The 213,694-nt window shown below is 47.3% G+C and overlaps 8 protein-coding genes and 1 long non-coding RNA gene across 33 annotated transcripts; 2 read left to right on the top strand and 7 right to left on the bottom strand.

Annotated features, from left to right (window-relative positions):
• Nucleotides 1-6,209: 6,209 nt before the first annotated feature.
• On the bottom strand, nt 6,210-36,138 carry SAP30BP (SAP30 binding protein). Of its 2 annotated transcripts, XM_032128595.1 has the most exons (11): nt 35,992-36,138; nt 35,723-35,832; nt 32,764-32,811; nt 19,432-19,474; nt 13,314-13,402; nt 10,809-10,900; nt 10,310-10,370; nt 9,759-9,810; nt 9,285-9,343; nt 8,035-8,119; nt 6,210-7,362 (listed from the first exon to the last, which is right to left on the bottom strand). In XM_032128595.1, exons 1-11 carry the CDS (start codon nt 36,104-36,106, stop codon nt 7,181-7,183), a joined length of 936 nt encoding a protein of 311 aa, XP_031984486.1. In that variant the 5' UTR covers nt 36,107-36,138; the 3' UTR covers nt 6,210-7,180. The 2 variants fall into 2 exon arrangements, with proteins under 2 accessions (XP_031984486.1, XP_031984487.1); XM_032128596.1 differs by lacking the exon at nt 32,764-32,811.
• A 9-nt stretch (nt 36,139-36,147) lies between these two features.
• RECQL5 (RecQ like helicase 5) lies at nt 36,148-74,730 on the top strand. Of its 8 annotated transcripts, none has more exons than XM_032128590.1 (20): nt 36,148-36,207; nt 36,828-36,958; nt 38,116-38,237; nt 39,966-40,484; nt 41,045-41,150; nt 41,672-41,783; nt 43,987-44,149; nt 44,504-44,586; nt 65,910-66,137; nt 67,598-67,697; nt 68,201-68,237; nt 69,038-69,096; nt 69,218-69,294; nt 69,776-69,869; nt 70,324-70,464; nt 70,886-71,541; nt 71,738-71,816; nt 72,686-72,937; nt 73,398-73,470; nt 73,567-74,730. In XM_032128590.1, the coding sequence occupies exons 2-20, from the start codon at nt 36,838-36,840 to the stop codon at nt 73,665-73,667; spliced, it is 3,123 nt and encodes a 1,040-aa protein (XP_031984481.1). In that variant the 5' UTR covers nt 36,148-36,207; nt 36,828-36,837; the 3' UTR covers nt 73,668-74,730. The 8 variants fall into 8 exon arrangements, 5 of the variants coding, with proteins under 5 accessions (XP_031984481.1, XP_031984484.1, XP_031984479.1 ...); XM_032128588.1 differs by lacking the exon at nt 36,148-36,207 and adding an exon at nt 36,218-36,318; XM_032128589.1 differs by lacking the exon at nt 36,148-36,207 and adding an exon at nt 36,382-36,428.
• On the bottom strand, nt 46,068-62,252 carry SMIM5 (small integral membrane protein 5). 6 transcript variants are annotated; one of them, XR_004243750.1, is made up of 6 exons: nt 62,105-62,252; nt 55,560-55,700; nt 53,331-53,484; nt 51,637-51,938; nt 48,703-48,835; nt 46,068-46,768 (listed from the first exon to the last, which is right to left on the bottom strand). XR_004243750.1 is itself a non-coding variant. In XM_032128598.1 (5 exons), exons 4-5 carry the CDS (start codon nt 53,455-53,457, stop codon nt 51,817-51,819), a joined length of 249 nt encoding a protein of 82 aa, XP_031984489.1. In that variant the 5' UTR covers nt 53,458-53,484; nt 55,560-55,700; nt 56,125-56,203; nt 62,105-62,252; the 3' UTR covers nt 50,157-51,816. The 6 variants fall into 6 exon arrangements, 3 of the variants coding, with proteins under 3 accessions (XP_031984489.1, XP_031984488.1, XP_031984492.1); XR_004243749.1 differs by lacking the exon at nt 48,703-48,835; XR_004243751.1 differs by lacking the exon at nt 48,703-48,835 and having other exon boundaries at nt 46,068-46,765.
• Nucleotides 74,731-75,017: 287 nt separating the features above from the next.
• On the bottom strand, nt 75,018-114,477 carry MYO15B (myosin XVB; the record flags this gene model as incomplete). Its single annotated transcript, XM_032128587.1, has 63 exons — nt 75,018-75,954; nt 76,215-76,355; nt 76,781-76,914; nt 77,399-77,532; nt 78,248-78,375; nt 78,734-78,882; nt 79,205-79,313; nt 79,457-79,534; nt 79,817-79,911; nt 80,176-80,306; nt 80,877-80,953; nt 81,327-81,403; nt 81,755-81,827; nt 82,090-82,153; nt 82,260-82,372; nt 82,634-82,794; nt 83,080-83,191; nt 83,328-83,469; nt 83,914-84,032; nt 84,237-84,355; nt 84,837-84,912; nt 85,151-85,210; nt 85,752-85,867; nt 87,286-87,493; nt 88,020-88,110; nt 88,228-88,417; nt 88,709-88,906; nt 89,253-89,349; nt 89,826-90,047; nt 90,596-90,690; nt 90,866-90,973; nt 92,328-92,415; nt 92,599-92,696; nt 92,888-92,967; nt 93,068-93,274; nt 93,700-93,772; nt 94,468-94,646; nt 94,728-94,963; nt 96,544-96,639; nt 96,743-96,873; nt 98,417-98,474; nt 101,718-101,811; nt 101,977-102,152; nt 102,635-102,752; nt 102,857-102,981; nt 103,353-103,398; nt 103,490-103,638; nt 103,973-104,050; nt 104,535-104,660; nt 104,834-104,965; nt 105,541-105,636; nt 106,017-106,140; nt 106,228-106,286; nt 106,691-106,804; nt 107,191-107,352; nt 108,978-109,091; nt 109,567-109,630; nt 110,771-110,874; nt 111,382-111,478; nt 111,868-111,942; nt 112,390-112,499; nt 113,235-113,298; nt 114,407-114,477. Coding segments are annotated over 63 exons (7,221 nt in total), but the record flags the coding sequence as incomplete, so codon positions are not given.
• LOC116453311 lies at nt 114,423-120,955 on the bottom strand. Its single transcript, XM_032128594.1, has 2 exons — nt 120,772-120,955; nt 114,423-117,532 (listed from the first exon to the last, which is right to left on the bottom strand). Exon 2 carries the CDS (start codon nt 117,487-117,489, stop codon nt 114,508-114,510), a length of 2,982 nt encoding a protein of 993 aa, XP_031984485.1. The 5' UTR covers nt 117,490-117,532; nt 120,772-120,955; the 3' UTR covers nt 114,423-114,507.
• Nucleotides 117,529-119,292, top strand: LOC116453314. The gene is made up of 2 exons (XR_004243752.1): nt 117,529-118,427; nt 118,696-119,292. It is a non-coding gene; the product is annotated as an uncharacterized LOC116453314 (long non-coding RNA).
• A 9,369-nt stretch (nt 120,956-130,324) lies between the features above and the next one.
• On the bottom strand, nt 130,325-163,460 carry LLGL2 (LLGL scribble cell polarity complex component 2). Of its 6 annotated transcripts, none has more exons than XM_032129112.1 (27): nt 163,426-163,460; nt 156,191-156,298; nt 149,915-150,012; nt 148,833-148,914; nt 147,459-147,574; nt 146,736-146,894; nt 145,837-145,999; nt 145,533-145,665; nt 144,690-144,744; nt 144,358-144,512; nt 140,867-141,084; nt 140,310-140,377; nt 139,167-139,320; nt 138,965-139,069; nt 137,875-138,167; nt 137,452-137,605; nt 137,005-137,155; nt 136,205-136,321; nt 135,534-135,700; nt 134,618-134,882; nt 133,770-133,923; nt 133,196-133,233; nt 132,691-132,738; nt 132,128-132,170; nt 131,838-131,895; nt 131,348-131,409; nt 130,325-131,002 (listed from the first exon to the last, which is right to left on the bottom strand). In XM_032129112.1, exons 2-26 carry the CDS (start codon nt 156,263-156,265, stop codon nt 131,356-131,358), a joined length of 3,123 nt encoding a protein of 1,040 aa, XP_031985003.1. In that variant the 5' UTR covers nt 156,266-156,298; nt 163,426-163,460; the 3' UTR covers nt 130,325-131,002; nt 131,348-131,355. The 6 variants fall into 6 exon arrangements, with proteins under 6 accessions (XP_031985003.1, XP_031985004.1, XP_031985005.1 ...); XM_032129113.1 differs by having other exon boundaries at nt 130,325-130,999; XM_032129114.1 differs by having other exon boundaries at nt 131,838-131,892.
• Nucleotides 163,461-165,074: 1,614 nt separating this feature from the next.
• On the bottom strand, nt 165,075-174,550 carry TSEN54 (tRNA splicing endonuclease subunit 54). Of its 6 annotated transcripts, none has more exons than XM_032129176.1 (12): nt 174,481-174,550; nt 173,957-174,109; nt 172,856-172,919; nt 172,632-172,715; nt 171,272-171,370; nt 170,923-170,975; nt 170,487-170,585; nt 168,759-169,387; nt 168,239-168,299; nt 167,421-167,537; nt 166,793-166,837; nt 165,075-166,352 (listed from the first exon to the last, which is right to left on the bottom strand). In XM_032129176.1, the coding sequence occupies exons 1-12, from the start codon at nt 174,507-174,509 to the stop codon at nt 166,202-166,204; spliced, it is 1,584 nt and encodes a 527-aa protein (XP_031985067.1). In that variant the 5' UTR covers nt 174,510-174,550; the 3' UTR covers nt 165,075-166,201. The 6 variants fall into 6 exon arrangements, with proteins under 6 accessions (XP_031985067.1, XP_031985062.1, XP_031985061.1 ...); XM_032129171.1 differs by lacking the exon at nt 174,481-174,550 and having other exon boundaries at nt 165,075-165,444; nt 166,179-166,352; nt 173,957-174,393; XM_032129170.1 differs by lacking the exon at nt 174,481-174,550 and having other exon boundaries at nt 173,957-174,393.
• A 26,370-nt stretch (nt 174,551-200,920) lies between these two features.
• On the bottom strand, nt 200,921-207,610 carry LOC116453690 (melanin-concentrating hormone receptor 1-like). Of its 2 annotated transcripts, none has more exons than XM_032129392.1 (2): nt 207,252-207,610; nt 200,921-204,007 (listed from the first exon to the last, which is right to left on the bottom strand). In XM_032129392.1, exons 1-2 carry the CDS (start codon nt 207,307-207,309, stop codon nt 202,959-202,961), a joined length of 1,107 nt encoding a protein of 368 aa, XP_031985283.1. In that variant the 5' UTR covers nt 207,310-207,610; the 3' UTR covers nt 200,921-202,958. The 2 variants fall into 2 exon arrangements, with proteins under 2 accessions (XP_031985283.1, XP_031985284.1); XM_032129393.1 differs by having other exon boundaries at nt 200,921-204,004.
• Nucleotides 207,611-213,694: the final 6,084 nt, after the last annotated feature.

Here is a 213,694-nt window from a genome sequence, read left to right as displayed (position 1 = left end):
GCCCAGGTAACTCCTTGCTGAAATACCAGATAAATTCCTGCCCCGACAACCCGCAGATGGCGAGCTCAGCCTCGGAGCTTTGCTTGCAGAGAGGATGGATCTGCATCCTGCTTTATCCAGGGCATGGGCACGGCAGACCACTCCCTACCTGCAGGAAATCTGCCTCAAGAGTCAGTGCAACCCCTTGCAGCACCTGCATCCCACCGTGGTCCAAAGCTGCAACGAGCAGCAACCCCACAACTGATTCCAGTCCTTCTCCTGAGCTGGATCTAAAACCCCTTCCCCAGTCCAAGGAACAGCAGAAGAGGGTTCAGGTGAGGTTGTTTTTCTGTCCACAACACCCTTTTGCTTTAGAATCTGGGGTTTGTTGTGGCTCAGAACCACTCACACTTTCTACAGAGCGGAGCACACACGTCCTGGAGCAGATGCAATGGCAAAGGCTGCATTTCAGCTCCTTGATAGATCCTCACAAGGAAAACTGAATCCCCTGAGCTTCAACACAAACAATAGCAACAGCCAGATGAAAAAATGGCACATTTCCTGCCTGACTTGGAGATTAAAATTATGAGCAGGGCAATTTTGCCCTCCTCGTTATCATTGTGGGGTTACAGAGGCTGCTGCTCACCAGAATTGATCGAAATGTGAGGAGCAGGATTCCTTTCACTGCAAGAAATTAGGAAGCTCAGATGAATATATGCAAATTGCCTTAGCCCCGGGATAAAGGAGGATGTGCGTGTGCCATTAAAAACTACAGCAAGTGGGAAACAGGCAGGGGTGCAGGGGAAGATGGCCCGGGCAGTTAAAATCTGGCATTTCCGAGTTTCCCAGCACATGACTTGGCAGCCCCAACCCTTTTGGAGATGTGATTTCCTAGATTTAAACAAAAGTTCTGAAAATGAAGGAGGTTTGCTGTTGTTTTTTTAAAAGCACATCAAGACAGCGACTGCAACATGAGAGCTGGGACATGAGACAAAATAAAGGCAGAGCAGGACCAGGCTGTGGTTGCCAGGTGCTGGAGCTGCTGGTGAAGAGCAGATTGTTCCCATGGAGGGGCTGAAGGCAGAGGGTCCTGCTCTGCCTCAGGGGTCACAGCTGCAGCAGGTGTTGAACACTGCAGATGAATTAAAACTGGGCTTCAGCTCCCAAGATGGGAGGGGAGCTTGTGCTGGTGCTCACAGATGTATCTGGTCACCTCACCCGGCCCTGTCCACCAGCAGGGCCCAGCTCCCACTAGCCCCACCCCACCTCCCACTGCAGCAATTTTCCTCTTTGATGTAAGCAAGGCTGCCACTGCAACTGAAAAAGCCAATTTAGGCTGCAGCAAGAAGCATAATGGTAAAAAACCCAGTTATTTTAGTGATGGATCCCTAACAGGAATCCCAAAGCCAACCAGAAAAGCTCGTGAGCACCCACCTTCCACCACAGTACTCGGTGTCCTGACTTTCTGGATGTCCTCCTTTCTCCACCTGAGATGGAGAATGTTTATGTTGGCTTCTGTAAAGGATCTCTGGTCTCACCTGCAGACCCTGACAGCCCCAGGGCTTCCTGGCACCACCTGCCTCCCCTTCACCCCTGCAGCCTGGAGCAGCAAGGAGGGACCAGCTCCTTTCAGCGTTTGCAGCTGGGAGGAGAAGGCCAGTTGCACCCTCTTGGTGCTGCCAGAAGAGCTCAAGATGCCAATTTTGCACCTTTCTTTGAAACACGTCCCCCCAGCACCTAAGAGACCTCCAAGCCCATGGAACATGAGTTTCCCCAGAGCTGTAACTGGGCTGCTTTTATGTTTGCAGGGCTGATAAAGGCACTTTTCCAATATAAAGGCAACTCCACTACCAAATTTTTAGGGCAGAAAAGCAGAGAGGAATTAGAAAATCTATGTAAATACTCAGAAGAATGTAAAAAGGTTTTAACTTCATCTTGGTTTTTTTTAAAAAAAAGGGTGTTTTAAGAGTTGTCTTTCAGGCAACTTCTCCAAATTACTTCCAGCAGGGAAGAACACCTGGTGAACTCAAGTTCTTGCCTTGGTTCCATACCTTGCTGTCCCTGCCTGCTGGATCAGGCTTTTGCCCCACAAATTTGCTGTTTTTAAGAACAGGGAACAGGGACTTCAGAGGCAGGGTCAGCAGATTCAGTGCAGATGGCTCCACCACAGCTCACAGCCACATTTGTAGTGAACCTCTCACTTATAAATCAGCGATTTTCTGCTGTGGCAACATGGCCTAGAAATTTTTGCCCTAGGAGGGAAGACAAGTAATTTTATAGCTCACATGAAATTATTGCTCTCTGCTGAGACTATCAGTCCAAGTGCCAATTACTGATAATTACAGGTGATTTCAGGGTTAATTATTTTCTTCTTTTTTTAATGCCACGCCAGCTTGCAACACAGCCTTTCTTCTTTCTGTCCTGCCACCACAGCGTGCCTGGAGACAGCTCTGGGGCTTTTTCTAGGTCTTTATTGAGCAGTTACAGCCAAAATCCTGCTGCTGGAGCACATTCACCCCCTTTTAAAATTCTGTAACAACACACATTGCTAAAAGAAAAATAAACACTTAATCCCATCACTGCACTGCACACTGTAGTGACAATATCCTGCTATGTGGCTTAAATAAAAGGAATGTGTAATAAGGTATTATTAATGTACATTAATGTGCACATAATTTATTGCACTAAATGGTGCTTAATATAATTCCCAGTGCAATTAAAAGTGCCAGATGAAATCCTGCCATACTCTCTCCCTCAGCCTTTCCCCCAAGGCAGCATTAACTACACGTGCCCCTGTTCTCCAGTGGATGTTCCTTGTCATGAACATGTTCCTAAAGGAAAATCTCCTTGCTGAACATCCCTGATGAACGTTTGCCTCTGGGACAGAGCGGCAGCTAAAGGGAAGTGGGACACAGAAACAACGCCAGAGGAGAACATTAGTGAAGGATCCAGGATAAAAACTCAGCCTGAGACAATCCTAACACCCATCCAGGGACAGCAAGGCCTTCCAGGGATACATCAGCACCTCACCCAGCTGCCAGAGGTGGAGCACACACCGATGTCTTTTATGTGAAAAGGCAAAACCTTTCCTTGTGAAATCCCAGAGCTCTGCTGTTTACCGGCAGCAGAGAGCACGAGCCTGGCCCCAGCCAAAGACAAGCTTCAAATAAACAAAGACCAACTATTGGAAGTCATTGGTGTCCATGGTTCTCGCTTAGAACAAAAGGAAGGAAGTGGAATATAAACAGTCCGAGGAACAGCAGCCCAAGGAAGGCTCAGGGGTGGAAAACTGCTCTGTAAAAGCCCTGCAGGAATGTGCTGGGGTAAAGCTTCCCCCCAAAAGGGAAGAGGAGACTTTGGTGGAACCTCGCTGCCCCTTCAGGGGGTCTTGAGCCTCCACAGCAATTTATTTATTTAAACATTTAACATTAGACAGTATTGGGGAGCCCTGCTGAGAAGATCTCCATTTCTCTCTCCCTCTCTGGAGATATTCCAGAGCTGTCTGGACACAACCGTGTGCCAAGTGCTCCAGGAAGATCCTGCCTGAGCAGGGAGGTTGGGCCACTGTGGTCCCTTCCAGCCTCACCCATCCTGTGATTCCCTGCAGGTACCAACTCTGGGCTGTCCCAGGCTCACACCATTTCCCAGGAACAAGCTGCTCATATCCTTTGATGACTCTCTGGGCACATTACAAAGCCCACCTGTTTGAGGGGCTTCACAAGAGCTACAACTTCTCCCCTGCAAAGGAGAAGAGCTGGAAAGGAGCTTGTGCAGGTGTTGGCTGCAGCCATCGCCTCCCTCACTGCTGGAGCTGTCATCAGTAAAGCCTTGGCATGGCCCAAAGCCTTGGCAAGGTAGACTCTTTCTTTCATTTTTTGTTCGTCTCAGTGCATAACTGCCCTAAACCAGACAGTGCAGCAGCAATCCAACTAAAACATAGCTTCAGGTGCTCCCATTCCACGGTTTGAGGTGGGGCTGGCAAGGGCTGCCCTCCCCACCTGCCCCCTCAGCCCGGCAGCGCCCAGTGAGACAGAAAATAAAAGCGAGCCCTGAACACCCAAAATCCCTTCCCACACCAGCATCAAAGGAGGGCAGATCTCTAAAGCACAACAAGCAAATAGGAGAGAAAATAACACCTCAGGGCATGGGAGGTGGGAGACGACTTCAGAAGGGAGAGGGAGAGCAGAACCAACTCTGCCAAGGATGACTTCATTCCTGCAGCTCTCCTGCCTCTGCTGAGGCAAAGACACAGACTTGAACGTGGAGTTTCAGCTGAGACAAAGCTCCTCGAGCTATGAGACATCCCTGCTTAGGAAGGAGATAAGCAGAGAGAAGCCCCGTGGTGTTCAAGGAGCAGAGATTGTAATTCTTGGACTAAGGAAGGATGAAACTGGGACTGGTTTTACTCTCCTGGGTAAGGGTTAGCATCCCTTTGGAAGGAGAGGTGAGAATGAGTATCTACAGCTTTTAGAGTCACAAATGCAGCCTGAGCATCGCTGTTGCAGCAGCACAAGCAGCTTTTTCTGTTTCAGCTCTGAATTTGCCTCAGTGCAGCTGGGGCACAGCTGCAGTTCCTGAGGGCTGTTCAGCACACAGGCACTGGCACACTCAGCAGGTCCCTCAGCAGGGCTCTCACACAGCCAGAGCTCCAAAGCAAACGAGTCCAACCTCCTGTCTGAGGGCTTCAGGCCATGGTTCCCAGGCCAGGAGGGATCCTTTTCCCTCAGGACATCACCCTTGTGTGCCTGACGTTCCCTTCACCTTCTCTGGGGCACTGATGCACCACAGCCCAGTGCAAGTCACCAACCAGTCCAATCCTGTTCTGAGCTGGGAAAAAGGCTTTTCCCTCAGAACTGCAGTTTCCAACCTGTGTAATCCATCTATTACATCCAATCCAACATGCAAGACAAACAAGAGCAGTGAGTTATTGGCTGCGAGTTTGTTATACAGGGGTTGGCATCCTCACGCCAGCTTTTTGGAGAGAGAAAAAAAACCCAAACCCAAATCATGCCTGTTGCAAGCTGCTTTCTCCACTGCAGACAGCGAACATCAACTCCTGGGAGCTCAGGAGGGAACTGCCAGAGCACAGCCCACTCCTCCAGGTCTCTTGCAGAAGCTGTTACTGCAGGAGTCTGGAAAATGCTGCTCCAGGAGCCTCATGGCAAGTCCATTCAGCAAAGCTCAGGGAGATTTCTCCTCATCCCTCATGCAGCAGCATCAAGCCCCTGTGATCAGCATTTTCCCATCACTCCAGATGCTGGACAGTGCCACTCAGTGTCACTCCCTGCCTGCCAGAGCAAAGCAGGAGCTGAACCACCACTTCTCAGATCTGATCCTAAAGCCCACAAAGAAATCCAGAGGTTTGGAATGACTGTGGATGCTGCAGAGCAAGGAGGAAGAGGCCCACGGAAGGGGGAAGGGGTGAGGTGCCAGGATGTGTGATATGAATAAGATACATTTAAACAATGTTCAGTACCTTCTGTAGTGGGATTCAACCCCAGGAACTCCCAGCAGTTGCCCTGTCAGGGGATTAACTGGTAAGGGGATTAACTGGTATTTTTCCGTGGTGCTTGGCGCCTAACCAGCGTCAAACTGCCACAATTGGTTAATTAATGTGGTCTCGTCAGGCTCTCCCAGTTTGTGCCTACCACCAGTGACAGTGTCAGATGGGGCAGAGCTGTTACTCCATAGGATGGGGACAGAGTTAAGGCACCTTTACCAGCTTGCAGGAGCCATGTCAGCAGCCCAATGCAAAGTAAATTAACAGAGATGTTTCCACCTAACTATTTTCACGCCTTTCAATATTTTATGCCTTTAAAAAGAGCAGTTCCACCATCTCCCCAAGTTCCAATGCTACAGTCACATCTGGTTTATCTCCCATGAGCATTCCTGGATACACAGACACTTTTTTTTAAAAAGCTTAAATGACTGCCAGGACAGTGTGTTTAACATGTTTTAAAATTGTCTAAAGCCAGGATATCAACAAGCAGGATATCGACCTGTTATTTCTACCTTAAGTCTCCATAAATGCAAAATCTTGATCACGAGTAACCCAAGTTACATAAAAAACTGGGGGGAGGGAAAAAAAAAAAAAAAAAAAGCAATTCCAAACCACTGAATTCTCAGAAACTTACACTTTTGGTGATTTGGTAACCATCTGTCCTATCACTGCTTATACACGAGGACAAAGAGGCTCTGGGTAGAAATTTAAAGAAATGCAGACACATCAGTGACATCAGGGGGTTTTTTTTTAAAGACTTTTCGATTTTTATACAACAAAATTTTCAACTGAAAATACTTTTTCACAACAGTGGAGCAAGCAGTAACTGCCATGTGTGCATTCACAGAATATCACGAGCTAAAACAACGACGGACAACATCACAAATAGGATCAGACACTCTCCTCTGCTTATCTGCTGTCCAACCTCATTCCGTGGCAATAGAAGTGTTTTCTGCACAGGTCTTTGCAAGTGAGTTCACAAATCAAACCTCTACAGCTTGAGGGTTCTGCATAGAAATCTCCATCCCTGTGAGATGGCAACAGGATGTTCCAGCACAGTTTCCTCAAGAGTTCAACAGTTTCACACGTGGTCACTAAGATCTACACAGAGAGCACAGGGTACAGGTGTCAGTGCTAGAACAAAGAGTGAGCCTACACTCACTGATGTAGTTTGCTTCAAGTCTCTGCTACACATCTGGACGTGGACACTGAGTGGTTGTCTCTGCTTCAACTCCCTCAGAACTGAGCTGGCTCTGGAGGGAGGCATCTACACAGGCTGCAGGCAGCCCTGAAGCACCACCTGGAACACACAGGGGTAACACTGACAGTCCTTCACTGTTTGCCCTTTGAATTTATTTTCTTTTTTCCTCCTAAACCAAACTTGCAAGTAGGTAAGACCCCAATGCAGTAATTGATAAGCAAACTTTTACAAGCTGACTCCAGATACCACCTTCCTCCAAGCACAACACAGGCAGCCTGCTTCTTCCCCCAGCAAGCAAAGGCAGAGGCATGGTGGGCAGAGGTCCATTCCTGTGGGCACAAAGCTGGCATCCTGCTCCTGCCCCCAGCCTTCCAAAGGGGAACCGTGGGCCGCTTCAAAGAATCTTGTCATGGTTTACCAAAGGAGAAAGCCACCCTTCCCTTCCAAGGACAATGGCTTCAGTGACAAACAAGTCCAAAACACCAGGCCCAGCACAGCAGTCACTGCTTGGCCTTTTTCACAATGGTGCCCACAGCTGAGATCACCGTGGTTTTGGAGCCACTGGCACTGGTTGTCACTGTGACAACACCTGGCAGTGTTGCAGTGGTGGTGAGGATGGTGGGCTGAGCTATCGTCGTTACGGGGATGGCAGAGTCCCACTTGCTCTTCCTCTTCTGGGCATCTGTGAATTTGATTAAACCAAGCAAACAAGGATTAGCATTACATTAGAGGTCACCAATCCCTTCTTAACACCCTGGCTTGTCAACCCTTAATATCCCACTGCTTGACTAGACAGCTTCCCCTCACATTTATTTCAGGATACACTGGCAGTAAATGGGGAGGAGGAAAGGCCACTTTTCTCTTGGGGTACCAGGAGTCAAAGTAGAACTCTAGACCTGAAACTCCAGCCAAAGGGGAGACAGGATCACTCCCTGCCCCAAAGCAGATTTAATTTCAACAGAGCACACACATCCCACTTGCTCAGCTACAGGCACAGGACACACTCATCAGCCTCCAGTGGTTTTTCTCCCTTTCCCTCAGTTTGCAAGGCAGGAGAATGATTTCCAGTGTCTCCAAATCTCGAGATGTATCAGTCCCAGGAATACTCTACAACCACAGAGAGCAGCAGCTTTCTTGACCCACTAAGTCGTCTCTTCACCATCCCACCTGGCCCCAGTCTTTCATTCCAGAAGGAGAGCCATGGAATACAGGGACTAGAGGAAAGCCAGTTCAACACCCCTTAGAAGAAACACTCTCTTGCATGACATGATCATTAAGGATCCTTCAAGGCTTCAGGAAGCACTAATCCCAGCACTGCTGCAGCTTAAGGGGTACATGCACAACCATTCCTTACCTCCCACAGTGGTGCTGGATGTTGTGGTGGTTGTGGAAGCAGCACTTGTTGTTGTCCCCTTTTTAGTGCCAGTCACAAATTCAATCTGGGAAGGGAGAGACACATGGGAGAAAGGGGAGAAGATAAAAAAAATGAAGTGTCAAATAGCCTTTTTTTAACCCACACCACCTCTCTGTTTTTTAAAAACAGCTTTAATGTGATGTAAGGCATTGGATTGACCTCTGAGCTGCCCATCATGCAGGAAGGAAGACAAAGACTTCAGGCCATGAGAATTAAGGATTCCTGCAACCCAGCTCCTAAGTCTGATACTATAAAAATGTGTTTGTCAACTGGTAGAGGCACAGGATTTGATACAGCTCAGACAGGACAGATCCTGGTTATTAAACACTATATTTATACAGTTAGAAATTCTTTTTCCTTTAAGGAACATGCAAGGCAAGTCCTTGCTTGCACGATTTATTGCGACTGCATCACAGCAGGAAACCTGGCAACAAGAGCTCCAACAGCACTGCAGCCTCAGAACTGCAGATCTGGGCAAGGGCATGATCAGATACCTGGGCTACTGTGCAAAAAACCAAAACAAGCAGCAAGACACAGCATGCACTGCACGAAAACCCCTCCACACACTGGAGATGGAAGGAGCCTTCTGCAGCTTAGACGGCAAATCTCTAACATTAGACATGTTCTAATGCCAGCCACTGGCTTAAAGGAAACACAGGAGAGGAATAAAATCTCTTCCAAAGCCTGTGTTCTTTTTGGGGCATATAGAAGAATAACTGGGCTTGTCACAAAATGCAAGTTAAAACAGGCCCAGCTTTTCTGGAAATTTGATGCAACAAGGCAATATCACAGAGAACAGAAAACGGGTACCGTCTCACACTGAGATACAGGGAGGAAATTAAGCTTTAACTAGGCTAGGCACCAAGCAAAAAGTCGTAAATTAAGGAAAAAGCTGTTCTTTATTCCTTATCTTGCCTGTATCTGACTTACTGAATGCCATTTTTAGAGCTCTGGTTTAAAAATACTGACAAAACAGCAGGAAATCCACTGGAATAAACAACCTATAAATGGACCTATAAAGAAGGGCAAATAACTTGATCTGTGCAGTTTGGAGAAAGACATGCAAGAAGAAATGGGAGAACTGGGATAAACCAAGCAGTTTTAGCACAGAAACAGCAAAGCAGTAGAATGAAATTCAGCAGGGAAAGAAACAAAAGCCCTGCACCTGCATCTCTTTAGGTTTGGAGTACCTTGGTGCGTTCCTTCTTGGCCTTCTCCAGTTTGTCCATCTCGATCTTCTGGGCTTTAGCTGAGAAAGAGCAGAAGATGTGAAGCACTAAGAACAGTAGAATTCCATAGTTCTCACTCATTCACACACTTCCCATCATAAAAAATAAAAAAATAGATGCAAATTCTATATAGAAAAATTAAACTGCCATGAAAGCGACTGCTGCTTTTTAATCAAAGCATTGCAGCACTAATTTAATGATTTGAGAGATGAAAACATTGCAGAACCAATTTAAATGAAAAGCCTTTCCAAACTGATGAAGCATCAATAACATTCAGGCACATCCAACCAGAATGGAGTCATTAAAGAGCAGCATGTGATGACTTCTCATTTATACAGAAAGTGAAGACTCCAGTGCAGTTAATTAAGTACAAAACACAAAGACCTAAGCTAGCACAAAAAAAAAAAAAAAAAGAGAGAGACTTCCTGGAATTACCTAGTGCCTCGTAATATGAATCCTCTGACCAGCCATGAGGATCAAACATGTCCTGAAAAAAAGAAATAAATCAGATTAGGGCTATTCCCACAGAAACACAAAACCCAGTGCAAAAATGTTTTAAGTATTTCTGTTGTCTGATGATAATCAGAGGTGACAATGATAATCATCACTGACTTCTTCCTCTATCCCAGTGACACAAAGATCCCATCAGACCTTCTTTTATGGGACCATGTTCTGTTGTGAATGAAGAAACAGCTTTGAAGCTGGGCTAAGTCATGCGTTTTTCTGCTACTCAGCTTCTCTCCCCCTCAAGGAGTTCCATTCATACCTCCACCCTTCAGCAGTTTCTGTGCAGAATCCTTGTAGCAAAGGTTGAGGCACTGAGGCTCAGTGCCACACAAAAACGTTCACTTCAATGCAGAGGCTCAGGCTGAAGTTGCCTTACAGGACCTCTAAGCAAGCAGGCTTAAGAAAGCCTGAGGTGAGACTTTACACCTCCATGTTACCTTTTAGTCACTCCTTTTCCAGTCAAAAGCACTGCCACTCACCTTTGGATAATTTGTACCAAGTTCATCAATGGAACAAAACTGGATCAGCTTTTCATAGATGCTGCAAAGGAAAAGCAAGAGGTCAGAACAGAACCAGGGAGGTAGAAGGGAACAGAAGTGTTTCAGATGTGTCAACAGAGAGAGGTTCTCACCTCTTCACACAAAGTGAAATGATAACCTGGGAAGCTACACCTGTTATGACGGATGTGGCACCCCATTATCCAGAATATTTCCTATTCCCCAAAACAGTCACATCTTCTGAAGTACTTCATCCCAAGCCTTCACATTTAAAATCTAACCAACACACCAACTCCAGCTGCTGCTTTACCAAACACAAAGAAAAGTTTCACTGTTTCAGTCACAAAAATGAGAAAGACAATTTGCAAGCAGTAGTCCTTCCTGTTTAGGATCCTCCTTCTGCTGCAACTCCAACAAAGAGGAAAATTCCTCAAATTTGCTCCGTGGTACTTTAGTCACATATGAAAAGATGGTGGCTCACCTGGGGTTGCGAAATTCCTTTTTCCTCTGGATGATGTAGTTCATATCCATGCCCTCTTTCACTTTCCTCTCATACAGCTTTTGAATTTTATCCTAAAGGAGAAAGATTACAGGGTGAGCCAGGATGAAAAGGAGCAGCACACCAGCTGACGACTGTACATGTGGAAAGAAGCCAGCTGAACCACTGACCTCCTTGAATGGAGCTAGGATTTCACCTTTACACCAGGGCCAGGCTGGTTAGGAGACACTTTCTGCTTGAAGGTCTGAAGTACCTTCATGAACTGTCTGATTGGTAAAGGAATTATCTTTGCACTTACTGAAGGCCTTGGTGATTAAAGATCTGCATGTAAGGCACAGACTCCTCCTTCCCAGTCTGTTGTTTCCCTTTATAGCCACGACACAGAGAAGCCAATTCTGAAATCCAGAGGTTCTCCCACAACTCACAGTGACCACCAACACCCACCTGCAGCCTCAGGTGTGCACCTGAGAAAGAGCTGCTGGGCTACACTGCCCACAGGGCAAAGCTCCTGCTCATCTGTTACCCAGGCAGAGCCAGAGCCAAGTTCTGCTGGAGAACTAAACCCAGTGTGATCATCAGGTATTGCTGGGGATGCCCACTGGCAGCCAAATGCTCTCAGGAACAATGTGCTCATAAATCCCTGCTTTGGTGCCAGTCAGATGGAATCAGCTTCTCTTTGCACATCACCCACAAGGCACAAGCCCCTGCAAAAGGCAACTTAACTGACTCAGGTTGCAGATGTCAAGCAATCTACTCTCCAAAAAGGTTAAAAGATTTCAAATCAAACATGATTTTTTTTTTCCTCAGCAAGGTGATGAAAGTACTTAAAAGTATTCCTACTCTGGTGATGGTGAAGCAGAGGCAGAAGCTTTCAGACAGAACAGAGAGTTAAGTGGTACTGCTAAAATACCCTCAGTAACTTCTGTCATCTTTTCTTTTTGACAGGAATTTCTCATCTACAAGAGGCACATAAGAACAGAGGCTGGGCCTTCAGTCTTTCAGGATAGGAGAAGCTGAGTCAATTTTCCTTTGTTGCTTCTGGATAAGTCATTTCATGTCTCCCTCCCTGGACAGTCAAACACAGAGCTGACTATTGTCTAAGGGCTTGCTGCAGCCTGAATAAAGGAGGATTGTTAAGAGCTGATATGAAACTCAACAACCTTTATAAGATAAATTTTCATCAGGATCTCACAAAATCAGCAAGAGGAAATTACACAATCTCCACGTCCAGCATACACATTGTGAGGTTTGAAGGAACAACTGCAAAAAAGGTGAATTTGGGGAGTAGAAATGATTGAATAGCTGTTCCCTTTTATCCCCTCCCCACGGAGTAGCAATAAAGTTCCTGAAGTCCACAGATGAGCAACTACTCAGTCAAGTTTATAAGAAGAAATCCTCTGTTTGGCAGAGTTCAAAACACAGTTTATCAGAGGAAAAATCTGACAAAAGAGCAAACCACCAGTGAAAAGCCCAGAACATTTTGCATCTCTGAAGAACAATCCCATCTCCTTGCTCAAAGTGCTCTAAGATGTGGTTTGACCTGCCAGCAGAGGACAAGCTCCCCTTTGATTTAACACACTAAACTGCTGTCAAAGGGGAAAAATTCTCCTTTATTCTGTCTGCCCTGTCAAGCTCTGTGCATTCCTCTGCAGTGTGTTAGACCTGTTCATCTATGTCAGTAAAATGCTCCTACAGCACAGGTTTGGGTGTGCCCAGGTACAGTGTGTGGAGAAGAAGAAAGCATCATCTGGTTGGTGAGTCACTCTGAATCACCACTGCACATTAGGGGCTACTTTATAGAGAAGTCCAGGAGTAATTCTTTACTTGTATTTCTGTTGGGCAGAAAACCAGAGTTAAAACTCAAACGTGTGTTAGGAGACAGCAGTCCCTGCTTTTTCATTTGCACTCAATGAGGAGAACACAGAAGGTTATTGCAAACTTGGTCACTGCCATTATTTGGGTGTGCACCAGAGAAAACATGCATTTGTGTTCTTTTGTTGCCTCTAAGCTACCAGCCTTCCCTCTAAATGTTTACCATCCAGAGACATGTAGGTGGAAAAGGAATCCAGGCATTGCTGCCTCAACTATTCCAGTTTAGGGGATTTCAGGCCTGTATAGAAAAACAATTTGTTCTCTGCTAGGGAGCTGAATTTGCTGAGGTAAGAGGAAAGCAGCCCTGACAGTAAACATTGCTTCTGTGTCACTGCTGGGATCAAGAGCTGTTTTAAAGCACAACTAACCCACAGAGGCTGGAAAACAGCTTAAAGCTACTTTGAGATTCCTAAACTAGAACTGCTGTAAAGCCTAAAGCATTAACACAGTGCATTCATAAATGCAGTGTGGTGAAACCCAGCTTTAATGCTGGAGCTTTGCCTTGTGCAAAATTACTGAGCAGGGTTCCCAAATATCCCCTGAACTGCAAGTCTTAAAAAAAAAAAAAAAAAAAAAAAAAAAAAAAAAAAAAAAAAAAAGTGGACTTATACCAACCTGCAACTGGTTAGAACATCTGCCAGGAGGCTCAGGAGGGATTTTGATCTCATCTGGAGACATGTTCCGCACTCTCTCTGAAAAAGAAGCTGGAGAGAGCAAACTGGGATGAGTTCTGGCACTAGTGACGGGAATTTCAGCCATAAAAGTAATTAAATTTGTTTTATGTCTTTGTCAGCACTACTCCCTCATTGGGAACCAAGGGACAAAGGTGATGAGAATGCTGACAACTGGTACTTGTCTACTTGTCGTGTTTTTAAGGTGCTGAGCAAGAAGCAACTAAAGAACCTAAAGGTTGGGTCATTAAAAGAGGGATATGATGCTTGTTTTATTGATACCTACACCCTTGGAGAGAGAATTGGACCATGCATGTGGAGGATGACAGGATCAATTTTATGCAGTCTGGCTCTTTTCCATTTTGGGGGAGATAATCACTTTGTGACTATTTAGCTCAGGACATACCTGGATGAACCAAAATGGTTCCAGAAGGGAACAATGCTCCCCAAGGCTGTCAGGAGTTAACCACAAGAAATTACACTTCATCGTTAAGTTAACACTTCTTTTACAGGCACTTTGGTCTTTGCTTACAGAGACAGACTATTGCTAGAAAGAACAACTCGTTCTGCAGGACCGGGAACAGCCCAGTCCAGATTGCCAGATTTCCACAGCTGTTTGTACTGGGATATACTACTGAAGTACCTGATTGCCTTGTAAAGATTAGTTTACAGAGTTATCAGCAAAAGAAACAGCCACGTTTCCCCCCATTGCTTGCTACTTTCCCACTATTATGGGAAACCCAGGCAGTTTTCTGGCCAAGCCTTGGAGCAGAGATTTGTGCCCCATTTAAGCAGCTGGGATTGTTTTCAAGCATAATTTGTCCAGGGAACACATCCCAGAGCTGGTCTGTAGTGGATAAGAGGCCTGAGAGCAGCACAGAAGTCACAACGACCAAGTTTCTCACATGTGCAGCTCCTCAGTTACACATTTCTCAGTAAAGCTGCCTGGGCTGCAGCTCCAGCACCCAGAGTTCAGCTCCTCTGAATAAAGGCCAGGAGGGCCCAAAGGCCAGACACGGGTGTTGGGACTCTGGGGAGCTGAGGCTGCAGATAAACAACACCACACATGATCAGTGCTGCTACAGTTTCCATGTCTTTTGTAAAAATGCAAAGCACTAAGGACAACATCCTTTGGAGAGGCAAAGCTGGCAGGCAACCACTCATTCCATTTCATCAAGATGTTGCTGAGGGTTAAATTCTTCAGAGCTTGCCAGCAACAAACAAAAAGTGTCCTTTGGCATTTACCAAGTGGGAGCCTTGATGGAAGGAGGAAAGCTTGCCAGAGCCCCGACAGAAAGGCAGGCAAAGGGAGCTCCGTGACAACAAGGCACACATTTGTTACAGGTTACAGCTGCTGGTGGGATGGGGAAGCCTCTGGGTTAATTAGAGCTTCAGAAAAGCCAGAAAGACAGTGGCAAAGACACAGAGGTGTGGATAATACACAACACACAAGGCTTGCTGGGAAAGGTAAAAGCTGATTAATGGCTTAAGAGGTTCACAGCATCAGCAGAAACATTAAAAATAAAAAAGCCAAAAAGACTATTAAATCCAGACTTCATAAGGCAAAGAAAACACCTGAAAAAAATTAAAAAAAAAAATAAAAAATCAAGCCTAGCTCCACGTTAGGCATCCCATAGGCTCCCTGTCCTTGCAGATGAGCCACAGAGAAACGAAATGTTTATGGGTAGGGGAACTGTGTGCTCATATAAACTCAGGAACTCTGGGTGGGACCTCCGTTTTACCAGCAAAAAAAGCCAAAGCCATAAGAATATGTTCAGCAATCCATTCAAAGCCCCCTTGGAAAAGAAATCATTTTGGAGGCAGAACAACAGCTCCCAATGAGACAATGTATTTTGATGCGTGACTTTCCAGGTTCGGTGCTCATTTCCTCTTTAGTTTAAGCCTTGTGAAAACAATCCTTTATCAACATTATGGGGGAAAGCATCTTTTAATGGTTTACAAAGAACTGGAACTAAGGAATCTTTCCCTCCTGCAATCCCACCAGAGCTGGAGGCAGCTGAACGCTGCCAGCAGCAAGGCAGGACATGCACCTCACAAACTGAGCACAAACTTGCAGCATTACTCAGTTATTTGATCACTTTGCAACCAGACTGAGGTGACACATCATTAGGAAGAAAAGGGTGAGTTTAAGGGTGAGTTTAACCCCTTTGGGCTTATTTACTGTAAGGAAGTACAAATTATCCATGCCCTCCAGCAGTTCTCAAACTTGCTCCCCAAACAGACAGAATGGCTGATTCCACAGCATCTTCCCACCAGCTCTTTCCCTAGAGGAAAGGACAGCTGGGAATATCACTCAGAATAATCCTGGGACTTGCATGTATGGCCACAGGCTCCTGTATAAAACATTTTGTGTTTTCCAAGTCCCAAGGGCAGCTTTCCACCACCTCTACAGCAATAACTGCAGATGAACAGCTCACAACAAGGTGTGTCCTCACAGGATACATCCAAGTGCTCTGTGCATCCTGTTATTCCTGCCAAGATCAAAGTTTTACTTTGATATGAGTCACAGGTAGTGACACTGGCTTCAGCCCCTAATTTGCCCTGTGATTTGCAGGCTCAGCCTAGAGGATCTCCAAGTGGGGACCTCAGGAAATGGCTGTTGGCACAATTAATCACTCCAGGCACACCCAGATTCTGGCTCACAGTAAGTAAATATCTTCCCCAATCAGATTCTAAGTCCTGACAAAGAACTAAGGCTGTGAAGCAGATCCCGTGAGTCAGATGGGAGTTCAAAAAAGCAGGGGCCACTACCCCTGAAAGGACACTGCTGCTGGTGTTAGTCCGTGCATTCTCCTTCCACAAGCTGACCTAAAAATGAAAACTTTCATCAGCACAAGCAATAGGTGTTTGTAGCTTTGTGTGCAGTCAGCACATGCACTGTGGTAAAGCAGAGACACTCTGCTCCCAGGCCATGCACAGCAGGCCAAAGCACAGGCAAATATTAGGGGTTACCTTGCAAAGACTCAGCACCTCAGCAGTCAGTGAAGGATATTTGCTCACCAGATCTTGGTGAGGCAGAAAACTAAATGGAAATGCTACATGTAGTGTGCTTCCATTTGAGATAGATGGGTTATGAGACCTATATCCAACAGCAGCAGAGAATCTGCAAAGCAGGAGAGAAAGTGGCACAGTGCAAACTCTGAGCTCTATTTCCAGAAGGAAATGACTGCTCTCAGTCCAAAGGCCGTGCTGGAGACACTGTCAGAGAGCACACAGGAATTTTGTTTCCTACAGAGGGGTAGGAATGTTTTCCTAGTGCAGAGAAGACCAAAAGAACAGAAAGCACAGGAGCTGGCTGTACAGGACAGATATGGTAGGGGTCATGGCTCTTGGGTTAACACTGCTCCCAGGTAGGATGAAGAATTCCTGTCCCTTTCAAGGGCCACTTACATGCTGTGCTTTAGGCAGCCACAGGGGATTAGAGGCAGTTCAGGTGGCAGTTTGTTTCTAAAGGTCACACTATGCAAAAAAACCACGAAAAGGGTGATCAGAGGGACAAGGGTTTCCCCTGGAGACGTGCAAACCGGTGGTGCCAGGTCTCTAAAACTGCATTCCCTGGCACTCCTGTCAAGTCTGCTTGGCATAAACCGGGGGGGGGGGGGGGGGGTTCTGATTTCCTGGCACCAGAACAGCCAAATCAGAGGGAAGAACTGGAAGCAACAACATGCCAGTGAGTCACCCATCCATGGAAGGACACCAGTTCCCTTTCTGCTCCGTGGGCTGAGAAATGCAGAGGGAGACCTGCCATACTTTCTGCTCTTATGAACACTGACTTTGTGCTCAGATATCCCAAGGGCTGGAGAGAACATTTCTTACAATCCAAAAGGGAAACAACCATGCTGCAAAGAACTTCAGGGCAAAAAACCCCCACATCCTAGAAGTATTATTTTGCAAGGCTGCAGGACACAGCAAATGCAATGTCCTGGCAGCACCATGAACTCTTCAGAGTGGTACAAAAAGCCCAAAAGGACAATGCTGATGTAGAAATCTGTGAAAATAAGTTTCACACGTATTTCCTTCTCAACCACGGGGATGAAACCTTCCCTCTCATTCTGTCAGCCATTGATTATGTGATCACTACTTTGGCATAAGTCAGGACAACCATGCCCTTTCCAGCTGCTCATCCCTACTGTTTCCTAGCATGCACTATGCACATTTTAGCATGCACTAAACACATCAGGGAATGGATCCAGCTGGAAGCCTCACAGGGAAAGAAAAAAAAAAGAAACAAAAAAAGAGCAGTGAAGATGGATCCCAGCTGGCTCCCACTCCCAGAGCTGCTCCAACATTATTGTGTATCCAGGGGAGGTCAAACACAAACAGTGCTTTTGGCAGGAGCCTACATTTATTTAATACTTAAGCAACTGCACACAGAAATCACAGACTTTAATAAAGGTGATGCTGAAAAATGCAGGGTTATCTTCTGAGAAGGGCAGGCCTGCAAGCTTCTAATGCAAAAAGCAGTTGTGGACTGTTTAAGGAGGACCTTGACTTCCACATACTGATAAGACAAAACTTGAGGTGTCCAGATTGGAGCAGTGTCAGAAAATCTTGCACCTTTTTCCATGGAAGAATTTTAACTGTGAAAGTCCAAATTTCCAGAAAGGGAGTGGTTCTTACATTACTCCAACCGTCAGTCTCTTGCAACAGTTCCTTTTCAACTAGATAAGATATGGCCTAATGGAACAGACCTACAGAATCCAGCATGGCAAGTATGCTGACTTCTAATAACCTGGTTCAGCACAAAGCCAGCCTGCAGGCTGCTGTTGGGAAAGGATATTAAAGATAAGATTGCAGAGACCTCAATCCAGGTCTCAGACTCTCCGACACTGTTCACCCATGAGTTGTGACACTACTAAGTGCTCCCTGTGCTGCTTTTAAACCCATGTGCAAGTCTGAGACAAAGAAATCAAGTCCGGGCAGTCACTGGGGGAAAAGGAAACTAACAAAATTGTAACCTGAGCCTTAAACCTTCACTGAGAAAGGACTTCCCACTACACTGCTTTACAACTGCACAGGTTCTGCCATATGTGAAGTACAGATGAAAAGGGCAGTTGGCTTCCAGAGATTTTGCTGCACTTTTTATCCCAAATGCTGTTGTCTTATCCATTTTTCTAGGGTGCATTTTGAGGCAGATGAGTAGATTGGAGAAAGATTTCTGTTGCATTTGATGATGAGATTGGTTGAAGCAGTTTTGCCCTCTAAAGGCAGAAAATCCAATAGAGCAGTTGCAAAGTCTAGGCAGGCCAACTAAAAAAGGACTTATAAATCCCAAACTTCAGTGATGGCTGCTGTAGGAGTTACAGCTGAACACCTGAGTACTTACCATCTTAATTTACCATTATCACATTTTATGGCTGAAATATCAAACTGATTTGAGTGATGACGCAACTTCCAAACTCATTTGTTTTTAATGATATTATTACATGATACCACACAGCTGCAGGAGTAACCTCAGGAGCAGAGGGTCAGTTCAAGACAGTCAGAAATGCAATATAAAATACAGTTTCTGTGCAGCTCCAAAGAGACCAAGCAGAGGATTGTATTTCAAGCTGACAACCGTGGACTTCCCAAATCTAATAATGGTGCGACCAATAAATGAGGTGTCACAAAAATCAAGTAAGTTTTAGTAACCATTAGAAAACACACAGTACTATGTCAGCACAGCAGCTGGAAATCTCTAAGTGGCTCACATTTAAATGGGGATAGTTTTGGTGAGTTTTGGAAGCCACAGGACAAAGTCATCACTCCTGGTTCCACTGGCTCTATCTATACAAAGCTACACTATTGGTTTTAACCTTGTCTAGAAAAACACCAACACTGCCCTTTACATACATGTTTTAAACACATAATACATGAAATTATTTTCATATTTTTAGGCATGAAACCTTTCTCCCAGAAGAAAAGTTCACTGAAAATATCCAGGCAATCATTGAAACTACAGCATTGCCAGGACAGAGGGAAGATGCTTTTTACAAAGTGGGACTTACAAGGTCTAGCTTGAAAAAAACCTGTGAATAAGTACTTCTGAGTGAACTTACCAACTAGCTCCTGAGGATCTCTTTTCTCCACTTCTGAGAATTCCTGCAAGAAAGGAGGAAGAAACAGACTTTAGTCAAGTTATGCTTCCAACCTAAAAAGCTACGCTGTTTATTTGTTTAGAAATGTACAACTTTATTCTGAGACAAGAGAATAAAATTTAAGCATGAAACTCAGTTTATTAGATAAAAGGACAATGTCTGGACCATGAAAAGTCAAAGTCTAACAGGATGCTCCACTTCTTTGCAAAGCTAAATTTAATGAAAGAATTTAAGCTTTGTTTCACCAGGTCTTGGATACTGAACTCCTTTGGAATTCCACAGAAACTGCTGTACTCGAAGCCCTTCCTCAAAACAGATCAAACCATGGATTCCTCATTTTTGGTGACTGGCCCTGGGCACCAACCAGGAGTCAGTGTTTTAGAGCACAGTTAGGTAAACACAGGCTGGATCCAGCCCACAGGAAACTCCTTTAGTCCTGGGAATGCCGACCGCAGGCCTGTGCAACTCCCAGTGCTCTGAGCAGGGTCAGCCTGGTGCATTCCCCAGAGGAATGTGGCAACAGCCCAGATGCTCCCAGAGCCAGAGCTCAGTGACTTCAGGGCAGCACCTGATCAGCCTCTCCAGCCTCCCAGGGCTCTGCAGGGTCCCAGGCTGCAGAGGTTTGCCAGATGTGTGTGTGTGGTGCTAAATTCATCTCTGCCACTGTGCCATGCAGGGCTTTGGCTGACAAAGCCTCTCCAAACCAAACTGCAGGGGAGCGTGGTGGTGATGCAGATCCTGTGTTCCTACTTCAGAAGGATGATCTCACTGTCAGTTCTCTTGCTGCTGCTTTCCAGGAGTGACACAGCCAACCTGCTCTACCAGAGACTCAAGGGCAACCTCCACTGGCTTGCAGTGCTGTTTGGAGATCTCCACACAGCTAATCCATCGCTGGTTACAGAAATTAGGGACACTTCACTTACAGATGTTTGCAGCAGAGTGTGCTGAGCATGAGGCATTATGTAGGACAAGGCACTCTTAAATATGGTTCCACCATACTGAGACCAACACCCAAATATTTTGGTGCTTCTGGGGGATCCCAGCAGAGTCACAAGCACTATCAAGCTCGGCACAAATAGAGTTTCTGAAACAGTCCCAGCTGTATCCCAACATTGCCCTCTCCCCCTGCCTCCCTCCCAAAGACCTTTTGTGACTCACTGGACTGTTTGTCCAAAATTCCTCAGTGCCTCCAAACACTGAAGCCATTCATTGAACCTGACATTGACAGAATGCTGCTTGGTAACCGCTCCCTGACCCCCTCCTTTTCTCCATTTCCAGTCAGGTGAGATGTGCATCAGGTGAGGAGAGAGCAATGAGGTCGCCAAGCCAGATGTGGCAACAGCCTGTGCCAAACTCACTCTGAAAATCCACCCATTTTCAGAGAAGCCAAAGCCCTCTGGAAGCAGAAAAACAAATTCTTTGTGTGGCACTAACTGCTACAGGGCACGTTTTATAGCCATTCACGGAAGACAAAAAAAAAAAAAGAAAAGAAAAGCACTATTTCTGCATTAGTACACTTGGGTTCACAGAAACACAAGGCTAAAGCTATTTTAGAGAATGAAAGAAGTACACAGAGGAACACACATCTTCTCCCTGGCCAGCTGGCCCCAGTCCCCTCTGAGATGGGCTGAAGTGTAACAGCTCCAACCCCTCTGAGACAACGCCCTTGGTGTGTGCATCAACAGCTCTTCTCCCAGGGCCTCCAGCAGCACAGGCAGAGAAAAATTTGAACAGGAACATGACATTTCAAAGCAAAAAATTTATGCCAAAGCAGTACCTCTCTTTGGCGAGAGCACTGGACAGGAATCCAGGGAATCCAGACTGTTTGCCATAAACCTACATGGATGGGGAGTTCACACAGTGAGCTTCAGGTCACCACTGGAGAACTGGGGGCAATTCTGTGGTAACTGATGGGCTGTGAGGACAAATCCAGAGGAACATGGAGGCTGGAGAAGCTCACATAGCTGCAGGTGCAAGGTAACATCTGTCCAGGCACATACAGTGACTCACCAGCAGTAAATACATGTGGTCAGGACACTGCTCATTCCCTTTCCGGGGAGAACTTGCTAGGATGGGTAATTAAAAGTGTTTTTCACTTTGGTTTGAGACAACAAGCAAATATTTGTTGAGGTGAAAGGAGGGACCTGCTTTCGCTCCAACCTTGACTAAATTGCATCCTGCACTCTTATCTCTTGAAAGTTTTAAGTGGAACTGAGAGTGAAGTGGAAGAGGCTATGTCCCTGAGCACCTCTTAATCCTTCCTCATACCCAGCACTTCATTTATGATTCCATTATGCTTCCCATCTCCTTCTGCCCACTTGTCCTCAAAGGCAAGAAAAATAATCCCCCAAAACAGCAATATTAACAAGCAGGCACTTAAGGAACGCAGCGGCACAGCCAAATTCAGGTGCATTAGACATGGGCTACGTGGCCCCAAGAAGGCTGCCCTCTTATTTGGGCCACTAACAGGCTTGCAAGGGGTTGTGCTGCATTTCTGACCTTTCCAGAAGCCCATTTTCAAGTCTCCTGTATGCCTGGAGTTAGTACCAAGCATAAGCACACAACTCTCAGGAAACATGAACTAATATGCTGAGAGAGAATCTGATGGCCAAACCCTCTCCTGTCATGCACCTTATATTAGACAAAGATCTCTGAAATGCCAGCTGTGTTAAATAGTATGAACTTCCAGAATCATCAGTAAGTTTGTTTTTACCAGAATTTTCTTCTTTAATTTGCATCCTTTGAGTCTGTCCCATTTATAACAGGTTAAATCAAGCCAGCCCTATCAGGCTCCACTGTTTTCCTCTGGCCCACACTTTCCCACCACAGCTGCTCCAGCAAGTCCAGTCCCCACATCCCCAGGCCTCAGCCAAGACATCAGAGAGCCCAGAGCTACACCAAGCAAAAGCAAACACGTTCAGCACCGGATTGCAGCCCCACCTCACTGCCCAGGGGATAGGAATTTTGCTTAGTGATGAGTTCCTTCGTACCTCCACCCACTGCTCCATCCCTAACGAGCTGGAGACATCAACACAGCTTTTCATTAACTCGCTGCTTTCAAACCTCTTAAATGCCTTCAGAAAACAAAGGGATGACCGACTTCTCCTACAGTGCTTGTTCATATTTGCTCCCTTTGCTGTTGAAAACTATGAGGCAAGCATCAACAACTTGATCAAAGTTTGGCAGATGCAAGGTTTAAGGAGTCTTGTTCAAACCGCTGAGTATCTACTGAAGATCCAGAACAGTCTAAAAACCTCCAATGGAGCAATCACACAACAAGAACTGTTCTAAAACCCCTTAGGCTAATTTAAGTTTGAGACACACCATGAGTACAATGAACTGATTAGGAAAGACAGCATAAAAACCACAAATCTGCAGATCTAATCTAATACATTAAGTGGAATGAAATGGAGAATCACCAAGTGGAAAAATAAGGTACAATAAATACTGAAAAGTTGCTACCTTTTGGTTATGAAAGAGAAGAAATATTTATGTGTGGATGAGAGATTTCTAAAGGAATTCCAAAGCATTTAAACAATGGAAAATTTGAAAGGTAACTGAATTTTAAATAGGGAAGTTACCTAAATCCACTTAGGCAAAGGTGATCTCTCTGTAGATTACATCACCAATATCCACTGTGATGTATCAGTATCAGTTCCACTGTTATGTATCAGTATCTCACATGAAGAGCACAAAATCAAGCAGCTGAGTGGTTCCAGCAGGAGAGATTTTATGTCAAATCTCCCTATCAGGGTAAATATATGAAATTATTAGAGACTTCAAGTATCCCAGAGCTAAAGGCATCACTTAAAGGGTTCATTTCCATCTGAATTCTGAGGTCATTCAAAAAAATAACAAAGTTAAGACTTTGCTAGTGGCACCTGTACCACAGAGTTTTCACAAACCAAACCCCTGGAAATCTGTACAGAAGCAGCTCTGAATTCACTTAAAGCTTGACTGAGTTAGGAAAAAAAAAAAAAAAAAAGCAGTACTGTACTTTATCATGCACTCAGCAAGTTGATTTTCTGGCTGCCATCTACTCTGCAGCCTTGATCTCACAAGATCAACGGTTTAAGGGCCCAAAGCCAGACGGCCTCACTCCAACAGAGCCACTGAAAGGAGTCAAGGGATGCCATGGTGCTCCAGAGCCAAGTTGGAAGAAGTCTGGAAACACAAAGACAAGCAGGAGGGAGACTCCTTTCCCCTGATCTGGAGACTAATAAAGAGCAGGCTCTGAAGAGCACAAGCTGCTGTGGACAAAGTATTAAAAAAACCCCAAATGGCATCTTTTTAACATAAGTCACGATTTCTGTGCTTCCAAGAACAATTGTGCACATCAGTTCACTGATAGCAGACAACACTTATGCTGTTACTAATCCTGTGTGAGTACAGGAAAAGGTTTTTCATCTTTTCCACTTTCCCAAGACATGTTTTTTTCAAGCCCTGGACAAGACGACTCTGCCTGCAAGAGCCTGGCTGGTGAGCACCCAGAGTGCTGGTTCAGTTTCCATGCATCACCAGCAGTTAAAGAGGAGCAAGATGAAGGGAGGGCATGTACACACACATAAGTAAAGTGCTGCATTTTGCCTGAAGCTTTCACCTCACTGAGGTGAAATATAGACCATCTTTTCAGTCCTACAGCGTCTCCATGCAGTTACATAAAAACCAGTGTCTTCTCAGGCTCCACAGAAAATAAAAACAACCAAACACAATCCTCACAGCATGGAACAGAGATTAAAGGAAGGAAGCAAAACAATATGAATCTGAGACTGATGAATTCCAGTTTGGACAGGCTTGCCCAGAACAGCTTTATTTAATGGAAAGAATGGACTGACTTCAAACAATGCTCACTAAATCCTTCCTGAAACAAGATCCACAAACCCAGCACAATGCTCACATCCAACATAACTGCTGGCATTAACTGTCACCACAAGGTACAAATTCAAGCAATTCTTGCAGAAGCAGGTGCACATGTCAGTGCAGGTGCACTTCAAACTACCAGGAGAAATGGTTCAAGAGAGAGGCAGAAAAGATACAAAACCAGACCCTGATTGCTTTAACTAAGATGCAAATTTTAAAAAGTGGTGAAGTTCATGCCAGATTTGCCAGTGCTCAGTTGCATTCCCAGACTTGCAGCCAGCTGAATCCTGCAGCTTCATTTTTTCACTGACTTCCTGGTAATATTAAAAACAACTAGCTCAGACAGTACCTCCCCCTCAACATTCTTTATTTTTTTTCAGAGAATGCTCTTGTGTTGCAGAATTTCTTCTCTCTCCCAACTACTTCACCTGATTGTTTGCATGTAAATTTAATGCCAATTTAACCTGCCAGCCACAAAATGTACAGACCAGTCACATCATTGTCAAGCAGGGTATTAGTTTGAAGATATTGCAGAGAATTTTTCAGTACAGTTCTTCCACCAGTAGCCAGCAGATCTGCTACTGCAACAGCTGCTACAAGGGATTTCTTCAATCTGAGCAAGTGCCAGCAGTAAGTTTTTGTAATTTTCCCTCCTCTCTACAATTCAGAATATCTCCTGTAGTCCCAACATATCAACAGCCTCACTTGGCTGGGTATGATGGAAAGAAACTATAACTTAGCAGAAAGTCTAAGCCAATAGTGATGATGGCCTTGCCAGAGCAAGCAGGTGAAATGTCTACATCATGCAGGCAGCAGGAGAAAGACAACTCCAAACCCTGCATCATGCTTTTTTCCCCCCCCTTTCTTTTCTTTTTTTAAAGGAACATGGTAGCAATTATGTTTTTGCTTTTCCTCTACAAAGATCAGAAGTGCTCATGGGAACAGAACACCAGAAACATCTCATTTAATATTAAAAGTGCATGACAACAATGATTTCATTTCTTGCTCCCCAGATTTGCCTGATGTTGGTGTGCACCCAGGCTGAAGGCAGCCAACAGAGCGCGTGTCAAGTGCATTTAGAGTCTGGGGAAGAGAAAGCCAAGGAACAGGAGTACAATGCTTTTATTCCTCCTCCCCTCCCACCCCTTCTTTTTTTTCTTGTATTGTGAGAGGGGAGAATCCCAAGAGAAAGCTTAAAACAAGCACATTTCCTACAGCCATATCCTGTTTGCCAGCTCTGATACATAGCTCCAGGCAAAGTGCCCGGTACAGCATAAGAAATTTAACTAAGAAAAACCTGTAGGGACCATGATCTAGATACCAAGAGAAGTGCAGCAGCTCAGAAATAAGCCACTATAGGAAAAAACCCTGATACATCCACCCTTCAGTGACACTGATGTACAGGCTTTACAAAGCTATCTGTTTTGAGATACAGTCACAGACAAAAAGGGAAGGAAGAACAAATCAGAGTCAACTCCTGAGACATTCCCTATCAAAACAAAGAATGTGTCTAGCTGACACTGCCTTTTACTTTCCAAGCTAAATTACATCTGAAAATCCACATTCATTAACGACAAGAAAAAAAAAAAAAACCATTGAAAAAATCCCAACCAAAACCTGGCAAAACATTTTAGTGAGAAAGTGCTTCAGAAAGGAAGCATTCATAGCATAAAACCTTTAAATAGCTTCTTTGAAACTTGACTCCATTCACCTGACATATGCTATCTCAATATTTGACAAAGATTATTTGTTAGGAGTAATTTCCAGTCAAGGAACTGTGTGCCAGAACTTTTGCTTTCCATGTGGAGGTACAGTTAGTAACACCTGCCTTCCAGTGGAGCTTGATCCCAAAGCTACCTGCTTCCCTTCACAGCCCCAGGAGCACAGCAGCTCCCAGCAGCCTGCCCCTGATCTGCACAGCCCAAAAATTCTGCTTTCAAGTCACTTTTACTTGCTACAGTGAAAGAGAAATTCACTGGTGAAGTACCAGCAAGACATGACAAGGCTGGAGGTGTCAAGCTACTTTGATGATTTTATTTTTTACAGCTTGTTGCAGTGCAGAATCAAGAAGGTGAAGGTGGGCTGTGAAAAATCTGAAGCTGGGCTGTGAAAGTTCTGAAGCCTCACAGCAGCAAAGGCTCAGGAGAACTGACAAAATTAACTTCTTGCACAAGCTTTCTTCCCTAGTACACAGTACTAAAAATTCTTCATGGTTTGGAGTAGAGGCAAGGCGTAAGAGCAAGCATCCTCAGTGAGAAATTCACTCCTCCATGAATGGATCCCACGGAGTTTATACAGATTTTGCTCCTTCTGTACCCAGAACAGGGTGGCTGGAAAGAGCTATTTTCAGCTATTTGCTGGTATTTGAGGCAATGCTCCATCTGTGCTGACTGCTCAGCCTCTCACTCTGACATGAACAGACCTGCACACTCAGAACAGCCTGTTTGAGAACAGCAGCCAGAAATAATTGCAGCTACAGAGCTGGACTTGAAGAACTCAGACCTTTATCAGGTGAAACATGCAAGGGGAAGCAGCTCCAGAAAGGACTTTTCTTCAAGTTTAAAGACAAACAGAACAAGCCTGGCTCTTCTTTGGAGGAAGGCAAGCCACACCTGTGTCAATAATCCCTGGTATTTAATACTGCAGGGAGTGAAGAGTCTGCTGCAACATGTATGCCCGGCAGGGAGGAAGGAACAAGCATGTCCACGGACATGTCTCATCTTCCAAACAGCTCCAGAGCTGGATGGAAGCCAGGAGCTCTCCAGGAGGTATTCCAGCTTCAGAGCCCGACAAGGTTGTGATCTGTCTCCCTCTCAGACAGAGCTGGAGACAGGAGTACGTGTGGCAAGGGGCAAAATAATCCCAGATGCCAAGTGTTGTTTTGCTTCCTGCACGCAGAACAACTTTTAACTGCCTGTGATACTCTCTGGCAATAACTAAAGTTCACCCAGATAAAATGGGAACCAGGTATCAGCTGGTTTCATGTCTGGGCACTCACTGTAGCAGTGCAGAGAACAGCATTTGCAGCTGAGTTACCTCTGCTCCCCTCTAAACTCTCTGCCAAACTCTCTGGTACTCTCTACACAGCTCTGAAAAACTGTGTGTCAAACCTAAAACAAGGGAAAACCACACAGAGTTGGAAACACAGACAGCATTCTACACAATTATATTAAAAGGAAGTTAAAAGACAGAAAAAGACAAATCTGAGACTGCAGTGGTTATCACTGGCACCTTCATATCACTGGCACCTTCAGGCTGTGCTCCCAGGCAATGGAATGAGTGAGGAAACAAACCACTGGAGTTCTAACCTTGACCCCGACCCAGGGAACTGCTCAGTTCATGCTTTGAAAGTGTTTACAGAGGTATGCTCACAGCCATGCATAATGCAAGGCCATATTAAGGATAAAACTTTTCCCAAACATACTTTTCCCCTCCTTTGGAGCAAAATAATTATACTTAAGATGAAAGTTAATGAGTAGGTTCAAGCATTTTTTGAGAACCTGGCTGGATGAAATGTATGCTGAATTCAGAAAAATTAATATGCCTTATCAAAACAAGAGTTAATTTCAGGGGTTACGTTACTGTGCACACACCCATTTACTGGATCTCAGCACTTACCACTTTTACTTTAAATCAAGATAATTTTGGTATTTAAACAAACAGGTTAATGGGCAGGCAAGATAAAACCACTGCAGTCAAAAGCCTCTAAGTATTAGTACACACCTACACATCATAACACAGTAAAATTACTTTACAGTATGCTGGATCAATAAAAGCTAAACATAATAAAGAGCTGACGATTATCAAGAGGTGGTACTTAGACATGCTTAGAAGCACAGTATTCCTCTGAAAATTTGACAGCTTTCTCCTAGATCCCAGTTTGGCTGCCTCTCCATACAACACCTCAAGGATGCAGAAGGGACCCTTAAACAAAACCAGGAAAGGAAAACATCAAAGTAGCCACCTGCTCTGAAAAACTGCTACCATCTGTCAGGCATTCACCTGCCAAGGGAGTGGCAAATTTCTTAGCTTTCCTGCACTGGCTGGTCCTGATACAACAATCAAGGCTCAAGAGTTAATGATTTCCCTCTGGGAAAGCTCCAGGAGCCAAGCTGCAAGGCTGGGCTTTATCCCTGAACAACACTTGCAACCTGTTATTCATCCAGCCCTCCAATACGAAGCACAGAACTCCTCAGGTGAGGCTTGGAGCACAAGGTCAGTATTTTAAGGTTCATTTTTCATTTTCCTGCAGGGTTGGTCCATTTAGTGAGCTCTGAAAGCTTGTATCTTGTTACTGCATCAAGGCTGTAACCAGAGCCAGCCGCTGGCCAGAGCCCCAGCACCCTGCAGCTGTTAACCCTGTCCTGCCACAGATCACACCCAATCCCAAACCTCCTTCAGTTTGTACCCACGGCTCCATCAAGTGAAGAAAGAACTCATCCAGGCTGTGGATTTCACTGTTTTAACATCACTGTTAAACACCAGGTTTTGTTGCCTATTTCCTTTCACTTCAAAGCAGAAGGTTTTGTTTCTAAAGTGCTTTCAAGGCAGATGCTTGTTTACAGTTGGTGACTGCTCAGGTAAAACGGATCTTGGCCATTCACAAATCTGTCCTGTTCCGGAGCCTGAGCACATCCCTCCAGATTTGATTTTTGGAAATGCAATTAGTTCTACCCAGATTTGAATCTCCAGTTTCCCATGAGTGCCTGAAGCACTTCAAAATGCAGTTACAGGATGCAACTGAATATATCTGAGTATCTCTGAATCTGCTGCTTAAAGAGAAGGACTCTGCTTTTTGCTGCAAGCACAGTGTGTTTGGGAATAACTCACAGATGCTCAGGAACACAAATTCCATGTGCCAGAAGTCTGCTCTGAAAGAATGCTTCCAGGTGACTGATGAGGCTTAAATATTTTCCTCCTCCTGGCACACCTCCTCCTCCAAACAGGTGTATAAAAACTTCTCTATCTCACCAAGAGTAGAGAGAAAACAGCAGTTTGACATCACAGTGTTAGAACTTGGAAAGCTTATTGTGACTTAGACCTTGGCAAAAAAATAACCCACAGGAGAGCTGCAGTCCCAACCAGCACTTTGTATTGGCTTCCCCTCCAGTGAAGAACTAGGGCTGAACAGCCAGACAGGTGCACCTTCATCAAAACCAACAAGGGCAGATTCCCTGGAATCAAGAGAAAAACCTGAGACAAATATAAAATAAATATCTTCCCAGTGGGGCTATTTGAGGCAGGCTCCAAATTCCACTCTCCCCATCATCACTTTACCAAAGAGTTTTTACATCATTCCCCACTTTCTACCTCCTCTGTTAATACCCACAACTGACCCTTCTGGAGGTTCTGTTGATGCCATGAAGATTTTTCCCTTTTCTTTTATACCCGTTATACCTTTTTACAACTTCTGTATTCCTGGTGCTTTTTGCCTCCATTCTTGGACTTGTCAAGCTGAGAGACTCAACATCTTAGAAGCTTTGTAGTTAGGGATCAGTGTGCCCCAGACACCAAGGTCCTCTCCAGAACACATTCTGTAAACTGAGATAGAACCATCCAGGGGAAGGTTCCTTGGGGAGGGGGGCTCACTTGAGCCTCTCATTGGGGAACTTTTGACAGATCTGCTAATTAGTAACACCAATAATGTTAGACCCGGTCTTTTGGGGGTGTGCATTTGACCTGGATGTGTGCACCTAAGGATCCTTAAAATAAATACCAAGGTAAAATCCCTTTTCCCCTTCTAACCGTGTTTGATTCTTGATTTTAAGACCAGGAAAAGGCATCACTGTGCTGGCACCATCCAAGTGCACAACAAGGCCAAATCACAGGATGCACCAGCAACAAGGGAACTGCTCCACACAACCTGGCTCCAGGGGCCTGGTCAATTATTCAAGGTATAAACTCCAGGCAGTTCATTCATAATATGAACAAAGACACCAGCAAAAATAAAAAAAAGAATATATGTCTTCAGGGCTTGAATATAATTGACTGATGAATTGCAGGGGTTTTTTTTCTCATTCATGCATTTTAAAGGATTTGCTTTCTGCCTGTGGTCAGATTCAGACCTTGGAAAAGCCCTAGCCATATATAAAGAGCATGGGGTATCTATTTAAACACGTTCCCAGGTCTCTGATGTCTCCAAGAAACTGAGCAGACACAACTACAGCACTCTGCAGGTTCCAAACAAAATTAAGGTACACAGAAGCATTAGCAAGTTATAATCAAGGGCCTGCCTTTTTGCTGCACTTTGGATCTACAGTAACTGCAACACTTGTTAGCTGTCACAGACACTGCAAGCTCCAAGCAGTGAGGAGGATGGAGGAGAACACTGCCACTTGGTGGAAAAAGGGGATAGGAAACATTTGCAACTGCTCCAATTACAAATACTTCCACAGGGATGTTCCGTCTCCCCCCATCCCAAGTGAATTTCTTAACAGCATGGCTGGTGCAGCTCCACCAGTGCCCCCACAGCCACACCCCAGCACGGCACTGGGCTGCCTCCACAGCCCCACCTTTCCCAGTGCCAGCTGGCTCTACAGCTACAATTTAGCATTCAAAAAAAGCCCAAAAGGCCAAAGGAGACAATTTCCCTTTTCACCTGTGTTTAAAGGCATCTATTAAAGATGACATGGAAGTCTGAAACCAGCACTTTCAGACTAAGTTCAGCTTTGCCTCCCTGCTACTCTTCTCAAATCCTTACCTTTCATGCTACACTGGGATAGCAGGAATTACATTTTACCTTTATTTATTTCCTTTAATTTACATTTTCAGTTCTTGCAGAGCTACTAGTGCACAGTCTACCAAGATACCAAAAGCTTTTTATTTTTAATCCATTCATTGTTTCTTTGCTTCCTCACTGAAGCTGAAATGCTGCTCTGTGGCCATGTGTGGCTCTTCTCCAGAAGCACAAAACGCACCTGGACAGCAGCACATGAAAGCCACTGAAAGCACGAGGCTTTCTAAATAAGCCAACAAGAAATGTCAGTGACATATTAAAGCAGCAGCCACACAACTCAGTGGTACAATTTCTGTCGTATATCATTACTCAGACAAGAGCAACTACACTCTAATTCTGTTCTTTCTCTCTGCCAGACCTATTCTCCACTGCCCTGAAGTCCTACAGCTCTTTTAGAGAAGACAGAAATGCACTCACTTGCAACAAGGCCCTACTGCACAACTTCAAAAACTTGATTCACACCAAATTTATCTTTTAAGGAAAACCCATATTTTTCTTTCACAGTACACATTTGAATCCAGCAGTTTTTATAGAAACATCTTGCTAGCACGTTTACCAGGGCAAAAATACAGAAGTAGAAAAAGGATAAAAGTGAGAGATTCCCTTTCCCTCTGTTTCAAAAAAAAATATTATTTATTACAACAAGGAAAGGAGACAATACATTCCATTTCCAAGTGCCTGGGAGCCATTTCACACACTGAGACTTTACCAGCTGCAGTGCAGCTGCCAAGATTTTCAGCTGTGCATCACTGTAAATCCATAAGAACATTGTGGGACCTGGAAGAAGGTGCTGCTATAAAACTAATTCAAATAGAATAGCTAAACACATCCATTTGCCTTCACCTTAGCCTATCAAAGCCCTGTGGTAAATCAAATTCTCTACAGAATTTCGCTTTGCAGCACAGTCCTCTGGCTTTTGTAGCAGAGTTTAGGGACTGTCTGGATCCTTGAAGAAGCTGCTGGATAAAATAAATGCCCTTGCACTTGTTCATCACTCAGCATCCCTGATGAACAGGACTGCTTGTACAGAACTAACATAAGAAATTTAAACACAGCTGTCTTTAGTTTCAAATGGATTTGGTCTTTTGTGCTCCAGCTTTTACCCTGATCCATGTTCCCGTGTGCTGTTAAACGCCTGCTGTTCAGCAGAAACAAGGTGTAATCCCAAGATAAAGATGATTTCAACTCTTTTTGATAATAGCTATTATGTGGGGATCTTAATTCACTTTTTAAATTTATTCTGTGACCTTTAAAAAACTGCTTCCTTCAGAAGGAGAGAGCTGGAGACAACTGAATTGATTTTGACACCTTCCATGGCCTCTAAGAGCACAGGATCATTTATTCATTAAGTTGTTCTAAATGAAGAAATTACTCCAACTAACGCTGGTCATACAGAATTCTGTACTGGATGCTGCACCTCCCACATCACTGCAAAATAGGTGAGATGCTGTCAGGAAACTTCAGATCTAATACACAACATGACTGAATTCATGACTAAATTCACCTTCCTTGTGATTCAGCCTGTGATCTCTTAACTGCCTCTGGCAGAAGCCAGAACTAAAGTCAAAAACACAGGTTAAAGCTACAAAAGGGGTGGAACTCACTAGAGATCACAAATGAACACCCAGCCATGCTGTTAAGACTTATTCCTCTTGTACTGAGCTTCCCCCCCACCACCAGACCACACTTTCAAATACCTTTAGATCACCAGCCTCAGGTTTTTCAGTCTCTGAATCGTCATCTTCCTACAAGACAAGAATTTACAGGATTAAGCTTAAAGAGCAGGCCTGGCAAGTAACTGCACTTACAGCAAAGGGCATTCAGCAGCCCAGCAGCAGTCCAAGACCCTTTCCACGGAGGGTAGTTCTGCCCCACCCCCTCATAACCAGAAAATAAGTCCTACAGTCAGGGGAAGAAGTGTTTGCTTGGTTTTGGGGGTTTTTGTAGGCAAAAGCATCACTCAGTAGCAGCTGTCCCTGCAAAACTCATGCAGCTCTGGAATGCTTGGAACTAAACAACAAAAAGCAGCAGAGCTGGGGAAAAAAGCATTTGTCCTTTGATAATTCTGGTCCCCTCCAGCTGGCAGGTGGTGACTGAAGAGCCTCTGTTCAGCAGTACCCACAGAAAAAAGCAGCATTTGCAAGACCTGTGATAGTCCCAAGCATGAGCAACACACACAGGACACACAGCTGGCCTGCCACCAAACCAAACATGCAGGCTTGGAGAGGGTCTGGCCTAGCACCAAGTTCCAGGGATCCAGTGATCCAGCAGACACAACTTTCTTGCTGATGCAGAGCTCTCGTGCCTTGCTTGCAGATGCTGTGAACCTCCACAGAAAGGGAACACTGACAAATGCCAGGTAACAGTCTCCATTTTTAAAAATTTCTTTTATGAACCAGAAATAAACCAAAGAACTGGGGGAACTTCTGCCCTGTGAGAGCTTAAAATACTGAACACAGTATTGTGTGAAAACCCACACCATGTGAGCAGGAAGCTCCAGTTTGGTCCCCACTGGCAGTAAAGCTGCTGTCCCCTCACTGGGCACCCCCCAGGTACCCCTGTTTCTAGACCTAACACATACTCTGGGTTCAAAACAAGTTTGAGCAGCAGAAAGTGTTTTTCATGCTCACACAACTCAGCAAAATGGTTTTTCTTCCAAACTTTCCCACAAACTTCAACGTTGGCCCCAAAACAAGAACGTGGTGTTTCAGCTTCAAAAAGGGAAACAGAAGAAAAAGTGAAATGATAGGTGCAACTGAAAGGAAGAGTTTACAAGGAACTGCCCACCTCAGAGTATTGGCACCTGAGCCAGTTCTGACAGGACAAGCTAGAGACTGACCACACAATAATGTCAGTAAGTTTTAATTGACTGAATTAAGATGCCTCTCCCACAGATGTGAGACATCAAACTCCTTCACTTTGGCTACTCTCCAGCTTCCCTTTCTGAAAGATGCACATATGACAGTAATTCAGCCCTGACTGTCAAGGGTTAATTACAGTGAGTTTGTAACTAGAAAAGAACCAAGTAGCTTGGGGTTTATCACAAACGAGATTGCTCTCCCCTCTACAGTCTCTATTATACAGATAAAAGTGATTTTCATCAAAGCAATAATGGGTTGAATTATCCATGCTGCAGACAGTAGCTGAAAAAGCTCTCAAAAACTCCTTACCTAGCAGGGAATAACAACATTAACAAACAAAGCAGCATTACTGAGAGCTGCCTTTGAAAATAAACAGAGGCTTTTCAGTCACTGTTAAAGTAGTTAAAAGACCCACTGAGTTGTACAGAGCAAAGCCCAGGACAGCCTGAATCCACCTCGTCCTGTTTTCTAAAAACAACTCATAACCAACATGAGCTACTAGCACAAGCAATGCCAAGGAAGTTTTCAAGTCTGCTCAGAGAATATTTAATGGAAAAAAAAAGGAAAGCATCTTGTGCAACCTGTACTGTAACCACACACCTATGCAAGGTCCACCAGAGTGCTTGACTGATTGATTGCCCTTATCTGAACAGCAGCTGATGACAGACAGCTGCAACCTGCACCAAAACTGTGTATGCAATAAAGCCACTCCATTTACAACCCCTTCACAGTGCTAACTGAACACAGCTGAGCTTGGCAAGCACCTGGATCACACACAGGGCTTTCTCTGAACTAAAGAGACCTCACTGAAACAGAGTCCAGAAGTGCTGGATATAAAAAGAAGAGTCACTGAAGCAGTAAAGAAGCTTCACTGCTTTGCTAAGGGAGACACAGGGGCAACAGAACAGCACTTAAAGCAAGAAGAAGAGACTGAAATTTCTGGGCTGCTACTTGGGCAGACAGATGGCAGAAAAGAGTGTCTCCTAAGAGACTGATCTAACATACACACAGTAGATTTCAGTGAGGAAAAGCTACAGGAGTAGCCCTGGGTTTTTGGCTATGTGGTAGAGGAAAGAACTAGAATAGAGAGAAAATAACACAGTGGTAGCAAAAGGCTGACGATAAAGAAAGCGGATGAGAGCTTCCCTTTTCCCCCCTCCAAACTTATTGTTTCACTCTCCCAGACACAGGGCAGAACTACACATCCTCATGTTTGATGCAGCTGCATCCACAGACTGTGAGCTCCGTGCCCTGTCCCACCACACTGTGGTCACCTCAGTCCTCAGGTGACATCAGACACTTGCCATGCACCTGTGACAGACAAAAGCCACCCACATGTAGACAGGACACTGTTACATCAAGGTGACCTGATGTAGGGAGTGGATTGAGCTGCACACAAAAGAATAATTTAAGACAGCACAGAAGTTTATGCTTTTTAATCCACCAGCTGACAGTGTGGTCCTCTTACAAGGTTCTTGTATATCAACTACATTTAAAGAAAAGCTTTCATTTAGAGTGGCTGTAACAGCCTTTTTCCCCTAAAAGAGTCCAACGACACCAACACAGTAACGAGCAACACGAGCTGTGCCAAGCTGCTGATGGGTTTCAAGGCAAATGCTTTCTATGTGAAAACAAAGTGAAAAGGAATAGTTGGGAAGTGCTGAAACCCACACCAGGAGTCAGATATTCTGGGTTCCATCACGGGTCGCTATTCGGGTTTCTTTTTTGAAAGAGAAAAGCCTCTACAACCCGTGTAAGGGGTCAAGACAAGCTCCCGGAGCAGAGAGGTACTTACTGACTGCCTGCTGTTCTCATCATCCTCCTCTTCGTACCCTTCCTCCTCCCCATCCAGGCGGGTAAAGTCGTCTTCTCCGTACCCAACTGACACCAGGCCTCCTTTCTCTCCTGAGGAAGAAGAGAAAAGGAAAACGGTGAGGAAAGGGAAGGTGGCAGCGTGCGGGGCCTTCCCCTCACAGACGGGAAAGCGCCAGGCCGGCGCGGGCCGCGCGGGGGGAACCCTGGCTACCCACCCACCACCTGCCCCGGCCCCCTGCCCGCCCTCACCCGTGGGCGCTCCCCCATCGCTCCCCGCTGTGCCGGCCTCGCTGTCCGACTCCGGGTCCGAGTCCTCGGCGTAAACCGCCAGCGAGGAGAGAACGCTGCGCTTCGCCGCCGCCATCTTCCGCCTCAGCCGCGGCGCACTTCCGGCGCGCGGGGATGACGCTGGCGGCGCGGTCACCATGGCAACGCTGCCCTTCTTCCGCCCTCAGCGGGCCCACGGTACATCGGTGGAATCCCGCCCTCACAGCTAGAGGAGAAACCCCTCAGGGGGCTTACGGCCGGAGGAGAAAACTCCCAGCGAGGCGGAGCAGAGCGTCTGGGGATGGAGGGGTGAAGGGGAGAGGGGATAAAAAGGAGCAGGCTGGCCCTTTAATTGAAGCTGGTGACGTCACTTTGTGGCGCCACGACAGCACCTGCCGGGTGTGGAGCGAGTGTGGAGGGTGGGGGCCGGGCCGGGCCGGGGCGGAGGTGGGACGGGGGATGTGATGGGCGGTGGGAGGACACAGGCCCCCTGGGAAGGAATGGGCGGTGGGTGAGAAGGAGCCGCCTGCCCCCATCCCCCTCCCCCATCCATGTCGGGTGCGAGAGGGTCTGGTGGGCAGCGAGCCCCCACCCCGCTATGAGCCCCCATGGAGAGGGGGCTGACCCAGAGTAAACATCCTGTGGCCCTCTGCAGTGAGGGGGTCTGGATAAGCATCCCTGAGAGACACGGCAAAAGGGGGAGGGTGGCAGGGCAGTTGTGGGGGAGCTCGTGCAGGTGGCGGTGGGTCGGGGCAGTCCTCGGGCAGAGGAGGCTGGCAGCGCCCGGGTCCAGCTCAGGTTCCTGTCACCGTTCGCAGCATCCTTAGGATGAGCGGGAAGGCTCCCCCGGGCCTGGAGGACAGGGTCCGGAAAACGCTGCAGAAAGTCTTCGGGTTCGAGTCTTTCAAGACTTCCCTGCAGGAAAGTGCGACCATGGCTGTGGCGAGAGGTGAGGCTCGGCATGGGAGACGTGTGGAGGAGCACGGCCGGGTGTCCATCTCTCCGTGTGGGGATGACACTGCAGGAGTTGGTATCGAGCCTGCTGTGAGCACACGTCACCTGGACTAAGCAGGATCACCCGGCCCTCCTCTGCTCTGAGGTGGTTTCGGTGGCCCAGGAGCACGTGCTGCACACGAGCTCTGCATCTTCTTTCATTTGTTTTGTAACACCATGGTTGCATCAGCCATGGAAATGGGAAATGGTGAAGTGCAGCATTGTTGGTGTCTTCTCTGGTTGTCTCTTCACACCTGCCCAGTGTGTTTGTGATCAGATGGCCTCAAACCTGTTAACATTCAGACATTTTCAGAGTAAAACTGTCCTTGTGTTAGAGACAGTACCAGTGGAGGACTTGATTTCTTGGCATAGCTGAGATCCTCAGAATCATGGGGCCATTATCAGAAACATTTTTGTGCTGGTGTTGACACACCCCCCAACACCCAGCTGGGGGTGGACAGGCAGCTCACACAAACAAGCTGCCAGCTCCCTCAGCAGCTCTCTCAGTGTGAATCAGAACAGTGCCCAGTTCAGTTTCCATCTATCACCACTCAACAGACCTGCCAGAAGTGGGGTTCTATGTGCAAGGTGTCTCTGCCTATTAACCTGGTGTCATTGGCACCTCCCTGGCTTGAATTGAATCCTGGTTAGTGTGGGAACAGTCACTCCCTGCAGGGTATTACCCATGGGGTTGAGATTTCCACCTCCTGTTTCCTATGAGGGACCTTTCTGGGATAAGCTTTGAGAGGACGTGGTGAAGTTCTGTCATGGGGCTGGTAATGTGGTAAGTGGAGGTCTGTAAAATGAGGGAGAGCAGCTTTTCTGGAGGAGATTTAGCATGAATACCTTCACTTCATCTTGGTTTCTGTGTATTTTCTGGTACTTTTGTACTGCTGCCTCTAAAGGTTTACAAAGCAATCTGAGGTTCTTTGAAGGAAACCACTGCTGGCATGCAAAGTATTGCTGTGCTTTTCGAACCTAAAATGAAGTTGTTTTGTTGCTATACCACCTGGTACATGCACACATGTGCTGTTTCTGCCCACCCCTCCAGCCTGAGCCCCAGGAACTCACCACCACTCAGAAGCCTTGAGCTTTCTTCTGTTGTTTTTGCAGGAGAGAAGGATGTCTTTGTGTGCATGCCCACAGGGGCAGGGAAATCCTTGTGCTACCAGCTTCCTGCAGTTCTGGCAGTGGGCATCACCATTGTCATTTCACCTCTGATTGCACTGATTCAGGTAACTGTCTCCTGTTAGCTGGGGAACAGCAGTCAGGGAAGGGGTTGGGAGACTCTGGAGGCACAGCTGCCTCTTGCCTTTCTGCCCACAAGTCTCTGCTGCTGATGTCTCTGGATTCTCCTGATACCTCAATGTACTTTCCTTACCCTGGGATGGGTGAGGACAGCAGAGTATCTCTTGTATGGTACTTTGCATTTCTCTAGAAGGATGTTTTTTCCTTCAATAATAACCCGGTGGTTTTTATAACTGGGCCTTCCTCCATTTTCTCCAGACATAAGCAGCAAAGCAGAGTTAACTCAAATGCACCAAAAGATGGCTCTTTCCCCAGAAAAAAACCTGCCCTTTTACCTATAAAGTAGTAACTCCAGGAGTGATGAAGTTGCCTTTGAGGGCACAATTCATTCTGCATCAAAATGTCTTTTCGTTGCAGTCAGTCTGTGATGGGAAGAAGGTGGTTTGGCAGAGCTGCTCCATGAGCACTTTCATCTGTGAGACTTTTTTTCCTCTATTTTGCCTTTTTTACTGTTTCATCACCTGTTGGGAGAAACAATTCCCTGTAAGAGCAGCTGTAGCATTGCTTAGACTTGTGTAGACCATTAGCACTGCCTGACATCTGGTGCTGCAGGCTGCTGGTTTAGGGTTTGTTGTTTGTGGAATGATTTTAACTCCTTCACAGTCTCACTGTAATACACATTAAGAATTATAGCAGGCTTGGTGATACTTCTCAGAAAGATACTATAAAGAGTGAATTTTTTCCAAGTGTGAGGATTACTGATTAAACTCCAGCATGGCCAATATTACAAGTGGAAGTTAAGATATACCATTGATAAGAACAGGTTAAGATGAGCTCGATGAGTCTTAGGGAAAAGAGCTGGAGTGAACCTCCAGGGTCTTCTCATCAAGCCCTGAGAAGGGGTGGCTGTGCCTGAAGTGATCATGATGTGTTTCAGTGTAGCCAAACTTCAGGAGTTCAGCCTGTGCAGCTTGTTACAGGGAAGGCTGGGGGGTGACTGTGTGAACAGAAAACAGAAGCAGATATTAAATCAATGACTGAAACCAGATATTGAGTAAAATAATGAGATACCTGTTTTTCAGGACTATTCATATCCTGAAATGTTGGGTGCTAGTCAAGTGCAAGTGAGCAGGGGACAGGGAAGTGAATTTGTTTGCTCAGTGTTCATCTGGACGCGATGCCGCGCTTTCTTCTTGGTTTTCATGACATGATTCTCATCCATGCTTCTGGTTCTGCTGCAGTGGTGATTTGCGTGATCCTTATACTTTATCCTGTCTCAATTGTGTTAGAACATCCTTCAGTTATTTTGGAGTGAAATGCTCCCTGTTCTTGCAGGGTGGGAGTGTTCATTTTCCATCTGTGACAACTCCATGGTGTAAATACTGAGACGTGTTGGTGCCTTGTTCAGCTCACGGTGCCTGTGATGAGTTGTTTTGCACAGATCCCTGCTGATGTTCCCTAGCAGCAAAAAGACTGTCTTAAAGTGAATGGATGCACAAAAATGCAGTTGAATGTAAGAGCTGGATGGAACTCACAGGTGAAGAAAAAGGCATCTGGAATTGATGTAAATAACAGGACTGTAGGTGTGTGTTGTCCCGGGATTTGATCCTGGAGGTGGAACTGGGGCCTCACCTAGCTCTCCCTACTGATCTCTTGGTGCTGGTGACTTTCTTTATTCCCATTTGATTTTCATTTCAATTTTGTATTCGCTCTAGGATCAAGTAGATCACCTGCTGGCTCTGAAGATCAAAGCCTGCTCTCTGAACTCCAAGCTGTCTGCCCAGGAGAAGAAAACCATCCTGGCTGACTTGGCAAGTGAGAAGCCCCAAGTGAAGCTCCTGTACCTCACCCCAGAGATGGCAGCTGCCTCTTCCTTCCAGCCAACACTGACCTCCCTGGTGTCCAGGAACCTCCTGTCCTACCTGGTCATTGATGAAGCTCACTGTGTGTCCCAGTGGGGACACGACTTCCGCCCTGACTACTTGCGCCTGGGCGCTCTGCGCGCCCGCATCCCCCACACCCCCTGCGTTGCCCTGACTGCCACTGCCACCAGGGAGGTCCAGGAGGACGTGGTGGCAGCACTCAAGCTCAAGCAGCCGCTTTCCACCTTTAAGACTCCTTGTTTCAGATCTAACTTGTTCTATGATGTGCAGTTCAAAGAGCTCCTGACTGATCCGTACGCCAACTTGAAGGATTTCTGTCTGAAGGCGCTTGAAGTGAAGGGCACCACCGGGGTACGTTTTACCTTTAGGGAAGAAAACTAAACTGGACAAAATCTACCTTAATGGTCCTTGACCTTCTAGGGGTTGGTGGGGCCCTGCCAGATCTGTGACAGGAAGGGAGGAGGTCCCAGCAAGGAAAGTGCTCACGTGTGTTTTCTAAATCGTCTAAAAGTGCACATGTATGTTTTTCAGTTCCTCTAAAACAGATAGAATGTGAAGGCTGGGTTCCTTTCAGAGGTGTCCTCAGAAGGGGGTTAGTCTAAAAGAGAATTGATTAGGAATATGGGACAAGCATTTCCACCTTGGTTTGTCACATCCTGGGTGATCATTGTGTGTTTGTCTTCTGCTCTCATAGTGTGGCGAGGGTGAGCAGAAGCATTTGAAGGGTTGAATTTCCTGCTCTAACACCAATTCCCAAAACAACTCTCAGCAGCTCAGCTATAACCTCTGCACCTGAGTGTTTCTGAGATGCTTCTTGCCTTGTGTCTGCTGGGAGAGGATGAGGGGGCTGTATTTGCAGCTTTGTTGTTTGACTTCAGGCAGTGTCCTGGCCTTTGTCTCCTGGCTCCCAGGTGTACTCCGGCTGTGGCATCGTGTACTGCAGGATGAGGGATGTGTGTGACCAGCTGGCCATTGAGCTGAGCTACCGAGGGCTGAAAGCCAAGGCCTACCATGCAGGTACTGGAGTCTGCATCTCTCACTAGCTGGGAGAACTGAACTGTGCCACCTGGGTTGGGGCTACATAGAAAAGAGCTTTCTAGGCATGCTCTGCACTCTGTGTGAAGCTCACACATCAGGTCTGTGAGGTAAGTGCAGGGCCTTCACCACAATGACATTCCCTTGTCTCCAGAACTGTTGGTTTTGTTGGATCTCACATGGCCTGAATATAACAACTGCTTTTATCCTGGGTGGGGAGCTAGATTTTTGTCTTTCAAATAAAAACAGCTGCTGCTGGCTTCTGCTTCATCCCAGGCCAGTTTAAACACTGAGAGGAGTGTGTACATCAGTCAGTTTAGTGAGGGAGTTGGCCTGCAGTGGGGGAATGGAGGAGAAAGAAAATCCTCGTTTCTTTCCTTCTTGCTTTTTTTTGGTTTTGTTTTGTTTTGTTTGTGGGATTTTTGTGGGAGGGGGGAGGTTGGTTGTTTCTGTTTTATTTTTTTTTTGTGGTGTTGTTTACTTTCTTCTCTTTTCCTTCCCAGGACTCAAGGCAGCTGACAGGACTTCAGTCCAGAATGAATGGATGGAGGAGAAGATCCCTGTGATTGTTGCAACCATCAGCTTTGGAATGGGAGTAGACAAAGCAAATGTCAGGTGTGTGAGGCTGAGTGTTGTGCACCATCAGAGACTGAAACCTGAGCAGGGGGAAGGAAAAGTCTCGGTCTCTCTGTTACCTAATATATCTGACTCAACTGCCTGATGAACACTTGCTTAAACCAACAAAACCAGTGCTGGAAGTTTCTTATCTTAGGAGTAACAAAACCAAACCTGTGAGGGCTTTGTAAAAATATTAAACACAAGGCAGCAGAGCTTCTCTTTGCCAGTCATCCTCAAAATCAAGAAAATTGGAGGAATGCTTTTCTGCCACACCCTCCAGGGTTTCAGAAAGAGCCATCTCAGTGCAGTCACAGCTGTCTCTTTCACTTCTCTTAGTGCAATAGCTGCTGTTAAAAAGCAGTGGAAAGAAAATCTGCACCTAAAATAATTCAACCACCCTCTACTAAAATAGTCAGAGCCAGCTTTTTTTGGAGATCTCTTGCAATGCTATGGGGAAAAAATAGCCCTTCACAAATGGCAGTAGCCATATAAAAATACATACATATAAAAAAAAAATTATATTTAAAAATATAAAAATTGCTGTCCAAGGACAGAAACTTTGCACATGGTTTCCACTGCTGTTCCTCTGAGATTGCTGTCCCCATAAGGGCTCTGTGTTAGAATTCCTGCCCTGCAATATGGCTGTGCTGAGTTATTATTGTAATCACTTACTAGAGGGATAATTCAGGTGCAGCTCCGACAACACCCACAACAGACCTGATCTCTAAAATCCACATGCAGAAGTTGCTCTGAACACTGTGAGAGAAGGGCAGGATATCACTGAGCCAATCCCATCAGTTCACAACTGGGCCATCCCTCTGCCTGTGTCACTGTGCTGCCAGGAAACAGGACCCCATAACAGTGACAATTTTACTCCTTGATGCATCTTTCCAAAGAGAGAAATGAGGAGTCTCCTAGGACACAAATTAATGACCTGCTGAAGCCACTCTGCCCTGTCCAGTGGTCATTAAAAAAGTCAAAGAGTAACTGAAATGCATAGGGCTGACTGAAAGTGAAATATAGCTGATACACGCTTGTAACCTGGTTAGTTTACAAGGAATGGAGTTTAAATTATTCTTTACAGGGTTTTTAAAAAATAACTTAAAGGACATTATACCCAAGCCTAGTTAACAAGGCACTGCTGCTTAGCCTTTGCTCTGTGTTGGCAGATTTCTGAGTATTCATGCATGTTATCACATAAGATCAGGTCTGACAACTTCTAGAGGTGACTCTTCTGGACAAAAGGGAAAACAGAGGTGGTGTCTCTTTTTTTTCCTGATGGAATCTGCTCCTTTCTCTTCACTGTAAATTCAGTTCTGCTTAAAATTATTTATCAATTTCTTCAGCAAACTTCCTGATGGTGTTTAAATGTGTAGGGCTCTGATGCTTCCTGCTTGGCCTGTTCCTGGGCTGTTTGTGTTTGAAGAAACACGTCTGCTTGCTTTTGTCATTTAATCTTTAGCTACACCCATATGCATCATACGTGCCCTTGGGTCATGCTGGGTTTGAGGCAGGCTTGAAAACATTGGCAGCATTACTGTGCTGTCAAATCCTCTCAAAACAGGTATAAGCTGAATTGCTGAATAGTCAGGTACAAGCAGGTTTAAAGTAGTCTTGCAGTGCTGTGTTGAAAACCTTCCTGCAGAGATTACATAAAATTTAGTAATGATTCTGTAGTCGTATTTGCTGTTTAGAAAGGTTGCCTTCATTTGAGAAGCACAGTGAGGTGGAGTTTCCCATGGAGATTTTGGCTAAGTGTCTTTTTAAAATCATGTATCTAAAAATGTATTTTATAACGGTGCAGTTGTGTCCCACAAAATAAATACAAATTTTTTATTAATGCTGTGTTTTATGGTAAAATCTCCCAAACTCCTTCATGTAGTGTCCTTACTCTCAGTCTTCAGAGCTGCACAGTTTTATGCATGTTTGAGATATTCATGTGCTCATTCCTTTCCATCCAGTTGTAGTGACATCCTGCTCATGTGCTGTCCAGGTGCATTTGTTTTCTTACAGCTCTGCTGCTTTCCATGTCTTGTGTGTTAAGAGGACTTCAGTGTGCAAAATCTCTTGCTGTGCTCCATCCTCTTTTATGTTTTGCTGCCATGTTTTTTGCTGTTGTTGATGCCCACAGACACCACATGGGTGTGTGCAGTGCTCTGAGAAACCTGCAGCCTCATGTTCCCTGGTTTACCACATGCAGATTTGTTGCTCACTGGAATATTGCCAAGTCAATGGCTGGATATTACCAGGAGTCTGGCAGAGCTGGGAGAGATGGAAAACCATCCTGCTGCCGCCTCTATTACTCAAGGAATGATCGGGATCAAGTCAGCTTCCTGATCAAGAAGGAGCTCTCTAACATCCAGGTGAGAGCTGCAGAACACTGCCCACCTGCCTGGATACACTGCCTTGGCTCTGGTCTGATTTGTCTGCAGTAACCTCTGAATATGAAAAGATGAAATGAAATTCTCTTGGGTCTAGAGCTGTCTGGAGCCCGGTTGCAAGGGATAGCAGAAGGAAGGGAAGCAGGGAAGGAAAAGGCTGCCAGAGCCAGCTCTATTAGAGAGGAATGGGTGAGCAGAAGTTGGAGCAGAGACAGGGAGGTGTCTGTACCTGTTTGCCATATTGCTCAGAGGGGTGGGATTTGGTCATTGCTAGAGTTACTCTATCTGTGTATATTTAAATTGAAGACTATAGTTCCTTGTCTCATCTACTTTCAGGAAAAAAAAGGCACCTTAAAAGAGTCTGACAAAGCTATGATGACAGCTTTTGATGCCATTGTGAACTTCTGTGAGGAGCTGGGGTGAGTGCACTTCTTTCAAGCACTGCTGTTAATGTTGGGGAAAACATGCCCTGTTCTTCCAAGAAACTGTTATGGCTGGGATCCTGCATGTGTCCCTGAGAAATCTCTCATGACTCCCACCTCTGAGTTAACTGAGATGTTGGTCTTGGAGTCTGACCAAGTCAGGGGGATGTTTAACTTCTCTGGTGATGTATTTTACAATATTCTGTCTTTGATGATGGGCTGACTTAGTTGCATTTGCTTTTGTTTTGACTCTCTCCTTCAGTACATCACCCTTCTCTTAAGGGGACAAACAGAAAGCCATGGGATGGAAGGATTTAGATTTACAGAAACATTAAATCTCAGTGTCTCCACTCTACAAAGTGTCTGTGATTCTCATTGACCTTAGAAGGACTTGATGGTGTTTAGAATGTTTCAGAAGCAGGCTCAAATTATGGATGTGCCCAATCTAAATGCAGACTAGCAACCACAACATGCCTTGTTCAGGTTTAGTTCATGCCCTGTACACTGTAATTGTACTAATTGCTGTTCTATGCTGGATAAGACATCAAAGCTATGATTTTGCCAGGAAGAGAGAAGTGTGTGTTCACTAACTGAAAATGGTCTTTGTTTGGCTTGCTTACAAGTTCTTCATTTTGTTTCATTTTTCACACGTGGCTCTAGGACAGTTTTTTCAGCCTGAATGTACCACGTGCTGCTTTTCTGGTGCCGTGGTGAGCGTGTTCTCTCCTCGATGGCACGTTTGGCAAACAGATCCTGGGTTTGTGGGATAGTCTTGCTAGTACTGAACTGTGGCACAACACTGAGCCCTGGGGCACTTGAACGGGCACTTCTTTACCCAAAGTCAAGGTGATGCTGTGAAGTAGCTGCTGGGAGGCTTCTTGCTCTAAGAATTTGATCCACTTGTCTAAGCAGCTCTGCTCTTTCTGGGGTGTGTTCCCAGCTCACAGATGGCTGTTGTGGCTGGGGTTTGTACAATCATAGAATGGTTTGGGTTGGAAGGGACCTTAAAGACAACCTAGTTCAACCCCCTGCCATGGACAGGGACACTTTCCCCCAGGCCAGATTGCTCCAAGCCCCGTCCAACCTGGCCTTCCAAGGATAGGACATCCATAACTTCTCTGGGCAACCTGTGCCAGTATCTCACCACCCTCAAAGTAATAATCTGAGTAAGGGACTATCACTGACCTAATCAGCAATCACACCTCCCAGACTTTTTCTTCCCTTCCTCAGCTTGATACGTTCTTCCTCCTGTGTATCATGGGATGTGCATCCCAGAGTCACATCTTGCAGCACCACTGCCTGACTTCCCTGCTCATAACTCTACAGGAGACTGAGGTGCTATGGAAAGAAAAGCCACGTTGCATTTCTTTTTTACATATTGAATTAATACAGGTCTGCTCACTATCCAAACAGTGAAAGCAAACCTGAAATTCTGACCTTGCAAGGTTATAAATAAGAACAAATAAAGACAGACTGTGTACTGGCAAGCAAGTTTTTACATAGTGTATTTAGGCCTGAGTATGACAGGAGAACAATGGTATAAGCTGCTTTTAAAGAGTGGGTTCAGACCAAGCTTTCAGTGGTCAGAGTTTCCTATTGTTCTTTTGCAAGGTGAAAAAAAACCCGCCAACCCATGTAGGTGCAGCAGCAGAAGACATCTTTATCAGTTTTAGGTGGTGGCTGACCATTTGCCACCTCTGGTTGGTGGTTTTGCTTGAAAGATAAAAATCAGAGATGAGTTTGCTTTGGTGTTTGATGAATGTCACAGTTCCTGAATCAGCCTCATGTATTGAGTTTGCTGTGACCTGCAGAGCAGCTTGCTGGCATTGGGATGTTGCTCTTGATTCATGGAAGTTGCATGGGGAGAAATAACCACCCAGGCAGTGAGATGAGAGTTCTCTGTGAACAACACAATGGGGTTGTACCCAGGCTGGTTCTTGCTCAGCTGTACCAAGTTTTGTGTCCCCACTTTGCTGTCTATGAGCCACCCCATCTGTGCCTTGGAGATGTGCAGCACCCAAAGACAGCAGCAAATAAAATGAGAGCAATAAAAACAAGACAGAAGATGCCAATCACCACCAGCCCTCCAAGAGCCCAGTCACTTCTTGTAATCAGCCTCTTTAGGTCTTCCAGAACTGAGGATGCCTCTTGCTCTGGTGACATGCTGGCTTCCACCCTGCTGGGGGCAGACAACAACAGGGTCAGGTGTTGGTGTATCCTCTCCATGCCCCAAAACCAGTGCAGGTACGCATGGTGCCTGTGCCTGCAGGTATCCCCCTCCAAAAGGAGAGTCACCCTTCATAGAAATGGGAGCATAACCCAGAGGAAATACAGCTGAGGCCAGTTTAACAATCAGATCTATAGAGATGTAAAGAGGAAAACATTGGCAGCATTACTGTGCTGTCAAATCCTTCTGTCTCTACAGGATTTTGGCAGTTGAGATTTATTTTAATCGTAGCTTATCAATATTTTACATAATACAATGTCTCTCCAGCATGTTCAATATGAACTCTTTGTCAGCTGTACAGCCTATACATGAAAGACAAGTATTCAGTGGGAGAAATTCCTTGGTACCATTGGAAAGATCTCTAAAAGGGAGAGTTGGGGAACCAACTCTGAGAACTCTGAGAACACAACAGAGATTAAATGAACACTTATTTAAAAAACCAACAAGCAGAAAACCCCACCAGCAGTAAGCAAAGATCATGTACAACTTGTTTCTTCCATAGGGCTTAGAATAGTCCAATTATGTTAAAAAGGGTATCCTGCTAATGGAGTTTGCTTTAGTAATGGTTTCTGTTACTCTGCAATAGAAGCATAAATTTTGCTCCCACAAGGAGGTCCAGTAATAATTTAAACTGGGATCTCACTTGCTCTTTCACTGATACTTTGAATAATGACTTGGCTGCCAGCTTTCTAAAGAACATGCAGCATCTCTTTGTGAGCATCTTGTGGTTTTACTAAAGCTTCCTTGCTTCTCAAGGGAAAGGATGGAATATTTCTCACACTTTCTTGCAAATAGACTATGCAGATGTAATACAGGAAGAGATACTGGTTATTTTTGAAAGTTTGTTTGACTTGCTGCCTCTTATGTATGTATTCTGAGTACTCTAAGGAAAAGGATTAGTCCTTTAAAGTGTTTCATCCTCAGCAGGTTGGATTTGACTCAAAGCACAAGCTCACACTTGCTGAAGTTTTTGTTTCTTTCTCAGCAGCCAGATATATTGAGGTCATGGTTTGTTTTCCGGGTAGATGGCAGATCACTGTGCTCAGTCTTTAACCAACAGGCACACGGGACATCAAAGCTGTTCTGGATTCCTTTGCCTTCAAAAAGGAGGCAGCCTAGATACGAGTTCCACAGACCCAAAGGCAGAAATCCTGTGGGACTGCACACCCCAGGAAGTTCCTGTCTCTTTTGCTGACTGCAGTTCACCTCCCAGAATAGGACAGCTGTATGATATTTTATAAATACCTGTAGCTGTTGTGATTTGTAGTAGATGTTTCCTCTGTTGCCTCCTCTTCACCCCCTCCAAGAGATTTTGGCCTGTGGTAAGGGACCCCTTGCTGTACCTGGAGACTTGTAGAGGTAGCCTGGAAGTTGCCTCTTTGGGCTGCAGTAAATGATTAACAGCTGATTTTCCTGCAAAGGTGTGGCTAATCTAATCAAATTAAAGGCCTTGAACCCAACTAAAAAGTCCTAATTCAGCTGTTCCTCAGACATTTCTTCCTCTCCATGGCTTTATCCACTCCTACAGCTGTTGCAGTGCTTGTAAAGGCATACTGTGGCCTCTGTCTGGGGCAGGCTGCAGGATGTGGTGGAGGGAAGAGGGCTACGTTTCCTGGATCCTGACTGATCTGTGTTGCAAGCTCCAGTAGGAGAGTGCCATACTTACAGTGAGACTGTGAACAGGACTGCCCTGCAGTCCAAAATTCATCATGACAGTTCAGGTGAATAAACCCATTCCAGAGCATTGCACTGCTGTGAGCTGCAATAAAACTCTCTATCACTTTCCTGACTGGAGAAGACCAGAGGGATGGTGCTGGAGAGAGGAGGAAAGGGAGAAGGAGGAGTGTGGTGTGTGAGACCGCATGTGTGTGTAAAAGGAAACTTACTTTTCACAAGCCAAGCAAATCACTTTGAAACCAGAGGGATAATGTTACAGAACAGAAGCTATTCCATTAAGTCATCAGTAGAACTTCAACCACTTCTGCTGGAGGGGCTGGCCTTGCTGGCTCTTTGAGGTTCCTCAGGGAAAGAAACTGTTTCAACACTTTCATCATCACAACTGAAGTATTCCCATGCAGTTCCTCCTAGGCTTTCCCCAATATGTATGGCAGTTGCTGTGTTAGTTGCAGCCTTGCTTTATTCTGTGCTTTTCTGAATCTCCCTCTGCAGGTTGAAACAAGAGGATCCTCCTCACTAGTGCTCCCTATAGGTGTCTATATTTGAGTGCTGATAGAAGCCAAAACACAAAAGCTTGTGTGAGTGCTGAGCAGGGACCCAGGGACCAGCAGGTTTACAGTCAGCAGAAGGCGAAGAGCTGCAGGAAGCTGGACACTTGCTGGCCTCTGTCAGGGTACCCTGAATGCATGCAAGGAAGCAGCAGATCAGGCAAACTGGCATGTCTGAATCCCAGCTGGAGGAATAGTCCAGCTAAGTGCAATGGTACAAAATAGTCCAAAGCAGAACATTAGGCCTGTGAGGTCCAGACAAGTGTGTAGAAATTGGTCCCCTCTACATGGTGGCTGCTCCTCTGCTACAGAAAGCCACCTGAATCCTTTAGAGGATTGCCTATTTTTCTCTCCTTCCCTTTCTTTAACAGTGCTGTGTTTATTCTGTTTCTAATTCAGGAACTCACAGTGGCCGAGATAAGACAGGAGCCACTTCTCTTGTCCCTCTGCCTGGTATCTGTCAGTGGTTTAACTTGTACCACCACTGGGAAACATGCATTTGTGGCTTTTCCTGTTGAGATAAGGCCTGACAGCTTGCTCCCAGTGACAGCAACCTGTCAGCCCTTGGTGTGTGTCCAGCCTGCAAAGCTTCCCCCTGTCTTAGCACAGGCTGGCTCCGTGCTGCTGGAACAGCTCTCAATGGGATGCTTTTAATGGCTGGAGCTGGCACTGTCTAGCACAAGCCTGGAAACTGAGCTCTGTTCTTCCCCAGGTCTCGTGACTTAATCTGGATACAAAAACATGTGTTGAGTCTGTCTCCTGCAAAAGAGGTTCTGAGGCTTCTGAAGTCACTTTGATTGCCACTTGTTTGTGAATGAAATGAGCAAAGACTTATCTGACAGGAGGTTGGTGTGATGCACCTCTGAATGTTTAAATTGATGCTGTGCTTGAGATTGTTTCCCCCTAACATGCTGGTTGGCAGTGACAGCTTTGGGACAGCCTAATAAAAACCAGCACTTTGTTAGTCTCAGTGTAACTGTGCATGCATGTAGCTCGTGCTAGTGCAGTCTGCTCTTGGCAGTTGTCAAGTTGGGTCTCAAACATTTATTTTGTAAGGAACATCCTCATTTTCTACTGGAAAGTTTTTCTTTTTATTAATTTAAAAGCAACACTGGTAGTTTCAGGAATTTTATTTTTCTTACAATTCTTAGACTATTCACTGTGTCTCTGGCTGCAGATATATTCCAATGTGCAGCAGTACAAAAATGCCAAATACCTAGATCCAGTTTGTCGGCAAAAAATAAAGTGCATTAAATATATAAGAAGCTGATGTAATGTGCCTTTTACTAATATGGGTGCAGGCAACAGAGAAAATACATTTCTTTGCAGAGTTTTCTTTATTTTCTGTACCTTCTGAAGTGTAAAGAGTATTTTAAAGCCCACTGTTAAAGACTTGATGATTCTGCTCTCCCTAGCTAGATGTTGGCTTTGGTACACACACTTAGTTGGGGTACAGAGGCAGAAGATGACTTCTCTGTATGCATGTAATTTTTTACACCTTCTCACAAAGGGGGTTGGTCTCCCATTTGGGGCTGAAACACCCCAAGTGTAGAGTGGTTCAGAGATTAGTGCAGAATCGTGGCTTTCTTGTGCTGTCCCAGTTGTGGAAGTCGCAGCCTGTGCCACAGCCTTGTACATCCATAAATCCCTTTCGGAAGTTCACCAGAGTGTAAACCAAACATACACAGTGGCTGCAGCATGGAAAAGGGATTTATTTGCACTTGTTAACTCCAGCCTAACAGCCCATTCTTGGCTCTGCTCTGTCACTGTGCCCGCTGTCAGCTGCTGCCTGCACACGTACCCTGAAGTGATGGTTCCCATCATGTGGCACTCCTCTGAAATGCCTCTGTGCATGCTCATAAACACACCCCTGGCATCATGTTCATGTCCACTAAAATAAACTGCACACAGTGCAGGGAGTCAGGCACTCAAGTAAGGATAGGGATTTGTTAATCTCCTGGAGCTCCCATGCTCTGCAAGAACCGTGCATCTGCAATAAGCAGAAGAATAGAACCACAGGGGGTGGAGAGGGAGCATGGGGAGCAGAGAATGGTCAAAATGAGCCATAGGATTGGTGAGCCTTTTGCCTTCATCTTTCTGTTAACAAAGGGTATTCCACATGATCAGTTTCTTTCTTTGGCAATTTCCCATCATTGTATCACCAATGAAATGACCCCGGGGCAGTTGTTACCAGCTGTACTCAGAGCCTCAGCTGGCACACCTGGATCAGAAGGTCCACCATTTGTTGTTTTCAGCAGATAACTCAGCTAAACGTGTGTCCTGCAGCAGGTTTGGCCTTGATCCACAATGACCTGAGCAATTGGACGTCCCAGTGGTGTCAGTGGGTTTTGCTAATGCCCAGCACCATCCTTCTGGATTAGCCACTGGTGAGGAGAGCAGGCAGTGCCTCGTGTGTGGCTGTGTGTGTGTCCTCTGCTTTGCTCCATGGCTCTGTGTCCCAGAGGAGATCCTCAGCTGGCCCAGCTGCAGTGCTGTCTTTGGGAAAGCTGTCTCTTTTCTCAGCAATCTGTGTCCATGCCCTCCCACCCCACACCTGCCCAGAAGAGGGAGACAGCGATGGCAAAGGAGCTTTACCTTTCTGGTCACAGTAGTGGCTGTCACAGAGAGAAGGAATTCCACGCTGTGATTTCTGGTCCTCTGAATCATGTTAATTAATATTGTTATTGCCATTTTCAGTGGGCTAGCGTGGAAAGTCGTTCCCACAGCACTGAATCATGATGTCCATGCATGTCCTTGACAGCAGGCTGTGTCACTTCATGAACGGGCAGCTGGGCGGACTCGGCTCTTCTTGTGTCTGGGGTCAGGGCGTCCATCACAGCCACAGCAGCTGTAGCAGCAGCAACTGCAGGCAATGACCGTGAGCACCAGCACAGTAACTGGGAAGAGAAACAAAGGACATTGCTTCACAGCATAGAAGCAACCCCTGCAGAAAAACCCTATGTCTCCAAGTTGTTTGGTGGGCAGGAAAATGAGCAAAACCTGGTTTCTTGAGAATATTTTTGGCCTATATCCCCACCTTCCTCCTCCTAAATTCCTGCTCCTTTGTATTGGTTTTCCATTTAATCTGGACAATCATTGCCAGGCATTTCAAGACCTTAAAAGCTACATACCAAACTGTGCAAGGGTTTCTTTACCCACTTAATGGGCTCTTGTTTGGGAGCTGACATGCAGTACCTAAGCACAGCTATGTGCCTGAAATGGATGAAAATCCAGCTCTCCCCAAAGCAACTTGAGGGATTTTGATTACTCAAACTGGCAGCTGTATTTCTGAAGAGTGAGTGCAGCAGACTCTTTAAGCATAGAGACTCGTGACCGGGTTGGCTTTACTCTTCTGTATTTAGCTTGAAAAAATAAGGTACTTCAAATGCAGGGGTTTGTTTCACAGAGCAGTGGGCTAACTTACTGTTCTCTACCCTAGCCAGGATGGTTGGTGTTGGCAGGGATGTGTTAGTTTATCTGGAGTTGAAAAGGATGACATGTTTAATCCTGCAAAACATGTAAGAGTGTGAGCATGGCTCTCTGTGTGCATGTGTTCCTTTAAAGCCTGGACCTGGGCTGCCAGGTAACCAGACCTGTGGGGAACCAGCTGTAAGGATGAACCAATTAAAGCAGCAGGTGTGACTTTGTGAATTCCAGCCCGGGGAGGAGTGTCCAGCTGGATACACACCCTTCCTTTTGGCCAGGAGCAAACACTGTCTTTGAGGAGCAGTGCCTGTCTTCCTTCCTGCTTATTTTGCCATTGTATAAACAAACTTCATCCCCCTTGATCCAGCAGTTCTCTGTTATTCCTTCCATGCCATCCCCACACAGAGCAGCAGGAGGGATCTTGCCATTCATTACCAGAGGAGAATAAATAGGCTCATCTGAAGCATATTGGCTTCCACTGAGCCAATACAGGAATGACATTCAGAGTCTCTCTTAAGTTTCTTCTGTGGCAGGGAGATGCTCTAATACCATTTGTCATAAACTATCTCCTATGCATCAAAACATTACAGCAGCTCTGGGTTGGTTAAAATATTGCTGATTTAACTAATGTTTAAAATGGGAGCTTTGGGGAAAGCTGTACTGTTGCCTGTCATGCCCGGCATCCATGTAGAGGTACATGTTGAGTGTTAAAAAATTACCTAGGAATTAACCTGGCCCTCAGAGCACAGCCTAGAAAACAACAGCCAACACCACCAACCCACCTACAAAGACTGTGGAGCAAGGTGCCCCCGTAGGAGAGGAGAGAAATTCTGACACCCCTTGGCCTCCACCCACGAACTCACCAATAAACAGAAGAACCACAGAAAAGCTGGCAATCTCCACTGGATCAGCCTTGGGCAGTTTCTGGAGCTTAAGGAGAAACTTCTCACCAATGGCTTGAATTTCCTTCAGAAAGCTTTCAGAAGACATTCTGTCACAACCTCTCCAGGCTTTATGCTGCAGGAGAACCAAATAGAGAATAAACCTTTTCACTGACTAATGCTAGGGAGCTGCCAGCCTTCTTATACAGCTGGTGATCACAAGGAAAACAAGTTTATCTGGTCTCAGTCCTCGTTCCCAGTAGCTAAGGTGGAGGACTATTAATTGTCTACGTGTTCTGGCACTGTTTTAATTTTAAAATCCAGCTTCGAGGGTGTTTTTGTCAACTGCACTGTTAAGCAAAGTCCAAACGGTGTTTCTCCTACAAGGACACTTTCTTCAGCAGGCACAGAGTTGGGCTGGACAGTGCCTGCCCTTGGCTTTCACCCAATCAAAGTACTTTTTTTTCCAGTTGTGCTAACTTGTCCTTCCAGAAACAAATGCGGTTCTAACCCAACCTGAATTCCAAATGCTGAACTCCACTGTACACAGTTTTCAGTTGTTTCTTACTGAGTAACACAAGGTAGACTCCCTTGAAGGGTTCTTGCACTTTGAGCTACAGAACACCCCTTCAAGAGCAAAGGCATTTACTTCAACACATCAGTACAATACCATTAATAATGTTTCATTAAACAGTTTTACTGTATTGATGCCTTTTCCTGGTCTTAAAATCGAGAGTCAAACACGGTTAGAAGGGGAAAAGGGATTTTACCTTGGTATTTATTTTAAGGGTCCTTAGGTGCACCACATCCAGGTCGAATGCACCTCAATGCACGCTGCAATGCCCACTCTCCTAAAAGATCTGGTATCACATTATAGGTGTTACTAATTAGCATATCTATCAAAGATTCCCCAATGCGTGAGCCCCCCCTCCCTGGGGAGCCTTCCCCTGGATGTTCTATCTCAGTTTACAGAATGTGTTCTGGAGAGGACCTTGGTGTCTGGGGCACACTAACCCCTACCTATGAAGCTTCTAAAATGTTTAGTCTCCTAGCTGAACAAACAAGTCCAAGAATGGAGGCAAAAAGCACTAAGAATACAGAAGTTGTAAAAAGGTATAATGGGTATAAAAGAAAAGACAAAAATCATCATGGCATCAGTATGTGATTCTAAAAGTTAAAGTCTGCATTCATTAGGGACAGCTGGATGCTTTTCAAGTCCTTACAGATGAATGCAAATTTATAAAGAAAGCTAAATGTAGAGTATTTTTCTTTTAAGCCACAGAGCAATATATGAATTGAACAGTGGATTCCAGCCATCACTGCTGATGATGAGCAAAGCAAAAGCCCCTGGATCTGCCAGGGAGATATCTCCCTTGTGGAGTTAATCCCTCCTGCCCTGCTCAGTAATCTTAGGCCGCCTTTATTCTCAGAATGATCATCTATTGTTACTGAAAATATTATTAGTCTTGCTAAAGTTAAGTGCCTCAGTTTTGTCACCAATATTTGCTGTTCTTTTACCCCATGAGCAAGATTTTGGGAGGTATTGCAACAAACTGGCTGGCATGAGACCTATGGATGTTCAAATTTGGCTTCAATCAGGAACTGGAATTCGATATTTTTGAGAAATAGCCATAGTTCCACCTAAAACAAGTGTTTGGACAGGTCAACACTTGAATGGGTTATAACTCTTAGTTCATTATTGTATCAAAACGTACTGGTTTGTGTGTGTTGTAACAGTCAGCACTGGATTTTGGGACTTGAACATTGCAATTTAATATCCTGATCTTGGTGATAACACAAAGCCAAGTGACCAGGACAGCACTTCCAGAACAAACCAGCTTGTTCCTTATTGCACATCTGGCTTGGTTACTCAAACAAATGCATGCTTGGAGTTCAGTTTTTCTAAACACACTGAGGACAGAGAAACCTTGGCTGTTTCTTTGCATGCTGGGCTTAAATACTACAGTGCCAAGTTAAATTAGTTTTGTATGTTTATGCAATTCAAAAAGGGTTTTCTTTGTTCTTTTAAATCCAAGCTAAGGAATAAAAATCGGAACCAGCTGGTTTCTTAGAAATGGGGGTGGATGGAAAATCTACATCTACAGAAAGATCGCTGTGCAACTCAGGAAGGAGGCAGAGCTGTGGTCTTTTGACCTGAAAAGGTCACTTTTGAAACTAGGGTTAAATACTTCTTTCCAGATGATTGCATACCCTGAGTGAGCTGCTCGAGAAACGGCTGCTTTATCCTTAGTGCTGCGGGATTCTGTGTCAGCAGGTTTTCAGTTTTGTTTCCATTCCAAGAGACAGTGCAGAAGGCAGAGGTGAAGTGATTTGTGTTTTCTGTTCTTGGCTCTAGAAGAAAAAATTTTAAAAAATAAAATTTCTGGCTCTAACATTGTGAAAATGTTTGTTCCCTTTGGAGGTGTTTCTGCCTGTCCAGAAGCTCTCCTCATAAGGAATTTGCTGTAAACTTCCATGCCATGCTCTAGGCTGCACCAGAAGCAACAGGTATAAGAGCCAGGCTTGTGAAGTTTTGGTTATACAGTGTAAAATTACTGATCAAGATTGTAGAACTCCGTGTGGATTAGCAAAGTGCTTAGTCTAAAATGATAAAGCCTGTCTCTGTATTGGACATTCCTCTCTGCCCATGGTACCTGATCTGGAGCTAAGTGAAAGAGTTTTTATTCTAAAACTTGCAAGGAATGTTGCTTGTTTACCTTGGTCTGAACTACATCAGGGACAAAGTTTGATGGTGGTGGTGCAGTCTCCAACCTACCCGTGAGGAAGCAAATGTTTTTCTGCTTGACTGCAGTTTCTGCTGCTTCCAAGAGCTCTCTGCTTTGGGATTTCTGCTTCTGCAGTGAGGCAAAAGGGTGAAGAATAAAATAATTCTTAAAGAAAAAAAGTAAATTTCCCCCAAGAAAGCCAGTTACATTCATGGACTTCTGTATGTTCCATTCTACTTGTGATGTAAAATCTTTGTTCAGGACTAGTTTTGATGTGACCTTTTCCCAACTGATTTCAGGAACCAAGATTTTACACTTGAGATTAGCACAAGGGTAAGGATAGTGCTGTGTGATTTAAACCAGTTGTCTTATGCATCTGCCTCATGTATAACACAAAGGTGATGACATTAATTACATAACAGAGTGGAGCTGTGAGAATTAATTCCTTTTGGTTTATTATGTTGTGTTCAAATAAGCTTCCAGTCACCAACAGTAGTAAAGGCCAGGTGGTGCAGGATATTCAGCTGAAACAGTAACTGTGATGATTATTATTAACACAGGCAAGTCTTAAGAGTTTTGAAACTTAAGGTTGTGGGCCTTAACTGACAATTTACTTTCTAGGGCTGGAGTGCTGTTTTAGAGCCACTCAAGTTAGTACTTCAGAGATTCTCAATGGTTTGGAGCAAACGTAATTGTCTGTCAGCATTTTCCTCAATTGGGAATTTCTCCTTGCTCATCATTGTCCTTCCTCAAAACTTCACCCACTGAGGATGGGAGCCCTCCAGAGCAGAGGAGACTTGGCTGTAGGGCAGCAAAGCTGATGGAACTCATCCGTTATGGAGAAAATCCTGAATGACCACAGTGCAATGTGGTCTTCGTAACACATTGTCACACTGATGTCAGGAAATTCTGCTCCACAGCTGTAGTTAGAGCTCACATGGAGTGAAAATCAGATGAAGAGAGGCAAGATAAGAATCTCACATAGAAAAGAAAGTAACACAATATCTTGTGACAGGCAATTTGTGACATCCTGCTGGGATGGGGTGGCAGCCTGAAATTCATGGTTTTGATTTAAGAAATAACTCATCTAATCAGTGATGCCAGTGGAACTAGATCATCAAACCTTTCTGCCCTCCTTTATGTTGCAAGGCCCGGCAGGGAAGGTAATAAAACAAGTAATTTAATTTGGGTTTATCTGGTTTTGGTGAAAAAAGGCCCATTCTGCCATGTGCCATGAGTTGTTAGCCTTGGTTGAAAGGACAGAGCACAGAAATGATGCAGGGGAATGGCAAACTGCTGCTGGTGTGCTGCTCAGCTGCAAGGATTACATGACCCTGTAAAACCAAAGTGCATGTCCTGTGTTTAGGACTTACGTAGATTTAGATTCCCAGAAAGCACTAATGCAGATTCATCTTGCTGTGCCCACTGAAGAAAGCTGTGAAAATTGCCATAATAGCACTGAAATTATCTTCCTGAGTTGTTTTGATGGACTCGTGCCATACTGAAGCACTCAAAGAAGTTGGCTGCTCAGCCCTTTGGAGAATAAAGCCATTAAAAAGCCTCAATCTAGACATTCAAGAGAAAAGCCTCCATCAAGGTTCCTTTTTGCTGTGAACTGGCTGCATGTGGAGGCTTCTTTTTCCAAGAAAAAGAGCTGTGTACAGTGGGGTCTGATATCCCTCTGTCTGCCTTAAGCTGGTGAGGCTGCTGTGAGTCTTTTGGAATTGCTCTACGTTGCTCAGGGTTTTTTGGTCTGTCCTGATCTGTGTGTGGACACAGCTGCATCCAGAGGTGAACTGTAGGGAGTGGGTGAGCTGAAATTTACTGCTGAGAATGAGACACTTGTTTACTCATAACCGTAGGGGTATTTGAACAGCCTTTTTTAGTGCAAAAGGATGAATTTAAGTTTGTGGTTTAGCCCCAGGACTGGAAGTTAGTAAATACAGGCAGTCCCTCTGGCCTGCTGGTGATGCTCCCTGGTTGTGTGACTTCGGATAAGTCATCACATCCCACTGTTGGGTGACTTCATCTCTGCAAGACAGCGGAACACGGACCCACATCAGAGCTTTGTTTGTTAATTGTTGTGTGTCCAAGTTTCCAGCATGCTTGGCAATCTTTAGATAGAAAGGCAACAACTCCCTGGTTTTGCTGCAGTTACAAACTGAACTGGCCATTGCTTTGCTCAGTGCTTCTTGCACTTTGTTCACTGAGCCCCTTTAGGATGGATGTAGATGGGAGTGTGGTTTCCGCTCTTGTTTGCTCCTGACCCAACCATGCTCCTCATGTTGTTCTTGTCATGATCCTGATCCATTGGTTTTACTGTGCTTGCATGGGTTTGTTGCTCTAGTAACCTAAAAGTGGAGATAAAGCTTTGGAGGGGGGAGTTTTGGGGAGAACAAGAAGCTGCCAATGCCTCTAGTCCTAATGCAGCAAGTCTCAGTGATGATGAGTTGGCTCTCCTCCACTGCCCACTGCCCATAGCAAGAGTGCTCCAGAGACCTTATAAAGTAGAACCTTCCTGATGTTCCCATCAGGTAGAATGCCAGGGCAACTTTCTCATTGCAACCTTGGCTTTTTCCTAAGACTGTGGCTCTGCAAAGCAAATGTTGTGCTGTTCTTACTCAGGCAAGTCCAGAAAGTCGGTTGAAATCAGACCTGTACAGGGATGGGAAGCCTGTATGGATTGTGGGGGCTTATCTGGTAGGAAATCTTAGAAGGCAAGCCCAGCCTCATGAAAGGAGGGTGCTGAGCAGCCAAAGGGGAGGGGACGCTTTTTATTCTGGTCTAAAACTCTAAAATAAGCTCTGACTGTACTTGGCCACTTTCTAAAGAACATGAAGGCTTGGCCACTTTCAAAACGTACCAGCTTTGTTCTTGAGCCCTGAAATGTCCTTCTGATTTTATATGGATAAGGTTTGCAGTGCTTCCTGTTCTCAAACAATGCTGAGTTGCTAGGTGTGCCTACAGTTTGGATGCATTTTGGCATAACGTGTCATAATTCCTGCATGATTGTTTATTGTTCCAAGCTTTTAGTGTACTGCTGAGATGAAAAGGGCCATAGAAATGCAGTTGTAGTATCAGTGCATGGTTTTTTCCCTCATCATTGTTAATGCAGTGTTTGCTGCCATGACTGTAGTTGACCAGCCATGTGAATCTTAACTATAGTTCAGACAAGCTCATTTTTCCTAAAACAGGAGTGCACAGAGCCAGACAGACCTATAATTCATTCCCAAGCAGATGAAAATAGTTTCCAGTATCAAGAGAATTCAGCCCTTTAACAGCACACACCCACACTGGGGTAAATTGTAGCTCAATGCCATGGGAGAAAAGCTTGGACTTTTGTCAGTTGGTTTGGAACAGAAGGCCACACATTCCTAAGATTATAAAGCTGCCTGCCTGGGTCACCCTTTGGCTGGAATACCCTGTCATCTCCACCACACACTATTTGGAGATGGGTTTTGAGGCAGCACTGTCAATGTGCCTTCTCTTCCCTACAACCTAATATTAGATTAATATAAAAAGGCACTGAATTCCCAGTTTCAGTAGCAGAGGTACCCACTGGGGCACTGAGCTGGGAGTCTTTACACCTCTACTGATCACCCTGGTTGTCTCCAGTCCATCCCACAAACACGTCCACAAAACCCCACAAGATAATTCCTCACTACTAGGAATTTTTCAAGTGGGGAAACCAAAACACTGAGCCATCCAATGAAAGGAAAAGGTCAATTTTAAAAATAAACCTATAGCTTTTCTACAAGAGACCTTTTTTTAGGGTTGGTGATGCTTGAATCTAGTCTGAAAGTCTATTCTAATATTAGCAAAATATCCATTTCCCAGGAAGCTGACTGAGAGGCAGCTGTGTGCCTGTGAAAGCCTTGTAGTGACTTCACAAACATAGTGGGATCTATCAGTAGTTGGTGTTTGAGGTCCAGTATCTGGAGGCCCTGAGAGTGCTGGAAACTCCTCCACCTTTTAACAGCCACCTCTGTGCCCTGATCTCACATCTACAGGTCTCATAAATTACATGCATTTTTGAGTTTCTTGAAATATCTTGGACTAATCCTAGTAAAGGTGCCACTGGAGTGTAGGAACTCAAAACCAAAAGCTGCAGCAGCTGCTGCCTCAGGAGGAATTGTTTGGAACCTCATCAGCTGTGGCTGCGTGGGGTAGTGGGGAGAGCCTGCATGGAGGTGTGGGGTGGCTGCTGCTCCCCCCACCCAGCTCTCTCCCAGCCCCTCCCAGTCCCTGCTGTCCAGTGGGTGACTCTGGCCCACTGCAGGCTCTGTGATCAGGGGTTGTCTTACAGAGAGGAGCCGCTCTATCAAACTTGGATTATTTTGTACCTCCACTCCCACAACCACTGTTGGTTGCAGTCAGGCTGAGGCCCGTGCACTGTGACAGCTGTAACACAAGCCATGTCCTGCTGCTTTTATCCAGACATGTGTTTCACATTTCTGTGCCTCTTCCCCACACATGAACAGCACGGCTGTGGCTGGACAAGCCCCCAGCCAAACCCATTAAGATTTTCTTTTGGCCAGGAAAACTTGGCATGTTTCTCTACCTCCTTCCCTCCCCTGCTCTTCTCCCCTCACTCCTCCCTCCTTACTTTTTTTTTGTTATTTCCCTAAACTTTGTTTTTTCACATGCTTTATTTAAGAAACTATCTTAACTGCAACAGCCAACCTACAGAGACTTTCCATTAGCAGGGTGGAAGCATCCCTCCATCCCCTTGAGCCTTAGGGTCAGGCTGGAGGCATGTGGGTCTAAACTACATCTCCTCACTCAGGCAGTTCCAATTCCATGTTTGTACAACACGTAGGTCAGAAAGACCTGCCCTCCATTCCTCGTTAATGGAAATGGAGAGAAGTGGAAATACCTGATCCTTAACATTCCTCCCTACAGGCATGTGTAGGATTGGGAAGACCTCTTTCTCTGAGAATTGGCTCTCTGGTCCTGTTTGTAAATGGCTTTGCCCATGTGCCTCCTGGAAGAGGCTGAGGGGTCCCAGCTCAGTGCTGGGAGCTGCAACAGCTTCCAAACAGAGAAATCAGCTTCACATGGCAGAAAATGGGGATTTATATGGCCAGTCTCCATTACCAGCACCTCTTCCCATACATCTTCCCAAACAGAGATGAGAGCACGGGCTGTGGGACACCTCTGTAAAACCAAAGCTTGGACTCAATGACCTGAAATGTCTTTTTCAACCTAAACGATTCTATGTTGTATAATTTCATGTATTTAGGGGATCCTTTTCTTCCCTTCTCACTGCATTCAAACTTGATGTTGTGGTTACTGTAAACCATAAGCTGTGTTTGTGCATGAACGTGCCTCTCAGAGCAGTGGGTTCTCACGCTGCTTGGAACACTAAACCAGCATCTGTGCCTGATACACTGGCTGAATTCTTTTTAAAATGTTCTCATTAGAAACTGTGTAAAATCATTGCGTTTCTTTCTATTGGACACAGATGCTTAACTTGCACAGTGTGCTAGTTCCCCGACCAGGGTTTGTTTTCTAAGTTCTTTGCTTCAGGATTTGGGGGATAAAACTTGGCTGCAGCTGGGAGGAGCTCCGGGGAAAAGCAGTGGCTGGCACCCGTCGGGTTTCACACGCGCCTGCCTGCGCTGCCAGTTCCTCTCTAGAGGCACGCATAACCTCGGACCCAGCTGCCTTGTCCGCACCGACTATTTCTGTATCAGGTCACCAGCTTATCAGGACATACATTCTGTAAGAGCACAGAAACCCGAGCAGCCGGCCTTTGTCGCCGGCAGAGGAGTTGCTGAGTCCCGCTCGGGCTCGGCGCACCGCAGGCTGCTCCTTTTGTTACAGGGCGGCTGCAGCGCAGCTCTCCGCAATCCCATTAAAAGCTTTTCTCCTGCCACCTTCGCTCCTCGGTGTCCCTGGCAAGCAAATTCCGCCTCCCAAGCTCTGCTCCATGGCTGACCGAGCAGTGGAGCTCCCCAGGCTCCAGCCCCTCGCTAAGCAGCGGAGGGTGCCGCGCTTGACCGAACAGCAGCGACCGCTCAGCCTTACCCCGACCGCGAGCTCTTCTTCTCCTCTTGTTTTTCTTTCCGTCTTCTTAAACTTTCACGTCATCTCTCCCCTCATCCTGGCTTGCGGCTCGCTGCTCGCTCGGCTCCTCTCTGCTCCGCTGCTGACAGCCAGCTGTTGTCTCTGCTTTTTTTTTTTTTTTTTTTTTTTTTTTTTTTTTTTTTTTTTTTTTTTTTTTTTTTTTTTTTTTTTGTTGTTGCTGGTTGTCCTGGAGATGCGAAGTTTCGTGTTACATGTGTGCCAAAGAGGGAGGGAGAGGAGCCGCCGCAAGCTGAGCCAGAGCCGGTGCCAGCTCCCCGGGGCGCCCAAGGGCCGGCACTTGTTGCTGGCTTCCTCTGTGCATCTCCTCCGAGAGACGAGTTTCTTCTTTACCTTTTAATGACGGCTTTTTCTGGAGTGAGACTTGAATCGATTCCCTCCCTGCGATAGTTTGAGGCAATGTTAAAGCAAGGAACTTTCCTTTATGGTGTACAATTTCCTTCCGACTCCCGGGGGAAGGAGCTTTTCTCTTGTGTTCATTGAAGGGGCAGAGCAAGAAACTCCCAAGGACAGTGCAGCACTGTAAGAGAGATCTGCCACGGACAGGGCAGCAGGGACAATGCTGGGATGGTGAATTTGATGCTGGGGTGGTGAATTTGCTCTATGCCCTTGGCCAAGTCATTTACTCTCTTGATGCTGAGCTTTTCGATTCTTGTGTTCTGGGGACAGCTGACTGTCACCGTCTTGTCTCAGAGGGTGAAGCTCAGGTGATGCTGAAAGGAACAGTCCTTCAGAGAGGTGCAAAATTAGAAGTTCTCATCAACCTCATGACTTGCTCTTCAATTTGATAAAGCTCATTAAGTGGCTTTTGCTCGATGACTGCGTAACTGATTTGCCCGCATATGATTTTTATCTTTTTTAACCCTTTCACTTCACATTATTCCAAGGCTTGCTGAGTTGTTTATTTCAGGGAGCATTTCTGATGAGACTATATATCCTTTGACTTCTACAAGGGAATGCTTTTTTCTTGTGTTTTTTGGGAGAGGCAGACCTTCTTTTGGGATATGTGACTTTGCTTCTTCTCTGGCTGTCCATCTGCTTCTCCTAATTGCAGGAATAGGGCTCCTGGTTTACATGGTGAATAAAAACAAGGACTACCGGAACGACACAGGTGCAGGCATCTGTGTGGTCAGTTTAGCACTTTCCTGAAATGTATTGCCATGGACAAAAATGTGTTAATAACCCTGGTTGTTATTTGCTCTTCATCCCATTCCATAATGTCAAATCAGGGGAGGATGCCTGAAATGGCATAATGATTTTGTTTAGACATTTTAAAGACCAATGGTCACCTCATACATACTCTTTTTGCAGGGTGAGGGGAGACAAATAATACAGTTGCATATTTAAAAGATGAAATAATTTTAGGACATGTATAATAATACAAACTACCATTAATTTATGTAAATCATCTCCATCTCGTGGTCATTAGTCAAGTGTTGGTGTGACTGTGGAAGATCTCCCCTCACATGGTAATGCATAGCCAACTACATTTCAGGAACTCTTGTGTTAAGCATTAATCCAGTGATTAACCCCAGCATCCCTGTTGGTAACTTTTTGTTTTTTGCCGTTTGACCTTAATTATAGGATTGCAATTTTAGTTTTGCAACTGAATTTCCGTTATGGCTCAACTCCTGAACACCGTTGGCTAAAGCAGGGCTGTGGCCCCTATCTGGGTAATTCTTCAGGATGAAAAAGGCAGTTACAGGGGGCTGGGTGGAAAGGGCTTGGCTTTACGAGCCTGATGGGTTAGAAACTGGAGCTCTAAATTCCAGTGAGCTCACAGCTGATCTCTGCTTCCACCAAAGCCCTCCCCTGTGGCATCTAAAGGACAGAGGTGTGTGTGGATGTCCCTCCCCAGCATAAGCCTGGTGAGCTGTGGGAGTGGGGAGACGGCTTGTCCCTCACTGAATGCCTCAGTTAACTCTAATACAGATCAGTGCGTGCGAGGGGAAGAGACATGGACTAATGAGAATGCCTGTCTCTTTTCTTTTGGGGAAACAAAAAGCTGACTTGCAGCTCGCTGACATTTCTATAGTCACGTTGCATTGGCAGGCCAGGCAGCACCAGTAGTTCTTTTGGAAAGGCAGGACAAGGGGATCGAATGTGTTGCCCCCATCCCGGTCCCCCCCACCCTTCCCCTCCATGTGAAAGGAGCTCTTTGAGTGCAGGAGCAGAGTGAGTCTGTGTGGCTTTAAGGGGGATATAAAGGCAGCTTTGTCGGAGCCCTCTCCAAGCTTTGGTGCCCTGCACGGTGCAGACACCCTGCTGCAGGCCCTTACCTGAGCACTGCCAGCTCCCTGGCACTTCAGCACACTCAGGTCACTGCTGGGGGACAGGAACCTGTGACCTGCTGCTGTGCTGCCTTCCAGATCAACCTCCCAGGCCGTGGGAAGGAGTGAGCCAGCAGCCACTGCAGCCCCTTGCAGCGTTTGTTTGTGATGCTTTGGTAATGTGCAGTTGTGTTTCCCCCCGACACACACAGACAAAAGCGAAGAAGAAAAATGTGTTTGTTAGATCTCTGGTAAGTTCTGACATGCCCTAAAGGGTTTAGAATAAGAGTAAATCAGGTGCGCACTCTCTTACTTTTCCCCTCTGTGATCCACATTTTGCAGATAAAGTTGGTAACCCCACTAGGGCACACCTTGGTAGAGAAGAAAAATTTCCACCTTGTTCTTCCTTGTAGTAAAGTAATTTTATTCTAAAATAACTTTTGTTCCCACTTGGCTGCAGGATTTGATCTCTAAATGAAGTAAATGTTTCCATATATTTATTATCAGCATTTTGACTAACACACAACCAGCCATCTCTGCTGTGAAACTTTAGTTTTAAAAAGCTCCTCTAAATCCTGCTTTCTTAAAAAAAAGGGGGGAAAGTAACTGCCTGATTATTCTTTGGCAAAATCAGTGTATTCCCTGGTTTAAGCTAGGGAGTGTTCTAGAAGAGAAATTACTTCCTGCCTGTATTGCTGATGAGCATATTTTCACCAAATTCTTTTTCATGTACCCCAAAACACTGATGTCTGCCAAAAATATTTTGAAAATTTCTGGAAGAATCTAATCATCTTCACATGGCTGGTTTGCTAAGCCTGGTAAACTGGTTGTGCAATCCTGTGTGAGCAAATGGACTGGTTTTCATGCATGTGGGACTCTACCCAAACTTTGGCTGCTGATCTGGAGCATGTGTGAGCCCATCAAGATCCAGGCTGTGTTAGCTGAATGGTGCTCCCTTGTGACCTCAGTCTGGACTCTATTTCTGGGACTTAATTTACAATCCTGTGTCTTCAAATATATATTTCTTCACTTTCAAATCACAAATAATAAACCTAGAAACTCTTCATTGAGAGATATATAGATACACTCTGTGGTATAGTGATCAACAGGGCCTCTTTACCTCCAGCCATCCTGATAGGACATGGAATATATTTAGCCAATGATACAGAATTAATAACTGTTTATTTCATCAACTGCTCCTTTTGCAGATCTCAAAGATCTGAAAGGGTTTAGCAGAAGAGATTAACACTGATTTTTGTTACATATGGGGAAGTGGAGGCAGAGAAACTTTATGCAAGGTGCCAGGAACAGAGCCTGAATTCTGCTCCAGGGATTAAACCCTGTGATTCCTGCTGGAATAGACATTGTCTGTGAAAAAAACAAGACTCAAATCTTTAGATAAAGTCACGCTGCATTTGGAGGGTGGAGTTTTTGTGGCTAGAAGTGATGACCAGATGATTTTGCCTTGTGTTCCCAAGCTGTCGCCACGCTGCCATAGCGAAGTACTTTGGCGATGTCACCCCACCTTGTAACAAATGCTGTGACTTCTGCAAGAACCCAGGGGCAGTGAAAAGGCAACTGGAGGCACTGGAACTCTGCAGCAGCAGCTGGAGCAAAACCTGCATCGGGCCCACGGGATCCTCCCGGGATAGCTACGACCCAGAGCTGTACGAGGGCGGGAGGAGAGGCTGCAGAGGCTTCAGCAGGTCTGTACCAAAGAGATTACACTCAGCTCCTAGGAGCCACGAGAGAAAAGAGCATCTCCCAGCTGCAGGCCCAGCCACTCCTATTTTCAGCACATGTTTCTGTGTGGATGGTATTTTCCTGTAACTTTCTGGCAGCAGCAGCTGGAATTTCGTTTTCCACACACTTTGGCAGCCTCATTCACGTTCGTGTCCCAGAGAGCCAGAAGCTGTTTTGACAGAGCTAAGAATTGCCCTGCACAATGTAATTGGCTCAAGAAACTAGCCTGAAATTTTTGAAAGCAGCAAGTGGGCTCAGCCTGTTCATAGTCACAAGGATCAAAAATGTTTAAAATTGAGACCAAGATGACATGGTCCAGAGTTCATTCCTGATTTAGCACAACTGTCTGTGGGCCAGTAGACCAGGGGCCACTGACAGGACTTAGTCACCACAGAGGATGTAATGAAGTGCCAGTGTCAGATTCTTCTGTAGACTGCTACATTTTCCTGTCAGGCTGACAGCAAAAGGAAGATGTGCAGTGGGAAACATGATGAATTCTGTAAGATGCTTGGCAGCGTGGAGGTGATAACTTCTCTTTCCCCTTGTTCCCTGGCAGAGCTGCAGTGATTGTGCAGCTGTGTCAGGATGAAGTTCCTCTGCTGGCACTGCCCATGAAGCTGTGCCAGGATACACAGTGCTGTAGGCTGGCCTGGCCCTCTGCTTTACCTTAAAAAGCTTGAGATCGGTCGCTTTGTTCTTTGGCCAAGTCCAGCTGAGTCAAAGGAAACCAGGACTTGTGACCTAAGCCTGTGTTTGGTCTCAGAACCTGAGAAGCTGCAGCCAATGCTGTTGTACAGAACAGTGTTTGCCACTTGGTTCATTGAACCTTTCCATGGTCTGATTGTAGTTTTGCCTTGGAAGTTGTGATGGTCAGCAGCCCTAAAGTTCAGATTTGTGATACCTGTAAGTTTTGGCTGTGGCATCTGTGGGAGGCAGTGAATTCCTGGGTACGTCTGGTGAGGATCAGCTGCTGTATTTCAGTGGTTTGGAGATGGGGATTTCATTTATTTCAGCAGCCTGTGAACAAGTGAGACTGAGGAATGGATGCTGGGCCCTTTCTGCCATCTCTGCTCCCAGGGCGGGAGGGACTGACAGAAGGGGTACATGACATGATGCAGTGACTCCTGAACCCCCTGGGAGGATCTGGTAGAGCTTCTGAAATGGGGCCCTCCATTTTCAGGGCACTAGTTATATGCTATTAATTCATGCCACTGCCTACTAGTTTATGGGGTTAACAAATACTGTGAATTTTTGGAGGACACTCACTTGCTGTCCAGGTTGGGGAATGGCAGGGAAACTCAAAGGGAAGACTTGTTCAAAAAGGATGTGGGATGCATCACTGGGATGGTTTCCCAAACTTGTCCCCCAGTTAATGCTGCAGCTACAGAAATGCTTGTTCCTCTTGCTTTCCTGCCTTATCCAGGTATGATGAGGAAGGCAGTGGGAACTGGGATGAAGATAATGAGGAACGTCGGAAACGGGAGTGGGACAACTTCTACAAGAAGCAGATGAGTCTGCGCAAAGTGCGTTGGGGTCGGTTTTTAAGGGGTGCACAGAGGGTTTGCTGTGAGCTTGTCTGACAGCCAGAAAGGCTTCCTGGCACTGGTGACAGTAAATTATTTCATCTTGCTGCTGCTTGTTGTCTTTTATTTCTTGTACCTCTGCTTTTGCTGTGTTCTCCGTATTCTGGGCCAGTCCCATAATAGGAAGAAGTGCAGCTTATTCGTGTGCTGGTTTCTCTGCAGTGCTGAGCAAGAGGAGCCTGTTGGTTTTAATACCCCTGGTAGTAGTGAAAACAGATTTCCCCATTCAGCTTCTCTTAAATATTCCTATAACAGAGGTGAACTTTTGGCTTTGGTTCTCATTCTTTGTCTTCTTGGCCCTGTTTTGGTGCTTATTCAATGCCTTTATAACTTCAGCTTTAATTTTCCCTGGAGCAGGGATATAAAAGATGTCTTTTGTGCTTCTAGATCTGCATGTGTGTAGTAGGAATGGAAGTGTTTGACTGATCTTTGTCTTCTTCCAGGGCAAAGAACCAGAAAAGGAAGATTTTGTTCCTCCAAGTAAATATCTTCTTTGATTTATAATGGGTTTTCTTTGGGAGAAGAAAGTCTTGTATTTTGCAGCTGCATGCAATTTGTACAGCATCACCACTGGAGGTATCAGTCCTTAGGCACAGAGGTCAAGCTTTTGGCTGTGAAAACTTGGCTGGAGGAGATGGATCACAGCTTAGCTTTGGTTGGGGTGAAGATATGGAATGCATCTTTCTGAACAACATTTCCAAATAAGCAAGAGAGAAGGAAAACTGTCTAACCTGACTTTGTAGTGTAGGCTATTTCTGCAGTGGTTATGCAGCAGTACTAATACTAATAATACTAATACTAATACTAATGCTACTAATAATACTTGGGTTATAAGGAGACTGCTGAAAACCTTTGCTGTTTGTAACTGTGCTGCTTGGGGTCCTGTCTGGAACTGTTGTGAAAGAACACTTGATAGGTCACGTTACTCTATCCAGCCTGGCTTTTTGGTTGATATTGTGGGGGAGCAGAAAAAATTTGAGTTTCCTAAGAGCCTTGAAGAAAGGTTTTCTGATGTGGGGAGATTTTGGAAAGCTGCCAGTCCTAAACTCTGAAGTAGATGTTCTCAATCACAGAAAACATTCTCACTTTGGTTTCTGCCTAGTCTTTCGGAGTGTGTAGCTACTCCAGGTAAAAAGGGTGACTACAGTGTTCCTTGGGTGACAATGCAGGGAGGGGAAAGCCAGGCAGTACTGGACTGGCACCTCCCCATGACAGCTGAGACATTCTCCATCAGCTCAGCCCTGCCATGGCTCCTTTCCCAAATTCCTCTCCTGTGGCAGGTGCAGACTGTCCCCTGAAGGATGCTGCCAGCAGGAGGATCTCCAAGCTCACAGTGAAGGTAAGGGATGTTGTAAAGAATGACAAAGCTTCTGCCTGCCCTGTCCTTACTCCTTCAGGGCTGGAAGCCAAGGGGTGCTGAGACTTCTGTAGAGCATGTCTGAGTATCCCATGTTTCCTAGGGCCGGGAACACTGCTTGAGGATGCTGGAAGAAGCTTTGAGCAACAACCAAAAGACTCCAGCAGCAGAAGGAAAAGGGTACGAGATGAGGAAAAAGGGGTGCATACTGAGTCCCTTAACACAGGGCCTGCTCTTCCCTGAGCAGAATTACCATTCTCAGGGAATGCTTTTTTAAGTTATTTTGTCCAAGGATGTAGTTTCACTTAACAGCATCTTTCTGGCAGTGATGTTGGGGATCAGATCTGAGGGTTCCTGTGGCTGATCGTTGTTATCAGCTTGGTCCCAGGAGCGGCAGTTCTTCCCTGTCCCACAAGATGGGGATAGTGTACTTCTCAAACGGAGCAGTGGGCAAAAATCTTGATTTGAAACCGTTTTCATCACCCTTTCCGTTCTCCATCAACTCACCACTACATCCCTTAGGACTGAACTTGAAGTTATCACTTATTCTTGAACCGGAGGGAGTGGATTTAGTACTTTCTGGGAGATACTTAAGCATTAGTGTTCCCTTTGCAGATGCAGAAGTGTGTCTTGCCAGGAATCACCCCAGCCTGTGTTTCAGGTCAGACCCTGCTGCTTGTGCAGTGGAAATGGAATATGAAGCTTTCCGGACCAGCAAAATGGCAAACTCCTACAAGGCAGCTGTGCTAAAGAAGGTAGGGACAAACATCTCCACCTGCTGCTCCCTGGAAGCTCCAGGGCAAATGGGGCAGAGTTTGTGTGGGAAAGGTGAAGGACAAGCTCTGTTTTGCCTCGGGTGTCTTACAAATTTTTCTTCTTGATTTTTTTTCCAGGAGGGCCCAGAATCACCTTGGGTTCACATCTTTGTTGGCTTTACAGGCTCTGAAAACCTACCTAGCAGTGCAAGCTTATCCAGATATGTTCTAGCAATACAGGGATTTGGGAATTCCTCAGGCTGCTGCTGACACTGGAGAAGCCTTGGCTTAGGTTATCTGGTTGCCATCAGTCTCTCCGAAGATGTTTCTGTTCTTGAGGCAGGTGCCTCTCCAGGGCAGATACTTGTTTTGTTACTATGGCTTTTAGTATGTACAAAGGCAGGAATACATAAAGATTTCTGGCCTTTAGAGGATATTTCTGTTCTCTTTTCAGGTGGCAGAAATCAATAAAGCCTCCAAACAAGGGGAGTTGTTCTCAGTCTTTGGGTCTGGAACTGATGGTAGCAGCAATTTGGAAACAAAATCTGTGTCTCCAGCAGAAGAGGACTTCTTCCCTGCATCCCAGGTTCCCTCGGTGAGTACTGGTGGGATAGACAGGAGGGAATGGTGTGTTTTGTCTGTCTGCCTTTTTATAAACTTGTTTTGTGTCCTTTCTGTGGCCACAACTGCATATTTCTGCTGTAATTGCTTTTTCCTGTCCATCACGTTGTTGTTAGTGAATCTAATCCGTGTGCAGGCCACAGCTTAAATAAGTTCTTTCTCACCTTGCTCTATCCAAGGATGCTGCCTTGTTTTCTTATTGCTGGCCTAGGATTTCCACCTAATCCATTTCCCTCATGTCTCAGTTGATGGGTGTGATGATAACTCAGTTTTAGAGTCTCCCCCAGCTTACAGCTGCCCACACTGGTGTATAGTATGCAGAAACTCAGCTCCTTTCAGGGTGCTGCACACAGGGATCTCACATCCAAAATTTCTTCTTCTTCCTGTCTCCCCAGTTCAAACCCAAGCGTGTGGGAGCAGGATTTCCAAAGAGATCCAGCTTGTTCCAGACAGCTTCAGAACTGCTGAAGATCCAGGAGGAGAGTGATGCAAAGCCTGTTGAAACAGACTGTCCAAATGGGCAGGACAGCAGCAGCTGCAGGCTGGACCTGGACACCAGAAAGCCTGTTCTCCAGAGGAAAGAAACAGCAACCAAAGCAGTGGGTGAGAGTGCAGGGGTAGAACTACATCCAGAAAAGAAGGGGCAGCAACCCAGTCCAGACACAAAAACTGCCCTTGGGGAGAGCCCTGCTAAGAAGTCCAAACGTAGCAAGAAGCAGCAAATGCTCGCAGAAGCAGCTAAAAAGGAATCACAGGATATTTCCAAATTCTTCTCTCTCCCCAAAAGTGGCTCTAAAGCCCAAAGTTGCAGCTCATCAAAGGGAGGTGGCTGTTCTGCAAGCACACTACCTCAGGTTTCTTCTCAAAGCATGTGTCAAGAGAAACCAACCCCTCAGGAAAACAAAGCTGACTCTGGAGATCTGACTGGGCAGTTCCAGGCAGAGAATAAAGAACTGAGAGAAACAGAAGTAACACTGACTGAGAGAGGGGAGAATTTTCAACAGGCTGCTGAATCTGAATTGCTTGAGGAAGAAATGGATGTGAAGTCCAGGTAAAATCTCTACTTCTCTGCTCCCTGTGTTGCCCAGAGCCCCACCAGCCTTGTCCTAGAAACCTGTATGAGGTCTCTGGGTGGGTGAGGGAGACTCTTGCTTTACTATGCAGTCTCATGGCCACTGACAGTGAATGCAGAAATATTTTCACTGTGGAATGATTACAGTTGGCCTTCTCTCCACTCTTCCCACTAGTGCTGCTGAAAATGTTGCAGAAACTGAGCTACCTGTTGTTGGGGAAGGTGACAGTGGGAAGCGGCCAGGATCAGATGAGGTAAGACTTCAATGAATGCTGATTTCTTCTATTTCTTGTGTTCATCTTGTTCCAAATTTCTCTCTGGGAGTGACACTCCTGCTCTGAGAGTCTTATTTATCTGGGGAGGGCCCAGCTGCAGTTGTAGCAGAGAGAAGAATCCCAGTTGTGCTGCATTCCTGGTGTTTCCCTGCTGCTCTCTGGGCCCTGCCAGCACCTTGGGCTGCGGTGGAGAGCTCCTTGTCCACTGCTTTGTTTCCTCCTCTGTGCAACTCATGTGACTGTGCCCTTGCTGGTGACTTGCCTGGAATGAGTGTCTCCACCCCCTGAGATCTGTCACTGACTATAATTAGGGAGTTGCTTTCTCAAGGCAAGAGCACAACCACAGGCCAGAGACCATTGGGAAATGACCCCTGCTTGCAGCCTGCCTTGCTATTCAGCCTCTGCTTCTGCATTTGGCAGCTGAGGCAGCCTGGCAGCTGTCTCTGCAACACTGCAGTCTCCTTTCTCTTCCAAACTGAGCAGGAATGTGGCTCTCCTGATGTGGCTGATTCTTCCTGAGGGGTGTATTCTCAGCAGACATCCTGAGAAGTCTTTCCCAGTCAGTTTTTCCTGTGTAGGACAGGGGCTAGCAGTTAGCTGCCCCAATAGGAGCACAGGGTAGTTCTAAATGTGGTATTCTTTAAAGGGCTTTTCTCGAAGTCCCTTTGTGTGGGAAATAGTGTCTGCACAGCAAAAAGGGTTACAGAGATTCTTATTTGGTATTCACTGGAGGGAGAGGATGCAGGATGCTGCAAAATTCATGTTCTTGGAAGGTGGTGGTGGCTGCTTGGAAGTGTGATGCTGCCACAGGAATTGGTGGGTTTGTCTTTCTTCTGTCCCCTCTCCAGGATATGGAAAGTCCCGCAAAAAAGCGGCTACGGACAGCAGCAAAATCTTCAATTCTGACCCAGCCAGAGGGCAAAAGTGTTGGTCCAACAAAGAAGAAGGTGACTTTTGACTCAAATTTAGCACAGTGTGATAAAGAAGGAAGCAGCAAGACCATACAGCCAGTGACCAAAGGCATGTCCCTCAAAGAGACTGCAGACATCGTTGTCAAGTATTTGACCCCGTTCTACAAGGGGGGCAAATTTGCTTCCAAGGTAGGCATAGCTCATGGCCCTCTTTAACTGAAGGAGAGTTAATCTCTGTAGGGATCTGGAGCTCTAAGAAAGGGGAGATAATCTGGATCCCACCTTTCATTTCCAAGTTATGTTTTGGTATGTGCTGTTTTAGTGACTCCAGGTGCAGCAACTCCCCTCTCCCACAGAAGGGTTGGTTCCACACTTGTGATTGTTCATACTTTCACGTTAAACCCTGGCACGTTTTTAACTCCCACCTGTGGGGTAGCAGCAGCTCAGGTTCAGTGCTGGTGTAGTTTCCCTGCTGTGCCCTGCAAGGCAGGATGTGTGCTGCAGGGCCAGCTGTGGCTGCAGCTGTGTGTTCAGTCTAGGAGTGCTTTGTGCTCCAGCCAGTCTGTGCTGAGGGCAAGACAAACATGGAAACAGACTGGTAAGGTAACCAGTGTCTGCTTTCTGCTCTTTGTCTTCCCCATTTGTGCAGGACCTGTTCAAGGGCTTTGCCAGGCACCTGTCTCACTTACTGACCCAGGAGCAGAGCCCTGCCCGCAAGACAGGTGAGTCTGGGGTTATTTCAGTGCCAGATGGATTCCTGGCTTTAGAGGGGGCAGATGTGTTAAGTATCAACTCAAAACTGCATCTCCTTCTTGCAGTGAAGGAGGAAGCACAGAGACTCATCAAGGAGTTTTTCAAAACAAGGCTCAGGTGTGAGAGTGAGGCAGACTGGGAGGAGCTGCAGAGCTTGGAGAGCTGATCCCTGCTCCTTGTTGGCTCTTCCTTCCTCCAGCAGCACCACCAGGGGACCTGGAAGAACTCAGCCATGGAGGGGTTTATGAGACTGCAGAAATGAGATTTATTTTTCTTTTCCCCACTGCATTTTTGCTCGCTTCTGTCCTTAGTGACACACACTCCCAGGGAACCAGTTTCTGTGAACTCATGGCGAGTTTTCCCAATAACTGGGGTGCTGAAACCCTCAAGGACCAAAAGGTGTGAAGTTGTACCTGCTGTGTTTGTTAGGGGCTGCTGCCTTGGATGTTTTGCACTGTCTCCAACCTCTATTCCCTGCAGCAGTCTGGGCAGGGCTCAGACTTTCCAGTTGGGACACTGCTTTGGGATGGCACCTTCCTTCCTAAATGGCTTCTCCCCTCGCTCCCCATCTCTTATTTCAGTGTCACCAATAGAAGCCTTATGCTGCAAGTTCTCATGCTTTGCTCAGGGCTGCCTGACAACCTCAGTGTTTGAGTTCCTGGATGGAATATTTTCCTTTGAAGGGCAGGAGAGGAGCATTTTGTTATTACCATGGAGGCAGTGCTTGCTTTCTAAAGGAGGAGAAACTTGGATTTTTTTTCTTTTAATGTGAACTTCTTTAACTTTGTCTAGTTCTGTCTGCCCTTTAATTTAAGTGATGATACTCTCAGTATGAACCTCTGCAACAATTTCAGCATTTGCTCATAATCCCTAAAGCCATATTTGCTCCCTGTGCCTCACCAAAAGTCTGCAATACAGGAGGCAATGCTGCTGTTATAGCTGGGGAAGGTTCTGTTGTGGCCCTCAAACTGACACTGTGGTACTCTGCTGCTATGTTTATATGGAACCTGAACCCGAGTCCCTGGCACAAGTCCTTCCTGTTGGAGTTTTGTTGGGTTCTGCCTCTCTTCCCTACCTACAGGGGCTGGTGGGCTCAGGCTTTAGTGCTGCCAGAGGGAATCTTCAGCCTCAGAGGCTGCCCAGGGGTTTGGATCACTCCACAGATGTATTTTTTTAGATGTTCTGAAGGGTATATGCAGAACTGACAATAAAGCAATGTTATAACTGCTGTGGATCATTCCTGGAAGCTTTTTCTTACCACTCACTCACACAGACTGGTCTGAGGTACATTAAGCAGCACTCAAAGGGAAGCACCTGGCAGGGAAGATGCTGTAGTTCCCACTGGCATCAGCTCACCAGGAAGAGTCTAACTGCATCAGGGCTTGCATTGAGCACCCTCAGAGCAATGCACTGAGCACCCCTTCCCTGCCAACAGTGACAACATTTTCCTCAAGCTTTGCCCATTACCTGCAGTTGAGTTTTCCCAGGTTAGATGTGAGATCTACCATATCATACCTTCAAAACATCTCTGTGCTTATTTTATTGCAATTTCCTAAAGGACAGTTACTTCTCAGGTCAGTAGCAGAGCTGTGGCAATAAAAATAAATTAAACATTTTTGTACAACCTGAAACACTTCAGTATAATACAAGTTCTGTTTGAAGATGCTTCCTCCATGGGCATGGAGCCATCATTGAAGTCTGACAGCTGCATGGCCATGACTGACTTCTTTATAGTAGAGGGAAGCATGTGCATATAATTATGTCAGTGAGGAATTAATTAACGATAAACTTCCTTACCATTGCAACTCAATTTGTGCCCCAGCATATGTGTTAATTGTATTATTAACACTCATCTGCTTTTCAATTAAGATGCTTTCTATAAACTCCTGCTTCACAACTCCTGCTACAGGACCTCTGCATATCAATTCAGAGACTAATCTGGCTCCTGGAAAACACCAGCAGCCAGTGCAGGCATTACACGGCCTCAGCTGGGCACTGGGATACACAAATCTCTGGCAAGCATCAGGCTTTGCTCATGATAATTAATTGAAAACAGAAAGGAGGAGTTGCACAGTGCAAAGCTTGAAGGCAAGTGCTTGCTTTGGGCCAGCTGCTCTTTGTTGGAACGGGCTGTGGTTTGGAGAGGCCCTTGGGGTTTGTTTAGCCACGGCCTGGATTGTTTCAAGGAAGTGCTTGGGGACTGAATGGCAGGTCACGAGGGTTATGGTCACTCCATCAACAAACACTGCGGTGGCATTCTTAGAAAGCAGCTGGCCAAGGTCATGGGTGTCTTCTGGAAGAGTTCTTTCCCAAAGACAGGTCAAGGAGCACTGATCAAGTTCAGAGAAAGGGAAACAGTACTGTTTCCTTGGCCATTCTCCTCCTTTCAGGCTCTAGGAGTGCAGCTCTGTTTTATCCAGGATGACAACAATCGTGTGGTACAGTTCTTTGGCCTGTCAAAACACAAACCAGCATCAATCACTCTTTGCCCCAGAAAGAGCTGCTTCCCCTAATTAAATATTCCCATAAATCACTTCCCATCATTAAATATCAGCCATGTGCTGGGACTGAGCTGCACTTTGGAGCCTGGGAAATGCAGTGTCCCCCTCCTCCTTTGGGGCAGGAGAGAGGAGCAGCAGCAGAGGCTCAGCTGGGCAGGGGAGGGTGATTGGTGAGGTGCCAGGAGGAAGCTGCAGGTGCAGGCTGATCTCACCTGTGACAGTTCCACCCACATGGCCCTGGGGCTGCCAGGGGAGCCATAGCTGAGCTCCAGGCCAGGAAGGCCCCCGCTGGAGAGGGGCCTCAGGGTGCGCATCTTCTGCAGCTCCTTCAGGGGAATGACCTGGGATACCACCTGCGAAGGGGAAAAGCCACCAGCCACTCTCAGGAGCAGTCCCTACCAGTGACACCATCTGATTCTCACCACAAGTCACCTCAAGAGCCTGTTGAAAGCTGAGGGAAGATCTGGGGCACAGGGTAGTGTGTGCAGGATACAGGGCAGGCTCCAGCTGCCCAGCACAGCCCTGGAACTCCCACAGGATTGGGACAAGCAGGAATGTGTTCTACATTTAGTTTTACTGTGGATTGTGCTTGTGAGCATGAACACTGGACTTACAAAAGAGCCCATGGCTGTAATGACTGTTCTACACTCTCTTGCTTTGGGCCAGTGCTGTTGTCAGAGTGGCTGTGATGCAGGGAATTCCAGCCTCTTCCCACACAAGTTCTTCTAAAAGTCGAAGTTGGTATCTGACAGACATCAGGGGAAAATGTCTGGCATACCTGGGTGGAGCCATCCACCACAATGATCTCCTCCTTGTTCACACCAAAGAAACAGGGCACGGGGACCGTGTCATCGCTGATTCTCTCCACAACGAAGGTGGTGTAGCCGAAGAAAGGCAATTTCATCACATGCTCTAGAACAGAGCAAAAAGCAGCCTTGAGGGCAGCAGCTTCCAGCCAGCAATTAACTGCACCAGATTGAGGGGGTCAAAGCTGCCAGTGTTCCCAAGATTTTCTACGTTAAAAAGTAAGATTGGCAACTTCTCCCTCCCTCCCTGGCTTCTGAGACTCAGTTCTCAGTAGGCTCAGTGGATGTCCTGTCCTTTTCTGACCAGAAAACAGATGTGCAGCTAGAATATAAATTAAAACACAGCTTGTACAGAGCTCTGAAAATCCACTGCAGACTCCTACAAGAGATGGAACTTCTACTGTGACCACCATGCTTGGGAACAAGTTCTAATCCACAGTGAGGAGCTGTCAGGGAATTCTATTGCCATGGCCCATTCCAGGCTCCAAGAATCATCAACAACCTCATGAATTGTCCCAAAAGGGCATTTGGAGCAGCTTCCAGAAACTGAACCAGCACAGAAACTGAAGCAGATTTGGATGTCTCCTCACCTATGAACTGGATTTTTGCATCCAGTGGCTGGAGGGGCTTCCTTGTTCTCAGCAGTGTGGCCATGTGGTTCTGCAGAGCCTTGGAGCTGATGGAGGGCTGCAGGGTCTTTGGAGTGTATTCCTTCAGCTCTTCCCTGTGCCAAAAACCAGATTCTAATTCACCCCCTGCCCAGCTAAAATCCAACATCAGCCAGGGGATTAAGAGGAAGGAGGGGATGGGACAACAATTTTCCATTGTGTATCTGGGGACAAGGGTGGAGAGGAAGAGCACAACAGTGCCTGCACTGGGTCAGGTGGAAAGAAACATCAGAGACAGTGAGACCACCCTTCAGCTGGCACCACTGACCCGTGCATGGAGAGAAATCCCTCTTTTCTGGACACAGCAAGAGCTTTTCAGTGACCAGCAGGGTTATGCCATTTCCCTGCTGCTGGTGCTTTAAGGGGATCTGATGGAGGCATTACCTCAGCTCTGAGTCAAGTGCATGAGGGAAGGAAGGGGTGGGAAAATACAGCTTGGAGCTGCAGCACTGAAGGTTTCCAGTATCCAGGGACAATTTCATTCCCATTGGGCATCTCACTACAGGTTTCAGGTGTCCAGGATTGAAACCTCTGACACTTGTGAGAGAGAACAAAGGAGGATTCACCCAAGCCATGAGCTCATCCCTTTCCTTCTTGGTGTTACAAACCCATAGCAATCAAATGAAATGACCATGGCACCCTCATGACACTCTCTGTTCTCCAGCACTGGACATCTCTTAATTAACCAGAGAGGATTTCCAGGTACCTGCTCCTAACCCCTGTGGTGCCTATGGCCAGCACAGAGAGAGATCCCCTCTGCCACAGACGTACCTGGAGGGAGTAGAGTTCTGCTGCTCCACTTTGGCCCAGTACTGGAACACTGCCAAAAGGCCCACCTGCATCTCTGTTTCTTTACTCTGGCCCAGCAGGATCCTCCCATTCAGGTAATCCCACAGCACCTGAGGGGCAGCACAGCAAAGAGGCCTTTGTTAAACCTGCCAGATGGTACAGGCAGGTCTGGGCAGTGCCAGGCTGCACAGACCCACACCCTGCCTTGCTGATAATGCAAAACAAAGGCTCTCTGGGCTCAGGAAGAACCTGAGGAGCTGCACAATGTGTGGAGCAGCACTGCTTCAGGCTAGGGCCACAGGCACAGAGCCTTCCTGGCATCCATAGCTTCAGTGTTCAGTCACTCCCAGAAGCAGCACACAAAGCCTATCAGCCGAAGCCCTCCTGCTTTTTCAGCCCCCTTGGCACTTTCCTGTTGGCCTGGACACTACATCTGTCCCTGCTAGGGAGGGTCCTGCTCTTGCTTACCTGTCCATAATGGACGTCTGTGTAAATTTGGTTGTCAAAGTGCAGAGGTGTCCTCCAGGTGAGCCTGCGTAAGGTCACAGTGACCAGCTTGTCCTCCAGCAGGTAATCATGGAGATACTCCTCCAGTTTAATTGGCCTCACCATTTTACCTACATGACACAGAGACACGGTCATCCATCCCTCTTGGTGGAAGGGCTGGGACAGGAGCCTTCCTGCCCACCTCAGCTCCACCCTGCCCTTAGACTCCAACCATCAGCCGTTCCAAAGGGACACGGAGCCACACACCTCTTTCAGGAACAAACAACACAGCCCGAGCAGCATCAATCCTTAACCCTAATACACAGGGAAACTGCTTAGGAGGACCCTCCCAGGAGCCAGCAAGGGTGGAGGAACTATTCCAAGCAGGAGCTGTGATGCTCCCTGTTACAGAGGCTGCTGGAAGAGAGAAGCTCCATGCTGGTCTTTACTTGCCAAGATTTTTGTCGTCACTCCTGACAGCAAAGAGAACAAAGTCCTGTATCTCTTGCTGTTCTCCTATTCCCATCTGCTCACAGATCTCCTGCAAGAGCTCCTTGGCCACCTGAAGCAAGGAAAGAAGGAAATGAATACAGTGACCAGGCAAGCCCAAGGGCAGGTAGACACATTATTCCTTGTCAGATAAGGGATTTCCCTGGTGTGGCTCAGAGTCCAGACCAGTGAAGGAATTCACAGCTGGAAACTCACAGTGAATGTCCTGATCTTGGTGAGGTATTCCATGCCTCCAGGCATCAGCACCACCAGCCGGCGGGCACCGTGTCCCTTCTGCAAAGGACAGCGTTCAGGCAGCAAGACACGCAGGGTCCCATCAGCCCCACATGTGTTTCTCCCTCTTCCTCCTCATCCCTGCCTTCCACTGCTTGTCCATAGCACCTGCCTCTTCCCTGGCCACTCTGTGGCATTGCACTTCCCAAGCTCCTTCCATCCACATGCTCCATTTCCTCTCCTGGAACACCATCTGCCTCTGTCACGCTGCACGTGGCACCTCCAAGCAACCCTCTGCCCTCTCCCTCTTCCCACCATCCCCACTTCCCTGTCCCTCCATACCAGCAGTGCCTCCATCTCCACAGGGAAAGGGAGGTGCCGACGGCCCCCGTACAGGAAGTTTTTCCGCAGGTTGCTCTGGCAGATGTTGGCTATATCTGCAGGAAAAGGAAAAAGCTCCATGTGCTGAGCCAAACAGAGAACTAAACATCATGTCCTATGGTGTTGGGTCATCCTGGGTGGGTCAAATTTAACCCCTGGTCACTTCTAGGGGAGCAGAGAGACTTGACCTCACCTCCCACCCTCCCAGGACACATCCAAACCATGAGGAGCCAGCCACAGACAGTTTCCAGGACAGGGGAATGACAGGATGGGGGGATTAGATCTAGAATATTTGCTTTACAAGACACAAACAGTCTCACCGTGGTGGCTGCTGGATGGATCACTGCTGGCCAGCTGCAGGAACTTGGTGGCATAGGGCATGAGGATTTTGGAAGGCAGGAAGTACCCAGTGAGCAGGTTTAAGAGCAACCAGCCCCGCAGCTCGCTCTCCCTGGGGAACAGAAAGGACTGTGGGCACCTTGGGACAAGACAATTCCTGCTCTGAGCAGCTCAAAGTGAGCCCAGAACACCTCTGGCAGTTGGCAGAAAAGGAGGTGTCAGCCCTTGGGCAGAGGTTTCTTGTGCTGAGCAAGAGGTTGATACAGTTATTCCAATAGCAAGCAAAGAAAAGGAACAGTCAAGGCCACTCGGATGCCACTGCTGCCACCTCACAGGGCAGTGTGGGGCCAAGCCAGTCCTTGACTGATTTTTATCAATTCCCCAAGGCTGGGAGGAGAAATCAGAGCTCTGAACAGCACCACGACCAGGAGCCACCAGGAACGTTTACTGGTGCCCAGATAGATCAGCAGCCAGAAATACAAGGAGAAATATCCACTGAAGTGAAAATGCCACACGCAGTGATGGGCAAAATTTCCTGAGTGCTCAGCAGATGCTTCAGCACTGGAGCAGCTGGGGACAACACATCATGAGGAGACACCCTCTCCCCTGGCTCTGGTGTCCCTGCAGCAGATGGTTCCTCTCCAGCTGTGCACACACAGGAGCTGGCAGTGCTGGTACTCACTGGTGAGGGTTGTGGGTGACCTGTTTGATGACCTGGCAGTAGATCTCATCGTGCAAATTCTCCTTCTCCTTGCACAGCTGCATCCAGAGAGGAGAAAACAGCATCAGAGAGAGGATAAGAGCATCAGAGACATTCCCAGGTCATCTCTGTGCCCTTCCTCTCCCAGCTTCAGAGCTCTGCCAGTTTGGCTTAAAGTTTGGCCTTTGCAGCCTCTGGTCTCCAGTGCTATTTTGGCTCAAAGAAGGAGAGAGGAGAGGCAGGTTGTGCTCTCATGCACACAGTGATAACCAGGGAAACCATTTACATGCAACCCCTCCCCACAGTCTGTTTCAGCTCCCTTCCTCATGTAGGAGGTGATTATGGCTCTCCCTGCTCTTTTCCTTCCCAGCAAGGTCTTGGCCCTCCATTCCCATTGGTGCTGCTGCACTTTTCCCAGGGAAGCTCACAAACCTGAAGGATTTCATAGATGCACTGGACCTCAGCCTGGTGCTTGTGTTTTGGCTGATCTCCCATGAACCGCATCAGCGCTGCAAGGCAAAGCCTGCCCTTTAGTCTGAGCAGGGGTGGTTCTGCCATGGGGCTGACAGTGGGCAAGGAAGCATCCTGAAAACTCCTCTGCTATTACAAGGCTTGCACTGGACACCTGGAGTCAGCCCAAAGCCCAGGCAGAGTGTTCTGGGACAGTTTGCACTCAAGGCAACGTCCCTTTTGCTGGAAGCTTTCAGCATGGACACAGGTGGTTATGAACTGCAGAAATGCCTTAGGAGGGGCCCTCCTCGCCCTGTTTCCACTCCCACTGGGCCCCACAGTGTCTGTGTGAGCCCACCCCGAGCACCCCACTCCCCCCTCTGCAGTGCTGTGCCCAGGGAGGTCCTTACTCTGGAAGTTCTTGGTAGCCAGCTCGTTCAGCTCACTGTCAGAGTACCGGAGCAAAGACGCCTGGATTGGGACCTACAGGGGTGACACAGGGATAAACCAGGGATGTGGATCACACAGAGCTGTGCTTCACCACAGACCGAGCTTCCCACAGACCACAGGCTTCACCACAGACCGAGCTCCCAGGATCTCACAGGCAGCACCGAAGAGTAGGGGACACCTACACTTGTCCAGAGACTGCAGCCAAGGATCTGTTCTTTGGCCATGTGGGGGCAAAGCCAGAGGCAGTGCTGGAGCTGGGGTTCTGGCTGTGGCCAGGGGGAGGGATGGGGCTCACCTTGGTGTGCCTCACCAGGTCAGCTACACTCTTCTTCTCAGCAGACATCCCCTTCAGGCCCTGCCTAGACAGAGGAGAGGGAACATGCAGTCCAAGAAATACCCCCAGAAACGGCCTGGTGTGGGTCAGGCTACCTTGGTCCTGTTTGGGAAGGAGCACAGCCTACTCACATGGACTGAGCCTCTCGGAAGTAGGTGGTGGCGAAGTCAGTCATGGTGTAATGGTCACCAGCAGGGACTAACATGGTGCTGTTGGCTTCTGGTGTCAGGCTGAGGACAGAACTCTGCAGGAACACCACCAAAGCTGCCCTAAAACATCAGCTGAGGAACTGCAGTGTGTATTCTCAGCTGCCAGACCTCATCTGCATGTGGTGCCTCCCCTCCAACACTATGATGGATTTGAGTGTCTCATCTGCAAAGACTAAGCACTCACCATCTTCCCTCTGCCCTCAGAGGTCAGACACTACCAGAGCCATGCACCCACCCTGGCAGCTCCCACAGAGCCCGGCCATGGCCCCTGGATGTTCCTCCCCAGCACTGCTCACCTCCCTGCTGGTGTTCCTGCTCTCCGGGGAAGCTTTCATGCTCTTCCACTGCTCCGCCCGTCTGTCCATGCTGGTGCTGAGGTAGTCAGGGGCTGGAGCCAGCTGCACCAGGCTGGTGGGGAAGAGACCACAGCGGCCACCGGTGGAGCCGAACTGCCACCCTGGAAAAGCAACAGAGAAAGAGTCAGGAACCAGGGCAGCTGCCAAGAGAAACAAGCACTGAAGCTCTCTGCTGGCAAAGGAGAGCATCAGACTCACCAGGTTTTCCTGCATCCTGAGGTAACATATATATAACTTATCTATTCCTATAGCTAAGGCAACTGGGACAAGGTGGCTTGTCCAGCAGAGCTGGAGGCTGATGATACCAGCCCACCCTGTATTCCTCTGGTTCTGGGTACCATGGATGCAGCAGGCCCTTGATCCTGGTCCTGCCAATCCCAACAAACCTGGCTCCACGCCCTGCATGGGCAGCAGCTCGATGAGGTCGCCCTTCTTGAAGCTGAGCAGGCTCTTGTCATCCACGACGTAGCTGCGCAGAGCCACGACATAGTTGGTGTCCTGGGGAAAGGGCCATGGCCAGGTCAGTTCTCATCCCAGGGATGCAAAGGGCTCGGGTGATGTCATCCCACTGACAGTCTCAGGTTCATCTGGGAAACCACCTTCATTCCCTACTGCATTCCAGCTGCTACCTCACCTGCCTCAGCTCCTGGATGAAGAGTTCCACCATGGCCTTGATGCACGGAGCCTTCGGAGAGTGCAGGATGAGCTGCTCTGTCTTCAGGGAGAACTCCAGGGAATTGCTGCCCTTCAGCTCCACTGACAGCACATCTGCAAAGCTGGGAACACAAGGCAGCGTGCTCAGGCTCCTGCTGCCAGAGCTTGGGGTGCAGAACGTGGGGATGGGAGCCCATTCCAAGGACTGGGAATGGAGACATGCCTCTACACGCTCCATGTTGGCCATTCACCAGCTGCTCATGGCTTTCACCCTGAGGAGCCCCCTGTGATGACACACACGGAGCTGACTCACCCCCAGCGCTCACTTGTTGTAAGCAAAGCTCAAGTAGGAAGGAAAAGGAAAAGCCAGAATCGTTAGCAGGAGGGTCAGTGACTCACAGCTGGCCTGTGAGTCATTCAGAGGTGAGCACAGCACTTGCACTGAGCCAAGAGAGCACAGCTCGACTTGGAATTTTCAGCTCCCCCATTCAGTTTGCCTCCAGCACCCTGTGTGACACTCTGTGTGACAAACTGTCCCCCTGCAGCAACCTGGGCCTTTTGCTCACCAGTAGCTGCATAGGATCTTGAGGTGCTCAGGACGGTATCCAGCTGCTTTCTCCACCTTCAGTAGCCTCATGCCCCGGTGAGAAACACCCAGGATCTGCACATCACTTCCCTTTTCGCCCTGTAAGGGAAGTGCAGCACAGAGGATCGAAGGCTCCATCCCACCTGCACGGGTGGGAAAGGAGATGCCACACACGAGGTGTGAAACCCTGCAAAGTATGGAAGGTACGGAATCACTGCAGTGTGGCCAGGCAGGGGGACACAAAGAGTGAACTGAGCCACAGCTAAAGCAAGCCCAGGGTCTGGTGAGAGAATTAAGACACACCTGAACTGGGAAAAGGCGGGAGAAATAGTTGGCCCAGTTGTCCCGAGCAGCCACTACAATCCTCTTCTTTATGCCGTCCTCCTGAATGGACTGGGCATTGTTGCCAACTCGGAACTCCGCTAGCAGGGTTACAAAACAGTTACTTTCTCAGAAAGACAAAGGTGGCCAAGTCTCCCTCTTCCCAGGGCTTCATTCCCAGCAGTCCCTCAGTGTTCACAGCACAGCAAACCACACTAAAGGGGAAAGGACACTTGCACACACCAGTCTGCTACTGGTTTCCATCCCTTTCTCCATGCAGATCATGTCAAAGGTGACAGCTGGAATTTGAAATGAACCAAAATCCTATCCTTGGGCTTTAGTTTCCTCTCCCCACAATAAACATTTCAGAAATAAGTTTTTCTGGCTCACAGGAATTTCAGGGCCATTTGGAATAAACAAACATTCCTACACTGCACTCTACAAATGTGCTTTCCTGCTGCAGTGACAAACATTTCTCCTCTGCCCTAAGTCCTGTCTGAAAGGCTTGGAGGCCAGTTCCTCATTTCAGACCAGAAGCTGGGATGGCCATAGAGGAGAAGGGGTGATGGGGCTGTTAATTACCCAACAGATCTTTCATCTTGCGCTTCTCCTCCCTGGAGATCCGAAAGCTGGAATCAGAGAAGGTGTCACGGATGATCTGCAGAGGAAGGGAACAGAGAGGCTTCCAGTGCAAAGGCCACACCTGGCTGTGTTGGGGCTCCTGAGGCTGTAAAACTGAGTCTCAGAGAGGAGTGAACAGGGGCTGGACTGGGTGGATCTGGAGAGGAGACTTGCACTGCTTGGGATGGAGAAGGGAAGGTAACTTATGCAATGTAATTATGGAGTGCTTTGTCCCCAGAGAGACAACTGGCCTTGAGCCACACTCCTGTGCTTACCTGTTCACACAGCAAGTTCAGACAATAAGGGTGGCTGAAATTTTCCTTGGGGTAAAACACCTGCAAGAGGAGGGTAATAGTGGTGTTACAGATACTGCAGAAGCAGCTCCCCAGGGATGTTCTGCAATCCATATGCCCTGCTGCCAGGGAGGAGCGAGTTCATCTCCAGGGACAGGCAGGGAGGAGACGCTGTGAATGTAAACAGAAGGGCCAGGAGTGAAGGACCAAAACCTGAGTGGTAAGAGCAAAGGATGAACCCTGGTGAGTTTAGCACACTCTCCAATACTTGATTTTAAACACATTTGTACTATTTTATCAGGAAAGCATCAGGCAACAACAAATTTGGGTTTCAGATTTCTCAGTAGTCTAGAGAGGAAGGAAAGGACAGGCAGAGAAACTGAGACACAAGTGTCAGTAAGGGAGAGCAGGACCCAGATTCCCCATGACATGATCCCCTGCCTCCAGCTCCTGTGTCTGTGATCCCAGAAATATCTTTGTGCCCTTGTCTTACACTGAGTGCCTATGACCAAAAACCCCATTTTAACCAAAGATGGAATGAGTCTCCCCCCACCGTAGCCAATCCTCAGCCAAGGAACCAAACCTCTTTGCGCAGAAAAATTTTCCAGGCAGGGTCGATATAGGAAAAGCTGACACTGCTGGTGAGCTTGTACAGCTGAGTCTTGATGCCATCATCACCTGCCACTGTCACTGCAGAGTCTGTGTGGGGACAAAGAGCAGTGAAGATGGGCTGTGAGGGCTACAAGGTCCTTTCCACCCATCGAAGACCTACCAGGAGAAAGGGAACAGTTCCTGATTGAATATTCCTGTTGGGGACTCTCCTGAAGGCCAGTGACCAGCTCATGGGAGCATAAACCACTCATTCCCAACATTTCTGGTAGCGTTTACACTTCCTGTATTAGCCACAAAGTTCAGTACTAAGAACAGAAACACTCCAGGCACGGGGAGCACTCAGCCTCCCATGAAAATACTCCTCTGGTGCCTGAGGCTGAAGACACAGGTTTCACTTTTTGTCATTATAAACCGGCTGCTAAAGATTTCAAAGGGACATAAAAGTTCTCCCCTGAGCTTGGAGGCTCTGAGGTTGTGGTACAGGGCACCCAAAACTAGCACTGGATTGTCATTCTGCAGGTGTGTTAAAGACAGGCTCAATCTTTGAACAACTGTTCAAAGTTGTTACTTTATGAGGTAGGAATGTCTTCATTTAAGCACTTCAAACTTTCAAAACTTCAGAGTTCATAAACAAGTAAAGTAGTAATTCCCATACTTCAGCTGTTTCTATATCCCTGTTCCAAAGCATGAAGGAATTTTTCAGGCTAATCCAGTTACTTTGACTTTCACAGGACTTCCTAAAGAACCATTTTTTAAGAGAGGAGGAACTAACAGGGAATTTCTTTTATACCAGGGAAGCTTCAGTAATGTGTTTGGCTGACAGTTCCTTGCAGGTTGTGAAATGTGATGCTGATGAGAATTTTGAAGAGCTTGAAATACATTGGTACAGGTATCCAATGTATAAAATTAATTCAGGCTCCCACTGAAATTCAGAGGCAAAACTAAGACTGAATAACACTTCCAAGCCACTGCTGATAAGCATTAGCTCTACTTCTTTAAAGTGGGCAGCATCCAAACACTCTTTGTGTGTCCAAGGTCTCCCAGGCCCAGCCTCCCTCTGAGAAACATTCCCTCATCCCTCTGCCTGTCTCTAAGATCCCTCCAGAGGTTTGTAAGGTGAAAGACCTGGCTTCCCATTCCTCCCTGGTCTAAAGTCCACCCACTGATTGCCACTTTGATAATTATGCCCCAGGTAAACAATAACAGTACTGTGGGCTGGACCTTGACAAAGCTGTAGCCCAAAGGACCTTTCTATTTTTAGCATTTATCAGAAGGGACAAGTTAGAGCTGGGAAGTGCCAGGCTGGTTGCTGGGCCAGACTGGAACTGTGACATCTCTCTGCCTACCCACAGATCTGATTGCACAATCCCCCTGGTCTCACACAGCTCACTCAGCCTCTGGCCCACTGATGACAGGACCTGTGCCATGACTCTCCTGGGCTGATTCGAGCCCCGTCCCCTCCCTGCCCTGCTACCAAATCCCACATGGGTGAGATCAATACTCACCCTTCCCTGTGGATTCCTGCCTCCCTTGGTCCTCAGGCATTGGGGGGGGAAGAGGGGGAGCATGAGGGGCCGGGGAAGCTGGTGGGGTACCCTCTGGTCTAAAGATAGACAGGAGAGGCAACTGCTTTTCCTTGATAGAGCTGGAAGCTGAGCCTGGCTTGGGCTTGACAGGTGGAGGTGTTTTCTTCTCTTGTGGCAGAGGAGATGGCTGGAAGACAGCAAAACCATTTGAGCCAGATTTTCTCTGCATTCCTGGGCTCTGTCCTAAGTCATCCTAGGGCAGCAGCCCACCCATGGAGCAAGATCTGTGGCAATAGCCTGCCACTGCCTTTAGATCAACACAAAATCTACAAAGACATGATCAACCAAACCCAGAGGACCAAGTATTTGAGATCAAAGCTTCCAGTTCAGAAGGGAAAAAAGGATGTTAACAAGCCAAAGCCTTGGTGCCAAACGTGGAGAACATGAGTTGCTTGCTTCCAGATCAGCCTTAAGCATCTCACAAAAGGACTTGCTGCTCCAGAGCCTTTTCTTCAGGACCTCAGATGACTTTACAGATTGGAACCCAGTCTAGGGTGGGCAGCACCATGGTGTGAGCTCCCAGCTACCTCATAACCCAACCAGAAATCACCTGGCTGCTACTGCAGCACCAGGGAGATCCCAGCCTGCTGGAAATGGGATGGACAGGCTCTCTCTGCTGAGCTCTTAAAGTGACCAGAGAGCAAAGAACTCACCGAAGGGAGAGGGGAGATGTTCATCATTCCCAGCTTGGCCAGAGCCTCATTTTTGGGGTCGTTCTTCTTTACAAATGGCTTGGGTACTCTCCTGCAAGGGAACAGGGAACAGCATTCTGGGGTTTGGGCACGATGGAGCCACGTGGCAGAGCTGAGATGGAGAACCCCCATCTCCCTCCTGCCCACAGGGTGGACTCCACACTCTCACCTGATGGGCTCGATGGGCTGGGGCTCGGGGGCTGGTCTGCTCTGGTACATTTTGATGATGTTCCCAATCTCGTGGCTGGGTGCAGGACGTGCCTTGGGGTCTGAAGGCTTCACTACAGGCGGCTCTCTCTTCACTTTTGGCGTCTCCTTTTTTGGCTTTGGCTCAGGAGGTGGCAAAAGGGAAGCAGGAGCTGTCAGGGTGACAACTGTAATCAACAGACCAGCAAAGGCACAGGAGAAATCCCTTTATCTCATTTGACATTCCCTTTCTTTCCCTCTGATGCTGGCTGGCCAACGCCTTCCACAAAAACGCAATTTGGGATCCCATTTCCCAAAGCTCAGACATTCTTCTTTTTCCTCTCCTGTCAAGATGCAGACTCCCAGAAGAGTCAGATCCTTTCCTCCTCTGCCTGAACCCTGGCCTGATGTTCCTGGAAAGTTCTTCCTTGTCAACCAGCCTGGGTCTGCACTGCACATCTTACCTGGCTCTGGTTTAGGGACAGGCTTCACTTCTTTCCTCTTCTCCTGCTCCTCTTTTTTCCTCTTCTCCTGCTCCTCTCTTTTCCTCTCCTCCTCCTCCTCTCTTTTCCTCTCCTCCTCCTCCTCCTTTGGCTGGGGTTTTGCTGGAGGAGTCCAGGTTTTGCTAGGTCTGACTTTCTTCACTCGGATGTGCTGCTCTCCTGCATAGAAAGGGGGATTTGAACTGGTCAAACCCACACAGAAAATCTGGCACTGATGGCACAGTTCCCACTCTTGCCTCAGTCAGCAAAAACCTGTTTCCTAGAGTGAGGGAGAATGTGGCAGTCATAAGCCCAGAGATTTCTAGAAAATTGGCCCCTCAGCAGCTCACAGTCTGAATTGTAGCTAGCTGAACAAGAACCCAAAACTCCTGCACACATATCGCCAGCAGCTCCTGCAGGGATTAGCTGAGTTCCAGACGGGGAGACAAGAACACCTGGGCATGCCAGGAAGGCTGCAGAGCAAGGTGTTACGATGAGTGAAACTCCCCAAGTGGCAGACGCTCACCCATCTTCTGGAAGTACTCTCTCTTCTGCTGGAAGGTTTCCCGAGGATAGTCATCATCTCCACTGCTGGAGAACTCCTCTTCCATGTAGTCATAATCCTGCAGACAGTGCACAACTTGTTTAATTGGCACCAGCCAGCAGTACCCCTGCAGTGCCCTTCAGCTCAGGGGTGATTTTGTCTCAAAAAGTTTTGATCTAGAGCCTCTCCCCATCCAGGAGTGTCCCAACAGATCCGTTTCTAACACAAGGAATCCTCAGCCAAGCACAAAGAAGGATTATATTAGAGGCCTGCTGGAAGATAAAGAACTCAGAGTAATTCATTTCCCTGTGGAAAAATTCAGTTTAACTGGAAATGAATTGGCCAACCCTGCAGCCAAACCCCCACAGAGCAAATGCCACCAAGGTTTGATCCTTAAAGACTCAGCAAGCAGAGTTTGAAAAGTCTCAGTATCATCAGTAAGCACAAATCTCTGCTCTCCTCTCTGCCAAACCACCACCACACAGGGATGGATGCAGGGCTAACACCAAACATGAAATTCAGGCCAAATCCAGCACGGCTGTTTGTTGCTCATACCGGCTCTTTTGCCTTAGCTGGTGGCTCTGGAGACCTCGGTGGTGTTGCAGCAGCCTGGCTGCTGGAAGGCTGCTTGGGTTTTGGGAGAGTGGCTGGGGATGAGGCTTGTGCTGGGCTTGAGACTCTTGGCCTCGAGTTTTCAAGAGACTTTTGCCGTTTCTGCAGCTCCTGCTGCTGCTGCTGCTGGGAAATGCTCATGGCTTGAAGGGTCATCTGCCGGGCCTGGGGAAGGAATTGCAAGGTCCATGAGCTCTAGGCTACACAAACCCAGCCACCAGTCACAGGCTGTCCTGCTTTTTCACTGTTAATCACAAAACATCCACATGGTGCACTGCAAATTTCCCAGTATGTGGACAAGGCATGCCCAGGGACTCTTCTCCCAGCTGGCCAAGGATGCAGAGCTCCTAACACCCCCAAAAGGCTCAGCTGCCAGCCTGGGACTGCCATGCACTCACAGGGCTTTGCACAGAAAGCAGAATGCATCTGTAGCAAATCCCAGCTTAAAACCCCATGAGAACTGCAGCTGAATCTTCTCAGGGCCTGCTCCTGTCCCTGCTCCTCACTCACTGATGGTGCCTCAATGTCCCCACGGACACAAAGGGGCAAGAAAAGGGGTCCCAGTTTTGCAGGGAATAATCCCCACTTTATAGAGTTCACCCCAGCACAGAGTGACACGGAGCAGGCCCAAAGAGGAGGAGAGCTGGGCTCCCCTCCAAGGCACAAACACCAGTGCATGGTTCTTCCCCAGTTCCTGGGCCCCTTCCACTCACCATGAGCATGGCTTGCTGGTTGATAAAGGCTTGCTGCTGTGCTGCCAGCTGGCTGGGATCTACAGCTGGAACCATGGGCTGGGGCATCACCATGGCTGTGGAAGACAACACAATCATCTTCAAAATCCTACAGGTGAACATTCCCCACAGAGCCTGAGCATCAGCCTGGAGTGTTCACTGAGCCCCTCACCTGACACTGAAATGCACAGGCTCCACTGACACCCCCCTCCCATCCCCTTCCCTCTAGAGTTACAGAAACACTGCTCTTACCTGGCATAGGTGCAACCCCACCAGCCCCCATCATGGGCATGGCTGCTGGCATCCCCACCATGGAGGGCATGGGCTGGTAAACTGGTGCTTGAGTCATTCCAGGGAAGCCTAGAGGCAAAAGACCAAGTGCACAGTGCTTTTGGAGAACTCCAAATGAGAATATCCTGAGATATTCTCACTTCTGGTGCTCTCCACATGCACCAACCACAGCAGGACACAGCAAAACTCAGGTGGAAAAAGGAAACCAAAGAAAGATGTGTGGCCTGCCAGAATTTAAATAGCAGTATCCAGACTCTGTTTCTGCAACATGGCTTAGGACACCACCATTCTTCATGATTAAGATTATAAGTAATTTGTGCCTGTGTCTGATTGCAGAGGAGGGTTTCTCTTGAGGGCTGGGCAAAGATCTCTGGGGCTGGGACTGTCACATCTGTATTGGTCTCTTTGCAGTGGGTGGCAAGGCTGGATGAACAACGAGCCCTGGCCTGGATAGCATTGTGTGCACGTGGAGGAGCTGTGGGGAGAAAGGAATTCCTCTGCTCTCAGCAGTCAAGTCTCACATGGGGTCACAAACAAACCCCACTGAGTGCAAAGCCAGCAGAGCAAGGGGTGTGGGGGTCAGACTCAGCTGGGAGGAGTCAGCACACAGCACAAATCTACTGAACCATGATGTCACCACCAGTGAGAATGGCCCTGGGATGCCATAGGAAGATCATCATATCCCTCACTCATCTAAGAAGCCACGTAAGTGACAAACTGGCATCAGACAGTGATCTGTGATAGGGCTTGTCATGTTCCAGAGCCTCTCCAACAGCCAGAAGTAGTTCCAGTCTCAGGAATGACTGAACTGGACATGCCCCACCTTTCTGAGACTGCTGGGTGTGTTCCTATCCATGCAGATTTGTCAGTGCCAGTAATAAGTTGGGGTTTGACTCCACCCTGCTGCAAATGCCAGAGTCTTAGCTCCACAGAAGTGAGGAAAAGTAAAGAAACCAAACACACAAACCAGAACCTCTTCAGGGTTCAGACTTACTAACCCAAGGAATAGCTACAGATGATGGGAAGTTCTGTGAGGAAGTAATAAGAAAGATTAAAACCACTCCTGATAAAGGCACCAACTGCTCTGTGAAAGCCTGGGGTGAAGAGAAGGTGAATACAAGACTTACAAGTGTTTGTCTAGGAAAGAGGTGGCCTGGGTCAGAAACAAGCTACCTGCTGCCTTGACCCCAAGACCAGCTCAAGAGAAATTAAAAGCACAACAAAGTCATTCCCTTATCTAACACCTTTCCCAAAGCATCTGTCTCACCAGGGAGTGAAGAGTGCAGCCTGTGCTAAAGCCCAGTGTTCTTCATGAACCAGCTGAGCCCACACAATAATTAGCATTTAAGGGGCTCCCTGACTTGTGCTCATTGAAGCTCATGTGGTCCCAGATGTTCCCAGCTGTCCCCATGCCCTTACAGACCTGTAGAAGGAAGGATTCCTCTCTGTGTGGGTCCAATCTTCCCACCTCCTTTCATGCGGCTGGTGAGACTCTCCCTGTTCTCCATATCCTGCATCAAAATAAATCCAAAACAGTTATCTGAGCTCAGAGGGACAGAATTCCTGGAGGGGACGACATCCAAAGGCACATCTGAGCTGAGCAGGGGCAGAGAACAGGCAGGAAAAAAGCTGAAGGACTCACAGAGACAGGAGAGCTGCAGAGAGAAGGCAGGAGGGAACATGAGGGGACTTACAGGTACTCTGGAGCCCTGATGCAGCACAGGGCTGAAGAGATCATCCACGTAGTGATCCAAGCCTACAGGGGTCCTCAGGTCATCTCTGAACCTTGGATCTGGGAGCAGAGACAAGTCTGGTGACAAGGCAGGGAAGAAACATTCCCCTGCCTCCAGTCCCTGTTAGTCATGTGTCAGAGTGGAGCTCTACAACAAGAATCACCACCTGACTCCCCCTCTGCCCTGATTCCCTGGCTGGGGCCTATCTGGCCCTTCCCAGTGTCTCCCACAGTCCTGGGCTAAAGCTCACCTGGATGGAGACCAATGAGTTCTGGAGGCAGGCTGGGTGGGGGGAAGGCAGGGGCCTGGATACCTGGAGCAGGAGGGATCCTGATGAAGAGGAAAATGAGATGAGGGCCAGAGTGCTGAAAGATGAACCACTGGGTGACAGGGCCACAAAGTGGTGGGGCAGGAGGAACAGGTGGCTCACGTGTCCAGGTTAGAGGACTGGAGGATGCTCCTGTCCCTTTCTGAACTGATGGGGTACTCAGTGGGGGCCTGGGAGGAGCTGCTGAAGTTGCTGGTCTCCTCCATCTCTCCAATGAGGTCCAGCACAAAGTCACAGCCCAGCAGGTCCTGCCATGTGTTGCCAGTGAACATGGAGATAGACCACCCTCGAGTCTTCTTGTCACAGCCCCTGAGAGAAGAAAGGTGTCCAGGTAAGCAGGGGAAAGGAGAGGAAGGAAAACATTACACTCAGCTTCTTCTCACATTGTCTATCCTGGCTTAAGTCCTTTAGATTTAGGGTGTGAATCAACTATTAAGTGCCCAGGATTAGGAAAAAAACCCAGAATCACTCAAGATTTGTCATTTAAATTTTTTTTCCCCTGAAGCTGCTCTCACAGATCACACCAGTGGTTCCTCTGTTCCTAAAGAGGCCCACTGTTTATGGTTGAGGGTTATGTTAAGGGTGAAGAAGGGAGCACAGGCTGCAGTGGGCAAGAAGTGAGTATTCTACATGTGACCCTATAAATTCCAGCCTGCAGGCCCAACCAGTCTGAACCTCAGAGCTGTGACAGCCTCTCTCACACCCCAAGACCTTCTCCCATCCTCTGGCAGTACCTTGCACTCAGGATCGAGGCTGCATACTGCTCCCCAGTCGTCCAGGACTCCACCTCAGCTGAGAACATCTCCTCTAGCACAGAGAACAAAGTCAGTACCCACAGCCTCCCCAGCAGGACCCAAAGGACCCACATTCCATGGGACACAGGCAGAGCCCAGCTGGAAAGTCTCACACACTCCTGAGCAGGGCCACAGGAGGACTGAAAGGTCATGGAAGGCTCCACATGCACACATTCACACCCAAAATATCTGTTTGTTGGCACAGGTTGGCATTTCCAGCCTGACAGGTGAAAACCTTTGCAGTGTCCTGGTTTGCTTGGGGACCATGCCACTCACGAGGAGCCAGAGCAGGGATGTTCTGTGCTCAATTCACAGAGCTGTGGTTGCTCAAGAGGTAGATTTGGGTAATATTTGAGAAAGGAGAAGGGCAGAAAGTCCCTGTAACAAATTACTGCTGCACAGGTTGAGCTGTAATGGAGAGCAGGAAAACCAGCCCCGTAGAGATGCACAGGCAGATCAACCCTCTGTTGAGAAGGGCCCAAACCCAGGACAATCTCATCCCTCAGCCTGAGAAGCAGGTCCCACCAGGCCCAGACTTTGCAAGTTTTGGGTCTAGATTCAGATGCTTGTTTCCCCCATGGTTGTACCAGCAAACAGCATTCTGATCCTCTTCACTTAGTTGAGGGAATTATTACCCAAATGCTGATTTCTATCCTGAAAAAGTCCTTAGAGACTAAAAGACAGCAGGAGGGCAGAAGATTGGGTTACCATTAAAGGTATGAACATCCAGCACCATCTTCCCTCTCCTCTGGTTTGCTGTCCACTCCAGCTGGGTGGGAGGGTAAGCCCGAGAGGGTGCAGGCTCTGCCTCTGTGCACTGAGCTGCTGTCAGGATCTTGCGCTGGCAAACGGCGTTGTAGCCCTCCATGCCATAGTCTGACACAAACCTAGGAAAAGGCAGCTCCATTTAGCACCGCTCATCCTTCTTAACCCCTGTGTAAACCTGCCTTGGTCTTTTCTCCTCTTACTTCAGCAGTGGCTTCTCCAGTGCTGGTGAGGGGCCAAAGCAGCTCAGCAAAGTCGCCATCAGGACCCAGCCTCGCTGGCTCTGCTCCATGTCTGGGTTCCTCCAGGTCTGGGCAGCCACCTGGCTGAAGATTTCATTGCGCAGAGCAGCGTCACTCAGACCTCTCCCAGCAATGTAGTTGCCCAGCAGCACCTCCTGCCAGCCACGGAGACTCTTGTCACCAATGAACCGCAAAATCTGGGAGCATCCAGGGGGAAAAAAAGAGAGAACCGGAGCTGTAACCCTCTGTCCCAAACTGTGGTGTAAGAAGTTGTAGACACCAGGATGTTTGTGAGCCTGAGTAGCCAACACTCAGACTGGGGTCTGTCCTCAAGTTTTTGTGCACCACCAAAGTGCTGGGCAATTTGGGAGGTAACGTTTATAGCGATTGGATCCTGACTGAAAGTCACGGTGATTTCAGTGTCTTCTGAGGTATGACTCAGAATTTGGTCTAGAGTAAAATATTTCCCCTTGGGCAGGGCTCAGACACACTAGTAAATTACCACAGGATAGTTGCTGCTGAGCCCACTGAGTGTTTAAAACCAGTTAATATTATACCAAGGACTATGGGATGTGGTGTCTCAACACGCTCACTGAAGAAATGGTTCCGTTTCTTTGCTTTGCATATCGACATCTTCAATGCTTTTTTAGTTTGTATTTCTCACCCTTAGGTACAGAATGATTTCTTTCATCCTCTACACTTCAGTATGTCACGAGTTAAAATTTTTCTAAAATGGACAGCTTTGGAAAGAACATTTAAGAATAACAACACTTCTAAAAACAGTTAATGGTACCAAGCATGTCAGAGATTCACTGAGAAAAACAGGGGATGGTGATTGTTTAGTTCTCATGGAATTTTTTGTAGTAAATCCCTACTTCGTTAGCAACAGAGAAAAACTGCCTTTGATCTTTAGAAAAATAATAGTATTCTGCTTAAACACAATCCTATTCACAAGATTTTATTGAAGCTTATGCTATTCTATAATTGGGATCATAAGGACAAAACAAGAGACTGTTTTTAGGTATTAACTTTCTTAATGGGCTTATTTTAATTCTATGTAATTCCCAAAAAAGATTACCACGTTTACTTAGAAAGTATCTGGAATTTCATTCTATTTTCAAACATTTCTGTATTACCATTTAAAAGAAGAAATATAAAGAAATGTCTGTTTCACATCCACAGAGACGAAGCAGCACCATCCCCTTCAGGCAAACACTACAGAGTGAGGGTGTGGTTCCAGGTGTAGTTTTCCTGATGACAAAGTCCCTGCCCTTTCCCAGCCTTTACACAACAGCTCCCTGTCCCCTGTTGGGTAGTGACACATCTGTGAGCCCGAGGTGCAATCGAGATGTTTGCTATAAACCACATCACGGAAAAGATCTGGGTTAAATGAAACTTTTTAATGACTGATGGGTGTTTGAGAAGACAGAGTTCCCTTATCATTGCTTCTGAGTCTGGAATATTGGGATATTAAAGTTTAGCAGTCCTATTCCTCTACATCCTGCCAAATTCTGAGGCTCCACCACCAGGTAATTCACTTTGACCCCAGGGGTCTGTGGCTGCTCTGTGCCTCCCCAAGAGCACAGCAACTCTAAGGGGCTGTGTGTGATCTCTGCCAGGCTGCTCCAGGGCCTAAAAAGAGCAATTTATTCTGCTTTTCCAGCCCTCCATGTATTGTAAGAACAGTATCCACCAGCAGCAACTTGTTGTATAAAGGCATCAAAACATTGTCTGTGCCCACCTGTCCTTCAGCAAGGTCAAGAATGACATCTCTTACCAGTTTGTTGATCTCAAGTGCACTCTCCTGGTGTTCAGCATCCAGGTGGGTTAAGGGGTGCTGCAGAGGCTGACCAGGGGCAGGGAAATCTGGCTTCTGCAAAGAAATGAAAGGACAGAGAGATTGGCTCCTGGTGTTACTAGAACTTGTGTGTCTGCCCACAGGGGAAGCCATGAAGAGAAATAAGAAGTGTTCCCACCTGGAAGTGTGATTTGACGAAGGAGGAGAAGGGATAGTTGTTGATGGTGGGTGGGAGGGAAAGGTCATCCTTGACCTTGATTTCTGGGGGCTGGGTCTCAGTTATCTGGTTGGCCTGTGCTCGGTATCGACCTGCAAGGGAAGGAGGTCTGGTGGTGGCAGGACACAAACAACTCACACAGCAACTCCTGGCTGACCTGCACCTCACCCTGCTGGAGCCCTGGCACTCCAGGGACACCCAGCCCAGCCCTGCTGCCTCAGACCCCCCAGCAGGCACAGCTTCACCTCCCTGAGACCACAAGGACTCTCTCCAGAGAGATTTTACAGCTCTGATCTTTCAGACTTTTCTCCCCAGAGAACACCTGGAGATTCAAGTCTGCTCTGCAGCATTTACATGGCAGGAAACGCTGAGCCCATGCAGAGATACTGCTGACAACTGCTCAGTCAACAAGGAAATGAGAGGGCTTTGTAATGAGGGATTTATCATGGGTGAGAGAGGAACAAACATCACTGAGAAGGGATTTCTCAATGCAGCACAGCTCCTGTGCATTCCTCTATCTCCAAACGTGTCCCCTGATGCTCTCCCATCCTCCCTGTTTACATCCCATCAGCTTTCATTGCCAGCAGTTTCACTGTTCCCTGAGCTCCTCTGGCTTACATTGCTCACTAGACCGGCTGATAGTCCCTGGAGGGCTCTGCCATGAAATGTGAGGTATTTGGGAATCCAGCACAGTCTGCTCCAATTCACAAGACTCTTCTGCCTGATTGTGTCCCTTACTGTCCCCCACAGAAGGCCACAGGCACAGCTGGCTTTGGGTTTGACACTGTACAGACAGAGAGAGGCAAATCCTGCCTCAACCTATTTGCAGCTTAAATATTCACACTGTACAGGGAGCTACAGAGGAAACACAACTGCAAATAACTTAATGCTCAAGGTCAGATTAACGGCTCATGAAATTATTGCAGTTAGTTGTATTTTGGTGATTTGAAAACCAATTGGTGCATCCCTAAATTGATAAAATTAACATATACTTGACTTGTTATATTGTTACATCCTTAAGTTATTATGTTGTTATATCCTTGGACTGATAAACTGTTATGTCTCAAGTTATTACATTGTTCCACAGTCAAGCTGTTACCCTGTTTCTCCTTCCTTCTATTTTAAAATTCTTTTTGAGGAAGTAATTTTTAACAAAACCTAAAAATATTTCTTTGAAATTGCCCAAACTGTCATTTTCTTCCCCTTCAATTTCCTTAAATATTTTAGAGTAGGTAAAAGATGGGTTTAAGTTCTTCCACCCCAGATACTCCTCTCTGCCAGAGACCTGGGTTCATTAAGCAGTTTGCTATAACATAACTTTGACCAAAGAGTTTCGCACCATCCCTGCCATCAGTTCTACCAGCTCAGTTCAAAAGAAGAGCTGAAGAATTAACAAAGATACTGATTTTCAAGCTGGTGGTTTGCTCCCTGGCCCAAGTTTCTTTTCTTCTCTGCCATGTCAGGAAACAACACTCATGGTACCATTTGCCTTTATCATATTTACACTGCAAGGATAATGAAACAAATCCAACCCAGTGTCAGGCAGCAGGGAGACCAAACACATACATTGATATGAACAAGGAGATACACAGTGAAACAGTGCAGGAAAGGGAGGGAAGGAGGAGGATTCCTCACCTTCAAGAGAGCGCAGGAGGGCTGCGAGCTCTGCAGGGATCTCCAGCAGCCCCACATCCTGGAGAGAGAAACAAGTAAGCAAGTCACTGGCTGCCAGCAGAGGAACCACATAAAAACCCTGAGCTGACACGGAGTGAAACTGCCTTGGAAAAGCTGCCAGGACAGGGATGGAGCATCTGAGCCAACCCAGTAACTTCTGCCTCCACGACATTCAGAACTGCTGTGAACAGGGAGGTATCACATGAACACAGCTGTGTGACATGGGTCAGCAAAGAGGGAAAAGGGAGCAATTCCTAAATAAAGAATCAACTGCCACAAGGGGAATGACAGGAAAGTTGGCTTTCTTTGACTCATCTCTCATTCCTAACAAGTCTGGCATATTGCACTGTAGAGATTGCACCTGAAGGGTAAGGGCTGTTTCCTCCTGCACTTTCCTGACATTTTTCTTTTGATTTTCAGTATCCAAAAGTGAAAAGAGACCTGATTCTGATCTTTGATGTGTGTTGCAGGTCCCTAAGAAGGTTCAGATCTCTACCTGGGTAATCCAGATGAGAATCTGGCTAATGAGACTTGATTTTCACTGGTTTGCACCTTGCACTGCTGCAAGGTAGGGAGCAAATGGGCCAATGCAACAGTGTGTCAGCACCACTGCATGTAGTGTCAGCTCAGGGCGTTTCAGACAGAACTACTCAGATTAAGGCACTATAAAACCAAGCCAAAGTCACAAAGCCTGAGCTTTTAGGGGTTTTTTTTGGTTTCTTTGGTTTGTTTTTTTAAGATCTGCATAGTAAATCCTCTTGTCACAGCACATTCTTCTGACATCTCTCTCCACATAAAACTTAAAGACAGATTCGCAGCATTTTTGATCAGTTTGATTTTGCTCACGAGAACATACTTGACTTCAAGTCTGGCTTTTCAACGATGTATTCAGGAAGTGGACTGTGAAATCCCACAGTTCTGGATCCACACCTGAGGAAGCAGGTGATACAGGAGCACCCAGGGCTAATTATTTTTCTTGTTACTGACACATCTATACAGAATTGTGGATAATATCAATTCAGATTCCCTTCGATTCAGATTTATGGACACACTGCAGCAAATGTGTGTCCATAAATAATGGCATTAGTTAGAAGTGTTGATACAGGTTAAATGTGCTATGAAGCCTTTGATACATCCCTTCCTCTACATCAGCTTCTGTTAATATATTTATGCAGAACTATCTCATTCCCACCCTTCACAATGGAACATGGTCATCAAAAATACTCTCCCCTCCACCTCTGAAGACCAGGTCTGGTGCTGTGAACAAACACAGTGCTCTGCCTCAGGACTGATTTACGATACCTGGCTGTGCCCAGAGCTTGGCAAACACTGAACTAATGAGATATTTCTGTATTAGAAGGCCCTTCATACCAAGCTAACCTGCATTCTGTACTAGGTTCCACACATGTGTGCACCCCCTCCAGGTGTTCTGCTGTTCCCCAGCAAACCTGTGCTGAGGAGGCACAAGGGAGGGAGAACGCCTGGAGAACCTGATTTTTTTGATCTCAGACCCTCCCAGACTGTTTGACAACTCACCATTCCTTGTCTGGGACTGTTCTCTGTGTCACCACAGGCCAGAGAGCTCCTTCTTTGTTTCCTTTCCCTTAACTCCTGCTGTTAGGAGATGAAAAGAGGATGGAGGGTGGGAAAAGATGTGTATGAAGTCATGTCCAGCTATTATGAGGACAGATGCTGGGGGTGGCCAGGAGCTGGTGTCCTGCTCCAGAAGATAAAATGACAGAACAGCTACAGAGCCTTCTTGGGACCCCAACACAGTGTATCGAGAAGGGGCTGCCCAGGCAAAGACATGAGCTTTGCTGAAACACCTCCTGCCCTGCATGACACAATTCAACAGCAAGAGCCTCCAGCACCTGCCCAGCATCGTGCCACACCTTCCCCTGCTGAGCATTTGATGTGGCTCAGGACAAAAGAAGCACCCAGCAGCTGCCAGAAATGTTCCCTCACCTCTCCAGCATCAAAACACAAGGTAACAGCCTGAACACAGACAGATGAGCTTGTCCATGGAGAGGAAACCCTTTAGAAGGGTGGGAGGGATACCAAAAGCTAAACTCCCTCACAGCTCTGCCCTTTCCCATCCATTCTATGGTTCCCCAGCCTCATCACTCACCTTACTCCTGCTCCAAGATGGGGAAGGAGGGTCTCTGTCTCTGCCTCTCTCTCCTGCCTGTCAGTGGTGCAGAGCAGTGTGATTACATGGCAGGTTATGAGGGCTGGGCTGAGAAAGACAATGACAAGCTAAAGTCCAAAGGGCAGGGCCGTGGGGTGGGGGGAAAGGAGGAACTTTGCAGCAGGTGAACTTTGAGACCTTTGCTGCTGCTACTGCATGTACAGAGACCTCAGCAAACAAACACTGAAGGAACAGAAATAGATTCAAAAGAGCTGCACTGTTGTGGTTACCTGGGAGAAAGAAAAGCTGGATCCTGTCCAAATGGGAGGGGCAAGAAACAACAGAAACTCACACTGTGCTGGGCGTGGCAGGAGAGGAGGCACCTCTGCAGGTTTGTATCAACACCACTGTCCTTAACCCTCTGCCCCACCATGCCCTCAGCCATGCCATGAGCTGTGCTGGGTCCTTCCCTCATGAAGCTGACAGCTATGAGATGTTTGCTGCTACTCTAGGGATGAGTGGTCTGATTTCCTCTTTCCAGTTCTATTTTAATAGCTTGTGCAGAATACATTATACCCATTTGGCAGAACCATCCTGTACACCATTTTCCATCTTCTCAAAAACCTGCCATCCTGTTCTCACCCCAGCTGATTTCCAAGAGGCCAAAGGCTTGAGCAGCCTGAGGCAGCTGTAAGGGATCAGGGGAGGATCATTGTGGACTGAAAAATCTTGCATTCCAGTCACCAGAAACTGAACTGGGCAACAAAAAGAGCAAGAGGAACAACTCCTTACAGCTTGAGCAGAACAGCAGCTCTGAAGATCACAGATGGAACCAGCTCTTGTCTCATGTAGGGCAGCCTGGAGAAGCTCACAGAGCCAGACCCATGAATCAGCTGTGTTTGCAGTACCTGTGCCAATTCTGAATGTAATTTAGAGAGAGAAGGGTCCAGCCTCTGTGCTTCCTTCATTTGACTACATTTATGTCAGACAGAGGGTGAAGGACACCTCTCTGGATCATTCCCAACAAACCTTCCAGAGCCATCCCTGCCCTGGCCTCAGCCAGTCCCCAGCTCACTGTGCTTAGGGCAGAAATAGCCCCTCCTGTACACCTTGTTCTGAGAGGGCTTTTATTACCTGGCAGCGCTTCCTCCTTTGAATCAAAGGTCTGGAGATTAAAATCATGGTTTTAAATTGCACCAAAGCCTTCTTCAGCCTCCTGTAACACTTCCTAGAGGATGAGAAAAGAAAAGAATTGGCTAGTGAGGGAAGCATCAGCCACAAACACACACGGAGCAGGCTAGGAGCCAACATGAGGAGGGGCCTGGACATCCCCACCTGGCTGTCCCTTGGCAAGGCCAAAGGGCTATCCCTTGGCTGGCCTTTGGCTCCTGACCTTGCCTGGTAGCCTCGGAAGTGAGCCTGGATGACCGTGACCTTCTCCTGGAGGACACGGAGGCGCCGACGGTGAAGGAGATGTCGGAATTTCCTCTGCAGAGTGACAACGGCCCAGCTCTGCCTCTGGGTCCATCGTCTCTCCAGCAGCTGCCTGGCCTTCTCCTTCAGAAACACCTGGGCAAAGGCAGCAGCTGCTGATCCACGAGGGAAGCAGCAGCTTCTCCCAGAGCTGATCAATAATAAAAACTGCTGCTTTGTCCCTTCGCAGCCCTTAAGGGTTCTTGCTAAGGAAACTGGGGAGGGCGGGAGGCACAGGTGCAGGTGACAGAGACAGAGGTATTTGGGGAGGACAGGGAATCAGGGAGTGATGAAGGTTAGCAGGCAGCAAAAGTAGAAGCCCAGGAATGCTGGGTATATGGAGGACTTGGCTGTGGGATATGCCCACTTGGCCATGCTACAAAAGCCTGGAGCTGGAGTCTCCTGTTAATCTGAAGTGCTAAAAATGCCTCTTTTGTACTGGAGACAAGAGGCAAAGGTGAGAGGGGAAGGTGTGCAAGGCCCTCCCTCTTTGGGCAGAGACTGAGCTCCTCTCCATGCTTTGCCAGCCTGGGGGGGTGAGGCTGTGCAGTCCAGATGGGATTCTCTGTAGGCATCACCTTTGTCACTCCAATCTGATAGAGATCCGAGGGGTTCCCCAGCACGTGAGCCAGCACTGCTGCACAGCCTTCCCTCTGCCCCAAGCTGCTGGGCCTGCTCCCAGCCAGGAGCCCGTACCTGGGACAGGAGGATGGGGTGTGACAAAAACCAGGGCTGTACGTGGAGCCCTCAGAGAACAAAACATCCAGGCTGGGGGATCCCAAGCCAGGACACCCCTGTACCTGGCCAGGAAGCTCTGGAATGGCAGGCGGACTGGATATCCCTCCTTCTGAATGTGGATGGCCTCCAGTATCCCGGCATGTCGCAGCTGGCAGTTGACATATTCCACATCAAAGATATTCGACAGCTGCAAAGATACAGAGGAAAAAATGAAAAACAAGAAACAAAGAAAAATTAAAGAAAGGAGACAGAAGGCAGGGAGTTTAGAAAGGGTCTCCTTCTCTTGTCCTGTCCTTGGACTGGACCTTGCCATGGGCTGTGGGCCATGGAACACAAAGCCCAAGGATACTTTGGTGCCAAACTGACCCTGGCTTCTGCTCCTGCAGCACAGGATTGACTCACACGGCCACAGGGAAGGGTGGGACACAGAACGGGGAAGAAAAGTCTCAAGGTGTCAAATGAAACACGGAAGTTAAAATCTCAGCTGTGAAAGGAGAGCTGTTGGAGAAGAATGAAGGAACTGAGAGACTCCATGAGGACCTCAGGGTGCTGCCCTACCTTCCTGGGATTAGGGGTGATGCACCGGATGAAGAAAGCATGGCTTCTGGAAAACAGAGGCAAGAACCTGGATCACCCTCCTCTCTGTGCTGACCCTGGAAGACTTCACACTTCTGGGTGCCAACAGCATCTCTCACCCTCTCAACTTGGCTGTGAGGTCCTGCAAAGACTGCTGGAATTTGGACACCAGTGTGGAGGCCTGAGGCCTGAGCCCTTTGCCCCTGGCCCCCAGCTCCCTTTGCTGACCATAGGCAGCTTTAGCCCTCTGGAAAATATGAGACACCACCTGCAAAAACAAAGAAATTACCAAAACTCTCTGAACTACTTGGAAAGAAGAATCTCTTCTACTTGAAACTTAAGAGGGCCATTTTCCCTTGCCCCTGGCAGTGTCAGGAATGCAGCTGCATCCTTGAGCAGTCTGTGTGGTTTATATATAAAATGCATCAATTGTGGGCAGAGGTAATTTGCTCAATTCCCAAGTAAATTCAGTAAAATAAATCTCGTGACTTCTCCAGGTTCTCCTGACACCTGATCAGGATCTTTCTCCTTCTCACATAAAGATAATGAGTGGATCATTGGGTGTCTGCAATAGAGATGTTCCTCCTAACCCACTGCAGTACCTTGAGGCGGCTCTGGGAGAAGATATCCAGCACCTCTGGCCGCAGCTGGTCACGGTTTTTATTGAGAAACTTGTGGACCTGCAGAGGCAAAGTCTGATTTGATGCACCATTCAGACCACTCAGGCAAACACCCCTGTTACACACACTCGGACTGGGGGCAGGCAGCTGGAGAGGTGGAACAAGAGAAAAGCCCTGGAGAATGAAGCCGGTTCTTCCTGCTGCCACCAGGCTGGAGGGGACAATGACTGCTGCTTTTAGAAGGGATTGCTCCTTTTCCCCTCCACATTGCCCAGCAGGCTTTGACCTCTCACTTTTTTTTCTGGCAGCAAGAGCTCTCCTGGATTTCCAGGGCTCTGAGGCTGTTGTGTCAGTGAGGGCAATTCCTATTTTGCTTCTGCCCAGAGGCAGCTTAGTTGCCTCTCTTAATAACAAACTCCTCTCTTCTGCTAAACTGATGCTCTAGAGGGATGTGCAGTCACAAGAGGAGAGCTTTGATCACAGAGCTGGTCCATCAGGACACCCAAAGCTTGTCCCCAGCTGCTCCAAGCCCCTGCCAGCTCACCTGGTAGGTGACAGGGCCAGCGTAGTGCTGCACAGTGAACTCTGGCAAAGGCAGCTTGGGCTTGGTGTACCAAGGGCTGTTTCCATGGTGGTAATGACACTTCTGGAGGAAAGTGTGATCTGTGGCCTGTAAAGGAGATGACAAACACATTTCCTGATGCTGCAACACACTCCGTAGGCTGAAAGGCCGCTGTTAAACCAAAGGTAAAAACATGGAATACTTGTGCAATCATTCTGGAGCACAGCCTCGCCTTAACCATCCTATGAAAGGGATCCCAGGAGAGGCTGAGAGCTCCTCACCTGAGTCAGGGATGTCTGGTCATCCAGGATGCACAGGATGCCGTGGGGCTTTGCAGTAAGGAAATCCAGGCACGACTCGCTGTACATCTTGGAAATAGGAATCCAAGCTAGCTGCTCCTGGCTGTATTCCTCCTGCATGTTAAAGGCCAAATCCAGCCATGCAAACAAGGAAAAATGGAGGGAGTTAATAGAGGGTTTGAGTTGTTTATGAGGAAGTTAATGTTTCATTGCTGTTAGGAACTTGCCTAGAATTGTCTGGTTTTGTCTCATGAAACTTCTCCTAAAGCCACTAATGATTTTCCTGATTTGAGAGAGGAAGGCTGCTAAGCTGAGTGATAAAGTGAACTGTAAAAGGCTACAAGTCTGATAAATACACTTTCATCTCCAGGACATGAGTGGTACAGAAAATGCTACAAAGAAGCCAAACAGGCTTTTAAAGTACCCACTGAGATCTGGGCTCTTTGACTATGACCAACTCACTTATCTGGAAAAGGGAGCAAGGTACTGACAAAATCTCCTTCCCTTCATTTACTGCAGAATTAGTAAAAGATACTAAACAGGCAGCTCTTTGGACTAGGATTCCATGGATATTGCTCAAGAGGACCATCCAGCCTCCTGTTCCCTGCTGAAGGATACTCTGAGGATGCCTCAGCTCATTCCACGTGTGCTGCCTTCAGGTGGTGTGAGTTCCACTGAGTTCCACTCACCTCTTCCTGGGCAATGACAGTCTGGCTGAAGAACCACTGCAGGTGCTCATTGGCAAAGTTGATGCAGAGCTGCTCCAAGCTGTTCACCCCCAGATCCTGAGAAGACAAAAAGGAATCATCCCTTCCAAGGCCCAGGGAGCTGTGGCTCCCTGTAAATGCTGCACAGGCTGAGCTGAGCTGCTGGTTCTGGTCAGTGTGAATGAACCCCAACAGTTCAAATCATCTTCTGGCTGGTTTGCAAGCTCTCAGCCTGGCTTACTGACTAGGCTGAACAGCAAGAGATGAGACAAGCTGTGAAGGAGCATAAAGAAGAGAAGATCTACTCTTGGATGCACAGCCCCGTGTTGTATTGCATTGGTGTCAGCATTCATTGGGACACACAGGTTTTAACAGGAGTCCCAAGTAAAAAACTCCAAGGCCATGATGACCACATGCCCTCACTGCCCAGGCCATAGCAAAAGAACATGAACAATGACCTCAAACCCATGGATGTCCACAATGCCCACGGCACAGTTGGATTCCAAGGGAGCCAACCACTCATTGATCCTCAGCAGCAGCCACTCAAAGAGCAGGTAGTACAGAGCCTTGGCAATGGAGTCCCTGAGTGGGAGAGGGGAGAAGAACCAGTTACTGCAAAGACAGCACCCCTGGGTGTATCTCACCCACCCAGACATCAGCAGAAGTCACCTGGCATCAATGGCTCCTTCTACAGACAGAGGGGTGAAGATCCGATTGTAAGATGTAACCTGGATACATAAAGAGACAGAATTTACTGTTATCATCTCACAAAAACACCTTTTTTCTTTTTTTTTATCAACAAGGCAGTCAACCCAGTTAATAAATGGATATTTGTTCCTATTTGGCTGAGAATTTACCCAGGTATCAAAAGAAAAACTAAACCCAGAATTTTGCTGCCAGAGATGGGAGTCAACTGGCCAAAGTGATAAACCTGAAGCCACTCATGTCAGAAAAGAGCCCTCCTAGATGTGAGTCCTGCCCTCTTTACAGAGCTGCCTTGAGGGGTTCAGCCCATTCCAACCATTTTATTCCTGCTGTTACCTCCCAGATTTTGAGCCTTCTAAGGTTAGGACATTGGGGCAGGACATCCCATGCTTCAGGAGGAATGAGAAATCATCTGAAGGGTACTCACAGTGACACGGTGGGTGACAGCTCTCTGCAGGAATTCTGCTGAGACACACAACAAATTGGCCACAATCTGAATCTCGGTGTCACTGGCAATGGCTGCATGCTCAAAGGATTCTTTCTAAATAATAAAGTGTTCTTTATTATATATTACTATCTATCTATGTATATTACTATATATTATAGATAGGAACAGTGGAAGGGATACAAGGTCCCTCTTGTATCAATATTGTCAACAGCACCTCAGCTGCACAAAGCTGGTCACAGCCTGGGTAGAACTTCAGGTTCATTTTGGCTCCTTAAAAAGCCAACCAAGCTCTAATGGCCTTTGGTTGCCTCCATCTTCTGTCCCTGCCTAGACCAGTCCAGAGCCCAACACTAAAAGGACAGAAAGGTCTTCAAAGGATGCCATGTTCAGTCAGGAATCATGTCCTCGGTCCCACCACATGGGAGAACAACAATATTCAGCACAAATATCCCGTTCCCAAGCTGTCTGGGTTACTGTACCTCATAGGAGGTAAAGCAGATGTTCCCCAGCTGCAGAATGGCAGCCAAGACAGCCCAGGTGGAGCTCAGCTGATCATCAGAGAGGTTGATTCCCTCCAGAGCTTGCACCAAGACCAGAAAATCCTGACTGTCCTCCTTCCCCATCACTTCACATGCTCTGCCCTGAGAGAAAAGGGACAGATAATCGTGATCAGCCCCAGGCAGGGGTTAAGCCACCAGCAGGAATCTTCCGAGAAGTAGTTCAATGTTTTAAGGACTGGAGGAATCTGAAGTAAAGAGACCAAAGACACCACTAGTGGAAACTCAACACTTGTGAGGGGCCAGTCTCTTTTCTCTCCGGAGTTTTGAGATTAAGGTCTCTCTTACCCACACATGCCAAGCTCCTGTTGTAATTCCAGTACGAGCTCCCCAGGATCCCCCTGCCCACTGCTGGGGTGCAGCTTGAGAGGAGAAGTGGTGCCAGAGTCCTCTCTGAAGTAAATCATGGCAGAGTTGCTCCCCCAAATGGTACTGGAACCCAGTGTGTCAAGGCAGATGGGGTTCCATGCACCCAGAGAGCCACCCGGGGTTACAGCCTGTCTCATCTCGGCCACGGAGCTTCACTACAACATGGGCTTATCACTCCTCTGCTTCTTTTTTTCTCTACAGGAGGACACTCCCAGCAACTGCCTGTGACCCTAAGAGTCACAGAAATCCTGGATCGGGGGGTTCTGCACAACCTGTTTGTGTTCAAGGGCATTCTTTGACCACAGTTCCCAGCTCTCCCAGCAGATTCTGGTGAGACAAGGATGAGGTCCAGGCAGCCCTTGGGCTTCTCCTTGCCAAGATCCAAGAGAGATTTTGTCAGTCTTTGCTAACTCTCGTACACAATCTGATCTTGTCCCCTGTCCTTCTCTGCAGCAGGCTGGGATATTCCTGTTAATTATCACCCTGAAGACTTTGCTACACAGTGCTTTGCCAGCCAGGAACCACTGATCACACATTAAGGGCTGGGCTCTTAATTGCCCTCCATCCTTGAGTCATTAATGGCACTTGTCCATGCCTCGCCTGAAGGCGAGGTGATAGCAATCACTGCCGAGGATTCCTCCTGACCGCAGCTGCTGTGAAGAATTTGAATTTGCCACCTGGGAAAGCTGGCTCGCGCTGAAATAGGAAAAATCTCTTGCTATTGTTGTGACCTCCTTGATTATGGAAAACAATCTTAAGAAAACCCAAACAAAACCCACACACCAAAAAAAAAAAAAAAAAAAAAAAAAAAAAAAAAAAAAAAAAAGAAAAATAAAAAAAAAGATGTTCCAAGATTGTGACTTGATGTAAGTCTGACAAACAAATTCTCATTTAAATAATTGCTATCAGCAATGTATTTCAGCGGTTTAAAATCTGCCCCCATTGACTCAGTCAATAAAGCAGGTGTTTTGCAGAAGGTAGAAAGAAATCCACCCTGCAATCCCACAGGAAATTGCAGACTTTCGAAAAGAAAGGCAGTGAGAAAAGGGGTCTTCCACCACACGATGGAGCCGTGAGTCTACACAACTTGTTAAAGTCCGTCCTTTCAGAATAGAGGGGCCTGAAAGGTGAGAAAATGATCACAAAAGAGACAAAGACGCTGATTCTTAGACCAGGTATGAGAAGGAGCAGAGTATGAGAAGGAGCAGAGCTAACTTTAGCATAGTCCTGAGAGTCTTTTGCAGGGGAGCAAAGTGATTTGGTGCCTCTCTAACCAAAAAGAAGGATGCCTTGGCCGTTTCTCTCTGCCATCTGCTGCAGAGCACCCTCAGCTCACTCACCTGGTTCAGGTAAAAGTAGGACTCTGCCTCCTGCAAGTACATCTCCTCTTTCTGTTCCACGGGCAGCCCTGCCAGCAGCTCGTAAAACACGTGGTAGTTCCTCTCACCATGGGCCTGATGAGACACATTCATGGAGTTGATCCATATCCAGCTCCAAACCCCTGCAGAACACACTCACAGAGCAGGACACAGATGCTGGGGTCAGCAGGATGAGGCCAGAACCACAGAATTTGAAAAGTTTCCAGGGTTTCCCACTGACACCTTAAGAACATTCCATCTGAGAGCAGTCCTTGTCACACAGCTCTAATATTTGACCATTTCCACACTCCAGACATTAAGAAAAACTAATTGAGGGAAGATTTAACTTTGAGTAATCCCTAATAAGTGGCTTAATTCAACCTGTCTGAGGCAGAGAAACCTCCTATTTTATTCAAATAAAAGAAGTGATCACGCTGTGCTACACAGAGGGGACACAGTTCTTGCTAGTAGAAGAAATGGAAAGCAATTCTCATACTAATTCCCAGCCCTGTTGTTCAACAGCAAATTTAAGATTAAATGTTAAGGGAGAGAGGGGGCCACTGGTCCTCACCTGAAACACCACACGAGACTTCTCCAGCAGGTACTGGGAAATGGATGTTCCCACCACGATGCCACTGAGCACAAGAAAACAACAGATCCTGTCAGAAGCTTGGGACAGGTTTTCTGCAGACAAGAATGATCTAAGGGACATAATCTATGTGAATTTCCAAAATATTTTGTCCAAATGGTGGGACTTTCAGGGAAACCAAGCAACCATGGAATAAGAAGGAAAGTCCTAGCATGGGTAGGAATAAAGGTGAATCCTCTTAACAGTCTGAAACAACAATTAGAGTTCCACAGAGTGTCTGTGCCTGACCTGTGAGTGCAACTGAGGGTTTGAAAAGTGATCTAGAAGAGGAGCTGAACAGCAGTGGGACAAAGCTTCCTGCTTGTATGAAATTATTCAAGGCAATGAGGATGAAGGCCAACTGTGAATAAATGCAGACAGACCTTACAGTGCAGAGTGAGTGAGCAAGGAAATGGCACATGAAACCCACTGTAGATAAATGTGAAGTGATGGGTACAGACCCAGCTTCACATACAAACAGACAGGCTCCAATTTAACCATTGCTCCTTAGGACTGAGACCTGAGGGTTTTGAAGACAGTTCCATGAAAGAATCAGCTCAGTGCTTGACAACAGTCAGAAAAGAAACCCAAACAAACCAACCAAACCCAGAAGTTCGAAAGGAGGCAGGCTCAAAACAGAAAGGTGCTTTTCACAGAACTGGTTAGACCTGTGGAACACTTGCTGAGGGCTGCTGCAGAGGCATGAAGTGACGTTTGTATGAGTCCAAGAGGAAACTGGAAAAATTCTGGAGATTCAGGAAAACTCCTGAGCTGCGGCAAATGTTGAAGGGCTCACGAGGTGTTAGGGAAAAGCATTGTGTGTATTTGGGCTGCTCTTGCCTCAGGCAGTGCTCGAGGCCAGTGCTGGGGACACAGCAGGGTATCAGATGGGTCCTTGGTAGAAATCAGTCCAGCCTTTCTTATGTTCTTAATCTAACACTCATCTTGAGAAGTAAGATCTGTTCTTTTGTGGAGGAAACACAAAAAAAGCAAAATAGGGGTGTGAACTCGCCCTCTTCCTACCCTGACAATAACAAGAGCGAAGGGGAGGGAGGGTTATTATGTGAGCTCTCAGCACTGCCCCACCTGGTCTCACCCAAGCACCCCTTGGCAGCTGGAGGGACCCCAAGGGGATTCTTCAACTCACTGTCGCAGGTGGACATTCAGCAGCTTTCCAAAACGGCTGGAGTTGTCATTGAGGATGGTTCTTGCATTTCCAAAACTCTCCAGGATGGGTAGGACATTGCAAGGCTGTAAAGAAAAGAGGGAGGGAACACTTCACTAGCAATCACAGGGTTCTAAACTCAAAAGGGGCTTACGTACCTGTTGGTTTGAAAATATATTAAGAAATGGGACTTCATTGATATAATTCTTGCATGGGTAAAAGATGTCTTTTTAAATATATCCTGGTGTCATTAACTCTAGCCAGTGGTGAGTTGCTCTGGGAGCTCTTTACCCTCACTGCTGTAATCTTTCACTTTACTTTTGCTCTGTGTTTGTTCAGATTCACCTCCCAGACTCTGCTAAAGGCTCTCAGTTCAAACAGATACAGAGCTTTTCACAGTATCAGATCTCCCAGGTATTAAAATACAGAACTACAGATACACCAGCTGTCCTTGTGTCTTTATGGGAGCTTCACCTTGGACCACAAGCCCAGCCAAAGAAATAACATCAGCAGCATGGCCTCTCTCCTCTGTCTTTGGCTTCCTTTCCCTGCCCAACCCTCACAGCCTCCAGCCAAGCTCAGTTGCCTCGTACCTGTCTGATCCTGTGGCTGTCAGATCCCTGGTACAGCATGGTCAGGTATTGCACAATGGCTTTGGCAGCTTCTGTTTTACCAGATCCACTGTGCCCACTGCAGGAGCAAGAGGTGAAGAAGTTGGTATCAAAACAGAGGTACCTGATCTAGGCACATCAGAGGCCCTGCTGCAGCAGATCAGAGGGCTTGGGCTGATTTACAGCTGGAGATCTACCACCCATTATTGAAACACCGAGACAACCTGACAAAATGGGCCCAAATAGGATTCCCCTGGGGAATGCCAGACTCCTTCTCTCCCACTGCTCTGAAGTGAAACTAAATTCAAACTGTATCTGTGCAGAGTGAAACAAAAATCCACCTTGTTCAGGTTCTCCACTGGCAGCCCTCACAGAAGAGCCAGAAGGATCAACTTACAAACAGTGAAATACAAAAGTGGAAGCTTTACACGAAGAAATTAATTTTCAACAAAGCCCTTCACTTCCTACCTGATGAGGACACACTGCTCCTGCCCTGATGATTGGGACAGCGTGTAGGCCCTCTCTGCTATGGCAAAGATGTGTCTGGATGGACAGAAAGAAACCCCCGTTAACTGACCCCACATTTCCACCCCACAAGTGCAGCACCGAGAGGTTCCTCATCGGGGATCTACATTAGAGATGGGCCAGTGTCTTGATCAAAGGAACTTGACCTGAAAGTTACAGAATGGTTTGGGTTGGAGGGACCTTAAAGACCATCTCATTCCTCTGCCATGGACAGGGACAACTTCCACTAGACCTGATTTTTCCAAGCCCTGTCCAGCTTGGCCTTGGACACTTCCAGGGATGAACTTTAGCTCTGTAGAATTACAGGCCCGAGCAACTACAGCTTTGCCAAATGGGCTGTTCACTTCCTGTGACATTCCTCCAGAGAATGAATCCATTCTACCAGAGAACTGGAGGAAAGCAAAATACTTTCTGGAGCACAAACAGAACAGGGTTTAGAGAGTTATTTGAGAAAGAGAAACATACGGGGCGTTTCTTGAGAGAGTCCCTTGCTGGTACTCGGTAGCCACATCTTCGGAGTAGATACTGAGGTCTTTGAAAGGATTCACAGAAATCAAAATTTGCCCAATGTAAGTCTAGGACAAAAATAAGAAAGGGGAAAAAAACTGGTGGCTTCTTAGAATTTTCTGAATGAGGAATGCAGCTGAATGCATATATTAATACAAATATAGAAATTCCCTTTAAAGGAATATTGTTTATTCTGACTATCCTGCCAACTTATCCAGGGCACAGCTTTTCAGTGGTGATTTTCAAATCTCTGTTATTAATAATTTGGGATAAGTGAGCACTCACTGGTCTGTGGTCATCTTCTCTGGCCACTGTCTATTCTCCAAGCTCTACAGGAAATTACAGGCACAGGTTTGAACACCTGAGCCAGTAAATGGAAAAGAGAACAATTAAACATCCAGAACCAGATCTGGACTGCAACACTGTGAAATGGTTGCAGAAACTCTAGGGTTTCTTCTCGAGATTCACAATTTTTAACACAGAACTTCTTTGCTAGAATAGGTGAGTCCTACTAGGAGCAGCTGAAGCTAAAAAGGAGCCCAAGTAGCTTGCAGGTTGGCAACAAATACCAAAACTACAGAGAAACTCTGCAACACTCAGATTTTACCCCAAATATTTCATGCTACCTAATTTCTGAGCAAAAGCTGTGCGAGTATCCTTTTTATCATCGTTCCCAGTAATGAGTGAGATACTTGGTGAATTATTAAAGCTTGATGGCATCATATAAATTATTTTCTCTTAAAGCTCATTGTTCAGAATGAATAAGCACTGAAGAAAACCAAACCAAACATCACTATCCATACGTAAATGAGATTGCGATGGAACCTCTTCTTCAGGCACAGCAGGACTGAGCTCTCACAGACTTCCCTACAAGCAGAGGAAAGGACTCATCAGCCACAAGCTTCACTTGCATGTGTTAATATTAAATATTAACCTTTCTTCCCTCCCAAGGATCACAGAATATTCTGAGCTGGAAGGGACCTACAAGAACCATTGAGTCCAACTCTTAAGTGAATGGCCCGTATGGGGATGGAGGATTTTGTGGGGAGCTAGGACTGAAACTCTTCACTGCCTTCATGTGGTTCCAACATCTCCAGGATTAAATACATCAAAGAATGGAGCATTTAAAGCTCAGAACTTCCTCTGTGTGGTCACAGCTCCCTGCACAGCCTTTACAGGTGCTTATCTCAACAGGATGACAGGAGGGAAAGATGTGTGAGAAACAGTGTCAGGGGCTTCTCTTTCAACAAAAGCAGTGAACCAATGGTTTAACAGCTCTTAAAGATGTAGGACCTGAATTTTTCACAGCTGAAGGCAACAGGAGCCACTAAAGCCACAGATGCCAATATCAGTAGGCAAAGAACATAGAAAAGTGCCTCTCATCCTGCAGGTTGTCCTTTCTTACCACTCACTTCATACAATAAAAATGGCGCGTTAAATTCCCAATTCTGTCCTTCTGCTACACCACAGAAGTCACATCAGCCTCTAAACCTCATTTCCTCTACCCATTAAGTATTTTGGGGTTTTATTTTGGATCCCATTTCAGGACTGGGAACCACTTGAGACAGCGTTCTAGGGATGCACTGTACCAGAAGTCTGTTAACCAGGCTGAGCTGCTGTCCCTGGGGTGTGACTGCAGAGGTTCAATGTGCACTCTCTGTGCAGCAGAGCTTGGGGACACGCTCTACATAACAGCCAGGAGTTCCCTCTGCACCTCTGCTTCTCCCCAGCAGTTCAGTGTAGTTCCATAACTTAAATACTAAAATTCAATCTTTTACTTAGCTTTTCAGCAGAGCATCAGTTACACAGCTATGATATGCATCCGATTAATTCTATTTTCTCCCACAGAGAAAAAAGATATTTTCTCCTATCTAGGTAGAGATCTATTATGTGTTTGCTGTTGTTGAGCCACCTTTGCAGGATAACAAGCAAGCCCCTGTGACCTGAATGAGCTGCAGACACTGAGGACACCTACTCCAGTCTGGTAAGATCCTCAATCTCCTCAACTTCTGCACAGTGCTCTTCACACACGTACACCTGAAATGCACAGATACATGACAGAAAATCAGGGGAAGTTCAGTTCCATTCCAGTGCTGGGGACAACACCTGTACCTGTTTCTGCGTGAACTCCATCTCCAGCACGTTGTCAGTGACATCTTCTGCCTCCCACTGGTCCTTGCAGACCCTCACACAGCTGCTGGCCAGCTGGGGGTCCTTGGACAGGGCCCATTTGCTCAGGTTCTCGATGGTTGGCCATGGCAGCAGCAGCTCGGAGTTCAGCCACACTGCAGGGTCACATCCTTGCCCCTGCTGCTGGGACCAGTGCACACAAGGAGTGACCACAGATCCTGCAGTCTGCAGGACTGAGCCCTCCTTGACATCTACCTCACTGCAATAATCTGATGTATGAATTGGCTCCTCTTCTCGATGTGGGAGGAAGCCCTGCTCACCGATTCTCTGGCTGGGAAGGTCACATTTGGATCTGCAACCCTGTTGCACAGGAGGGACAGATTTTCTCTCTGATGGAGATGTCAGTTTCTGTAGGGAATAACCATTGCCAGAGTCCCTGGACAAGGAGTTCTTAGCCTTAACCAAGCTGTGGACTCTGGGGAACACTATAGCACACTTGGCATCAGTAGCACCGTTCTTCTCATCCGAGCATGGAAAGGAACTTTTTCCATGAAGAGGGGAATCACCAGGAGGCAAATCAACATGTCCCACTTCCTCTACCATTTTAGAACCACCTTTGCCCTCCTCTAAGGAAGCAGAAGATCCTTTGTCCTTTGGCTCAGCCCTCCCCAGCTGTCCAGCTGCACCAGGGAAGGCTTTGCCAGACTGACCAACCCACCCCACAGTGCTCAGAATCTGGATTGCCATTCTGCTTCTGAATCCAAAAGGCTTGCTGCTCCTCTTTTTCCCAAATTTCTTCAAGAGCCATCTGGAGATACCAATTGCACGTGCCACACTCAGCAGTCGAGCTTTCAGCCTTACTTTCTTGGCAGGTTTTTGGCCAAGCCAGCTGGTGACTTTTCTAAAAGCAGAACGGGTGTGCAAGTGCTTGGATCCTTCCCCACCGTGCACGGGTTCTGTTTCAGAAGGTGCCTCTGCAACCACTTCTTCCGCTTTCTCTTTTTTTGCCTTTGTAGACTGGCCTGAACTCTGTTTAAATTTTCCAACATCTTTTCCAACTTTCTTCTTCTTTCCAAGGAGGTGCTTATCAGATGTTTTTTTTGTAATGGTGGAGCAGCTTGAAGTATTTAATCTCTTCTCTTCAATACTCTGAGCTATGTTGGGTTCTTTTTGTTTACTGAGAGTTTCTAGAGTCATGGGTTTTGAACAGATGCTTTCAACATTGTTCAGGTCTGAGCTGGTTCCCAAAGCCATCTGGGCAGGATTTGGTTTCTGGCTTGGTGATAGTTTGGTCTCAGTGGTTTTATGCTGGTTTTTCAGACTGAGGGGGATTTGGGATCGAGAAGAACATTTCTTTGTAAGCACCAGTGCTGGTAGGCCCTGCCTGCTGCAGTCTGAGCTGTCCCTCTGTCTATGTTCAGCCTCTTCACCTTGTTCTGGGATCTCACACTTTCCAGATTTCTCCTTCAATATCCTCTGCTGCTTGGAGAGGAAAGAGCCATTTTGCAGCTCTCTGCCTTCATCATTCACCTTCTCTTCCTGTTCATATTTGCTAAGGTGAACGTGGAGTTTTGCTTTCACAGCATTTGGGAGTGGTTCTGGTTCATTTTCTTTTACTTCATCAATGTTCTCTGCAGTGCTGCTCTCCTCACTGCTGCCAGAATTCACATGTCCATCTTTCGACATATCTTCAACTCTGTCATTTTCTAGTATATTTTCCTTGTCTACTTCAGTATTTCCTCTGTTCTTAACACTCTTAACTTGGAGTCCTGAAGTGATTAACTGATCATCTGCCTCACTGCTCTCAGCTGGAGCACATTTTGGTTGTCTCAGCACATTGTCTGGCTTCCTCATCTTCTCCTCTGCTTCCAATCCTGCAAATTCAATGCCTTCAGCCTCAGATTCGATTTTTCCATCTGTATTCACCTGGTCCCTTTCAGGTTTAATGGATGCTTCCTTGCTTTCATGAGCCAGTTCCTTGTAGCCTTTTCCTTCACTCACAGGAGGATCTTTGAGCACAACTTCTTTCTCACTGTGGCCATCTTCCTCTGAAGAGCTGCTCTTCTCTTCCGCGGAGCTGCTCTTCTCTTCACTGCTGGAAGCGCTGCCCACCACAGCCTCCTCTGTATCTGTTTTGTGGGTCCCATGGTCTTCACTGCTGGAGTCAGAGAAGGAGTTGCCTGAGGTTTCCAGAATATTTTCATCCTCGCTTTCAGCAATGACAATCCTGGCAAGTTTTTCAGCTTGCTTTTTCCCACTCCTCTCACCTTTTTCCTGTGCTGTACTGCCTTGGGATTGAGAACCTGATTTCTGCTCAGAAGTCTCCTTGGAGTCCTGATTCCCTCTGTGCCTTCCTCTGGGGTTCTGTGCCTTCTCTGCCAAGTTCTCTTTCTGAAAAGAACCTTCAGCACCTTGCCCTATGATGGCCTTTGCAGCCCCCAGCTCAGTGCCTGTTTCACCAACACCAGGTCTCTTTCCACACCTCTTTTTAAAACTCTGCTTCTTTCTGTTTGTGATGGCTTTTCCCTCCTTGTCACTGCTGTCCTCACTCTCCTGCCCTGATGCCATTTCCTGTTGCTTGCAGGCCTTCCCATTTTTCCCCTCCAAACTGGACACTCCCTGTTTTCTCCCCAAAGCAGATTCACTTTTATCATTTCTCCTGCAGGCTCTTTTTCTCCGGAATAACTTCTTGTGGTCATTTTCTCTGCTTTCCTGAGGCCTCCCCAGCCTCTGGATTTTTAAGGGCTCTTCTCCAAGGCTGTCACCTTGTCCAGGCAGTGACTCTTTTCCCTTCACTTGGCTTCTGCTCTTACCTTCCCTCCGCTTCCCACAGTGGATCTTTGAGTCTCCTGAGGAGTTTCTCTCACAATTGAACACCTTCTCTTTTCCAGCCTTTTTCTGCTGAGTCTTGGCTCGGGAAGGAGGCATTTCCTCAGTGTTCAGGAGTAGGTGAGGGCTTATCTCGACTCACCTGTGAAAGGAAATGTTGTGCATTTTGCTGTGAAATAAGCTACAAAGGGAGGCCAGATGCTCCTGGGCACTAATTTGCCTCACTTCTGTGGAGCCAAAAAAGTGTTTGCAGAGCCTCGTCTGTGCAGTGCCAAACTGACTGCCCTGCTCCACGTTAATCTCTGGGTTATTTTGTCACAAACCACCCTGATTTTCTTCTTTTATTAGAACCATACCATCATGGAATATGATGAGCTGGAAGGGACCCATCAGGATCATCCAAGTCCAACTCCTTGCCCTGCACGGGACACCCCAAGAATCCCATCATTAAGCCATGTGTCCAAGATCTTCTACAGCTGACAAAGGTTTGGACACACTGTAGTTCAAGATAGAATGATTGTTTTATTTTAGTTTTTGCTTCTCCAATAACCTTCTCTGTGCTGAAGAAGAGAGGAACACATCTAATGATCTCTGTGAAATAAATGTCAGAAACAAACACTACTGCAGTGTGTCATAACCTCCACACAACTGCCCTGAGTGCACTGTCCTTGCCTGGCAGTGTGGGCAGTGTTCAGTATCCCAAGTGTCAACCTGTTTATCTCTGTGTCTTTCCTCTAATCATATGCATGGAATAAAGGATGTAAAAGTGCCCAAAGGACTGGTCCTGATCTTTCAGACTGATACAAAACATCACTTCTATCCTTTCCAATTATACAGACCTTTTATGAGTCAACCTCTTGCTGCTTGAGATATCCCTCTGGGGCTCCAGGCTGCACTACTGCCCCTGTGAGTGAATGAAGTGCAGAGCCTGGGTTCAGGTTCCCAACACCAAGCACTGCAAGGAAAGGCTCCAAACCACAGAACAGTCAGAGCATAACTGGAAGGAAATGATGGATCAGAGAAAGGAAAACTTGGAGGTGAGTCGATGAGGAGAATGGGACTAAGGGAAAAATCCTACAGCAAGAAAACCCATCAGTCTGCAACATCTTCCCAAAGGAAAAAAGATTAGAAGGCTTTAGTTGGGAGTAGTTGGAACTGTCTTGGAGATAACATTACCCAGTGATGGGCAGGGAACAAACCAGCACACAGGACAGGGAAATTCCTTAACGTATTTTGTCCTCTCATCTCTTTCTCCGTTAAAGCCTTCTCTCCGTTTTATCATTTTTCTTTCTCTTTGTTTTTCAGCCAATTCTGTGGATTCTCCCCAGGCAGAAGAGAAATTTCCACCCATCACAGATTTACAAATTCTGTCAGTGGGTAACAGAGGGTGGAGCAGTCAAGATTTTGTTACTGATTCGTACTAACTCCACCAAGCATTGACTTATTTAAAGGCTGAAATCCAGTGTCTGGAAGCCTCCAGTCAGATCTTAGACTATTATGGGATGCTGGCAATATATTTACCTGTCTGACACTCTGACCCTGCACCCCAGTGGCCAGGGGTGCAGTGTCTGTACACAAGCTACAAGCCCAAAAGGGTTCTGGCCAAGGTTTTTTTGGAACTTCTATCCACAGGCATCTCCCTGCCCCAAGGAAGGGGATGGGGGAAAAGAACACAGTCAAGACTGCAACTCAACAAGCTTTAAAAACTTTAAACCTTTACAGCTGCTATAAAGTCTGACAAGGAATGAGAAATTTTAGAATTTAGTACCTCAGGAAAGATGGAAATCCAGCCACTCTCCATAATATCTTATGACCTGATTGCAGACTGAAACTTGTCCAAGCATCTTTACAAGTTATTAAAATAAATTTTGAAAAAAGGCCATTAAAAAGTACATTCCAGTACTCTGGGAGCAACTCTGTAAGAAACAACTCAGTGAATCAAAAAGTTTGTTTCACCTCAGTCACTCCAAGGAGGGCAGCAAAACCACATTTGAGATTTCCACAGCCCAGGAAGGCTGATGCCCTAAGGAAAGCACGCTTGGTGTGTGTAAGGCACAGGGTCTTACTGCAAATGTTGGTTCCTTTCCTGTACCACCTATTTTGTGCTGTTCTGCACCACAGAACAATCTGCAAAGGGGAAAAACAGCATCTTCCATTCCCCCAGCTGCAACTCTGATACTGAAGCAAAAAGCTGCTGCCCTGACAGCAGTTACATACAATTATGGGTTCCTCAACAATCAGTGTCCCAGCATTCCCTCTAAACTTGCTTTTTTTTTCTGGTCTAGGGTTGATTCTATTCAGACCCTCTTGGACACTCTGCACAGTGCAGAGTTCATCTCTTAACACCAAATCCTCTTGCCTCCCTCTCTTTGAACAGGACTCTATCATATGTAGGTGTCTGGTCACCTCATTTCAGCCCCCCTTCTGCACTTAATACCCCAATACTCCTGGCCTAGATCTCTAAATCCTGCAACAAGACTTTTGTTACCGAGATTAATGGCAACTGAATTAGACCCTAAATCCTCAGTACAGAATAGTTGTTAATATTCTGTCCTCCTGGGGGCTTAAAGTTGATTCAGCTTCTCTACAGTGCCAAATGCAGGAGAAAATAATAAATAAAAGTCTGCTTTTATGTGCTGTTGCTAGATAGTCATGTGTCTGCAGAGCTAAAGCCTTCCACAAAACAAAAATGCTGAAATTCTTGGATGAGGAGGAAGGTCAGGAACACTGCCCAAATTTGTAGGGAGCTTAGACACAGGAGTTTGGTTTGACTCAGTGCAAAGACAGGACCCCAGACTGAATCTGAGTTAGAAAGTGAAAAACTGGAGTTCACAATTCTTCAGAGACAGGGTTTTAGAGCAGATTGGTTTGTAACACCACTGTTATTACAGGGAATGGGAAGATGAATCACTGCTTATATAAACAACTCCTTTGACATCAGACCTGCTCTGATTAACTGCCCTGGACCATCTGTGTGCTGGACACACTGCAGCAGGTGAAAGATGCTGCTCATCAGTTTTCCAGCTCCCCTCACCACACCAACTTCACCTAAATCACTACAGGAAAAAGAACAATTTGATGGCATTCTCCCTTTTTTAGAAGAAATGAGAACAATTCACATCAGAGAAAGGAGATCCTCAATGCTGTCAAGAATCACAGCATGAACCTACAGATAAAAAGAAAGCAGAAAGCTCACGCTGCTATTTTAAGACCAATAGGGAATTGTCTGTCTTCCCTGAGCAGATTCTCCCAACTCATACAGAGGAAAGCACAATCATTAATATTAAAGGAATTGAATCCTTAAGTTTCTATTTTCATTCACTGCACAAATTGCTCAAACCCCTTCTTTTCTCACTCTGCACAGTCACTCTTGTAACGTACCTGCAGTGATTCCAGCGAGCTGCCTGGTACCTGGATCACAGGTCACATCCATGCAAAGGGAACATGTTCCCTCTCCCAATCCTTGTTTCCATGCAGCCCAGGGTCTGTTCCAGAGTTCTTGCAAGCCTGCCCAGCTGTGCAGTCTAACAGGGATTCTGGCTGGGCTGTGCCCCAAGAGCAGATAATTACACGTGTATGGAAGGAAAGTGGCATCAATAATTCAAGCTTTCTCATGGTATCTTTTGAACTTTTCAACCAGCAACACCAGCAGCTGGCTTGCAGAGTTTGGGATAAAAGAAGAGGTGGGATTTCACTAGGTAAGGGTCAGATGTGGTATGATGAGGTGCACCCCCAAAGACTGAAAATATCAATTCCAAAACCAGAACAGATCTGTTATAATGCAAGAGGCTACCAGACCAGGCACAGTGAGTGCTACTAAAAAAAAAGCTTAGGCCAGTGAAAAGAATTAAATCATAGTCCCCTTTCTTCTGCATCCCTGGAGTTTTATTCCAGGGAGCCAAGCATGGATAGCTCAGCCTCTGCTCTCTCCTTGCCAATACCAAGCTCTCTGCTGAAACAGGAAAGCTCGGCACTGAAAAGACAGCAAAACTGGCACCATTTTTGCCCTCATTATGCCTAAATCTCAGTCCAAATCAAGCAGAATGACTAAATCTCCTTTCAACTCAAATTTCCAAATAAAGTCCTTCTCCTCTTACTTGCAGACAGGCCGAGGTTACTCACAGCCAGTGCTTATGTCCATGAAACTCTGTTTAATTCAGGGATGGCTTTGCCATGCCTGGGTTATTCTCAAGAAATCAGGTAACAGAGCAGACACAAATGCTCAGTGTGAGCTGTACGTGCAGCCTCCCTCTGCTCTCCCCAGGCTGCAAAGGGACAGCACAGGGAGAGCAGGATTTCACTGCTCTGAGGATGTCCCTGGCTCTTCAAAGTTTCCTGGCCCCTCCCAAAAAGCCTTTCCAGAGGAGCTGGAGATTAAACAAAAGGAACTCAGGTGTGGCCAGCCACCAGAACAAGTGACCCAAACATGAAATGTGATAAGATTTTAGATGCTTTGCAGCATTAGTTTGGGTGGGACCTGTTTGTCCATCTCTGTCCAAGAGCCCCTGGCTGTCACGTTCTGTACCTTGAGGGCTCCTCCACTACGAAGCAAAGATAAAAACAGGAGATTGAGCTGGAGAACTCAAGAAACATTTTACCTCAGCTTTCTGTTGCTGGATGCTCCACTTCTCTTAGTTCACAAGAATGAGGCTGTAGAGCAACAGTGTAGTGAATTATTTCATCACGTTCTTTTATTAACTGTCCACAAATAACACTCTATCCCTTTCTGTAGAAAAGAGAAATCTCTCCTGTAAAGCCCAGAATGACTGATGGCATCTGGATCATGAATTCCTTAAAGAATCTTGGAAAAAAGCCCCGGGGCTCTTAGCTCTAAGCTTCTAATGTGTGGGGCAGGGAGGAGAAGCTGCTCTGAAAAATTCAACTCCTGAGGAGGAAATGGCTCTAACAAACTCCATCAGTATCAGCTGGAGCCTCTTCAAGGCTCTGCATAGCCCGGGCAGCATCGGAGCTGCTTCTTTGATTTCTGTGATTTGTCAGAAGCCTGAGGTGCTTGGGTTTCACCCTGGGGTGGCCGAGATGAAGGCACTGATCACATTCACTTCAGACTCCTGTCTGCTCTGAGCTATCTGAGATGAGAAAGGCTAAACTGGTGCTGTGCAGATACTCCCTCCCCACCCCAGTCTCCAGCCTGGCTGTCCCAGCACCTCTAACCTGAATTCTCTGCACAGACTGAACATACTTGTTTGCCTTTTAAAGTGCTGCTGGCAAGGTGCTGGCAGTTGGTTCATATCTTGTTAAGGGAGAGGGAGATAAGCACCAGGAAAGATGAAACCCTTCCAGATTTCAGCTCCAGATCCCTGAGTAGACTGGATAGTGGCGTTTCCTAAAGATTCCTTCATTTATACAAAATACCAGGTCCTTTCAGGCAGCACTCAGCCACCATGATTTTAAAAAGTTATTAGAGAGCGATAACACATCAGAATCACCTTTTCATTGCAAATTCTTCTTATGTCAGTTACATAAAATAAAAGGATTGATGCTATTGCATAAAATAGAGATGAAAAGGTAACTCCATTTTTAAAAATTACTAAATCACACAAATAAAAGGGTAGAAACTGGCTATGACTGATCAGAGGAATGACACTTTGCATCAATTCCCAACCACCTTGTTTGCTTGGTAATAGCTCAGGTAAAGAGATTGGTCAAAGCTATTCTTAGGGACATCTGTTTTTAAGATTCAACTTGCTAAATGTATGAATAGGGTCTCCTCTTGGTTTCACTCCACAGCAAGTAGAATTGACAATCCAGTCAGAATCCTGAAGCCTGTAAAACTTGTTTAAAATTAGTTTTCTCTTTTTTATGTAATTCCCTCCCCCCACCCCCCATTACATTAATATAAAATATCTCCACTCTTGCTTCCATATCATATGCTGCCTCATACTGACAGAAAATATTCTCCTTTGAGCTTGTACCCCAGGCTACTGAGAGAGAATTCCTGACCTCTCATTCCTGACCTCTCGCTGTTTCAAACTGGTAAGGGCTCTGCTGCCTTCTTCCAGCTATTTTAAGATGGGCCAAAAGGTCTCCAAGGGCCTCTTCCCCAGCCATAACCCGAGGAACACAAATAAAGTATTCATGATTGCAAGGAGAAACCGAAACAATTAAGTTACATAGGTTTGAAAACAGCCCCCTTAAATATTTCAGGAGCACTTTGCTGCACAGTTGTCTGCGTTCAGCAGGGCTGGATGATCCTGTTACATCAAGGCAGTGTCCCCTGGCCCCATCCCCGGGGTCAGAGACAGCCCCAGGCTCTGTGCAGGGATGGACCTGACCTGGCTGAGCTGAAGGACTCTGCCCCGTGCTAAGACACGGCTCAGACTTGTCCCTTCTAATCCCCTGAGTGACCTCTGTGGTTCACGTCTAAAAGGAGCAAACCGAGGAGGCAAGGCTGGGTGAGCCTGTACTAAACTCAGGCCTGGTTTGGTAACACCAGTTTGGCAGCACCAGGGAGCTCCTGGTAGAGCAGTGCCAGCAGCAGCAGCTCTGGCATGGGCAGCAGCCAGAAACAGGCCCGGGGGTCATCCTGCTGCTCCTTCTCTGCTGCCGAGTCCTGCGCTGCTCTGGGACTCCAGATGTGATGTTTGTACATCACACTTCCTTTTCACTGGGCACACGGAGGAACCTGGGTGGCCTCAAATGAGCTGTCCTTGCTCTCCTTCCCTGTTTGGTAGAGAATTCCTTTGAGTCAGTGAAATGCCCTGGATTTGAACTGGGTTTTAACCCAATTATACATGAAAGCAAGAGCCTGTTTAATGGTGGGGGGTGGGCTACAGCCCCCAGGGCTGTTCTCCCGTGGGAATGAGTGCTTTGCAAAAAGCAGCTGAGCCCCTAAAGTACAAATCAAAGGCTCAAAGTGGAATGTCAGATTGTGCAGACTGAAATGATTACACCCAGGTAGTTGAAAATCCCCAGCAGATTCTAATAAGCTTGCAGAGATAAAGGTAGAAGGAATCATGCAGCTAAGGGTGAGGTCTCATGTTACAGCCAGAGTGACTTTGTGGGGCCACTCCTTCCTTCCAGGGTCTTCTACATTGCCCAGCTGTTTCCTTTGCACCAGTTCTGGTGGTCACCTCAGTGCAATTTGGTCTTACAGGTGAGCTGACCTAATGCTGAGCTTCCTCTTAAATGAGTGGTCTGCTTGCCTGGAATTGCTCTTGCTGGTTATTCCCTTACTCCAGATCATAAGGCATTAGTTAGCTAAAAATCAAATTTAAAAGCACAAATGTGCACCAACAGAAGAAAGGGAGCAGGAAGAAGCAGCATGGGAGGGCAGCACAGACCTCAGCCACAAAGGTGAAACTCTTTTGGAGCTCCTGAACTCTGGGACGGAATGAGGAGGAGGGTACAGGAAGGCCACAGTACCTGGAAGAAAGTTTGGTTTGCAAACTTGGACAGAGGCTCTGTGAAAAGCAGATTATCCTACAGTAGACTAACAGACTTTCATGAGATACCAGGCCACTCACATTTTTTATGCCCTGTGATATTGTCTTTACACTTTTGAGGCACAGGCACTGTTATTATGCTTTGCTGCTGAAGATCTGAAACAAACTGGGAGTTGTTTGCTGAGCCAGGCAGTTGAAGACACTCAAAGACTCTTTTCAAGGGGATTGCTTCCAAACTTGACATTTATTTTACAGGATGACAAACATTTTCTCTCATTTAATATTAACTGCCCTGTATCTTATGCTCTGTTCCACTGCAGATACTTAACTCCCTTAATCTTCTGTACATAGATCTCTCCTCATTTTATGAGAGGTCTCACCTCCCTGTGCACAGAAGAGATCCTCACATAAATCTCTCTCACCAGACATCACTGTGACAAGGAAATGGTTTATAGAATTTGAGCCACTTCCATGCAGGAAACCAATGAAGAGTTCTTTCTGTGCATAAGCAGATGCAGAACAAGAAATTATCACAGCTACTTTCTGTTCCTTCTCCTCAAAGAAAATCTACCACGTTAATGGTACCTACCTCCCATGTTATTAATTAATGAGGCACATGGAGCTCTGATACATTAATTCATGCCTGTGAACTGAGTTACTGAGAAATGAGCATTTTTCTTGTGCACTAAAAATTAGTAGTTGAAGATCTTACCCTCAAACAGGATTTTTTAATGGTTTGAAGAAACAAACCTCTAAGGAACAGCTGAACGGGCACAGAGAACTGTCAGGAGGAATCTGCCTGTGCAACATCAGTTATTAACAGAGATTAATTGGAGCAGGAGTGGTTTCCATCCAATCCAAGATCCGAGGGTTTAAAAGGGCAAAGCACTCCAGAGAGATGACGTGGTATTATTTTACTTTGAAATCCTCATGTACCACTTACCACAGTCCCAAAACAAGGGGTTTTAAGGATGGACCCTGGATGCTGCCCAACAGAAATCCCAGTGCCTGGACTGACACTGCTCTTTAGCAAAGAGCTCCAGGAGCCTTTAGGGCTGAGGTATTGCCACCTGCTGTGGAGCTCCAGAAAGTTAAGTATAAAATTAAACCAGTCTTTTTTAAAGGTTAATTCTATAGTAAGTAACTATCACTTAATGCTTAAGTTTTATTATTTCCAGAAACTGTGCCTCATGGATCTACTTTAACAGAACTGAATTTCCTTGAGATGGATTTTTTTTCCCCATCTTCGTTACATTTGACATTCAAAACATCTTCCTGTAATGAAAGCACAGGCAAATATCACCAGGTCTGAACTGTGAGCAAATTGTCACAGCACTGACAAGATCACAGGTAATCAAACTGATTAAGGACTGTGATACCTCCTTTGGTCACAGCCTGCATTTCATCTGCTCTTATCTGTGTCAGAATAAAGTCAGGAGGATGTGTTTGTCTGCGGAACAATCACACCCTTGAAAAATACCTCTCCCAAATTCCACTCCTGTGGCTAACTTGCAGTTTGGAATAAAGCTCCCTCAACTATAGCTGAAGCCACTTTTGCCTCAATACATTGCCTAAGAAATAACACCAAGCCTTTTCTTGATCCTGCCATATTCTCTGCTTCCTTGGACTCTTACCCCATCAGGGCTTGAGCTGCAATATCTGACTTTGGGGTGATGTTCAGCAGCTCAGAGATGTCCCTGTGTTGCCAATTTGGTTTTTTTTAAGAGCTCAGCCTGTTTTTCAAGGGCTCAGCACAACAATCTGATAAAGATAAGTTCCCTTTAAGGAAGAAGAGTGTAAGCAGAATCCAAGCTCCATTTTTTGAAGTCCCTGCCTTAAGCATAAGCAGAGAACACGAGATTGGTTTTAAACAAATGAACAACATGCAGAGGCTGGAGGAATAAGCACACAGTGCACAGACTCATCTGCCAGAGAAGCAAACAGGAGGAAGAGATCCTTGTCTTTTGAAGGAGAAGAGTCAGGGACAGGCTGGGCTCTGCCCTTGGAGGTACAGGTCCTTCCAACCCCGGGTGACTCTGCCTGATGCTGTCAGCATGTGCTCAGGACCATCCATCTTAAAGAGGGCTCCCTTGCCAAAAAGCTCTTTTAAAATACAACTTAGTTCTGCATACAAGAGCTGTGCCACAAAGAGATGGAGAGCCTCAGTTTCTACTCATTTAGCTGGGGAAGAGGTGAGCAGAGGGAAGAGCCTCAAAGTATCTGTTTTCCTCCATACTGAAACAGGCCACAAGTGCAAGGAGCCTTTTAGCTCTCCTGTCTTGGTTGTGTTCCCAGCAAACCCATCCCTCCATGGATCAGCCAACATGCACAAAAGGCACGAGAGGCAAGATGGAAACAAGGAGTTTGGTGCTATGACAGTTTCATTGCAAGAAAATCATACTTGAGAGAGGCTGTTTCTACCTAAGCTACAGTTGGGACAAATTAACCAACACCAGGATGATCTCGAGGACCATCCTACTGCTACAGCAGCCTTTTCACACAGGGATTTGCAGGTCCTCTGGGAAGCTGCACCTAACCTGGAAAGCGTGTCAAACACCCCCATCATCATCATCATCATTGTGCTGGAGAAAGAGGTTGAGGTGCTGCATGGAAATAATCCAAGCACTTTGGGGCTTGTGGCTGTGAGTGAAAGCATTGAGTTCCCTGTGACCAAGGGCTTGTGGCAGATACTGAAGGAATTTTTCCACCTGGATTACCCCAGGGAATCAGCTACAGCTGCAACACAACCTTGGTCTTTGCTTGAGAGAGATAACAAAGTCTAACGTGGCTTAGCAAGGACTGCTGGGATTTAGAAGCAAATTTCCACTAAAGTCTGTCTCATCTTTCAGTCATACCAGTTCCTGCTCTAATCAAAGACATCCCAGTCCATGAGGCCACATAGGCAGTGGTTTGGAGGCTGAATTTAGGACCATAGTCCAGGCATGAATTTATTTGAGCTGCCATAGACACAAACCATATTCTAAGAAACAGACCAATTAACCTGTAAAAAAAAAAAAAAAAAAAAATTCATTCTCTCACTAACCAGACAGGCCTCAGGCTTCATGACCAAGACGAAAAGTACTTTTCCTTCCAACATGATGTTCTTCCAATAGAACTGTTAGACAAATTCTGCAAATAATCAGTTGCTAAACATCTGAGGAAAGCTTGCATTACTACTGAAAAGTTAAAAAAAATAAAAAAAAAAGAGCTCCAGGCCAAGCTTTTCTAGGAGTAGAGAATTTTGGCAGCAAACACACCACCCTATAAAAGAGCTCACGTTACCAGAAAGCATTTGACCTAAAACTCAGGCCACTATAAAACAGCATCCCATATTAAGGGCCCAATATGTGTACTCAGATGTGGAAAATTTATTCTTTAGTTGTGATCCAAGACTCTCCCCTCTGCAGAGCAGTGGGTCTGTGGGGGTCAGGGAACACTGTGCCAGCATGGCTGGAAGGATTCTTTCAAGTCAGTGTTAACAGCAGCTCGTGTCCTGCAGCCAGGGACACTTCCCAGTGCCAGAGCCCAGTGAGGCTGCACAAAGCAGAAGGGGAAAGCACTGCCAAAGCCTGACTGGCAATAACCTTAATAAGGGCCAACGAGCCCTCGGAGTGCTTCCAAGCATTAAAGCATTAGCTCTTGGAGAGGGCCAGCAAACTTCTATCAGATCCCAGACAAGCAGTTCAAGTGAAAAGTAGAGGTAGGCACAAAATTCGAGGGGTTTGGCAGCAGCTGAATCCTCTGATCAGAAACAGGCCATTATTTCTACTGTCAGCTGAGGGGCAGGCTAAGAGTAACCACAAGGCTCAGAAGGCAGTTCCTGAAAGGGAGAGATGAAGAGGGATTTTTTTCCCCCCACTACATTCAAAAGCTGCTTACAATCATTCATTGAAGGCTCCGCCCTTCACGACCATCTCATCCCATCACCGATTTTACTTGCTGCTCGTTTTCTGACAGCACATAAATGCACCCTAATACTGTCACAAGCCTTTCCATCCCCTCCTGCTCAGCTCAGAACACAACTGAAAGCACAGTTCCTGAGTTCCAGTCTTGCCTTGCTTTGTCCCTTTGCAATTTCTCCTATATTTTAGGCATAGCAGCTCTAAAAGGATTCTTAACATCTCTGCCCACGAGTCAAGGAGCTCATTCCAGTGAATCCTTCAGTTCCAAAGCTCTGCTAGAAAAAAAATCTGCCATTATCTCAGCACATACCCCTAAACTACTCAATTCCATTTGTAGTCAGGTCTGTACTCTGAGGAAAATAAGAAGCCTGGATTAATTTTTCTGTCGCCGTTGGTTTTGAATCTAAATGCAATTTAGGGTGTACAAGTAATGGCAGCATTTTTGTGACTCCCTCACTCTTTCAGTGGACCTACTGGACTTTTCAAGTTATGTGGGTGAAAATAGGGAGAAGATAATAAATTGCTTCTGCCTTTTCTGAGCAGGACTGTCCCATCTCTTCTCCCAAGCCTGCCAACAAGCAAATACTCAGAAAAGGCTTTAGAATCAGTCCATCTGTGAGGAGCAGAAAGAAGCAGCTGGGTGCACCAGGATGATGCACAGGGTCACACCAGCTCAGAAGCTGCTGATTAAACCATAATTTCCTGTAAATTTGCAGCATCAGTGCCTGGCACAAGAGGTGGAAACAGCAGGATACCTCCCTGCCAGCCTCAGTCCTGCAGCAAGAGACAAGGAAATAATGAAGCAAACAGAAATAAGGAAGTGAAAACTACTTTGGAAATGGAAACTGAAAGAGAAGGCTCTCTAAAACCTCATTAGCAATAAATTAGGTCTCAAAGGAGGTATTAGTACTTGTAGAAGGAAGGGTGCCTGAAGCACCACCTGAGCAACTCCACAACCATTTTTTCCTGCAGAACAGAATGTGCCATCCAAGTGTTGCAGGTAGGAAAGGATCCCTCAAGCCTTGCTTGGGAAGATCAAGACAGAGCCTGAAACAAGAGAGCTTCCAAGGAGAGGTTTCCAAAGCATGCCAAGGACAGCAACTCAGCACCATTGCAGGAGGATTTAGTTCTTCCTCACTGGCTGTCAGGGCTACAAGCAAGTTACAGGGGAGAAATTTCAGAATACTTTGTTCTTTTTCTTAGCTGGAAAAAAAAAAAAGTGGTGTTAGGTGAGGGATAAAGGAAGGAAATTTTTAACGAGGAGCAAACTGCTCTATGCAGTTTCACCAGCTTCAATTCCAAATCCACTGGCAGATAGCACAGCAGCACTGCCAGATCAATCCTGTCTCCCTTCAGTGTTATCACCCACAGTATTCCAGGACAAACCAGCAATAACCTTCCAGGAACCATAATCTGAACCAGGGCCTTTCCTGGCACCAGCCCCATCCCGTAGGGATTGCAGGATGGTGACACAATCACTTTACTTCTCCCACCCACCACCTTGCTTCACCTCCAGCAGTGCTCTTTGCCCCTCAGCTCAGAGAGGGCAGCTCCACCTTCTCCCAGGGATCTGTGGGCAATGTGAAAGAAGCTGCTGAAGGACAGAATAGATATGAGAGGAGACAAGGATCACAAAAGGGAATTCAGAATTTTATTTCCAAAAAAAAAGAGCAATGTAGTGTTGAAACAAAAATCAAATTCAGTTAGTTTTCCTCCGATTTGAATGGCTACAAAAATAGATTCTACCCAAATCCATAAAGCCAGTTAACAGTACCATAACAAACAAACCCCAAAATTACTCATTCAGATACCACATACAGCAGCCACAGGAATCTAGCATATATTACTTGATGGTTTTTTTCCCTTAAAGTAAATTTCTAAATGTTTCCGTTAAAACTGAAATACCCATAAGATTTTAAAAAATTGTACAAAAAATAATTGTTGGAGGTAACAGTGTGCGTTTATTAAAATCCTGCGCCAAGGCAGTAAAACATTTATAATTTAAAACCCAGCCCAGTAGAAAAGAGAAATGTGCAAACATTTGAATGTTAGATGTACTCAGAGGCTTGTGGTGCATCAGACCTGGCATCCACTGCTGTCCTAAAGCAAGGCAGGCTCCAGCAGGAGAAGTCTCCAAGAGGCACTAAAGGGGAGGCAGAGGCAGCAAGCACAGCATACGAGCTGCAGCTCCCCAGTCTGGCTGCTGGGAGCACTGGTGCCTTCTCCCCAGGGACGGTTTGCCCAGTCAGTAGTGTTATGGCACTCGATCCAATGCCAGGAAGTCCTCAGTGAGTTCTGGTCAATCTGCTGTAGCAGGGAAAAATGCAAAGCCATTTTAAAAGGCAGGCATTGAAAGCTAATGAGAGCTAATGAGTTGATATGCTCAGATTGTTGCTGGGAGTTCTGGCTACCTCACCAGCTCACTTTGTGATAAGAGTCAGGAGCCTTCAAAGGATTTTTAGCTCTTCCTTTACCACTTCAGCATGTAAGGCACTGAGCAGTGCTCACACACCACTCAGCCAGCAGATTCTCACCCTGAAAATTTGGGTCAGAGCTCTGCACAAAGCGTTTAAATAAGCTGAATTTTATAAAGAAATTTCATTCTACTTTCTGCCTCCTTTGGCTACTTCAAATATCTTCAGCCTCACCTACCTCCTCCATTACTTAGCCCGTGTCCTAACGGACTTCTTGCCGAATTTCTTTCTGCATAACTCCTGCAATGACACAAGAAGAGATTCCTTATTGCAATGCAGTCTCATCCCATCCACTCCCAGAGGCTGACAGAAGACCAGGATGAGGTAGTGTCCAGAGGAAGTGCACAGAGCAGAGCATATCAGGCAGTCACTGATCCTTCCACACCAGCAGTTACCAACCCCACCAAGCTTCCTGCATCCGTTGCAGACAGTAGTCCTTTGCCTACACTTGGTAGCCCCTGTCCCTTGACCATTCTAGGGAGATGAAATAAAGCCCCGCAGCCGTGGTGGTAGCTCAGCTCTATTGTAGAGACAGAATGGGAGCAGAGACACTGAACACATCCAAGGGACAGTGTCAAGCCAGGATTAAAACTCCAGAGTCCCATCCTTGACCAACTAAGCCCGTGTGGCCTGCCCTTAGATCAGCATGGGTTGACACAAATAGAAACCTGTATGCGAATACTCAGAGTCCTGTTCCTTGGGGATGTGGGAATGTGATCTCTCCTGCTTTTCGGAGAGAAAGAGACAAAGCATTATTCATAAAAAACGCCAAGGGACAGCATGTGAAAGAGAACCTGACTCGCATTATTGCCCTTTGGTAGCTTGTGGGATGCACACATGACCAGATTCCAGCACAAGGATCCCTGCCATCAGGTGGGCACCCCCCTGCTGTCACCTCAAGCTGCCCCCCCCCCCAGCCAGCCCCAGCCATCAGGAAGAGAAGTGGGCTGATACTCACCCTCTGCCTCCCTCCAGAGTACTCTGGATCTCCTTCAGCACTTCTGGAAAGCAGAGGGTTAAATGAGTGAGCCAAACCAGAGGGGATCTGCTTTGAGGCAGCTGCCTGACCACATTCCACCTCCCCATGAACAGCCTCCAGAACCTGCCTCCCACAGCTCAGAGGTCAGTCCTTGGATCACCACTGCCTCTTCAACAGCACCAGGTTTTTACTGGGCAGGCTGGCACACAGGACTGCAGCAGTTGTTTGCCAGAGGAAACATTGCCAATCCCCGTGTACCAGAGCCCCAAAGGAACTGTCTGTTCCAGCTGTCATTTTACACAAGTCCTACTGGAAATAAAGATCCTTCTCTTAGCAGGGAACGAAGCTCTGCAGAACAACCCTGCCCGAGGGCATGGTTATCTGTCCAACCCCTCATTTCTGGGGATTCAAGACAACCCAGCATTTCTACCAGTAATTGCAGATCCCTTGGAACTAGAATCCACAAAATTCCCAGCAGTTTTCTTCTTTTCCCACCCAGAAAGGCACCTTCCCTCTCAGCAGCAAGACTTCATCTCACTCACTTTCGTCATTGAGTAAGGCATGTTCCATCAGCCTCCCAGACTTCCTTCCTAAAAAAGAGTAGGAAAAAAAGCTTTTACCTAACAATATTCTCCCCTTTACCTGAAATAAGTGCAGTTTTGGAAACCCACAATGGAACTGGATTTTTCCCCCACGTTAAGTACTTTTTGACTTTACTGAATGCTTCACAACTAATCCTTGAATCTCACACACTGAACTGTATTTTCCAGCAATACTAGTTTGGATAACAGAAGATTCAAATAATTTCAGACCTTTCCTCCAGCAAAAACTCTGTTCTAACCTTTAAGGGAATCTTCCACACACAATTTACTTCAGAGGTGTCAACTAAAATACCATCCAGGCAGGTCACTATGTTTCCCTCACATCCCTCCTTATTTTTCCTTATTTTTCTTAGGTAGAAAATATCAACTGTAGCAATAGGAAAGACATTTTGAGGTTTACACATCACCATGCTACCTTTAGTACACTTATTTTTTTTCCACTTACCATCTTCTCCACAGTCACCTGGACTCTTTCCTGGTCCCCTAAAAAAGGAAAGGAGACAGAAAACAATTACTGATGCTGAGGCACAGGCGTGCAGAGAACTGTTCCTGGCAGCTGAAAGAAGCTCCAGTGCACATCAACTAAATGGTTTGCTGAGTGTAGGAAGGGCTTCACCACATGCTGGTGATGCAGAAGTCTGCAGACACCACAGAACACTAATAAACTCTTCAAATAAAATTCCTGTAGGATCTCTGTGAGTGTCAGATCTACTGTTACTCTGTTCCAAGAGGAGAGGAGGAACGCTGGATTTCCCTTCACAAAGCAACAGCTCAGCTCCAGCACTTGGGAACAAGCAAAGCAAGCCAGGGCTTGCCCTAAGTTAGTGACTCCAGCTTAGGGATACCAGTTCCAGTGCTTCCTGCTGTGTCCTACCAAATGTACTCCAAGTAGGAAAACCATCAGGGGGAAGGTTACATTTCCTGATGCCAGTCCCTCCATAGAAAGTAACTTCAAAGGGGTTTTTTTTTTCCCTCCCTACTCAGACACAGTCAGTGTGCAAGAGTATTACAGAGTTTACCTGGATTTCCTTGCAGCATTCTCTGTGCCAGACTTGTTGTGCACTTGATTGTTGCTTGTCACTTCTGGCATGTCCACGATGCACCGGGGCTCCACCAACCATTTGGTGGAAAGGGAAAACCTCTCAAACTCCGACGGCGAGATCAGATAGAAACCTACAGGTGTTTGGGAATTTACAAGGGCAATTCTCAGGAAACAGTTCCAGAACCAAAGGTGATCCAAAAAAAGAACAGATCTAGGCGTGGTCTGTTGGCAGAAAGGGTTTGCTTTTCCTTCTATCTAAGCAAGGAGGGATCATTGAGGAAGATATTACCCAGCTCCCCCCTCTGGTTAGCCTAGAGACTGTGCAATTTAAGATTATGCTGAGAGAGAATTCTGCTGTCCTGTGCTGACACTTAGGAAAAACAGCACAGAAAGATGCAAGAAATGAACTGGAAAGCAGCAATCCATCTTCAGCAGCCATAACATGCTGGATCCCAGTTTTGCAATGTGAGTGCTGAGCCACAGGCATGTACAGGAGGCAAAGTGGAGACATTTCCCCAGAGCCTGCTGCTTGGAGAGCCATTCCCTCACACCAAACAAGAGGAGGGTGGCCAGGTGCAAGTTACCTAAGGAGCACATCCAAGCTGAAAACCACTGTATTCGTTAACAGTAATGGAATAAACTCACTCCTGCTTCTGCTAACTCATGTGTTGGTACCTGTTGGGAGCTGCTACTGCCTGGAAACACACAACGAACACATTTCTGAAATACTCTCACATGTGTACACAGCCAGCTGTAAACACTAAGCCCTTTCCCACTGTCTCAAACACACAATAAGAGGGATGATTTGGGGGAAGCCCACCTCACCTTGGCCATATTTGGTGAAGACACAGGATGCAATGCCACTCACATCCTCCTTGCGGATGCAGGGGTAGCGGATCTGTAACTTGAGGAAGGGCAGGGAGATGATCTGGATGTCTCCCAGGTTGGTCAGCACTGCCAGGTCGTTCTCGCTGTAATCGTCGGTCTTGCAGCTGCCGAAGTTGGCAACTGTCACCTTCCGTACCCTGCAGCCCTCCAGGGCTGTCAGCTTCAGCTTCAGCTTGGAGCTGACCTTGGGCAACGTGAAGACCTGTCACAGAAACGAGACACTGACACCTCTTCCTGCACAAAGGCAGCAGCAGCAGCTCCCTGGGACATCTGCTGCTCCCTCCCTGGACAATGTTTCCATTCACAGGGAATACACACAGGTGTAACCAGAGCCAACCCCCTGCTCACAAGAAGGAATCAGCCACAGGCAGCGTGAGAATCTATCTCTGTTCTGACATCGGTTTTACCCTTCAGGCTGTAACTGTACTTCTCCCCTATTTTTCCAAAACTCTTCCCTATTTGGCTACAAACTATTATAGAAAGAGAACAGGGTTTGAGTTAGTGTGCAAAACAAGAAACCTTTAAGCTACTTCACAAACATACCTACAAATTCCTGCTTCTGCACTAACCACAGAAAAGCTCTTACCCAAAAGCAGAAGCAGCCTTGTCCGAAGAGTATAATGTAATATAGGCATAAAATTTCTTTATTCAGCACTATGCTGAACACCCAGCTCACCAGCACACATCTGATTTATGGACTGCACCAAACAGAAATGCTGTCCCATGGCTGTTATTCAGGTACAGGAGAACCAGCACACCCAAGAGTTCTCTCTCCACTGAGCTGTGCCCAGGGCTTTAGCAGATTTCATGCACAGTTTATAGGCACCTCCCCCCTTTAAGAGGTGACATTCACCTTAAATTGCTCTTCAGATACCACCAGCAGCTGGTGGCTGCCTTGCATATCAGGACTCTTGGAAAGGTCATGTGCTACTTCTAGAGGTTCCGGGAGGGGAGTGCTGCGTCCATCCAACACAAGTATCCCCACAACAGGAGCCCTGTGCATCAGCTGAATCTCTTTGGCTAGACAGGCAAGATAAGGAGGGAAAACAAACAGAAAAAACAAACAGGAGTCTAGTCAGAGACACTGTTAGAAACTCATTCACATCCTCTCAGAGCCGGAGACCTATATACCGTGGTTATAGAAATGCTGCCTAAAAAGATTTAGTAGTTGAAGGGCATTCTGACTGGACTGATCTGTGTTAAACAGAAACCATTGTTACATAAAGACATCAGGCCCAGCTGTCAGAACAAGGGACATGTGCAGCAAGGGTTGATGGCAAACTTCAGTGACAGCTGACAAAAATTCACATTTCTGAAGTGAGTAGGAAACGAGGCTGAGGCACATGAAGCAGTGCTGGAGCTCCAGTTCAGCTGCTGCAGTGAGCACTGCTTAGCTCAGACACTGCCACACCTGGCTCCAGTCACTGATAAACAGCACTAATTGAGCCATCCTGCTTTTCTGCCCGTAACTCCTGTGAGTGATGGCTCAGACCCAGCAGAACCCTGCTTTCACCAGGCACTTACCCTGCTCTGCCCTCACAGGCTCATCCATCCTCCTCTCTGCTGGAGGAACACGTAAACAGAAGGCGTAGACTGTCCCTCCATTGGTGCCAGCCCACAGGGACGGGCAGTGCCGGGAGCCTGGAACAACAAAAAGGCCCATGAGCAAGGCACCATCCATGACACCCTTCAGTAACAGCTTTCCCTGGCTATAAAAACCTCCCTCTGTTTGCACCTTAAATAGCTTTGTATCTGGGGGGACTTGCCAGGCAAACTGGAAGTTCTTACCATTCTTTTCCCAATACACCAGCAGCCCTCAGAAAGGACGCTGCACGTGAGCAAAGGCAAAAGTACCACCACACGAACCACCACAACTGCTGTGTCCAGTTTTCACACATTTATATCACACAGGAGCAGAGTAAACTTGTGCATGGTATCAGTTTGGGCTCAGATGCACAACCAGCCCCCCCACCTTCACCAAAATTAAAAGGCTCTGCTGGAGATAGGGGTGAACTTCAGAGCAACGAGAGAAAGAAAAGTTTATACTAAAAAGTCAGATGCCATTCCAGCCCATTTGAAAATCATACATAAAGACTTGATTCAAAGATGAACTGCCACTTGCTTCGGATTAGCCAGCAGCCCAGAATGGCTAAATAACAATTCTGCATGACAACATATGCTCTTGTTCTATATTGGTTTTTCAGCACAGCACAAAGTAGGACACAGGAGGTGCCGAGTTTTCCTGGCAGTAAATCCTAATACACTCCTTGGCAGAAGAAGTAAAAACCCATTTGGAAGAAGAGAGAGATGCTTTTCCTACTCACTGTCTCTCAGAAAGGTATCAGCAAAATACAAGGTTCGCACAAAGCCAGTGAAAGAGTCTTCTGCCGAGCGGGCTTCGATCTTGCGCTGGACTGGAGCAAGTTCCATCTCCTGCAATGCGTCCTGGTCAAACTTGGCATTTGCTTCTTGCACCTTCACAGATGAGGAGACACATTGTCAGTCAGGGATAGACACAGCAGGGAGAGGGGGGGGGGGTGGCAGCAATAGAAAGGCACAGCAGGGTCACGCCAGTGAACTTGTCCTCTGAACTGATCTTCTCTAAAAATGTGCCTGTTTTTATCTAACAGAACAGCATCAGAAATTGCCATTTTTCCCTCAGACCAATAGCTACTGATTTGATAGCAGGGCTGAGACCACCTCCTGCTCTAAGCAGTCTCAGCAGGCTCCAAGCTGTAAACAGACAGACCCCAAAAAGGTCAAGCCCTCACCTCTGAGGCATTCCCACTACCTCCTCGCCGCTTCCTACTGGACACGCGGCTTCTTCTGATCCGCCGGAATGACTGACGGAGGGACTTCTTCAAGGATTTCACCCGAGACAGGGGACCTTCTAAGGCCAACTGGTCACTGGGATGCAGTGTGCACCTGGAAGAGGGAGACAGTAGCCACGTGGTCACTTTCTACTGAGTGGCAATTGCTCCCAAGAGTCCAACAAGTATCCCAAGTATCCACACGAATGTTGGAACACACTTATATATTCTGGAAGATCTTCAATGGTGGAGAAAAAAGAAGCAGAGCTTCTTGCTACAGTGACAGCTCTTGAGAAATCACTTATCACACCTTGCTTTGTTAGTAATTCCAGGTCATCATGAACATAAGGATTACCACAGACCCCCTGGAAAGATGACACTTACTTGACAAAGACCAGTTGCTTCTGCTGATGGTCAAAAAGCCCAAACCCATGACTGGTACCAAAGGCCACAAGCTTCCACTCTGAGTGCAGGGCCAAAGAGGTGACCACAGCTGGTGGTTGACACTGGACAAGGACAAATGGCTGAAAACCAGCTTCAAATCGAACAGGGCCATCTCGAGTTTTTAGCTTCTCGTGACCTTTCCATCGATAGCCCTCTTGGTCCTGCAGGAGATCTGCTTCAGCATGGTCCACCACGTGTTCTGCATCCTCGTCGTTCAGTTCCATCACCAGCACCTGAAAGGAAGAGAACCTTTGCTACAGCTTTTGCTGTGCAGGCAGATCTCCAAGCTGCAGCCCTTCCCTACAGCTACTAAACTATAGCACCTCTCAGGACAGGTAAGTAGCAGCAGACAATGTCTAAAATACCAACTAGAGAAAGCAGAAAATCCCAGAATGGTTTGGGTTGGAAGGCACCTTAAAGATCACCTAGTTCTAACTCCTGCCATGGACAGGGACACCTTTTCTGGTCAAGAGTTCCATCCAACCTGGCCTTAAACACTTTCAGGCATGGGGCATCCACAACTTCTCCAGGCAGCCTGTTACAGTGCCTCACCACCCTCACAGTAAAGAAGTTCTTCCTATCTAATATCTAATCTAAACCTACTCTCTTTCAGTTTGAAGCTACTCCCCCTTGTTCTGTCACTCCAGGACCTTGTAAGTAGTCTCTACCCATGTTTCTCGTAAGCTCCTTTCGGGTACCAGAAGGCTGCAAATTAGACGACCCCAAACCTTCCTTTCTCCAGGCTGAACAATCCCAATTCTCTCAGCCTTTCCTCAGAGCAGAGCTGCTCCATCCGTCTAATCAAACTTGGTGGCCTCCTCTGGACTCACTCCACCAGCTCCATGTTCTCCTTGTGCTGGATGCAGTGCTCCAGGTGGAGCTCACCAGAGCAGGGTCCCATGAAGCATTTCCAGAAAACAGATCAATTTACCATGAGAAAAATGAGCATTTTGAATTTAAGCAGATCTCCAGATTACTCTGAAACCTGCACTGAAAACAATGTTTATGTTGATTGTTCATATTCCAATACCTGTCCTGCTGTACCAGCAACAGCCAAGTATCCACTGTATTTACACAGGTAGATCTTCTGGATCCCAAGTCTTGGATCATCACTGTAAGGATCAAAGGTACCAACCTAGGCAAGAGAACAGAGAGGGGCTGGTCTTTAACTAGGGCAGGAATCAGAACTGCCTGGGTTTTCAGAAAGTTTCTACAAGCAGCAGCTCTCTTACCTTGCGGAGTGGAGGCCACTCATCCTCCCCCAGGGTGTTCATGTTGTCATTGGGATCAGCATCTGTGAGGAACACTCTCACTGTGCTCAGCTTATAAAGGAGGTGCAAGCAGACACCAGAGGCATCCCAAAACCTCACTGTGCCATCCTCATGCCTGGGGGGAGGATACAGGGACACACATCACACAGGAGAACAGCACATGGAGGGTAAAACGGAGGGGGAAATACAGAAACAGAAAAACAAACCACAGAAAGATTTTTGGCTTCTTGGGTATTTTTTGTGGGTTTTGGTTTTATTTTGTTTTTAGTTTTTTGGGATTTTTTAATATCCAGCTGTTCTTGGTGATCTGACACCATTACACCAATTTAAGATTACACCAAAAAGACATGGAAAGCTTAGCATATGGAAGGAAAAACTCATCCAGGCAAAAATATGGTTACTGCGAGGGAAGGGAAAAAAATAAGATTTAAAAAAAAAAAAAAAATAAAAAAAAAAATAAAAAAAAATATCAAGCTTTAATCTTAGTTCTCCAGGTGAAAATTTGCAACAGTCTTCCAACACAAGGGTAGGAGCTTCTAACATGCTCCATCAAGAATGAAATCTGAGGAACAGCCCACTGAAACTCTCAAAAGTGCTTTGAAAAGAAAATGGTACATTTTTATGCAATGAGACCATCTCTTTCTAGCTACTTCCACCACTTAGCTAGATCTGTTCAGGTTGATCAAAGCACACAGGAGTCCAAGCTAACCTGTATTTTAAGATTCAGAGTGTAAGGCAGAGGGAAAAATGCTTCAAAACATGCGGGATTAAGCTCCACTTTTACACTGCTGCCTTTGAACCAGGCTGGATTAGTGTCTGCACTCCTACACACTTTGCGAGTAGGGGGAATGGATAACACATCAGAACTAAAAATCAGCCACTTTCTGGGTTATCTGTGGACATCATGACCTGTTTGCTCAGAAGCAGCAAAATCAGCTGGCTTTACAAAGCCAGCAGCACAGCTTTGAGACGCTGCGCTGTAAAGCTGCAGCCTCCTCCCTACAAGATGAGCAGACTTTAACTCCACAGGAAAATCTCAGTTAGTTCAAAAGGGGGAACTGGAACTGGAAAGGGGCCCCTGATGGTCCTCAGGTCAGCACCTACCCTGTTAGCAGCAAGTCCCTCTGTGGAGGATCCGGAGCGATGTTGGTGCCACCGTCAATCGGCCACGGCTACAAATACAGTAAGAGAAGTGTGTGACCTCCTAAGCAGTGACAGTGTGGAGAGAATATAAAGTCAGCAGGAGGGCATGAACTCCAGTGCAAGTGGCAGTGAAACAGTCCATGCTGTCAGCTTTTGTTTGCATTACATGTTCCCATTCTGACACCAACTGTGCCTTTTAGAAGGCATTCTACGTATTTCCCCGAGAAGCTTCATGCTTTTACATGAGAACTTTGTTACCCCCGACAGCTGGGAACACTCAGACTTTCCCTCTGGCTTGTCAAAGCTTAAAAAAATATCACATTTTAATTCCCCAGTGTGAGTAACTGTACTGGTGGTGCTTTGGGAAAAAGCCTTTCTCGACCCTATTAAGAGGCAGGACAGTGTCTGGTGGGGCTGAACCCTCTGCAGATCATCAGCAGCACAGACCACCCACACCCTGGGCAGTCGCTCTGTCCTAAACACGTGGGAACACACAGGGGGACACAAAGCTGCCATACCATACTGGAGTAGTGAACGTTCTGCTTGCTCCCAGCGCTGATAATCCGCTCCCAGAGCTTCAGTGGGATGTTGGAGACGTGGTGAGAGCAGGTGATGGCTGAGCAGTGCAGGGAAGCCAGGTATGGAGGGTGCACTGCTGGCCAGCCTGCACTTTTCAAGTCTATCACCACGAGCTCTTCTTCTGCCAGCACCACCAGGGCAGAGGGGTCATCGAATTCTGTAGAAACAACACTCATTGAGGCTGACAAAACTGACATCCAAGGTCAGTGCAAACAAGCTTCCTGTAAGGCTGCTTTGAAAACCGTAATCACACAGCTCCACATCAACATTTTTGTTGGAAAAAACTTTAAATGCTTCTGTGTTAACTGGGCCTATTGAGTATGAATCTGAAGACACAGATTTACTGCAAATCATGTTTCTTTACATCACTCCTGGGACTGTGACAGTGACTTTTAATAGATTCCACCGCAGAATGAAAAATTTGTTAACTGACTAAGTAACACAAAGCTCATACCTACTACTGTAACAGCCAGAATTCCTCTACCTACACCTAATTAACAGCACTGGGTGGAAAGACATGCATACACCCCAGCAGTGACCCATTTAGTGCTGTGTTAGGACCACAGTCCATCCAGGCTAAGCTGCTTAAACATGCTAATGCCTTGGGTTCTGCAGAATGCTTCTCTGCTTGAACTGACAAGTATTTACAATTCAGCTCTCTTTTCATTTTCTCTTCTTCTCATACATTGTGACACATCCTCTAGACTTTCTTTTTAAAGATGTGTACATCACCAAATAATTCTTATGTATATTAGGGACAACTACAAAAGAAATATGCTAATGTAGCTTGACTGGTGACATCTGACACAAACAAGAATTTTAATTCTAGTTACAGTGGAAAATCTTGAGTGAAAAAAATTTAGTCTACAAGGACATTATTGCAGCAAGGCTCACGAGTCAGCCACAGCAGCAAACTGGTGGGGAAAACCGAAACCACAGGCCAGTTCACAGCAGTGACAATTAACACAGCTACAGAAATCTGAGTGAATGTAAAACTGGAGTGGGGGTGATAAACAGAGAGCCATTAGCAAAGTACCTAACTCAGCTTTTCCCTGACCTTCCCTCCTAAACTGTACTTCTACTTCCCTCCTTTACTTGGTTGCTTACCTGGTATACACTTGCAAGAGGTACATATCGACAACTGTTCGCACAGCAAAATTAAATTCAAGTAATTAGTACTTGGCATCACTAGTGAGGCACCCCAAGTTTCACCTCTGACTAGGCCCAGCCACAACACATCACTGATTAGTTATGTTTCTTCATGAAAAGAATGTTTTCTGTTCAGTTTTACTTTGCTTTTCTATGTGCCATCATTTGCAGTTGCCCACAGGACTTCATAACAAAACAAAGAATATCATCCCTGTACTGTTACAGCCCTGCAGTTTGCTGTTGGCAACATTAACCAAAAGTGCTCTGTTTTAACATTTTTTTTTCCCTGCAAAGACACACATCTGAGCTCATTTCTTATGGCAAGAATCTATTTTAAGTTGCTGAAGTAGCAGGCACAGTAGAATTTGTCATGATTGCCATACACTCACCCACCTCATTGAAAAAAAAAAAAAAAACAAAACAGGAAGGGCTGGCCTTTTAAAAACTGTTTCCACAGCATATTCAGGGTAGTGGAAAGTCACCAGCTACGACCATGCTGCAATGCATAAGCTTTGTGCTTATTAAATTAAGTGGCTTTGGTATACAATTAATACCTTGGTATTGCCACTGCAGGGAAGACTGCTTAAGGGCAAACAAGGCAAGCTACGTAGATCCACTAAGCTTAGGCAATCAGCCACAAGGAAGCTTGTCAACCACAGAAACCTCATTTTATTGTAAAAAACTTCCTCACCTAAGTGCAACAGTTTCAGTTTCCTGTAGCAGCTCCTGTCTGAACCCACTGGCAGTGGCATTAACTAGTTAATTCAATTCTTGGGAAGTAGAAATATAAAGCCTGTTAATTCAGTTATTTCATCCTAAAGGATTTCTAATCATATCCAGAAACTGAACTCTAAGCGGTCCAACTCTGACCTAAAAAGCTCAGGTTTCTTTAATCTTTAAGATTTTTGTTCCATCATGTGGAATCTCCACTCTGACAATTTCATAGAAAGTAAAAGGGTCTCCTTCGTTAATACCAAAAGGTATTGAACTTCAGGCACTGAACAATACCTCAAGTTTATCACCACTGTGAGCCTGAAGGTTTAGACCTGCAAGTTCTGCTCACTTGGACGATGTTTTTATAAAGGCAGCGTTGTGCACGGAAAATCAGTAACAGACACATACAGGCACTTCTGCTCAGTTACTCTGCATTTCTCTGCTGTCTTTTCAGTGACCTGAGAGGGTCTGTTAAGATCTAAGAAAAGAGGCAAGAGGGAATCCAAAAGCTGTTTCTTTCTGCCTCTTTTCCCAAGACATTCCTCCCCTGAATCTGTGCTCTGCTTCCCAGAACAGGCCGGAGGGATCCAACCTGCACGGACAGACTCGGATGCAGAGCTGCTGCTGTCACCACCCTCCCTGGCAGGACACTGGACAAATTGGTTTGGAAACCTGTCTAGCAGGCAAAGCAGAGACTAGAAAGCCTGAGAAGATCCAGCAACAGAAGATTGACTTAGAAGCTCCTAAAAAATCTGCAGTTTAGTCTGATCCAGCTTCCAACACTGCACATTTTTGGAGCTTGAAATAGCATTTTATACTCAGTTACTCTGAGTTAGCCAGAAGCAAGAACTATACCAGCATTAAACAAAGAGTTCTTGGGGAAAACCCTTTAGAATTTCATGAAAGGAAAGAATATACAGTTACTGCAGAAATAAGGGCAATAAAGCTCTTCAACAGAAGCAAGAATCTGACAAGCTCTACACAATTCCAGGAATGAGAACTATTCAGTTTACATTCATGTTCACCAGCACTAAGGAAATTAAGTTCTCCATATACTGACCCTTGCTTCTATGTCACCCTTTGCTGATTTATTACCCAGAGCTCCAGACACAAAACCAGGTAGTAATTACAAGAAGCAGCGTCTCAGTGGGAGTAAATTCTGGTTTTAATTATTAGTCTCCTTTGAAGTACTGTTTCCAAACAACAATATTCAGATCCTCATTTCACAACCTGGTTATGTCCAGTGTCCAGCTTAAACAGACATAAGCTTAAGAGGTCTTTTCTCATAACAGAGCAACCTAATTTTTTTGAGGAATGTATGGCATTTGTAACCAGCCCTTTATTTACATCAGTATTTTACACTTCACTTTTAAATGGGCAATCTTTCACAGCTGGACTCAAGGGTCTTTTCCAAACTAAATGATTCTGTGATTTCTCTGCTAAAGCCTCAGAAACTCCCCAAACAACTGACCTCCTTATCACATTTCATGCGCTATTTATACCAGGCAGATTCCCACACACGTACACAGCTACCCTAATTCCTCAGTAATGCCCTTCCATCACATACCTGCAGCAGGATCTGAACTGAAGATTATGAAGAAGTCTATCACTCGTGAGGTAAAGTCAAAGGCTGTTTGCTGGCTGCCGTGGATAACAGAGATGCTGTGCCGGTCCCCATAGCTAGCCCGGGGCATTCCTCCTTGGAATATTATGTAAGGAAGCCTGAAGAGAAAGAAAGAGTTAAAGTGGTGTGTGCTGAAGTGAGGAGTAAGAAAAAATTCAAAGAAATGTCAAAGAAACTTTGACAAGTTCTTACAACGTTACTCTAAAGGGTTCATATGGCATTGCAGACTGCACCCTTTAAATAGGAGAGACTGAAGGGATACACCACAAACTCACCCATTTTTTGTTGTCTGCCAGTAGATCTTGGAGATGGCCTTGCAAGGAAAAGGACCTGAGAAAACAGAGTGTTTTGCTACAATTCAAGAAGTGCATCTTTACATCAGAAGTCGCTGATTCTGCTTCAGCCAGGTCACCTCACCCTCCACCCCAAGGGGAGCCACCTGAATTAATAGGAGCCAGCACCACCACCCCAGACCAAGCCACATCAGACAAGTCTTCTGAGACACACTGACCACAGAACTCCCCAGCAAAACACAGCTTAGGCTCAGGGGAAGCTCTAAACCATGTTGCTGATGGCTACCAAGGAGTGGAAGTGCTGCTGGAGGAGCTGATTAACTAGAAAGGATTGCTAAAATCACAGTCATTCCTGAAACTAATATAAAGTGATGGAGCTTTAGAAGCTTCTCTACACTCAAAAGGTGAGGTCATCCCATTTGATGGGTTCCAGCAAATCAGAAGCTTCATTTCATCACTGCTCAGGTCAACAGAAAATACACTCAGCTCACTATTAATTACACAGGATCCAAGCAACTCCTGCTGAACAGAACACCAGCTAAAACAAAGAGCTGAATCACTAACACCCTTCTTCATAAGGGGCACTAATTTTGTCAACAGACTTGCTCTCCATGTTCAGGACAGACTTCAACAATGCAAGGGAGTTTCAAATCCAAGAAAAAAACTGGGCTGAAATCCTTTAGCCCAGGCTCACAAGCCATTCAAGAGGCACCTCTGCATTTTGCCATTAAACACTAGGGAGAACTGTGACATGAATATCTTACACAAGCTCAGAATTAGTTTGAGTTTGAACAAATACACAACAGTTAAACCTCACTTACTGACCATAAGGCACAGTGCTTTCCAGAGGCTCTGGCTGCCTGTTGTCACTGGATACTGGCCACTGGCTGTAACTTCCATCATAGTGACAACTAATGAATTTACTGCCATCCCTCTGCCAGTAGAGGTTCTCCAGCTGCTGAAAAGAAAGCCATACAAATGACTGCTCTCCAGAGAGCTGTTATCTCCCCAAAACAACCCTTCTTACTAAAAAAGCAGCTCTGTCAGGCTCCCCCTGCACCTGCTTTGTCTTCAGCATAAGTGAGAGCCCTTCCTGCCCTGCTGAACTGACTCTGGATTGAATCAATACCTGGCTGCCCAGGAAATGGTGTGTTGCTTTGTTATTCTGCAGGTCCCAGAGGACAATCAAGCCCCTGCTGTATCCAATTAGGATCTGGTCAGGGTTCTTAGGATGCTCCCGAAGGGCTTCCACCAGTTCACAGGATCGTCTGTTGCAGTTATCTTCTGGTATCCTGCAGGAGCAGAAGAGGAAACCAAGAGAAGCTGAGTCCAGGTACAAACCAGAAGGACTGTAATAAAAGGTGTAAGAATGAGAAATTAAGTGACAAAGTTGAAACAGGTAATTACAATCTTCTCACAAATCCTTCAAGCAGCAGAAAAATCTTATGGGAGACATCACACCAGGCCTACCACATGGACATGCACCCAGCCCCATTTTCTTCAAGGAAAGGCCAAGATTTACAATGAATACTAGGACTGGATCCCAGGACTGTAATAGACAGTCTGAACCACCCACCCTATTCTCCTACAGAATAAAGGTAGGATGGAAATGTCAGTAGGAGACATGAAGCAGGACAGTTTTCAGCAGCACCTGGATCTCCAGAGTGATAAAATCCCCATTTGAACAAAGCAGTATCAGATGTTCAGCCAGCAGTTGAAAAAATAAATGGGTAATTACAGCTAAACAGAATATATTTTTTTTTTCAAAACTAAACACAAGGGCCAGGGCACAAGGTTTGCAGATTCACCCCAAGTGAACATGCTGTACCTCCACAGTGACAACACCATGTTGACCAGGACAAAAACTGTTACTTAACACACACCAGGACTGAAAGCTACTTTCATGAGAGTCAGGCAGATATGGACAATGCTTAACACAACAGTGAGGCCCCAGTACATGATCTGGGGTGACATTTTAACAAAGGATGTGTCTGGTAATGGGATTCCACCTCTTGTTTGCTCACTCACCGCTGCAGCACGGCCTCGGGGGTGATGGTCCTATCCTCCAGCACTCGGAATGAGGGCAGCTCCACCACAAAGATGTTGCCACTCTCCGTGCCGAGGTACAGCACTTCCCGTGAGGAATGGGGAAGCACAGCTGTTACCTGGGTGGCACTTGGTGGAGAGCTGGGGATGCAAAGAGACTCTTGTTACTGAATTTGGGACAGTTAACAACGAAACAGGGACATTTATTAGTGTCATTTGGTTGGGAGGCATGATTATTTTTTTTAAGGAGGAAAACACCAGCTTTAAGACAAATTACGTCAAAAATTTTTGATAAGTGCATGGACAAAGAACCAGACACCTTTTTTGCAGAACTCTCTCTAAGTGTTCCTAAAAATAGCTCACCTAAAACTGGCAGGATCAAGTGAAACTAAAACCACAACAGCATTTCAAAGTCTGACTTTAGGCATGGTTAAATTTACCTAACCTTAAGATTAACAGCTCCTGTACTCACAGCAGTGAGTGCACAAATATTTTAAAAGATGTCACCCTTTGCACTGGTTCAGCACTTTTAAATGCTGGTCTCCTATGCCCAAGCCAGCTCCTGGCTGGTTTCCATGAACACCCTTTCAATGGATTCAGAGGAGTGGCATGCTGTAACAACTGGACAAGCTCTAGCTTAAACAACAGCAGAATTTTCTGAGTTGCTTATCCCCAGACCAGCTCCAAGCCCCTCCTGTGGCTTACCCAGGTGGCCCTTTGAGGGTGAAACGATGCTCCTCCAGCAGCTCAGATGCTCCTCCGTGCTGCTTCAGGCTCCAGAGGTGCAAGCTGTTATCATCCAGCAGTGTCACCAGCTGGCACTGCAAAATCACACAACTTGCTTTTTTCAGAATGCCAGTATTAAATATAACACAGTAAATTTAGCAGTAGAGTTGCTGCTGTTCATAATTCCCTGCTAAAACAGGACTGGGGAGCTGGTTCAGTTTTTTATGGCATTGGACAAACACTGCAGCAACGAGATTTGGGGGGTGGAGGGAGACAAGAAGTAGCCTAGAGGCTAAAAACCCTGTTATGAAGGCACAGGTTATCACTAAGGGGGATGACAAGGATTTAGGCTGGTGAAGATCAGCCTGTGCTGTAAAGCCCAGCCATGCAGCTGCAGGCTATCTCACCTCCTCCTGGCTCAGCACAGGTTTGCTGAACACACCCCAGCTTTGGGTGGGGCTGATACACTCTGCTACACCACACTCCTCACATTCTTCGTGTCCAACCTCATTCTGGAGGGTTGTGTCAGAATCCTTTTATGAGCCCAGCCCTGCTGGCTGGATGTTCAAATTGAAGCATTTTACCTGCTGCAGCCACACCTGGTGCAACACTCCCCATGGGAGTTTCAGTTTATACCATTAGTTAAGCAAACAGACACCCAAAACCGCCTCAAGAATTAAATCCCTCTCATAAAGAGGCCACTTGTGCTACGCTGGGGGCACCAGGCAACAAAGTCTGTGACCAAGACACCAGTCTGACAGTCAAGGGAAAGAGAAAGTGGTTAGACAGCCACCAGACACTTGGAAAATTCTGCTTTCCTATTTTTAGTGCGTGGCAATAACTGTTCAGCAATCCCCAGGAGCAAGATTCAATAGCCCCAAACACAAAGGCACCAAACTTAACAGCAGGTGAGGCTAGCAGTGCTGTTTTGAGCTCCTGAAAATAATTAAATCAGCTCAGCAGCAGCTCCTGTTCTGTCTGCTGTGCAGAGGAAAGACCACCCAGTCCTACTGAAAAACTGGGGCTGCAAAAGGAAAAGGAAGTTCTTGCTTCTGCAACAGATTGCCTGAACTATCCTGGCCTTATTACCATTCCCAGGATGTTGCTGGAGATAAATGACTAACAGTTATGAACAATAAAGCTACTCTTTAGTTAAAAGCTTCTCTTTTAGTTTTCCTGAGCATCTCCACAGCAACAAGCGCTGCTGAGAGCACAAAATACACTGGGATAAACATTCCCAACCTAGCAGCATTTGAATATTCTTGGTAATAGGAGCTCAGATCTCTGGAATAAAATCAACACCTGTTTAGGAAAGATCTACACAAGTCACAGAGGTACTGAAAATGCACTTACCTGATCAGGTATAAAGTGAATCTGCATTACAGTATTGTTTTCTTCATGTAAACCCATGAACTCCACCCCAGGAGCACCATATCTGATGAGTTTGTTGAGGATCTACAGTATTTAAGGTGACCCACAGCTACAATTAATTGATAAGAAGCTTGCTAGCAAGCAAGATGAAAAGAGATTAATTTGAAACCACGTTTTACTGTTGGTGAGCTGGACAGTAAAGAATCAATGCAAATCTACTTTTGATTTTACATGCTTGTAAAATTTGCAGGCTGTGCTCACTGTGGAGAACAGGGAAGTTCACTTCTTCCTTCAGCACATGCAGAAGAGGTGCCTGGACCCTGTTTTTTTCTCAGGGATGTTTCGTGGTTTCCCAGACACTACAATCCTGCTTAACTAATTTGTAACCAGGAGACAGATGGCTTCTGCCTGCATGTGGAGTCCAGCCTCTGAGCACAAACACCACCAGCAATGAATGATTAAGCTGGCAGAGACAGCACCAACTTTTCCTTTCTGGGCTGGGTGACACGCCTGTTTTACAGCTCATCTAACTGGTCTCTGCCATGAGAATCACCTCACACACACAAAAATCAGACTGGATGTCATTAGCTAAAAAAAAAAAAATAAATTACCACCTCCAATGTTTAGGTCTTTAATTCCTGGATGGTCAAAAACTCAGGAAGTTGAAAGCATTTCTGACTTCAGCTTTAACCTTTGAAATAGAATTGCTTTAGAAAAAAAAAAAAAGAAAAAGGAACCCTGCCCCAAATATTTAAACAACCCTGGAATTTACAATGTGAAGGATTGCTAAACTTAGGCCAGATCTAGTCTGACCTTCTGCATAGCAGGAGCAGAGTCTTGTTTAATATCTGCATCAGCTCAGCTTCTGTTTGAGCTATAGTTCAGCTCTTGGAAAGATAATCCCACCCTGATCAGACCAAAATCACTCCAAACCCTGGCAACTGTTTCAGTGTTTCAGTAACCCTTGCCTGCAAATTCATACTTGATCTAACTGTGGAAGTGTCTTCGAAGCTCCACGTTCTGTTGAGGTTAAAGAACTCTCACGCAAGGTGTTCAAAGGATACAATTTGATGGCTCCTGATCGTGTCCCAATGGCCATGAGACGGAGAAATGGGCTATAGCCCAGGGCACTGGGCTGATGGGGAAATCCATGTTCCACAGTCTGGAGGAGAGAAGGAAAAATCATAATCAGCACCTTGTTTCATGGGCACTGTTGGGCAGAGATAGAACACAGAAAGTAAACATGGCATGGCAGACGAAATACAGCACTTAATGGCAGCTTTTTCTGCTGAAAGGTGTTCAAACACTGGTTAGATTTGCTGAACAACAGCCTAATGATGAACATGTGCCAAGAATCCCTAGCTCCACAGCCAGGATATCCAGAAGTGTAACAGAAATGAAAGAGAAATATTCTGAAAACAGTAGCCCAAGCAGCTCTTGATGTTAAGATTATAAATAACTCTGCATAAGCACGGCTTAGTCAGTCAATACAACACACTCCATCACTCCACATCAGCTGCACTTCTGTAAACCAACTGCTCAGCACAATTCCAAAGTCTGACACAAATGCTGTGTGCTGTAAGATCAGCTTCATCTGCCAAACTCCACACAGGTCAGCCTTCCTGACCTCTTTTTGGTGACTGACACGAAGAAATGGTGCAAAGCAATGCAGAGCTACGAGTGAACATCAGTGCTCATCAAGGAAACTAAACAGACTTCCCATGAGCAGTCAGGAAAACTAATGTAATCCATACCCATTTTCTAGAGGGAACACGAGGAACACTGGGAAATTTAATGAGAGCAGGAGCCTGCTAGGCCACCTCAGAGTAATTCAAAGCCATTTGGGACTAAAAGATGTCACTGTCACAGGGAGCAGTGTTGCTTGCCCTTAGTGGCTTCCCTAAAGTACAATCTACACTGCCCCAGGAGGGAGATTTGGAGCGTTTGCACACACCACACTGAGCATGGCTGATGCATTTACACACCAGGGAATAATGTCCTGCCATGCTTACAAGATGCCACCAAGCTGCTTGGAGAATAGCTCAGTGAGGTTTTCAGAAGTGCTAATGCACAGCTCTTATCCGGGTTTAGGCAAAACCAGTATGCACCAACACACAGCCAGGTAAAGAGGGCTGGTGAGTCCACAGATTAATAGGGCAGATTAACAGGGATGCTTCCTAGAAAACACTGATCCTTACAGGGCCAGCTTCTGGAAAATACCTTCTTCTAAGGCAAGCTGGCCAGCTACAGAATAGGAGTTCATTCACTCATTACTGAAAAACAAAACAAAAAAAAAAAGCAGAGAACCCTCCATCTACAGCACTTGCACCTCACTCCCATCCTCATTTCCATCATGTCTTTGAAGCAAAGCTACCACATCACTTAAGTTTTATGCTTTATTCAGCCTAAAAGTAACACCTGGACTTTATTTCCTGCATAGCGATTTCCCAACTTAATCCCCTGCAAGAGAATCAAATGGAGCCGATTTCATTTCTGTGGTCAGGCCACAGCCCGAGGTGCCCCAGCTGCTGCAAAGCACTTTAATGTCCTGCTCAAAGACACAGCACAGGAGGATCCAGCTGACTCCAGAGTCTGCCAGTTTGCTTCAGTTTTAGCCATTTGATCACAACTCCTAAGCTGCAAGGAAAGCCCTCCATCCTCTAAATACTGGTCACCCCAGCCTGAGGTCCTCTTAAGGGAAGATGAGCCTCTGTAGAAGACAAAACTGGAAATATTGGAGCATTTCTCAATTTTCTGCTTGCCAACTCATTAGGCTGGGCAAAAGAGTAGTCAGTAATTTTACCTTTTATAGGTAGTAAGCCAAGATTAGTACTACAAGATCCAAGACCACTGAGTTTACTTCCTTTTATGATAACTTAATCTCCAGCCTTACCTGTATATATTCTAAGAAAGTAATTTAAGTGTTAGGTTTGTACTATCAAAAACAAATTTTGAGAAGTCCATCTTTTTACTGTCACCCTTGAAGCTGCTGCTAACCAACCTTTGCATAGCTACACATAAAAGACTTCCTAGAGAAGGCTGTATGAAATTAGGAATTTATCAGTGGATTCAGAGTTGAAACATGGCAGTTTCCTAATCCAGCACAGGCAAAGAGGAGTTTCTCTGCACTGTGATAATTACTGAGACAACACAGAAAAGCTTCCTAATTGTCAAAGTTGTGGGAGTATAATGCTTTGGTGCAAAATTCTGGGAAGAAGATCCAAGTTAAAGTGTTATCTTAACAACAAATCAGGCATTTAAATGAATCAGGTGTAGCACAGGCAATAAACACCATTCCACTCTCACCCAAAACAAAGTGAGGAACTTGTTAGAGAGACACCAGTGTAACTCCCCTGTTAGTTTTAGTTTCAACTTGTTCACAGTCACTGCACTGTCATGTTATCAGCTCAACTAGGTGCAATTTTCAGTGACACATCAATTAGAAACTGTGATTACTCTGAGATTTCATCCAGCCCAGAAGATAAAGCTTTAGCCACAACTCTCAGAAAACCATGACTTATACAATGCTGCACTGCCTGTTAGGAAGCTGTCAACACCAGCCTTAATACTGGCCTAATTATATCTTGGGTTTGATGTGTTAATTTGTAAACACATTAGACAAGTCAATAAAGGCTTTAATTTTCAAGTATGAGACCTACGAACTGCACAACCAAGTGTGTATGATTCAGTAATAATAATAGGAGGGTGATTTTTTGTTCCTCCAGGTTTTCATTCAACCAAAAATTTGAAGTACCCCCCATTCCACAGACAAATTTGCAAAAGAGAAGTATCAGTAACAACCACAGCGTGCTACAAAGCTGCTCAAGGAGAGCAGTAAATGTACTAAAGGTTTCTGATAGCTCTGAATCTTCAACCAAGATGCCCATAAGATGCAACAAAGATAATTCTCTCTGATGTCATTCGTTTGTTTCCACAGCTGGGCAATAAAGGCTTCACAGTGGCTTTTGGGCTGCATTTGACACCACCAGGGCCAGGCATTCACATTCACTGTCCTGATTACCCAGATCTTTTCCTGCTACTTATTTGCACGCAGTTGTTAAATCACATGAAGGCAGCTTTGGGCTGCCTTCCTTCCCCTCCCCTCTCTCGGCAGCTTTCATCAGCCAATCCTTTCACCTGCCCAGCAGGTAAACGCAGCAAGGGGGAGAGAGGGGGGCAGGAGGCAGCAGAGGTTACAATGGAGCCTTTCAGCAGAGCTGAAATAACAAACTGGAGTGCCCACAATGTGCCCTCCTTCTCAAAAGGGCCTTTGTTTCTTCGGGGAAAGGTAGGAGCTTTTTTTCATTCTCCACAGATCTGTCAGACTCAAGCAAGCCTGGTGTCAGCAGCACTGACAGAAATGCTTCGTGTCAGTCATATTTACTGCAGGAAAAATGTGGCCAAACTGAACAGTTGTTCGCAGCCCACACTAAAGCTGTGCCGATGCAGCTCTGTCTTCCTCCTTTCACTCATCTCTGCTTCTCCCCTCAGGTTGTTTTATGACAGAGCAGAGACAAATCCAACCACAGGCAATACAAACCCTGTCCCTTTGTTAATTCATCTCTTGAAGAAACAACGAAGCCTGTACGTGCTAACTCCACTTTGCAGAGACACTAATTCAGATTTCAGGTAAGCTATCCATCACACCCATCAGCAAAGGGGCAGGAAGGCTGAAAACAGGGAAAAACATGAAGCCATAAATTAAATGCAATGTTCCCAGTTGGGTAACATTCAGCTGTAAGACAGGCTGGTTCACCTGTGTGTTACCCATCATCTAGTCTGACAATGCCAGCCTGAACACGTTTCTTCTGCAGAGCTTGGACTGAGCCAAAGGCATCCAAATACTACTTCCAAAAGCAGGATAAACTCAAAGAAGGAGACTGCCAAGTCCACATACCTTATCCTTCATTCTATCCACTGAGCTAAAAACAGATTCTTGCAACAGGTACACACAAGTATGGGAAGTTCTTACTCATACAGAGAAACAGATATGCAAAGCTAAGTGACTAGCAGAATTTAGGAAGGTGTTTTTTGAAACAAACACAAGTTCGAAGACAGTTTGAAGTGCTAGTCCAGTCATCAATCAGTACTTTAAAACCATCTGGACCACCTCTTATGCAAAACAGAAATGCAAGAGAGAGGCAGTAAAAAGATCACAGCCTATTTATACCTGACAGAGTAAACAAACAAAAATCCACCACCACCAATTAAACAGACTTTCTAAATTGAAGTCCATTCTAGGTCAGCGTGGTAAAATACATTCCACTACACTAAATCTGTGTGACATCATGCATTTATATTCAACTTCAGAGTAAAATGAGGGCAGGAATCCCCAGCACCTTTAAGGTACAGACCTTGCCTTTAGTCATGACCCGCATCACACACACTGAAGAGGTGCACATCCACCATGCAATTTCTCTGATCAGCAACTTTACAGTCCCACAAAATATTTCCCAAGCAGGTTCTTAACCAGAAGTCTTTCAAAGACCTCAAATAACAAGTGTTTAAAACCTGCTTACCAGCACTAATGTGCTTGCTCTAATAGCACATTAGACCAGGACAGTCTTGGCACACAAAGCATTATGATTCTTGGCTCCTTGAAGCCACAACCTTCAAGAGCTCAGAACTAAGGTCTGACTTTCCCAGATTTTCTCAGTCTACCTAGCTGTGAGTAGATGTTTGTTGGATCAAAGGGTACAAGCTTTCAAATGACCCATTATCTCTGGAAATACTGGAATGGGAGACACAAGACTTGGGAAAAAAACCCTGACTTTTATGCAAGAAAAAAATAGAGTGTAAAAGATTCTGGTATAATGTCCATTCCCTTCTGATTCTTATTAGCAAAGAACAAGTTACTGTGGCTTAAAGGTGCAAATGCATTTTACAAGGCCTTTAATTACCAAGCTGTTAATGAGAGTGAACCATTAGGAAGTGTCCAAAGTAGTTGTCTCCCTAGAAACAAGATGCAGTATCTACCTTCAGGACTGAATCAAATGGAGTCACAAATCCTGATGTCAGCTTCTAATATATTTGAAAGTTTCCCTCTGCTGCAAAAGCCAGCTCTTTCAACCCTGTTTTGCATTATCCAAATTAGCATGTCTCTGGCAGGTGAAGCTTAGCCAAATATTCTCATAAGAGAAAGGCATATTCAAGGAAGAGACATCCCTAAAATAGCAGAAGCTTTTCCAATGTATATATAATTTTAAATGCTTGTAAGCAACTCTGACCCATCCCTGGGACATCTTTCCTGAAGCTGACATTGCATTTAGCTGGATGCAAACAACTCAAATATGGTCTGCATTTACTGATTTTTCTACTGCATCTGCACTAGGATTTCCTCGTTGTAGCAGGCAGAAAACGGACCTGAAGCACTCCTGAGTTCCTTTCTCTCCCCAGTGGCAGGGAGGTATGCACGGAATTGGTGTCGCCCAGTACCAATTACATTAAATCATTTATCTCAAATATCCACAGTTCCACTTCAAGTATCCATCTACAGCACAATTCTAATGAATCAAGGAGGTTATTTCCTAGGCTGATTTCATTTATCCATTACACTTTTCAGAAAAATTCCATTTAAACCTTGGAAACACAAAACCTACAAATGTATTTCTGCTCCCCAAAGAAGATATAAGTAGCCATTAGCCTAGCAATGATTTAATACTAGGCCTTTTCAAAGATAAAAGCACTATGCTCCTGGCCAGAGCTCAAAAGAAAAATGTCCAGAGTGTTGGATAGATAGCACAGCCACTGCTATTTCTTCTCCACAGAGGGAAGGAAAAAAACCTAGAAACAGATTCAGACTAAGATAATAGTAAATTCATTATTAATGGCCATTGTGCTGCCTAGGTGCTAGCACAGCTTTTTAAATTCACATTTAAAAGCAGAGGTACACTTGTAAATCCAAAGTATAATCAGGGACAAATAACTCTGGTGTCAGCTGCATCACAAGCTGTGGCTTCTGTGTATCTTTAGAAAAATGTTTATTTTCCTAACAAGGACTACCTCTAACAGCAACAGTCCCAGCACACAGCAGGACAAGTGACAGACCACTCAGAGGATAGAAAAGCTGCTGTGAAGATCTCTTCTTTCAGCAAGTGCCACGCAAAAACATCACAATATCCTTCCTCTTAAAAGGGAAAGACAGAATTGAGAACATACCCAGGAGCTTAAAGGAAACTACTCAGGCACATCGGGGGAGAAAAGGACAGAACTGAAAAAGAGAACAAACCACCTCTCCTAAATTTAACTTTTCCACCCACACTCAAGTAGTTTATCCCTTCTTTTGCAGGATGCAGTGGCTCAGGATAGATTTGCCTTGAAGTCTGAGGAAAGCCCCGTACCTTGTTAAACTGGAAAAGGTCACGTTTGAGCCTCTCTCGCACTGGATCGTGTCCGGGTCTTAAGAACCTTCTCATCTTCCTTGCTGTAGTATCTTGGCAACAAAAATCCTAACAAAAAGGAAAAGAAAAGCTATATAAACAAAAGCAGCCTGAGCAGAAAGCAGGCAGAAGTAGGTTATTTATTTTGGTTTAGCAGGTAACAAATGAGCCAGAGCAGACTGAGACAACATCACTATCGAGTGACTAAAACCTGATACCAGTCTAGCACAGCTCTCTGGTGCAGCACTTCACAGTTCCATTTTCACATTGATAAAGCAAACTAGTACAGATAGAACAAGAGGATTTTTAAAAGGGTTTTGCACTTGGCCGTTTTGTGATCCTTTGTGTTGACCTTATCCAAAGAAAAGGCAAAACTGCATCATTTGCATAAACATTCAGATAAACCCAACCTAAAGGCCAACTCCCGGGCTCAGGCATTATTGACTAGCATCAGTTTTCACCCCAGGTAACCCTCCAGCTATTGAGCCAAAAAGAGAAAGAATCACATTTTCAGGTCTCTCCATGGGCACGGCAGAAAGGGCACTTTGCTGCCTGCAGGGCAGCTGCATTAATTATTAACTTGCTTTTGTAAAATATCAAACCAAACTCCCTGCTCGAGGTGGGGGTAGGGGAAGGGAATTTCGCACCTGCAATTCCCTGTGCAGCTGAAGCACAAAGCAGTGTCCCAGTGCCTGGTCTCTCACAGCGACAGGAGGATCCAAGCAGGACAAATCAGACCTGACTTGAAAGACAGCAATCACACGGGGAATACCAGGCTCCAGCTTCATATTCTCTGCAGCTCAGGAGGCTGTCACATCTCCCCTCTGCGGAGGTGCTAAGTGACAAGTAAAACTCTGCCAACTCAAGAGCAAAGGCTTCAATTCACATCCTGACAACTTACCCTGGTGTAAGTGCTCTTGCCTGCCCTGGCCATCTCTCACAGGCTGCAGTTTACAGACACTCCACTCAGTATTTTAGTTTAATTTGTTGGGCAGGGAGCAATTTGCCAGCTACTCTGTACATGACACACATGTGCAGCGGGGACCAGAACTTCTGAGGTGCAATGAAGGATGCATTGAATGTACAGAATGGATACTCTACATGGTCAGAAGAAGTTCATACACACCTAGAGCAAGCTGGGGAGCAGGGGGCTGATGTTGCATGAGAAAGAGAGGGACCAAAGGAACAGACAAGTGAACAGAGGGCCTTGGACCCTTCAAACAGTGGAGGTGAGTGACTGAGGGGAGGAGCTTTCACACCTGTACAGATGGGAATAGCACAAGGAAACAAGGTGCTGCTTCTGTGCTCCTGCCAGCAACAATGGCCTTCGGATAATGACTTAAAACAGACACTTCTGAGGAGCTTGAGTTGTTTTTCAAAGAGTTCCTAGCAAGGCCTTGCACCAGCTGTGAAGGTCCAAAAGAAGGAAATGGTGTGATAAACAGGATGCTCCACAGGCATATTTTGAGAACTCCCTTCAGAAACTCCCTGAGCTCAAACTTGTACCTCTTTGTTATACTACTGCCCTTTTACCTTTCCTGCTCACACTCCAACATGTCCAGCCACCTGTGCAGCACTGCCCGGAGCTCACCAAAGGACTGCAGCCCTGGTTCAGAGGACCAGAGGATCACATGTGGATCAATCACCTGAGTCACTTAGTCCCTAGAATCACTAGGATCTAGGTGACTGGAATATATCACCTACATGACATTTCAGTCACCTAGAATCACTGGCAGCACCAATCACCATGGAGAAAAACTGGCTCTGAGCTGCTACAGGTGTCTATGAGCCATCAGCACATGCAGGGCTGAAGAATGTGCACAGAAACAAATGTATGAGGACCCCAGAAAAGAGAGGAAGAATAAAAGTGTAGCTTACTTGGAAAGTAAATCCTTCTACAGTGATTTAGCACTTCAACTGAAATTTCAAAAATAGTATCAGATCATAAGTCTTCTTTTATTAGACATCTCTGAGAGAGGGACATATTTTCACAAAGCTACATTCACTTTAAGTTAGCAAAAGTTACAGAGCAGTGACAAGGTGCTGTGCAATGAAAGGAGAGTGTATCACAGCCATGTATAACACACAACTTGCCCTTAGCCAGACAAGGAAAGGAAAGTGCCAAAAAGACTCACCCTTTCCCACTGTCAATCAATATCCTGGACCTGTTAAACGAGGCAAACCCACAGAGAAACTACTAATTACCCTCCCCACTTTAGAACAAGAGACCTCAGCTGTGCCAGCAGAGACAAACTCAGTGTTAGGAGCAAAGAAGATGGGGCTTGATTTGAGAGAGACACAACTTTACATTTAATACCTTGCTAGAATGTTTTATTCTGAAATATTAATTGCATCCAGAAGCGTGCTGTTTGAGCCTGCTTATGCAAGAGCTCCAACACTCACACTCCAGCCCACAACAACTTGTTCAACAGGCTAAGAAGTGTAGTAGTTCTGAACTCACTTGAAGAACCATCACCCTGAAGGGCTGAGAGGATGAGAGAAGGCAGCCTCTTATAGTCTGGTATCATACAGTCACCTCTCATAGACTGGTATCAGAATTTCCTTCTAACCAAAGAACCTTTGAGTGTCACAGTATGGGAAAGGATGAGAGGACGAGCAGTTTTGAGCAAAGGCAAGGAAGTAACAGCATCCACTGCAGCACAGGTTGTCCAAGCAGAGTTATTATCACAAGTTTACAAGGCTCTTATCAAAGAGAAGAATTTTGGTTTTAGTACAATAGGCAAGTATCTCTTCCAATTCTAGAAATAGATTCCACAATCTGTATAATCTTATCTTCCAGATGCACATTTACATTTTAGCAGGCCAGTTTCTCTCCCACACACCTTTGGAGTCTTAAGTAGAACTCCAGTCCCACGTGCTCTGCAGTTGTCTGCCAGTCAGCATTTACAACCATCTGGTAACAGTTGTGGCTACCAGTAGCCAGAGAGGAATTCTCCAGTAGCCTCTGAAGCTATGCCAGGTCTGCATGTATCTAATGTTCTTATTTTCCAGGGAAACAATTCTTTAGGCTTTCAAAGACGAGTCTTTTACCAGAAACTATGTGCAACATTCTCTTCTTTTAAGATGTATTGAGAGCAGCTGTTTAGAGGCAACAATAGCCCAAGGCTGAGCCAAACCAAGTTTTGCTGGTACTCAGGACATGGACACCTGACAGCAGAGCTCAGAGTGCCCTGAACATCAAACTCCTGCTGCTTCCTTACCCTGAATGCTCAGCTAAACACAGCAACGTCCCCTTTTTCACCTCATTGGATTAGATCCAGACACAAAGCAAAATCTCCTCCCTATTCATATAGAAAGGCAGTGAAAGCATGAGTTGCAAGACGATCCTGTTTCCAATCACAGACTAAGGAGCAGTTAAACATCAAAACCAGATTTCATTTTGTCTTCCTTGCTCAGCTCCATTTATTTCAGATGCCAAGATGTGGTATGTGAACCCATATTCAACTGAAGGACAAATGCTCCTTCCCAGGAGCAGCATTAATTGTTCCTCACAGCTGAGTGTTACCAATCCCAGAGCTCCACGTTTTCCTTTGGCTTCCCTGCTTCTGCACACAGTAATGTATCTCGGTGCCAGTGTACAGCTTGCTAAGACACTCTCCCATCATTTATCTCCATCAACTTGGCATAGCCTGGCAGGGAATTACCCTGTGCAGAAATTCGTTGCAATTTTTCCTTATGTCCTCCCATGAGAGTGGAGTTTCCAGCCAAAATGTTGTAAGTCCCAAAAACACAAGTTAATCCAGTCTTACAAGAAGAGGAAGCCCAGGTCAGAAGGTTTTACTACATAGACAGTATTAGGTGTGGATGCAGTCTCAAGTTAACCCCACGACAAAAACATACCCATAATGGGTTTATTTTGCTCACGTAGCAGAGTTGCAAGGTACCATCTGTGTGCTTCCTTGGCAACTTTTACTCAACTTGAACAGGGTTTCAGTGGGATGCAGTCCAAGAGCTTTCTGTTCAAAATGCCAGCAAGTATCTCAAGAACTCTTAAATCCTGCCTTGATTTAGGTCTCCTTCTCATTCCTTCCTCAGCACTCCTTCCTGCTTACAGGTCCTTGAAGGGAGAGCTTATACCTATGCATCTGATAACACTTTATGAACCCTGCTAAAATAAAAGAGGCCTTATCAACCAGCTTTGTTTGAACTCCAGGCAGCTGGTGCTGCTATAACAAACCGTCAGCACCATGGCCTTGTCTGAACCAGGTTCTCTCCTGCACCCAGGAGTTTGCCTTGTTGCTGTTACCAACACAGTCAGCAGCAACAGAACAGAGGCTGGGTCATCTGCACAGCAAAAAGCTCTTCCTTAGCACCAGTGATCTCACACCAACAGAACTGAGCAAAGTATCACTTAAAATACCAGACTTACCACATTTATCAATTACAGGTGCCATGAGTCACTGGAAAAGGACGAGTTTAAGAACAATTTTAGCCTGAAATCAATGAAACGAGCCTGAGCTATTCTTTAACTGCTCCTCTCTACCACCCTGCTTGGCTGTGACAGACTGTCAAGGCAGATACTCACGGAGAAAGCCCAAGCCAAGCAGAACAGCTAAAGCACGGGAAGGAACAGTTGCAGTACACAGAGACAAGTGTAAGACACCCCCTTCTTTTCCCAGGAGAAGGAAGATGTTCTAACATTAATCTCAGTTTAATGAGACCATGCAGAGATCTCCCTTATACAACTGCTGAGCCACTGCTATCCCCCAGCCCTTGCAGCTTCATAAACAGGAGAGTGTTCAGGTGCACCTTGCATACAGTAGTCAGAGAGGAAAACCAAGAGATCCTCTAGAAAGAAGTTATTTTAGTGAACCTGAAGAGACAGACAGTGAAATGAACAACTGAACATACTGTGGCAACACCACATGCAGGTGGCTGCCCTCCCAAAAGACAAACAATATTAAATAAAAGATCAGATATCGATTGTCCAAGAACTCTGAAAATAACTGAGAACCAATCACACAACTCAGGCAAGTTCACGTACTTCCACAGCCTTGTGCTTGGAGTTACCAGGATCCGCCCACCTGCAATGAATTTGGGAATTGTGCAAACCTTGTGTGTCATTATGACTCCTATTGTGTTCTCCTTGTCATGGGGGCATGACAACACAAAGTTTCAAAATGCTACAGCAGAACAAAGTCTTTGCACTGAACAACATTATTGCCCATGATGCAAAACCCTTTGTAGGCTTTGCTAAGAAGCATGAATTGAACAGAAGAGTGGCTTGTAACTTTGGAGCAGCATTTTACACACAGTGGGTCAATGGAGCAAACCACAAAAGCTTTTGCTTCATAAAGCAACACAAAGAGATCCGGCTATGAGAAACTTTTATATGAGAACTGGAGTTTCCATACAATTTCTGCATAGAAACCAAACCAGTTCCTCCTTTGGTATTTTAAAGAAAGATGATGGTACTAGCAGTATCACATACTTTTATTGCCATGTATTAACTGCAAGACATATGTTTAAAACCTCCCTTGCTCTTTGACATTTCTCAAGCCTCTGTGTCAGCCAAGCAGAGACATACCTCTTCTATAAGCAATTCCCAGAAATAATTATGTTACCATACCAGAAGGCCACTGGTAGATAAAGGGCTCTCAACTGGCTTAACTCCTCCAATACTTTTCTTTGGTCAGCTGTTATAGCACCTGCAATTTATTGAAAACCAAATAAAAGACATTCCTCAGCACCATGCTATGAAGATGTTTGAGAACTCTTCTCGCTTTCCAATACCATGAACTATATGGAGCTCCTCAACAGGCTACAGGCAGCACTGAGCAGGATTAGGGACTGCTCACTACTGGCACAGATCATCCTCATCTCCTCCATGGGCCAGTCTATCCCTACAAGGAACGTGCCAGGATGCACGGAGGAGCCTTGGGATGTACCAGCACTTTGCATTCCACTTGCCAGAAGCAGCAGCTTCCCGAATCAAAGGTAAGATCACCAGGCAGCTGCTCTGGGCACTCAGCTTCTGCTGGGACTTGGTAAAGCCAGATATTCCAGTTGACTGAAGTGCTCTCAGATGACTACAAAGAGCAGCATTCCCCATCGAGTAAGACATGACAACGGACAACTTTTACTTCCACCATCTCAGTGCAGCTATCCCCCTGTCCTGCCACCATCCCCACACCAGCACAAGGCTTTGTGCCATTGGCTGCAGAAATACAGACCCAGGAGTCTGATTCAACTGCTCTACACCATCAACAACACTAAACACAAACACGCAAAGCCTTCTCCAACATCATGGTTAAGCCTCAGCTCCAGGAGGGGAGATACCAGCAACAGCCTGTTCCCATGGCACAACGAAGGGCAACCTGAGACAAAGGCTGAACAACTTGTCTCATCGTTTTATTACACCTGTTTCCTGCCTGCTGGAAGTAACGTGCTTCTTCACTCAGCAAGTTCTCACAACTTTTGGAGGGGAAAAAAAATAGTGACAAGATGCATTTAAGACGGGCATAGGAAAAAAAAAAAAAAAGAGAGAGACAGAAAATGCTAACAGAATATCCCGAGGGAGTCAGTCACTGCAGTTCTTGTTCTTGTCTTCTCCAAGACTCGCTGCTTGGAATCAGCGGCAGCACTGGAGACCTGCGGGGCCGGGCTGCGGGCAGGGGCATCTCCCACCGCAGGCCGGGACGGGAGCGGCTCCCGCAGCCCCCGCGCCCCGGGAGCGGCCCCGGCCCGGACCCGCTCGAGGGCCGGGCAGGAAGTCCCGGAGCGGCTGCCGCCACCTCCCCGGGGAATCCCGGGATGCGGAGCTGCCGCGCGGTAAGCAGGGGGGCTGCGCGCTCCGGCCGGGACAGACACAACGCAGCGAGCCCGGGAAAGGACACAACAGCAAACAAAACCCCATCAGCCCTCAGCGCCGCGGCTGCAAGTTCCACGGGGAGCCACTGCCGCGTCCCCAGGTGCGCCGGGGCTTCAGGTGTGGGTAGCCCCGACACGGCCGGCCCGGGCAGCGCGGAGGGCCCGGGCACTCGCGAAGTAAACCCCCGCGGGGGCGGAGGCACCGGCGAGCACCTGCCGGCCCCGCCGCGCAGCTCAGCACGGGCGGGCATGGCGGGGACCGCCCCGGCGAGCTCTGCCGGGGCCGCGCCGGCCGGACCCCTCGCCGAGACCCCTCCCCGGAGCCCCTCCCGCCTCCCCGCGCGGCCGCAGCGAGCGGCGCTCACCTGTGGGGGCTGGGGCCGGGCCGCCCCGGCCGCGCTCCGCTCCGCGCCCGCTCCCCCTCAGCTGCGCGGCGGCGGCGGCGGCCTCGCTCCGCGGACACCTCCGGGCGGGGCGCGGCGGGGCGGGGCCGGGGCAGGACCGCCCCCGGGGCGGGGCCCGCTATGCAAACACACGCGTGGGCGGGGCGTCGCATGCAGATAAAGCCGCGCCGCGGCCCCGCCTCTCTTTTTAATCCGGCGCGCTCATGAATAATTCAGCAGCGCGCTCGCTGCAGCCAGTCAGGGAAGGGCTCCGCGCCGCTCGCGGAGCGCGGGCACCCGGCACCGGGAAAGGCGAAGGGGCGGCGGGGAAAGACGGCCGGGAAAGCCGCCTCCGGGGCCGGGCTTCGGGGCCCTTCCTCCCGGCTGCAGCTCCACGGGGGAACTCCCAACTTCCACGGCTTTGCCTGTGAAAATAGACTACAGAGTCGAAGCCTTCGCTGGAGAGACGGACACAAGTGTGGCTGCACAGCCCGGCAGCAGCCAGCCCGTGTCCTGCTGCAGGGGACAGCAGCTGGACAAGGAAGCTGTACTTATGTAGGGGGCAATGGCAGGCAAAGGTCTGCCCACTCTGCATCCATGCAAAAGCTTGAAATTATCTCTGACAAGGGTCCAGTAACAGTATTTCACCCACGTTTTCAAAAATGATGTTTTTCAGTTAAACACTCAGTTCTCTCATCTTCTTGCAATGCTCAGCCAATCTACATCACAGGCCAAAACGGAGTATCAGTCTGGATCATGCTCCTGTTCTGGGGTGGGTAAAGGCACCATCAGATGTTACGGTGCTTAGCAAGGCAGCCACAGTTTCTCAATCCTCCCTGCAGTGGTTATTACATTGTAATTGTCTTGTGCTGAATCAGGGAGTCTCTGCCCCAGCGAAACTCACTGGGTGGCTCTCGCAGAGTTCATCGATACAATTCCACCTTGGCGTAAGGAGACGAGACTGATTGAAATCAACAGGAGTGAGTTTGACCTAATTCCAGGACAAACATGAGCCCTGTGGGTCAGGCTGGAGCTCTCCCGGCTGAGCTTGTTCTTAGAAACTCTCTTCCCACTGCCTTTAATCTGTTGAACAGTCTGGGAGAATGCTGAGGGCAGATGGGGCTGCCAACCCTGGCTTTAAGGAGAACTATCAGAGCCAAAGCACTGCTGGAAGGAGGAAGAGGAAGGCGAGGGAGCGTGGGAGGAGCTGCCAGACCCTCACCTCGGCAGAGCCCTGGCGACTTCCAGCATCTGATAACCGGGGTGTGTGTGTGAAGCAGAAGCAGGTGCTGGTGGCAGAGCCACGGCACCCTGGGCTACGATACCTCTGACCATGCAGGAGGAAGATGAATGAGGAAGAAGTGTCGTGTGCCGACAGGAACTGCACGCGGATGTCGGGACACCTCCAGGCTCTGAGTCACGCTGCCCTCCCCGGGAACAGGGCAGCGGCTGCATCCAAGCATAGAAGGCGTGGGAGCAGGGTTACCAGGGTTACACAGCCACAGGGCTGTATGACCTTGAGCAGGCATTCACCAGCTGCTGCTGCTAGGGTCCCAGTAGCGTCCACAGTCTCCCTCTGCATAACTTAACATTTCTAGGGGAATTAAGAACCGCACCAAGGAGCTTGCATCGTTGGAAAAGGGTTTTTTTTATTGCTTAGCCTTCTCCATATCTCCAAAAGGAATTTAAAAAATACCAAATAAAACACATCTAAACCAGTTGCTATTACAGTTCTGAAAATTTTGATACCAAACACAGCCATGCTTAGCTCACTTCCACCCACTGAACAGACCTTCTGGCACCTGGCACTTTTGGCATAGAGGCTAAAGAAAATTTAGTACCTGGCTATCCTGGTGGAGAGCAATGGTATCCTCAGTTCAGAGCACAACAGCCTCAGGATTGCAAGGTTCATTAGGAATTTGTAGCTTGTTTCTTTACTCAGGGATCTCTCACTTGCAAGAGAAATAACAAGGATCCACAGCCGGGAAAGAGGATGTTGGGCTGAAAAAGAGGTGCTGCAGTTCAGCCCTGGTGAGACTATCAGATGCAGCATGCTGATAGTGGTGGTCAAGTTTTAGCATGGCTTAACACTGTGTGGCCAAAATGCATCTCAGCACAGCTGCTGCAGGAGGCCTTCTGCAATACTCTGGGGCTTTCTGACCTCTGGCTGATGAAATTGTGTTCAAGGCACAGTTTCCTGCTCTCAAGTGTCTGGAAACTTTCCTCCAGGTGACTGAGTTTATGGCCATGCCTTTTACAGACCAGAATCTGATCTGATGGTTGTTGGCACAGCTGAATGACAGAGGCTCAGGACACCAGCACTGATCAGCTTATTCTGTCCCTGACTGACCTCAGTGACACTCCAACCATTCCATTGGTGTAGCACAGTGGTTCTTTACATGTGACAAAACAATCACCAGCAAAGTGTTTTCTACTAGACCACAGTCAGCAAAAGATGACACAGGAAAGGCAGGTTGGTGGTCCATGAGGTGAGAAAGCTGGAGAGCCAGTGGCTTCAAGAACAAAGCAGTGTGTACTCCAGCCCAGAAACGCCCAGCTAAGCTGAACACACTTGTTCGCTGTATTATGCCTGAGCCATCTGGGTGGGTGAAGTCTGTAACAGCCAATAAAGTGGCCAACTTCCCAAGGTTCCAGTTATCACAGGCTCTGTTTTGTGTAATATTTCATTAATCAGGAAAACAAGTCTGAGTAAAGCTCTTCCCTTCATCCCATACCATTTCTGCAAGTGACAGCAACTTCAGTGATTAACATCAATGGGCAGCTTGAACTCCTTCAGTGAATAGAAGGTGATTTCTCCATGATCCACCAGAGCAAACACCAGAGGGACGTCCCCACTCAGATACGTCACCTGCTTCAAAGCCCGCAGGGATGGGATCTGCTCATCAAAGCTACAAAGAGAAAAAAAATCTTGTTTGTTCTCCAAGCAGGAGGAACACAGAGGCAAAGCTGTCCTGGCCAGCCATCACAACAGCTCCCTTTGGCCTGACGAGCTGGTAGTGATCCTCCCCACCCATTTCAGTACAAGCAGGAGGCTGCCAGCCCTGAGAGTGAGTACCCAGCATGCTGGGAACTGGGAGCTGTTGAATCCTTTGCCAAAAACAAGGATAACTGCACACTGCTCCATGCTGTGCCCATTAGATGCAGCTCACAGGGATATTGGCAAATGGCCAATCCACTGCAATCTTAATACCTTTGTGCTGGGAAGATCTTTAGGTTGCTGGGATCAACATCTGACCTGCTTTTCCCTCCTTTTGATTCTGCAGAGTCTGTTTGTTCATCAATGAAAATATTAATGCAACAAGGATCATCCTACTGGCTCATGACATACCTTGATAAAACTGCATTACCACCTTCCTTGCTCTGTCTACTACAGCTGCAGAGAGCAGAGGGACAGTTTTAGTAAAGCAAAATGAGAAAAGGCAGAAACTGAACTTTGTACCTAGCTATGGAGTTTAAGTATCAGGTTCTGGATCCTGTAAGAAAGGGGACACCTACCCTCTGTTCCTAGTGATCTTAAAGTTACACTTGACAAGGATCAAAATACTGAACCCATGGCTCAGAGCCTGTAGCAAGCTCTGGGGACATTCATCTCTGCAGAAATCACAGTGATCGGCACTGACTTGAGGATTCAGCTCCCTCAGCACTGGGTTCTACCTGAATTTCACAAGCATTGCATAAAAGCTGTGGCTTCTTTCTCCTGACTCCCAAAATATTCAGACATGAGCAGCAACCAGATGACCAAATAGTGTGGGTTGAATGCAAGGGCGGGGGAGAAGGAGAGGAATTGTCAGCCACAGTCTCCAACAAAGGAGGAGGAACTGAAAGGGAAAAAAAAAAAATCCTGGGCAGGACCACCCTCAAGGGAGACACTCTGATGATCTGTAAAGCTCACAAAATGCTGGGTCATTTACAGATCATTAGGACTTCGTTTCCACAACAACAACTGCAATGGGTACCTCCGAACACACATCCTGACATGGGGCTTCCCAGGGTTTGTCTTCTTAAACTTGGACACGGCATCTGCTTGATACACGTTGAAGTCTATCTTCATGGCCTCTGGGTCCTCCTGCAGCCTGCAGGGGAACACACCCACACAGTATAGGATCGAAACACTGCAGGGTATGGATACAGCAGAGAAAAGAGGGAGCAAAAACTCCTGAGGCCTGACTAATTTGGGTCCCTTGATAGGTTTCACTCCTCAAAGGACTGACCTTGCAACTGTTTTATTTACTTTCCAGAGCTTTCCCGTAGTCAGACCAGAGCAAGATCCTGGCTCACATCTACCCCACAGCCTTGCAAGAAGCAGCACTAACAAAGACAGGAGAAAAGCACTGCAGGGACTGCACACAAGCACCACAGACTCTGAGGCAGGAGCAGAACCAAAAGTCCCAAAGCCAAGGTTTTATAACCACTGTAGCAGGGATGGCAGCACATTCCAGGGACGAGGCATAGGTGAAACCCAATCAAACCTCTGGAGGAGATACCTGGCTGGGGTGCAGAGAGGGAAGGGCAGGGTAAGAGAGCAACTCTGCTGTTTTAACTGGCCTGGAAAGCCCTGGCTCTGTTGCTGCAGGAGGCGGTACTGCATGGAAATGTACCCCCTCACTAGAAATGCAAGGGGGTCATGGGGCAGAGCACTGTATCCTCTCGGCACCCTGGATGCGAGGCAGCTCCCAAACTGCTGCTGGGAGCACCTCACAGACCTCACAAGCAGGGACAGTCACAAGACACTCCCGCTCCCCAACAGCTCCAAGCTGACTGGCTGGATACTAACCGGGAGGCTCCATCCAGGATGTGGGAGGGCTGCAGCACACTGATCTGCTGGAGGAGCGCAGCTGGAGGGAGAAGGAACGGGAAAGGATCAGACCACCAATTTCCCTCCCAGGGCACTCCAAGCACTCTACACCACCCACAAGCCTTCCTCCTCCGACAATGGTTGGCAGCTCCACAGTCACCACTGGCTACTTCAAAGACCTCAACTTCCTTGTCTCCTCCCAGCACACAGCCCAGACGTTCTGCAGTTGCTTTGCATCTTGCTGGCCCTGACTCCACATGTCTAACAGCCCAGCAGGAAGGACTGAAATACAGCAGGACATGGGGAATGGATTAGAAGACCTCCCAAGGCCCTGTTTATCCTGGCACTTGAGTGGGCTATAGAAAGATTCTCCTGCTCAAAGTACTGTCCCCAAAACTGATGTTCAGTTTCTCCATGTGATCCCGTTTGCTGCTGCATACCAGGCACTCTTTCACAGGGCTGGGAGGGAGAGAACGGTCCCAGTTCCCAGAGCCACTACCTGGCGAGGTCACTTCTTCTGGCCGCAGCAGTGGTGTGACAGCTTGGTCCCACAGGTGTGACGGTCGTTTCCAAACCCTCTGCTGTCTCCTCTGCTCCAAGAGGGCTTTGTACTCCTGCCAGTTGGAGCAGCGTCTCACCTCCTGGTCGGCGTTGACACTGCTCTTGTACCTGCTCTCCCTCTCCCATTGCTTCCTCTCCTTCCGTGACAGCTTCTCCTGCTTCTGGTTGATCCGTGTGCACCAGGAAGCTGCATCCACCTCCCTGCCCGGCACGTTCTCTGGCAGAAGCCTGTTGTCAGGGGAGGGCAGATGTGTGCATGGCTGGTCTGGGGCCACGTTGGGAAAGGTGATGGTGTTAAAATCCCAGCGGGGTGCATGGGTACCAGTGCTGCTCTCCTTGTGGTCTCCAACCTGCCTGCTGGAGAAGCTCAGAGAGTGCTTTTGCCCTGTATCAAGGGGAACTGGCATTGACTCCCCCTCTGCACTGCCAGCATCTGATTCCTTTGGCTGCACTGACAAAGCCTTTTCATCCATGGGAATGGAGTCTCCACAGTCATCTCCATCTTTGCTGGAGGTCCCTTCAGCTTCTGGAAGGTCCTCAGATACTTTACATTTCTTCTCATGCAACCTAAAGACAAAGGAACAGTAAAAAATTCAGGGAGAGCATGTGGTAGAACTTCATTTAAATCCTGCCTGCTCCCTGCTAACAGGAAGAATGCAGTCTGCCAAGCCTGAAGGAAGGACAGCAAAGGTGGCAGGAACCCCCAGACAGGTCTGCAAATCCTTGACAACAACCTCCTGGTTTGTGAGACAAATGAGAAAAGAAAAAAAGCAGGCCAAAACTAAGCAGTGAATGCCAAATGCAGAATAAACTTCTGAGAAGTCCTGCACAAGGTTTGACTTCAATGCCCAAGAGAATCCCAGCCTTGATTTGTATAGACAATGTTCCCAACCTGCCATGCCAGGTCCACACCCCAGACACTGACCCAAACACCTCCATGCAAACATGATGGACTTCAGCCAAAGCAGCGCAGGCCAGGCAGAAACCTGGCTGCCAGCACCTCTTACTGGTGTGAGATTCAGACCCTGATTCCAGAGAAGACAGGGCAGTTCTTAGACCAGCAGTTTAATCTCACAGTTCCTACAGTTCCACAGTTCCTCGGGCACTGATTTACTGTTAACAGGGACTCCCCAGCCTCATCCTCCCGTTTCTGAAAGGCTGACGCCACCTCCTGGGAACTGTCAGAATTATAAGCAAAATTACTTATTGTCAGTTTGTGGTGATGTTTTGGACATGTGCAAGCCCCAGGATGCAACTCTGCTCTCTGCTGTTGAGTCTTGGCAGATAAATTGGACTGAAGAGGTGGGTAAGTGAGAGATGTGCACTGTGGTAGCTGTGCTCCTGGTAAAAAAGGGTAGGAGAAGGCACCTGACGTGTTTCTTCTGCACTGACCTCTCTACCCTTCTCTTGTGGCATCTCAGCACCACAGCTGGGGGATTGAGGGCAATTTGCCCCTCTTAACCCTGGCATGAAGCACACACACGACAAAAGGGAACACTGCAAAGCGTTCAGGAAAAGCGCTGCACTGCTTGGGGACAGCCAAGAGCAACTGTGCCAGACAAGGTCACCCCCAGCAGGAGGGCCTGGGGACACTGCAGCAAAGCAGCTGCTCCTGAGCCAGCGTGGCCTGAAGAGGGTGGGAGAAGACTTTGGGCCACATCCTTACTGGGGGCTGGAACTCCTCCTCCTCTTGCAATGGTGTTTCCCAGAGCTCTTGCAGTGACTTTCCAGGTTCAGCTGCCTCTCGTAGGCAGACAGGACAGTGCTGGAAGGAGAGACCAACACAGAGGCTGAGAGCAGGGCGAGGTAGTGGAACTGCCTTCTGCTCAGCCCCCAGGATACAGCAACCAAAGGTACAGAAAATGCCCAGGTGGGACCAGTATGGCCCTCAGTTCATGCCCCATTTCATGTTCCCAATCACCTCCTTAGGAGGGAGGAGCAAGGAAGGGTAGAGTGCCACTTTTAGCCTTTAATCCTCCCAAGAGCTAGAATGCAGGGCCAAAGTCCTCTTCTCTGCCACTCCCTGGGGCCAGGCAGTGGGTACAGAGAGTCTCGGGGTCTTCAGGAAGGATAAAGCAGCACGGGAAGGAAAAGTTGGTTACCTGGGGTTGAATCTCAGTACAATATAACCCAGTTGCTTCAAGTGGCTGAACACCTTAGAGGAAAGGAAAGCAATAAGGTTAAATGACAGCCCTAAACACAAACTATTTACTTCAGTTCCATTATGACTGAGTGAACACAGTGGGGCAGTGGCAGAAGAGAAAATGCCAGGGTTAGGACCCAAAGCAAAGGTGGGGAAACAGGAATTGAACATCTGGAAGATGGGAACAACTGAGGATGACTTCCCTCCCAGATCATCCTACCCGGCTTCCAGCCACTGGAAGAGCTTGTGTGGCAGAGGCTGGGCTTTCTGCCTTCATCCTCCTGCAACAGCTGGAGGTCCCAACACACCTGGTAATGTGACAGGCTCATTGCCTCCTGGCACAGCAGGGTCTCGTAGGCTTCCTGGACTGACAGGGGCAGATCCCTGTAAAAGAGCTGGACAGAGCCCTGCAGGGCAGAAGATTGGTGTGAGAGTCACAGGAACAAATCTATGCAAGCTCACACCAGTTCTTTCCTACTGATCCTGACAGCTGGTCTCAGCACCCTCCTTGACGTGATATTCATCTCTCCCCATGTGCCACCTGGATTACTTTCAGTCCCTCTCCCATACCCAGTTCCCCCATACCCTGGTTTTATCAGCCAGGTAAGAAGTTCCCACCCACAGCTCTCAATTCCTGCTCCAGCTCCTGCATCTGTTTGGAGGATGCAGCTGGGAACAAAATGCTCAACTGATAAAATAATCACTGTTTTGAGAGATAATTTAACTTTGATGATCTGAGTGATTCAGAACACAGCACAACAACAAAAGCACTTACAACTAGCATAACTGAGAACTGGAGCAGAAGAATCAACAGAAGCTTCAGGAGGCATCAATTGGTGCCTCCTCAGAAGCATTTACTTTCTTTACAGATCCAGAGATCCCATAGGTAACTTCTCCAGGGAATAACAAATTACCTCCAGGAGACTGTTTTAAGCTACACCTCTTTTTCCTCCTTTTTGTTTTTTTTTAGATGGTGTTTACTCATAAAGAAAACAAAACCCTAGGAACCACACCTTTCCCATGAGATAGGCAGAAGGCACCTCACTGGGCTTTTCTGCTTTTGGGGGGATTTTGTACTCAGCATCTGACTAAACTATTTTATTGCCATCAATTTGTTTACAAACTATTTGTCAGAATGCCAGGGGTAAAAAAGCCCCACCTTTGCTGTCAGGATTTAAAGGATGGCATCAGACACTCACAATCTGTTTGTTTTGCTAAGGGATAAAAGTTCCCTTTACATCAATGCACCAATTGTACTGATAACAGGCTTTGGTGGAAAGACAAAAAAAGACCCTCTCTACCGCAAAGAAATCCAGCTGAGCCCTAAGCAGCATTTCTGCAAGCAGAGAAGCATTGAACACAACATGGTCTCACTACTCTGTCTACCACACTTAAATTTCGTTCTGCCATATGTACTGGGAAGAAATCCCAAGCAGCAACCCCAAAGATCTCTGCTTAAGATGAATGAACCAGCCACAGATCCAACTAAGACACGCTGTCAGTGACACAGAGGCTGCTTGAGAGTACAAGGTAAGAACCCACACCTGGTGACAAACAGCTCCATCAGCAATACACTAAAAGAGACAATCCCTTGAGAACCAGGTGTTTATCAGTTGCTACAGCTCCTCCAATCATTCAGTGAGGACCCAGTGCCTCGGCCCTACTTACACACTCCAGCAGGTACAGAGCTTCCTCGGGCAGCAGACACTGTTTGCCTCGTTCCGAGAACCCCATGGTGTGCCAGAACTTCCCCTGGAACAGGAGCACAAATCCCTGATGGGCTCTGGCTGTTCCCTGCTGACAGCCAGGCTCCCTCCCATTGCAAGAAGTAAATTAAAGAATCTGTGAGGCAGCAGGAGATGATGGCACTGAGCACACTCTGTAGCACTCACCGCAGGGGACTTCAGCTCCACGATGCCCTGTTCTGGCTTCCACTCAGCTTTCACCAGATTCCCCCTGAGAAGGTTAAAGATTAGTTTTTTACCACTTGTGATTTCTACAATCAACTCCTAGTGTAGCAACACAGCAAGCTCAGGAAGGTGTCAAAAGGCAGGAAATTTCCAGGTGGCATTTTTACAAGGCATTAGAAGGACACCATCCCCTGGATCTAGCAGCACCAGTGTGTCATCACCAACCAGTTAAAAGTGTCTGTGGTCAGCACCACAGAGGCATGTCCCTAGGCTACAGCAGCCTGCTGGAGATGCATGGCCTGAGCCAGGCTATGTGGATATTGAGGAACTAACACAGGTCATCCAGAGAAGCTGTGGCTGCCATATTCCTGGAAGTGTTCATGGCCAGGCTGGATGGGGGTCTGAGCAATCTGGTCTAGTGGAAGGTGTCCTTACCCACAGCAGGGATTCCAATGGGGTGATGATCTCTAAGGTCCCTTCTGACCCAAACCATTCTGTGATTCTGTATCATACTCAGCTGCTGCCAAAGACATCACCGTACCCCACCCACAGGGACTCACAGGGAAAAATTAATAGCTGCAGGCCAAGCAGAGAAAGTATGTGTTGAGAGGCAGGTGTGAGTGTCTCCCAAGTGATAAGCTCCAAAGTCTGGCAGCATTGTTGAAACCACAAAAACTGATAAACCAGGGACACTGGCCCCTGGTCAAATCTGCACAAGGCCACACAGGAGCATCAACAAGACACTCTGTAACATGGATTATGCCCAAGAAGGCAGTGGCTGCAAAGGCTACAGGATTATACACACCCCTGTGAAAACCAAGAGCCCTGTGAGGGACTTTCTGAACCCACAGGTGTGCCAGCATGTCCCTGTGCTCCTGCAGGGACAGCCAGGCTGTGTCGCACTGCTGCTGCTCCAACCCGGGCACTGACCGCATGTGAACTGCGGGGGTCTTACTGTGCTGACCAATACCTCCTGCTACCAACAGCTCGATCCTGCCGTAACCCCCGAGCTGTGCTCTGCCCGCCGGCATCCCCCCTTCCAGGGAAAAGCCATTCCCAGCGCCGCTCCCGGGACAGACTTACGGCCGCTCCGGGCGCTCCTCGGACAGCAGCCGCCACTGCTCCTCGCAGCAGCGCCGCAGCCTCTCGGCCTGCCGGGCCGAGCCGTCGGGGACGAAATCCTTCTGCCCGCGGGGCCTCCGCGGGGCCTGCCGACCCTCCGGCTGCTCCGCCGTGCTGCGGGGCGACAGCGGGGCGCTGAGGGACGGGAGAGCGGCCGACAGCCCCAGTACCGGGGCTCCGGGCCGCGGGCAGAGCCGGGGCACCCCGGACTGCAGTGCCCGGTCCTCCCGTACTCCGGTGGCCACACCGGATCCCCGTACCGGTGCTTCCCCTCGTACCGCGGGTCGCCCCGGTATCTCCCCGGCCCCCTCATCGGAGGTTCCCCGCGGTGCCTCCTTTTCCCCGGTACCACGGTTCCCCCCAGTGCCTCCCCGGTCCCCCATAGCGCAGGCTCCCTCGGTGCCTCCGCTTGCCCGCGGTACCTCCTCAGCCCCCTCACCGCGGGTCCCCCCGGTGCCTCCCCGGTCTCCCCCTGCCCGCCCCACCTGAGGCGGCGGGACCCGCCGGGCTCCATGGGCACGTGCCGGACGAGCGGCCTTCCGCCGCCGGGCAAGAGCGCCGCCAAGAGGGGCGGGCGCCTCCAACGCGCCCCCTGGCGGCTCGGAGGACTAGGAGCGGCGGGCACCGGGCACCGGGAAGGGAACCAGGGACGGGACCGGGAAGGGAACCCGGGACGGGACCGGGAAGGGAACCAGGGACAGGACACCCAGGGCCGGGCACTGGGGAGGGGTGCACCGGGTTTTGCCCCGGGATCTGCCCCAGACCCGCCGTGCTGAGCTGCCCCCGCTTAACCCCCGCCGCTCCCGCGCCCCCTCCGCAGCCGGGATGAGGAGAAGGGAGGGTGAAACGAATGGTGGGTTGGAATAAAGGGCAGGAAGCTCAGGCAGTGATAAATGATACGGGTAAAACAGGCTGGATTTAAGTTTAAAAAATTTTTTTAAAGTTTATTTATTGCTAATTAATATTAGTTCCAGGCTTGGATATCTGCTCTGTCCGGGGCTTCTGGGGAGCAATGCAGCCCCTGGACCACCTCTCCCTCTCCTCTTTCCTCCAGCCATGCTGCTCACAGGACCATCTATCACGTTTTTCCCCCTCTCTCCTCACTGCACTTTGCCCTTCCTTAAATACATTTCCCCAAAGGAAAAAACATTCTTAAGTAATAAATTCTTAATAATTATAAATAATTCTTATATTCTCATCTATTCTTAAAATCTTATAAATTCAATAAATTCTTCAGCACATTTCCCCAGCATCACTGATGGGCTCAGTTATTTCATGGCCGTGCCCTGCCATGGGGCTGTTGGAACTGTGTGGAACCAGCCAGAAGCATCTGGATGTGGCTGTGTCCTGCCCACTGGGGCAGGAGGATTGTCCCTTCAGTGGTGTCACTATTTCTCCTATCTCAGGCTCCAGCAGCGGCCAGTGCCATCGGCTGCCTGGAGTGTGGAGCAATCCAGTGGGGCTGGAAAATACAAAATCCCCCTGCACCACAGCCTCACACCTCTGCCAACACGGCTGGACTGGCTGCTTCAGGAGGCATGGACAGATCTGATGGGGAAACGCACCAGAAGTTCAAGTTTCACCCCAATCCTGTCTCCTGTTGCTGTGGGATATCTCACAGGAGGCACTGAGCCTCAAGCAGGAAAAACACAGCTTTTCCCCCCACCAGAGGCCCTGGTTCCAACTGTGGTTTCCCAATAAAAGCCCTTTGACAAGATGCCAACATAGGGAGATGAATGCAAAAACCGTTCCCTTCCATTTTCCACTGAAATGATTCAATTTGCACTTCCTGCCTCATTATTTCCTCCTCCTGAACTGAGCCTTCACCTTGTGAGGGGGTCAAGTGATTTTGGCCAGCAGTGCCTCTCCATGGCATGTGGGGGGACAAGGACCCGTGGATGGGGTGAGGGGCAGAAGGCTGTGCAGGGGCAGTACTTTTGCACCCTGATTTCCAAAAAATACTTGTATCTCGGATTCTGCTTGATTATCACATAATCCCAGGACTCCTCATCCTGTGGCTTTCAACTTTCGGGCTCACCCCTTTGTTTAGCTCAGTCTTCCCTTAAAATAGCTGTGTTTAAATTGCTCAGGGAAAAGCTCTGATCTAGAATTTGCTTTTGTCACCCACTGTGATTACAAGACCCAGAAATGTCAAGACTAATCTCAATTCATGTTTCTTTTCAATACTGGGATTTTAGCTATCATGTGGTGGGGGGGGGACGTCCTGTTCCTCTCAGAGGCACCAGCAGAGCCTTGTTGGGATGGGACTCGTGTTCTCCCCAGCTGAATCCTCTTATCAGCCCTAATTCCAAGTGTCATCAGCTGGGTGTGGGTGGTCCTGGGGACTGAACTTCCTACTCTCCACTTAGAAATGGAGGGTGAGGTGGGGCTGGTTTTTTTCTTTAGATATTCTGGGTTTGAGTAAGGATTTTTAACGTAAAGTTTTTGTATAGCTGCTTTGAAACTATAACTGTGGTTTTCATGGTGGGGTTTTTTTATGTGTTTCTTTCATTAAATTTGGGGTCTTTTTCCCTTTCTTCAGGGTGGGACCTGAATGTATTTTGAGTGGAGTTTGACTGTCCTGGATTCTCTTTGTGGACAGGGTTGTGAAAAGAAAAAAAATAACAGTCTCTGAGCTGAGCAGTGCTGAAACCTGGCATTGTGAGTGAATGGTCTGCTCAGGAGGTCCTGGGAGCCGAAACAGTGATGGATGGGGGACTGTGAGCCTGGAGGCTGCCAGGGAGGAGGAGTGTAGGTGTGTGGCACCAGGGAGAAGGGCAGCTCTAGCCCTCGCTGAATGGGTGGCAGGTGAAACCGTGGAGGAAGCTGATGGTGGAGGCTGAAGCTGCTCCTTGCTTCCCTGTGGAACATTGTCCTCATCCCAAATGAGAAAGGGCTTGATTTGACTGGAGGGACACCATACTGAATGAACCAGAGCAGTGCATGTGGGCTCTTGGAGCAGGTGAGCATGGTGGGTTTGCCCACCTTTCCCTGGTGGTTTGTTTTTTTTCTGATTGGGGAAAAACATTGATGAAGTGTAAAAGGACCACTAGGATGAAAAATGGGGGCTGGGTGCCTCTGCTGAACAGGGCAGCCTGCTCCTGGTTCTCCCTCCTGCTTCTAACCCTGCTCCAGCAGGGAGCAGAGTTAGAGCTGTGGGGTGTGGGGATGGGTTTGAGCCCTTCCAGTCCTTTTCTGTTGTGTTCAAGTTGCGTTTGTGCAGTCCCTGTGTTCACAAGTTCCTTGTGGTTAACTCCTGGATGAACTTGGTGCAAATAAGACTCAGTGTTTTTTTAAAAAACAGGAGATGGTTTGGCCTTGGGATTGTTTTTCTAGTTTCCTGTAGCACAGCCAGGTGGGAATTGTATGCTCTGTGCTGGAGCAGAGCAGCTCTGCCAGGTACAGCTACCTGCTTTAATCCCTGTGTTAACAACTCCTGCAGTTCCTGGCAGGGTGTTTGGAAATATTTTAGTAATTCTGCAGAAACAAGCTGTGCCTCAGACTTTACAAATGGTAACCACTTGGAAAACAGTGTCTGAGATGGATAAAATGGCCTGTCCTCTTGCCTTCACTGCAACCCATGGAGTATGTTCTGATACCAGGGAGATTTGTGTGTAGATGCTTTGTGTGATTTGGGACAGAAAAGGATGTTACAAATATTCAAGACCAAGTTGGATGGGGCTTTGAGCAGCCTGATCTAGTGGAAGGTGTTCCTACTCAAGGCAGAGGTTTGGAATGGGATGAGCTTTAAGGTCCCTCCCAACCCAAACCGTTTTGTGATCCTGTGAAACTCCCTAAAACTGGCAAGTGCTTCAATTCTTGTGTGTGTTGCAATACCTGTGGTGTCATCACAATTGCTCTGAGCCTTGCCCACATCATCACTGCCCAACAAACCTGGAATCATAGGTTAGCTGTAGTTCAGCAATCAGTTGTCTGGCTTTTATTATACTTAATTATATTCTAGTGGAAACCTCTCAGTTCTAAGCTTTCAGAGCATCATTTAGACAACTTAAACTTCTTACAGTAGACCATGAGTAGGGGTGGTTTGGCAGTCTGTTCCAAGGATTTGGCAGACCTTGAACATACACTGAAGTATTTGGGTTTGGATGCAAAGCAGATAATGGTGCCAGGTGTTACAGCTTGTCTGGGAGGTGTGGGATCTGTCTGTTTTCTAGCCTCACCTGGGAGTCTTTTGGCAAATTCCTTATTGCTTTAGGATGCCTGTGATCATTCCCACAGCAGTGTTACAGCTGGGAGTTTGGGCAGGGCAATGGAAAGAGACTTTTGTTCAAACAGGAGGCTACTGAGGAGGGTTTCTGGGCTAAACCTCTGTTGTCACTCCTCAGGGCTGGGCTTGAAAGATAGAAGAAGGTTTTTAAGAAAACAAACAAACATGTCTTTGAGAGCAGGACTTCGGGGATTAAGCAGTTAATACCTCTCCATAACCCCTATGTGCTCTGGTGTGCTGACATCTACCACTGCCTCCTGATGGCTGAGAAATGGAAAGAGCTTAAATTTCACTCTCTCTTCTAAATTTGTGGTAGAAATTGCCTTTGTGTTACTTTCCATACTGCAGGACAATTCCTGGGGCTCTGCTCAGTGGCAGGAAAACAGAGTTAGTGTTGTTATGCAGGGCTGGGGTACACAATGAGCTACAGGAAACCCCAGTACTGATTTAAATCTGGGCTTTCAAATGCCACTGTGTGACTTTCTGAAGCTGCTGTCTGTTAGGCACCTAAGGATTTCTTTGCAGTCACTTACTGGAAGCTGCACGTTGTTAATTACATGTGGAAACCAAGGAACCACAGACCAAGTCCAGTGAGATTGGTCGAAATAGTCAGGAGCCTTTCTTACCTCAGTGATGGGCTGGGCTGGGAGAAATGCTGAGTTATTTCTGTCTGGAGAAAATGGCTGAAGCTTTCCTCATTTCCCCAATTTGCCTTGGTATCCTGCTCATGGTTCAGCTGGAGAGATTGACACTGGGATGCTTGCCTGGGGTGAAGGAGCCTCATTGTGCAGAGTTTGAGGCTACACATTATGCTCCTTGCTCGAGTTTCATAACTTCTGCAATGTGTTTGTGCTCACCAGGTAGTTGGAAATGTCTTCCCTGGCTTTGGTATGGAGAAGCACTCAAAACCCTGCTGCTTTTTGCTGGGTATTCCATGAAAGGAGATGCCTGGCAGGGAAATGCCTTCAGACCACAGAGAAGCAACTGAGTCAGGACACCCAGGGTGCCTTTGGCTTGTGCTGGAAACTGAGAGGGAGGAAATATTGTTTAAGGCAAGGAATTGGGACATAAGGATCTGCTTTGCAATGTCTCATTAGCTTGTGAAGCTTCAGGCTATTTCCTACCTGTTCTGTGAACCCCAGGCTTTAAAGGAAATGGAATGAACAATTCATGCTGTGCTGCTTGTGTGGCCGAGTCCATAAGCAGGATGAGATGTGGAGCAGCAGGTGATCGTGTGAAGAGTGAAGGTGAAGAGCTGTTCAGTGTCTGCACCAGCAGTCCCAAGACCACTGAACTCTCTTCTATGTCTGCGTTTCAAAGGTCTCCGCTTAGTTTATTTGGAATGCTGGTGTGTGCCTCTCTGAGCTCTTGAGTTTAATTCAAGTGCTACAGCAAGAGTTTTGAATAATGATGTTGTTTTAACAGCTCCAACAAACAAATCAGCCCTGTGAACACCGAGTGCCATCTGCAGCACTGTTACAGGTTGAGACAGCTTCGGTTACAGCACTACAGCAGGTTGATTTGTTCCTGGTACACAAAGCTAAAGAGGATGTTGCTCGCTTCCTTTTCTTGTGGGAGCAAACTGCCAGCAGAGTTATTTGGTGGAGTGGAAAGGGATGAGTCTCCAGCTGGCAGCTGGTGTGAAGCAGGCACTGAGGGGTGGGAAGTAAGGCTGGTTGTGATGATGCTTTGTGCTGTTTGAAAACTGGGCTGCTGCTTGAAAGCTGGCCCATGGCAACATTTGTGGGGTGGGCTGGAGGGGCTGGCATGCCCTGCTCTGAGGAGAAAGGTGGGAAGAGGCTTCATGTGATCACTGTTGACTCCTTTGTCTGATGCTTCTGCTCTTTCTCCACTGCTGGGTGCCCATCTCCCACTTCACAGCCTGTCTTCAGTGCAGGATGAAGGTTTGCCACTATAAGACACTTACAACCCCCTTGATATCCTCTTTGGTCTCCCTCCCTCCTGGGTGTGTGGCTTCAGGAGCCAAGCTGGGAGCCTGTGGGGTTGATATGATGCCCAGAAGGTCTTTGATCCCAAATGTCCCACTATCTGTGGGGTCCTGCAGAGTGAGCCCTGTCTTTGGAGCCATTAAATAGATGTTCAAGACTCTGATCCCTGCACAGGGCTGGCCTTGACTTGACACTTCCCAGCCAAGTGCTGGTTCTTGCATTTGAAGCAATTTTCACACAACTTTCAGAGCCTACATCAAGGCTCTTTTGTGGCTGTAACTCCGTTTTGTTTTAAACTTATAACCTGAGAATTTTCTCTCCAATGTGTACATGGTATTTTGTGTGATTGGATTCCATCTGGAGTAAAAAGGCAGGTTTGTAGGAGTGGTACATTTCTGCACTGAGAGAACTGTGTAAATTGAAAACCACTCAGTGCCTGAGGGCTGTTATCTTTTTGCCAGTCACGTATAGGTCTGGGTACAGATTGTAAAGGCAGTTGTCTGCTTTTTGCTCTTCAACAAGGCTTTATGCTGAAGGATAGAGTAATTTTCACCTGACACAGCAAAGGTATTTTTTTTTTAGTCCCCTAAAACCACATTGGCAGCAGATGTGGTAAATGGAGCACTTGGGGGAGGTGTGGAGTCCAGTCTGTGTGTGCAGCAGCCCTGGGACATTTGGATGAATACTGCATGTGGCAGCCCCTGCCACACATGCAGGGACTGTCCCATAAATCTTTCCCAATAACCAAGCTACTTTTCCCCTCTTCTCCCATAAATTTCTTGCTAAAAATTGAACTAATTTGAAAACCAGCATCCATGCTGGGCCCTACTGCCTGTGCTTGCCTCAGAGAAGTTGGCAGAGCTCCTGGCTGCTTTGGGGAGTAGTTTATGTCCTGATAGCTGCTGCTGTTGGTCTTCCTGGGGGCACTGAGCTTCACAAGTGCAGTTGGGTGCAAGGGTGTGCCTCTCACTGCAAACCTCTGCACACTCAGAGCTCCCAACACCCCGAGGTGGCTCCAGAGCAGCTCACATTGGTGTGCGGCTAAATTAATGTTTTTATTTAATTTATTTAAGTTGGGAGCACTGAGAACTGATGTCAGGAATTGCTCAAGGTCCATCTATGAGGCTTTAAAAGGTGTGCTCAGGCTGAACTTGGGGGACAGGCTGGGATGCAATCTTTGTATGTAGTGTTCTGAACAACAACTTGGGAAAGTGAGGGTGATGCCACTGAAGTGAACAGCCATGCTCCTTTCTCCTGAAAGCCTCATTTTCCTTTTTTCAGACACTGCTGGGAGCTGTCAGTAGCTGTAGGGATGGGTAGATTTAATCAAGAAGCTGTTCCAGCAGAAATGGCTGCACAGTGTCAGCTCGAGCCAGGTATAACTTTATCCTAATGCATCTGGAGAGACTTTTTTTATTTTTCCTTGGTGCACTCCTGAAAGGAGATGGAATTTATGCTGAAATACCTGGCAGCAAGCTGCTCTTCATGCAGGGGACACCATGAGGACAGAGTTTAGTTGGAATTGATCTGTGGTGTGTGTGAGCAATGATCCCAGCAGGGTCTGGGGTGGGAACGGGCAAGGTTAAGCCCTTTGGCTACACCTATGCATCCCGAGGTAACCCTGGATACAGAAATCCTTCTGTTATCAGTGTGCAACGCTGTAACAGGATGCCTGCCCTGGCTGATAGTGCCAGTGTGCAGCACTGCTATTGAGTGGGTGAAATGCAGGAACTTCCAAGGGGGTGAAGGATGGGAAAGGTTGTCTCCCTATCTTTTGCTGCTGGGTGGGAAGGAGGATTGATTTCAGGGCAGGAGGCAAGGGCAGGGAGGTGATCTGCTCCCCCCTTTGGGCCAGAAATGCTGAAGTGACTCCTACAGCTTTGGTATCAGGGGTTTTTAAAGGGATACGGAAAGCTTGGAAGGCATGTGGAGGGAAATGCCTTGGAGGGAAGGAATGCAAGAACTCAATCTGCTTAGTTTTTATCAAATGAAGGACTGGGTGACTTAATTACACTTAAGTACTTTTCCAGATAACAAAGAGCACTTTAATCTTGAAAAAAAACCCACACAATGAGAGTTTGTCTAAAGGATAAAATCAGACCAATTGCAGCTAGAAATACTGTGCAATCTGCTAATGACTTCCACCCCAAAGGGGGAAATTCTGTCTCCTGGTGGGATGGCCTGAATTGGCCAGAATTGTCTTGCATATTGACTAAACCAAGCCCCTCATTTGGCTGAAAAAGACAGTCACTGGAGTGGTCAGGTGGGAAGAGGCGTCTCCCACCAGGGAATGTGGGCAATGGGCTCCATTTTCAGCACTGTGAGGCTGCAGGGTCCAGTTTCTGGGGTTTTGGACATGTGGCCAACATCTTTGTACTGGCTGTGACAAAGCAGCTGTGCAGGTACGTGGGATGATGGTCCTGCCTTGGTCTCAGCATCCACGAACTGGTGTCCACAGTGTGTTCAGTGAGCCAGAGGCAGACCTGGCGTTCCCTGGTGCTGAGCCCGCTGGAGGCAGCAGGTGGAAAGCAGCCTGTGCTCATATGTGAGCAGAGAAATTGCTTCTGCTGGCTCTGTTTTTGCACTTTTAATGCTGCTGTTGGCATTAGAAGGGCTTTGTATCCACATTATTCATGCACTGCTAATAACTCCGGAGTGCTGTGTGCTGCATCTTGCTTTCAGTTGCACCCAGCACTTCAGCTATGCTGAAGCCAAGGGAGCTGTGCTGACAGATCTGAGAAAAGTCAGAATTTGATATTAAATAAATCTGGATCCGTTTCCAAAGCATGGCTATAGAACAGGAACAGTGTGATCCCTGCTGCTGGCATAATTCCATTTAAATGATATATCTGCAGATGGAAAAGCTGCTGGTGGGTCTGTCTGGTGGTGTAGAGAGAAACGGAGCACCAGGCTTAGAACACCTGGTAAAATAAGTTTTTGTCTTCTCTTTATGGACTGGAGATGAAAGGTGTGTGGGCCAAGCAGCTCTCCTGCTGCAAGGAGGTAACAGGTATTCCAAGGAGGATGCAGGAGCGTGGAAGAGTCCATCTAAAATGCTGTTCCCCCTGTGCTTGCCCTGATGCTGGAGAGACATCAGATCTGAACCCTGTGTGTAGGGATGAAATGGGATGGTGCAGCACTGCGGTGTGGCACCACTCTGGGTTGGAAACCCTCCGGGGGAACATTGCTCTTGATGAGATCCATTTGCAAGAAAATGGAGTGCCTTTCTCTGGCACTGGAAATTCCACCTGCAAATGCAGTCCTGGGGCTGAAGGCTGCTTGGTTTCTCTTTCAGCTCTGGCAAGGCTCTAGAAATCTGATGGTGCCTTTGAGGGAGGATCCTTGTTTAATTAAGTTCTAAGTGTTGGGAGGTGAGTAATTTCCTTTGTTAGTTGCTGCCTTGCTTGGGAAATGGCTTGCCTTGCAACTGATGAAACCTCTCCCTTCTGCCATGCATGGAAAACTCTCTGGAGCCTAATGAAGGCCCAGACCCTTCCAGAGGTGCCATTGCTGCTTAGGGACACCAAAGATGCAATCGGTTTTTGTGGGGAACAAACCATCTAGCAGCAAAGTAACCAGCTCCCAGGCAAGCAGGTAAATAAACTGGATGTGTCAGCCCAGAGGGTAAATAATTCCTAAGGGAGAAGGGAGGTGTCTCCAAGAGGTGTTGGAGGCCCAGGAGCAGGATTACAGGGCTGGGACCTCACCACGTGTTCAGCTTTGAGTGTTGCTGGGTCCTGGTGCTGCTGAGCTGCTCCTTTGCACAGGATGTGTGACTGTCTTGATCCTACCTGTGAAAACTTGTGTAAAACTGAAAATCAGAGCATTCCCACCCACGGCAGGTGGTGTTAAAGAGCAAGAAACCTCACACAGAGTCACAGGGGGAAGAGCCAAAGGCTCCAGTGTTGCAAGGTGAGGCTGAAACTCCCCCCAGCCAGGATGGAGAGCAAGGCTGGAACCCTGGGCAGTCTCTGTGCCCGCCAGGGTGATGGGCCTGTAGCTCCAGCTGTGCAACCTGATGTTGATAAGGATTAAGTGCTACAGCCACTCACATTGGCTTCGGGTGTGCAGCATGGAAAGCTCCTCTCTTTTATCACTAATAATTCCCCAACCTAATTCCTCTTTCTCCATACAAACCAACACGTTTCCCAGCAGCTGCCTGCTAAATCCCAAGCAGGTTTTGTAATTGGCCCCGTTGCCCTGGAAGCTCTGCCACAGCAAAGCAGATTTTGTCATCTTTTCGTTCCTCAGGAAACTTTTCTTTCTTGGTGAAGAATGAACTTTTTTCGTTCTGCCTTCAGTCCTTCCAGGTGTGGCTTTGGGGCTTTCTGGGGCTGGAGGAGTAGTTTATCTCTGCTCCCCTGACTACATTGTTAAATTCCTAGTAATGCAGATAATCAAGAATCATAAATATGAATTTGAGCTTCCCGTATTTCCTTTTTGGGTTTTCAGTGTTGGGAAGTAGGCAGGGCTGCAGTTGGGGTTCTTGCTGGTTTGCTGGGATAGGGCCCTTTGGGTTAAGGAGAAATTGAGACCACTGGATGCTGTTGGGGCCTGCTGTAGGGTTCTGGACAAATCCTGATGCTCTGGTGTATCCTGATTCTCTGGTGGAGAGACCATGTACACAGTAAACCCTCTTGCAGGAGTGTCCAGTGCATCAGGGGCCTGCTGCTGCCAAAAACTGCATTTGGGAGTTAAAGGGAAAGGCTGTGATGGATATCCTGCAGTTGTGGGCTGCAGTGGCAGCAGGACTTTAATGCTGGCCTGTTTTCATCCTGGACAAGAATCCTGATAATCCTGGTGTGCCTCTGAATATGCTGTCAAAGGCAGCTGCAGCTCTGTGCTTCCTCTGCTTGCCTGCAAGGTCTGTCTCAGGACAAGAATTTCCTAGGAAACAGTGGAGAGTGATGGATCTAACCCTACTGCAACTTTGGGCAGCTGAGGCTCACTGCCAGGGTCCTGTTTGCTGGGATGGGATATGTAAATGGGGGCTGCAGGCACCTGTGCCAGGCAAATGTGCTGCTTTTTCTTGGTGCATCCCCTGCAGGCAGGGTTATAGCCCTGTGAGGGATCCCTTCCTTACCTCGGGGTGTTGGGAGCTCCTGGTTTTCCCTGGCAGCTCTCCATGGCTGTGTGCACAGGGAACACAGTGTCAGGTAAGAGCATCTCCTCCTGGGAGCCCAAAGGCTCACTCTGGATAAATTGCCAGTATCAGCCCTTGTGTTGCTGAGCAACTCTGTGGGCAGCTGGCAGGGAAGGAGGGGGCTGTGAATTAGGGAAGGATCCACATCTGCTGGCTCTACTCAAGGTCCTGGCCCTGATTGCAGACTGCAGCCTGGTTTGGCTACTTGTCTGAACTCGAGCCCTGGATGAGTGTTCATAGTGCTGCAGTGTTCACAGATTCCATCCATCAGAGTTTGCATTTGGTCCTAATGCTTTGATCATGGTAATAAATCCCAGATCCTCTGGCAAATGGAATCTCACCTGGGAGTCTGTGAGAGCTGTTAACACTGATGGGTTGCTCTGCTATCTCCCAGCTTCCTTCCACTCTGCAGGACGGTGACACCTTTCCTCAGCCCATTTTGGGATCATGTCCAAGGAGGTGAGATGTTTTCCCTCCCTCTGCCCCTTGGATTGCCTGTCCCAGCAGTGCTGGTGCTGTGCTGACAGGGAGTCCTTGGGCTGCCAAGAGTGTCCTGGGGTGGGAGTGCTGGTGCTGTGGAGGGGGAGAGGTCACCTGGACATCCCACAGGTGGGTCCTGAGGGTGACAAACTGCTCTCCAAGGCATGAGCCCTTCTATAGTGAAAAAATAACTTCTAAACTTGCCTTGTTCCCCGTTTGTCCTGTCTTAGGAAAGATAACACACTTGGGCTTGCTATTCTAGAGCCATTTCTAGCCTTGGGTGCCCCACAGCTTTGGACTTTAACAATGAAGCTGAAAATCTGGTTCCTCTGAAGGGAGGTTCCCAAACAGAACCAAAGCCTGGCACTCCTGGGCAGGGAAGCTGCAGCCAGTCAAAAGCAAAGGGGAGTTTCTCCACAGGTTTGTGAGAATTACACTGAGGACACAAAGTTGTCTGTTACTGCTCTGCCTCTTCCAGAAAGGAGCCACCTGGGGCAGCCACTGTGGTGGAAAGAGGCTGGTTCAGAACTTCCCTGGTGAGGGTGAGAGGGGCACAGTGTGTCAGTGCTCATGAGAGAACCCAGCTGTTCCCTGGCCAGGGGTGGGACTCAGCTGGGGAATCTCTTCCTTGTGTGCCCCAAGGTTCAGCAGGTCAATGAGATCTGCTGCATCCAAAGGATGCTGCAGGGAAAGAGCTGTCATGAGGGAATAGCTTGGCAGGATTGGGTGAGAAGTGATTCCTCTGAAATCCAGGCTTGTGGCAGCCAGAGAGCACCATCTGCTGCAGCCTCTCTGAGGTTTGAGGGTCAATCACCCTGAGATCTGTCCATGCTGATTCTCACTAGTGCCACTGGGGCTGTCCTGGCCAGTGGCTCATCTCCCAGATCTGCTGTCCCAGCACTACCTGCAAGAAATTCTGGCAGCTTCCACCATAATTTGCCGGTCCCTGAAAATCCTGCATCGGTTTTGCATGTAGTTCCTGAAGGTTGATTTGAATGTTTTTAAGCATTTTGGCCTCTGGTTTTGTTTGCCACCCACTCCCCTCACCTGCTTTTCACTGTGACTTTCTTCTGCTGGTTGCAGCCTGCAGTTCCCTGACATCAGTCTCCATTAGGTGACACCTCTTTACTAACATTTGCATGCTCAATGTACAATCAGTTAATTGCTGTGCAATTTCTTGCCCAGGTGATTTATTACAAGCTCAACCAGTCACAGGCTATAATAATTAATCCGCAAATTGAGTGTGCCTTTAAATTAAGCCATACATCATAGTAGCACGATTGGGTAAATGCCAGCTCTTTGGATTTAGAAGGCAGTGTCACTTCTCCCACCAAAACAAACCATGGTGGCTTTCATGTGTCACATCATCCCCAAGCATTGGGAACCCAAAGCAAGGATTGATCTTGGAGCACTGAGAGCAAAGGTTGAGTTGATTCAATTTATTGGGAGCCATCAGCACCAGAAACCAACTTGCATGTGAAGCAGAGCAGCCCACTCACCAGGCTGAAAACTAATCCTAATCCCAAACTTTGCCTCTAATCCCCTGATGTTGGACTTGACTTAAAATATCTTGAGAATAAAGGAAAAAGAAGATTTCATTTTTGCTTGTTTTGCAGCTTCTACAGGGCTGCATCTTCCTGATCCAGCTGGGAGAGTCAATAGGTCTCAAATGAGCAGTGCTTGGTATAAATTCCTCAGTAAATACCAAATGCCTTTTTGGTTTTCTGCATCTTTCAAGACATGGGGAGGAAACTACTGTCACGTGGGTGGGTCCATCACTCAAAGAGGACAAAAGCTGCTGGGAACTGAGTGCTGTCAGCAGCTGGAGGTTCAGTGTTTCTGTAAAAACAGCCCTTCCTGTGCCATCTGTGGTTGATCTGAACTTTAAACCCTTCCTACCTTTCCTTTTGCTTGATTTTCCCTTAAGTGAATCCTTTCAGAGATGAGTGTTAATCCATCCACATTTGAGCAGGGGCTCCCAGGAGTGTCTGTGGTGCTGAACACTGGTTGTACTGGTTCTCTCCCCCTGGCAAGTCCCACTGTGGTTGGTGTCCCCTCCTTCTCCCTGCAGCTGGGAGCCCAGCTCCCACCCATTCATTCATTAATCCCTTTCATTCCCTGCTCGTTTGTTCGCATCCTCTGCAGCGTGGGGAGAAAATTGCAATCCTGAAAACAAATAGGAATTCATCTTCTCTTTGGAAATAAAAGCTGGTCCATTTAAATACTTTGTTCTCTTTGAGGTTTGCCTGTGTGCAGATGAGGCTCAGGTCTCCTGTAATGGAGTCGAAGCCTCGGTGCCAGGCAGGGACAAAGCAGGGAACCCATCTCTCTTCCTTTTTTATCAGTCCCTCCCTGTGCCTCCCGCGCTGAAGGGGATGAGATGTATTTTCCAGGGCAGATAGGTCAGTTTTAATGAGATGCCTCTGTGCTGCCCTGGCCTCCAGTGCACATGATTAAAGCAAAGAGATTTGCTGATTAGTTTGGGTTTTTCTGAAGGCTGTGAAGGTATTGTGTGGCTCCTGCCGTGATGTTTGTTCCAGCCTGTGCTCAGGGGAGGTGTTGGGCTGCGGGTCCATGTGATTAAAAATTTGCCTGATAGGACAATGACCCTTTTCCTGACTGTGTGGGAGCCCTGGCAGCTCAAGAGGGGCCAGGATCCAAACCCAAGAACCTGCTCCCCTCCTAGAGGCATGGGAGAGGCTTCTTGGATTCCTGGGAGAAGAAGATGGCAGTGGCATCTCTCAGTCTGCTGCCTCATCCCATCTCATCCCTTCTCTTAGGCTTGTCCTTATGGAAAACGTAAGCTTTGCCTGTAACTTTGCTGGAAGAGCAGATTTAATTCCAAACAGAAGAGACACTGGAGCTCAGCCTGCCCAGCTTCCCATCACAGCTGGGCTGGGTCCCAGTGTGTGTCCATGGCTAAACAGGGTTTTCCTGAGCCAGGTGAGCTGCTGTGACCCATGCAAGGGTGACTGTGAGCCCAAAGCTCCTGCTCTGTGGTGGGGACATGGCTCCCTGGGGGCAAGGGACTCTGAGTCAGGCTCCCGGTGTGGCTGGTGGGACAAGGTTTGGGGAACTTGCTTTGTTGCCTGTGTGTGAGTGGAGGCTGATCTTTTTTCCTCACAGAAACTGGAATGATTCTGTTGCAGAAGTGGAATGGAATAAGTCCTCCCAGGTTGGATGTGAACAAGCTATTTAGCTCCTGCAGATCATTAAGTGACCCTTAAAATATAAGTTTCCCAATTCATGGAGATGTTGAGGTGCTCTGGAAGTGGTTGCTGCCTTCTGAACTGCCTCAGTTTAAAGCTGAGCAGATCCTTGAATGGCTTCTCCCCATCTCATACAAGGAATTTCTTTTCTATCTTGAATAGTCACCAGCTATGCTTCCTGTAAGAAAAGCTTGTGAGAGTAATGAACTCTGGAAACTGCTTATCTGCCTTTTGAAATAAAAATGCTTTTGGCCTGGAAGCCAAATGATATCTTGCACTTAGCAAAAAGAACTAAACCACTCCATCTCACATGTCATCTGCTCACAAAACTGCTCTTGATTGACCCACAAAGCTGGAATTGTTTACTGTGTGACTGACAGGGTTTAGTTAGTATCAGTTTCTGGAGGGCAATATAGTGAATTAAATCTTGCAAAGTGAGCTCAAGAGTCTTTGCTTTGGATGAGCCCTTTTTACCTCATTCTGTCCAAGTGAAATAGTGCTGTTACTTCCCTAGGATGTGGCTTGCCTAATAGGATAAGGGATCCTGTTACCCAGTGCTGGCAGCCCCTCACTGCCTCTCTGGCTGCCTTCATCCTCCAGTGTATTTGGAAAACTGGATAATTTTGCCTGCCAAACTGGGAACAGTTTGTCTACCACAGTGCCAGAGAGGGAAGACCCTCCAGAACCCTGTCCCACGTTGCTGTCGGTGACGTGCTGGAGAGTAACCATTCTGAGGTGACAGAGCCACTGTGATCCCCAAAGGCATCATGAGCAGTGGCCTGCACAGCTGCTGGGAAGAGCATTGCTGGCTTTTTCGTTATCCAAAACTTCTTGGGTTTGCCTTTTTCCTCTTGAGTTCTCTGTAGGAAGGAGTGACAATCTCCAGCTTGATCTGAATGGGTAAAGTGAGCTGTTGTGAGCACCCAGAGCAGGGTCCCTTCTGGAGGGCTGACCTCAGCAGCAAAAGGCATCCCTGAGGTTGTGCATTGCTCTGCCAGCTGGAGGCTAAAGCTCCTCCAAGCCTCGCTGCTCTGCCTGCTTCATCCCTTTGGACTCTGCGTCTTGCTCCTGCTCCTCACCTCTGCTTAAGGCACAGCCAGTAAATCAGGAGGAAAGTGCCATTTCTTGTTTAGAAAACACTGGTTGCACTAAAAATACCTCTGTCCCTGCACCCAGACGGTGAGTGGAGGAGCTGGGGGCCCAGCAGGCTGCCGGAGTGCATCAATAATGGTTCATGTGCAAGGCTTGGTGCGGTGGATGGCTGGTGACTCACACCTGAGTCACGAGGCTTCTGGCTGCAGGGAAGTGTTTCCCCCCATGTGGAGCATGGGGAGAGGACTGAATTGAACTTTAAATTTTAAATCATTTGGGTGTCCTTCCAGAGAGTTATCAGCAGGTGCTGCTGAAAGATGTCCAACATCCTCCTTGTGTGGCTGCTCAGCAAAATAGGGACTGGCCTGGGTTGGGTTCAGCATCTGCTAATTAGTATTTAGCTTTAACCACTACACAAATGCAGCTCTGTTGCCCAATCTTTAATGCAGGATGACCTGGTCCTGCTCAGCTGTGAAGGACTTTCCAGTTTTGCAGCTCTTTAAGGATAAAGAACATGAAAGGTTGAGCTTTAATTGTGCCTTTAAGTGAATTTAAGTCTCTTGAAAAAGCTGCAGGTTGAAATAGAGATTTGGGAGGATGAAGTGCCTTGCTGCAGGGACAGCTGGTTTAGCAGGCTGGGGCTTGGGGTGTCTACAGAGAGATCAGAGCTTGTTGCCTTCTTGCAAGGTTAAAACTGGATGAGGAGCTACAGCTGGGCAGGGTCTTTACTTCAGCTGGAAGGCTGAAATAGCTGCTGGGGCTATCTCCCTCTTCCACTGGTCTGCAGCAGCATTGCTAGGCTGCTTCTCCTCCCCCACTCTAACTAACAAGAGAAATTAATTTCTGGAGCTGTTGCTTGCTGTTTCTTCTGAGAAGTGGAGAAATGCTAATGGGAAAATACAACATTTCCCCTCACCTGTCCTCTTAATTTTGAGTTAAAATGCATTCAGGCTCCTGGGAGGAAGAGCCTCTGCTGTGGTAGTCTGTCTTGGTATTTAATTTAATGCAATTTCATGGCCTGTCTCAAAAAGTCTTATTAACAAGGTGGGTGTGAATTCAGTGGGAAGGCACTCGGGCAGTACTGCTTCCAGCAGCAGCGTGTGTGGCCATGTGGTCCTAGTCCTGGTCTGGCTGCCTGGTTTGATTTTTAGCTGCTGCTGCCTTGTTCTTCAGAGGCAGCTTCCCTCTCGAGGTGAAGGAATTATATGAGATCCTGGGGAGAGATTTGTCATGCCCAGCACATAGCCCACCAAGGCTGAACCTGTTATGGCAGAGTCGAATTGCCAGAGGGTTAAAATCCCATCACACCAAGCACCAAGAGTCAAGGAAAAGAGCCCAAAATGATCGGTGGTTATAGGGTGGTGAGTGGGTGGGAGGGACCCCACAGGCACCCTCCAGGGATTTGGAGAGCTGGGACCCTGCTGATATCTATCCTTGTAGCCCCTGAAAGGCTGATGTCCTGCACTGTGGGGGAGAGCTGTGAGGGAGGAGAGATGGCTGCCTGTGTTATTGGGTTATAGCTGGTGTCAAGGCTGATGTTCCTGGATGCTTGGGGTCTGCAGCACTGCAGGCATTAACTGGAACAAGTCATGTATTGATACTGCAATCATGCCCAAAAGGCCAGAAGAGGGGGATCCAGGATGGGAACTATGTGTCTGACACACCAATAAAACACACTGATCCTCTGGGCTCCCAGCCTTTGCTACTTTGGGAAAGGAGAGGAGGGAAAAAACAAACCCCAGGCATCTGTATTAAAACCAGCAAATGTACAGAGGCTGCTGTCTTGGGCAGGATGGGGGCACTTGGCACTGAGGTGAGCTTGCACAGCCCTTCTTGAGGAGCTGAGCTGCCTCTCAGTTGGGGAAAAAGAGACCTGGCTTGCTGTGTGGTTGCACAGAGGGGGATCCAGAGCCGGGGGATCCACAGCCAGGCTGGGGAACACTTCAGCTGTGGGCTGGAGGTGTGTGGGAAGCAGCGTGACCGAACCCCAGCACCTCACAGCTGTGTTTGTTAAATCCAACAGAAATGGCCCTTTGCTGCCCTGGCTTTGTGTGAAGCCCCAGCTTCTGGGAAGAGCTAAAAATGGGTAACAGCATCCAAAGGGGGCTCTATTCTCTCCTGTAATGACTCACTGGAGCAGCCATGGGCTGGGTGCTGCGTGCTGCTCTGCCTAAAAGGATGGTTAATATGCTCTGTGCAGGCACTACTAGTTTGCATCCCTTACCCACTTTGTTATTGATGTAACTGCACCCAGCTGCAAATTAATTGGGACTTCATTGTCCCAGAGAAAATTGCTTGCAGATGTATCATAAATTCGAAGACAGTGAACTAGACTGGGGTGGTGCTGGGTGTGTTCTACACCACTCTGCATCAAACTGATTGACAGTGCTGGGAGGGAGGGAGGGAGGGAGGTGTGCTCCAGAGCAAAGTTATTTCAGCCCTGGGTGCCTACAGCCTTGCTCAGGGAGCCTGAGAGGAGGTAAAAATAGGAAAAGGATGGTGCTGGCTAAGCTTTGAAGTGAACAGCTCTTTGTGGAAGTATCTTAGTGTCGTTTGTCATCTCCTTCTGCTGCACTGGGGTCTGTGGTGCTGAGGTGTCGTGGGTCAGGGTGAATCTGGGAGTGATCCTTATTCCCTGTGGGAGCGAGGGTCTTGCTGTGCCTGGGCTGGAAGTGCTTTGAGCTGCACATGCAGGCTGGTTCTGGAGCTGGTTTATCTTCACCCAGCACAAGCACAGCGTGTGTGAAGTATTCCCTCTTCTCACAGCATCGACGACAGTGCAACATCAACAATCTCAAATTAATGGTATGTTGAAAGCTCAAGGCTAAGGCAGAAGGAATTAATATCCTTGAGACCTGTCTAGTTCTGCCTCTTCTGACACCTCCTAATTTTCCATGTAAATTAGCTTATGGATCTCTGGCTCTAAGGCTGTGTTGTGTGCTGGGGGAATCTGGCGTGTCTGCTAGGAAATTATCCTGAGTAATGGAAGGGTTATAATTGTGCTGTAGCTATTCAGATCTGCCTCCCCTGTGTGGATGCCCTCTCTGTGACTATCTGAATAATCACTGCATTTAGAGCAGTTTCACATGCATTTCAGGTTTGTTAAATACTCCGTGCCAGCGTGTGATGGGCCTGTGTGTGCACAGTTGTGCTTATAATAAAACATAATGTTTAATCCTTCTCTTATGTTGACCCAACCATGCATGAACAGCAGGGACAGTTCTTACGTACACACCCAGAAGAATAAGCCCAGGCTTCAGCTTATCCAAGCAAAATAAATAAACCCAGAATTTTGGAGGAAGTAAATAAAGGTGTGAGCACAGCTGCAGGCAAATCCATTCAAAAAGTATCGATTTGCTCCGTCCTGGATCTGTTACTGTACACCAGAATAGGCTAAAATCTGTTTCTATCTTCACAGAAAATCAAACGTGGGAGTTGATTTTTTAAAACTAATGTTGCAATAGGGGCAAAAAGCTGTACAAGTCATCTGTTCAGCGGAAATTCATTCAGCTTTTAAATTAAGAAAGGTTTATTGACTGGTGTGTTTTAAGTGCTGGTGATTTGAGGACTGTGTAGCACAATGAGAACTTGTCCCTCCGTACACATGTAATAAATAAAAACAAGAAATGTTTTTGTATATAAAGCCAGAGTCCCTTTGTGCTATGGGTTTGTAATTGGAAAATTCCCTCAATTTGCACGCTGCAGTGTTGCTTACTTTTGAGGCCTGAGATGAAGATGGGAACCATAGAAACATCACTAATAAATCCCCAGAAGAAAGGGAAGCTTTGCTGAAATAACGTCTCTGCTTGACCCTGAAGGATGGTTATGGAAACAAACCCGTGGGAAGCTGGAGGCACAGCCAGGTGTGTGCCAGCCCTCAGTGGATGCTCAGGGGATGCAGCTATCCCTTCCTCAGGTTCAGCCCAAAAAAGCCTGGCAACTGCTTTAGGTAGATGTGTATGAGGGCAGGGACCTTTCCTAAGTCCAGGACAGAGAATGAAGTTTTCATTCAGTTCAAGCAACCAACTTCTGCAGTATCTCAGCAGAGATGCTCTAAGCACCAGCTTCAGTCTGACCAGTTAAAGTCTTTTTGTCTGCCAGGGAGGAAATGCAAATGTGCAGACCAGAAATGCTTACAGGCTCGGGAAGGATGTTCCATTCCTGTGCTAAATGGTCATGGCCAGTGTCCCCTTGCTGACACTTTGTGCTTTGTTGGGTTTAATTTGTTGTATGGGGTGTTTGGGCAGCAGCATGGCCAGGGAATGCCCAGGGAGAGGAGCCTGGTGCAGAAACCCCTGTTCCAGTTGAACTGAAGAATTATAAATAGCCAAAATCAACTGTCCTAACAGAGCCACTAACAAGGCAAATAAGAGTGAAATAGATTTTGGTAAAACTTGCCTCTGGTTTTAAACAGCTCAATAATTCTATTCTCAGAGTGTGCTTGAAAGACTTGGAATTGACTTTGAGGGTTTTTTTATTTTCTTCCCTAAGAGAAAGTAGCAGGAGCTAACTTCTGGAGGTGGTATATTTAGAAAAGAAGAAACCCAACAAATTCTTTCTTTTATAAAGAACAAGAAGATTGTTTCCTTTTGGCTACTCTTCCCTCAGTGCTGAAATTGTCTTGCTCTTTGAGTGTCCAGTGCCCACTGCTCCTTCTGGAGCTTAAAACAGTCCTCCCAGGGGTGCTGCTCACTTCTCTTGACTATTCCCCCTCCCCACGTGGCACTAACAGTGCTGACTGGTCTCTTTGCCAAGTCCTTAGGTCTTCCCTACTTCTGTTTTCCTTCCCACTGCCTGTATCATCACCCTTGGTCATGGATCTTGTTTAAAGATGTCTCACTCCCAGTTATTTGATGAAAACTGTCCAACTTTTTCCAGCTGACATAGCCAGGTCCCAGCTCTTGTCCTCTCACCACTGTCAGTGCTGTCCCATATTCCTCCTGTGCAGGGTTTACAAGTCAAACCCCGTTTGGGTAACACTGCCCTTTTCTAGCTCATCATCAAGGTGAGGAAGGAGCAGACTAAAGGAACCGTGGAATTTGCTTAAAACTTGATATCCTCAGAAGTTATCCCATTCCTCTTTAAAGAAGGGATTAAACACTCCTGGGAACCACAGCTGGCAGCTCTAGGTATACCAGAATAGGCTGGCTCCTCCTCACTGGCTGCTGGGATCTGTTTTCTGTGAGCAGTTCTGTACATCAGAGGTGTGTCACCCTGTCTTGTTCTCATCTGAAGCAACACTCACTGCTGGGCCAACTCCCCCAGCCCATGGGAGGTATCTGAGATGTTTGCAGCTTTTCAAATAAGCATATTTTAAAGAATTAGGACCATGAGGTGATTAGGACCATGAGATTAGAGAAATGGAGGTTATGTGCTGTCTGTAACACATCAGGGCTCAGCTGCTCTGCCTGGTCCCTGGTGCTGCAGCTCCTCAGCAGCTTTGGTCTGTCACTGGTGGCTTTGTCTTTTCTTGAGCCACCCACTGCTCTCTCTCCTGGTTTCCTTTCCTCTTCTAAAGGACAGTCAAGATAAGCAGTTGCTTTTCTCAGCAGTACTGTAGATTTTATCTGAGACAACAGCCTACACTTTCCAAGGATAAAATGATCCTCATTATTCTCCTGTCTCCAGCCTTCATCTGAGGTTTGGGTAACAAATACTTGTAAAATATCTGAAATTTTTAGACTCAGGAGCTAGAGGACAGCAACATGTCAGCTTTCCTCCTTAGCAGCTCATTTTGGTGGTGAAATCGGAGCCCTAGGATGTCAAACTCCACTCTTAGGCAGCCAGAAGAAGCTTTTGGCATGACTCAGACCTTGTTTTGCTTGGCTTTTCTCTAATCCCATGTCATTAATAGCAGAGGAAGCGGTGGTGAGTGAGAGGAGGCTCTGGATTTCCTCCTTTAGCCGAGGGGTCAAAGGGGTCTGAGGCTGCGCGTGCCCCTGGCCCTTTTCCTTGTGCCATCGTGGACTGGGCAGTGCTGCCATTGCCTCCTGGATGCACATGTGCAGGGTGCCATCCCATTTTGGAACAGCTGCCCATACCCCTTGGGAGGGGTGGTTTGGTCCCAGAGCATGTTCAGGGCAGGTTTCCTGGTTAGCTGTTGTTGTAGGTGAGAGGGTGAGTTTGAAGATAAAATAAAGGGGTCTCCAGCGTGTTTAGGTCTTTATGATGTTCTTCTTCTGAGAAATAACTACCCAGCTCAGCCTCTTCTTCCATCCTGTAGCCTTCAGAGCACCAGGAAGTCTGGTAGAACCAAAGGGAAAGGCAGAACCTGACTGTACTCAGCACAGCCCTTTTCCCAATTGCACACAAAGCTGGTCTGCCCTCTTCCCACCAAAGCCAGGAGTAATTAGCTGTGCTGTGGCAATATAATGAACAGTGGGGCTGGATTTGCTGGGTAAAGCCTCCCTCAGCACACAGGAGACATCTTAATTAGCCTGATTGGGCCACTACATGATTCAGGGTTGATGGGGAGATGCTGGAATGTTGTTGTTCTTTTTTTCCTTTTACCCTGAGCCTGAGACTGTCAGGAAAAGAGGGGGGAGGTTTCATTAAAGTCCTCCGGAGAAAGACACATGATTTATTTCTCACGGAACAATCGATGTTTCCCATGCTGCAGAAAGGCTGAATATTAATTACAGCAAATGAGCCCCTTCTCATTGAGCTGCCAGTGTTTGTTCTTAGACCTGAGCCCCCCAGTAGTGACTGGGGGCTGTGGCTGGCACAGCCTGGGAGCAAATGTTCATGTGCTTTCTTCAGCGGCAGCAGTTGGCTGAGGAAAAGTATTTGGATCTGAATGAAAGCAAAGGACTTGTTCTCACTCTGAGAGGTGACGTTTTACTCTTTCCTTTTTCTTCTCAAATAGTTTCTGTGTTGATAACATGACAAATGTACAAGTCCAGAGCACTTGAAGGTCTCAACTGAAATCCTAGTTGGAATCTAGGTGGTTGTAATGAGTTGACCTTTAAGAAAAAACAAAAGTGGGAGGGAGTTAAGTTCCCAAAAATGTTTTGTGCAAGTTGAAATCTGAAGTCTTAATTCATGAGCAGACAGGATGGAGGGCAGGGAGCCCTGATGTGAACAGTCCTTTCACAATCTGTTTTGATTTCATGGTGGGAGGGACCTGGCTGCTGGAGAAGGTGCACTTCCAGGAGCAAAGTTCCTAAGGGAGTAAGTCAATCAGAACTTTTAGAAACTCTCATCAGTGATAACTTCACCCCCTGTTTCCATCCCTCTGCTTGTCCCTATTGAGTCCTCTGTGCCAAAATGTGCATGAAAATGTTAGAATTTGGCTTTCTGTGTTCAAGCCCCATGGGAGAAGGGGTAGAGGATTGGAGCCCGGAGGGCGGTGTGGGTGTGAGAAGTCCTGCTCCTGGATGAGGCAGGAGTCTTCCTTGCTGTGGCTGCTGAAGGAGAGCTCTGCTCTCTCCCCTGAAGTGTCTGGAGGAGCAGGGAATGGCAGCCTGGTGTTTCCAAGCATGTGCTTACAGCAGCATGTGTAGGAAGATAATTGTAAGAGCTCCTCCAGAATTAGCAAAGGCAACTGAATAGTAGCTAAACACCAGAATAATTAAAATGAAGTCACTGGCTCTGCCTACTCTGCAAGTGGAAACCTGCAGGGGACACAGGAGCACAGGTTGGAGGGTAGGGCTGACTCATCTGTTAACTCAGTTTTAAGTGGATGAAATAAGATTTAAAGCTTAAACAGTGACACAGGTTTTGGTTTAACTGAAGCTTGGAAAAATCATCGCCCCAAATGCATTTCTGTGGATCCAGACCCTGCAGATCCTATTGCCATCCAGTGCTGGATGATGATGCAGTTGGTACCTGGGGTGGGGTCCACTCCCTGGGGTGCTAAAAACCCCCTCACTGCTGTGGTGTCAGCTCACCCTGGTGTGATGGGCAGAACCTGGCTCTCATTTCCAAAGGTCTAACCCTGTGTGCATCTGCAGGATGGGCAGAACCTGGCTCTCCTTTCCAAACGAATGACCCTGTGTGCACCTGCAGGATGGGCAGAACCTGGCTCTCCTTTCCAAACGACTGACCCTGTGTGCACCTGCAGGACATGGCCTTGAGCCTTCAGTGGTGCTTGTGCTGTTCAGCTGCTGTGTGTGGGGAGGGCAAGGCTGATGCAGTGACTTGGCTTTGGAGGAGCAGAGGAGGGAGGGCTTCCTGCAAAGGCTGGACCCCAGGGAGTGTGGACCTGACTCCAGCAGTGTTTAGAGATGGTGAAAGGTATCGAGGTGACACCCTGATGGCTTTTCTGATATGCTTGTCCTCAGCACGTCCAGAGGTGCCTCTGGAAGCACCACTCTGTGCACTGCCACGTCTCACGCTGAAGCCACTTCTCAAGGGTAGCTTTGCAGTGGTTGAAGCCCAGCTCTACCCTTCAGGAGAAACCAGTGCTGCTGCTCTCCCTGAGCCAGACTGGGACATCAGGAGTGGTGCTTTCCATGGCCAGGGCAGCCCTACTGGTAGGAAGATGTGAGAGGAATGATTATTGTGTCTTATATGATCATAGGAGCTGTTTCCCAAAGGGGATGTGGACAGGGGCAAAGGATCCCAGAGCTGGTATCCTCTCCCATACCCTTCTGCAATTGTGGTCTACATCTCTTAGCAAGGTTTTTCCCCCCAGTGGTGCAGCGAGTTCCCTGTTCTAATGCTGCCCTGTAAAGATTCTGGAGACTGGAGGGCTCCCGTGTGCAGGAGGAGCCTTTCACTGGGAGATGGGGGCTATAGATGAGACATCCTTCCCCCTTCTCTTCTGTGGGTGTGTTTCGTTTTTGCTGCCCCTCCCCAGCCCCCCCAGCAGGGATGGAGCCAGTGGAAAGGCTGCTGTGGGGGTTTGGCTGCGCTGCTTTGCTAACGGGAGGTGAGCAGAGAAGGGCATTGCTGTGTGGTCCCTGCATCTGGCAGGAGGATTTAGGAGAAGCGAATGGGCTGGGAACGTATCCGTACCTGCCACGTGGCTCCTCTCCCACCGGTGAGTCTGCTGAATGAAATGTGTTCAATTAGCAGCCATGGGGGATTGAGGAAACAGGATTAGTCAGGTTCTGGCTGTGTCCCAGGGGCCAGTGAGTCACCCCACCTTTCCCTTCTCCCCACCCTGCAGCCTCTGTCTGTGTGCTCCATCACGGCTGAAGTTTTCTCCTGGGCAGGTTTAGCTGTGCAGAGACTTCAGGTGGAGAAGGGTGTCCAGGGAAGGGTGTCACCAGCTGGGCTCCAGGGACCTCAGCTCCAGGGGTGGCTCGGCAGAGCTGTGACTGGGAGAAGGCAGGAGTTTATTTTGCTGCCTGTGGGGACGCAGGGAGGTGGAGAGTGGAATAGAGGTAACTGAGAAAGGTGAGCCAGGGACTGAATCCTGCCATGACCGGGCAAGGATGGCTTTGTCACTAGCAGGGAAAGTAGGAGTAAAAGTAACTGGACCATCTGCCCTTTTGTGGGAGTTCATCAAGAGCAGAGCTGTGACATGTGGCTTCACTCGCACCTCTGAGGACAATGAGGGGAAGAGGAGGGGCTGGAGAGTGAACCCATCTGTCACCCTGCTGTCTGACAAGGCAGCTCACAAACACATGGGATAAGTGCTGGCAAAATGAGCAGAGGAAATTTGTCTCCTCGAGCGTAGTAGGCTGTTGATCTGAAAGAACAGATTGAATAGTTTTTCTATCACCCTTTGGTTCTGGGAGTGTTTTTCCCCTGGTTTTTCAGCTGGATTTCCCTTTGATTTCTCTCAGACAAGATAGAAAGTGGGCTGTGTACGGCAAGCAGGACTGCCGGGAAATGAGCTGCCTTATCTCTGTGCCCTTCTCACGTCACCTCTCGGGCAGCCCTCGCAGCTCTCCAGGCTCCCTATCCCTGCATGAGTAGCTGTGCCCTTCCCTACTTTGCAATTCCCTTTATTCAGGCTCTGCCGTTGGTAACCAAGGCACTGAGACAGGAGATCCCATAATAAATACAAAGAGCAGAGAGACAAAGAGGTAAAGCTGAACACAAACCAGAATGTTGATGGACTCGCTGACTGAACAAAGCCAGCTCTGAAAAAGTTGGAAAAGGTATAGGATGTTTGGAGTAGGTCACACCAAGGTGCACAGACACTGTTTAGCTCCTGAAAGGCCTTGCCTTATCCTCTAGGTAGGGTGACACCTCTGAAGGCATTTGATCAATAGGTTTGCTTCTAAGAAGAGGCTTTTGTTCGTCTTGCCCTGTGCTTTGGGGTGATTTTGGGAAGCTGACAAAAGTTTTATGTTGGCTGTGTTCTTTGCTAGTTTGCTTCCTGTCTGTGCCTCTCTTCCCAGCCTCTCCATACACACACAGGCATCCTCATCCTTGTCTTCCCAAGGAGTATTTGTCACGCTTTTATGGATGTACATGGAAAGGGAAGGACCCCACAGTCAGTGTTTAAATATTTGGACAAGGAAGCCCCTTCAGGACAGGCAGGAGGAACATGAGGGAATGGAAACCATGAGCTTTTACAGGGTGGTGGGAAGGGGCACATGCTTCTGCTGGGACACTGGCTATATGGGAAACCCTGTCCCTGGTGTTGGGACCAGTCTCTCCAGTATGGCTTTCCACCTCACACAGATGAGATCTAGAGGGCTTCAAGCTGGGAAGGTGCCCATGTTGTGGTTGGTGTTGGACTGGTGTGTTGACTTCAGTGTGATGAGATCTGGGAAAGGTCTGCCCCACAAAACCCCTTTGGAGTGCTGCACCAGCTGGTGCTGGGGTGGCCTCCCTTCTTGGTTGGCCCACTTGCCCCTGTGGTTTTTAGCACATGGCTTGGCCACACTGGGCCAGATTGACTCACTTCAGATGAGAACAGACTCATTCAACCATTAACAGCTTTACTGTGTAAGCAAGATAATATCTTCAATACACTGCTCTCCAAGAGAGCCCCGATAGCTCAGTCTGTTTTCACTTCTCATACTTTCCTTACGGCTGGCACTAGAGGAAGAAACACCCACCCAGTCATTACCACCTCCTTTCCCAGAAAAGTGTGCCAGTTCTTTCCTTCTCTGCCTCATGGGAGAAAGGTAGCACAATAGCTTCCCTTGTCCCGAGGGCAAGTCTGGCTGGCACAGCACACATCCTCCTCGACCTTCGCTCCATCCGAGCCCTTCAGGGAGAGTACTGGCCAAAGAGCAAAGCAGCTCCATGAAAAACAGCAGGTGAAAATTCCTGGCAGTTAAAACGGGGCAAAGATTTTCGAGCCATAAAGCTTGAAAGCTCCACAGGTGTCTGGCTTTGTTGGTCAGGGAAACGCAGGCGGAAAATCCATGAGATACCCTCAGTCACGGTGTGGATGGGCTGGTTTTGACAGAGCCTGGAAGAAAATACAGAGACCCTGTCCTGAGGTTTGTTCAATGACTCAGAAAGCAACGTGCTGCATCTGATGGTGTCAAAGGTGCTGCACACCTGACTGCTTTGATCGCCAGAGGTGAGCGAATGGCTGTGTGCTCTCTACAGGGTGTAGGTTGAAGTACTGGCTGTACTTAAATATGCTGACAAGTGTGGTGTGGGTGCATTAGGTGCACCTGTAAGTGTGTGTGGCTTAGGACATCCTGTGCAGCTGACACGATTTTGCTTTGGAGCTGAGTAAGGGTGAAATTCTGTTCTGGGCATATCGTGGGTGGCTGGTGGCGTGAAACCGTAAGCGTGGTATAACAAATTCCTTTGGATTGTTTGATGTTTTTAGTTCTTTAAATTAAATCCATCGACAGTAACCAGTCCCTCCATGTCTGACAAAGTGTTGAACAATGCCTGCGTGGTCCCTGCGGAGCCTGGCACAGGCTGTCGGTGTAATCCCCGCTTTGAGCTGATCTCTGCTGTCTTTTCTCTACTTTATAATGAGCAGAGTTATTTCCTAACCTCCAACTGTTAAAGCCGCATATACAACACGCAGACATTTAATTTTCCCTCTTTTAACTTTGTGTAAAGCATTTGTTATTTTTGAGGAAGCTGCATAAGCAACTCTGCTTCCCCTGAGCTGCTTTTCCACAGCTTCTTGCTCCACAGATCTCTGCACATTGTGATTTTTAGTCCTGTTTAAAACCCTCTGCCGGGGGTTCCCCAATGGCCATGCAGACTGTGAGGCACAAGAGCAACATGAAGAACTAGCACTGTGAAAATCTGCTCATTGGCATGAAAAGCCACAACGCTGGTGTCAGCAGCAGTAGTTTTGAGAATTCTTTGCAGTCCCTTGAAGCAGTGTGATTATTATGTGTCTGATTTTGCCTGAAATATTTAGGATTAGCATCAAAATGAGCCAGTTCTTGAAATGTTTTGGTTGCCAAACAATACAGTGCATTGGAGGCAGATGGGGCCAGACTGAAAGGCCAAGCAACAGGGCTGGGTGAGACTTCTGTCCCCAGGATCTCTCTGCTGTGTGCTTCTAGGACATCAGCACAGCCAGCAAAGTCTGCAGACTACTTATAAAAAAAATAAATATGGTATTGTGGTTCAAAGGTTCAAGTTTTGAATGAAGAAGCTCTATGTTGACAAGCTGCTTAGGAACCCTGGTCGGGACAAGAGGTGAGGAATTGTTGGGCAGTGTTGATAGAGGTTTTACTCTTCCAGGGTGAATATTCCCCCTGGAAATCCACTTGTTGTCCTTACTCTCTTTTCCATTCATCCTCTCTGGGGGCCCAGTGGTGGCAGAGTCCTCCTGTCCCGGATGAAAAGCAGCAGCACAGAACATCTCATAGGCTGGGAGCAGAGCAGGAGCAGAGCAGTGGAAGAGAGGCACCTGGACTTTTGGAGCTGGAAGTTTGTAGTCCACAGGCTTCTCTAAGACCTGCCTGCAGCTGCTGCTCCTCCATCAACTCACAGATCCAAAGGCTTTCTGCTGCCCTCCCTTCAGAGTGCCCTAGTGAACAGCTACAGTCACTGGCAGCGAGCGTGGGGAGAAGTCCTCCAGAAACTGAGTCTGCTGGGTGGATTCTGGCGCCAGCTTCAGGCACACACTGGCCTCTGTCATGCTGTTGTTGTTGGCAGAGCTGCTGTTGCGACAGGGCTCTTTGGCAGGGCGAATGGCCACCAGGAACTGGCGCTTGAAGGTCTCGCTGAGGGCGATGTAGAGGAAGGGGTTGAGGCAGCTGTTGGCGTAGCCCAAGCTAATGGCAAAGTTGTAGGCATAAAAGAAGGCCATGGATGGGGTGTCGATGCCCAGGTGAACCAGCTGGAGGATGTAGAAGGGAGCCCAGCAAATAAAGAAGGCAGAACAGATGGCGACTGCCATGCGGGTGACCTTCTTCGTACGCACCCGGAGACTCCTCTGGGGCAGTGGCACCACGGTGGTGGCCATGTGCTGGAGGATCTTAAAATAGACCACGCAGATGATGACCAAGGGCACAGCAAAGGCCAGCATGAACTGGTAGAGGGTGAACCAGTAGATGTCAGTCTCTGGGTTGGGCAGCAGGAGAGCACAGCGCACAGTCCCGTCCTCCAGGGGCATGAGGCCTGCGTACATCCACACGGGAATGATGGTCAGGAAGGACAGGAGCCACACCAGGCAGATGACGAGGGCCGCAACACACGGCGTCCGAACGTAGGTGGATTTGAGGGGGTGGACGGTGGCCAGGTAACGGTCCAGTGTCATCACTGTGAGGATGTTGGTGCTGGTGATCTGGCTGTTTGTGTCCAGGGCGGTGATGATGGTGCACAGGGGAGCTCCAAAGTACCACGAGCCGTTGCCTAAGAGCTGGTGGATGAGAAAGGGCATGCCCAAGAGGAAGAGGAGGTCCACGATGGAGAGGTTGAAGATGAAAATATCAGGCACGGTCTGTTTGCATCTCAGCTTCTTCTTCTTGACGATAGTGTAGATCACAATGAGGTTCCCCACGATGCCCAGGAAGCAGATGATGCTGAAGAGACTGGGCATGATCACGTTGGTGTGTGGTGCTGGCTTCTCTGCTACTGCCAAAACAAAGCAAGGCAGTGAGTGCAACCCAGAGATAACCTCTTTACAACTCTGTGTGCTTGTCCTGTACTGCAGGTGGACCCATCCCCATGAAAGACATAGCTTGGGATGATTTTTAATACCCTTTGTAGCACTTGGAGAGGCTGCACTGGGGATTTGGCACTTCCTTCTCTGCCTCAGTGTATGCAGTACGCCACCCAAACCTAGCCATGTGTAGGCATCTTTCCTCAGCTCTCCTGATGTGCTTCTGTCCTGCTCTGCAGCTCCCCAGCCCTTTCTTGAAGGACTAACCTCTGGCTGGCATGTCTCTGTATTCACCAGCACCTGACAGAGTTGAGAGTAACTTTTATTCCATGGAGTGAAGTGTTTTTAGCTGTTTTTGAGGGGAGTGGGTGAGGCAGCTGGTGCTTCACACAGTGGAGAAGTAAAACCTTTCTGTGGGTGCCAAAATCTGGATAAAGTCAATGCTCAAGCTGCTGTCAGAAAGCTTCAGTTCATCTGTTGGGTAGTTTATCTGTTGTATGGTATGAGACACAGAGTTCATTGACCATGCAGGCAGACAGCTCATGCTCATCTGTATCATGAGATCTAGGACTGTGCCCTGGCTGTCCCCCTGTTCTCTTGTCAAGGTCAGGCCAGAGAACGTTCTCCTTTCCGTCTTCCTTCCCTGCCTCTCTCCCTTTCTCTAGTTTCTTTCCTACAAAGAAATCCAAGTGTGTGGCCAGACAGGGATTGGGAGTGTGTTTCAGAGGAGCCCTTCAACAGGGATTGTCCTAGGAGAAAAACAGCTTAAAGCTGCTCTCTTTGAGTTCTGGATGTGGGTGGATTTCCAAGGCAAAATTCTTGCCTGATAACACTTAGCTTATCCATGCCAATGCTTGACTGTCCCTCTTTGGGGTGAGAGGCCCAAACATAACCAAATTCACATTGGCCTTGTCCCTCACCTGGCTGTAAAATCACATTTTGAAGCCACAAGCTCTTGGGCATGGGAGGTGGTGTTGAAGTGATGGTGACGCTCTCTGTTCTGCAGGGTTCCCGTGTGCTGGAGTCTAAAATAGCCCTTCTTAGCTGAGGCAAATCTCATTTCATCTCATTACTCCTCTCCTATGGGACCTGGCGGGGTTTTTTCTAGGAAAAGGTTTTGTGTGAGTTATTTATGTGGCTGTTACAAGGACTGTGTGTGACAGCCCTGCAGCCTAGGCTGCCTTTCACTGAATTGCAGATGATTCAATGTGCTGTTAATTGGAAATGCTTTCAGTCGCTGAGCAATTGGATCCCCTTAGCAGCAGAAGAGGGGAAGCCTCCTCCAACAGAACCTAGGGAAATCTTGAAAATGAGATTAAGTGAAATAACAGATACTTACAGGTGTGGTCTTTGCCAAAGCGGTGTCTGTGTGCTGAAGTGGTACTTGCTGACTTTGACCTCTCAAATTCTTGAGTACAAACTTCTCCACATTTACTTCGGTGTGACAGAGAAGTTTGATGGAGTTGGCAAGATAGCTGGGGCTACACTGCTGGCCTGTGGCTGGAAATGTGTGTGCTGTATTTCAGTGCTCTTAAAAGTGGGCCATGATGAGCTGCCACTGGCTCAGTCCTTCTGGCATTAGGAAGCAGCCAGCTTAGGCGTGAACAAGTCCAAAGCCAATGACAGAACACAGTAAAGCAGTTGCTGCACCACTTTATTGGGAAGCCTCTCTGCAGGTGTCAGAAAGCAGCCAGTGAGGCACAGGAGAACTGGCCGGGGTCTGAAGGTGGAAGTCAGGCTTAGCTGATGACATAGCCTTGTCCAGACCATGTGTGGGGGTTTAAGTGGTTCCTGTTCCTCCTGGTGACTCATTAATGCAAGGAAATGTCCCCTGTTATGATTTTTAGTAGAAAACCTACGGCCATCAGCACCCTGTTGAAACCTGACACTCTCAAGCATCCAACCTGTGCATCCCTTGAGCACCCAAACAGATCTCACACCTCCTCAATGCTGAAGGTGATGACTCTGGTCCTGCTGTTCTGCATGTAGCTGTATGAGTTCTGATCTCCTTTCTTTTAACCACAAACTTTATGAGTGTGGTGGGAAAGGACTGTTTGAGTGAAACACAAATGGCACATGGTTAGCTGGAAACTGGGACAAAATGTCTTTTTCCTGCCGTATAATCGATACAGTGCTCATGGTGACTCCGTAACATTTGGGATGAGCTTGGCTGGCCTCAAAGCAGGATGTGTGCATGGCCAGAGGCTTTGCGTGAGAGGTGGCCTGTGCAGTGCTGTGGCATCTGTCCTGCTGATGGTGTCTGTACAAGCAGGGCTTTCAAGAATTATCAGCTGTGCTAATTTGAAGCTGTAGTTCATGTGTGTTTTATAGGCTGGTGTCAGAAGAGCACAACTATCAAATGCTCAAAAGTTCTCTCTGTTCTAAAGTCTCTTTCATCTTGAGACATCATTGAATCTGAATTTTCAGTGCTGCTTTTGTGCATATCCAAGTGAATATATTTTGTATTGAAGCAGCTACTTCAGGCATTGATTTGTCCTTGCTGTGGCTGCCCTGATAGCTTTTCTTAAAGTCCCAAAGTGGCTGCACGATGTGAACTGAATGAGGGCTGGGCTAATTTTTTTTTCTCTAAGGTGGTTGTAGTTCTAAGCCATGCACTGATACGTAAGAGACTTCATCTTCACTGCATTTCAGAAGGAAGTACCTAAGGCACATTTTTGGTTTCTAAAGGACTCTGCTGGTGCAGAGTCAAAGACCACGTATAAACCACCCTCTGCTGAAGAGTTTCACTAACTTTCACCACTGACAACTGGCCTGCCTGACCCTAAACTATCGATTTGAAAGCAGGGCAGCGTGGAGAAAACGGGAGACTGGCGAGGATCTCTGCATCCCTCTCCAGCCCTATCTCATCTTCTCTTCGCTTCCCTCCCTGTCTAGCCGGGCTGGTTCCTCCCTTCCCAGCAGCCAGGACCTGCGGGCTGCTGGAGTTCTGCTGCCTGGCAGCCAACAGGTAGCGGCTGGCTCCGAGCCGCCGTGGCCAGCGGCGGGGCCGGGCTCTGTCCGAGCGCTGTGCGGTGCCCGAGAGGGTCCCGCACCCCGGGGGCCTCAGCCCGTCCCGCCCGGCGCTGTCCGCCCGCGGGTGCTGAAGGCGGCACGGCCAGGGTGGGGTGCGGGGGGTCCGCGCCTCAGCCCCCCATCATCCCCCTCCTCCATCGCCCCCAGCCCCGCTGAGCGCCCGGCCCGCGCAGCCCCGCTCACCTGAGCCGTTCCGAGCCTCCGGCGCCGAGAAGTTGCGGGAAGAGTTGCCGGGGGCCATGGCAGCGAGTGCCGGCAGCAGGGACGGAAAAAGTTGGGCAAGTTGCCTCGGCGGCTCCGCGGTGGGATGGGATGGGCTGGGCCCCCGCGCTTTCCCGGCGGGATGCGGGAGGAAGGAGCGCTCCCGCAGCCGGCGAGCAGCGGCTGAGCCCCGGCTGCGCTCGGTTCCGCTGCCGCCCCGCCGAGCCCGGAGCAAGTTCTGACATCAAGAGCAGCTGACTCGGGCAGACACGCCGGGGGCGAGCATCCCTCGCCGCCGCCGGTGGGAGGGGATGGAGCGGGGCCGACGGGGGGCTGGGCAGTGCCCCTTCACATCGCAGCCCGAGGGGATGGCTGGATCTGCGCCCTCCCGGTCACAGCCAGCCTGCGCTCGCCGGCGTCGGGAGGAGTATCAGATTTTTGCCTTTTAGGTAGCTCTGATCTGCCTTCGGTGTGTATTTTTCTCTCTTTACAGACACATGCACTTTTCATCCCCGAGTCACAGGCACAGCCCCGGTGGGACTGAGGAATGTAAAGGAAGCAAATTACCCACTGGAAACTGTTGCTTTGACACTCTGACCCCTCTAACTTCAATTCTAACCTGAGACACTTCACTTGCAATTAATTCTCTGCTGTTTTCTGCTGTTCTGCTTCTTGCCACAGCTCATTTGCTTCCTAGCTCCAGAAATTAGCTCTACTGCTAGCTCAGATTTTATTCATCTTCTATTTGCCTTAAAAATATTAAGCAAGGACTCCCTCGGGTTTTGAGAAGCTGTTTTACTCTTTTTCTTTGCCTTGCCAGAGCAGTAGCCTGTTCTTTTCTGTGGCTTTGAGCTGATGTGCTGATTTTGTTGTGGTCTTGGCCACTGTTTATACCTGAGATAGGTTCCTCCATTATGATTTGATAAATCACATGTTACCAAGGCAAACAGATCATTCTGTACCTCAGAGCACTTCCTGCACTGAAAAGACATGATATCATGTCAGAAGACTGTGGGAAATCTGGCAGCAACAGGCAGGGTTTTCTCTGTGGCAGAGCACAGTGTAGGGGACTTGATTTGCTTTGTAAAAACTGCATATGTCTGTCTGGAAATCTCCCTCGCTTCTGTCTCTTTCTCTCTGTAGTTGCAAAGGCTGGCATCAACTGTAGGAGGCATTTTTTGGAGCTTCATAAGTCTGTAGGAATCAATCTGTACCATTAAAAAGGAGGCCCAGCACACACAGAGCAGCGATCCCAGCATGGGCTGTCAGCCAGATTTGGCAGCAGCATTTTCAGTATGGGCCATTTTTGTGTAACCCAAAGGAGTTCATCATTATTAGGTTGTCCTCTAGTGGACCAGCAGCAGACAGAAACCTGGAGCACATTTTGCCCTGGCATCACAGCTCTTAGAAACCAGACACAGGCTGAGGCCAATCTGTCTGCTCTGCTGTAAGGTTTTTGCTGAGTCTCTGGAGTCGCCTCAGTCAGTGATTTGCCCAGGAGTTTTTTTTCGTGGCAGGTATCTGCGGTATCTAAGTTTTGAACATGTACAGCTTGTGAAAAAGTGGTGTTTCCCAGCTAATATTTTCTTTAAAAACTCTTTCCTTTACATCTTGGGTGAAAGTTAGTGTTCGCCTGTCTGGGGTTTCTGCTGCAAAGCAAGCAGTGGTTTGCGTGCGGGTGATGGAGTGTTGTGTACAGGGTGCTGTCCTCTGCAGAGACTGCCTTCAGGTAATTTAGCTTTATCCAGGCTTGAAGTATGGATTAGGAGTGTTTGCATGGGAAACTGGTAGGCAGATGCTATTCCAAACATTTTCCCTGCATAGCAAGCTCCTACTCACTTTCCCTGGAGAGGAAGGAGCTATCTTATAGCTTTCAAGGAAAGAATCTGACATTTAAATGTAGCAGTTGTTCCAAAGCACAACTTTATTTTTAATTTTCGATCTCAACCATTGCTGTTCACTTAGAAACGCCTCACACGAGGAAGCTGTAATTCCTTCTTCTCAGCTGTAGAGGCATAAAACCCCACAGCAGCTCTGCCCCTGATGCACACGTGTCACAGCCGACATGACAAAGCCATGCTCAGCATCTGAGATTTCCCTCACCACCACAGCTGTGTCACTGTTTCATTACTGGGCTTTTATACTCAGGCTTTGACAAGATTTGGTTTTCCCTTTTTTTGCTCTGTCAATAATCTGTGGAAGTTCTTGCCCTGGGGAGGGACTGGTTGTACAGAGTTTTGCCGAGTCGAAGGGATAGAGAGAAGGGAGGAATATTAACTGCAGCAACTGGTGATGCGCAGCCTGTCTGTGCACAGAGCTCGCCGTCGGCAGCGGGAGCAGGCACAGTAATCGGCTCATTATCTGGCTGAACGCTTGAAGACAGCAGCTCTCTGAAGGACTGGTTCTGTGAGTGTTCATCTGCTGGAAACTGCAGCGGGGATGAGCTCTCAAGGGACCGTGGGATATAGCCAATGAGTTGTACTAACCCACTGCATGTAATTACAAGGAAGATGGAGGCACTAACCCCTTGAAAACACCCCTTAAAAGAGAGATATAGTAATTAACGTTTAGGCAGGGAACTGCCATCTCGACAGCCTAATGATGTAGATAAAAGTGAGGAAATGAAGCTCAGCCCTTGAACATAAAAGAAAGAAAAATTTCTTCTTCCTACAAACTTGGCATCGCCACTACACTTAGACCATCCTGTCTGCAGCGTCGCTCTTATGAAGAAAGATAGTAATCATCCAAAGCTGCTGCTAGGCAAATTCTGCAACCAGGGAATGAATCTGGCTGATCTAAAAGTGGTTTAACCCTGAAAGGCTCTTGCATTTCAGTAATGAGTTATATTTCCTGTGCCTGTCCCAGCTGGAGATCCTAACTTACGCAACACAAGTGGAACCACAGCATCCCGTGGGGCAGAGAGCAGCGCCAGCTTCTGTTACCGTGCTACTGAAACCATTTCCCCAGCTGGTTTCACCAAATAATTTCTCATTAAATGGAGACTTTCTCATTTGCTAAATATTTATTTAGCACCTGGCTGCTGCTCTGATTCGCACTCTGGAGAGAAGGGCCTTCACTAAGAGCCAAGTTGCAAATCCTCCCTGCGACCTCACTGCTCTCCTTGCTCTCGACTCCAGTCATACAGAATGGGCCTCTGCATTTTTATTGCTTAGCTCTTTGTCTGTGATTATATTGATCAAGGAGCCTAATGGGTGAAGTTTTGTCCTTGTAGTGGCTTTAGGGATAGGGATGATCTCACTCAGGATGTGTTAGACATGGTGCATCAACCCCCCATACTGGCTGAGTGCTGTCTTTGACAGCTGCATGTCAGTCTCCCTTCTTTACAGCAAGAGTGGTAAAGTAGCTTCCAACTGCTGTCCCATTTTACCTCCCTTAATTCTGGAAAGCAGGTCTTTGCCACATTACGTTTTCCTTCCCAGTAGATGAGAAGTGATAGCAAACTTAAATAATTTCCCTAAAGCCACATGCTGAGCTTGAGGTCAGAAATTGACAGCAATTCTCTCTACAACAGCCCTGGCTTAGGCAGCACCTTATCCATCTTCCTGCAATGTCTATCTCAGCACAACTTTTGTATCTTCACAGAGGGATGTGTACTGAATGTGATGATCTGATTGAAAGAAAAACCTTAACACAGAAAACTCAAAATGGCTGGAGGAGGAGGTTTGTGAAGGCAGCTTGGTGGTGACTCAGGTGCTGCTGTCATTGATCCAGGTGTGCACAGCTGTATGTATGGTCTAGTCGGTTGGAAAGAAGCTGATGTTGTGTTGGTGCCTGACGTGATTTAGGTCAGTGCTACTGTGTGATCCAGTTCTGCCCCGAGCTGGTATTAATGAGCAAGGAGCCTGAGCCATGAGCAAACTCCTGATTTCCCAACTCCCAGGCTCTGCTTTCTCTTAGACATGAGCATCTCTAATGAAAGCAGCAGGTGAATTCCCTTTCTCAGCTGCTCCATAGCCACATGTGGCTTTACAGGAATGCTTCAGCTAAATGGTCATCTAAGCTCTCCTGTTATCTGTGCTGGGTTTCTAACTAATTAGCACGAAGTGGGCATTTATCTGAAACCAGATGATGACCTCCTCTCTCCCCACAGGTTCCTGCCCTTGAAATGACAGGTCCGAGCTGCCTGGCTCATTCCAGTCTCACGCTGCTAATTTGAGGTTTTAGCCCTCAGCCTCTGCCCATCCCACTGCTCTCAGTGAGCCAAAGGCCAGGGCAGCACCTTCTGTGGTTTCGTTTTCATTGCTAAAGGTTAGAGGATCCCAGAGACAAAGGCACAGCCAAAAATAACAAGGGGCTAAGCAGGATTTGCCCTGTGAGGAGCTGGTGGGCTCCAGGGCCAGGTCAGCCGATGTGCTGAGGTCAGGGATGTGGATGTGTGCTTGGTACAACGGGGACATCCCCTTGTCGGGGATAACAAGCTGCCAGCACATCTTGACGTTGGACAGGAACAGCCAGGAGCCCTCAGGGAGACAAATCCTGCCTCAGGGTTAGTATTTGTTGTTAGTCACTGATTCCCTTTTACAAGAACAGGCATTAGCACAAGGAGGAGGCAGCCATAACCTGAATTCCTCGTGAGTCTGAACTGGGGGGGAAAAAGTTTTGGCTCGGATCTGTGGCTTGTGGATAACTGTTCATGGAGCTCAAGAGGAGGCAGAGCAGGAGGATTGATGTGGGGGGTTGATGACCAAGAGTAGGTGTCTGCCCAACCCAAAATGAGTGCTATGCCGTCCTTCTTTTCAATGAGAATTAGCAGGTTGTTAAGCTTGGAAATGGAAATTACAGATCCAAGATGAAGCAAAAGGGAAAATCCTGAGAGGTTCAAGTCAGGGAAACGAGATAAACTCCATTCGGTGTCTGGAAAGAGCTGTCACATGAAATTGCAAATCCAAGTGTAAGGATTTATGACAGCTAATAAAAAAGTGGTGTTTTATAACCAGAGACTGCAATCCTGCTGCCTGGTTCTGCGAAGGAGCAGGGGTGGGAAGAAAGAAGTAATAGTTGATTTTTGAGCTGTGGTGCATTGAATCTACATGAAGTCCAGTAAAACATTTGATGCATCATGTTACAGGAAATTTTTAGTTTGCAGAAGATGTGGACAAGCACAAAACCTGTAAAATGAATAGGGAATAAAATCCCAAGTGAGACCAAAGCCTTGTGTTGAGGGGGCTGTTAGCAGTGGTAGCATGGGATGGGAAACCCTCCTGACATGGACCTGCAGGCGCCAGGAAAAGCTCTGCTCACCTCAGCAACTGGGTCGCTGGAGCAGCCAGATGTTCCTTTCCTCTCTGCTTCCCCCCAGGAAAACCAACCACATGTTCCCTTTGCCACTGCTGGGCTCGGAGGCATCTGCTGGGCTCGGAGGCAGTTGCTCAGGGCAGTGGAAGAGGTGGGAACCTTTTAAAATGATAATGAAAAAGTAAAATGATGCACATTTATGAAAACAATAATTGGTAAAGCGCTTTGCCTCTTGGGCTGTTGAACACTGAGAGCAGAGGTGGATGCTCCAGCAACAGCAGCCAGCATTTGTTATCAGCTGGGAGTTCATTAGTTGGAAAGATGGGAGAGGAGCAAGATGTGGGTTCAGTGTGAGCTCCCTGTTTAACGTGGCTCAGAAAAAGGTAAATGCAATTCTCAGAGGGACCTGCTGTGATGTTTCCCTGGCAGGAGTTACTGTTGTTGTGTAAACCAGGGGCGAGGCTTCCTCTGGAAACCTGTGTGGGTTCTTCATCTTTCATGTCCAGATCTACATAGAAAGTTGATCTGCAGAAACACCGAGTGAGTCAGGATAGAGTTAGGGCACAGGGAGGTGACCAGGGTGATGCTGGGGATGAACAGACCTGGTACCACGTTCAGTTTTGCAGGTCAAGCTCACAGAAAAAATGTTTTCTCCAATGGTGCTTTCTTTCAGAAACAGTGCAGGTTCCAGGAGAAGGGTTAACCAAGCAGAAGCTGTCCATTTTGCTGGTTGCCTTAAAATATTTGGAGGGAGTTCATCTGGATAAAAATCAGCCCCAAATGTTATTTTTGATTGACTCAGCTCCTGGAGGGTTTTGCGGCAGTGGAGGATGCGGATACATCACTGTGACGCTTTCTAAATGTCCCAGTTTGCCACTGGGTGTCTTTCTCTCCTCTCCCCCCCTGATTTTTCCTGCTGTGTGAGAAGGGTTGTTGGTCTAGAAGGCAACAGAGATATTTCTACTGCCTCCTGCTCTGGGTTATTCCTCTGTGCAAAAGGCCCCTTCCCACATCTTGAGCCACCACAGCCCCGTGGTTCAGCGCATTCAGATCGTCTTTCCACTGGCACTGTGCACAGTGGCCTTCTGATGCCTGGGGTTTTTTCCTCTGTTCCTTATTTTCCAGACTTGGGTGACAGTCAATGCCTTTGTAAAGCCATTTTAAATGTG

Source organism: Corvus moneduloides, chromosome 19 (genome assembly GCF_009650955.1).
Source record: "Corvus moneduloides isolate bCorMon1 chromosome 19, bCorMon1.pri, whole genome shotgun sequence".
NCBI lineage: Eukaryota > Metazoa > Chordata > Aves > Passeriformes > Corvidae > Corvus > Corvus moneduloides.
Note: the sequence above shows the minus strand (reverse complement) of the source record. Positions and strands in the feature narration are given on the sequence as shown.

What these genes read in the sequence shown, in the direction of transcription:
- LLGL2 (XM_032129112.1), bottom strand. Translation starts at nt 156,265, where the DNA reads ATGAGAAGGTTCTTAAGACCCGGACACGATCCAGTGCGAGAGAGGCTC. An exon ending in TTCACTTTATACCTGATCAG is followed by an intron (nt 147,575 to 148,832) that starts GTAAGTGCATTT and finishes GTGATTTTGCAG; the next exon opens with TGCCAGCTGGTGACACTGCT. An exon ending in ACCATTTCCTGGGCAGCCAG is followed by an intron (nt 145,666 to 145,836) that starts GTATTGATTCAA and finishes CTTTCTTTTCAG; the next exon opens with CAGCTGGAGAACCTCTACTG.
- RECQL5 (XM_032128588.1), top strand. An exon ending in GACCATGGCTGTGGCGAGAG is followed by an intron (nt 36,959 to 38,115) that starts GTGAGGCTCGGC and finishes TTGTTTTTGCAG; the next exon opens with GAGAGAAGGATGTCTTTGTG. An exon ending in GGCTGCAGAGGCTTCAGCAG is followed by an intron (nt 66,138 to 67,597) that starts GTCTGTACCAAA and finishes TGCCTTATCCAG; the next exon opens with GTATGATGAGGAAGGCAGTG.
- TSEN54 (XM_032129170.1), bottom strand. Translation starts at nt 174,378, where the DNA reads ATGGGGGACCGGGGAGGCACTGGGGGGAACCGTGGTACCGGGGAAAAG. An exon ending in TGGAGCTGAAGTCCCCTGCG is followed by an intron (nt 172,716 to 172,855) that starts GTGAGTGCTACA and finishes CTCCTGTTCCAG; the next exon opens with GGGAAGTTCTGGCACACCAT. An exon ending in AGAAGAAGTGACCTCGCCAG is followed by an intron (nt 168,300 to 168,758) that starts GTAGTGGCTCTG and finishes TTCTCCCTCCAG; the next exon opens with CTGCGCTCCTCCAGCAGATC.
- SMIM5 (XM_032128598.1), bottom strand. Translation starts at nt 53,457, where the DNA reads ATGTCTTCTGAAAGCTTTCTGAAGGAAATTCAAGCCATTGGTGAGAAG. An exon ending in TGTGGTTCTTCTGTTTATTG is followed by an intron (nt 51,939 to 53,330) that starts GTGAGTTCGTGG and finishes TTCTCTTCCCAG; the next exon opens with TTACTGTGCTGGTGCTCACG.
- LOC116453311 (XM_032128594.1), bottom strand. Translation starts at nt 117,489, where the DNA reads ATGCCTCCTTCCCGAGCCAAGACTCAGCAGAAAAAGGCTGGAAAAGAG.
- SAP30BP (XM_032128595.1), bottom strand. Translation starts at nt 36,106, where the DNA reads ATGGCGGCGGCGAAGCGCAGCGTTCTCTCCTCGCTGGCGGTTTACGCC. An exon ending in ATGAGAACAGCAGGCAGTCA is followed by an intron (nt 32,812 to 35,722) that starts GTAAGTACCTCT and finishes CTTGTCTTGTAG; the next exon opens with GAAGATGACGATTCAGAGAC. An exon ending in TTCATATTACGAGGCACTAG is followed by an intron (nt 9,344 to 9,758) that starts GTAATTCCAGGA and finishes GCTCTTTCTCAG; the next exon opens with CTAAAGCCCAGAAGATCGAG.
- LOC116453690 (XM_032129392.1), bottom strand. Translation starts at nt 207,309, where the DNA reads ATGGCCCCCGGCAACTCTTCCCGCAACTTCTCGGCGCCGGAGGCTCGG. An exon ending in GGAGGCTCGGAACGGCTCAG is followed by an intron (nt 204,008 to 207,251) that starts GTGAGCGGGGCT and finishes TTGTTTTGGCAG; the next exon opens with TAGCAGAGAAGCCAGCACCA.